Source organism: Sabethes cyaneus, chromosome 3 (genome assembly GCF_943734655.1).
Source record: "Sabethes cyaneus chromosome 3, idSabCyanKW18_F2, whole genome shotgun sequence".
In the NCBI taxonomy this organism is placed as follows: Eukaryota; Metazoa; Arthropoda; class Insecta; order Diptera; family Culicidae; genus Sabethes; species Sabethes cyaneus.
In genome coordinates, this window is record NC_071355.1 from 85,402,465 (window position 1) to 85,690,822 (window position 288,358).

The following is a 288,358-nucleotide window of genomic DNA, read 5'->3' on the forward strand; positions in this document are numbered from 1 at the left end:
GATCTTATAAAATCAATATTGGTACAATCGCCTTTTCCGAAGTGTACAACTACAATGAAAAAACAACAAAAATCTAGGTTTTTATCGTATTAATTTTGCTTTATTTCATCACATTTTACGTGACTGACATTCTCTAGCGATTCTGCGCTTAAAATTATGTTGGCCCAACCATAACTACTCAAGTGGCCCGACCTTTACAAATAGTGCTTTTCTAGTATTTCACCTTAGCCTTCCCAAACACCTTACTGGAGGGGATTTATATGATCCTCGAAAAATCGGACTTGTTGATTTTTTCGGAAGAGATTAGTGACTCTATCTAAATAAATGATAAGTGGGCTAAAATTTAATACGTAGAAAAACGCATCGGGTGCTTTCCTTAGCTGACCCGTATTGCCCCACCTGACCCTATAATTGTTATTTTGAGCATAAAAACTGCTTTTGACAGGGGACGGAACACAAGGCACACAGACGTTAGGCATATGGACGCAAGGTATAGTACGCTGGGCATACAGATGTCAGGCATAATGAAGCACATTAAAAGTAAGGCATGGTGCCAAAAGGCATAATGGACGTCAAATGGACGCGAGGCTAAATGGACACGAGGCCAAATAGACATTAAATCACCCAAACGGCCTCCCGCCCCCCTCCGCAGTAATCACATCTGTCTAGGTCTATTCGTTTTCTTAGGTCTACTGTCCTCTAGTTAGTTTTCCCTAGTCCTCGCATTGATTTACCTTTTGCAAAATATAAATTATATTTTTTTTCTTTTATTTTCAAACTGCTCAGCTAAACTTGACAGTATTCTCCCCTACGCGAATTTAAGTTCTTGTTTAATTTCTTCCATTATCCTGTTAACTCCTAAATCTTTAGCCCCAACTCATTTTGCCCATCGGGAATGCTAGCTTTCTGGTGAATTGCTGGAATGTGGAATGTTTTCCATTACGTTTGAATATATAGACCACAGTTTAAGATCGAACGCTGGATCCGTTTTTATGATTCTTTTAGTTCTTGAGGCCTTTATTTTCCCAAAAACGTAGAAATCTTCAACATAGGCTATAAATTTTTCCAAACATGCCGGAGCAATCAGTTTGACGCTTGACGCTTCAGGAATTTTTAGCGGTGGCACAAAGGCTAGGGTCTGTATTTTCTGGAACGTTTCGTACAAACACGCGTTTTGAGCAAATTCGGTTACAAGATGGTATTTTTTGAAAAAATATAAATTTTGGTTGAAATGAAAGAAACAGCCTGATTGACGTGTTTCCGGTAATTCCGCTTTGATCGGATTTAAAAGTCCTTTTTCGAAATCCGTTACACCTGTTGGTGGTTCCAGTTTCACATGATTTACGTCCGCATACTCCAATATTTCTGAAAATACTTTTCGGTACAGCATTTCATGTTTTGAAGTTAACAATATGAAGATCAGGGGATAAGTTTAATTACGCGTGACTCCCACGCTTGCATGGATCGTTACTAATTGCCAAAACAACCCAGGTGCCATGTACCATAGCGAAAGTCCCATCTATGATTCAATATTTCGCCTTGGCGAGTCTGTCAATACCTTTTAGCGTTCCAAATATAATTCCACGTTGACCATCTTTCTCAACGTCTCCAATTAAAAAGTTTTCTTCGTCAAGCATTTTATATTCGTTAGGAATGGTGTACACTTCTAAAGACTTTGATTCCATACTGGGAATCCAACTGGATCGAACACGTTCCGCTACCTTACGCCATGTTCCTTCCGTCATTCGTGACTGTACGACTGACCAATGCGAGTTTAGTGTTGACTGAATGATTTTAGCCACGCAGCTCGGATTTTCGTCGGTTTTCCGCATCAAACAGTCTCGAAATTGGTTTGCTTCGCAATCCACCGGATCTGGAACGTTGTTATGGGCAGACGATTGAAGAAGTCTCTGTGGATTACTGGTCGCTCTGGCCTTGCAACCTGCTTCTTCTGGCACGTGTCGTCTTCTAGTATATAATTCTCAGTAGAAGTTCCTTGAATTACAAAAAAATTGATACGTATCGTAGGTTAATCACTAATTAAAATACCTGTCTTCTATTGAAATGAAATAAATAACCATTGACTGTCGCTAACAGACCGGAAATGCCGCGATTGTCGATAGATTATTACCGTTATTATTTTTCTTGATAAAAAGATAGTCAAGCCTTGATCTTGATAATAAAAATAGTCAAGCGGAATAGTGTTATACCGCTGTGAAAATGAGCCAAAAAAGCAAGAGGTCAAATGACCCCTTCACGGTATGTTTAGTGTAAACAATGTCAAGCTTGCGCCTATAAACTTCTTCAAAAAGCAAACGGTTATTTCCTAGGAAACAGTGTTGCTATTCATCGATAAAAGTACTGATTCGGTTCGATACAGAGGGGTTGTGTGGCTGTTAAACTACATAGATTGTCCGTGTCCCACTCATTGGTTTTGGTACTTTTGGTTCTGGTACCTATTTAAAGGTTGATTCATTTTAAAACAACCGCAACTAACTGGAATGCAGTTAAACACAGCTTTCATTTTAAATCATCGCGATGAGCTTTGATGAATAAACATTTTTTTAAAAATAAGAATATGCGCTACCGGACATTCTGGTTACGGTTAAACCGTCAAAGAAACTTGTAACACTTATGTTACTTTTTCAGTACGACTATTAGCACCTGAGATACTTGGAATATACACTTTTGCGGAATAATACATAAATACACCACAGACAAACAGAAGAGATACTCGCGTTAATTCCATCGTCCAATCAAAAACCAAAAGTTTGAAGGACGTACTACAACATTGGACTTTTCCATTGCCGTCACGAAAGAATAGGATTAACGTAGATTTCCGAAAAAAAGAAGAGTTTTAAAAATCTCACCCACATAAGTTGAGATGTATTGATATTGTAGCTCTGAAGGAATTAATTATTTTTACTTTTGGTATGCACACAAGCTAATTGAAAAAGGTATTAGACTCGGATGTAATTGTGGAATAGAGTAACTTTATACAGAAAATATAATATAAGGTCTCTTCGTCTCTCTTTGCCTTCAAGATGTTTAGGGGTCAGGTTTAAAAGCATTCACAAACAAATATCTATTTTTGATTATTTAGAAAGGAAATGAGTTCAATTTTAGCGTCAAAAAGAACAATCGAATCTTGATCTACCTGTCATCTTATAGCCGGATGTTTCTTAAAATACGACTATTAATTAAACCTGACGCAGGAATATTCTTTTTTAATAAAACTTCTGACTTCGCTGTTTTCTACCATCTTTGGGTATTATTTCTTTTTGTTAACCAGAGGGTATAAGTCACCCTAAATGTGACTTTATCATTCTCGGTATAAACGCATTTCTCGCCACCAGCATGTTATTAAACACAACAAAAAACTTCATTTAGATATAAATTATAAAAAAAATAATCAGAAGATAGGAAAGGCAAACCGCAATAAAACTATCACTTTAAAACCAGAACTAATCAATGACAAATATAAAGCAACAAAAATAGCCGGTGTAACACAAAGCGCAAAAACACATAGATATTAGTCATGTAATAGAAGAAGCATGAAGCAGAAACAACACACAGTTACTGTATCAAAATAGTAATGTTGAAAAAAAAAACAAACGCAGCTATATAAAAAAGCCCGCATGTACCACAAACCATATGAATTTGATGGAGCCAACGTTCGGCGTTGTCCATATAAGGCAGACATAACAGAATCTGACCGAAGCGAACTAATCTGGTTATCCGTGTTTTTATGTTTAGATGTAATCAATCAAATATGAGCCCACTTACACACACGTACAGAGAAATGCAAGAAACAAAGGGTCACTACCAGAACCACCAAATCCATCTTAGCTGCAATTCAGCAGAGGGGAATGGATCAATGTAATAATGAAAGGGCTAAGCTGTCTAAAATTGTCGAGTGACATGTTAGCCCTGGTTTGTCATAGAAAGGTCATGGTATGACCACAACGATTTGTCTGACCGCTCGTTGTGCACCCGTGTTTCTTCGCTATACAATAAAATTTATACATAAACTTATGCATTACTCTCAATAAAAAAAAGTGAAAATAACTAGAAAACAGGTCTTAAGTTTAGGTTGAATGTTGTTAGGAAGCAAACAGGAGGATTAGCGCTTATACACTCACTGCAAGAAGTTTGCCCAGTATAGGTTCACAAGCCGTTCATCATCACCGTTATTGCGCAAATGATTCAACCATTGCAAATCTAAAAGTACGAAAATACAAATACTTAAAATTTGGCAATCATTCATCTCACCGAATCCCATAAACAAGCAGAGCTAAGTCATTATATCAAATAAATTAAATTATAAATTGCTAACAGAAAACAGAGCAGAAAACTGACTCCAAAAATTGTATCACAGAAAGTAGAAAGTTGATCAACAAAAAGTCCAAAAAGAAAACCTTCGGGGGACTTAGCACTGAAAAACAGGACGTGTGTCTTTTAGAACATTTCACACACACAGTTTGAAACAAATGAAAATTAATATCCTGACGTAAAACGGTGTACAAAACAACCAAATTTTAATACTATCCAACGAGAATAAAAGTTATAGCCAGCAGCATACATACAGAAAGACAACAAAAGGAAAACAAAATGCAATGGAAAACATTTTTCTTCAATTTTTTTTAAGCCAGATTTTCACACACAAAAAAAAACAATATCAAACATACAACACACAAGATACTGATAAGAGAATTCATTGAAAAAATGAAAAATATCCAGCCGATTTATGTGAACCGACGTAACACACACACAAAATTGATTGTAGTATTATTACAAAAAAGCAAAACAAAATTTAAAAAAAAATCTAGACTGAGAGTTGTGTAAGCAGAACCCTAACCGTATCGGGACAGTTCAAGAACACTGGAAAGCGCGAATGATGAATGAAAACATGCTGCAGAAACGAACGAGCGCAGAGGAGCAAAAAAGAGAATAGAGTGAGATTATTGTGGAAAAACGAAATACGTTGAGGAACAAACGAAGGGCAGCTGAGAGGCGCATGCTCTCGCAACTTAACCTTGAATGAGTGGGATAGAAAACGAATAAAATAAAATGACAGAAAACAAGGAATATTGTTTTAAATGTAATGAAACAAATAAATGAACAATAAACAAACAAACCGAGGTATTTTCCTGGCTTACTCAAGAAACCGTGAACGTCCCTGCCTCAAAACCCAAATGCACTACGTTTTTAGTCCAGCTGTATACCTGGTTTCCCAGTTGGCCCCGAGGACATTGGTCTAACAAACCAGTCGTAGCATGTTTGAGTCTCAACTCGGAGGGTTTCTAAGAGTCAATAGGATAATAGCTCTGTAATTGTTATGTACTCTATAACAACTGGCTACGAAGTCTGTCGTATAAGAAACAGAAGATCAAGCCCTGAAAGTGGAAAGTAACACCCATGATATTTAGATTCACCACGGTAGCACGTGGACATTTCTTTACTTTGCTACGTATGTTTACATTATTACCGCCCTACCGATTTGGAACCCAACTTTGGAACCGAAATACTCAAAAGTGGTGAGCAAAAAGCAAAGCCATGGGTAAAACGTCCTTCAGAACTTAACCCTTCTTTATCGACAGACTTCGCAGCTGGTTATTAGAGTACAGGAAAATTACGGGGTTAGTGCAAAGATCCTATTGACTCTGTAGCGGTACCACCCAGTGATTCGAACATACGACAACTGGCTTGTTAGACCAGCATCGTACCCCGGAGCTAAGTGCTGAGCACGAAATACAAAATTGAAAACCTTCAGTCAAGTTTATCAGTTATCCATAAGACATTTCGGTTGGATCAAAGATCTTCATAAGTTTGTCACTAGGTAGCGGGGATGGTCGGTGTAAAAGCGGGAAAAAACGGGGATTGAAATAATGACAGTTAAGAAAATATTTCAATACTTTGTCAAGTAAGCTGTATGCACTTTGGCAGACTTCTTGAAAAGTGCATTGCGCTTTGGTTTGATTAGGTATCTGTTTATGTCTACTGCTGAAAACAGTTTTAGTTGCTCTTTGTCGGTTACTTGTCTCACCAACACCAGTCTGTCCCGTTGCATATATTACTTTCACTGTCTCAACATGCTCATGATTCCCGCGTCTGTGCAATATTTCATCTTCTAGTTTATACCAAGACAACTCAGAGATCGTAGGAGTTCTCCGAGTAGCTTCCTACAGCGTTCATGTCACCTGGAGGGCCAAAGTTCTAGACAGCGCTGGCACAACGCTAGTCCGTAGGAGACCCCACAGTCCTGCCATCATGTAGGATGCCACCCACTTTTAGACACCTACAGAAAAATTAAACGGAAGTATCCATCTGCACAGGGGGTTTAAAATAGATTGGTTATTCCACTCCACTCTGTTTCGCATCACTCATCGCCAATTCGTTGAGCGTGTCGACACCCGCAAGTCGGCAAGGCGGCTCTAGTCGAGCTGGTGGGTTCCTCTATTTCTGGTTCCTACCGAAACCTCTCGAAGTTTTTCGTGTCTCTCGCCAAGAAGTGCATGCAGCTCGTTGTTCATGCACCAGCACCACATCACACCAATCGGCTTTATTGCTGTAAACTGTAATCACCACGACATTAACAACACCAATAATGAGATTAGAAGGCGTATTATCAACGCAAATCGTGCATATTATGGGCTCTATTCTGTAAGTCACATCCAGTGTCGCTTTGCTGGACTAAACCAGGTCAGTAGTATTATGGGCCACATTCTGTATGTCAAGCTCGAGCATTACTTGCTGACAGTTGAGCCACTAACTTTTTAGCAATCGAGTTACTCGACAGAAGCGTGTTGCGTGTGACTTACATAGGACCCTATTTTCTAAGTCACTGTCCAGTGTCGAGTGCGGAGAGAACGGGCAGTATAGCAGCTCAATGCACCACCAAAATTAAACAAACTCACTCGTCATTTGCTGACGGTTGAGTCACTAACTTTTTAGCAGTCGAGGCGGTCTTAACTTAACGACCGCCCAGTTAGCTTCGAGTACGATACTGGCCTAACAAGCCAGACGTCATATGTTCTAATCTCGGCTGGGAGGTGCTGCTATAGAGTCAAAAGGATCGCTGCTCTAACCCCGTAATTGTCCTGTACTCTAATGCCGGCTGCGAAGTCTGTCGATAAAAAAGGGTCAAGTTCTCAACAGAACGCCCATGACTTTGCTTTTTTGCTTTGCGGTCTAAACTAACGCTAACTTAAGCGACAAAATCGTGTTGCATAATAACAATAGTGTGATTTACCACTTACATAATAACGAAAGTACCAGTCGAGCAAAGTGAATCTTGACGTGACTTACAGAATAGGCCCCTAATACCGAAAGTGGACTAGTCGAGCAAAGTGACACTCGACGTGACTTACAGAATAGGGTCCTATGTAAGGGCCCGTACAGAATAAAAGCGACGGCGACGCGACGAGACTGCGTTCTCATGTTGCTAAATGCAATGCACAGTCCTGCTCGCGGCGAAAAAGGGTTACGCGTATAACTACAACAAGAAAAGTCACGACGCGTCGCAGGTCGTTTGCACTCTGGCCCGTCTGGTACCATACTTACGATTTGTTACGACAATTAAGACTATTTAATAGAAGGAATTGAAACGGACATGTAAGGAAAAGAAAAAGAAAAAAAATAAAAGTTTAACCTAGTACCTAACCTAGCTAACTTATGATCCATTAAGACACCTAATCGTCGCAATCGAGGATTGCAACGATTTTTGTCGGAAATTTGAAATAATTTTGTTTGACATAGCTTCTAGAGTTTCAACACCAGTAAGTCTATGTAATTCTAATGTATTAAACCATGGAGGACGCTTCAAAATCATTTTCAAAATTTTATTTTGAATCCTCTTCTTCCTCGTAATACAACAACTTGACCAAATCGGAACGGCATATAACATTGCCGTTCTAAAAATTTGTTTGTAAATCAATAGTTTATTTTTCAGACAAAGTCTATAATTTCTGCTTATGAGAGGATATAAACATCTCATATATTTCTTACATTTTGCTTGTACACTCAAGTCTCTTTTTACACGGTTTTTTTACGATTTTTGAATTAACACGGTTTTTTATGATATTTTTTGAATTAACGCGGTTTTTTTTAAACGGTTTTTTGAATTAACACGGTTTTTTTTAAACGATTTTTTGAATTAACACGGTTTTTTGAATCAGCGTGATATTTATGTTTTCTGAATTTACACAGTATTTTTTCGATGGTTTTAAAATTATAATGTTTGTATATCGTTTGGAAATTTTCTAAGAAAAGCCAGTATATGAAGTACCAAGACCTGCTACGTCTAATACGTACATTCCCAGAATAGAATAGCGCAGAACAACGTAGGTCAGAGGGAATGGATATTACGAACCCCCTAAAACACACTCACATAATTAATAATAAAAAATAGTGTTCAATCAACAAAAAACTATCAATTTTAATCAACAAAAAACAGTAACAATGTCCAAAATTCTAACCGTAATAACCAGATCCTGTTAATTACAATTTTTCGCAACGGTGGCAGCGATCGGGCTCCTAGAGCGACGATGACGAACAGCAATAGCCACAGCAGACAACTAGTCCTTTAGTTCCAGGTTTCAGTCAGAAAACTTTCAAAAATAAAACTTCCAGAAGGCGGTAATCTTCGCAAAACAACCACAAAATCTTCCAGCACAAAAACTACACACGTGAGTGAACAGAAGAAAACTCTAATATAAAACTGCAGATCAGAGGTCTTTTGTTCAATGCCAGTGTCGATTTATTAGGTGTGCAGCGAACGTCATCGTTTTGGCATACCGGGCAATACGGAGTTTGAGTACCATTCATACTCGCATTGCTACTTCGCTTTGTGCTGTTTACTTATAGAGATTCTTTACAGATCAGTCGCATACACAAAATACTGACACGAAATCAAGCGAGGTACGCTGGCACCGTGTTGTTGGTGTGGTGTTACGATCACAGCACATTCGTAAAGCATTTTGCCCAAGAACATGTGACGGCAATCATCGCACTCAAGCTGCAGCGATTCTAAAGAAGGGAATGTATCCTTGCTGAATTATAACGTCTTGGGTATGTACTTTTTGTGGCTCTTTGGTTAGCGGCATCGACGGCATCGACAGGAGTCCCAAACAACCGAGTTCGATTATTAATCGAGCAGAAGTGATTTTTCGGGTTGGAGTTTTTCACTTGTTTTTTTTTACAGGTATAGAGTAGAAATTTTAATTAATTTTGGTTATTTGCTACCAATAATTGAATTATGCATTATGCAACTGTGACAAATAACACAGTTTTGTGTTCCTACTACCACTTTTTTGATAGTAGGAACACAAAACTTCGCATCTAATTACACGTAAATTCATTTAAGACTGTAAGAAACTATTTCGTGGTAGAAAACAACGAAAGGAATTCGTACATTTTATGCGTACATTTTAACTTTTATATACTGATACAAGATTTTACATTTTTACGACGATTTTGGAATTAACACGGTTTTTTTACAACAATTTTTGAATTAACACGGTTTTTTTTACAACAATTTTCGATTTAACACGGTTTTTTTTACAACAATTTTTGAATTAACGTGGTTTTTTTTAAACGGTTTTTTTACACGGCACGTATCCCCCGTGTAAAAAAAGACTTGAGTGTATACTTTTAATATGGTCTTTAAAAGCAAGTTTTTTATCATAAATTAATTCCAATATATAACTTTGTCAGTCCAACTAAAAATGACTCCATTCATCTTGATAATGTGATTATTATTTGGCTTGAGAGAAGAAGCTCTTGGCTTATGAGGAAAAATAATTGAGTTCTTCTAAAGTATTGGGAGAAATTTTCCACTTTTGCAAGTATTTGGAGAAAATACCCAAGCTTTTCTGCAGTCGACTACATATAACACGAAGACTTTTTCCTTTTACGGAAATACTTGTATCGTCGCAGAATAACGACTTAGTTCAGGCAGCCGGTAATTCAGGAAGATCAGATGTGTATGTGTTATACAGAATTAGGCCCAGGATAGAGCCTTGAGGCACACCTGCTCTAACAGGAAATTTGTCAGATTTAGAATTCTGATAGACCTGTAAAAATCGATCAGTTAAATAATTTTGTAGAACTTTTCCATTGTAAATTGGAAAATCGATATTTAGCATTGGGGCGAACCAACCAACGGTTGAAAGCCCCATCAAATAGTAAATAAATAAATAAAAATATTTAGCTATTTCGTGATTAAACCTTTATGCCAAACACTGTTTAATGCTTTTTCTATGACCAGTAGAATAGCCGTCAGTTTTATTAGCTCGTATTAGTAACTCTGAGCAATTGATGAGTAGTAGAATGGCCTTGTCGAAAACCAAATTGTTCATCTGCAAAAATTGAATGTTCAATAATGTGTGACATGGGGAGCTCCGTAGCCGCAAGGTTACCGAGTCTGCTTTGACAAGCAAGTGGTCGTGGGTTCGAATCTTAGTAGAATCAAGCCATTCGATGTCAAGTGACTTTAGCATGGGTTTATTCTCAGGCCCCTCCATTTACCCTTCCTTCATGCTGAATTCTATATTTACCCTCTGAAGCCTCTTGACAGTGCAAATGTCCCTCCAATAGTTTAAGTGTACTAGTCAGAGGTGCGAATAAGTCCTAGCCAGGGACGGCTATAATATGGGATAGTATCCAACTTTTTACGAGCCATAATGGCGGACCTGTTCGTAATATTTGAACAGCATTTTTGACATTTCTCTAATATATCGCACGTTTTCTTTCCGTACATTCCTTTAGTTTTACCGCGAACGCGCGGTTAGCTGAAAATATAGCTAGCTAGCTGACCCGACAAACTTCGTATTGCCACAAATTAACCTGTGTTGTACATAAATCATGAATCTCGGATGATCTTTGTCACAATCTCGAGTTTTGCAAGTTTCTGAGGAGTTCAACCTTAGATAATTCATTTTGGCAGTTACGTAACTATGAAAGCATCCCAGGTAACCAATAAGCATCACCAATGCTATTCAGATGTAGGCCAATAAGCATTTAAGTCGCCTTAAATGTTACTTAAATGCTATTTTGGCAAAATATACAGCTACTTTACTGATAACCTTCTTATAGTGCTGACAATACTAATTTACAGCTAATTACCGACACAAAGAATTTGAATATAATTTTGGATGCCAATTTACAACACCTATGCAGTCAAAAAGCTAACATACAACAACGTGCAATATAAAATGCCAAATATGCTGATTTGCTGCTTATGTTAATGCTTATTAGTTACCTGGAATGGGTAGTTTAATCTACAAATTTGCAATTTTTCCTCACAGTAAAGTAGAAAACAACTCCCCTGTCCCCTCATTGCATAGCCAGAAAGCGGATAGTAATATTCGCTATGATTGTACAACATTTCGCCGAATATAATTTTGCGAAAAACCTTAAGCGGAATGTACCATTTCACGGAAAACTTTTTTGTGGAAAGTACCATTTCGCGATCCTCTCCTTACTCGCTGTCGCTCGTTCCAGGAAACCCAGGTAGATCTACGAAAACAAATAAACCTAGACAGTAGTGATTTCTGCGGGGAGTTGCCTCCCCCCAGTGGGCGGCGCTTCCGACGGCGGGTCGCCGGCAACACTCGCGGCCGTCTCGTCCTGAATGATCTAGTGTTACTATAGATAGTTTTTGTGGTCTTGTTATTGACTAATGTTTTATGGAAGAGTCTCGAATTTCTCGAGTTCGATTAGTTTTTGAGTTTCGCAAAAATTTCTGTTTTATTTGTATGAGAGTCCATATCCCCACATATCACCCACAGGGGTGAGAGGTATCTAACTATCATAAAATAAATTCAAGACTCAAAAATTTCCCACATGCCAAATTGGGTTTCATTTGCTTGATTAGTACCCAAATTATAAGGAAATTTGTATTTCATTTGTATGGGAGCCCCCCCCCCTCTTAAAAGGGGAAGGGGTAGTAATTCACCATAGAAAAAAAATCTGCCATCTAAAACTCCCACATGCCAAATTTGGTTCCATTTGCTTGATTAGTTCTCGAGATAAGAGGAAATTTGCATTTCATTTGTATGGAAGCCCATCCTCTTAAAGGGGAGATGGGTCATAACTCGCTTTTTAAAGAGGAGAGGGGTCTCAATGCACCATAGAAAAAAATCTTGCCTCCAAAACCACTTGCATGTCAAATTTGGTTCCATTTGCTTGATTAGTTCTCGAGTTATGAGGAAATTTGTTTTTCATTTGTATAGGAGCCCCCCTCCTAAAATGGGGAGGGGTCCTAATTCACCATAGAAAATTTTCTTGCGCTCGAAAACCTTCACATGCCAAATTTGGTTCCATTTGCTTGATTAGTTGTCGAGTTATGAGGAAATTTGTATGGAAGCCCCCCTCTTAAAGGGGAGAGGAGTTATAATTCCCCTTCTAAAGAGGGGAGGGTTCTCAATTTACCATAGAATAAATTCTTGTCGCCAAAAACAGCCACATGCCAAATTTTGTTCTATTTGCTTGATTAGTTCTCGGGTTATGCAGAAATTTGTGTTTCATTTGTAGGGGAGCCCACCCCCTCTTAGTAGGGGGAGGGCTCTCTAACCATCACTAAAACCTTTCCTGGCCCCAAAAACCTCTACATGCAAATCACGCCGATTGGTTCAGTAGTTTTTGATTCTATAAGGAACATCCCGACAGAAATCCATTTTTATATATAAGATTCTGCCCTTCAAAAGATGTTTCGATTTAGAAGCATGCGCCGCCGCACGCAATTTATAATGTACAAAAAGCTTATCAGACCGGAAGTCCTTTATACAAACTGCGTCTTTTAGCGAAGTACAAAGCGGCGAAAAGCAACGTTCTGCACGATTGAGAGCGAAATCTGTCCTCTACAGGAACTCAACCGGCACCAGGAATACAGGGGCGCAATTTGCGATCAGGTTGAAATTTACCTGCGAGGCTCGAAACGCTCGAAAAATTGGCGATGAGCAGGCTTCATTCAATGTTGTTGAACACGATAGGGTAGCAGCCCTCCTAGCGCCTTAAAAACAAAAAATAAAAATATACTTTCCTCAACAATATTGCAGACTCCACAACTGCCCTATATACCACTGTTTCAAATTCTGTTCCAATGAATGGCTATAGGCTAAGTACAATGAAAACGAGATCTTGATTTCCCGACTCTAAACTGCTAAAGCAAAAAAAAAAGAAAAAAGTAGAAAGTATTTCCAAAAAGGGTTCATCAATTAAATTATTATAAATCAGAGCTTATGATTTCGTTAATGCCATTAAAAACTCTTTCGTTCCAGTTTTGTAGAAAATCTGGTTTGAATGCAAAAGTTCTGAAAACTTCTTCAAGAGTTACTTACAACTTTAACTGTTAGTCGGGTGCTTTAAACATAGTTTTTAATAAAAGGACAAGGAATTAATTTTCATAATGTGATATATACTTCGAGGTCATAAACTCCATTATTCTTAAATCTAGTATATTTATTATCGATTCGAAGGTCAACGATAACGCCTAAAAGAATTGTATTTTCACTCACATACGCCGATTTCAGTCACACAACATCAGCTAAATTCAAATAACTAATACGACTATTTACCGCTTTTGAAATTAATCGAATACGATCCAGAGGATGGGTCTTGCTTCATCTCGAAATTTTGAGTCGACAGCCCAAAAGGTCGCAGTATCATATTGCCTAGGTCTTTCAGTTTGCCCATCATCTCTTCCTTGAGGCGCTCGTTGCGTTCCTGGATCTTCGGCGGCAACCGCAACTGAGCCGCCCTGGCTTCCACGTTTGCTGGATCCAATTCCAAGATTTTCTTAAAATCCTCCAAACTTTCGTCTAGCTTATCCGCCTCCTCATACAAGGTAGCCCGTCTGGAAGTGGATTCAATAACACTTAAACAAACGATGTACCACCTGTTCGCGTACTGACGCCGATTACGTTTATACTCATACGAGCCAGATGAAAGTGCAATGAATGTAACTGGTGAAGATGTTTAATGCATAAATCTTCCTTCTCTTAAATATAATAGAAGTACTCCTTCGGAACATATCGTAATCTTGAAAAATTATTCATTTGAATTTTGTCGTTTCGAGATATAATGTAGGTTTCACAAGTCAGTCCTTAAGTCTAGGTTGAAGCGTCAATATCAATTCTTTAAAAATCGGCTATGATGTGTGTTTGTCAAGTTGATATGTTTCCTCTATTTCGGAAACGAGGCACTATGGCTATAGCTACAAAAATGGTAAATGTTAAATGAAATCGACCGAAATTGTAATTGATTGTACAAATAAGACATTCTTAATCGATTATTCGTTTATGTTCAACCATTTTAGTATCTGCACAGATAGCATGCAAGGTGACTAACCTTGATAGCATGTACGTACAAATAAAAATCAACTCACTGGATACATTTGCCGTCCGAGATTGATTGCCGTTATAAGATTGTTTATTGTAAAGGAAAACAGAAGCGTATTTCTTTACATACATCGTTTGAATCATTAAAAAAATTGTTATACTTTTAATTTAATATCTCCAGTGCACGCAAAATTATTTTTTATGCTCATTTTGCCGTTTATAGAATCATTTCATTAATAAATAGAACAATGAAGAGCAAAAAAAAGCTGCTGCCTTGGGTTTCCAGATTACGGCTGTTTATGGCACATGACATTTCTACGAAAACGGAGTTAAAAATAAAATGTTGAACAAAAACTCAACACACTTTGAATTGTCGATGCACAAACATGAGTGGAATGAATGAATAATAGCAATAAAGCAAACAAAATATATTTTCAATTTACCTTAGCAGTGCCTTCAGGTACTTCGGATTGTGCTCTATCGCTTTGGTGCAGTCATCAATGGCGGATGGCTTAAAGTTTAGCTTTGTCTTCGCTGCCGCTCGGTTTGCGTACAGGATCGAGCGTTCTGCTGAATACTCCACCGGACAAATTCGAAGTGCCTCCGTGTACACATCGGCTGATTTTTCGAAATCACCCTGTTTGAACAGGTCGTTTCCTTGTGCCTTCAGTTCATCCGCTTTCGCTTTGTTGGATAACTTTTCCTCCTCGCTAAGGCCCTTCTCCCAATCTCGCTGTGACTCGTCATCAACGAAGTCGTCATTCTGCGTGACACTATCAGATTCCTTCTCTTTTTCTAGCATTTCTTCGTCACTTCCTGCGTCGCTTCGACAATCGACAAACTTTTCCGTCTGTTCCGAAGAGGATGATGTGTTAGTTTTGGGAGATACGCCGACACTGATTCCTGTGACTTGCTGGATGACCTCGTCTACTGCCTTTTCATTGAACTCTTTACAGGACGCATCCTCGAATCGCTCTTCGTCACTAGTGGAAGTGTCCGCTAGAGGTTTTTGTTTGGTTTGATTTGGATCCATTTATTATTCGGTATCGCTGCAAGCAGCTAATCACAGTCAAGCCTTGTGTACAAATTATATTTGTTCTTGCCAAACTATTCACGAACCACTGGATTCTTTTTCCTTGCTATGATCGCTATGATGAATATGATTTTGATTTTATTAATCCTCCGTCAGTCATACTTTTGACGTTTAATAGGCTGCATGCTGATGTTTGCCATCTTGAAGTATAAACACTGGAGTAAATGTGTATCTAAAATTGCTGTGCTGAGAAATTCAATTTCTGTATATCAGAAAGATAGAAGAGAGGAAGAGAACTTCTGACATCGTTCCAATCTATCAGCTTGGTTGATACCTGTCAAACAGCAAATCATTCTATTATTGATGTTTATTAATTTTTTCATTAAATATTGATTTAATTGAAATAAAAAAAGAACTGTTAGATTCAGAAAACGACGGGCTATCAAATGAGGATAAAAAAGTCACTTTTTTGGGAAAATTAAAATACCCAATTGACAATATGAAAAATATTTTTAGAGATTTCCTGACATTTTGCTGTTAATATCACAAAATTCTGACCACACGTTCAAAAGTTATCTTTCAAAAACAAGAAATCCCGAAAATTCTAAAAAAAATATGGTGCGAATATTCCCTTTTTTACTTTTGAAAAAAGAAAATTTTCGACCACAAATGTTTTTCTATGAGCAATTTTCAGGCTTTATTTCAATTATGTGATATATTTGTACTGAAAAAATATTAGGGTAGAGCGTTAGGCACGAAAAACGAGAATTGTCTCAAGGGAGCCAATCGAACACTTAAATGTTTGCCTAAATGTTTGATTAACAAGTATTGACATAGTTAGGAAAACTACCGCAATAGATCTAACTAATGGTCGCAGTGGTTCAGGCTCCTATAAAAAAAACTACAAGGTATACAGCCCTAAGGGTTGTACGAAAGGGTGACGTAGGACTATATCAGATCGTCAGATCAAAGACTAATGCAAACTGCATTTCTTGCATAGGTATGTTTATAAGAATCTGTGAGTGCCAATGTTTAAGTGAATGTTTAAAAGAGAAGAGCGCAAAATTCAGATTCAATTTTTTGAATCTTTATTGAATGCAATGGTGGCTTTGAAATACCTGGACGGGGGTTCATAAGTACAACGCCAGCAACCATTGAGACATATAGATTTCTTTTAAAAATCACTTGTGTGCATCATAAAGGTTGAAATGATAATGAATGACCAATTTCTGTTTTATTTGTATTAGAGTCCTTATCCTCCTACCACAGGGGTGAGGGGTCTCAAAACATCATAAAATAAATAAATTCAAAATAAATGCATGCCTCCAAAAAACCCCACATGCCAATTTTGGTTCCTTTTGCTTGATTAGTTCTCGATTTATGAGGAAATTTGTATATTATTTGTATGGGAGCCCCTTATCCTAAAGCCAGTAGCTGCTAATTTCTTCATTTTGCGAACGTAAGAATGTTGCATCTAGATTTTTGATTACATCTCCGAAAGTTTCAAACCCAATAAACCTGATCACCGTGTTCCGGTTCGATTTGGAATTATCGATTCGCTTACCTGACCGGTTCTTGATCGATAGTCAATTAATAGCGAATACGTTCAAAATGCAACTAACAGTCGACGTCACAGTTGACGACGAATTCCGAGTGATTTGGCCATGTCGTGATGAGACATAAAAGGATTTCCAACACTTGAGCCGAGTTTTCTCATGTAAGTGTTGTTGCTTCGACTTCTTTTCAAAATAATATACAAATGATAACAAAGCCTAATGTCTAAATCTATACCTATAAAAATGGATTTCTGTCTCATACGGACATATATCCTTATATATCCTTATATAGAATCGAAAACTACTGAACTGATCGGAGTGAAAATTTGCATGTAGGGGTTTTAGGAGCCAGGGAAGGTTCTTATGATGGTTAGAGACCCCTCCCGCCACTAAGAGGGGGGGGGGGCTCCCATACAAATCTATACATATAGAAATGGATTTCTGTCTGTCTGCCCGTATGTTCCTTATAGAATCGAAAACTACTGAACCGATCGGCGTGGAAATTTGCATGTAGGGATTTTTGGGGCCAGGGAAGGCTCTTATGATGGTTAGAGACCCATCCATCCACTAAGAGGGGGGGGGGCTTCCATACAAATGAAATACAAATTTCTGCATAACTCGAGTACTAATCAAGCAAATGGAACAAAAATTTTGAATATGGGTGTTTTTGGAGACAAGAATTTTTTCTATGGTGAATTGAGACCCCTATACAAATGAAATACAAATTTCCACATAACTCGAAAACTAATTGATCAACTGGAACCTTATTTAGGGTGTGGGTGTTTTTGGATGCATGAATTTTTTCTGTGATAAATTAGGACCCCTTCCCTTTTTAGGAGGGGGGCTCCCATACAAATGAAATACAAATTACCTCATGACTCCAGAACTAATCAAGCAAATGGAACAAAATTTAGCATGTGGGAGTTTTTGTAGGGATTTTTTTTCTATGGTGAATTGAAACCCCTCCTCTCTTTAGGAGGGGAATTATGACCCCTCTCCCTTTTAAGAGTGGGGGCTTCCATACAAATCAAATACAAATTTCCTCATAAATCAAGAACTAATCAAGCAAATGGAACAAAATTTGACATGTGAGGGTTTTGGAGGCAGGAAGTTTTTTAATGATGGTTTGAAACCCCTCACCCCTGCGGTAGGGGGATAACGACTTTCATACAAATAAAACAGAAATTTTTGCGTAACTCAAAAACTAATCGAACTCGAGAAATTTTAGACTCTCATAAAACAATAGTCAATAACGAGACCACCAAAAACTATCAATAGTAACATTAGATGATTCAGGGCGAGACGGCCCAGGCCGCGAGTGTTGCCTGCGACCTGCTGTCGGAAGCGCCGGCCACCCCGGGGGGGAGGGGGGGAGGTAGCCCCCCGCAGAGATCACCTCTATCTAGACAGGGTGTCGATTATCCAGCGAAAATAAAATTCCCTGACTTTTCCAGGTTTTTCCACGTGTATTTCAAAAAATTCCAGACACAAAATATCTCCTTAATTTCACTTTTCAAAGTGTTTAATTGGTTGTTTACTCATGAATTATCTTTTCCTAATGAATCAATTTCCTTTTTAATTCAAATTCATCTTTTTATGCAAAATTTCTATGAGAAAAAATAAAATTAATTCGAACTTAATTAACGGGAAATTAGCAGTCATTAACTTTTCGTCGAAAAGCCCAATTTCGGAAGCAGCTTTTCGGCCCAGAAGCGGGATTTTGTTTATAAAAATGTAAATACTGCATTCTTCTGAATTCTGAATGGGTATAAATCCGCTTCAAACAATTAGCTATCCAAAACAATAAACATAAAAATTGGTCTTTAGTTTAGAACATAATTTGAAGATATTTTTTGACACAAATTCCGATTTGTCTGAGTCTGAAATTTGAGGAAATTATTGTTTCTCAGTAATATAAAAATTTTTGAGGCCAAATGACTCAACGAGCATCGCTCATCTTGTATTATTTTGAACCTGACCTTTTGTTTTTATTCGACCTACTTGTAGTCAGCTTTTGATATTCAGGAAAACTTCGGGTTTGCGATTCTATTGACCGTCTGCTCGCAGTCGAATTTCGAAGATACTGATTTGTTAGACTAAATCAGAATTTTGAAGCTGTGATGATCTTTCATTCGAATACGCATTAAGCATAGGTTTTCACTAGTGATCGACATGAGAATAAAAATTGTAGTCCGGGTTCTGACCCGTTCAGATTGAACATCGTAGTAAATTTTCAAAGGCTTATCTTGGTTCAGTTTGATTAGTCCTCGTCCCAGTTACAGTCCGATCTCGGTCCGGAAGTCTGGAATTATCTAGAGGCAAAATTTGCTGGTATCGCCTTTTTATGCCACTTTCCGTACAAAATAAGCAAATTTTCTATCCACAATTTTTGACCTAAATATCCAATTAATATCAAAGAATCCAAAAGATATTGATAATGATCGATTAGGTTGTGAGCACTTCCTTTTGGAACCAGAATCGATCAAATCGGATCTACCGTTGTTGAGGTTTAAAGCAGGTCAGTCGCACATTCATGAAATTCGAAATTTCGAAACTCGGAAATTTGTACGCAGCAGATTGGTTGCACGTGAGTAAAAATAGCGTCTCGTATTCTATTTGATTTGGGCATACGCGAAGACCTTGAATGAAAAGGTGCCAGATATTTGAAGTAAATGTTATTCTTGCGAAGTCTTAACTTTTCCGGTATATTTTCTTCCCTTGTCAAAAATCCCTGACTTCAAATGAAATTCCCTGACATTCCCTGACATTTCCAGGTTGAAACTAATTTCCCTGACATTTCCAGGTTTTCCCTGATTTTCCAGGTAATCGACACCCTGCTAGAGTTATTTATTTTCCTAGATTTACTGACCTCTATTAGTTTCCTTCAGTTGGGTCACCCTCACCCCTGCGAAATGGTACTTTCTACGAAAGATTTTCCGTGAAATGGTACATCCCGCGTAAGGTTTTTTGCGAAATGGTATTCTGCGAAACTCTATATTCCGCGTTATGGTCAGCCGAGAATTAGTGTTCCGCAAAATGGTATTCGGCGAAATGGTTTGTAATGATGGCGAATATTTAAATGCTATCCGCTTTATTTTATCAGTCTAAGCAATGGGGGAAGTTGTTTTATACTTTACTGTGAGGAAAAATTGTATATTAAAACACCCATGAACCTCAGAAACTTACAAAACACGAGATTGTACAAAGGTCATCCGAGATTCACGATTTATGTACAACACGGTCTAATTTGTGGCAATACGAAGTTTGTCGGACCAGCTAGTATTTCCGGTTTATTTTATTGCCAAAAAGGCGTTGTATTCAAAGTGCGTACACCTCATGATTTATGTTACCATGTGACTTAAGGCGTAATTTCACAGGTTATTCAATCAGTATATAGCTTTATTCTTAATAATTTTGCATTATTATTTTATTGTACGGTCATCAAATTGGTTTATTAGATAAATTTCTTATATATACATATCCTTAATAAGTTTAAAAGTTTTAATATCCATGTGAATGGTACTTTTCAACATGCCGCGATACGAAAAACAAACAAAGTTTTGAAAACTTATAAACAATTTCCATTGGGAGCTATTCGTTAAATTTACGTTACTTCGCCTCGATTCTACAATCTTGATCAAACCCTTTTTAATCAGAACTCCTATTCCGAATTTCGACAATGGGTTGGTCAGATAAAAATAGGAAAAATATCTGGAAATATTTTTCATAGAGGAGACAGCGTATTAAAATTTGTATTGAAATGATATAACAAAATACTTTTTCTTTTACCCACAAACCGCCTTAACGTTTGTATTGTAAACACTTTCATCCAATTTAAGCTCCGCTCTGACCATGAACCTTTGCAAATTGAGCATTAGATCTTTTGTGTTAATCGCAAAAAATTTTGGTTCTAGCAAAATCAAGATTTCACTCACATACAACGGTTTTATTCAATAGTCATTTAAATCTATTATTCCTTGGGAATGTCATACAATCCACATTCTCGGTTGGCAGGGACAGCAACATCTGTGAAGAAAAATTGACATTTCTTGTTTGTTTCGAAGTGTAACAAGCAATACGATACGAAAGTCTTACCAATTTTCGTAGGATAAGGTAAATTGAGGTTGGCCATAATCTCTACGAAAGTGTCAACATCTTTGGTCAAGCGCGGATTGTATTGCTTTTCTTCGGCAACGGAAGTCTCCATGTTACCTCTGGAAATTTAAATATTTCTTTAAAACTTATTCAACAGAACAACAAATCCATGACTCACTTATAGTCATGAGCTGGAAATAGGCGGAAATTATCCGGTAAAGTAAATATCCTCTCATGCACGGATTGGTATAGCGTTCTGGAATCACCCTCCTGAAAATCTGTTCGGCCGCAGCCACGAATTAGCAGAGCATCTCCGGTGAATGCCACGCCCTACAGATTTTAAGTTTAGACGTTTTCGCAAATGGACGACTACACTGAACGACTTACCTGATCGTGTACGACAAAAGTCATGCATCCGTTGGTATGACCTGGAGTGCAAAGTGCTGTCAATTCAAACCTGCCAAACTTAACGATTTCGTTGTCTTTAAGATATTTATCTGCCTTGGCTCCACTACACTCGGAAATCACACTAATCGTACCTGGGAGTAACTGTTTTAGATAACCGGTTCCGGTAATGTGGTCCGCATGCATGTGCGTATTTACTGAAAGGGTTTTACAAATGATTTAACTTCTTTTATGATCAAAATTGTTTTTTTTTTGTGTTGCAATCCTACAGGCATATGTGAGTTTGAAACCAAGCTCCTGAATCAGCTGGGCATCTCGTGGTGCTTGCTCCAACACAGGATCGATGAGCACCGCTTCCTTGGTGTTGATATCGCCCAACAGGTATGTGTATGTCCAGGACTTCTCGTCAAAAAGCTGCAGCGTTTAGAACAAAAAGAAGTTGGTACTTTACAATGCAGTTCTTAGAGCTCTAAACTTTTATTTTATATTCATAGATGTACACGATTTGAGCATTGCATTACCAGTAAAGATTGTAACTTTTGTACCTTTTTACAGTGTAAGCAAAGTGATCGAAAATGAACTTAGGTTAATTGTTGAAATGTGGTTCAAAATGTGTAGGTAAACAAATCAACCATAGCAATGTGATAACATACACCTGATATTAAACCTTATTTCAGCCGTTCCCCTTCCCAAAACGTGATGAATTGAATCATTGATTGTTTCCATTATGGTGCTGGTGTTTGAATATATAAGAGAAGCTCAATGAACCTCTTTAATAGTTGTACTTCTTTTTCAAAAGTTTGAATAGAATAAGACTTAAGATAAAATTACCTATTTTGTGTGTCCATTTTTATTGAATACAGTCTTTAAACATAAGATCCAAAATGGCTTGGACATCTCAATTACGATATCAATCATTACATTATTATAGGTGGAAAATTTCGACATCTATCTGAAGAAATCCTTGGCTTGATTTAACCAGAACGTATGAATGGTGTGGGAAAACTAACCAACCGTGCGACGCGACCACTAATTAAATACACTGTCGCACAAACAAACATGTAATAGAAAAAATTATAGATAGAGAGATTCCAAAAAAGTGGTTTTTGTACGCGCAAAACGGTCGAAGCCTTCAAAAATCGAACTAAAAGGTACCGTGAATTCGGGTGAAATTGATCACTTTTTCGAGTATTTTTTAAATATCTTTGAATAGAAACATATTAAGGAAGATGATTCAATTTTAAAATAAGTACTGTAGTGCTGGCTACACGACAGTGTCATCTATATCTTATATAAATAGTTTTATTTTAGATAAAACTTAATGTAATCGTGAAATTGAAAATTTACAAATAACGGGTGAAATTGATCACGTAGAAATCAAGACGATATTGCTATTAAACCATACGCTCTGACAGCAATAAGATAACGTGCAGTATAAAATCTGGCGTAATCGAGATATTGCCTGCATGTAGGCAACAATGTCACGTAAAGCAACTAGCACAAAAATCAAACAGTCAGCTCTACAATAGCATGGTCGATGCATCTGCTAAATAAGTAAAAACGATAGAAAAGATATCAAGCCAATTTTAGCATCGTAATCGTTTGTTTTTGTTTAAACATTGCTGTATATATATGTAAATGTACGATTTTCGTATACAATCTTCACCAATCTAGTGAAACAAATAATTTAATTCTCCTCATATACGGGAGCTTGACTGTCTCTTTGAATGTGTAGTTGCATTTCGCTATGTAAGCACAAATCGATCTCTTGCACTCTCATGCAACTGCCATATGGAGCGTTTGTAAAATTTGTGCGAAGTATTGTCTGTCTTTTGCACCCTTTTATAAATCTCCATTCTGCTTCACAGAAAGAATAAACTTTCGCAGGTGGCAGCTCCATTTCGCACCCATAGCGATCTAGAAATCTATGTTGCCTCAGTTCATGATGTTATCAATCGTTTTATTTCGTAAAAGGTCAAATTAAACAATTTCTGTCGCATTATTTTATTCATGGAAATTATCAAAGCACAGCCAGATAATTAGATAATCGAATTAGTTCTATTAAAGTTTCCTTCTGTAACGAAATTTGTGTTAACAGCAAGGAGTTTTATCGGGCATGTTGAAAATTGCGATTCGATCAAAATAGTAAATTTTAAAAAATCAAGCCATTTACAAGATCAATCTTGCTGAAAGCCAAGCGACTTTGACCTGTAACTCAATCTTTATATGGATGGGTGCATATTCAGCTTTATGAATCAGTATAAACGTAGAATAAAGAGTTTTTTACTCGTTGGTCCAAGGTGATCAATTTCACCCGACTGATCAATTTCGCCCGAATCGACGGTACATTTTATCATCCATACTGTTTTTACTATGGTGATCTGAGGCCTGTACTGGCTTCATCACGATGATTCAGCACAAAACCAGGTGCGACGTGTATGTGGCCTCATTAAATCAATTATTGCATGAAAGCCAAAAAATCGTACCCAATGTTTTCAAATTTTATGTCAGTTTGTTTAGCTTATTTGTTTTAGAAAGACTCATTGCATTTTAATGCTTTCAACGACCTTGATATCTTGGCGAATGACTCAAGTAAATAATGAATTAATTTCGAAGTGCCTACACACTTTTGACAATTTAGAAATATTCTGTGACCCTGCACATGTACCTGTAGCTTCGGTAAGATTTATTTCAACTATTCTCAAATTCAAAGAACGCAAACAAGTAGTTTCACTTTTCATTTACGTACCTGGCGGAAGAAGAAATCCGGGGTGAATGGTTTACGTTCCTCGAGCATTCTCACGTTTCGTAGGTTGATATCACTTTGAGCAAAACGGGTTGATGTGCTGGGCTTTATGTACACGGCCGACGTTGTGGCAATAGATCGCGATGGCAACCACAAAATCTTGCTTGAAGCAGCGGCTAAAACGCGAGCGACGGAGCTCATGATCTATCGAACAGAGATCCTTAGTTTGTGTGTATATATAGTTTTAAAGGTGCTTGGCAAATTATCTATAAATTTACGTTATCTGATAAAACACATCACCGATGACAAGCAAGCGGTGATAAGAAATCATATTTCGGATTAGAAACTAAAAATATGCCTACAAGACGACTTACTAATCACAGATATGTTACGAGGTAGATGTGTTGTGGTCAAAATTCCAATACGTACTAACCATCGCTGCTGGGGATGGACTCAAAATGAAAGCAAAAATATGAGTAGGTAAATCCATACGGTGGGATTTCCTAAAATTGCGATTTTGGTTTAGCATTTCACTTGATCATAATTGATTTCGCAGTCGATTCATTATCAATTGATAACTGCTAAATGCGAAGTTCATAATTTTGTGTTAACCATAATAAACCTGTATACTTATATATGTATATGTAATGTTCCGAAATAGCGACACATAACATGACGCACAAAGTGCATTCAGAGGTGTGACAGCTTGTTGGAAGGTCACGTACGCCGAAGCTGGCGAATAGAAAGGAAACTTCACAACATTATATGATTGTGTTTATTTGTTTTAGCATTCGGATGGCTCCATATCAATGTGGTAGTAAGCGATCAATCTACTCATCAGATAACTACATTTAGTTTGATTGATTGTGCACGCTGCATCAGGAATTTGTTCTAATTTTAAAAATCAGCATGACTTGATATCAAAATTCGTCCAGCAAACATTTGAACATTTGCCGCTACTTCTTCAATGTATTTTCAAGATGCAACTGACAGTTTTTGAATTGTTATGGCAATGTAATCAAATATAACATATTTCGATCATAAAACTTTTCTTTAGCTAGAATAATAATCATGAAATAATGTTTACGGTAAACAGCTGATATAACTTTTTAGTTGTTTTTCTGTTATTTATATTTATAGTTAAATGTTGCCAAGAACACATTTGGCTGATGGTGTTAATTTCATTGTCGTGAAATAACGTTTTTTTTTGTAAAATATTTATAATTATATACGTCTGTGTCAATATCTTCTAAGCTTTTTTTCTCGATGTTTATTTCTTTATTAGTATTCATTTTTATATTAGTCTGCATTTTTTGTTTTCATACTGTTTTTAATTTGATTGCTCGATTCTTATATAATTTTTCACAATTTGCAACAATTTTGTTTCGATTATATTTTCTCCAGGTTCAAACACGCGTTATTAATTTCCGGGATTTCAATAGCAGTTTTTGAATATATGAATATATAGTACTACCACCTGCCTTAGCAGAACATCCGTTCGAAGTAATGAGCCTATCATGTCAAAAAGAGTTGAAGATATTCAACGATTGGTCATGCTTCCCAACTCTTGTATGAAGGGCCAAAAGGGAATTGGTCGATAAGCAACATCACTTACACGTACCAGGAATTTAGAGAATCTCCTTCCAAGGGCTAAGTCGCCTGAGTCAATCGTTGAATAAACCGTCTTAATGCAGAATCCAGAATGACTCCAGCAGGTGGGGAGAAGAGCCCGCTCATTATCCACAATGTGTTGTTAATCGGGCCAAGTTTAACCCTAGAAAGTTGACTGTTTCACTCTCCCTAGGCCCACCGCTTCAAACAAGTGCTCTGATGGTCCCTCCCTCTTCCCCATTCTAGTTTATTTATGATATGTGGTATATATGGATAAAAATAGAACAATCTCACCAGCAGTCCTTCGAATGGAATAGAGTTGCGCCCTTTTAGTTTCCATAAGTGCTTCTAATAATTAATTTAATTTTTTCTTCTGGTATCTAATATCCATGTCCATGTTTCTTCATCATTTTTGTTTATTAGAATACAATGAATATATTTTCGTTGCAGGTTGGAGTCCATAAAATATTTTACATCCAAGTAATTATTTAGAAATGCTTTCAAAAGTACTATCAAAATTTGAGAGTGGTCCAACATGGTTCAAATATTTGAACTTGCTTCTTTTGACGTAGGATTGCGTTATACGACAAGATTTGGGGTAGGGTATCATTCCAAAAAATCTAAAAATGGGAACGTCTCAACAAGATTTCTTAACATCCATATCCGTTTGCAGCACGAGGTGGGGCAGTGAGAGCCTAATCTGATGCCAGAGGTGACAGAGTCCATATGCCGACAACACTAGCACCACAATGCGTTGATCATGATGAATTAATGAGGAGGAAGAAAAGATGGCACAACTTAACTCTTCCCGTACGCACTATAATTGTGTATCAATGGTATTAAATTGAATGAATGTACTTATCTTGATCTTCACCTTGCTTTTGTTTATCCGCTTCCCTGACTATAAAACGTCCTGTAGAGAACTCGACCCTTCTTTATCGACAGACTTCGCAGTCGGCTATTAGAGTACACCACAATTACGGGGCTAGTGCAACGATCCTACTGACTCTGACGGTTTATAGTCCTCAAACTGAAGCATTTCCGTACCTGAGACGGGTTCATGTAGTGTAGAACTTCACTTGGAGATATGTATATATGCCTTGATAAATGTAAACTGTCATTGTAGCAAGACTGGATGTTAGCGAGAGTTGATAATCCTCTGTGAGGATGGTATTGAAGCGACAAAATTCAAATAACATGATCATGTTTTAAGCACTACGACCATATTTTAAGAAGTGGGAATGATGGTTTACTGAGGACAGCCCTTCGCTATCACACAGCCGAATTAGCCAAAGAATCAGATACCTGCTGTTATTTGAAGATCTATATTCCGGCAAGATCTAGGTAGAAGTTGAATTCCAGTTGACGTCTGCCAGAATTGGGCAATAGACAGAAACAAAATGCAAAACGAAGCTATAAAGCTTTTCGAGAAATCCGCTGGCTCTGACACTGGAAGCAGTCCGGCGGTGAGTAGCCACCGTCCGACTTTCATGGTTTCTTCGACCGTAGCTCATCAGCATTAGGAGGGTCCTTACCCAAGTAGCACACTTTTGTCACTTCTGGTTGCTGAAACCTATTTATGACTGAAATCAGTCATTAATCGATTACCACAACTAGTTTATAACAACTGTGCTAGTAGGGTAGGAGATCAGCAGTATTATTTATGATAATGTTATATTGTTAGTTGAATACCGCTATCACGATTCTTCCCAAGACATACAAAATAGCAATTAACTCACTCTAATAATGGAAAGAAATGAGAAAATAAGTGAATGACATCCAAAACAATACAGCTGACAGTAACAGGAATAAAAACTACATACTACACATAGGGCACGGCAGGGTATTTTCGGCCCATTAAGCGATTGCATCTATTTTTTCGGCCTATGGCCTATAGTTCTAGTGCAAGAACAGGTGGTTTTGACGTTCTTTGAATAAAAAATAGTACATTACTTACAGCCTTGAGAAAATAGTTACACCATATTAAAATTGTATGTCGGCAAAGTATTTTTATAACCGAAAGAAAAAGCAAATGGTGAATTTAGAGACCTGCTGAAAATACCCTCCCGTACCTTATATCTTCCTTGTATAAATGTGATAGGAAATTTACCAAATGAACAAAAAAAGAGTGAACAGAGGAAAGAAGTGGTCTGTAGTGGTAATGTAGTGATCGATTAGAACAATACATGGAATAATCGAATAATTTGCAAACGAATACTGCGGGCACGAGTAATCCCTTAATCGAATAGTTCAAAGGGAATAAAAAAATGCGAATAATCCTCATTAATCGTTCAGACTCGTCCGATTAATCGAATTTTCAAACGAAATATTCGAATATTTGTAGTCGAATACTACTAGCACGAATACTGAACTAATCGATTAGTGCATACAACGCTAACCGATTAATCGGTAATCGAATAATTGAAGATAGAATTAACAAAAGGGCGAATGTCGCAAGCATAAACAAACCGAGTGAGGGTTGAGTTTCCTATGCTGATCCAGCAAAAATAACTCTCACCCGTTTTGTTTACATTTGCGACATTCGCCCTTTTGTTAATTCTATCTAGAATTGAAAATTTCGAATAGCGCTAGTGGTCTGGTCGGCATGCGAGACGGTGTTCTTCAATCACTCCCAAGAATTAGTTAATATCTTGAATATAGTATAGAATCGTACAAACTCCGCCCACATAAGAAATTAAAAAGAACAGACCCTCACAAAAAACCTGCAGTACGCCCCCTAAGGCTGATCCGCCAAATCCAGGGCTCAACAAGATTTCTTAATATTGCGATTAAACCTAGACCATTCTGATGTCTTTGCTTGGGAAGTACGCCAGAAAGTGACAAAGCCTCCTCGTTACAACAAAATTTTTACGAACGCCATTAAACCTAGTCCAATTTGATGTCTTTTTGAGACAAAAGTGAGAAATTACAAAAGTTCCTAGTCTCAACAGATCGCAAATTCTTTGCTGCGCGACGATTAAGCCTAGGCTAATTTGATATCTGTGTTGGAAAAGTGCGCTACAGCTGTAGTGTTCCATTATAATATTATTCTGTATGGATGCGCATGTTTACCGTTTCTCTGGAAGTGTAGTGAAAACATGTGCTGTTGATAAAATGGGATCGAATTAATAAAATCATTTCAACGTGGGGAACGTTTGATAATAAAAAACAATCTTAAATTTCTGTAAAGCAGAAAAGCAATGGTTACTGTTCTTGATTTTGTTAAATTTTTTCCAAATGAATAGAAATAACTCTCAAATCTATTGAGGATCGAACGTATGCCATGTTACTACATTGATAAATGTTACATACAACGCATGTGCAGGTATATGTGCTGCATGTAGCATATTTAGATGAAGAATTGTATCATTACATGCATGGATACATGCTACTACTATCAGTACAAAGAGACTTACGTAATCCTACGTCACATATGCGGACGTTTCTTGTCACAATCCCACTGATTTTTGTATAATTTTAAACCGATAGTTTTTTATTTGGCCCCACTGATAAAAAGGCAAGCAGCAATAACTTTTATGAATAGGTACCGTATATGGTCGGTGTTAAGTCAGACCGAACCAAGTGACAAAACTTCAATCGATAAAAACGCGTTCCAAGTTTGCTGCCCTATATATTTTAAAGCTATCAATCGTTCGAAATCATTTCATAACTTGACTGTTTGCAACATGTATGTAGTCTGATTACAGTAAAATGTAGCTTAGAAAATTCTTGATCGTTTGCTGTCATTAACTCATTTTTTTAAATTTTGCGACTTGATCCAGTCTGATTTAACACCGACCATATCATATTTGTATTTTTGTAATCTTATTTCTCTGTTGCCGAATGTCTTACTTTTACTCTACGAACACTCTCGCACATTAAAATATTGTGCATCACTATATATAGTAACATTGGTTCAGACTTCAGACGTTTCGTACTCAGCCGGGCCTAAACTTGTATTGGTAATTTTAATGTAGAACACAGTCACAGAGCGCAGGCAGCATCATAATCGTCCTACCCGTCCTAGCTTTAAACATACCCGCAGTCAAACCATAGAAGATTGATAACGTCAGTGCCGTCGGTACGCATAGAACATACCTTTTCTGCAGCATAGTTTTCTACTTCCTATTAAACATTATTATAATGTGTTAATAGTAACTATACGTATTCTTATTTTCTCGTAGTCTAGTTACCATCCAAGTAAGTACACATAGTTATCGCTTACCTCAGAAAAAATAGCCTGCAGTGAATCAGTGTTGAAATTTTTAAGTTGTGCCAATTCTCAATAATTACACTGCAAAACTAATCACTGGTGAAAGGAAACAACGTTTTCTTTTCGAAATATTTAAGTATAATTGTAAAATACCAAAAAAAAATCAAAATGTTTCAACAACGGCTTGAACGTAATGACATGTGATGACGTCACTCATATGATGTACAACATTAACTCAAGCTCAACATTGTCAGAGTGTCAGAGCATATTTTCATTCACAAAAAGTAAAACGTCAAACTGTACATAGGTACCGTGAATTCGGGTGAAATTGATCACTTTTTCGAGTATTTTTTAAATATCTTTGAATAGAAACATATTAAGGAAGATGATTCAATTTTAAAATAAGTACTGTAGTGCTGGCTACACGACAGTGTCATCTATATCTTATATAAATAGTTTTATTTTAGATAAAACTTAATGTAATCGTGAAATTGAAAATTTACAAATAACGGGTGAAATTGATCACGTAGAAATCAAGACGATATTGCTATTAAACCATACGCTCTGACAGCAATAAGATAACGTGCAGTATAAAATCTGGCGTAATCGAGATATTGCCTGCATGTAGGCAACAATGTCACGTAAAGCAACTAGCACAAAAATCAAACAGTCAGCTCTACAATAGCATGGTCGATGCATCTGCTAAATAAGTAAAAACGATAGAAAAGATATCAAGCCAATTTTAGCATCGTAATCGTTTGTTTTTGTTTAAACATTGCTGTATATATATGTAAATGTACGATTTTCGTATACAATCTTCACCAATCTAGTGAAACAAATAATTTAATTCTCCTCATATACGGGAGCTTGACTGTCTCTTTGAATGTGTAGTTGCATTTCGCTATGTAAGCACAAATCGATCTCTTGCACTCTCATGCAACTGCCATATGGAGCGTTTGTAAAATTTGTGCGAAGTATTGTCTGTCTTTTGCACCCTTTTATAAATCTCCATTCTGCTTCACAGAAAGAATAAACTTTCGCAGGTGGCAGCTCCATTTCGCACCCATAGCGATCTAGAAATCTATGTTGCCTCAGTTCATGATGTTATCAATCGTTTTATTTCGTAAAAGGTCAAATTAAACAATTTCTGTCGCATTATTTTATTCATGGAAATTATCAAAGCACAGCCAGATAATTAGATAATCGAATTAGTTCTATTAAAGTTTCCTTCTGTAACGAAATTTGTGTTAACAGCAAGGAGTTTTATCGGGCATGTTGAAAATTGCGATTCGATCAAAATAGTAAATTTTAAAAAATCAAGCCATTTACAAGATCAATCTTGCTGAAAGCCAAGCGACTTTGACCTGTAACTCAATCTTTATATGGATGGGTGCATATTCAGCTTTATGAATCAGTATAAACGTAGAATAAAGAGTTTTTTACTCGTTGGTCCAAGGTGATCAATTTCACCCGACTGATCAATTTCGCCCGAATCGACGGTACCTACTGGTTTCTAAACTTGTGTAATATTTTTGGAAATTATTTACGTTACGTTCCGTCAAAAAAAATTAATACAGCATTATAGAAAGGTTCAGAAGATTCATTTATGTTATATCTAGATTAGTCAATAATTATGAAAATGTCAAATCATAAACCGTGATGCAATCCTGCTAATAAATTATTTTAAGTTTTGTATTGATTCAGTTCCCGGTAGTTAGTTGCAATAGCGGGGTGAATTGAAACAGCACTTCAATTCAGTTGTGTAACATTTGCAATTGAATGCTACAAATTGTCTAATATGTGATCTCAGCTAATATTTATATATCTTATCTTTACAGAGATAATAGAATGCTTCGAATCTTTCGCAATCCCAGTCTTGGCCAGCGCTTCATTAGGAAAACCTTCTCATTTTCAGCAATTGCAACCAAGCAGTTTGTTATCAAAGATCACTATGAATTCGATCAAAAGGTAATTGTGTCAGCACCAATGGCATTTGTTTATTAAACTATCAACCCATTTTGTCGATTATTTACAAATTCATCAGGGTTCATGGTTCTTCGACCCTAATAAGTTTTATGGTGTATTCGACTAACTATAATCTCATGAAGGTCATTTTTGCTGACACCGGTTTAAAGCGGTAGCATAGCATAATAAAACCGCAGATTCTGATTTTGCCTAATCTCTACGTCACTATTCTTGCGTTATGCGTCACACAGTGATTGGGTGTTGTTGACTTGTTGACGCTTATATGTGTATTTGCGGAACAACATGCGGATAGGGTATCGTATACGTTTTGGCCAGAGCGTTACCGGTATATGTTATTGGCCACTTACGGCAAAATCAAATGGATGTGGCCCATAACATATACCGGTAACGCCCTGGCCAAAACATACGATGCCCTACACCATATAATAATGTGTTATTACGGCAGGATCTCTGGTTCATGAATATTGTTCTTCTAAAAGTTAATCATTTGAATGTAAGAACCTGCTTGCTTCAACCAGAATTAGGATTTTTGATTAACGTTAAAAAATTTGACAGGAGAAATTACTAATTTAATTTACTCTTAAAAATAAATTTATTATTGAAGCTCACAAAATGAAGTCACATGTGTTAAAACCACTCAAAAAAAATCACATGTGTAGAACATTGATATTAATGTGTATTCCACCAATTTGTAGCTATCGATTTTCTGTTTTGAAATAACGCTTTATTATTATACAGCTATAAAAACCGGATTGAATAAGCCTATGCTAATAAAAAACATCTATGTATAAAAATGAAATATTGCAGGATATAGACAGAAAATGAAAAATTAATTCTGTCCGTTCGTTTCTAGGTAATAAATAGCGACAACCCCGTGATCGTCAACTTTCACGCGGAATGGTGCGACCCGTGTAAAATACTCACACCCAAAATGGCTGAAATGCTGGAACCTTCGGAAGACATCGACCTAGCGATAGTAAATGTAGATGACAATGCTGAGCTGGTGCACACGTTTGAGGTGAAAGCGGTCCCAGCAGTGCTAGCATTTCGCAATGGGGTAGTAGTGGACAAATTCATCGGTCTCGTCGATGCGGATATGATTGAAAACCTTATTGGAAAATTAGCCAAGAAAAAGCAATCTTAGGTGCCCCCTCTATTAATAAAATGCATTAATATTTGTACGTGTGTATGTGTGGATCAGAGGAGAATGATCGGTAGTCGAGCTGTGATTGAATACTGACCACTAACAGATAAGCACACTGTGTGATGTGACTTACAAGAATAATTAAATTGCATGTAAGGTAAAACAATTAATACCTGTAATGCCAATAAACTATAGGATTACATAATATTTTTTATTAGCATGAGCCTTCCCGAACTGAATAGAGAAATACAGAGTTTTATTACAAAACCAGATGAAATTTTTAAAGGTTGCTTTACTCCATATAGGCATTTTCCCCGTTATCTGATACAGATCTGTTGATCAAACTGGATAATAGTAGAGTAGAGATTTGTATAATGCGGATTCGGAAATGCCAGATTTCTATATTACGGATACCAAAATATTGGCCCTGTTATGAAAACCCAGTCAAGTAACTCGACTCGACTTCTGACGCAATGCCAGGAGAATTGGTAGCATCATAGCCTCTCAAAGCATGATGAAAACATCCCCTTGATTTGCAATCACTCAGTTCATCGGTGTTACTCAGGTGACTACGAATCGCAAATTGTGCTCTCACATACATTTTTTTGTTAAATTGATTGTGAAAATAGGATCCCTGCACTCTTCCATTCCTTTGCTGATTTATTGCCAGAACGTGCGTGGACTTCGAATTAATGTCGATATTTTTTGGCTAGGACAGTCGAGTTTCGATATACCGTGCACCAGCACCATTTCAAGACACTACCTAGCAGATATGTTTTTTCTGCATCCGCGGAACAAGTCGCAGGAGAACTCCTAATAAAGTCATTACTCTTCGTGTAACTGAATTCGGCAATTGCCGAAACTGTTATCGGAAAATTAAATTATTCGTTAGCTGATGGACCAGATGGTATTTCGTTTTGTTTCCTTAAAAGTATTCACCTGTTCTCGCTGATTCGCGCTCTTTCACTATTGTTCAAACCAGCAGTAAGTTGAAAAATAATACTTTCGTTTTTTGCCTTTCAGAATAAGAAGTGACTATACAACGCGACTCAGTTTCAAAAATTATAGACACAACTGGTTTGTAGGTTTGACTTCTACTGTAATCGATTATGTACTCGAAAAGCAGATTACTCATGCCTGACAGACCAAATGAATTTCCAATCTTCGAAACAAGCTGATTTTTTAGTTTATATAAAACGAATTGTTTCTGAAAGTTTCCACCTTAACACTCTACTGGAAAAAGCATTCTAGGTTATGGTTAAGACACAGAGAGCTTAACTACGTTTAGGTTAGGCAATTTTTGGGCATCATGCGGCATGCAAAGTCAGTGCTGCTCAGTGTTATATTACTGACGCCACCTTAATATTTGTGGGATGTGAACAAGGTATAGATAGTTAAACAACAATATCAGATGATCGATGGTATTTTGATATTCAAAATGAGCGCATGACATAGGTATTGATGAAAAGTAACTTTCAATATTCAGCAAAGCTGTTCGGCTGTTCCGAGCCCTGGATAGTTTACTCTACTATCTGTAGAACAAGGTTGCCTGGAAACATCGGGCAACATGAGGGGAAACCTGGCGTTGCATGAAACATGGAACCCAATAAAACACCTACACCATAACGAACGAAACAATCACTAGACGTACGAAAGGCTCCTGTTTCCTAGGAAACAAACATTTTTGTTGACACGAAAAAAACCGTTCGCGTGCAAGTACTATCAGCATTAGATTTCGAATTACATTAAATAAAGGTTCAATTTATTTTTATCCTATTTTGAAAATATATAATGCTCCGCTGTTCTGGACTACCATTTCTACCGGGCAATACGTTTGCCGATGTAAGTTGCTTAGATTAAATTCTTAAACAATGGTAGGTACTTGAACATATTTCTACATTACGTACAGATCGGGCGAACGAGATACCATAAGTCTCATCACTTTGACCGATGGAACCGAATATGCATGTTGGCCGAACAGAATCGGCCCGGAATAGGTGGAAAGCAAATCTCATTGACCGATGGTCCCGAGTACTGTCTTCCGTCTTTGTACCCTCCCCGGCAAGGCCCATTGTTACCGTCATGGCTGACATATGACCGAAAAGTTCTCTGCTTTCATGGATTTTTTCAAGAAACTCTAAACGAAGTCGACCGCATTCCGTATCAAATTCGAAAAGTTAGAATTCTCTACTATCTCGAGGATAACACTATGCAAGTTAGCGAACCGCGAACCATAAATTCTGGCATTCCACAAGGTTGCCTAGTAACGCGTCAAAGAATTCCCCGCCCACCGCCGTACGATGGGGAGTTTACCTCATTACTGGATCTAAATATTAACCACACCGTGCAGCTGTTCGATCGCGTGTACACCATAACAGGATGTGATGATTTCACTCGAAAATTCCTAAACCGGCTCGGGGTGTCTATTCCCGAAACAGTCGAAGCACCTGTGTAAGTATTTTAGATTTGCCTTTCGTATTTTATGTTTTTATGTCGGATTTTTTAATTGTAAACCCATATTATTCCATCTAACAGTTGAGGAGGGAATTGAATGGTTTCTATAGGGGTAATATTTAACCACTCTATGGTCTACATTATTTCAACTAGCGCAAAATTCTGTAGCAGAGCAGGAGATAAAATTTTTGAGGTAATTTTGCCAAAATAATAAACTTTTAATTCAAAACATGTTTGATTTTTTAACAAATCATCGATCGTGGTCATCGATTAGTACCAGTTAATTTGTTACAGCACAGAAGAATATTTAGGTTATCCCAAATAATGAAACATAAAACTGCTTTACACTTCTTTATCTAAACCAGCTCCAGGTCCAGTGCAAGTTCCTTCGAGATTCGTTCCGTGCTCGGATTAGAGAAGAAATTTTTCCGGGGTCTGGAAACGACTATATGACCTCAGACGGGGACATAAGATGATCACCAATAGCAATTTTGTCGCATGCTGATGTTCTTTAATATGCGGCATGGCATTTATTACTGATATTGAAATGTCCCTTTATGGGAATCGTTTACGGATTCATAGTGACCTCCCGGATCCGGATGGCATGTACCATGTTTCGTAATTGCAGTAAAGTATCTGGCATGACCACAGTCTATGCTTTGTTTTAAAAATCCACATGTTTCAAACGATTTTAACAATTTGACAAAATTATCTGACAAAGCCATGACGTGGTCCCCTAAGGAACACCGGAGTAACTCCAGGACCATGTGACATATGGCCACGACCTGTAGGAATTATGTAAATAGAAAAGATTTTCGGGAAAACTCCCAGATTTGGTAAAAAATATAGAAAGATAAACAAATTACGGCCATTTTAGTGAATATTGCAATGGCAAAAATGATGTAGACTTTAGACGGGTTAAAGTAATATTTTTGTATGTTCTCACTATTTCCCATCACTAGACACCATTTAATAGCATTTCCAGCTTTTTATTATTTTATGATACATAGCGGTATTGCTTCATATAAAAAAGCTAAATAGCATAAGTTGCGTCTTTCAGCTACCTGGTCATTTAACAGATATGTTCCCTTAGTATTTAATTGAATGTAACTCGTAAAATAGAAAAAAATCATGAAATAGTCGCTAAATGAAATGAAAACAGTTACCATTTCTTCGGTATTTATATGTGACTCTTTGCGTATGATGGTCCATAATGCCCCGCACAGCTTATGACCGACAAGAAAGAATTATTTTTTAAACATTTATAAACTTAGTGGCTATTCATAGTCAATCAATATTTTTAATATTTTTAATAGTAAGTAATACGGAGTTCAATCAAATTTGGAACATTCGGCAAAGACCCAGGCGACAAAAACGAACTAATGATTTGAAATTAGAAACATGGAACTGTCGGTCTCTAAATTTCCTCGGAAGTACTCACGTACTTTCTACAGAAGAAGGTATGCTGCAAAGGAACGTTAGTAGGGGAGTGTCGTCGTGGTTGGGCCACGTTTTGGAATTCGCCCATAACTTTCGTTCCAAAAGGAATTTTGAAAACATATATACATCGTTGCAAAGGTCTAAGAATAAGGTATATTTCCGAAAAGTTTTGAACTGATTGCTTGAAATATAAAAAATTTATAGGCATTTACGTGAAGACAAAAAATGTTGTCATTGTCGGGCCATGTTGTACAGGTTGGGCCACCGCAGAAAATCTAAGACTTACGTATTGAAATTCTATATAGAGACATGAAAAGAATGAATTCCGTGAACAACGGCTTATATAGGTACAAATACCCTGTTTTTAATTGCATTTTTGCGAAATTTTGGCGATCTTGTAAAATCAGTATTGCTACAATTGCCTTTTCCGAAGTGTACAACTACAATGAAAAAAAAACAACAAAAATCTAGGTTTTTATCGTATTAATTTTGCTTTGTTTCATCACATTTTACGTGACTGGCATTCTCTAGCGATTGTTGCGCTTCTGCGCTTAAAATTATGGTGGCCCAACCATGACTACTCAAGTGGCCCGAACTTTACAAATGGCGCTTTTTTAGTATTTCACCTTAGCCTTCCCAAACACCTTACTGGAAGGGATTTTTCTATAGTTTTCGTGTGCAGCACAACACACTTCATACATTTTCAAAGTTTATCTCGATAATTGTATTTCATGAATCATTTCTTGAAGAAAAGTTCATTGCACCTGGAAAACTTTTTTGTAAGATTTAGTCACTGAATTCACTACGCGTGTTTTGAATACACGATTGAAACTCACAATATTGTGAAAAGTTAGCTATCACAGTAAGAAGTTTTACAATGGTTGTATCATAGATATCATGAGTTACTAAAACTGTAAAATCGTGACGGACCGACCATAACAGTGGCCCGACGATAAAAACAATACCCTACGTACGTATATGGATGGTCATACCATCTACCAGAGCTGCGGCAAAACACACGAGCTGGGCACAGCTTTTATAAAGATGGGCCACATAGAAGCAGGTGAACAGGTGGTGGTCACTCAACCTCCGAATGTGCCGATTAAGAATAAAGGGCCGATTCTTTATTTATTTATTTACTAGCTGACCCGACAAACTTCGTATTTCCACAAATTAAACTGTGTTGTACATAAATCGTGAATCTCGGATATCCTTTGTCACAATCTCGAGTTTTGCAAGTTCTGTGGAGTTCATGGGTGGTTTAATATACAAATTTTCCTCACAGTAAAGTAGAAAACAACTCCTCCCCTTGCATATCCTGATAAAATAAAGTGGATAGCATTTAAATATTCGCCATGACTATATAACATTTCGCCGCATACCGTTTTGCGGAACACCACTTCTCGGTTGACCATAACGCGGAATGTAAAGTTTCGCGAAATACCATTTCGCGAAAAACCTTACGCGGGATGTACAATTTCACGGAAAATGTTTTCGTGGAAAGTACCATTTGGCAGGGGTTATTCTCCCCTTACTCGCTGTCTCTCGTTCGGACCCAACTGAAAGAAAGTAATAGAGGTTAGTAGACCTAGGAAAATAAAAAAACTTAATTGATAGTTTTTGGTGATCCTGTTTTTGACTAATGTTTTATGGAAGAGTCTAAAATTTCTCGAGTTCGATTAGTTTTTGAGTTACGCAAAAATTTCTGTTTTGTTTGTATGAGAGTCCTTATCCCCCTACCACAGGGGTGAGGCGACTAAAACCATCATAAAAAAAATTCCTGCCATCAAAACCACCACATGCCAAATTTGGTTCCATTCGCTTGATTAGTTCTCTAGTTATGAGGAAATTTGTAAATATCATTTGTATGGGAGGGGTCATAATTTACCTCCTGAAGAGGGGAGAGGTCTCAATGCACCATAGAAAAAAAATTGCCTCCCAAAACACCCAGATGCCAAGTTTAGTTTCATTTGCTTGATTAGTTCTAAAGTTATGAGGAAATTTGTATTTAATTTTGTATAGGAGCCCCCCCCCCCTCCTAAAAAGGGGAGGGGTCCTAATTCATCATAGAAAACATTCTTGCCTCCAAAAACCCCCACATGCCAAATTTGGTTCCATTTGATTCATTAGTTCTCGAGTTATGAGGAAATTTGTATTTCATGTGTATAGTAGCCCCCCTCCTAAAGTGGGGAGAGGTCCTAATTCACTATAAAAAAAATTCTTGCCTACTAAAACCCCCACATGCCAAATTTGGCTCCATTTGATTGATTAGTTCTCGAGTTATGAAAAAATTTGTTTTTCATTTGTATAGGAGCCCCCCCTTTTAAAGTGGGGAGGGGTCCTAAATCATCATAGAAAAAAATCTCGCCTCCAAAAACACCCGCATGCCAAATATGGTTCCAATTGATTGATGAGTTCTCGAATAATGAGGAAATTTGTATTTCATTTGTATAGGAGCCCCCCCTCCTAAAGTGAGGAGGGGTCCTAATTCACTATAGAAAAAATTCTTGCCTCCAAAAACCTTCATGTGCCAAATTTGGTTCCATTTGCTTGATTAGTTCTCGAGTTATGAGGATATTTGTATATTATTTGTATGGAAGCCCCCCGTCTTAAAGGGGAGAGGAGTCATAATTTCCCTTCTAAAGAGGGGAGGGGTCTCAGTTTACCATAGAAAAAAATCTGTTCACAAAAAACACTCACATGCCAAATTTTGTTCCATTTGCTTGATTAGTTCTCGAATTATGCAGAAATTTGTGTTTCATTTGTATGGGAGCCCCCCCTCCTAAAAAGGAAAGGGGTCCTAATTAATCATAGAAAAACTTCTTGTCTCCGAAAACAGCCACGTGCCAAATATGGTTCCATTTGATTGGTTAGTTCTCGAGTAATGAGGAAATTTGTATTTCATTTGTATAGGAGCTCCCCCCTCCTAAAGTGAGGTGGGGTCCTAATTCACCAAAGAAAAAATTCTTGCCTCCAAAAACCTTCACGTGCCAAATTTGGTTCCATTTGCTTGATTAGTTCTCGAGTTATGAAGAAATTTGTATATTATTTGTATGGAAGCCCCCCCTCTTAAAGGGGAGACGAGTCATAATTTCCCTTGTAAACAGGGGAGGGGTCTCAATTTACCATATAAAAAATTCTTGTCACAAAAAACACACATGCTAAATTTTGTTCCATTTGCTTGATTAGTTCTCGAATTATGCAGAAATTTGTTTCATTTGTATGGGAGCCCCCCCCCCCTTAGTGGGGAGAGGTGTCTCTAACCATCACTAAAACCTTTTCTGGCCCCAAAAACCTCTACATGCAAATTTTCACGCCGATTGGTTCAGTAGTTTTTGATTCTATAAGTAATATCCCGACAGACAGACAGACAGAAATCCATTTTTATATTTAAGACTAGCTGACCCGACAAACTTCGTATTGCCACAAATTAACCTGTGTTGTACATAAATTATGTATCTCGGATGATCTTTGTCACTATCTCGAGTTTTACAAGCCCCCCAGTGGGCGGCGCTTCCGACGGTGGGTCACCGGCAACACTCGCGACCGGCTCGTCCTGAATGATCTAGTGTTACTATAGATAGTTTTTGTGGTCTTGTTATTGATTAATGTTTTATGGAAGAGTCTCGAATTTCTCGAGTTGGATTAGTTTTTGAGTTTCGCAAAAATTTCTGTTTTATTTGTATGAGAGTCCATATCCCCCTACCACAGGGGTGAGAGGTCTCTAACTATCATAAAATAAATTCAAGACTCAAAAATCTCCTACATGCTAAATTTGGTTCCATTTGCTTGATTAGTACTCAAATTATAAGGAAATTTGTATTTCATTTGTATGGGAGCCCACCCTCTTAAAAGGGAAAGGGGTCGTAATACATCACAGAAAAAAAATTCTGCCATCTAAAACTCTCACATGCCAAATTTGGTTCCATTTGCTTGATTAGTTCTAAAGTTATGAGCAAATTTGTATTTCGTTTGAATGGGAGCCCCCCCCCCCTCCTAAAAAGGTAAGAAGTCCTAATTCATAATGGGAAAAATGGTTGCCTCCAAAAACACCCACATGCCAAATATGGTTCCATTTGCTTGATTAGTTCTCGAATTATGAGGAAATTTGTATTTCATTTGTGTAGAAGCCCCCCCTCTTGAAGTGTGGAAGGATCCCAATTCACCGTAGAAAATATTTTTGCCTCCAAAAACCTCCACATGCCGAATTTGGTTCTATTTGCTTGATTAGTTCTCGAGTTATGGGGAAATTTGTATTTCATTTGTATTGGAGCCCCCCCTCCTAATGTGGGAAGAGGTCCTAATTCATCACAGAAAAAATTCTTGCCTCCAAAAACACCTACACGCCAAATTTGGTTCCATTTGCTGGATTAGTTCTCGAGTTATGAGGAAATTTGTATTTCGTTTGTATAGGACCCCCCCTCCTAAAGTGGGGAGGGGTCCCAATTCATCATTGAAAAAAAAATTGTCTCCAAAAACACACATATGCCAAATTTGGTTCAATTCGCTTGATTAGTTCTCGAGTTATGAGGAAATTTGTATTTCATTTGTACAGGAGCCCCTCCTCTTAAAATGGGGAGGGGTCCTAATTCACCATAGAAAATTTTCTTGCTCTCGAAAACCTTCACAGGCCAAATTTGGTTGCATTTGCTTGATTAGTTCTCGAGCTATGAGGAAATTTGTATGGAAGCCCCCCCTCTTAAAGGGGAGAGGAGTTATAATTCCTCTTATAAAGAGGGGAGGGGTCTCAATTCACCATAGAATAAATTCTTGTCACCAAAAAAAACACCCACATGCCAAATGTTGTTCTATTTGCTTGATTAGTTCTCGAGTTAGGAGGAAATTTGTATTTCATTTGTACAGGAGCCCCCCCTCTGAGAGTGGGGAGGGGTCCGAATTCACCGTAGAAAATTTTCCTGCCCTCGAAAACCTTCACATGCCAAATTTGGTTCCATTTGCTTGATTAGTTCTCGAGTTATGAGGAAATTTGTATGGAAGGAGTTATAATTCCCCTTATAAAGAGGGGAGGGGTCTCAAATTACCCTAGAATAAATTCTTGTCACCGAAAACACCCACATGCCAAATTTGGTTCTATTTGCTAGATTAGTTCTCGAGTTATGCAGAAATTTGTGTTTCATTTGTATGGGAGCCCCCCCCCCCCCTCTTAGTGGGGGGAGGGGTCTCTAGCCATCACTAAAACCTTTCCTGGCCCCAAAAACCTCTACATGCAAATTTTCACGCCGATTGGTTCAGTAGTTTTTGATTCTATAAGGAACACAGGACAGACAGACAGACAGACAGACAGACAGAAATCCTTCTTTATAGGTATAGATTTACTATTTGATGGGGCTTTCAACCATTGGCGTTGGTTGGTTCGCCCCAAGCAGATTCTTTAATTTTAGCGTAATTAACGTGCATAACCTTTACCTCGGAAATGCCGAAGTAACACGCAGTTGGAGCGCGAATTCGACCGCTATCCAATACATGATGTCAAAACTGTAATGCTCATGATGCCAGGGACTGTAATGCTCAGGTTGGTCAGGAGGAATTGAATCCCGTGATGATGGCCGGTGACGGTTCAGCGCACACCCGCAAACGAACGAAAACGGCCTAAGAGTTTTCGACTTCGCCACCTCCAAGAATATGACTATATGTAGTACCTTCTTCCAGTATAACCTCTACCATCGGTACCTACCTGGAGATCATCCAACCAGACGGAATCACCAATCGACCACGTTCTGATAGACGGTCGGCACTTTTCAGACATTATCGATGTCAGAAGCTATCCAAGCGCTAACATTGATTCGGATCACTACCTAGTGATGGTAAGGATACGTCAAAAACTATCTGTTGTGAACAGCATACGATACCGGCGCACGCACGGTATAATCTAGCGCGACTGAAGCAACCAGATGTCGCCGAAAGCTACGCGTTATATTTCGAAACCACGCTGCCAGAAGGGAGTGGCCCCTCGTGAGGACTGTTGGAATGCCGTGAAAACAGCTCTTAACAGCGTAGCGGAGAAGGCCCTAGGCACCGAATCGACGTAACGAATGGTTTGACGAGAAGTGCCAGCAGATATTGGATGAGAAGAACACAGCGCGGGTACAAATGCGGCGTCCTTCAAAAGAAAAAGAAAATCAAGAGACTATATTACCACTTTTTGATCTTCTATTATGTGGGACAGCCCACAGGCTTCGGTAACAAACTGATAGAGTAATTGGGAGAAGCAGCCGCTGTCGATGTTTTTTTCCGATGGTAATTCAACAACATAACCTTTTTTCTTTATTTGAACCTCCCCCACTTATCAGCAGCTAGTTATTCCGCTTTGTCAACTCCAGTATAGTAATTCCGATATCATGTATTCACAGAGACCCAGGGACCGAAAAACGTAAACAGCAGGACGCCGCCAAGTTGGCCAAGCGACCGGCCTATAAAATCGATACACTGGGCAAGTTTCTTGAATATGACCGGAAGGTTTTACGCTTCCAGGGTTTTTGGGATGACCGAACTAGTTTGTTTGGTGATTTGCACGAGCTAGAAGTACTCTATCATTTAAGTGACGAGTCTGTCGAAATCAAAGAGAAATTGCCACTCAATTCTGGTCGTGAATCAAACGGCATGTTTCTACGTAGAGGCCGTCTGCCAAAACAATTTGAGCGCTTGCCGACCATGGGTGAGAGCATACCGGTTACTGTGCTGAATGTTGTCGGAGGTGGCCTTAAAGGTGGACGCTACCTAACCGATTGCGTAGATATTGGAAAAATCGACGAAAACTATTATAAGGACTCCGATTTCGCAATCGGAAATACAATTAATGTGTACGGCAGAAAAATTATACTCACAAATTGTGATCATTTTACTAAAGATTATTACAGAACGAAGGTATTGTAAGAAAACTACCGTACGAAAATATCTAAATTCTTATATTTCACATCCTATTTTAGTTCGGTATAGAAGATTTCACACCAATCCACGGGTATAGCGTACGGAAAAATGAATTCCAGCAACTATCGCGCAAAGAACGGCAGCTACCCCCTTACAATGGCTGGGGATCGCACGAAGATTCCGAAGGTAATTGCATAACTGTGGAGCCAACACCGCCAAAAATTGACTTTCGAAAATTTGTGGTCTATGATCGTTGCAACCTTCGCTTTGGAGCCCACATGATCTCCAACATTAGAGAGAATAATGATCGATTCTTTGTAATCACATATTTCTTGAGTGACGACACTGTGTCGGTTTATGAGTTAATGATCAGAAACTCTGGATTTCAGGTAAATTACTTTTGATTGATATACTAGGCGGTAGCCATATGTTAATTTTTTCATTGACAGGGAGGCATGTTCATCAAACGTTGTAGGATGTTGCTACCTAATCAGAATATTTTTACCTCAAATCGGCCAAAATATTATAAAGCTCAAGATTTTTATCTGGGCACTACAGTAATTTTACAGGATTACAAGTTTACCATTACCAACTCCGATATCTACGCTCTAACTTTCATGGAAACTTACTGCGAAGAGTTTCCTCTATCAAACGTATCAAAAATAGTCCAAAAGATCCGAGACGCGCTTCGACCAATATACAAAGAGTACGTAGCCAAGCATATGGACAAAATAATACACAAAAATATCGACGAAAAGTCCACTGCCACAGTGAGTTATGAAGCCCTACATGAGATGCTAACAGAATTATTAGGGGATCGAATTGTCGAGCAGGAAATTGTTACCCTTTGCAGACAGTTTTCAGCGGAATCCAACGAGAAGATTAGCTGTGACAAGGAACTAGTCCGTTCTGCTGTACATGGTGAACTGACACGAGAACTTTGGAACGATCTCGAACGTACCAAGGAGCACCTCTATCATTTGAATCCCGACTCAAGTGTTTGGATGTGTCCGAAACATATCGTTGGTACCATCAAAGCTTGTCGTATTCCCATTGACAACGCTCTGATCGATGCACTGTTAGAAATGTAAGAAGAAGTAATTCTATTCTACTAGTACTAACTAAATTTTAAAATCTTTTTGTACAGCTTGAATCGTAATGAACGTGGAGATGTAGAAGTTAAAGATTTCCTGGATATCCTGAATCCAATGCAGACACCATGCAGGCCGTTGCAACCACTCAATATTAAGCATGACGTATGCTACTTCACGCCTTATCAGGTCAAAGGGAACTTGGTCGATTGGGATAAGCTACTGAGTAGCGTTGATCTGGAGAAAGAACTGACAGATCAGACTTCATGAGAAGTTTATTATAACAATAACAAAATCGAAAAATTATCACACGTGTCAAAAAGCTATTCAAATCAAAAAAATATTCAAAGCCATCGTAATGAGTGAATTTGAGAAACTTTGTAGTTGCACTTTGGTTAAAGGAATTGTTTTCTGCAAGCATAAATATATCAAACTACTTTTGGATAACAATTTCCAGACTGCAATATTTTAGATTACATGACATAGGCAATATTAATAAATCTTAAGGAGGGGTTCTTTTCGATTTGGCCGCAAGTAAGGCAAAAATTTGTGATTTTTTAAGAGAATGAAAAAAACATACGAACTTTCGGTTTTGATTAATCCAATGTATTCATCAATGTGTTTTATTGATACTGAAATAAAACATGGCGGCTCCGGAAACGATTAATGCATAATGATTGAAAACTTGATACCTGGAATGTCCGAACTCTCCGTGAACTGGCACGAGCTGGTTTGATTGTTCGAGAGTTACCTCGACTAGGAGTGGAGATCGCTGCTATTCTGGAATTTCGGTGGCCAAATTCTAAAGAAAGGGAGTTTGTTGCAGTAGACCATATTGCAGGCACTTCTTTCAAGTACCACATCTGCTACAGTGGCGGTAGAAACGCAGAACATAGTTGGTTTCAAAGAGTTGGGAAAGCAAAATCAACGAGTGCCTAGAACTGCGAAAAAACATCTAATGCGAGGAGCACGTGCTCTTCGGCACAGATGAGAGATTCCTCAACAACGACACACGGAGTATCTACAAAACGGTGAGAGGCAGGAATTTTGCCGTGCCTGTGATATGCAATGATAGTGCAGGCAACCTGCTAACTGACAAAACGCCGGGTGGAAAAAGCACATCCAGATGTTGTTGAAAGGAGATAAACACGGAAATCAGTAGGAACAGGATAAGAATATCAAGTGACGGGCAAGCTACAGAGCCACCAACACAGGAGGAGGTTAAGAAGTTGAACAGTGAGCTGAAAATGGGTAGGCTGCTGAAAAGGACGGTATCGCGACTAAACTTCTAAAAGCGGGGAGCGAGCGGCTGTACGAAGTAATCCACCGGATCATTGTCAAGATCTGGGAGGAAGGCCACAAAGGCCAAAAACGTGGTTGGATGGCCTCATTTGCTCTATTTTTAAAAATGGACATCGACTCGAGTGTAAAAACTATCAAAGCATTACATTGCTCTATTCTGCTTATAGTGTGCTCTCCCGTATCCTGCTCTGCAGAATGAGACCGTTAGCGGAGTCCTTCGTTAGTGAATACCAACCTGGTTTCCGTGAGGGTCGCTCCACGACGGATCAGATGTTTACCTTGCTCGACAAATTTCGGGAGTACAAGTTGCAGGCTCATTATCTGTTTGTGGACATTAAGGCGGCGTACAATCCAGTCAATCGAAATGAGCTGTGGCAGATAATGCTAGAACATGGTTTTCGACGAAAGAAAATCGCTGATTCGCGAGAGCTATTTTCAGCAGAGAATCAGTCAGAGGCGGTAGACTTCGGAGCAGACTCCGCACCCGATGGACGTGCGCTGTCGACGGCGATGTAACGTTCAGCTGGTACTCGAGGAGATCGGAAAACGGCAACCCAGGACCGACAGTACTGGAGGACTATAATTCGTTCGGCGCAGGAACGATAACGGACCTTCGCCTCTAAAGCAAAGTAAGTAATTCGCCTCGATTCTGCTGTGCGGCCGAACTTCACTGCACCAGAATATGACTTGTACACGAGAAGCTTACTCAGCGTTAGCGTCTTTCAGTTTTTTCGCAGATGAGCTGATACAATCCACGTCTGCTTTTAAATTGATTTTCTTGGAAACGCTTTTTTGGAAACCAATACACTCTCAAATGCGAACGCGACGGATTAGTCGATTAGAGGCAGGAAACTTAAATACTGCTACCTACAATTTATTTAAATTCAGTAATTACGTTTGAGATTGGAAAATTAAAAACCATTAAACTAGGTATACGGTTCAAATTAATGGATTCACAGGATGAATGTTTCAACGGATATAAGCGTTAGAGAGTTTTTAGTTAGTTTTTGATATTTCTATAGAAGTATAGAAAAAGTGTGAAGAAACACATTGCTTTTAGATTACGCACATTTTAGACTAAGGTATATAGAATTAGGGGATGCACAAAATCATCGCCCCTCTGCAGTTTTAGCAGAAACACAAAAAAAACAACTGGTTTATGATGTTCTGTCACAGAAAGAATTCGTTTTATTGTAAACAGAGGATGAAACAGTTAATCATAAAATGATTATTCTATGTTTTATTAACGTATCTACGTTTTCCTATTGCTATTGCTGTTGATTCCAGTAATGAATTGCTCATATTTAGTTTGGCAATGACTATTTTTTAAATGAGGTTAAAGGTACTGTTGGCAGTAATGTTTCTCCGTTGGACGGTTGATTGTCAAAAGAAACAATTCATTGGTCTGCACAATTCTATCAACTGTCGGTATGTTAAGCAGAAATCTGTTTCTCTGTGACTTCGTCGTCATCCTCGTCTTCCATAACTCCACCAGTAATGACAAATCCGTTCGAGACCACCATTTCGTCGCTAGAAATCGTAACTGGATTGCTATTATCCCGGTCCCCGACTATCTGTGCCGATGTAACACTAATGTTGTCGTCTAGTACATTTCCCTTGAGACCTAGCAGTACGGTGTTGCCGTTATGCGGCATGCGGAAAATATCACAGGTGCGTTCGTACGACGTTATACTGATGTCGTTTGTTGAAGTGACTGAAGTTCCAGTTAGTGAGTTCTTCGTTATACTGCCGTCATCATTATCTGTTGAATGGTAGAACAAATGTATTTTTTGCCACGTAGCTTCCTACCGAGCAAGAGGACTCGAATCGCTTTGGAAAATAAAACTTCATACCTAGGTACTTGTTCACAACAGAAATTAAAACATGCGGTGAACATATAATGACTGCGATACGTTTACATGTAGGTAATAAAACTAAGGAGGTTTCGGAAAATAAAAAATTAAAGAATCGAAAAGTAAGAAATCATGCATTGTTCTAGTTTTTATATTTTTTATATTCAAAATGGAACATTCCTAGTTTGTTCGGCTATTTGTACATAGATTAATTACAAATAAAAATGCAGCTAAACGGCTACTGTTTTCTCGCTAAATACGATTTTAACTACACGCTACAATTTAAGTTTCTCTTGTGGGTATTTGAAGGTATCGTTTTTGCGGAATGGACAACAGTGCCTTTATGACACATCTAATATCAAAGGATCAAGATTACGGTTCAATTTTTGTCGTTTTATTTACTTTAATTTTATCGACAAAAAATCTCAACATTTCGATTCACGGCTTTCAGTCGGACTGGTGTTTTAAAGGCAAATTTTGGGCGTCGTCAAACAGGTGCATTCGGACCGGGGCAGGGGAGGGAAAGGGTTTCGATAACACTCCGAAAACGATGGAACTGGAGGCTTTGCCTTGACGCAATTTCGAACTGCTTTTGGAAGGTCACACTTGGGAGGAAACTTTGCCTGATGACATCCGGGAACGCCGATTCGAGGGCACAGTTCTGTCTTGACTTTTACACATTCTAGCGCTTCCACACTGGGTGCCGGTTTCGAACAAGCTGGTCGAGATGCCACAGCTCGCTTCTTTCGGCGGGGTACCTTGTGCTGTAAAGTGTCGTCACATGAAAATTCTTTTGGAGTCGGAGGGTCTGGACAGGTACGCCACGTCTTGGGGCTGGACGCCTTATCGCATCTTGGTTCTTCAATTTCAGGTTCTCTCAGTGCGCGTTCAGCGCAAGCTTTCTGTTGGCATTCTTTTCGCTGGCTGAAGTCAGTGAGCCCTTGATCGATCGAGCCTTTTCCTTTTGAAGAAAATGGACGAGCTTTAATTACTTTACCAGCTGCTTCTATCTGCTTCAATGCCGAGACTCCTTTAGCCGCTTCACTTAGAATTTTGAACATTTTTCCACTATTCCGGGAGAATAATCATAAACCTGTCTAGTTTAATGGGTAAGCCAACGTCGAATGAAAATTTTTGCCCTGTTCCTATGCACCTGTTGATAACCGAAGGCTACTAGATGCACTTTTGCTAATCCATTCGAAAAGAAACAGTGCTGTTCACTGAATCAGCCGGGAGTCAGGTAAATCTACAATTCGAGCACTAAAACCTACATATCAGACGATAGTAATATAAATCCAAACATTAAAACATCGATCTCATGCTTGTGCATACAATATTCGAATGCTTAAAGCCTAGTAATTTCCTCAATCATGTTATCACAATTCTCATCGAACGAGTCTATTATTACGAGTGAATTAAGGCTGGTCGCTAATGACGTGCTGGTGTCGAGCGTGGTGAAGCTCTGAATCGTTCTAAGCGATGACATGCTAACACCTTTATTTTGCAAAATATTGGCCAAAACGGCAACACAACCCACGTAGTACACATACACAAACACAGACAGGATTGTGCCGTGTTAGGAAAGGTTTGATTTTCAGATACAAAAACCCGCAGTTTGGTGCGTGTTTGTGCCGAAACGATGAACGCCAACGTCCCACCATGATGGAAACAGAAATAGAATAAAGAAAGAAAGAAAAAAATAATTATAAAACACTACACAATATTAAACTGATAATAGTACTAACTAATAATGTTTAGTGTGGAGAGATTTTCAATACCTTTACCCAATGGATGCACTCTCCGAATCCGTGGAGTTAGTAGAATTTGCTGGTGGACTGCGGAGCACACCGTAAACAATCGACGGTTATTTGCAGTAGGTATAGGTGCATGCAAGGAAAGAGTAGTTAGAATAGATGCTACCACCAGTAAAATATGATAATTAGCTGCATTACATTGATCGACATTAGATTCTTATAACTTAAGTCTAACGATAGAGAAAATCTCAATTTACCTAAAGTTTTTTTTCCTCATAATGAAACAACAAGAGGAAATAGTCTTTCGTAGTCTAGGCAAATAGAGGTCTTAAGTGATGCAAAAAAGTATCGACCATTGTTTGAGATATACGCTGTATAATAGATCAGCCTTATTGGTTAGACTCTAGGGCCATTTGAGATATCATGAATGTCATGTATGGAATGTCGTGATGGCATAATATGACGAAACAGGAGAAAACCAGGCTGTTATTTGGCACAATGATTATTAATAAAAATATAAACCGTGTTTGAAAGTGTGTTTACGAGTTATTTTTAAAATATTAAAAATGTTTCACTCATTTTTGCCAAATGTAAAATAACCATGATGCCAATAGATTGTTATTCCAAATATGTATAGTACTATACTAAGGGGCATTATGTTAAATGGCGCTAGGCCAGACGATGTTATGCCAAAAAGACCAGCATGGTAGTTAGCAAGCAAATGATTCAAAGCTGTATATGGGTTATATGCCAACATTAGCTAACTACATATTATTATTACCTAATTTAGTAGCACTAGCACAGAGCAAATGCATTCTAATCCACCACCGTTTACGATCCCAACTTCGACCATTGTTTGTGAGAAGCAGTAGGTAGTGCACTAGCGTAAATAAATGCCTTTCTACGAAAAAGAATATTTGTGTGTCCACACATTTGGATCCATAAGTAAATATATTTTTTTGAACACCTGAGAAATTTTATATAAAAATTATTTTTTCAAATCTCTCCCAGAAAGTATGGAAGCATGTCAGAAACCTCTACCATTTGGCAATTATTTATTTTTAGTCCATTTTTGTGGCTGCGATCTGTTATTTACTTTTCTCTCCGAACCCGTGCAGGGTATTTTTTCCAGCAGTTCTTTTTTTTTTCAATATATATTCCGCGGATGTCAACAGAACAACGTGGACAAATTATGCACAAATAGTTTACAGAACTCTGATTGTCACTAAGATAGTTAGTGGAAATGAAGGATATAAGTGAGAAAGCCATGAGAACAGCGATTAGAAAATTCAGTGAGGGTAACTCGTTTGAGGATAAACCGGAAACGGGTCTAAACAAAGTTATTGCCAGCCCTCATCTGCATAATCATATATGCAATACAAAAGACAGATATAAAACGTTCATCGCTCAAAAGAAGGTTTAAAAGTGCGAACCTATAGTAGGAAGAAACAGTCAAAATGAACCCCAAAACAAAAAGCATTGATCGGAGTGCGAAAACTTTACGATACGATGCTTGCTGGAAATTTAAAATGCATAATAGCATGCATGCTACTTGGACAGATTTCCAACGTAGGTAAACAAAAGGTAAACCAACCTCGTAAAGGGAACAAGGGCGTGCAATGTGCATTGTTACGCATTTTAAGGCAGTATTCGAAATAGTCAAACGCGAAAAGGTGTGGCAAATAATGCACGAGAATGAATTTCCGGGGCGCCTGTTCAAACGTATCCCGGGACGAATGATGTACTAAGCGCACTTTGGGGGCCATTTCGAGTACTTTCAAAGCGCGCCGAAGATTGCGGCAAGGGGATGTACTATGTTGTTTAACATGGGCATTAAGGGTCCTCTCCGGGGGGCTCTGTAGCCGCAAGGTTACAGAGTCTAATTTGATAAGCGAATGGTCTTGGTTTCGAATCTTAGTAGAATTAGGCCATTCGATGTCGAAGTGACTTTAGCATGGGATTATTGTCAGGTCCCTCACCACCCTTCCTTCAGGCTGAATTCTATGTTATCTCGATATGGCCTATTGACAGTGCAAAAAGGCTATAGTTGGAGACAGCGCTGTCATGTGGAACGAGGTGGGTAAAGTAGAGAAAAGCATTGAAGGAAGGGGGGTACCCAATTACACACAAGCACACATAAAGTTCAATAAGCATATCCCTCACTCAATAGCGATTATAGCAAAAATAAATGCAGTGCGGGTTATCCAGCAAACACCCGAGCGATATCACAATAGATCAAAACGATACTAGTCGTAGTGATGAGTCCATACAGGAAAAAAGGGTCCTATCCAGAAAGTGGATATCGAAACGATTTTCAGAAAGAGTTGTAGTCAGCTCCTAGGCATTGCGGATGACATGACGTTGATATTATTACCAGAAAGTTTGCCACGGCGAAGGAAAATTAAAGGTTTGACAAACTGGACTGAGATTCAATGCGTCGATAACCAAATATCTATATGAAAAGTAGAGCGAAGGTATTTTGAGCAAGAGGAACAGCATCTCCGTTATTTTTCATATTTAAGTATTTGCTAATTCATACTACCGTTTCAACATAATCGACCAAACACCAACGCAGAACTATTGCAGGCCATGAACTTGAAGTCGTTGATTAGTTCATATATGTAGGATCTCTAGTCACACCGCGGACAAGAATCAACGACGCATTTAGGCTGGAAATCGGACCTGCTTTGTATTCCACAAAACTTTTCGATTAAGGAACATACGCCGTCGCACGAAGCTAACGATGTACAAAACGCTAATCACATCGGCAGTCCTCTACGGTCTTGAGACTGTAACCATGATTATGGAAGACATATGTGCACATGTTGCACGAAAGGAAAAGAATTATTTGAATTAATCCTATTTGAACGAAAAGGAAAGTTGTACAGGTGTATGAACCACGAGCTGCAGGCACTATTCTCTACAAACCCCATCAGCACCAGGAATAGAAATTTCATTAAGTCGAAGCTGACTTGCGAGTGTCAAGAAGCGAGTAATTGGCAACGTGAAACCCAGGGCAATTGGAGTGGAGCCGGAGCTCTTGATACAGCATGAATCGCTCGGCTTTAAGCAGCTAAGTTAATGATGATGATGATGATGATAGGTTACTAGTATTGTAGTTCGGGCATCATGTTTTCATGTAAGTTGATTTTCTGACTTTGGTTTTAGTAGTAATATAATCCTGGATTTATTGCGGCTAAGTTTCGAACGCAACAAGATGAAATTAAGTATGTAGCTACTCTCATTAACATAATTAGTTGGACACCACCCGCATAGATGGGTAACAACTTACCCGAGACCGGTCGGCGGGAAAGTAAGATAAAAAAGGAAAGAAGTATAGTGTCCTGTTTACTTAAGATTTTTTGTACCAGTTCTTATGTTAGCATAAATCAGTAATTGAAGCTAAACGTCAACAACTGGATTAGGATAATAACGTTTTTTTGTTAAACAAAGTTCGACTCTGTAATTATCTTTGAGATTTTTCTCTAAAAATAGTGAACCATAAACGAATTAAATGGCCGCATAATTAGAATAAAGCTTGATCACACAAACTCCGCAAACTTCTCGGAATATGTTTTAAATGATTTATGTACGATGCATTTGACAAATCAATACCAAGAAATTACAAAAGCTATGAATTAACATTTAGCAGGCGTTAGATATTATTGTTGCATTGTATCCATTGGTAATGGTTAGTATTATAAATATTTTTTTATAGATTCCTTCACTATCAATCAATTAGAGCGTTAGAACCACTTTGATGATGCTCACTTTGACCAATAAATTTTGACATGAAATATTGAGATTCCCGGTAATTTAACACGAGCGATATTGTGAAACGTAAGTGCACGCCATTACCAACCATATTTACATCACATAAATTGCTCGAAATTATTGTATTAACGACAGTTCCTCTTAACACATATAATAGCTATATTTAGTCAAATTTTAATTGAAACAAGATCAAATAAGGAACGCAAAGTTGCAATCAAATACACTATTAGCAGCACACACATGCTTCTAAGAAACCAATGAAAAGCTACCAAAAAATACTAAAAGTGACTTTCCAAATAGCTCACACTCGTCGAAAACGATCGAGAAGAGGCCAGTGACGTACCTGTGTGCAGGTTACTAATCGTATCCTCCGTGATATCATCGCAGTCGTGCTCAGTGCGGTCGTCCTCGTCATTTACGTCATGACGGCTATCGTGGTCTTCGTCGTCATCTTCATTTTTCGACTCACTTCTGTACAGTACGGTCTGTTTCAATTCCGTTTCCTTTTCGGTAAACTTTTCATTCCTATGACCAATCTGAACAAAAAACTCGATTATCAGAAGTACATCAAATAAACAATATCTACTATTTTTAACTTACCTTCGTTTCCAAACTGGGCTCGATAAACTGTCCGAACGGGTACTTCGGAGCTTCGCTGGGCGGTGCAGGTGGCAGTTTATCCAGATTAAGCTTTTTCAGCTCATACATCGCCAACTGAAGGGTTTTTATCACAGTATCATCATCGTGTCCGAAATTTTTATACAGTGTTATCTGTAGGAATTCAGTTATCTGATCCATGTCCTTCATTCGCAGCAACTTTCCACGATTGATCTTCAAAATGGTGTAGGCCATAGCCGTCAGGACTCGTTCACCGAATAACATATAGATATCCCACACTCGCAAACAGAGGCTGAATGGTATCTACGAGATAAGCAAACATTCAGTAGAATGGCGTTTACTCACTAATCTTAAATTGATTAAAAATAAAAGCTGCAGAGCACTCACCCTCTCAATAAAAATAACAAAAAACCACTTTAAAGAGTACAGTACAGAATCCACTCCATGCTTATCTAAATGTTTCTTCACTTTGGGCATGCACTTTGTTAGAATCTTGTCATGGTGCTGCAAAAATCGCATCAACTTCGGAAAGCCCTCCACGTACAAACCGTGCATGGCATATCGTTCATTCGAGAGAAGTGCATTTAACGCCCAGAATGTGTCCTCCTCGTCAAAGTACATCAATAAAACGCCAGCCACCGTCGACATACCTTGGCAGTAACCTACTTCCATGTTGTACATACTATACGCAGCTAACACTTTAAGTAAACTTTGCTGTTTTACACTATAACGCTCGCGATAGTTGATATGATTTCGAAATTGTCGATTCACATCCATATCAATCTGTCGTACGTCGGGACTGTACAGGCGAGCGAATTTGAGCATTTTATCGTACACACCCGGATTTTCATCCAACGCTTGTTGAATGTTTAACAGTTTTTTCCAGACGGCGGCACGCAGCCGATCCGGTATTCCTTTTAACACCCTTCGCTGCAGACGTTCCTTCGTGTCTGCACTATTCCAATTCTTTAACATTTTGAGCCACTTTTTCGACCGTTCCATTTCAATCTGTTTTCGTCGAACCACATCCAACTCATCCCGCACCGGTTCGTCTTTCTCTGGATGCAGAAACCCATATCGATCGGCCTGGGTGTATATTTCGAATGCTGGATCGTCCCAAGAGTCGATTTCGACATTCTTCCTACCTCGATCGTATCGTCCAAAAATTGCCTCCCTCTCTTCATTGGCCCGCTCTAACAAGAGCCTCTTACTAACCGGATCTTCTTCATTCATCCTGGTCTGATTCTACCGTCGGGACTCGGGACGTCGGGACTTTTTCTCTGGATAAAATTTGTGTGCAACTGGTAACATCACCGGCGCCTTATTGAGCATTTTCCCATCAGCCGCTTAGTAGTGGTGCTTGTTAATATTGAAATTGAATCGAATTTCCAGCATAGAAGTCTGTAATGAAGCAAAGGCGAGAGAAGCATGAAAATAATGGTATATATTTACTATCATACAACATTCCAACGTTTGTTGATCATCCAAGTGAGTGCCGAAAGTCTATAAATAGTTGCAATGGTTGTTTGTGCGTGCTTTGGAGTTCCTTATGAAAAAATTCAATTCTGAAACATTTCTGTTTTGATACATGATGGGAATACAAGTGGCTTGTTTCTCATCAATCCAGTATGACCTTGAATTGGAAATTTCATTGAAAATCAGTGGCAGTAGCAGTTCGAGATAGAATGTATCCGAGTGTCATCATTAAAGTTTTTTTGTATAGATTTCCATAAGAAACTTTCCACCAGTTTATGTACTGCATTTATAACATCTAAGCTTTACTTGATTTGAAACAGTGCAGCTCGGAAAAGTTTTAAATTTACAGCATTGTTTACGTTTGATATCTAAACAATATCGATCTTTTCATACACTAGTCACAACGTACATTCAACGTGATTTATCTCTCGCTCACGCGCTTTTCAACCAGAGGCTGCAGTGAAACGAAACCGACCTTCATTCGATCACGTTTCTTGCGAGTAAAACATAAGCAGCTGCCGGTAGGTACTAGAAGAAATATAGTTTTTTGTTGCGTGTTGCAATTATTTGGTTACACACCGCTTAACAAATTTGGGCAACCGGTAAATTGGATAACGGTGAGAAGCAAGCCGTTGTCCGTTGTTGGCGTCACTTTAACCAACGTTGAAGCACTAATTGTTATGCACAGCAAATTATCCGTAACTTTCGGGGTATGCGGACATTGCGCGGTTCTCATTGACATTCAAAAAGCGATCGTACTTGTAAATTCCTGGAAACAAAATTATTTTAGACTATTTTCAACAGTTGACAAATTAGATAAGTGACATCGTTCCCACATTCACGTAAGTTACTTCTTTTTTGACACAAAAAGGTAGAGCTGAAACTGATACCTGGAAAGTAAAGCACTTGTGTAACAGGATTTTTAATAGGAGCAGTCAGCTATAGTTAAATTTTACTCCGTATATTAAGAACATCAAACTTAAATTCACACGCACGGCACCATCCACACTTTTTGCCAGTTGGATCAAGTGTCACGGTGCAACGGTTTCTCGAAGGGCATGATCGTGCTAGTAAAGTAAGCAGCTGAAGCATATAAATACAAATGAAACTCTAACTATGGGCGAAAACGTTGGTTTGGGAGAACCCTGAATTAACAATACCAATTGCATTGAAGCTGCACTCAGCCGTGGAAATTATCAGCACGTGGGGTAACCTTGAGACATAAAAGGCGAAGAACGTTATTATGTTTGGTTGGTATGACCATAGATTGGGGCAGCAAATGTTCAAATTCATTGTACGTGTCTATGATAAATACTTCACGAGCCATCCCAGGTAACCAATAAACAATTTTATTGCAATGCAAATGCAAGCTAATAGGCATTTAGTCACCTGAAATGGTACTCAAAAACACTACTTCGACGAAATATACTACTGGTTTAGTACATTGCTTTAATCGCTCAAATTCCAGACAATACGTACTTGCAGCTTTTTTTATTCTTTCACGAAAAAGTAGAATAGAATTTAGGATTAATATTTTTTGAAATGGTAGGTAGTTCTCTTACAATTGACGAAGGGACGGTAGAAGAAAGTAATGAAAATTTTTAGAGTGAAGGTAAAAGAGCGGAAAGGTGAGAGAGGGGCGGGGAGGTTATTAGCAGCTACGCTTAGCAAGTAGTCGAGACTCCTACCTTTTGTCCAATGCTGGAAGGTGTATGGGTCGAACCAAGCTATAATCTGAGATTCTAACCGGATTCGAACTCACAACACCCGCCAGGGCATATGGCTCGCTGGTACTAATGTACCTTTGAACCATAGAGGCGCTGGACAAAAGGAGACTGCAAAAGCGCACAACCCCCTTTATTAAGAGAGCGACGTAGCTTCAAACTCCACCGTCAGGTGGGTTGAGTTATTTATAGACACAAATTGTGCCTCTTCCTCCATCTATTCGCGTTGACGGCATTAAACGATCTCTTGCACTCTCATAGAAATGCCCGTATGTACGTGTGGGTGAAAATCTGCCAGCATGTTTCGATCTCTTGCGCTCTTTAAGAAATTCCTATTCCGCTACACCCCTACAGTAAACTTTTGGAGGTGGCAGCAGCTTACGTTCGTCAACGCGAATTGTAAGCGAACCACAGAATTGAGAAGTTTAATCTAACTCGGTTTTACTCACGGCACGACGAAACTGTACAGGCATTTGTGACTTACGATAGGTACTACACGTGACGTTGTTCGTCCGTTAGGAGGATGGAGGAAGAGGCACAATTTGTGTCTGTAAATAACCCACCTGACGGTGGAGTTTGAAAGTACGTCGCTCGCTTAATAAGGGGGTTGAGCAATCTCCTCTTATCAAGCGCTTCTATGGTTCAAAGGTACATTAGTACCAACGAGCCACATGCCCTGGCGGGTGTTGTGAGTTCGAATCCGGTTATAATCTCAGATTATAGCATGGTTCGACCCATGCACCTTCCAGCATTGGACAAAACGTAGGAGTCGCAACGACTACTTATAAAGCGTAGCTACTAATAACCCCCGTTACTGGTTACCTGGTAGAGATAATCACTTTATCACAAACGACCAAAATCTCAAGTTAATTAGGTTAATGGTCATCTATACTTTAAACGACTGAATATTCGAAAACATATTTCGAAACAACTAATGGAGCCTATTATAGAAGCAGCTTAGAAGGCACTTTCCGGATGTCGCAGACGTGCTGTCCTTCCAGGGACCAACGTCGACTCTGAGTATTATCCCGTAACATACCAAATTTACACCCGGCTGTCCTGCGTATTCAGTTCGAGTATTCACGGAAATTTGATGAGTGAGTCGATTAATGCGTTGGATAAATCCTGAACGAGCACTGGAATCTACTATATCCACGAAACGTCAGTAATCGTAATCAGTAGTAATACAGTGCGAGTATTAGGTACTACTGCTGCTATATCTGGCTGTATCTGTAACACATCAGAGTTGAAAGAGATAAGAAACACCAGCACTGCGATTGCGTTCTTGCGGAGGCGGAGAATTGCTTTGACTATCAGTCAGACGTGCGACAAGATTCTTTTAAACCGATCGACGGAATTAGAAATCGGGCCGTTCGAACTCCTATCATGTGACAAAGGAGGCAAAGCCGGTGTTTAGAACGGCAACCCGTGCATTCGCACGAAACCTCGCAGTTCGGGGAGCCTTACACTAACTGGTAACTGTAGAAAAAAGTTACACTAGTGAACAATAGAGAAATTCATGGTGGCTTCAGTAACCAAACTGGTGTTTGTTGGGGCCGGAGCTCAAGCGATTGAGAGGGAAGCGAAGAGTGGAGAAGAGGATGCGGGTGTTTGGAGTTTGATATTATTAGAAATACTGTAACACCGGCTCTGTAAGAAGAGGAATTTGATCTCCAAAATATAATTAAGAAGTAAAACTTCAATGTACTGCTGAATGGTGAACAAGACCCGTCTATAGCTACAGGATAGCAATTGAAACTGATGGAGAAGCTATCGAACCAGCTATAGAGTTGAAAACGGTAAAACAGCTGGAAAGGATGGCATCACAACTGAAAAGTACGCGCCTTCGGGGCATACTAAAGATATTTGAGGGATTGAAAAATATTTACCAATGGACTGACCGAAAGGCCTCATACGTGCTATCTAAAAAAGGGTGGTCAGCGACTTGAATACAGCAATTATAGTCACAGCTTTCAACCCTGTGTAAAAATTTCCCTCTAGCATCGATCTGTTCCATGGACTTCGGCCACTACAGGATTCTTCTGTTGGCGACTACCAGTGCGGGTATCGAGAACGCGTCACAACGGACCAAATGTTCACTTCCGTACACGCCATCTCTTCATAGAGTTCAGGGCGGTGAACGATTCAGTTAAGTGAAATCAGTTGAAGGCGATTATGCTGGAATAAGGGGTTTAAGCAAACGGATCATGCAAAAGCATGCTACCCTTTATGGTTTAATTTAACGTCAGGTGTCAGAACAGCGAATGAGATATCGGGTACGTTCATAGTTTTAAATGATTTGAAGCAAGGTGGCAGACAAGATGAGTTCAGCTTATTGCGTGTACATATGTTAAATAGGTTTATAAAATATTACGGAACTAACATTTCTTAGTAAAACAATTTTACGTTTTCTAGTGGGAGTTCCTCATACAAAAACTTCACTTCGTCATATGCGAGATTTCTCTCGTCTATCATGGTCATGGACATACAGCAATCGTTTACAAAAATTTATGTATGTATTCGTTTAGTTATGTGCACGACCTACCCAACTTCCACATGAAAGGAGCAAGTGGTTTGAATAACAGCTTAAAATTTCAAGTAGCTGCTCCGAATGAACAGCAGATTCACTTCGTCATATTCAAAACAGGTAGGAAAATCAAAGGGACTTTCATTCATTGAGAAAAATAGTGGATTTCTTACACTATCTTTTGTCGAAAACGAGAAGATAATCCATAAATATCGATGCTCAATAAAAGTTTGAGTGTAAATTGGTATCAATTTACTTCATTATTTAGCGGTTCAGTATTTACCGGAAAGAAATGTAGTTTAGTTAGCAGGAGTAATAATTATACTAATAAATAGCTGCATTCCTAGTGCAGCATTTTTAGATGAAACCGCACTGTTCGCAATTTTGAAAGACTATGCTGATGACTAAGCTGTCACCAAGTGATAAATGAATGAATCAACGCAGCAGTCGATTTAGCTAACTTGACATATATACCTAACAAAGATTCAATGCCAGAACGCAGTATTTGAGATTGAAGCGATCCAGTCACACAATAGATGGCATGACAATTTAGGGTGATGCGCATAATAAAACGAACGATTCTACAGAAAAAACCTTTTAGACAGTAAACGCGGTACGGTACGGTGTTTGAAATTGAACTCATAGTTGAACAAGTTACACAATATCTGACTTCTTGACACAGTAATTTGTAATTTTGCCGAATACAAGCATATTTGGTAATCAAATAGTAGGTGATTCAACTTCGTAGCGAATGACAGTGGCATCGGATAGATTATCGACTTTTGCATGCAACCTAATAAAGTCATCAGCACTCAAGAACCGCTGATTTGCAGGCAGGAAACTAGGATCATTGATCTTTTAGATTAGATGACAATCATACAAGTATGAATTGATTTTTATAATGAAAATTTTTCAATAGAGGAAGGACATGATCGAAGTAATAAAACAAATGAGCGTACACGTACAGTATCCTTAGGGTAGGGCAAGACGTGAAGGGTTATTTGATGCACACTTACTAGGTTCGTAGTTCGTTGTATTTGCCAAGCAAGGAGATCCCTGTATTTAGAAGCATTCACCTCGAGCTGATTAATAGCGGATTTGAACACAAAGGACTCTACCTACCCCATTATAATTCGCTGAACCATATAAAAACTTGCAATACGAAATGTAGCAAGGAGCCAAATTAATCTTCTTTTCATCTTCGAAGTATTGCTTAAAAATGCAATGGTACAAGCGAGCTCAAACAGTTTTGTCATTTAGTTATTACGCTTTCGGTTTGAGTATTGAGTTACCAATTAAGAAATTAAAGTCATTCAAAGCTAGAGCGCCGCAGGTCGCGGGTGTGGCCAGTGACCCGCCGTGGGAAGTCCCGCGGAAATAGGCTCTGTCTTGGATTATTTGCATTCGTAGGTTTACTGACTATGAGTTACTTATCCTTAGTCCTCACATCGATAGCTGCACAACAAAATCTTACTAAATTATTATGCCAAAAAGTTATACCGAATGATCATACTGCCAAATAAGCCAGAGACCGTTATGGACAATAAATTTACATCAATTGGCGTTATGCCAAATGAATTAATTCAACCAAACAGGGTATCCCCTATATTCAGTATCTTTACGTACTCCATATATTACCTCCCTTATAATCTAAGGATTTGTTTACACTTATTGTGAAACGAACGTCTCAACACCTAAAAGTTTCATGCTTTTGCTTACGAGTGGGCGTGAAAATAAAATATTAGGTATATAATTTATGTAGATTTCGGATTAGTCACTATGTGTTTACTGTGATACACAGTATGTTGCCTCCTAGTTTGCCTCGAGGTACGACACTAGTCTAACAACCCCAGTAGTCGCATGTTCGAAACTGGGAAAAGCTGTAAGAGTCAATGAGTTCACAGCACTAGCCCCGCAATTGTCCTGTATTTTTACAGCTGATTGCGAAGTCGGTAGATACAAACAGAATGTCAAATTCCGAAACGAAGTGTAGGTAACACCTAGGTTTTGCTTTGTTTACGGTATGTTATTTTACTCTGCTGTTTAAAACAATTGATTTCGTGTCTACTCCGCTTGACATCCATTCGGTCGTTCGTTCATTCGGTCTAACGTCTAGTCGACATGGTGCTCGTATGCCTAATATCCATTATTTTTTAAGTTTTATTTTTTTAATAATGGTACTATGTTTAAATGTTTGTACGGTGTATCTCGCAATACTATGCGTCACGTTCATATTCTGATACCTAAAGGAGCGTCATCGTACTATATGTTCTCATTTTTCTTTTGCAACAGTTTTTGTTTTGTCACTTAAGTGTATATTTTAATAAACAAATAATTTCTAAGATTTTACGAAATTTTTTAATGTATCTGTTTCATTCCAAAATAAAGTTTGTAAGCCTTAAAATGTAATAGTCATTATTCATGAACTGCCCGATAACGCAAACAAATAAATAAGAATGGCTAAATAAACTTAACTTACCAGAACATTTTTCTACCAAAAATTCCACAGTAAAACCAGCAAATTCCTCTCGCGACAGCAAATGGCAAATGCTTCTCCTTGTACCAGATCTGATCTGTAGTAGTGACTAGCAGGTGTGTCCATCTGTCTATACAAAACGAGTGAAGAAACTGCTCTCGGTTCGCACTTCCTGGTTCTGTTTCGGTGGTCACTGAACTCGTTGCCCTATCTTCTATATTTGCAAAGATAGCTGCACGGAATAACTTGAATATTGAACTCGAGTACAAGTTCGAAATCACAGTAAATCTTGACACATCTGTATCTTCTGTCATATAAGTGGATTATCTTATCTAATGAATTCTTCTTTATCACCTTCGTAGTCACGCTTAAATAATTATGTTAACATTATTTATGAGAATAACGCTAGCCAAAAAATACACGACGCAGCAACGAAATCGAAAGCCTGTGCCAGCCAATGAAATGAAAACTCTTCTTCGCAAATCGCAACAACTTGAGCGACAGCACTCGCCAGAGATGCCAGATTTATCTGAAGTCATACATTCAACTACTCGAAAAACCATAACCTTGCCGTAACCGTTCCGCGACGGAACCACTCGAATCCTTTGGTCACATTTAAATATTGCGTAACGCAGTACCGTGTACCCCCGCTGGAATGACCTTCCTTAATCTGAACATTTTTAATCTGAACCCCGTTGGTATGAATGCGTTCACATTAAAAATTGATCAAGCGTCATACACAATAGACGGTTAAGTTGACCGGGCAAATTGAAAAAAAGCAAAAAACCTTAATACGTTTCCTCTTGTTCTGCAGCTTTAGCAATATAGCTGATATGCGACTTATCTCTCTCCAACACTCAAAATAGACCATTTTAGTTGATACCGTCGAGCAAATTTCCTTCCCAGGTAACCAATAAGCATTAAAATAAGCTGTAAATCAGTCGTTTATTAGCATCCCTGGCGTTTTATACTGCAGGTTGTTGTTTATCAGCTTTTTGACTGCATAACTGTTGTAAATTGGCATCCACAATTCTATTTAAATTCTTCTTGTTGGTAACTAGCTGCAAATAAGCATTGTCAGCACTATAAGAGGGCTAGCAGTAAAGTAGCCGCATATTTTGCCAAAATAGCATTTAAGTAGCATTTAAGGCAACTTAAAAGCTTATCGGCTTGCTTTTAAATTGCATTGGAAATGCTTATTGGTTACCTGCGTTTTCTACGATCTGGATGTTCAGAATTCGCGCATGTTCGACATGTTTTCAAAACGTTTGTTTTCGCCAAATCAAAACCACAATGTCATAGGGTGCGCGCCTAGCGCGTATGTGAAAATGATTAGAGTTACCAAATATTCAGATTAAAAATGAATTCGCCTGATCTGAACGGGGTGTTTTTCATATTAGCGGGGGTTGAGCGAGGGTTGGGCGACGTCACTAATACCGTTTCTGTCTTTTAACCTATGGGTTGACTTGACCACTGAATAAACCACTCCATCGACAGGCAACCATGCTTTTGCAGTCAATATCTCAGCGTAAGCGAAAATGAAATAGCGTTTCATCACTTTGTTTCACTCGACTGCCAGCAGCTTGATTTGGGCACGCTGTGAAATTTTGAGCCCAGGACATGCTGTCGCTGCCCAGATAACACAAAATCGTAATAGAAAGTTCACATTAGATCGTTTTCATGTCAATTTCATATTGGAGTTGTATAATGATTAGAGTATGTCAAATCGAAGTGAACAATAAGTTGTTTTGCAGTCGTGCGTGTCTTCATATACAATTCATGACTGTGAATTATAAAGCAGGATAGACAATTGCAATATTTGATTATATCTATATCATATATTCAGGAGTATTTAGTTGCGTGTTATAAAAACTGCGCAAAATAGAATTACAAATAGTTGTCAAAATTTTCGCACGTATTTCGCCTCCACTTTGGTACATATATGCTCTTATATGGCGTGAAATATAACTTATTCGTTCAGATATGATTTCGTATACCTCAGTTGCAATCGAGATATACAAACCAAATGGTTTACTGGGTGACGTTCACTGCAGCTCGATATAGAGATGTCGATGGGGTGGAATAATCAAACATTTTCAGGAGAATAAATAATAAACATTTTCGGGTTGTCCGTCCCGCTTACGAAAAAGTCGGATGCCTGGCAGAAATCGAACAGAACCAGTCTTCATTTTTCGCTCGATTCTCTTTGTGTCAAATGTGACACTTTGAGGCAGGAGAAAAGTGGGTTCATCAGTTCTGCAGTTTCGAGCAAAAGGTAAGAGAATAATATGGAACATGACAAAGCAGGTATAATTCGCTTCTTGCTTCTTGCACCTGTTTATTGCATGCTTTTGCCGTTGCTGCTACCCTCCAAAAAAGGAGGGAAAGCTGAATCGGTACAAAACCTGTTTTTATTCGAAACCTCTGGCAGAAAGCGAACAGAAATCCGGCAGAAAAACAGGACGAAATTTCTGCCCGAATCGAATGTTTCTTTTCTGCTAGTTTTCACGGGTGACGGCGGTCAGAAATCCGGCAGAATATCTGGCAGAAAAAGTTTTTCGCTGCCAGATTTTTGTTCAATTTCTGCCGGACGCGCATAAGCGGGAAGTTGCTGATAAATATTTGTCTTAAGGCCCAGACACAACGCATACGGATTTTACTACGTTGCCTCAATTTGACAGAAAATCAATGGAAAAACTGTCAAATTTCCGCAACGTAATAAAATCTTGATGTATTGTGTCTGGGCCTTTACGCGTCTTAAGGTGCGTTTGGACAAGAAATACTCACAGTAAAAGATATGCGGAAACTAAAGCCAACGATTTGGCATCAGTGTACAAAAACTGCCAGCACTTGCTGCGGAGCAAAATGCTGTAGCAGTGTGACTTGATTGTTTTAAACATGATCCGCTTCTGTTTTGTTTACATCAGTTTTGCACAATAGAGCGATATATTGCGCTCTTCGCACTCAATTGGACTGCACTCTGCACAGTTATAAAGTGCAACCTAGAGTGACTATATACAGAGTGGCGACAAGTCATCCCAAATGTATGCAATGCGGTTTTTCCAAGGTTTTTCTTTCTCTTTCCTGCATACGCGTTGGATAGGTCGTCTGCTCGATTGGAATGACACTGACAGATAATTATCATTCCAATTTTGACATTGTCGCCACTCTGTATACAGTCACTCTAGTGCAACCTTCAAAACTGTGATGAAAAGTGTGCTACTGATAATATCGCTAGTAATCTTATATCGATAATACCATCAAACTTTATCGTCACGGAAAAGTATCGAAAATTGGAGGGTTTAAAATGAAATCTTCTTCTTGGCTTGTTATTATTTTAACATTTTTGTTCTATTTCTTACTAGAGTGACTATATACAGAGTGGCGCCAAATCATCCCAAATGTATGCAATGCGGTTTATCCTAGGTTTTTCTTTCTCTTTCCTGCATACGCGTTGGATAGGTCGTCTGCTCGATTGGAATGACACTGACAGATAATTATCATTCCAATTTTGACATTGTCGCCACTCTGTATATAGTCACTCTATTTCTTACGTATTTTTGCTATTATCGTTATTAATTATTAACGATAAGAAAACTTTATCAATAATCGTTATAGATTTTGATCGGCATTTCCCATCATTACAACTCTCCCATCTGAGCTGACATTTGATTCAGCAGTGGCGCCAGTACCAGTTATAGGAAAAGCAAATAGTATTTAATTTTTCATTTATTTCATATATGCTGCATATTTGTTCAAATTATGAATTATGCGCGGAATTATGTATTTAGAAACTATTTTTATATCATTCGTAACGTCGATAACAACTCTACGTAAGCATTAAAATTCAAATAGGAATCAACCAAGACTAATGGGTTTTTACTACGAAATTTTGGCAACTTTTCTCACCTATACAAAATGTGTGACTGAACAAGTGAAGATAGAATTAACAAAAGGGCGAATGTCGCAAGCGTAAACAAACCGAGTAAGGGTTGATTTTTCTATGCTGTTCAGCATTCAAACGAACGGGGGTCAACGGAAGTGGATAATTAGGGTAACCAACCTATTTTGGACCCCTTCAGCAGCTGTACATAATTTGGACACTTCCATTTGATTTTGCTGTAAGTGTCCAAATTATGTACAGCTGTTGAGGGGGTCCAAAATACGTTGGTTACCCTAACGTTCAAATATGAATTTGCCTAGTTTATGCAACACAATTATTGAATAAACACACTCAAAATAATTTTGAAGTCGAAATTATAGGAAAAGTTATGTGAATATTTTCCATCCAGTTTTTCCTGTACAGCCTGAATTCGTTAATGGGCCACGACTGCACTCCAGCTGATTTGCTAATTGGGCCGACTGACAGTTGTTAGAAATTTCTAAACTCGAAAATTCCATACAATTTTGACATTCAAGTTGTCACATAGCCCAATTAGCGAACGCCCAATTAACGAACCGCCCAATTAACGAACCACCAATTAACGAAACTTTGCTGTACTATTTACGTGAATTTAAGATAGTTCGCACGCATACTAATGCGTTTACGTGAAAATCAGGTATATTCACGTAACTCCCTGTAGAGTGACTACATACAGAGTGGCGACATGTCATCCCAAAAGTAGGCAATGCGTATTTTCTTTCTCTTTCCTGCATACGCGTTGGATTGGTCGTCTGCTCGATTGGAACGACACTGATAGATAATTATCATTCCAATTTTGACATTTCACGTGAAAAGGAAGTGTGGATTATTTTGAGTGTAAGCCAGTAGCCCGGAGTTTTCACAACTTACTACATACTTTACTTTGGCAGCAGAGAGCCGGCGTGGCTCTTGCCGTATCAAGAATTCCTCTACATTGTACTCGGTCCTGAGCTACTCGTTGCCATTTCGTTGCGCGTCTCAGCACACGCAAGTCGGCTTTAACCTGGTCAAGCCATCTAGCACGTTGGGCCCCTCTATTCCTGGTGCCGGTGGGGTTCTTGAAGAGAGCGGATTTCACTGCACAGTGGTCCGGCATCCTTGCGACGTGGCCGGTCCACCGTAGTCTCCCAACTTTCGCCAAGCATCGTACACCTAGAATCTCTCCAAACAGCGTCTGTAACTCGTGATTCATACGCCTCCGACACTCTCCGCTTTCCGTTTGTACTCCGCCAAAAATAGTCCGCAACACCTTTCGTTCAAATACCGCTAGTGCACGTTCTGTAAGCAAAGTTACTGTCTCAAATCCATAGAGGACTACCGTTCTGATTAGCGTTTTATTCATCGTCAGCTTTGTGCGGCGCCGTATGCTTCCAGATCGAATCGTCCTGCGAAGGCAAAAGTAGGCTCGATTTCCAGCTTGAATGCGTCGTTGGATCTCTTTATTCGTATTATTGTTTGTGATGCCACGATAATTACACCAATCTAGCCGGTCGCCCTTTTTGTAGATAGGATAGACTATACACCTTCCCTTCACTCCTCCGGTAGTTTCTCCTCCTCTCAAATCCTAAAAATTATCTAATGAATTTTACAAGAATACATTAATTACGGCTTTGGCTTTAACTTTAAATCTCATGTTGAAAACACTACAAAAATGTATGCAGAATTTAATAACCAAATATTTTTGTTGTATAACAGCTTATCAAGCGGTTGCTTACTGCATATTAGCCATTATACCAACCAACCATTATACAGGTTGAATAAACTGCTCTTCAAATAAAATGTTTATTGGGAATATCCGGTAGCTGTTCAAATTTTACCTTGAAGCAAATTTGATCGTGGAAGCCATTTTGTTCGATTGGTATGCACTTCGATAGTTTGAATGATATAGCGCATCACCTCATTGCCATACTTTATATTATCAAGCGTTGTATGAGTGGAAAGGGCCTTGGACAGGACGTGCCACATAACTTTTTATTCTTCTTCTCAATATGGTCGCCATTTCAATTGAAAATTCTTTGTACACTCTGCGCCACTGTTGCTTGTACGGCCTTATAGCCAGAGGAGGGCACCGCTAATCAGCTAACCGCTAATCTTTTTGCCAGCGAGTAGTGCGTTCGCTAGGTTTTAAATGCGTTAGCGCTTTTATTAGCTTCTGATAAGTTAAAGTGCCACTAAATAAATTACTAGCCACAAATTTTTGAAAATAATGACAAGAATAAGTGTGCGATTTCTCGCAAATTGATAAAATTGATCGCGAACAGCACGCGAGTAAATATAGTTCATTCATGGCTAGTTGTACTATTTCCTAAGATTATTTCCAAAATTAGTGGCTGGCAGTTTACTTTACTTTATTGTCCAGTAGCGTAAGATATGAATCTTTTTAAAATTTGCCACTTCCGAGTTTCTATCACTTTAGGTATATTATTAATATTATTTATTTATTCAGCTAACAACATAACAATTTTTTTAGAGTGGTTTTAACCCAAAGGGTCATTCACCAAACATAACAATTATTTTCCTTGGTCAATTACATTAAATTTAAAAACTAGTTTACACGGTTCCAAAAATTGATTGATTTATTTAATAGTTATATTTATATTTATCGTAAGCTAATAGAAGCGCTACCACATTTAAAACTTAGCGAACGCACTACTCGCTTGCTAAAATGTTAGCGGTTGGCTGATTAGCGGTGCCCACCTCTGCTTATAGCGAATTTGTTTATTCAATCCGGAATAGTACTGGATGAATTTTTTGTGTTCATTTGCTCCTATCTGACAGATAAAATTCACCCAGTTCCAACCCGGATAGAATAAACAAGTTCGGTATTAGTTCATACAACAAAAATCATGTTTTGCATTTCATATTGAAATTAAATTTCGTTTGCAAACAAAACTAACATAAAACTACCACAGAATACAAAAGAAAAAAAAATTCGGAAATAATTAGGGGAGACCAGGTAGACTTGATCCCTTGGGACACTTGATCCATTAATTGTTTCTCCGTAAATACAATGTTTTTTTTTTGCAGAAAAAAGTAAAGTTGTACATTTCATTCAACTAACAAAATTGCAAAACAAAAATGTAATACATTTTTACATTGCAACGAAAATATAATGTAATAAGATTTGCAACGGAATAATTCTCTATACTTCTTTTTTAGTCAACTCTAACTTTTTGGCTACGGAGAAGTGTCTTGAAATTTTTGAATTGCTTTTAAAACAAAAAATTAGCTAAACATGTTTATGCATTGATGATGTATACATTTTGCAATAAAACTTGTATATATTTTACAAAAATAATTTTCAGTAAAACTTACTACGACAGGTACACTTGATCCACATAATTTCAGGGGCACTTGATCCTTTCGTTAGGAAATGAAGAGCTTGGAGGCCGTTATGTCGTAAATGATAAAATGAACAATTCTCAAAATCGTAAACATTCGTTATGTAAAAATCACGAATAGTCCGGAAATCCGGTCAGAACGACCGCAAAAATGTTCAATTTGAAAGTAATGACACTTAAGCGATATGTGAGAAAACGAAAAAATGCTTCTGAAAAGATTAATTACCAACCGGACTACGGAGGAGCAACCCGTGGATTTTCCAAGGAAGAAGAAAGACTGCTCGGACAAAGAATTCATCTGAACAAAACAACTCATCTTCTTTGAAGAATTCTATTAAACAGGTACCAAAATCAATGATTCCGAACAATACAATTATCAAAACACCTGTAGATATAAAACCATTTCCAAAGGCATCACCACGTAAAAATATGCGAAGAGTAAGAAAACGAGGAGATGCACATTTTTACAGATGCACCAACGAAATTGAAGCTAGAGGCTGCTCTGATTATTAAACAGGAAAAATATAATGCTTCAAAAATTAAAACCCAACGAAAAAGTTCTCGTCGCAAATTATAAAAGATGTCCAAAGCTATACTTTTACAGATCGATGCACTTAACGATTTCTAAATACTTTTTATACTTTTGAATTGAACTGTTGTACACTAAATAATGATATTACATGAACTAGGTCTATTTTGATAAAACTTCCAAATGAAAGTTGAGCTTTAAAAATATATATTTGCAAATGGATCAATTGTGCCTAAGCTGCGGATCAAGTCTCCCGCATATTTTGAATATATACAATTTTCTGTACTTTCCAAAATATCCCATATTTTTTGTTTAGCGCTACGTATCACTAACTGATAAATTGTAGGTAGTAAGCTGTATTGTAAACTGCCGAAAAATTGAAAACCCAGGTCTTTTTTCTAGTGGACTTTTGAGAAATATACAGAAAACAAAATGGGGATCAAGTCTCCCTAGTTTCCCCTACTCATTTTCGTATTCCCACTCAATGAGAGTTTGCAACACTGAAGCGATACCGCTTTATATTTTCCAGCCAACGATTGCATATCAGAGGCGCGGCGTTCTCGCGCAACGATTGTTGTTTGCTTGGCTTAAATGAACATTTGAAATGATCGTTATTATTGGTGATGGAATGAGGCTTCAGTGTTACGTCTGTTAGTATGTGATATCACTTTCAGCCAATCAAAAATGTCGACCAAACATTTGAAAAGGGCGAATAAGCAAAATGTCAAACAGAACGAGTGAGAATTCATTTTCTTGTACTGCTCCAGCAAAGATTAACTCTCACTCGGTTTGTTCGACATTTGGCTTATTCGCCCTTTTCTAATGTTGGTCGACAAATGGGGTCAATTCTAGATAGAATTAACAAAAGGGCGAATGTCGCAAATGTAAACAAAACGAGTGAGAGTTATTTTTTGCTGGACCAGCATAGCAAAATCAACCCTCACTCGGTTTGTTTACGCTTGTGACATTCGCCCTTTTGTTAATTCTATCTTCAATTTTGGATTAACGCCGCGGTTAAGGCCCGCGCAGAATTGGTACTTTACGGTTGCGTTTGCGTTAACCTAACAGTTCTCCCATACAATTTGACAGATTATCTGTCAGATCTACGCTAACGCTACCATAAAGTACTAATGTCGAATTTGTTTATTCAAACCGGATTGGAACTGGATGAACTTTTTGTGTTCATTTGCTCCTATATGACAGATAAAATTCATCCAGTTTCAACCCGGATTGAATAAACAAATTCGACATAACTCTGCGCGGGTCTTTAGCATTTATGGCACGTCCTGTCATATCCAGCTTTTTACGTGCCATAATGGCGGATGTGTTCCTAATATTTGAACAGCATTTTTGACAATTCCCAAATACATCGCACATTTTCTTTCCGTATATTCCTTTAGTTTTACCGTGAACGCGCGGAAAGAAAACGTGCGATGTATTAGGGAAATGTCAAAAATGCTGTTAAAATATTACGAACACGTCCGCCATTATGGCTCGTAAAAAGCTGGATAGGAAATGTCGATCGATTTTGACGTTTTATGTAGGTGGAATTTATTCAGTTTGACCTTTCATGCAGGTCAAAATTCATTCCGCTCATGGAAAACTTGATAGGAACTTAGATTAAAACCGTCAAAACTATTAGCAACACTGTTAACGCGTATAATTCATGTAGAACTTGTTAAATTTTCACAACGCAGACAAGCATTGTGTTTAGACCTTTCGTGCAAGCTCGTAAATTGGGTTAGTAGTAGTGACAGTTTGTCGTCTCGAATGACGGTGGCAGTGTTCAGCTTTTAATATTTCATTCATCGATTCGTGGTGATTCGGCTTAGCAGCGGACACTGTGGAGTTCCGTTTTGCTGCTTTTCTACGTTTGCTCCGTGCATGTTTTTGCAGTTCCCAATTTGTGACAGCAGTCGTGCAGTTCAGTTTTCGTCCGTAGAAAATAAGCAGGAAGTTGTAACCGTGTTCCTTGTTTTTGGTTTCCATCATTAACAAGTTTGATATACGCTATTGCAATCCAGGTGCTTCTGTCTCCGCGTTCGATCGATTCATTACCGTGTAATAATGCTCTTTTCCCTGTCGACGTGCTTTGCAGTTTGATTATTATTTGTTCTTATTCCGATCGCCATTAGTTGAAAGCGTGCAAAATTTTTCCTGCTTAACGTGAGTTGGCCGGTATCAAGTTTCGCATAGTAAAGAAATTTCCTGCAGTGAGAATGAATCAATGAGCCATAAAAAAATCTGCATACTTAATTTATCGGAAAAAATTTGACAAACCATTTCTTAGTGATACCGTTAATCCAAAAAAGGGTAAGTACCTATTTGTAGATATAATAATTTACCACTGAACAACGTATAACTGACCGAGAGAATACATATACGGTAAAACATTAATACATTTTCATGCGATTCAGCAAACCAACGCGTTTGAATGTTTTAAAAAAGTAGCTTGCCGTTTTTCTAGATTCTTCGAATTAACATTAATTAAATTAGTTTAGTGTAATGTATTGTATAAATGTATGCATATTGTATCAAATGGTATGAAATTACAAAGCTGAGAGGTGTCAAGTAGACCCGAACAACCCCGCACTGCAAGCTTTATAGAATAAACAGCCATTGTTGCTGCTGCTGGCATATCAGTAATTAAGTAGTCAGTAAAACACAAAATATATCTAGCTAATTGTGTTGATAAAAGTGACAAGATTTGTTGCAGCCATGTTGCAATTTTTTTAATTTAAATACTACCTGGGCATTATGTTTATATTTAATGGCTATCCTCAATCCTATCTCATTGAATTTATGACGTTATGAACATTTGAGAATTCAGCAAAAGGCAATGTTTCCTAAATATCTAGCTGTTCAAATGGCGATTGGGTATATTATTTCAGAGCATGGATAAGAAAAGCCTATATTACATCTCGCAATGAAACCCAAAAGTATTGTCTTATTTTTTTTGTTAGATTATAGTCACTTTAACCAGCTTGGGTCATTCGTGACTTCTGTGGGGTTGGGATTTGGATACGTCCTCGGCGTGAGAGGCGTGAATGCTAACCACTACGCCGGGACTGACCCCTAGTATTATGTCAATGCTTATGCTTAATTATGTTGGTACAAAAATTCGATCAACGAAAATGACGTCCCGTTAGTATAACGACCTGATCTACATGTTCGCGCATATTAGGACCCGACATACTTACTAAACAAGACTGTGGAGTACCGGTTTAGATATCAAAAGGCAGTCTGAAAATTTTTAAGCTAACGCAGTTTTATTGCAATGCCTTCAAGAGCTTGTACTTATACACAATTCCCTAACCTTTTAGTGTAATCGTTAGTTAACCAAATAAAGTGAAAATTTCGAGGACTGAAATTTCCTAATTTTCAAGCCTAATTCAATCAACAAATTGTAGATGAAAGTGCTGAGCAAACATCACCTTTTGATCACATTAGCGTTTTCAAAATTGCAATTACAATAATTTCTATATTGCAATTATATTACGAGCTATAAAAGTTTCTGTTTCAAAATGTACATATAGAAGCTTTAACTTAACAATGTTACCATCGTTCAGTGAATGTTATATAATACGTTAAATCTTGATAACTTTGAAACAACACAATATTACGTAAAATTACACACACACACACACACACACACACACACACACACACACACACACACACACACACACACACACACACACACACACACACACACACACACACACACACACACACACACACACACACACACACACACACACACACACACACACACACACACACACATACACACACACACACACACACACACACACACAAACTAACTGAAAGATCCAACTTGCAAGCTCATTGAACTCAAGAAAGCATCTGATTGAGAATATCTGAGGCTTATGAAATTAATTAAGCAAATTTGCAGTAAGACGTAAATCGACCAGAGGAGGAGAATGAGGAGTATCCGCTGATTAGCAAGAAAGCTATTCTGAGTAAAAAACTTATTTACAAGAGATACCCTTGCAATTCGCTAAACTAAAAAATCTGGAAATGTAAAGTCTAGGCTTTTAAAATGTCTAAAAACACATGCAGCAAGAACAATAATACTTCCATTTAAAACGTTTCACAGCAACAGTCGATCTACTTTGTTAGATCGAAAAAAATTCAAGGCTAGCATCTCATTATTGTCGATACCAATATTTTTCCAGTGATATTTGTTAATATTTTTTTGAAACGGTGGTTCTACAATTGATGAAGGGACGCATTTCAAGGTCTACACTGATTAGTTTAGTCTAGTTGTATTAAGAAATAAGCCATGTACTTTATTAAATATTAAATTTTCATCGCTTCGTTTGCCTCAGTATTTAGTTTTCATCAACCACAAAGAAAACAGTAATCTCAGAGTAGTATAACATATAATTAATTTGTGATCTACAAATTTACGCATCATGTTGCTGACGACCTTTATCGTCAAATTAAAATAAACAAAACAGCAACGAAACGGAATATTGTTTATAAACTGAGGATAAGGTTGTTGCTTGCTGGAGGAGGGATCCAAACCGTATCGCGCACGCGAATGTGAATTGTGTAGACTAATAGCGAGGAAACAAACATCACTAGTCAGCAATGCTTACGCCCTACAGACCAAATTTCAAGTACTGAAAGATAATATTTGATGCGCGAGCAGCGGTGCAAAACAAAATAATATCAAAATACATTATTGGAAATCATATCAAAATTTGACCTTGTTTTGGCTAACATAGTTGGAAAAGTAATAAAAAATAGTGGAAAAAAGAGTGGATTGAGTAATAAAGCAATAACACGACTATAAGAATTTGGAATAATATATCTGAGTTTAGGTCAAGGGATTGAATACCAAATACAGTTACATACGACATATTTAAACCATCTTAATAATACTTGTCAATTTTAGGTCATAACAAAATACGAAAACACTGACAGATTGATCGTAATTTGAATGTTCCAAATTCAATATCGTCATTTTTTAATATAAACTGAAACAATAAGATCGTCATTTATTACTTGTTTCAGATAAAATTGCTGGATATCAATTGATAAAGCTTTGATAAAGTAAGAGCTTTTCTAAACTATAACACTTTCAACTATATAATACAAAATTCAGCACCAACTTGTCAAAAGGGCCGATCTGCTGAATGTAAACAAATCAAGTGAGGGTTATTTTCTGCTGGACTAGCATAGGGAAAGAAACCCTCACTCGGGTTGTTTATATTTTGCAGATTGGCCCTTTTCTTAGTGCCGAATTGTATGATAGTCCAAGTTTTCAACAATTACAACGTTTGGTCCATAGAGTTGAAAATTAATGTAAGAACCGAACAAAACAACTAATAATTTATCGTTTTAATGACAACTATTATGAAAACATTCCACTTATAGTTGGATGAATTAATAACATAAATCATACTGATAATAGATGCGCCGAAAGGAAAGAGTGGACAAAATTTTTAACCATTCTGTAAGTGCTGGATTTTATCGAAATAACCGAGATCTACTCCAATAACTAACATCGCTGGACTGGTAGATATGGTATACACTCAAGGCTCATTTTGATGTGTTTGGGGCGCTGTTTTTGTTTATCATCTGTTCGATTGAACGCTGACGGCAATCATGGCCAGCATGCGGTTACAATTCATTTGGCTTTGGCTGCTAGCACGACCTCGCTGAATCAGTTCATTAGTCTGATGATAATTTTTTTGCAATATTTCCGGATGATTCCAGAATTTTTAAGTATATACGATGCACGAAGTACTGTACTCGCCAGCTCAAACGGACATAGTTATCACTTTTATTGTATGGTACAGTAAAACATCTTATCTGACTTCGTAGTAACTGCGTCAATTACTTTGGTACGTGTGCTGTTTAAACCCAGCGAAATGAACGCATAATCACCAAGTAGGAACAATGTCAGTAGGATTGATGTAGAATTTCAGAAACAATTCCACACATTTATAATTTTATATGGTATCTATATACGTCTCATATGCTCACGTGTTCATGGACAGCGCATTTATCCTAAATTAACGGCTCAGCGTGCGTTGCTCATCTGTTTTATCGCCCGCAGCGACTTAAAGCCAATATAAGGCCAAAATACGTGCAATATATGTTGACCTAAAGTTCAAAATACTGCAACAGCTAGAGTAAATATCTTGCATTGCACATATTCACTTGTCTTGTTACGGAATATTTTGGTTAAAAATTATAAACTAAAAAAATCTGTATTTCCTAGTGAATAACTGATCCAACGATTTAACCGATTGGTCTCACTAATCACTAAATAAACCATTGGACTATTCATATCATAATGTCACACACTAAAACGTCGATACATCGCACTCCCCTATACGTCACCAACTCAACTCAACCACCTACGCAAACCTGCAGCAATGATTTTACTGTGGCGTATTATTCATCCAGCACCGTACAACGAGGTTTGTTTACATGTTTGGTATTGATTTTCTCCTACCGCAGTGCACGTGTTCGGATAAAAACGCTCAAATTATCGTCGCCGCATTCGTGTTGGTTCATTCGATCCAATAACTGCTTCTGTTATATTACGTTACGTTACGGTCTAATCTAACTGAAGATAATACTACTTAAACAATTAATACTTTAACAATTCTACGAATAAAATTGTTATTAAAATTAAAATTACATTGAAGATATTATTTATCGCGTGATTATTAATTGCGTGAGAACTAGAGAGGCCCGATTTTTTATATTTTTTTCCTGAAAAGCTGAGTTTTTCTTATGCATAAAAAATATACGGTCTCAATCAACTGAACATGAAAGTGCATATTGAGACATTTTTGTTGTTGTAAAGAATAGTTTAGACGTCGTGCTGTTAAACATATGTACCAAAGTGGAGGCAATATACGTGCGAAAATTTTGACGATTATTTTTAATTCTATCTTCCATTTTATACAGCGGTTTTTATAACACGCAACTTAATACTCCTGAATATATGATTGAGATATAACTAAATATTGCAATCATCTATACTCTTTTGTAATTCTCAGTCATGAGTTGTATATGAGGACACGCACGACTGCAAAACAACTTATTGTTCACTTTGTTTTGACATACTGTAATCATTATGCAATCCTAATGTTAAATTGACATGAAAACGATTTAATGTGAACTTTTTATTACGATCTTGTGTTATCTGGGACGCCTCGTATTGAGCCTCGATGAGATGGACTAACTTATCTAAAACTTCTCTACGCCTAAGTGCGCCCCAGATGTTTTCGTGGTTGAGTCGGTCGAACGCCTTTTCGAAGTCAACGAACACCAGTAGAAGAGAGTCCTGGAATTCGCTGATCTGCTGCAATATAATACAGAGCGTTGTGATATGGTCTACACATGATCGGCCAGCACGGAATCCAGCTTGCTGCCGCCGGAAAGTAGCGTCGATCTTCTCCTGGATCCGGTTGATGATTACCTTACATAGTATTTTGAGAGTAGTACAGAGCAACGTAATGCCACGCTATTTACCACATCCTTTTTTAAGGATTTTGGCCAATATGCCCTGCAATCCAGTCCACCGGAAAAGTTGCAGTTTCCCATATATTACTGAAAAGCTGATGCATCATCTGGGCTGACAACGATGGGTCAACTTTGAGCATTTCGGCTGAAATACAGTCTATCTCTGGTGCACTATTGGATTTCATACTCTTCAAGGCTGCCCAAACTTGATCCAGCGATGATGCCTCCGAGTTGATACGATTAATTCGACGAACTGTTGGCGTCATACGTTGCTGGTTTTGTTAGTCTCTGACATTTGAAACTCGGAAGAGTTGTTCAAAATGTTCAGTCCATTGCTTAAGCTGTTCTGTACGGTCAGTCAGTAGCTGACCAGCTCTGTCCTTATCTTTGTATTCATCCTGACACCACTAAGGGGGCGAGAAATAACTTACAACAAACGTACAAAAAATCTTGGACATCAGGCTTTTAATTTATAGTCAAGAATTCATTTAAAGTCAATCCATTTGGATTGATTTGTAATTCAATGAAATTAAAAAAAAGTTGCTTGACGATAGCACTATCTCAGTGTTTGACTCATTGTTACCCTGCTGTGTTACGCAAGCCTGTTTGTCATACTGTTCCCAGTAAAAATGTTTTATGAAAAAATAATATATATGGTGTTATCAAATAGTTGTAAGCAGGGATGGCACAATCACTCTAACTTAATTCACATCCATTTGACGGCACCGTCTCAGACTAGCAGAATTTGAAAAAGTTATATATGAGACGATTGAAGAACTAGATATTATTTACAATTTTTCTGAATAAAGTTTTGCTGTATCTTTTGTAGTTACGGTTCTACAATGCTAGTACCTCATTAGTAGCCAAATGAACGTTCACCTAGCTACTAATGAGATACTAGCATTGTAGTACCGTAACTACAAAAGATACAGCAAGTCTTTATTTAGCAAAATTTGTAGATAATAACGAATTCTACAAATGTCCCATATAAAACTTTGTCAAATTTTGCTTGGCTAAGACGCTACTGTCAAATGAATGTGAATTGAATCAAAGTGACCGTGCCATCCCTGGTTGTAAGTACTGCATTAATAATTTAATTTTGAAAATTGATATGCATTTTGTTATTCACCTGAAACTAAATGCAATAAACACATGACTGTCAATGAAACCCGCTAATGGCGATAATTCTGTCTTTTTTTTACACCAAATGCGGATAATTGAATACAAATATGTGTCTCGGTATTCAATACTCGCTGTCTCAATCTTCCCACCTATCGGGGAACAGTGAGACAAAATTACACCATCACATTTGTGGTTGTAAGTGATTCAGCTTATAACCAAACGACTCAATCTTTTTTTTTTCAGACAACTAGGGTACACCTTTCAAATAGCTTAAAAAGTTCGTTGATAGCTAGGTATCATTAAAAATTTTCAATTTTGTTTTGGAAAAAAGTGTCTCATTGTAGACGTCTTTTCCCCTACACTAAACTATCCTTGCAAAGCCTGTTAATTTAAAGATCAATTTCCGAATCAACAGAAAGTTGCACCAAGATTTTACCTTGCCTGCATCTATCATACTAAGTTAAATTGGCTTTAGAAAAATAACAGCAGAAAAATAACAATAAAAAAATGGCAGTATACTTTTCCACTTGCACTTTTTTCACACATATGTCAACTAGGTTTAAAATTTCTTGACATTGTACTCTTTGCTTTACAATAATGCGCTGCCTATGCCTACACTAAAACCGTCATGGATTGACAACAGTAGGTCATTTTATGAAAAAAATTGGCAGCTCACAGCTTGCAGGTTTTCGCGAATAGGTGATTTTAGAGTCGAACGGTTTAATTCAGTAAAAAAATATTTTTGGCACAAAAATGCTTCAATTCTTAATTCATGGCGGATGAACCGCCATACAAACTGTTAACTGTAATTTCACTTATTCATAACTTGAACGGAAAAGTGACTAAACGTGTCGATCCAAAACGCCTAGGATGGGAATACAACATACAAGGCTTGTGCTTTTTTAACGTTGGCCGCTTTGATGTCCCAGAAGTGAGCTGATTTATATTACGATATGAAACTAACCGAATGGTTCAAAAATTTATTTAGGGTTTATATCTAATTCCCGTCGTAGTAAGTAAAGCCATTCTAATTTTCGTCATTTGTTGGATGGATTTAATGAATACTCCAAAAGTTATTGTGCTAATTTGACTAAAACGCACTTACCTTTCGATCCGTGAACTTTGAAATCACTGAAAAGCGATTATTAAAGCATATTATTGAAATTGCGCAACTGACTTTATTTCTTAGATTCGTCGTACCGTTTTAAAATCGCAACAATGTTTTCGAAGTTCACGCGCATGTTTTTGCGTAGGACGGCATGACAAATGTTATTCTGCGAAATTACTGCAGGTCAGGCAAATTTTCCTGGCTGTAGAATAACGACAATGCCTTGCGTGAGTTATTTTCATTGATGAATGACGGAAATTAAAACGGTTAGTCGACATTTTCTTCTTGGTCGCACGAAAAAACGTAGGAAATTTGGCTGGTAGGACTTCTTTAATGATAAAAAGCATTTAAAAAGATCTCAGCTCACTTTGATTGATCGCGTATGATAGACAACAAACTAAAATATTAGGGAATAACTACACGGAGCGAAAAAGCTCCAGTTTGTTTCAAACAAAATGATTGTTGCTTTAAGCCTCAATAAAATATTTTTATAACAACCTGAAAATATTGTTGTTTCAAAACGAGATTCTGATTGAATCAAGAAAATAACAGTTTTGAATTAAAAGTAAAGTATTTTCAAATTTGAAGTTAAAATTGATATAACAATAAATATTTTCATTTCAATCATATATTTCAGTTTGAAACAAAACGAAATTTTTGTTTCTGCGTAAAACAACCATAAATATGGTTGAAACTACATTTTTATTCTCCGTGTAGTTTTGAATTGTGTGTCATACAAATGCTGATATTTTTAATAATTTGTGTTGGATAGGACGGGAATAGGCAATTACGACCAAGCAGCAGCATACCCTACTTCTCGCAAGATTAATTATTTTAGAATAGGCAAGTAGAATTTTATTTTTTCTAATTCGAAAATGTGTTTAAAAGCAAAACTAAATGAGGCTGACGAACTGTTGTATTTAGTTTCTTCAAAAAATATTTCAATTGAAGCTAGCAATAGAACAAAGCAAAAGATGACCAACATTCCCCACTTTCCCATTGGTTGGCATCGGAACCAGCCAGGGTCCTGCTGGTTTCACAGATTGGCTTGTCAGTGGATGTTTAAATCAAGTGCATGCTGCCGCCTGGCAGGTTTTTTTCTTTTCTTTTTCCGAAGACAAGTACCCTAGGCGCATGTGCGATAGATAATAAAAAAATACTCATTGTGGAGGCACAACCGCACGTAACGATTGTTAACGGTGTTTACAATTGAGAGAACGCATGGAATATAGGTCAACTTGGACTTGTGGAACAAAAATTTTTTTGTATCTAACTATTATAACTCGAAAATAAAGTTGTTGAAAATGATTAACCGTTATATTGGACAAATTTTTAAATCATGATCTCAATAAATGTTAAAAAAAGGATATGTATACTTAGGAACATGTTCATATGTATTAACATATATACACAGTAGCATATCTTGCGAGTGACTGAGTGTCAATCAATAGGCAAATTATCACATAAAATGGCCCAAAATGCAAAACTTAAAACAGAGGTCATATTTATTAGTTTGCGAATAACGTATGCACGTTGTTGGGCTACGGATAGCGAGAGAGTTTCGTCCGACACTTTCTCATTTCGCGTTTATCACCCGTACCGCGAACATCATTTGTCTCGTACAAGTGGAAGCAAAATGCTCTCGTTTTCTGCCACTGAAAGGGAGAATAGATTTCCTTGGTGTCCCCGTTGTGCGAAAGCTGATTGACAAGTGAAAGGAGTTTCTAGAATGCAATCAAAGAATTAGGTTCAATTTTATGGCGTCGGTTGATAGAAGTGAACTTGGTGCTTTATTTTTTTACTCAATAGACATCCGTTAATCAAGCAAGTTGTGCTTAAACTGGAAAATCGAGTACCATATTTGACTGCAAACTCCAGTTTCTTTGTTCACGTTGCACTGTCTACATTGGTATCATAAAGGTACAACCCTTTTCGTTTTTGCTTTCACGGAAAAGAATCGTCAAAGTGTAGAAAAGTTGCTTGAAATGCTGATAAATACTGTTTTATGTGAAAACTACCAACAATTTTATTGCATGGATTAAATAATAGTAAGTAATAAGGATTTTTTCATCACACTAAGTCTAACGCAGGATTGTTTGCAGTGTTTCTTCAAACTCTCTTTTTTCAATACAATTAGATAATCAAATGAATTGTGTAAAGCATCATACAGGTTAAGTTTTTGATTTCAGCAGAAAACCTGCAAATTGGACTGATTTTATGTTGAAACAATTTATTCTTGCATACTTCTGATGTGCTAAAGTATTGTACATAATTACATATATGCGTACATGTGAAGTATTTCTAACATATGCATCTTACTTTTAAACGCGCTAAATTGATCAATTGTTCGATCTTAATTGTTATATTTTATTATTATTTTATACCTAGCTAAACCAAAAGGTATACTTTGAATTTCATTAAAAAAATGTGATTGTAATATTTGGCGTAGGACCGTGTCTTACGAGAAGGTAAGGGTGTAAAATCATAATCTAAATAGTGGAAAAGTGGTCAGATTTTGATCGCTTATAGAGTAAGACGGGGCCTCAGTGCGACCTTTGAAGTTTTCTTCAATTTTCATGAGATATAAAGAAGCACAACGATGAGCAGAAGTTAGGAAATTCGCAAAGACAGTAGTTCAATAAGCTATTATACAACAAAAATGTTTCATGGAGAATGGCTCAATTCACTTATTAATGACTCGCATACATTCACGCTTCATAGCATCGTTAAATATACGATAGCAAAAGTACGAAATAACACGTCCTGCTTCTTCTAAAGCAATAACATTATTTTAAACAATGACGCTATGTTCGTGATAAAATCAAAAGCCGATGGATGCATTCAAACTAAATTGATATATACCAGATATCTGACAATTTTCGTTGTCATACACCTACACTTTGCACTAACACATCTTATTGCATAGTAATCGACTATGTTCTGCGGGTCCGCTCAATCCGCATGGATTTTGCAGTAAATCTTTCTTCTTGATTTTAATTTATAATGCATTTGTTCGAGGATGATTGGTGTTCGTAGTTTCTCGTGGAAAAATCTTTTTACGACATCGAACATCACCGTAAGTAAACAAAACACCGGTAGACAATTAAAACTGTAAAAACCCAACGCAAAGCTTCGACTTCGTGCAGATTTTTCATATTTTTACCGTCTATTAACGTTATTTATTGTTATTGTTATTCATTGTTATTGTGTGTGATGTCCTAATTTATGGAATGTTGCACTTCCAATCTATACCTATAAAGAAGGATTTCTGTCTGTCTGTCTGTCTGTCTGTCTGTCTGTCTGTCTGTCTGTCTGTCTGTCTGTCCTGTGTTCCTTATAGAATCAAAAACTACTGAACCAATCGGCGTGAAAATTTGTATGTAGAGGTTTTTGGGGCCAGGAAAGGTTTTAGTGATGGTTAGAGACCCCTCCCCCCACTAAGAGGGGGGGCTCTCATACAAATGAAACACAAATTTCTGCATAACTCGAGAACTAATCAAGCAAATAGAACCAAATTTGGCATGTGGGTGTTTTCGGTGACAAGAATTTATTCTATGGTAATTTGAGACCCCTCCCCTCTTTATAAGGGGAATTATAACTCCTCTCCCCTTTAAGAGGGGGGGTTTCCATACAAATTTCCTCATAACTCGAGAACTAATCAAGCAAATGGAACCAAATTTGGCATGTGAAGGTTTTCGAGGGCAAGAAAATTTTCTATGTTGAATTAGGACCCCTCCTCACTTTAAGAGGGGGGGCTCCTGTACAAATGAAATACCAATTTCCTCATAACTCGAGAACTAATCAAGCAAATGGAACCAAATTTGGCATGTGTGTGTTTTTGAAGACAAAATTTTTTTCTATGATGAATTGGGACCCCTCCCCACTTTAAGAGGGGGGGGGCTCCTATACAAACGAAATACAAATTTCCTTATAACTCGAGAGCTAATCCAGCAAATGGAACCAAATTTGGCATGTAGGTGTTTTTGGAGGCAAGAATGTTTTCTATGATGAATAAGAACCTCTTCCCACTTTAGGAGGGGGGGCTCCTATACAAATGAAATGCAAATTTCCTCATAACTCGAGAACTAATCAAGCAAATAGAACCAAATTTGGCATGTGGGTGTTTTTTTTGGTGACAAAAATTTATTCTATGGTGAATTGAGACCCCTCCCCTCTTTATAAGAGGAATTATAACTCCTCTCCCCTTTAAGAGGGGGGACTTCCATACAAATTTCCTCATAACTCGAGAACTAATCAAGCAAATGCAACCAAATTTGGCATGTGAAGGTTTTCGATAGCAAGAAAATTTTCTATGGTGAATTAGGACCCCTCCCCACTTTAAGAGGAGGGGCTCCTGTACAAATGAAATACAAATTTCCTCATAACTCGAGAACTAATCAAGCGAATTGAACTAAATTTGGCATGTGTGTGTTTTTGGAGACAATTTTTTTTTCAATGATGAATTGGGACCCCTCCCCACTTTACGAGGGGGGGTCCTATGCAAACGAAATACAAATTTCCTCATAACTCGAGAACTAATCCAGCAAATGGAACCAAATTTGGCGTGTAGGTGTTTTTGGAGGCAAGAATTTTTTCTGTGATGAATTAGGACCTCTTCCCACATTAGGAGGGGGGGCTCCAATACAAATGAAATACAAATTTCCCCATAACTCGAGAACTAATCAAGCAAATAGAACCAAATTCGGCATGTGGAGGTTTTTGGAGGCAAAAATATTTTCTACGGTGAATTAGGATCCTTCCACACTTCAAGAGGGGGGGCTTCTACACAAATGAAATACAAATTTCCTCATAATTCGAGAACTAATCAAGCAAATGGAACCATATTTGGCATGTGGGTGTTTTTGGAGGTAACCATTTTTCCCATGATGAATTAGGACTTCTTACCTTTTTAGGAGGGGGGGGGGCTCCCATTAAACGAAACACAAATTTGCTCATAACTTTAGAACTAATCAAGCAAATGGAACCAAATTTGGCATGTGAGAGTTTTAGATGGCAGAATTTTTTTTCTGTGGTGTATTACGACCCCTTTCCCTTTTAAGAGGGTGGGAACAAATGAAATACAAATTTCCTTATAATTTGAGTACTAATCAAGCAAATGGAACCAAATTTAGCATGTAGGAGATTTTTGAGTCTTGAATTTATTTTATGATAGTTAGAGACCTCTCACCCCTGTGGTAGGGGGATATGGACTCTCATACAAATAAAACAGAAATTTTTGCGAAACTCAAAAACTAATCCAACTCGAGAAATTCGAGACTCTTCCATAAAACATTAATCAATAACAAGACCACAAAAACTATCTATAGTAACACTAGATCATTCAGGACGAGCCGGTCGCGAGTGTTGCCGGTGACCCGCCGTCGGAAGCGCCGCCCACTGGGGGGCTTGCAAAACTCGAGAAGTGACAAAGATCATCCGAGATTCATGATTTATGTACAACACAGGTTAATTTGTGGCAATACGAAGTTTGTCGGGTCAGCTAGTGACTAATATATTATTTTCTTCATTCTCTTTTCAGATTTCACTCATCGCTATTTTCGTTTGCATTCGTTTGCCTAGATCTTGCCAAAATTTTACCAACAAGGAAAATGCGTCCCCGCATCGAGAGCTCGATTGGCGGTAAGTTTTTGTCTAGTTCATGGGTACGATTAAATAACACCCTTCATGTTTACTTTGGCGCGCAATCGCCACGAGCAATATTTCGGAGATGGACAGTACACCTTGCCGGATTTCATTTATTTAATTCCGAACGCGTGGTATCACTGATGGTTTAAGTACAGTTGTCATCGAAAGCAATTAGGTATCAGGATCGTCTGGACGCGAGCCAAATGTGCCACGTTTGTTGCCGCAAAACAGCTGCTTATATTTATCACTCAGGTTAATTTTCACATTGAAATTACGGGTAAAGTTATATGAATATTTTTCATCCAATTTTTCTCGTACTATTCACGTGTATTCCACGTAGTTTGCACAAATGCATTTACGTGAAATTAGATCGATGTTATTATTTTTCCCAAAATGATTAACTGAAAATCGCGCCCACCCTGTAGAGAAATATTCGTGATTTTTCACGTAGAAAGGAGTGTGAATTATTTTGACCTAGTCATCGCAGAAGAGACTGTACTGTCGTGAATCGCATATCAGTCCCATTTTCTATGGAGTTTCCTATTTAAATAGGACTGTTATGCGATTCCCGGCAGTGTAGTGGCTGGAAAGGCAAACTGTTTCTACTGAATAACCTACACTCAAAGTAATTTTCACGTCGAAATTACTGGAAAAGCTATGTGAATATTTTCCATCCAACTTTTCCCGTACTATTTACGTGAATTCCACGTAGTTTGCATTAGTATGCGTGCATTTACGTGGAAATCAGATAGATGTTATTGTATTTTCCAATAACTTTCAACTGAAAGTCACGTAACTCCATGCAGAGAAATTTACGTGATTTTTCACTTGGAACGGACGTGTGGATTATTTTGCGTGTAAATTTATCTATATATCTATAGTGACAGAGCAAAAATATTGGACCTGCAAGAATATTATATTTTTCATCGAAAAAGAGAACAAAATACTGCATTTATTATTCAATAAACTTTGAATGGATTGGTAGTTGGTACATTAATACTAAAACACTGAAATTATTTTACATCCTACAATCCTACCAGATCACTGTGTAATGGAATGTTATTTTACTAAAGTTTATTAATGGCGGGGAAAACGCATTTACTGTTCGTTGTTCTGAACATACCTCTGCTTATAGTTTTGCTCAGACCTGCACTTTAAAAAAAATCCTAACAGTGGTTTAGTGAATTATTTTTACTCTTTCATTGCGTACAAGGAAGCAAACTCGACAGACGGGGATATAAATATAACCAAGGTAGCTGTCAATACTGTCAGAAAAGCATCTCGTATAGCTTGAATGGATAGACCGTAAACTAACTGTGGTAAAACTACAGTCATCCCAGTATTATGGGCCAGTTAAGCATGATGATGCTACAAAATTATTGGTAGAGAAGCAGCTTTAAATAATTTACAGTTTATTTATAATCTAATTGGTTATAAATATATCATAATTTGATGTTCAGTAGGCAATCTTGTTCCAAATTCACACACTTTTTTGCAGAACAACAAAATGTAAGCATATTCCATTCCCAGTATTATGAGCCACTTTTAAACCTGGTCAGAATTGTGGGTCAATGTTTCCAGTATTATGGGTCAGTAAAACGTAATTGGTTTTATTTCGAGAAAACCGTGTGTGTGTGTGTGTGTGTGTGTGTGTGTGTGTGTGTGTGTGTGTGTGTGTGTGTGTGTGTGTGTGTGTGTGTGTGTGTGTGTGTGTGTGTGTGTGTGTGTGTGTGTGTGTGTGTGTGTGTGTGTGTGTGTGTGTGTGTGTGTGTGTGTGTGTGTGTGTGTGTGTGTTTTTACCGTGAGGAAAAGCTCAATGCCTGGCACACTGATGATGCACTGCATCACGTGGCACGGTGTGGGACTCTAACCCACTAAAAACCTCACTGCTCCTGGCCCCAAATCCTCCCGGGACCACCGCTAGGTATTATTTCGGGAGGAGAGCGTGCCTATACACTACTCCGCTACCTGTCGAGACGTGCACCGATGCTGAGATGGCGACCAACTTAATGTCCATCTCTACACGGCCGCCCTCGCAGGATTTCTTTGCGAACATGGCCTCCGTAGCGGGATTTCTCCATCTGTCGAGACGTGTCCTGATAAGGAAGTGCCCTCCAACATAACGCGCACCCCGCACAGTCACCATCGCAGGATTTCTTCCATTTCCACACTGAATATTGTTCATCTAGGTACAGGGACTATTTTGGGAAAGATCCCATCCCCCACACATATAAGTCGGTCTAGGGTTTTACCGCGCCCAGAATCGCGTTGCTTTTGATCTGTGTGTCATATGCGGCCTAGATACGTCCATTCAATGGGCCACCTTGTCCTCTATACGCTCATCACCCCTCTTTTGAAGCTAGGCCTTACCGACTTGCTGATTTGCCATCCATTTTCGCTGCAGCTCAACCAGAATTCTTGAAATCGATCTATTGACGACGTTCCAAGTGCCCTCATCTAGACACATTTTCTCAACAATGTTGTCTACGTTTAGAGCGGCATATCCTCGCGCACCGCTTCAAATCTGGGGCATACAAAGACTACATGCTCGGGTGTTTCTTCAACCACCCAACTGTCAAAAACAGCGAATACTGTTGATCTATATGCTTGACCCACAATACTGGGAAAAGTTAATTTTGCACCCAGTATTATGGGCCATTGTTTAATTTCGTCTATTAAAGCGGAAAATGAATTTTTCTAGGTGGTTTCACCTTTAATTCAATTGAATACATACCTATTCCCTCGATTTCCATTCATTTCACGCTCAGACATACAAATTTACGCCGCTATTCAGCTTATAATTCACAGCCGACTTTTTATTACAACCACAAAAACAACATTAAATCGACAGTCGATTGGAGCCAAGTGACAACTATCGGAAAATTAAGAAAATTAACGCATTGGAACTATGTGTATTGCTGTCAAGCATGCAGTAGAATGTTGCTTCTATCTATTGCACTCATATTCGATAGTTAAATATTAATTTGTTACGTATAAAACTAACGTAAAGTGTACACTGGCCCATAATACTGGGTGGCCCGTAATACTGGGATGACTGTAAATGCTGCACTGCAACGCAGTTTGCGAAAGTTAGCGGGAAAACTGCTATGTTAATAGAATGAGGTTTACTAAAACATTGAATTTGTTTGTTTCACAAAACCGATATCTGTTGTTGGAGTTTATTGTTGGCAAATCAACTCTAAAGATAAATATTTTCGTTTGTGACTAGCATATATTTCAACGGTAATTGATCATTCGAGGGCACCTCCTAATAATAAGAAAATGCAAGGGCATCCCCACTAGGGTTACTTCTAGGGGAGATTTTTTGCCTTTACAGTACTCAAAATAAAGACACCATGCACGATTAAATTGAAAAACTCTTATTTGAAGTTAAAAATTGTATCGATACGAAGTCAAATTAAGATCAATTTACTGAAATTCACCGTCTATAGGAGCATCATTCTCTGTAATCAAAATAACTGGGTGGAGCAAACTGTAGCATAGATTTAAATAGTATCGAACGAATGTAAAACAGTTACACAACGCGGGATGCTCAGCGCAAAGGATTATGCAAGTGTTTTGGTAACATAAGCGCGACATTGCCAACAAATTGTCGCTGCCGGTAGGCAACTAGACCCGTTCTAAGTAAGTAAATAAATACAATGTCAGTCGTCTCTGTATACTGTCCCAACCCAACTAGCTAGACGCGCTTCGATAGACGCCGGTTCACCTTCATTGGCCATACGGCTACGCTATACCGGTTGCTGGAATTTTCCAACAATACACGATAACGTTTCGTGACGTTTACTATTTAGGTACCTACACACAATACAAGCTGGGATGGTTCGATCACTTTGACTTAATTTTGATTCATTTGACAGCACCGTCTCAGCCGAGCAAAATTTGACAAAGTTACTTATGGGATATTTGTAGAACTAGGTATAATACACAATTTTGCTGAATAAAGGTTTGCTGTATCTTTTGTATTTACGGTCCTACACTGCAGTAGCTCACAATTCCGGCGGTTTGACAAACGCGCCAAATTCTTACATTAATCGATTAGCAAGTTGCATTCTTATTCATTAATAAAAAGTTACGCGGTCTTATCATCATAATCACAACTATTACGAGAATGCTAGCTTCTGCTAAACCTATACATAAGCCTTATTCAGTCTGTGAAATACTTTAATGAAGTCGAACTGATAAAGTAAACCTTATTTGCTTAAAGTTGGACGCGTACATGCGGGTACCGTTACGATTTAATATCTTGAAAATTGATCGAACCAAATTAGAAACAATTTTCCTGAAGAAATGCATCTTTTAAAGGATTCATTATATATCTCCTAAAGGACTGCTACATTATGCGGTCAACTTGACTTTCAAAAAGCTTGTATATTGCTATAGTTTCTATTGTGGGCATAATTTAGTGCCACAAATTTGCTTTTAGTTTTGCCTAAAAATATAAATTAATTCTACATACAATTGATTTATATACATTAATTCTGAAAAAGCAAGAAATAAATCGGAAACAAAAACAACAAGGAAAGTCAAGAAAATCAGGGAAATTAATTTCGGAAACTGAATGAACAACGAGCATGTCTTGGTCAGTTCTTATACTGTGTGTGGGATTATGTTTAATGTTGCTGATGATGTCATATAGCATCACTCGCAAGGAATGGGTTAATTAAAACAAATTTGATTAAGCAAGTATATTTGTAGCATCAATAGGACTAAGTCAGCATCCGATTATTGTCAGTTAGCAAAAACAGTAAACATATGTAAATGAATGAAAATAGTGTCCACGGACTCTAGCTTGCTCTGAGAAGACAGTATGCGATATGCGTTTCAACAATCGCAGGACGACAACCGTTGGCTGGCGCATCACAATAACCGGCGGGGATACGTTTGTAAATTGGTACAATTATGAAAAAAATCAACAGCGAATGCTAGTGAGTTGGAAAACCAACTTGTCGAAGACTACAAAAACCGTCTATCAATCTAAAAATGACAACGAACGTTCATGTTCGTAAAATGACAACACGCTCCATTAGATGCATACCGTTGACACTTCAAGTTTACGGTTGACGAAAAAAATGTGAAAAATGAGAGCTCTTGATTGACAAGGTGCCACTTTATTATTTGCGAATTAGCAAAAAGGTGGCAGGAAGTAATTCAATAACCAGTGGTGCTCAAAACATGCTCTTTTCAGCGCAAATCTTTTGAGAAATTTCGTAGTTTTTTCAGCTTTTCAAATTATTATTTTATTGTAATTGAAAATGTCTTTTATAAATACTTTTACGCTGGATCAGAATAAGTCGCACTCAAATCTAACTTAGATGAAATTTATTCTCTTAGCAGCACTTAAAAGCCGCACTTATTCATCAATTGTTGACTCATTTAATTATTCTATACTCATTTTATACGCAACGATCAGCTCTTGCACAAATTCAAACTCCTAATATGATAAGTCGCAGATTGACTATTTAGCGTATATATAACTGTTTATTCTGGTTTTTACCGGTATTAATGGGAACAGATCGCGAAACTGCTAAAACAGAAAGTTAACACGTCTCAACTTACAACTTCACAACTTGAAGTATTTTCGATGTCAATCAAAATTCAGAGCTCTAGTGAATTATGCCTACAGAATTGATTCGGTTCTGTTGATTTGATTTATATAGTCGTTCTGGAACGGTGTACTCATCTTGATAGCTTCTATAATTTATTTTTAACTAGCTGACCCGACAAACTTCGTATTGCCACAAATTAAACTGTGTTGTACATAAAACGTGAATCTCGGATGACCTTAGTAACAATCTCGAGTTATGCAAGTTTCTGAGGAGTTCATGGGTGTTTTAATTTACAAATTTTCCTCACAGTAAAGTAGACAACAACTCCCGCCATTGCTTAGCCTAATAAAATAAAGCGGATAGCATTTAGTCGCCATCATTACAAACCATTTCGCCGAATACCATTTTGCGTAACATCAATTCTCGGTTGACCATAACGTGGAATATAGAGTTTCGCAGAATACCATTTCGCGAAAAACCTTACGCGGAATGTACCATTTCACGGAAAATTTTCGTAGAAAGTACCACTTCGCAGGGGTGACCCAACTGAAGGAAAGTAATAGAGGTCAGTAGATCTAGGAATATAAATAAACCTAGATAGAGGTGATCTTTACGGGGGGCTGCCCACCCGCAGTGGCCGGCGCTTCAGACGGCAGGCCACCGGCAACACTCGCGGCCTTTGGCCGTCTCACCCTGAATCATCTAATGTTACTATTGATAGTTTTCGGTGATCTTGTTATTGACTAATGTTTTATGAAAAAGTTTAAAATTTCTCGAGTTCGATTAGTTTTTGAAGAAATTAGTTAGGGTTCTAATTCACCATAGAAAAAATTCTTGCCTCCAACAACCTTCACAAGCCAAATATGGTTCCATTTGTTTGATTAGTTCTCGAGTTATGAAGAAATTTGTATTTCATTTGTATGGAAGCCCCCCTTCTTAAAGGGGAGAGGAGCCATAATTCCCCTCCTAAAGAGAGGAGGGGTCTCAATCCACCTTAGAAAAAATATTTGCCTACAAAAAAAAACCACATACTAAATTTGGTTATATTTGCTTGATTAGTTCTGGAGTTATGAGGGAATTTGTATATCATTTGTATGGGAGCCCCCCGGCAAAAACCTTCACATGTCAAATTTGGTTCCATTTGCTTGATTAGTTCTCGAGTTATGAGGCAATTTGTGTTGTATTTGTCTGAAAGTCCCTCCTCTTAAAGGGGAGAGAAGTCATGATTCCCCTTCTAAAGAGAGGAAGGATTGGGTCATTCGTGACTTCTGTGGGGTTAGGATTTGAACCCGGGTCCTCGGCGTGAGAGGCATGAATGCTAACCACTACGCCGATTGGTTCAGTAGTTCGATTCTATAAGGAACATCCCAACAGACAGAAATAGGTATAGATAAGTTCTCTTTATTATATTAGATGTTCTTCTTAACCTGTTCGGCTTACTCACAGTTCCCTTATATGCAAATTTTCGCGCCGATCAGTTAAGTAGTTTTCGATTCTATAAGGAACATACCGACAGACAGACAGAAATCCATTTTTATATATAAGAAGATACAACGTCAGTAGCAGTAATTTTTTTTTCGTGAAAGCAAACAAATGATAATGTTCCTACCCTGCAAATGAAATTTCTTCTGACATGATAGAACCAAACTTTGATGAATGACTTTGATGACGAGACCATTTCAAGACCAACAATTGAAATGAGCCCTGTGAACTGTCGAAATTTAAATAAACCAGGTAAGAGTTCTTTCCGCTATGCTAGCCAGTAAAAAAACTCCCTCTTGGTTTGCTTACAAGTTGGATTTAGGCCCTTTTCAGTTATTGGTCGAAGGAAAAGAGCAAGCTCATTCCACCTAACAGTTAATGTAAACTTTCGTCACGTGACTTAATAATTTAAAATAGAGGGCTAAAATTTGTCATCTCGTAACGACTATTTCGTTCATCAGCAACCATTGTTCATTTTTACAATGAATAAGACTTAACTTTTCTTACAGCGACACTTCTCGTAAAATTGTGTTCGTAAATAATTGACTAGGTTAATGGAGTCCGTAGATACCTTGTGTTGTGACGATGTTTTTTGGCTTTATTTTAAAAGCTCACCAAATTTCAAGCTTTCCTCGTCGAGGAAACCAACAAATTGATCACTTTGTCTGTGAGCGCCGAACACAGCCATTATCTCATAATCTAATTTGTGTATATTTTTTCATTGACAGTCCACAAGATATGTGTATACGTACCCGGTATTTCTAAATATCGCTGAACCTGTCACTGTGTATAAGCTTCGAAGCGTGCTATCACGAAGCAAAATAAATTGGTATATACACAGGAATACAGGTACGTGGTGGGCGCAGAAGAATATTGAATGTTATCCTCTTTGCTTTCCGCTGATAGCTACCGAGAAATCAATAACTTGCGCGGCTATCTATTTACATGTCGATGGTAACCTTTCATAATTATACAACGATTTCGATTTTTTTTATACTATTCCTATATTTTTCAACACTAGGGTAAACGAATCACAGTATGAAAAATCCGCATTCAACAGTTTACATAAATGAAAAGTCGACTTTTCCTTGGCGACTATTGGCGCTATTTTTTTCGTGCTCATGACCTTCCGCTGACAAAACCACGTTTATCAGGAAGCACCCGTTAAGAACACTTCGGCACGGTACCGGGGAGCAGTGCCACCCTTTTTCGGCCAACCCCTTGACGCTGTGTCATATGGCTGCCCTTGCCGTCAGTGGCAGTACGGAGCTCAAGGCCACCGATCGCGGGACTGCTTGGGGCAGTCCAACCCGGCTTACGAAAAGTCAGTCGTTCAATAGCGACCGTCCCGATTGGGAGGAGAGAGCCTTCATTCCACCCGAGTAGGCTGATTTTTGTAGAAACGGGAAGAAAGCATTCAAGTGGTGAATCATTTGTACCGATTGAATTTGGCTGTGTAAGTTTCCCCATTTTTTGTCAATCGTCAACAGTCGAGTCCAAGACAAGCTATGGAGCGAACGTCCTGTATTTTACCCGTCAGTCAAATTCAGCGGCGATAAAGTGCTATCCCAGTTCTGGTACAAACGCTGAAAGAAGAAATCTTTGTTGAAAATATGAGTCAAGATCCGTGAACACGGTTGGGACTTCACAGTGTATGGATGGAAAATTCTAGAAGTGAATATTGTGATAGAATCTTCCTTATTGTGGATTTGTGTCTAGTCAATTAGTAATATCGTATCTGTGTTATTAGTTTTTAAATTTGAATGTAAATCTGTGATAGTAATTTAGAGGCAAACCATCATGACCCGGAAACACGGCTATAATGTAACCTACGAAAGCGGTAAGCCGATACAGTTTTGTACCCTTAGATGTCATTCACACACTTTCAGTTTAGCTAAATTTAGCTGGTCAACTTAATAGTACCCTGGCCACAACCAAAATTGCTACTGCTTAGGCAATAAAAAGAAAACAATATTTGCATTTACTGGAGACCACGGCTGTCGTTGCTTTCCCATGAGTTCAACAGAATAAGAAATGGCGTTAGTGGAAGAGAATTTGTTATGATTAATCTTAAGAGATGATGCAATCTGGCGCAAAATATTCATTCGTTAAATTTTTGTACAAAAGCAGTGACTTGCATGTTCAGCAAATCCACGAAACAGTACAATCGAAACTTAAGAGTCCTTTGATTTTATTCAAATTTTGTGTACTTGTCTCTGTTTGGATAATTTAAGACCTACTTTTTTACTTGTCATTTATGGTGTCCCTTTCTGAGTAAGGGTACTTTCAAAAATTATCATTTTTACTAACCTTTCTTTCCTTGAAAACTCTTTTTTCTCTCATTTCAATAAGGTTTTCAGGAAAAAAATCTTAAAGTTTTTACGGTTGCAAGAATCGCAAAAGCAAGTTTACGAATATATATTCATTGTGTTCTGATAGACGAAAAGAATGAAGTGAGAACAGTTTTATGAACTACCTATTATATTGACCATAAAACTGCTTTTAAAACTTCTATACATCAATGACGCGGGTTTGAATCTTAATCTTAGGTTAAAAATCTGCAGTATATCTTACACAAATAATTGCAGACAAAAAATTGAAATATATTAATTAATAGATTTAGTATTTAGTGATGACAGCAACGATTATCAACTGTATGGAAGAGAAATGCAACATTGTATAATCAGTCTTATACTATGTAGCATTCGGTGCTTGCTGAAGATATCGAGGTCATTCGCCGCCTTAATTGGGAATACTCATGCGACAGTAGTTTCCGTGTATATTATTCATGGTTTCGTACATTATCAATAATTCATCGATCTACCTTTAATTTTCACCACCTATATAATGCCATGTTTTGCTTGGCCCATCTGTTTTGTGCCCTCGGGGATTTTTTATGAAACAAGTTGTGAATGGAAAGACTTAATTATTAACATTGTTTTTATAGTTGTACATACTAACAACTGTGATACACTGTGGCTATTTTCTATAGGCACACACGTTATAGCACAATTGATTTCAAATTTAGTGGAAATTAAAAATGATGAAATAATTCACAAAAAGATAGAATAAAACACCTAATGACGCTTTTTCATGAAATTCAGCGGTTAGTTTATATGGCCTTAAGCTTTAATTTCATATTTGATAGTTTAATAATCAGTTGGTTCGCCGAACTGCACGTACCACAGTGAACCTTTTCAACAGTTCACGTCCGGAGAACCCAGGATTATTTTGGACTGCCCTGATGATCTTTGCTTGTTGCTTCCGGTCTAATGTTCTATTTCTACGTTTAGTTGACTTTGCGAGATCCAACATCAATGGTTCCGTATAACGTTGAGAGTACGGTATTTACAGTCGATTTTGGAAATTTGAGAGTCTTGGCGATCATTTTTCCTGACTAAGTTGGGCTTTCGACGTGAGTGTGCAGCACTTTTTCACGTCCCTCACGTTACATCTTCGATAACCTTCCAACGCGTGTCTCATCCCTGATGAAATTTTTCCCACTAATTGTAAGTAAACAATCCTTCCAAATCAAAACGCGGTCGTTAGTTACTTGGCACGGTAACTAGAGGCGATTCAGTGGAAAAAAGCGGCAAAATACTAACTGGAACAGACTTTTTTTTGCATATTGATTTTACCGTAAACATCGTTATGTGTATGAAAATAAGGTGCGACTTCAGAAACTGCAGTGTATAAATCATTTCATAAATAGTTTTACAAAGAAAACTTTTTTTCACAACTTAATTACACTATTAATTTTATTCACGACAGATACGTATTTCGCCTACGGCTAGCAGGCTTGGTCAGTGTCTGTCTCTGTCTGTGTATCTTTTTCTTCCATTTCAGTATTCCACTAAGGTGCTCCCAAAACTTTAGTCAAAGTATATTCTGTTTTGGAATTTTGTTATGTTATACATTCTGTATTTGAATCCAGATTCATAGGCAATTTTTTGCTGGGAAGGCATCCTTATTAAAAACGAGTAGTAAATTTTGACGCCACATTGAGCGTACTCAGCAAAGATAACAGAAAAAAATAATAAAATAGTTTTGTGGCTTTTATCGACCACCCTATGAAAAGCAATATAGCACAAGCGGTCTTGTACAATGAAGTGGCCGATGATGGTGAAGTACTTGAAGATAAACAACCATAATTTAATAGATGGTCATCATCTGCCACCGTATTGATGGCCGCAATTAATTGGGAAAATTAATATGACAGTTATTATGCGTTATGCGTGTTATCCATCATTATTAAGTCTATTGTTTATCTTTCATCGTTCAACAAAGGCACATCATTCTCGTGGGACTAACTGTCCTGTGAAGCTTTTATGTAAACGGCCGACGAAGCGACATGTTGTAGATAATTGGCTAATTTGTTTTCGAAAAAAAAGTTACACTAAAAGTTATGAAATGATCATAACTCTGCTAAAGTGTTTATAAAAATCGTTAGAATTGGAGAGAGAGCATAGTTTTGATAAGTAGATTTTAGTAAAAGAAGATTATTTTAGATATTTTAGATAAGAATATTTTCAAATTGATTCTTTACGGTTTTATTTTTTCGCTTTTTTACTTTTTGTATTTTTGTTTCTCTATTTTTTAAATTCCTTTAAATTAAAATTTTCTGCGGAAAAAAGGAAATCTAGGTGAACAATTATGTGTTTAAAGTCCGATTTCATCTTATAGTTAATTAAAATGAAAATAACACTGTACGCACGGATAGGTTTAACGATGCATGGAATGTGAATAATTGGATTTCATCACAGGTGAGCACCGTAAATTGGGCCAGATTCCATAATCCTTTGATTTATGATACGTTGGACATAGGGACGATGCCGTCGCGGTAGCGTACTTTGTCACACCGGTATTCCATTTTTTTATTTACCTAGTCGGTTTGACGTGGTAAGCTAAAGACGACTGCAAGTCTATTTGTAAAGTTAGTTGCAGTTGCTGTAGACATCAGCTGTTGATCATCTTGATGATAAATTGTTGACGGTGAAAAAATTCAGCTACCTGGAGCTAGTAGAACTTCCGTGTATAAATGAGAAAAATCTAGATGCCGAAAAAGCAGAATCTGTTAATTTGTATTTACAGACACTCTTAAATGATTCTACCTGGAAATAGGTCGGATTTAGTTAGCTACGTTGAAACTACTCAAAATGCCCGTGATCGAGCCATCCCTGCTACCGATAATTAAATTATTCTCTATGACAAATAACGCACTTTGAAGTTCCTACTACCAATTTTTTGGTTGAAAAACTACTCAAAACCTGAGTTTGTACACTTTAAAAGCATTTTGAGTAGTCTCAACCTAGCTTTAACTAAATCTGACATATTTACAGGTAGAATCCTTTAAGAGTATTTCATTTGAAAACAATTAATGTAGAGCAAGACATCATATTTCAAAATGGCTTGATGAACAAAATTTTAAAACTTTTATATTTTTATGTGTCTTTGCTTGTCAAGTATCGAATTATACTCTTGTGATTCCCAAATTCAACCTTTTTAATTAGAATATAAAACACCATGGACAGATTAATTTACCAGAAAATCAGTTTCTAAGAAAGCTAGACTTAGTTAATACCGCAAACATTACATTACATAACACATTACCGCAAATTGGTTTTTGACACCACAAATTGACGACCAAATATAAAGCCAACTTGCGATATTTTTAAATATTGTTTTCGTTCATAGGGCTTTGTAAACTATCATTGCGTGCATAAATCTGTAGAATTCTGAAACCCCTCGGTCCATTTTGTACGATAACTTTGAAAAATGTCCAGATGTCAATAATTCAGTACGGATACGATTTGCGTTTGTGCATTGTGCTCATAGTAAGATCTATCCAAGTGAGATATAAAATTTCTGTGAAAAATCCGCAATAGCCTGATCTGTCGTGCTCCAGGCATAAGAGTGCTCCCTGCATTTAATTTACGTGATACCAACTAACCAGTTATTACCGTGCAAGCAAACACAACGCGGACAGGTTGGCGATGGCAGTAGGTAAATACGGTAAATACGGAAGTTGCTCATAGTTGTGTAATCGCTCATAGCTCGTATAATTGTGTGATTGTCATAAAATAAACAAGTAGTAGGGCGTAACACATCACTCAGTGAGAAGTCTATATCTTTATTTTTTATTTAAAACCAGTTTGTTCCGTGCAACAACAGTAAATTGATGAATGCAAGCAATTAAGGGAAATTGATCCTTATGATTATGAATAAGAAACCTTTTCTTCTTTCACTATATCATACTTTGGACTTTGGATAAATTCGAGTAAGAAAAGTGGGCGAAATAGAAAATATATAGTAGAATCTTATTTTTCTACACATTTTATTGTTTTTTTTTTTAAATTATTAAATAGATAACAATAACAATTAGGTAGGGTAACGGACCCCCTTCGTTATACGTAAACACGATTTTTGCTTCATTTCGAAGTTTTAAAAGAATTATATCCGCAAGTTTTTCGCAAGAGAAGAATTCAACATTTCTGCTCTGTACATGTAGGGTATGTTGCTACATCGTCATAATCCTATCCAACACAAATAATTAAAAATATCAGCATTTTTATGACACACAATGCAAAACTAGTTATTCCCTAATATTTTAACTAGTTGTCTATCATACGCGATCAATCAAAGTGAGCTGAGATCTATTTAAATGCTTTTTATCATTAAAGAAGTCTTACCAGCCAAATTTCCTACGTTTTTCGTGCGACGAAGAAGACAATGGCGACTAATCGTTCTAATATCCGTCATTCATAAATAAAAATAACCCACGCAAGGCATTGTCGTTATTCTGCAGCCAGGAAAACTTGCCTGACCTGCAGAAATTTTGTAAATTAACATTTGTCATGCCGTCCTACACAAATACATGCGCGTTAGCTTCGTAAACATTGTTGTGATTTTTAGTTCGGACGATGAAAAATTTTGATGGACGGATTTTAAAACGGTACGACGAATTTTAGCAATAAAGTCAGTCGCGTAATTTCAATAATATGCTTTAATAGTCGCTTTTCAGTGATTTCAAAGTGCACGGATCGGAAGATAAGTAGGTTTTAGTCAAATCAGCACAAGAACTTTTGGAGTATTCATAAAATCCATCCAACAAATGATGAAAATTAGAATGGCTTTACTTATTACGACGGGAATTAGAAAAAAACCCTACAACCATTCAGAATATTTCACAACTCGAATTACTCGTCATCGATTCTGCCAATTTCAAAAGCAGTTTTTTTATTTGAAACAAAAATTCTGTTTATGAAAATATATTCGCTGTGTTTAGATTGGCAAGAAGAATGCAGTATTTACATTTTTATAAACAGAATCCCGCTTTTGGGCCGAAAAACTGCTTCCGAAATTGGGCTTTCCGACGAAAAGTTAATGACTGCTAGTTTCCCGTTAATGAAACCAATTTTCATGTTCTAGCAGCAGTTCGTCATACGGAAAATTCACTTCGTCATATACAAGATTTTCTCTCGCCTATCATGGGCAGACAGCAATTGTTTACAAAAATCAGCAATTATTTACAAAAACCAAATCACAACGCTCATTTACGTTCACCAATGCCCTTCGGATAAAGTGATGGGTTTAATATATTCTATCGAGATCCAGGTATACAAAAAAGTTGCTTTTTATGCTGTTTAGAAAATTAAGAACCTTGCGTGAAAAGTGTCATGCCACTTAACTTCGCAAACTTTGCTACCTTTTTCAATATTTTGACAATATTTGTCAGAATTTTAAAGTGCAAAAATTGGACATTTTCCTTGCTTCAATGCATTCAATTTTTACAATTTCGAATAATTTACAGTATAGTCGATCCATTTATTTTAATCATCCTGCGCTTATTGCTGCAGACGAACTTAAATAGGCAGATAAGAATAACGTATAAAAAGCATTAGTTGTTTATAAACAAGCAAGCTCAAAACAATATGAGTCAAGCTCGATAAAAAATGTACATAGACCACCTTTTACGTGAAAAGTACGTCCTAAACTTGTCACTTCGGATTTATCTTATCGGACCAATTGCGGATAAAAATCCGTGCAGCTAAACGATGGATTAGGTCCATTTCCCAGTGGTAATGCTCTTTTTGCCGCGGAACTCTTAGTCAAGCCGAGGTAAGCCGAGAAAAAGTGCTAAGTGGGCCTACGCTGAAGAGTGAAGGCCATGTGGTTCGTCGACAAGATAGCCTTCGTTGAGGCGGATATCCGCGATTTCGCCAAAAGTAAGAATACACACGACAAGATCAGGTGATTAACACGTGACACATCTTATCTATATACCTGACTCAGAGGATCATTGTGGAAACTTCCAGCGCGTTTGCCATTCGCTACTTGTCACGTGTACAGTGATGATTTGAAACCACATTGGTGGCTTCATAAGGTCGCTTTTTAATACTTTACTTGTGTGTTTTAATTGTGTACACGTACCAGTTCAATTTGTATGCAGAAACTGGTGACATTTTTCTACGGATATGATGCCGATGGGTAATTGGTGTTTGATTTACTGTCCTTTGAATATCTAGTTACGTTGCTGACTCGCTACATTGTCGACTATGTGTTATATGGTCAAATATATAACATTGTATTGTATTACATCATAGTGTGCGCGTATACTATTACAAAGCAAACAATTCTGGATGGATTACAATAGATAAAAAGACTTAAAGAAGCAAAAAAGTACTAAGAATGCGCAATTTATTGAGCGAACAGGCGGGAAAACTTATTCAACGATAACTAAACCAACGGTACAGACTATTAAGCACGGCCATATTTTTCAATTCGCGCCTCCATCGTTAGAAACATCATTTTGGATATCCAACCAAATCCAGCTTAATCCACTAATGTTTGATTTATCACCGACGTGGTCCATTTTGATCAACTCGGAATGTTAATTGACGTGATAAATCCGATTCTCGACTTCGTCGGGTTTTAAAATTGATATCTTACATTTTGTTGCTATCTTGTCTGTCCAGACACTAGTTTTGAGATAAAATTGAAAACTGCTTGTCTTATGCAATCACTTTCAATGTCATTGTCATTGAGTAGCTTTTGAGTACCATTTTTCCAGAAAACTCTAAAAGAGGTTTCGACGATTTTCTCGGAAATCGCGTATTTTAAAAATTCATGACCCTTGAACCAAGCATCCTTAAACTCAACATTTTTTTAACTCAAGCAACTTTCAAACGGCATAGCCATTGCTCCTCCCTAGTAGCTTATAGCCGACTTGGTGTCTTTTAGTCCTCATCTGTCCGATTACTATCCGGGCGTCCTCAAGAACGGAAACCGGCACGCTGCTATTGTTGGTGGACTCTTCCATCTTACGTAACGTTCCGCTCCGACGATCACCTCATATTCATTTGTAATCTGGTTTTCATACTCGTCCTAGACATGTCAGGTTACGGTGAGTATTTTTTGGGAGACTGGTTCACTTTTTCATAGAACTTACGCGTATCAATAGCCCGGAACAGTTGTTCTCGGTTCTCACGATGTCTGTCCTCCTTCAGACATTTTTTTCTCCGCACGTTCCCCCGATGATTCGTCGTTGTTAAATCGTACCATACTCGTCGAGGTGCCTCCCCGTTGGTTTCGAGGTATGACGCTGGCCTAATAAGTCAGCCGTCGTTTGTTCGAATCTTGACTAGGAGAGGCTGTTAGAGTCAATAGGATCGTAGCAACTGACCCTGCAATTGTCCTGCACTTTAACAGCTGGCTGCCAAGTCTGTTGTATAAAAACAGAAGGTCAAGTTTCGATAACGGAATGTAGCACCTAGGCTTTACTCGTCGAGGCTTAGCCCAATTCTCCCTCGTTGCAATACTCAGACGCCCGAGTGTATTTTCCTTCATGCATTTTCGAGGGTCGAGATATATAGCACCACAAACGAAGATAAAGCCTCATCCCCAGTCAGCAGCCGCGAGTTCTCAATAGCTGGCGATATTCAGGTAGCTTTATAGCCATCCTTACGTACTTCTGATCACTAAGCCTCAGAAGGCTGCAAAGTTGATACCCAGTTGGCTCTTATCGTTGGTTTCAGTGTGCAGGCTTTGGAGTTTTGAATTCCCTACAGACCTGTTCGTATTCCCGATGATGTTCCGTAGTGAACAGCCGCTGTACGTTGTCTCTAGCTGCGCTTCCTTCTCGTGATCGGGTCTTTCTTCGTTCGGCAGTGCATATTGACGTTGCTGTAATTGCAGAAACGACCTTTTTCCTCAACATTGTGTATAAGGTTGTTACTGTTCGGCAGTAACTTTAATTATTGTATGGAAATGTAGGGCCTAATTATATACAGATAGCTTAAAATCGGATCGCATGGCAACATGGCGCGGCTGTGAGCTATTTCACTGAATTGTCTAATTGAGCCAGGAAGTCGGCTGTGTGGAGAGTTGCTCCAAGAGTCGATCTCGAGTTGGCGAATCGAGAAGCAGATCGAGACATCGAAGCGAATAAACCTTTTTCGCTTGGGCGAGACGGTATATAGTGATTAGCTCGATCACGTTAAAACGAGATTTAACGGAACCCTGGGAATCGAAAACAAAAGAGGCCTTCCGTGCCTACTCCACGACTCCCAGACCAGAAGCCGGAGCTTTGGCAGCTTCCCCTTTTGGGTGGCTGCGCCTTTCCGAGGCAAGAGCTTATAAGGTTCGCTTGTACATAGTAAAGGACGTTACTACTGACGCCACCTATTGTAACTATAATAACTGGAAATGTAATAGGATCATCTTCATCAGCTCCAAACTATAATTTTGTATCTGAATCTTCATCAGTCTAAACGGGTGATTTTACACCACCAACACGTCTTTTCTTTGTTTTGCGACTATTTTTTGGTATTCATAATTTTGTTACGTAACTATTCTTACCTCCCCCCCCCCCTACGTAACAAAAAGTAAAGACCCTATCCCTCTCCTCTAAGCGTTACGTAATTTGTGTACGTAGCCTTACTGAGTCACGCAATCACGTGGTTTATTATGCAAATTTTGGAATTTACCCGTTTTTTTACGCGATTTCCGGAATTTATGCAGATGTGCTCGAGTCTATATTTACGCGTAGTTTTGGAATTTACGAGGTTTTTAAACGCGAATTTTGGAATTAACGCGGTTTTTACGTGAATTACGGAGTTTACGCGGTTTTTTATGCGGTTCTAACATGAAGTGCAGACGAACATTATAGGTTGACGAAGCGATGTTCCGTCTTGTTACGAAATCTATGGAATGTCTGATATTTCACACAAAAACCAAAAAATATCTACAGCTCTGTTAAAGCGAATACTCGCTGTTTTACTAATGGTTGGACTTATTTACACCGTGTAAGTATATGTGTCACATTGTTTGTTCATCTGAAAATGTTCCTAAAGAGCAGGTTCATGTGTCTTCTTTAAGTAGTTTTATAAGCGTTTTATAGAAGCTTCAAATTTTAAAAAAAGCTGCGCAATAATATTCTAAAAGAAAACTCATTGACGATGGAGTTTTATATTAAGGGGACATAAACGACTAAAATTTAAAAAACATCGTGATTTTTTTGTTTCCGATTTCGATTCTACAGTCTTTTCCGCTTATTTTGATATTAATTTTGTAATGATCCGACCACGGAAAGTGGCCGAAAAATGATCATAATACACATAAGTATTCCAGTGCGGCGTGGAACAACCGCGACGAAAAAAACGCCGCTGCTGAAAAAACACGATTTTCAAGCTTTATGTACCTTTTTCTTAGAAAATACATAACGTATTGGAACAAACTTTTTTTGTTTTGTTGGTAGAAGCTTGGCAAAGACTTTTATAACTTTTGAGATTTGTACACAAAACATAGCCAGAGGAAACAAAAAAGAAGTCAAAATTTAATTTTTTCAGCCATGATTTAAAAAAAAAATTTAGTCGTTTATGTCCCTTACAAATAAACAATGCTTTGACTACCATAAAACATTAAACAAAACTAATTCGAATTTGAGTTGTTACTTTGCTTGTTGACATGCAATTGATATTTGTCGATGCCTAGTCGACCATTCACGATCCACGATAAGAATTCCAAAACGTTTTTAACTCGAGATCGCGAACATTAACCAATAAACTGACAGCAAAAAACAAACGAATATATAAGCACAGTTTGCCAATGACAACAAACCTCGTTACGCTAATGCTTATGGTAAACACGTGTAAAGTGAATCGGATTCACTTCAAATGAACTTGAAGCATCATTGCTTCATCGTTGCGTGGCAATTCTCAATTACAAGTTACTCAAAAACATATTATAACTCCGTACAATAAAAGTCGCGTGATTTTACCACTTCGTACACATTATTGTCACGTTAAACACTTAGTTGATGACTCATACACACTATAGTTGCTGCTGGAGGATAAGTGAACGGTACATTGCGGAATGACCTGACAAAAGTTTCGTTTGATATCTAATGTAAAACACAACACCTTCTACTGAAAATGGACGTATACAGTACACGTGATATCGTCTTGAAGGGTATCAATTAAAAGTGCTCTTTCTACTAGATAATAATCACCTTGATAACTAGCAATTAGATGTAATTACACGTATTCAAAGTCAAGTGCAGTTTGTTCTACCAGTACCGCACGCTAAGGGTTTTTTCACTTTAGAATGTTTTCTCCTACTTAAATAAGAACTGATGCAATAGGTGTGAATATTAGCTAATAAGCTCTTACTAATTTGAAAGTTTGAAAGGAAACTCGATCTTTACGTAAACTTGTGTATAAATTTCATTGCACATTAGTTTTTAATGGATGAAGTTTTTTGAAATGCGTAGAAATCTTGGCGATCTGGTGACACTGACTTAAAAGAGGCCGCATGTTGGCGTCAATAGAGTTGTCGCAGCTTCAAAGACTCAACTACTCTAATCTGATGAGACCATAAAGTGTTCCTGAATAACTATTGAAGATCCATATGCATCTGTTTTTTGTAGTTTATGAAATGTGTTGGACGTACTTTTTTCAATGTTGGAAAGAATTCAAAGAGATTGAAAGAATTTTTTGGTTATTTTCAATCAAAACAATTTGAATTTTTTTGATTATAAGGAGGGATTGTTGGTAAATGTGTAGATGATTCAATTATTCAGCTGTTTAAATTAAAACAAAAATAAAACATTGATTCCCGAATGACGTACACTCCAATATTGATCAAATAATCAAAGTTTTTACATAGTTGTACTTCTGGTTGCTATATATTTGACAATCGGAAATTGTGAACCGAATCACAATCACTCTCAGGTTTTGAACGGTTAACAGCCGAGCTTCTGACAGCAGGAACAAAACTTATGCCAGTGTCACTCAATTGTGTAAATGTTGGCCTACGCCACAATTTTCAATTTTTGCCGATACGTTCAAGGTTTCAATAATAGAAGTATCGATCAAACTTACTGGAATTTTTTGCAAACAAAAAAAGGGTTGTTGCACGTCATCCTGATGGACTTGAATTGAACAAGTCAAATTTTAACACTTTATCAGCGGTTTTTAGCACCCGCGGAAGCAAATGAACGATTTTGAATGTATATGAACCTGAGCGTGCTGACCGGTTTTTTCGCCGACAAAGCTGACCAATCCAAGGACAAATGCATTAGTTTAATTTACTATACCATGACAATTAAGAAAGCGCCTCCTCAAACTGAATCCTCAGTACTAATGTTATTGAGGCTCAAGATACTAGCGGTGCGGCATTCCTGGCGTGTTGTTATTCACTTTCTATAAAATAGAAACTTCCGCATTGTCGGCATGCAAGTACCTTCGCCGGTCGCAATGCTCACTTTTCGAATATTTTTAGATTTTATGCATCTAGATGAGGTTCTGTAGTCCTGGGGCTTGCATAATTTAACGGTTCTGTTTTCGCTTTCATTTACAGATGACGCCATGGAGAGCTGCGGCTATCTCAAGTTCAACGATGAGAAAATGAAGTCGAACTTCCTGCAAAGTCTAAGTACTATGCGTCGCCATCGGCTATTTTGCGATGTGATCCTTTTGGTAAGTAGTAGCTCGTAGCTGTGGCACATTTCTAACCAAACAATTTTATCTGCCGGGTAGATGCGAATGGCATTGACGCTATACGCGAAGGTTGGAAATTCCCCAAAAACCTGAACGAGCTGTGCTTTCCCTTTACTACATGATGGTCGTCGTTCATTGCGTTACATTTCATTGGCCTACAGCTCTATAAGCCGCATGCATATTATGCAGAAAATAAAAATATTCACAATGTGGTTTGAGTGTTTTGGCCCGGGTGTCTGGTCGTTAACCTTTCTTTCAAATAAAGACGCTGCGATACTGGTCGGGCAATGAAGTAGTGCAGATTGAAAACTAGTTTTCGTGTTTCTCAAAAAGAAACGCTGTGGAATCTCTCGAACATATACTTGCAGTCGCATATATGTATAAGTTATTCTTGTCAGTCTACTGTTTACCAACGAGAAAGTTTGGGTGACACCGATAGATGAAATAAAACTGGTTTTTCTGCTTCTAGCGTTTCGAGACTTTGATATGATGATTGATAATAGTTGTTTTTGGCGCAGACTTTAATTCTTCGTCATTCCACGTCCGTGTAGTCCTATCGAATGAATGTATTCAATGGGAAAAATGAATAAAAACTGTCGGATGTCATAGAAGTCATAACCTAAATGTGTATGAATGTACGTTTTTATGTTTTGAACTATTTAGATTGTAATATATTTTTCATTACATATTGTTACGTTAAAAGGTTAAACTACCCAAAGCTTATTGTTACGTGAACTAATTCCTGTTATGTCAAAGACGTCTTTAACAGCACCATGTCTAGTGAGATCAGCTGCGAAGTCGGGCTATAAAAAGTGCTACGTCTCGAATGTAGTGCCAAGGCTTCACTCCTATCATCGCCAACATTTTATCTTATTGTGGACTACCGGAAGAAGAAAATGCTATATCGGTTTCGATTGGGCGACATGCTATTTTTGCTTTCTTATAAGACGATTCCTGTTTATTCTACGATTATGTTTATTCTACGGACTCAACTGAACGCCTTACGTTTAAAAAGTTTTAAGTTTTGATCTGACGATGCTTCAATGTAATCGATTTTTGTCGATAAAGCTCTCACTTACTTACTTATTGGCCCATGGGATTCCAGTCGAGTGCTCCTCTACAGATCTTCTCTTAAGGTGTGTCCGATCCATTTCTTCCATTCCATTTCCGTTCAGCTGCTCAACCTGTTGTCCCGCTACTGTGAAGTTGATAGGGTTGTCAGTGTTCAGTACCATAGACTTAGTCTTTGTTCATTGACTGTAAGACCTGCAAGCTGGGAGTTCTTGGAGAGGTGGCTAACTTGCTCAGCATATCGTTTCGGAATTGTGCTAGTAAGACAATGTCGTCGGCTAGGCCGAGGTCATTTAGCTGCTCCATCGTTAGAGGACTCCAAGGTAGTGTTCGATTTGATCTACCGTCGATTACTCCAACTTCATTATTGCTTCATCAAAAATGATGAGAAACAGCAGCGGGGATAATATGCATACCAGCAGAAGAGCGTCCTGGAATTCGTTCAATATAATACGGTGTGATGTCTATGGACATACATGGTCTACACATGATCGGTCAGCACAGAATCCAGCTTGCTGCCGCCGGACAGTAGCGTCGATCTTCTTCTGGACTCGGGTAAGGATTAGCTTATAGAGTACTTTCAGAGTAATACAGAGTAACGTAATGCCACACCAGTTATCGCATTCAGTTAGGTCTCCTTTTTTAAAGACTTTGACCAATATTCTCTGCATCCAGTTCACCGGAAAAGCTGCAGTTTTCCATACATTGTTGAATATTAGACGCATCATTTGAGCTGACAAAGCTCTGTGCGACTCAGCAAAGATTAATACGACGAACTATTGGCGTCATGCACTGCTGGTCTTGCTGGTCTCTGACATTTGAAATTCGAAAGAGTTGTTCAAAATGCTCAGTCCATAGCTTAAACTATTCTGTACGGTCAGTCAGTAACTGACCAACTCTGTCCTTTAGTGGCAACTTAGTATTCATGCTGGCACCACTAAGGTGGCGAAAAACATGGTACAACAAACGGATGTCACCATTGGCGGCGCCGGTTTCTCTTTCTTCGGCTAGCGAGTTAGTCCAGGCTCTCTTGCCCCACCTACAAGCTCCTTTAACAGCCTTCTCCAGTTCGGCGTGACGTTGACAGCTGTCCTAGCCGCTCTAGATTGCGCTCGCTCAGTACCGACTTTCGCCTCTCTCCATTCGTCGATTTTCCTCAAAGTTTCATCCACAATTCACTCCTTTTGCTCGCTGGTTTCGTCGCTGGGCATAGTGAAGGCCGGTCCATTAAACTTCGACGGTTCCACCAGGTGGCAACTCCGAGGCTCAGGATTCAAGTTGCTCCACAAAGACACGTGCGACGCGTAAACGTATCCCAGCAATAACAAGGTGATTGTCAGATGCAATATCGGCGCTGTGTTTGTTGCGTATATCAAGAAGGCTCCTTCGCCATTTTCGGCTGATGCAGATGTGGGCAATTTGGTTTTCTGTTCGGCCGTCTTTATGTACTGGTTTATGGGGAAAGAGCGATCCAAATCTTGGTAAACAGCTCCCTGTTTTCACTCATCTCTCCAAGACTATGACGTCCCATGGCGCATTCAAGGTCCGCGTTGTTCGAGCCAGTCTTCGCGATGAGGTCGCTTAAATGAATGTCCCCTTTCGAGATTTTCTCAACCACGCTGTTCAGCTGGCTGTAGAAACTCTTTTTCCTGCAGGTCGGTAGCATAACACTGGATTGCTATAAGGTTTCTAGCCCATGTTCTAAATCTCGCAACTATTATTCTTTCGTTTATCGGCTCTCACTTCATCAGGGCCATCAATTGGAATGTAACTCCTCTTTCTCGAGGAGCATTTTCACCTCGTATGCCAGAGTAGAGCAAGACTTGCCCGGATGATGTTAAAAGGTCGTTGCCAATAATCCATTTTTTCCATTTCATCGATTTCTTCTTCCATTTTCAGTAACTTTTTTTGTTTGCGGGTATAGCAAGTTGTTAGCCATCTTAAGTGTGGGCGGGAGCCAGTGTCACCCTTTCCCTGTCTGCGTACGACAGCCAAGGTTGCGTCCCCCAGCCGACACTACTTGGGTATAGGTATGCTTGCAGTTTTGGTGACTTTCTGGAATAATGAGTTCGTTGTAGAGTAGCGCCAGTTCGTGGTTTATCTGCCTCCGCCGTACATCGTTCTCGTAAAATCCACCAAAGATGCTGCTAAGCACACGACGTTTAAAAACGGTTACTTTGCGTCAAAAGAAGCAGCGGTCTTACCCAAAAATCATTCGTAGTAAGCACGATTTCCGGCAGGAATACGTCTACTGATTTCTCTGCTACAGTTACTGTTCGACTATCACGCTTGGTTTCTCCTTCTAACAGATACAACCTACTACATCTTTAGCGAAGTAGATGAATTGGCGGATAGCCAAATACAGATATTTTTATTCGAAGGCCATAGAAGATAGAACAGTGATGACTAAACTGCGGCCCTTCGAAGTAATCCGTGCGATCCACGGACTGATTTGAAAGATGCTGGAGGGAAATTATGGATTAACTGAGAGGGAACCTAATTTAAGTCATGAGTCTTCGAGCATATTGTAGAACTGAATGTTTTACTATGCTGATGCTGCAGAAAGGTCAGCAGTAGGGTAACCAACCTATTTTGGACCCCATCAGCAGCTCTACATAATTTGGACACTTGCATTTGATTTTGCTGTAAGTGTCCAAATTATGTACAGCTGCTGAGGGGGTCCAAAATACGTTGGTTACCCTATGGGTCGTATATTCGAATCTCAGCTGGTAGAGACTGTTAGAGTCAATAGGATCGTAGCTGGCCCTGCAATTGTCCTGTATTCAACTGGCTGCGAAGTCTGTCGTATAAAAATAGAAGGTCAAGTTTCGATAAAGAAATGTTGCTCCTAAGCTTTGCTTTGCTTGGCTATCGGTCAGATGTCATTGCGTCTCGCAGTATGCACAGGGATATTTAATTAGGCCCGCGCCTTGTGTAAACCTGGGACATCTGGTATACAGCATGTTTAGCATTACAAAGACTAGGTCTTCCCTAATTTTTTACTGAACTAGAGGATTCATATAGTTGGGCTTGGATCAGTGTCATGTTGGTGACAATGAATAGGCAAATGAACTGATCGGAAAAAAATAAAGGGGCGAATTACTCACTTAGCTATCGAGCACATGGTCATTCTTGCGAACTGTTCATTCCTAATATAACCAATTTAATATTTTCAGACAGCCATTAGCCTCATCCATACTATTAAGCTTGCCCTTTCTCATTCCCAGGTCGGCAGCACCGAAATTCATGCCCACCGTAACGTTCTGGCCTGCGTATCACCTCACCTGATGGAACTGTTCAGTACGGATGTGGTAAGTGTCATTCCATACCTGCCCTCGCACTAATCCGGTTTTCTCTTTAGGGATTACAGAACGTGGCATACATCTCCATCTCGGTATGAAGTAAACGGACCGGGGACCGCCCAGCCATCCCGTAGCTAGCGTTTTAATGATCTAGAATTGTTTTGTTGGTTTTCCTTTACAGGGTAACCTAAACGGTACTGCAACCGAAGGGAAAACACCCTGCTACCGACTGAACGGGCACATCACCACTCCAGGCCTGAAGTATCTGGTTGAGTATGCTTATACTGGCTCGCTGGAAGTGCCCAACGATATGGTGAGTTTAGAGTAATAGCGATCACGAGAGGCGTTTCTAGACACCCCTACGCCCCCACTCTCTATCTCTCTGTGTGTATGTGTTCCGAACAGGAACAGTTACCAATGAAAATTTTCTAGATACGCGATGTGTATCTGGCTGCTTGGCAGCTTAAGATTGACAACGTGGTCAAGGAATGCGCTCGCCATATGGTGGGTGAACTGGAACCGGAAAGCTGCATTGAGACCCGCTCTTTGCCGGGGATTGCGCGGAACAACAACTTCGTCCTTGAGGTTGACAGTTACATAGCGAAAAACTTCGCAGAGGTTTCGCAACAGCCTGGCTTTCTGCAGCTTCCATGCATTCTGATCGAGGTTCTATACCAAACCAAACAAGAGATGTCAATAGTTTCGGAAGCTTCACTTTGTAGATTGGTTCTCGATTGGATTCGACGTCGAATGACAGAAGATGGAATTTCGGTAAGATGGGTCCATATTTGCTAATGAACCAAAATCTATCTAGTACATCACAGGTTTCAAATTTGCTGGAAAGATCACATATGCTGTACTTGGCATTGGATAATTCTTTGCAAGATTGCTCCGATCTTCCGCCTGGTCAAGAGTCGGAGAGCGATTTGGTTCAAGACTACAAGCGTTTGGCACAGAAGTGTCCAAACAGTAAAAAGCACCGTAAAGGACTCAAAACTCCTGGCCGCCCCAGAGTGCTCGTTTACAACCGCGACATAGGCGAACGAGTTGAGCACAGTGCTCAGGATTGTGATTGGAGTTTGATTGGAAGTTCTAAGGTGGCAAATCATACCTTTGTTTCTCTTGTCACTTTGAACGGAAGTCTGTCGCGATTGTCCATTCAGTTGCGACTCAATGTGCCGACAACACCGTCTCCCATCAACACTCCAGATTCAGTAAGTGCCAGTGTGAGTAATGAAGAGGATCTCAGTGGAACAGAAAAACCGGAGCTATTTTGCGAAGTGGCTACCATGTCCGGACCGAAATGCGGCCTGGGCGTTGCAGAATTGGAAGGCAAACTGCTCGTTTGCGGTGGTTACGATCGGGCGGAATGTTTGAAGGCGGTAGAATCTTACTGCCCGAGTACCAATAGCTGGACACAGGAATGCAACATGGGCGAAGCACGTGGACGAGTGCAAATAGCTGTAATCAACGGTACGGTATATGCCGTAGGTGGATGTAATGGTAAGTGATTGAAGCTATGGAAATCGGAGGTTCATCTTATTCGTAATCTATTGCAGGAACAACTGAGCTTGATTCCGTTGAATGTCTATCAAAAATTGACAAAAAGTGGAAGAAGGTTTGCAAGCTACCGCTCGCTCGCAGTAACGCTGGGGTTTGTGCTTTGAATGATCAAATTTATTGCATTGGAGGCTGGAACGGTCAAAGCGGCATTCGTCAATGCGATGTGCTCAAACCGGCGGATAACAAGTGGTTCTCCATTGCTCCATTGAACACCGGACGATACCAAGCGGGCGTGGCATCCTTTAAAGGAAACTTGTGGGTAGCTGGTGGAAGCGATGCCTGGAACTGTCTAGGATCAGTGGAAATGTACAATCCGGAAAACGATCAGTGGACCTTTGCCCCATCGCTGCTAACACCGAGGTGAGTTCATATAGCTTATTTCATCAAATTGCTCGAGGTTACTGGGATTCGTAAGCTATAGACAATACTAGCACTCCAAATTATTAAGCTTAAGTCATCCAGGATTTAATTTTATAGATAACTAATATATGAGTTTATGAACGTAATTTTCCTTTTTCACAGACGCGGCTGTGGCCTGGCCGAGTTCAACGGTAAACTCTATGCCGTCGGTGGCAGCGATGGAACACATTCATTAAATACAACCGAATGTTACGACGAAGCTAACAAATGCTGGGTGGCGGGACCAAATTTAACGTCGCCGCGTTCCAACGTTTCGGTTGCGGTTGTCCAGAATAGGCTGTACGCCATCGGTGGGTTTTCGGGAAAGACATTCCTGAACACGATAGAGTACCTAGATGCCAGCTCGAACGAGTGGACTACATTTGTGCCGCAAACCAATCAGAACATTGACAGTTTGCTACAGGCTTCCCTCCACACCAATGGTCTGAGCGGCCGAGCCGGATCTTCATCTACCTCGTCTTCGCCGGACATTACGACCGCACAGAACGGTGAGAGCGATCATGTGTTTAAGCCGATCAAATCGGTTGAAGTTAGCGCTTATGGTTCCGAAAGATCTAACAATGAAGCTTCAGCAACCGACAAGGAGGTCTCGGATATTCTAGCAGAGAGCAAAAACTCGGCGAAAAAGTTAGCTGCATTAAATGGTAAAGATGACGAATCGCGCGTGGCGACAGCAAATGGTACAAACCATTCTCTCGACAGCAGTATTAAAGGGCAAAAAATTCTCGTGAACAACGGTGAGGAGACTCCGAATTCTAATGGCTGCAGCTAACTAACCAACAAAAACGGGGCATCGCAAGAGCCAAACGAAACGACCCCGTCAATTCCGTAAGGTCTTGGTTGGACGATTGACCGAAGCAGAAATAAGCAAGAACTTTACGAAATTCGCAGTTTTTTTCGCGATGGTTTTCTGGAACATATTTAACTATATACATACAACTGCAAACTCAATACATTTGATAAATATCTTTTTTACTACTACTAAGATTAAAAGTGTTATCTACACTTTTTGTATGAGCGCCGAATAATATGTTGATGATAACGTGAAGAATCAAATTTATTTATCTGTGTACAATATATGAAAAACAACAACAGTTCTACAGATATTGAGGTAAATGTATTTTAACTAAAAACAGCAGATAACTAATTCCGTTACTGTTAAAAATAAGCATCAAAACATAGACGAGAACTGCTATCAAAAGTATAATAGAATCATTCACAATGTGCATTGTAGAGTCCATCATTTGCCATTCAAATTCCAGTTAAACGATATGCAGCTTACATATATTTTATCAACAATTAAATAAAATACTGATTTGAATGCTTATAATTCTGAATATCCGCCTAGCATCGATTACGTTCGGCATTTCAGATGATCAAAAGTGTCATTATAAATGACGCATGGCCTTTCTATTATATTTAGCCACTCACTTTTGGATCGGCCATTAATAACAGAATTATTAGCCAATTTGGTTCTATTTTTTCTTCTTTTTTAACAAGAGCGCGAAATTTGGATGGTGGAACCTAATCTAAATTTTACGCTAATTTCAGTTTGTTGGATATTCTAGTAAGCTGCAATAATGACACACAGTTCTTAGTCTAAAGAAACAGATAACTACACTGCGGTCCATCTACATGTATAGAAATAAGTTCACATTAAACTTTCTCCACAGAGAGAATAATAGCTGAGTCAAGTGCATATGTTAACTACTCAACAAAAACAAAATTAAAGACACGCACGAACGTCGCGCGTTTATAGTATGTATCTAAGAAATTTCATTTCCAAGTGAAAGAGAAAAACACTCCTAAATAATACATGTGTAACTTCATAACAAATTTAACTTCACTACTTCATATGATGTTTAGGTCATTTGTCCCGTTCCCTCCTGAATCTAGGAAACTTTGACAACCATTTTTACACAGTAAAACTTTCGAAACTATCTAGAAACAAATAACACACGTTTCGAGAATTTTTAAAAAGCATATGCTGAAAAGTGAAAACTAAAATGAAATATTCTGAATGAAGTGACCAAATTCGGTAAAAAAGATTTTAAAAGTAATAACTCAAAACCAGAGCATAACCTCGACTGCAAACCGCCACCGTATTTACCTTTTATTCAACCAATCTTCGAAAAAAGAGAACAGTTTTCGATGAAAATTTTCAACAACACTAAACCGATATTCTACTTTCGACGAAAAATCAACAAGTGATTAAATACAAATGAGCATTTAGTTTTCTTTCATCATAAACAAACAAACAAACAAGCAAGTAAAATGGAACGATCAATCAAAAGAATTTTGTATTCGAACGAACAAGCAACAACAGTGAAGTGGTAAAATACGAAAGCAGTTTATCGGTTATGGTAGAAATAGAAACATGTTTAGCTATAACACCATTTTAGAGCCAGAGAAAGACAACAATACATGGCAAGTAGGTGGTTTTATTGCACCCACTGATAATGATCAATTCCTTTTACTAAAGTGCTATATTATTAGTATTAGTTATATTATTAGTGTTAGTTTTCAAACAATTTAAAATTTTTGAAACTACATTTTGATTGAACTTGTGATTCCAAATAACTTTTTTTACTTTATTATACTACTTACAACGATACATTTTTACTTCTCTACCACCCTCACAGCACATCTCTGTCGTTGTGCCAGCTACATATTAATATTATTGAAGATAGACTAATCTCAAGATTTTAGTCTTGACCTTGGAATGAGGTCATACATATATTTAATATTTTTTTGAAACGATGGTTCTACAATTGATGAAGGGACGGTAGGGGAAAGAAATGGAAATTTTTTGGTGAAGGAGGGGGAAGAGCGGAAAAGGAAGGGGGGGGGGGGGTATTGGTAGCTATGCTTGACAAGTAGTCATTTTGACTCCTACCTTTTGTCCAATGCTGGAAGGTGCATGAGTCGAACCAAGCTGTAATCTGAGATTATAACCGGATTCGAACCCACAACACCCTCCAGGGCATGTGGTTCGCTGGTACTTGTACCTTTGAACCATAGAGGCGCTGGACAAAAGGAGACCGCAAAATCCACTTCTCAAGGATAGCTACGCGTGTTGGTTGTGTTATCGACACATATTGTGCCGCTTCCTGCATCAATTGCAGATTACCACCGAGCGAGAAGTTTTAATCTAACTACTATTTACTTTCAGGACGACGGCACTGTGCCGGTCCTTACGACTTGCAAGGTACTGCAAGTGGATTTTGCGGTCTCCTTTTGTCCAGCGCCTCTATGGTTCAAAGGTACAAGTACCAGCGAACCACATGCCCTGGAGGGTGTTGTGGGTTCGAATCCGGTTATAATCTCAGATTACAGCTTGGTTCGACTCATGCACCTTCCAGCATTGGACAAAAGGTAGGAGTCAAAATGACTACTTGTCAAGCATAGCTACCAATACCCCCCCCCCCTTCCTTTTCCGCTCTTCCCCCTCCTTCACCAAAAAATTTCCATTTCTTTCCCCTACCGTCCCTTCATCAATTGTAGAACCATCGTTTCAAAAAAATATTAAATATATGTATGACCTCATTCCAAGGTCAAGACTAAAATCTTGAGATTAGTCTATTACAGAGGAACGGGGCCTTCCCTCGAAAAACCGCGCCGAGAAACGCGGCTAACATACGCTGACGGACGAACAGCGTCACGTGCAGTACCTTGCAAGTCGTAAGGACCGGCACAGTGCCGTCGTCCTGAAAGTAAATAGTAGTTAGATTAAAACTTCTCGCTCGGTGGTAATCTGCAATTGATGCAGGAAGCGGCACAATATGTGTCGATAACACAACCAACACGCGTAGCTATCCTTGAGAAGTGGATTTTGCGGTCTCCTTTTGTCCAGCGCCTCTATGGTTCAAAGGTACAAGTACCAGCGAACCACATGCCCTGGAGGGTGTTGTGGGTTCGAATCCGGTTATAATCTCAGATTACAGCTTGGTTCGACTCATGCACCTTCCAGCATTGGACAAAAGGTAGGAGTCAAAATGACTACTTGTCAAGCATAGCTACCAATACCCCCCCCCCCTTCCTTTTCCGCTCTTCCCCCTCCTTCACCAAAAAATTTCCATTTCTTTCCCCTACCGTCCCTTCATCAATTGTAGAACCATCGTTTCAAAAAAATATTAAATTATTGAAGATGTTATGTGTTAACATTTAAGCAGCACGCAACAGAGAAAGAGAACAATATTGGTAATTGCAGTACAGCATATAAACACCCATTTGTAAAAGAATGCGAGTACGTCGAGAAACGAAAACAAATTGTTAAAATCTGAAAATAAAGTTTAAGACCGTGCACTGGCAGCACAATTGGGTTTTTAATTTTAAAGAAAAGAACACTGTATACCTACTTGGTTAGTTTACCAGCAGAGAGCCGGGGTGGCTCTTGCCGTATCGAGAGTTCCTCTCCATTGTACTCGGCCCTGGGCTTCTCGTCGCTAATTCGTTGCACGTCTCACCACACGCAAGTCGGCTTCAACCTGGTCGAGCCATCTAGCACGTTGGGCCTCTCTGTTCCTGGTGCCGGTGTGGTTCTTGAAGAGAACGGATTTCACTGCTCAGTTGTCCGGCATCCATGCGACGTGGCCGGCCCACTGTAGTGTCCCAACTTTCGCCAGGTGTACGATGGGAATCTCTCCAAGTAGTTCCCATCGCTTTCCGTTTGTACTCTGCCAAAAATAGTCCGCAACACCTTTCCACCAACACCACGGCAAGTGCACTTATGTCTTCCGTAAGCAAAGTTGCAATCTGAAGTCCGTAGAGGATAAACGATTAGCGTTTTGTACATGGTCAGCTTTTTGCGGTGACCTATGCTCCTTGATCGAAGCGTCTTGCGAAGGGAAGAGTAGACTTGACTTCCAGCTTGGATGTGTCGTTGAATCTCCGTTATCGTATTGTTGTCAGCGGTGACCAGAGATCTCGAATATACGAACTCATGAACCACTTCCCGTTGATCGCCGTCAATAGTCACTGTCTGTAGGAGGCGAACATTGTTTTCTCGGAAGCCTCTTCCTACCATATATTTGATTTACGACGCATTGATTTATATACCAATCTTACACGCCTCTGGCGTAGATTACCTTCGCAGCGGCGCGTCGTCCCAAGGTTTCTAGTAATGATGTCGAGGTCGTCTTCGAAGGCTAGGAGTTGACTACTTTTGCTGAAGATCGTTTCTCGCGTTTCGATGCCCGCTCGTTGGATAACACCTTCAATAGTGATGTTGAATAACATACAGGACTATCCATCCCTTTATCGCAACCATCTGCGCGATGCAAAGGGACTCGAGAGTGCCTCCGAAACAGGTAGCGTTGATTAGCCGCGACAGTTTGTCCGGAAAAGCATTTTCGTGCATTATCTGCCATAGCTGTTCGCGCTCGACTGCCTCCCTGAAATTCACGAAAATATAATGCGTGGGCATGTTGTACTCCCGACATTTCTGGAGGATTTGTCGAAAAGCGAGAATTTGATCCGTAGTAGCACGTATCCCCAGAAAACCCGCCTGGTACTGCCCTACGAATTCTCTTGCTAATGGGGATAGACAACGCCACAAAATCTGGGAAAGCACCTTGTAGGCGGCTTTGACCAGTGTAATACCGCAGAAGTTGTCAAATCAAATCAAATAGATGGGACAAACCACACATTCCATCCGTTCCTACGGTAGCTTTACCTCCCCCCAAATCCTTGAAATGATCCAGTAAAGTGCCGTTGTTAGTCGTTTTTTTTTATTTTTGTAGAGTTCTGCCGAGATTCGGTCCCTTCTAACGGCTCTATTATTCTTCAGCTGACTGATTTCTCGTCGAATATTGTTGAGATCGGGAGCCGGGACACTGTTTGTAGGCACTCTTAGGTTATCTGCCGTTCGAAGAGGCGCTCTACCCATCGACCATCTCACGTTTGTTTAAGATCTTTGCTCGTTTTTACAAATATCAGACTTCGATATGTATTCTTTACGAGATTGATTCACCTTCTCATAGAACTTGCTAACTTTACGGTCTCTGTCCTCTTTCTGGCGCTTTTATCTACTCAGGATTGCGATCAACTCATTTCCCGCTCGTCAATACTTGGCCAAATTCTCCCTCATGTGGCAATGCTTCGATAGTTCTTCCAAGCTCTTTTGACGTAGAACTACGTCTTTCAGGAAGGAAGCTGGTATAGGGGGTCATTCAAAAAAAATCTTTCTCGAAAAGTGGTCAGGTTTTGAACGCTAATAGCTTAGTAGGTTCCCGATCGATTTTCAATATTCTTACACTAATCGATTGGAAAAACTTCTAAGAATTGGCCCAAATGAAGAGAAGTATGGATTCTTGATGTTGAACTATTGAAAAATTGAAAAATTGAATTTGATATCTGTGCTTGGGAAGTAAGCCAAAACAAGTGATCAAGTTTCCTCATTTCAACAAGATTTCTTAACACCGCGATCAAACCTAGACCATTTTGATGTCCTTGCTTGGGAAAGCACGCCAGAAAGAATGACAAAGCCCCCTTGTGCCAACAGATTTCTTACGAACGCGAATAAACTTAGTCCAATTTGATGTCTGTGTCAGGGAAGTGTGCCAGAGAAAATGACACAAGTTCGTTGTCCCAACAGATCGCAAATTCTTTACTGCGAGACGATTAAACCTAGGCGAATTTGATATCTGTGTTGGAAAAATGTGCTACAGCTGTAATGTTCGGATATAATATGACTCTGTATGAATACGCATGCTTGCCGTTTCATTAGAAGTGTAGTGAAAAGATAGTGCTGTTGATAAAATAGGATTGAATTGGTAAAATCCCTTCAACGTGGGGAACCATGGATAATAAAAACAATCTTTAATTTCTGTAAGGTAGCAGGAAAGCAATAGTTTGTGTTCTTGATTCTGTTAAATTGTTTCCAAAAGCACATAGAAATAACTCTGAAATCTTTTGAGGATTGAACGTATGCAATGTTACTACTTTGATGAATGTTACATACAACGCATGAAGCATGTATATATGTTGCATATAGCATGTATACATGAGTAATCGAATGATTGCAAGCATGGATACATGCTACTATCACTACAAAGAGACGTACGTAGTCCTGCGTCACCTATATATGCGGTCGTGTCTTGTACACAACCCCTCTGATTTTTTTTCCGCGCCATTGCTTATTGGCATTGCTCGTCAAACCAATCATTTCGTCTACTCGAGTATCTTCACCCAGCGCTGCAGAGCGTATCCTGCTCCATTCGTCTTCGGGGGTCGAAGTCCTAAGCTCAACAGTGGATGGTAGAGCTTCATCAAGTACGTACGTGTAGCTCTCGGCAGCTCACGGGTTGCCCAATTGCCGCAATTTTATTCGAGGAGGGCGGCTTTGTCACGAGGTATATACAGTCGATAGTTTAGTGCGCACATGTACTGCTACTAGGTAATGATTCGAGTCGATACCGCACCCCGTCGAAAACCGGCCATCGATGAGAATATGGTCGATTTAGAGTAGTGTTCGTTAATTAGGTGATCTCTAGGTGGCTATGTGGATATCTTTGTGGGGAAAGAAAGTGATTCTGATCACCAGGCCTCGGGAAGTTGCAAAATTGATGTATCGCTGGCCGTTATCGTTCGTATCGGTATGCAGGCGAATGTGCCCGATCACCAGTCTATACATCACTTTCCTGCCGATCTGGCCGTTCATATCTTCGATGACGATCTTGATGTTCCGTAGCGAATAGCTATCGAATGTTGCCTTCAGATGCGCAAAGAACGCTTTGCGCGCCGTTTCATCGTCGGGTCTATCTTCATGGGACAGTTCACGTTTATGATTGTGTAGTTGAAGAAACGGCCTTTTATCCTTAACATATACATCCCGTCGTTGATCGCCTTTCAGTCCATCACGCGACCCTGCATTCTGCCCATCGCTACAAAATCTGTTTCCAGCTCGTTGGTCGCTTGGGCCTTGATCCTCAACAGTTTCTAGCCTTTGCGACAGATCTGCTGCAGTGCCGAGCTTTCGGGGTTCTAACTGATCGACAGCAGCCTGTCGCCACCTACGAAATTTAGCGATCTGTAGTTTCAGGTATCAAGTATCCATTCCAAGTCCTTATTTCGTCGCCTTGGTCCATGCTGAATATTCCGAGTCGAATTTTCTTAATTTTTCATAGTAAGGTTGCTTTAGGTACCTACTAGGATCACGTCACCGAGTCTCGTGACGGGGACGGGCCATCTTAGTATAGTGCCAAGACAATTTTTAATAATTCAGCTTCCCGCTTCAAATCAGACACTGTCGTGAGCCGCCCCTAACAACCGCGCACTTAGTTGAGCAATCATCAAGCCACCAAGGGCCGCCCCTGACATGGAGACAGACGCTCAAGGCAGACAAATTGATTGTTTTCGTTTTCTTCTTCTTCATTTTGATGCAGAAAATTAAGATAGTAAACTTAAATCAAGTCAGCATTCTAGGGTCTGCGAGGGGTTTGAAATTTCATCGCAAATAAATACTTCACTGATTTATTCAAGCTAGGTTCGCAGTGACACTCCATACCAGGTTTGCACAAAAACACAAAATGCATTTGTTGCACAAAAACAATCCCAGCTGGCTCCTCTCGCTCAGGTTGCTACACTCTGCGTTCTCACCGTAAATGATCCGTGTTCACCGTAAGCCCCGAACGATACAACAGCGGCTTGAACATTCTCTTGTCGTTGATCATCAGTCACAAAAGGATCTTTTTCGGGAACTTGGCGCGGAAGATATACTTGACATCATCGCTTACCTTCTTGGCGGAGGACGTAAAATACTCGACCCGTCGTTGCCGTCCAGCTTCAAGTAGTTTTCATCACCCTTTATAACCACGACATCGTGCTTCACCGGCAGCTTCAGTCGTTCTCTGCGTTCCCGCTATAGCCAGCCTCTACTGACGCTTCCGTATGAAAATGTCCATTTTTGCCAAGTACTTACCGTTTAGCCAGTTGCTGCGACCTCCCGACGCAAGCCGCGCAACGATGAAACCATCTTGCTCTCGGTCTTTATATTTAGCTTTTGCTGCAATTTACTGCAGGCTTCCGTTCAACGCTTTTGTATTTCTCACGGGAGAGGAAGTTTTAAATGCCAGATTGCCTCTTATCAACGAATACGAAATTCCTGCCCAGTGCCTTCAAGAATGATTTGAAGATACAGAAGCAGAATCTTATAATCCGAACCATTTTTCTCTCTCTCTCACTCTTCATGTTCACACATTCGCACCTCCTATTTGCAAGTGTCAATCGAAACGAAACTACTCGCCACACATATATTTACATGGATGCGATGCACGAAGTAGTTTCTGTTGCTTTGCCCGCAAATTTACGATTCTTGAAATAACCGATCGTTTCACTGCGCGTACCATACTGCTGAAGGTTTTTATTAACATTCAAATCGAACGTAAATGCTCAAATCTTAGATAATGTCCAACATACCAATAGGTCATATTTCTGACATACAATTTTTACATTTTTTCTTCCATGCTCTGTACTTCTCGACAGCATCCTCAAAAGCACCATCTTCTTCATCCTAAACAGTTCGGTGCATTGTCGTGTCGGCAATCATCAGTGTCGTTTAGATTCCGACCGTGTTCAAAAACCTTACTGCCAGGCACGGCCAGTCGTATTCAGCTGGCTAAACAATCAAGACTTGGGCGATTTTTTATGGATTTTTTAGACTCAGTACAATTCCCTCCCTCGTCCCTACACATGTCAGATTTTGGTGATGGTGGTCATTCGCAAGTACCGTCTTTTCTCTGTTATCAATCTCATTAGTGGCAGTCCCAATTAGCAGAGGTAGCTCTCGAAGATTTCCAGATTTGTCAGTCTTTACTTACAAATTCATTGACAGCAAAATTGCCCAGCAAAGCGAAAAGATCTTCGTATTCCGATTATTTTTCTTCGAGTGTTTCGAATAATTAATTGTGATATCTGAACTTTGAATATTAATCCTCTCTGTCCCAGAGGTGTTTTGGTGTTTTACAGTTTTTTATCATGTAAAAAAGCTATAAATTAGCAATTCGTCAAACGCAACTATACAGTTATTAAAACAATGTTTTTACTACGTTATAAAATCAAAATATCCATATTTGAACGCCTCAAAAATTTTATCGGCCAATTTTAGTACCGGAAGTCATGGAGCACCTGTGCTACCATGGGACAGAGAGGGTTAAGTTGTTCCAACATACACTGAAGCGCTATCTATATGCTACGATTACTAATGAACCAAATTAGCATCAAATGTAGTTCCGGCTTAAGCAAATTCAAAAGGTTCAATTATTTGATTAATCGAACTCTTAGTTCTTTCCAATATCAGAGCAGACATATTTTTGAAGCCTATAGTTTTGAAAAATGCTAAAAAAAAGTAAAATACCTTTCCAAAACCGGTATTTCGGTATCCAAAAATTTACCAGTATTACTGGTTTCGATCCTAATAGTTAGACTGCCCTAATATTTTCGCCCCTAACCTCCATATCATGAGGTTAGCCGATGTTAGCACGAAGTTATGGGCCCTGTTATGTAAGTCACATCGATTCGACTGGTCTACTCTTGCTATTACGTGCGTCACACGCGATGCGATTTTGATGGGCAACTCGACTGAGTCGAGCGTTGAAAAGCTGGTGACTCAACTGTTAGTAAATGTTGAGTGAGCTTGCTTTGCTTTGGTCGTTCTTCCCGCACTCGACACTCGACAGTGACTGAGTCCGGGTATATCGACATGAATTATATAATAGGGCTCGGGCCCTGCAAAATTGACAGTTCGTTAGTTAGTCAGTATTCGTTAGTTTGACAATGTTAATTAAATGTAAGTATAAATAGTAGAAACTAAATGTTGTTTTCATAATGCAATTTCTTCAAAAATAAAGTTAATGCAGGTAACTTTTTGCACTAATTTATTCCAAGCCTACATGTGCACCTAGATTGAACTGCCTTCGATATTTTATTTCATTTAAATAGATTTATTATTTCGAATGTGTAGATTTTGAATGTGAATGCAAAAATTATTTGAATTGAGTTCTTATTGAAATATTGTAACGGACAAAATGTATCTTTTATTCTTGGCAGAAAGGGAACGCGTACTGTGTACACCGAATTGGATCAAATGTGTGAAATTTTAATGTATCGTTGATTTTAATTAATGTGAAATCCGCGTTTCTCTTTTTTTAACGACTCGATTTCTAATGGACAAAAAATAGAAAATATAATGTTGCATCAACTTGTTTCTCTCATTTGAACAGAAATACAGTTCGCTCTACACAAATATTCTAGTATCCTTCCGTTTACTAAAGAGACAAACCCTTGTAACAGACAAAATAGAATAAAAAACCCCTAGATTTAAACCACTATTTACATTTTACGGACAGAATTTAAAAAAAAATAACTCTATCACGAGAATGAAAAAAAGCGGAAACGTCGAAAGACTGGCTTCACTCATTTCTCACTGTCACTTGTATGTGTTCCGTTAACAGCAGTGACAGCATAATGCTCAGTGCCATCGGCCGTTCCAGGTGCTTTGGTCTGCTTATTCTTCAAATATTTGGATTTGATTTTCTTTCTGCCGAAGGCCATCATGCCTCGATCAACGTGGCCATTATCAGCAGAATAATGACCACCACTTTTATTGCCGTGATGACTTTTGCGATGATGAGAATGCTGCGACCGGTCTCTGCTTGTTGCATTCATCTCACCATCTCCGTCGCTTTCGTCTCGTTCGCCAATTTCGTCCTCTGGCGGAGAATTTTGACTGATGGAGGCTTGCGTTAAGAGTGGCATGATTTCGTCAACGGATCTAGAGGGAACAGTCATATTACCCCCGGATTCGCTAGTATTGGCACTACTGTGATGATGGTAGCCGATGTGGCTTTCGTCCGCAGACTTTGAAAATACTGCTGAAGCTGCAACGGCGGAGCTTAGACTGCTGTAGTTTCCTTTGGTGTTTGGTGATTGATTGCACGTTTCAGCATGAGAAATGCTACTATTTGGGGAGGTGTCCGAATTAGCAGGTTGGTATTTACCTAAAATGAAATAGTTTTTAATCAGTTAACCACTGGCTGATGATGTTTAAGATAAGGTTTTATTAAAAATCGCGTGTTAAATCTTAAATTTTTTCGAACCGGTTGCGAACAGCAACTCTTTTAATGGTAATAGACTAAAAAAAACCCCTGTGAAGTTGAATAAAGCTTAACTAGGGGATAACACCTACTAGTCAGTAAGCCTAGGAAAACGTGTGCACATAAATAGAGGGGATTTCTGTCCTCGCAGTGGTCAGCGCTTCCGACGGCGGACCATGGACGAACACTCGCGGCCTACGGCCGTCTCGCGGTAAATCATCTATGATTCATGGTTGAAAGCAGAGGTTCATATAATTAACCATGCAATCGATTCCCGAGTCACCCTCATTACAAGTCTGAGACCTAGTTGATATTTCCTAGATAATTCAGGGCGAGCCGGCAGTAGGGCGCAAGTGTTCGCCAGCAACCCGCCGTCGAAGCGCCGGCCATTGCGGGAGGGCAGCCCCCCGCAGAAATCACCTTTATTTAGGTGCATGCATTTTTCTAGGCTGGTAGCGGTTATTTCCTTTTGTCAAGTCCGAACGAGCGGCAGCGAATAAGGACAGCATACACCCAATAATTGACTGGAAAATAACGTTTTAAGTATTTACGGCGCACTCCCAGTTTACACTGCGTAGTACGCAAAGAGCGCTCTTGGTGCACCACCCAGTGTGAACTAGGAGTGTGCCGTAAGTTTAATAAACCTACACACAATAAGACTTCAGTTAGCAGAATGATTTTATTTGCAAGTCTTTGTACCAACAGTGTTTGACAGTTTACTCTGTTATACTCTCTTTATCCTGACGTTAATCGCTGTCATTCATTGTATTATACATGATACTGAACAGTAAGATAGAGCAATACTTAGTTCAGCAATCTTATGGATAGTAATTGACTCTTTATATTCGTTATACATAACATTTTCGAATTTTGCTTGGCTGAGGTGTTACAGTCAAATAAGTGAAATCGGAGCACTGAGTGCAGGACAGTCCTGAAGGAGACTAATATCAGTATACGAATTCATGAGGCTAATATCGATAGCCGAGTTCATGATATTTGGATTTACTGGTGACCGCCGAAAATGACACTGGCAGATAAATACAAAGACGCACTATAGCAGGAAATTGTGCTTATTTCGGACTGCAAACGACAACTCGGTTGAGTAGATTTGCCACATCACGAAGTTGACCATCTTCCAAGCAGCGCTCTACGGCCACGAGACACGGATTATGCTCGCAAAGGGTTTGCTGTCTTTGACTGTAGATGAACGAGGGAAAGCGTTACAGAGCGGGCGAGGTGGGTCGGCATAGTGGACGACCAAGGTCCATGGACCACACTAAATGGATTCGAGCTCTGTGTACAGCATAGAGATAAAACCAATGAAATAAAGTTTCACCTCTGGAGAGACCACACGCGTTTGAACTACTGGGCTTTACCAGTTAAATAGTGAAAGAAAACATCCCTTTGAAACTGAAATCTCCGATAATGACATTGACATCATGTTTAGGGCATTCTGCGTAAGTCACCTCGAGGAACTAATAGAATTATTGCGCACATCATCAAAAGTATCATCTGTCGCTAGGTACCCATTGAACCCATTAAAATTTCCCTTGAGGGCTCCATAAATTTGTTTATAAAAGTTTTTCCGAAACGTAAAAAAAAAAGATTTGCTACCAAAATTGGTTCAAACAGAATTCGACCAACATACCTTCTACTCCAAAAAGACCGCTTGCCTTCATTCCGGTACGATGGCGTTTATCCTTTTTCCCTCTAATGTCCAACGTGTCGCTATGGTGTTTCTCATTGCTGGCATCTTGCGATATCTGCTGCTGGTGTTTGAGTTGCTTACGACGCAGGTAGGTAACTATTCCATCGGTACTTTCCGTTTCCATCTTTTTTGAATCTTTGGATTGTTGTTGCTCCTTCTGTTGTCTGATTTGCTTCCGCTTCATTTGAACAGATCGTAACGTTTCGCTGTGATCAGCTCCGTTATCCATGTAGCTCTCGTTATCTTCGAAGGATACACTCTTTTGTGGTTTTTGTGACACGATGTGATTAGCACTGCTTGATGGCACCTCAGGGGGTATCTCAGGCGTAGCTTCTTGAACTCCGCTGCTAATCGTCGATGATTTGGATGATGTTTGTGGTGGTTCACCAATATCCATCGGTTCAGGATCCCTTTCCTTTAGGAAACCAAAAAAGATTATTAGAAGTAAATTATATTTAACACGAAAATATATACTTTAACGCTTTTTGTAGGTTTCACCTCTGGTGGAGGAACTGGCTGTCCTCTAAGTACAATTTCTGGACCACCACCATAAATACCGTGGAAGAAATGCCATAATGTAGAATTTATCTGCGCATAATCGGAACCTTGACGGACACTGCGTAATGGAATGCTGTTATCACCTGGGACAGCAATTGATTTATTGTCAACGGGTCCTGGCTCATCTGTAGTAACACCGCGGGCAAACAATTGCCACTGTCTAAACCATGCCATCGATATAGCGTAAATGGGAGTCGGGTTTTCATTGTACTGGAATTAAAAGCGTTCGATCATACTAAGAAGCGAGCAGAAGTCGAAAAAAAAACAATACCTGATACTCATCATTACATGCGGTAAATGCTTCCAATTCGGCGCGTTGTCTTCTAGACAAGGACTCGGCTGCCTTCTTGCAAATATGACAGGGGAAAATGTGATTACAGACTGGACCACCGCCGAATTTTTGATACAAAAAGTCCCATAAAGCTTGAGGAATTGGGACTACTAGTTTTGAAAAAAATGGTGCCTTGCTCGGCGGGAATGCTCCATGGGGACAAAGCAACGTCCAGTTGTCGATAGGGCCAGGCTCAGCAAAGGTGTTAAATCTGACAAAAATCGAAAAATCAAAGGTGAATGGTTTTTAAAATTTTGGTCAAATCAATCTATCTTACCGATGGAGCCAGTTACGAGATATGTAGAAACGAATATCTGAAGCGTGCTCCTGAACGTTAATCAAATCGCTTGCCTGTGCTCGAATCGTGGTCATTTTGGTGTTGTTCTTGCGATAGAAAAGTACATAAGCTTCGCAGTTTTGAACATCATCAGGGTTAACCTGTGTTACAAGCTGATCATCGAATTCGAACCATTTTCCAGTGGGATCATGCTTGGCAAAACTTGTGTAGTGTCCACCACCCACCGTTCCGTGATGGCAAATGACGGCACAAAGATCATATGAAGTAACATCCGATTTGCAATCTTTGTGTAAATATGGACGCATGTCCAGCCCTTGCAGGGGAAAATGAACCGGACTGGAAATTTTAGAGCTGTACGATAAGTCGTGGCGAAATCGTTTCAAATGAACGCACAACATTTCCGGCAATGCTAGGACACGGGAGAATTTAACACCGTTTCGCAACTTATTACATTTCTCACAACTGTACATGTTGTCACCCTTCAACTCATCAGCACTGAAGAAGGCTGCCATACAGTCATGAAGGCTTACTGCTGGTCCCCAAAACCAGGACCGAACCCAGCTCCAAATCGGCCAGTTCCAAATCCACCAAATCCAACTGTCTCCAGTAACTGGATAGACAGCATCCGAGCAGGTGATGCCATTGCTACTGCTGCCACCTGCACTTCCTGTGTTGCCACCGCTTACGACAGATGTAGTATGAGTCGTAGTTGGCATTCCGGAATGATTTTGATGCAAGACGGCTAGATGATCTTTACCAGGAATAGGCAGCGATAAATCCTGGAATGTTTCTTCCCGCGTTGATACTCGATCGCAAGTCAAGCATTGAACTGAAGAAAGAAGCTTTCCATCGAAGATATCACTAATGATCGACCGTTCTGGTAGCTTATCCTTAATGGCCTTCGGTTGCTGCTGATCGCCAGCGTTTCCCGGTTGATGTTGTTGGTGGGATGAAGTCATACTCGCAGTACTACTCGAAGTACTCCGATTGCTTCCAATTGGCGATTGCTGCTTGCTTCCAGATGATACATTTTGCGGACCTTCATTGGGACTAGGTGAACGAGAGAGCCTTCTGGTACGTTTGCTGTTGACTGAAACTTCATCCGATAGACTTGATTGTTCGGAGACTCCACTATCGCAAGTTTCATATTCCGCTTCCGATTGCGATGGTGAAGGAGAAGAACAGGGTGACTGATTATTGCCACTCGCTCTAGCGATCCGGTTTCCTTGCATGGGAAGTACTTCCGGTGGTGGCTGAGCAATTTCTTTTAGCTCTTCGTGCAGCTGGTCCATAAAACAGCGAAGAAACTCCTGCGTGTCATGCTGCTGGTAACCTCTAAACATAGGATGAACAATACGTATTCCATATAAAATGCCGCTGGGAACGATATAACGACGATTTTTGCACCACATGTCCTTGATTAGCTTGTGATAGTGCTTCGCTAATCCCGGTTTGGACACTGTCTGATTTCCAAGCAGATCGGTATCCAATATTGAACCGCAATCTAAGAAGAACCCCGTCAACGGAGGGCTGTTGCTAAGGGCTTGAATGGCAGCATTCATATAACATGTGTTTGCGATGTTCTGCAGCCCAACCAAACCGTTCCATTTGCCATGCCGTTCAAATTCATCTTCCTCACAGCTGCTATCACAGGACTCTCCACCCCCACCAGCAAAGCGATCTCCATACATCAATAATTTTTCATTATTAGTTGAATAGCGACTTGTATCGCTAGAATCATTACTAATGACGGAGGTTCTTCGAACCTGTTGATAGTGCTGCTGTTGCTGTTGTACAAGAAACACTTCGAGCTCGCACAAATAGCACCATATTCTCTGTGACGATAAATTCATGTGAATGCAGTGAGATCGATAAGTTTGAAAATGGGTTGTGCTGTGGTCATTGTACTGTTCCGAGCAACCAATATGCAGACAGTTCTTCTGCAGACATATCCAAAGGTTGGGCCCATTTGCTTCACATTCAGTACATGGTTCACCCTGCAAAAAAAAACAACAAACATACCCATATAAAACCTGAGTAGCAAATTTCCATGGAAATATGAAAAATGATCTAATTAATTCTACTACACAACTATTGCGATCCTTTTACGTTGACTCATACATATTTCAAAAACAACTTGCGTGCTTTGTCAGAGCATAGGTAGAGGATTGTCCACTGCAGAAGATTGCAGATAGTCATGATAATGAATGTTTGTCAAAGAAAATACTTATTATAATATAATTGTTTAGAATATTTTTCTTGTTTTTCGCAAAATTAATTAGATTGTCATCCCCAAATACAGCAAGAATTGAAATTTTGTTTAATAATAAGAAAATATTCGTTTTATATTAGCAATTACAGTGCAATACCGAATTGTTCTTTTTATACAAGACCTGATCCGTAGTGATAAACAACGTGGCATGTAAGGGACGGGAGGATATTTTCAGCCCATTAACTGATTGCATCTATTTTTTTGGCCTATGGCCTAGATCTAGTGGAAGAACAGGTGGTGTTGACGTTTTCTTAATAAAAAATAGTAGATTACTTACAGCCTTGAGAAAACAGTTATAACATATTAAAATTGTATGTCGGCAAAATATGTTTGTTGGGGAAAGAAAAGGCAAATAGGCTGAATTTAGAAGCACACTGGAAATACCCTCCCGGACCAGATTGTAAATATATGCATATTATACATTATCCTAACTTTTTGTTAAATGTTATTGCATAGTATGAAACACACGCAAAATAACATTTTAAGATTTTAGCACATAATGAAACAGCAAAGTGGTTCTGACGAAAGCTACCGTGAGGTACCCTAATTTTATGCAGCCAATTCTTGGCACCTAATTCCGTGTCACCCGCAGTATTGTATTAAGTTAACAGTATTCTAATGAAACAAATATATTTTTGAAAACAATGTTTGCACTTTCAAACATGTTTTTGAGAATATTATGCATGTTTTATTAGGAAATTGTTAACTTAATGCCATATGCACCGAATTAGGCACCGCACGGGATACGGCCACCTCACGGTACATGTGTATACACGTACAGATACACGTCTCGTTTTTTGCTGATGCAAGATTCATACTCGTACCTAGGCTAGAACAAGTAGCTAAACATATAAAATATGTTTCTTGCAACAGTAATAAACAAACATTAGCTTTTGAAAGCAATAGAATACAATATTTTTGTCAGATTGTCCATGATTCACATTAATAAAGTGAAAAGAAAATCAATAAACGAGAATTTGAATTTTTATCCTCTGACAAATAAAAAAATCAAACAAAGGTTACTTTTTATCGAACTGCCCTTCCACGCTAAGCTGTGTGTCGTCTATGCATAAAAATCCCAAAGTTTGTTCTTACCTTTTTCAACTTGCACAATTCCAATAGCGACAATTGTACGACGTTGTCGAGGTGGGGACACTTGTTACTTCCACAGCGAGCCATGGTTGCTCACTCGAATGAGGATCAGTTCCCACTACGAATCAATGACTGACAAGCGCAGGAGGAAAACATCAACAATTATGTAATCTTGTTAACTATGTTGTGTCATTGAAACTAGAACAGATGTACAAGATGTAGGCACATACATGAAGTTAGTAACATTAATGCTATAAACCAATTTATAGTTAAATTTTCTTGCAAATATAAGGATAATGCAAATTTTAATTCTGCAGCACCTTGCTTGAATACCTTAAATCAACTATAATACGAAGCAACGGCATTATTCACTATTCACTTCTGATTAGGTACAAAATATTTATCTTTAAACTAGTTTTTGTCAATGCACAAAACGACGTCGTTAGTCCAGCCTGCAAAAAAACATGAGTCTCCTTGACCCAGCAAATTAACTATCTTTCCCTACGGGCTACGACACTATTGTATGATGCACTATAGCAATTAAGGTTCAGTTTATACACTCCACGAGTAGTTGAAGAAACCTAATTTTTCTGCCTAATAACGAAACACTTCTAAGCAATTATTTCTCCAGTAACTACTTATAGATGAGTGCTAACAATTAGATCACATTTAACTAAATTGCTATTTCGCTATTGCAAAAAATATATTTACGTCTTCTTATTATTCAGCAATTAGAGTTCTGACTGCCTCTGATCAAGCAATTTCTCTGCAAACTGCATTTGTAATGCTTGTAAAATGTCAATGTCAACACAAAACAGTAATTTGAAACTGGAACGAACTGAACGAATAAGCTGGAATCACACGGACAGTCAGCGAACATCATCGGCAACGTATCGTAACGGAACGTCAGTGATGGTCGCATGCCATGCAGGACAGGACATGACGTGTGACTTCCTGTTCTTCTTCATTATTGTTTTGGCGATTCCCTTTCAAAATTTACTATATACGGCAACGAAAAGTGTTCCCAAGAATGCAGCTGCAGTTTATGATAGAGCCGCTTATCCTAGTTGAACACTAATTACACAAAAACAGACGCATTTTTTCGTTATATTGCCCGTTTCTTTGGTACCAAAACGCGCTGCTCACTTTTTTGATAGCTTGAAATCGTCGCAGAAAGAATCTGCTTGGCTGTATATAAGTTATAAGTATATAATATGCTTGTCTAGCACGTAAGCTATTGATTTACTTGACAAAATAAACGATATTTGCCCCGCGACGATTCTGGCGACGGTTTCGCCCGCGACGGCTATAATTAATCGCGTACGAAAAGGTGGGAAATTGATAATATTCCAAGCAATAAGTGCGCCGAAGAGACCGAAACGATTTAATGAAAAATAGCCTTTATGAGCGAAGTGCGAACTTTGGATGGTACAATTTTCCTTGCAATTGACAATATTAGGGAAATGTCAAAAATGCTGTCCAAATATTACGAACACGTCCGCCATTATGGCTCGTAAAAATCTGGATAAGTCAGAGTCAAGGTCAGAGTTCACTCATTTTTAAGCCGAATCTCTCATTTGTGCGTTAATTTTACTTATTCATGCGTTACATTTTTTTAGTGTGTTTAGGTTATGTGTCAAATGCTGTCAGCCAAGCTGTCAGCTTTCAGTGTTCCATCAGTGTCAGTGCAGCTCAGCTGATCGATTTCTTTCAGAAAAACTGGATATTTTTTTTTTGTTTTGGGGTTTTGTTGGCTAAGACCATGGTTGGTCCATCTCGCCAAAACTGGACGTAATACGTTAGCATAAGCGGGTAAAGTGATTAAAGGTTTCTTTTATTGCTGTTGCAGTTGAAAACTGTAATAATCGACTCGCGACATTCGGTTTCATTCTTGTTCTGTGTGTCGCAACTACGTCGCACGTGGTGCGCTGTATAGCGCATCAATGTGCGATCACAGCGCACCACGTGCGACGTAGTTGCGACACACAGAACAAGAATAAAAGCGAATGTCGCGATTCGATTATTACGGTTTTCAACTGCAACAGCAATACTTTGTATCGAGAACGGCTAATAGTTATTTACCGGTTATTACTTTACATATTAATAGTAAAATTAATTTTGCTAACGATAATAATTGCATAAATTCAGGAAGACGATATAAAAGCTATTCGATTGGGCTCTAGTGATGGATAGCGCACAAAATACTTTGCATTCCATTGAGCGGTTGGTCGGCCGGTTGAAGCTACTTCCACTGATCGAAAGTTGCGAAATGGTTTGGCCTAATAAATTTGACTTAGAGTTGATACTTCCGACTTATGAAGAGGATCTCCTTATGCTAGATAAAAGTATCGCGATTTTCTTGGAACAAATTTCTGACAATCAAAGCGTAAGTTTATTCTAACTACAAAATTAATTAATACAGTTTTGAATTATTCAGTTTCAGACTTTATTGATTGTTTGTTTATACGAATCGACTGCCTTCATTTTATCTGAAGAGCTTGCTGAAATCCAAAAAGCAATTCGAAAAAAGTACATTTGGGATTACCTATTAATGGAATTAGACGGAAAATTGATTGTTGACAAATTGTACAAACATTACAAAAAACTGTTGTTGTGCGCCGATTGGTTCTACAATTTTGGAGACCTTACAAGCTTCTGGAATTTCACATGGGATCTACTCGAGAAAGAAGCAATCGAGTATACATTTTTAGATAGAGACCTTGTTGATTTGATTGAAAAAGTATGTTTCAAATTGTTGAAATCATCGTCCGTTCAGCTGTGTATCAAAGGTGTAACGATCATAGAAGAATGCATCTACCGAACACGAGGTCGTGCACTTGTAGACTACGAGACGGTGTACGGTGAACTGATGACCCAAACTTGGCGTTTATTTGAAGATGACGAACGAAACCAGCAAATATCGATTGTTCTACTCGCTGCTCTGCTGGAATGTGTCAGAATTATTGAAGTTGATAAAAATCAGCTTGGTAGTCTCATCAAGGATTTCAGATGTTGGAGTAAGGCTGACGCTTTGATGGAAATTTTAGTGCAAAGCTTGGATAGCTGTAAAGACGCCGTTAAAACCTTGTTTCTGCTCGAGCAGATAGTTATTTTGCTGACAATTGATCAGCCGAATATTCGTTTTACACAGTTTTCTGAAATAGAGGCTAATAACGATAGAACGAATAACGTAGATACAAAAGAGTCCTACATGGTGAGTGTAATGGATAAAAGTGACAAATTTAATACAGTTATTCCCGATTGGTTGTATAAAGTGCACAGAAGCACTAGCGGTCGTTTTCATCGCTGGTCGATGAAGCTTTTGGAGACTATTGTTGTGGAGGTTGAGAAGATTGAGAATAGTAACACCGCGCCATTCCAGGTAAGACAAAACGTTTCTCTTTTCTGCCTTGTGTTTCATTTGAGCTTCATGAAAAATCAATAATTTTGCAGACATAGACAAATTGCAAGAATTTTATTCGGTTATCAAAACCTTTGTAGAAACAAAGCTACGACATTATACACTGAAGTACTTTTTTTACACGGTTAGGTTTTTTGAGTATTAAGAACGGGGTAACTTAGGGATCACTCATTTATTTCTCAATACATTTGGGAGGGGCCCGACATTCCTTACGTAGATTGTAAATAGTTCCTTAGTTGCACCGTCCTCGAGTAATCGAGAAAAAAAAACAAACCGTGCAAAAAAAGACTTGAGTATATTCCTATTTCGGAACTAGGCCTCATGTTTAGGTCAATTGCGCAATTTTGAGCCTTTTGATATTAGACTCGTTCCTGGCAATTTACTGCTGTGAAATTCAATTTTGTTTCATAAAAGGCCTAGAAATAAGAATGAAGGACAATTTATATGTTCAGATCGGCTAGGTTTTCTATATATCAGCAGCACCGACATTCATTGATTGGTAATTTAGTATGCTCAACGCACGTTATGTGGCATTAGTTAAGCAGGTATAATACGTCAGGGTAAAGTACTTGAAAACGTATATAAACGTATGATTTTTTAAATTCCAATTCGTGTTTCAAAACAGAAGTGTAACTTCAAAGCTTGGCTTTCACTCTGATCCTCTTGCTGTCAATATGTAGAGAGCAGCCAATGATTTGCAAATGAGTTCTTATTTTAATTTTTTAAAACATGCTTCTGAAGACAAGGAATATCATTATTACTTATATTCTATTCTATACCACAGTACCTCGCCTGCATTTTGTTCTTTATTATTGACTGTCCTGGACTGGTGTGCAAAGTTAACTCCAAGGAATCGTTTAATGAAATTGCCCGTTTGATGATAAGCTTTCTCGAAATGGGAGCTAAGCATTTGCATGAAATGTACACACAACGCCTTCCAGCCAGTCGCACACGTTCAGGATATGTGCATTGTTTCTCGGTTAGCGTGAATTTAGTGAAAGAATTCATGGAAGCGATGATCAGCAACAATGAAAAACTGATGGATTCTCATAATAATAATCAGGATGTATTCTATGGTTCTGCGCAAATATTACCTCTAATGGAGGTATCTCATAAAGCGCAGAATTGGTAAGGCTCATGCATTAATACAAATGAATTTGTAATAAAATTGATTTTTTCCAGGTTATATAATACTTGTAACGTAAAAGAGAAGTGCTGAATACTTTATAACTTTTCAATCTTCAATAAATAGGGTAACCAACGTGTCTTGGACCCCATCAGCAATTGTGTATAATTTGGACACTTACAGCTAAATCAAATGGAAGTGTCCAAATTATGTACAGCTGCTGATGGGGTCCAAAATAGGTTGGTAACCCTATTCTTCCGTAATACTTCTTTTATCATATGAGTTCAATTACATAAACAATCAATACTATTATCCTTTTTCGCAAATAAATATGCAAGATCACAGTTATGTATTTTGTTTTAATTGATAACCTAAAAATAAACAGCAACAGTTAAAACCAGGCAATTTGAAACTGCTGTATATAGTAACTTGTGAATTCATTCATTGTCAATTTATAAGAAGAACCATGAACTGGCAGAAAATACTCGGAGAATGAATTATTAATTATTAGAGAATTAAAACTGAGACGCTGATGGTTTCTGCAGGAAGTCAAAAATTAATCACCGTTGTATGAGCTTCTATTATTATAAGCGTCTTATCTCGTCAGTAACCAAAACCAGGCCCCTGACAGGACGCCATCTTTTCGTGGTAAAATTCGCAGCTCGTTCCCATCATGGTTTGTACAAAGCTCAAACTAATACATGCGCCACTTAAACTGCAACTATAGTGCGAGCACCGTACAAACACTCTCTTATCCGAGGCAGGATTTGCTGCAGGCCCGAAAAATTTGTTAAAGGTGTATTTAGGTCTTTTTGACATACATTTCGGTTATCGCCGTTTTAATCTAGATTATCACCGCAAAGTGTTTTTTGTCAAAGTTATAATAGAAAGTTTAGTTGAGTACCACCGATTCGCTCTCAATTAGACACGAAACCACGCACGCGGGCTACTGCTAGTTAAAGAATATTGTTTTTTATTAATCCAATTGAATGCTTTTAAAGCAGTATATAATGAAATATTACAAACTTGAATGGGTAATGGAGTTAGTTGACAGTCGTACTCGGACTTGATCATCATTATTAAAATTATAGCAGCTGTATAACTTCAAAAGATATTCCGACCGCACATGGTACTAAAAGAAATCAAACCCTCCGTCATTACCATTGTTCGAAAAATCGAATTCGAACCCTGACTGCTGTTGTGATCTATTGGTGGCTTCCGAACGCGATTTTGGAGAATTTAGGAAATCGAAATCCAGCTCACTACCGTCGCTGCCGGTGCTCTTTTTGCCACCACTGCCATTGCGGCAGCCAACCGGTGAGCCGTTCAGCGAAAAATCTAAGTCGAAATCGCTGCTGGAACCAGGATCTTCCAAATCAAGTGACGAAGTGCTACTGGTTAAGCTATGGACGTCAAACCCGTGTTCGTCTCTAAGGTGAACGTTCTCAAAATTACCCTCCGGAGTATTGTCCGTTGCAACTTGTCTCTCGTTTTCAAACTGCATGGTAACAGATTCTTCCTGTGGAACCTCACCCTCTGTTTCAAAATCCATTGCTTCTTCTTCTGAACGCATTATATCATCAGGCAATGCAACTTCTGTATTTTGTGGTAAGCTCTCTTTGGAACGCTCTTTGACATTTTCGGAAGTTTTTCCAGTATTAAAAAATAAATCTTGTTCAAAGGATTTAGAACTCTTCTGTACTTTTTCTGAATGCTCTACAGATTTACCCGATATTTCCTTGACAGTTTTTAATTTTTGGGTCGATTTCAAATATGCTTGTTGACAATTTCTATTTGTTGCATCCGTCAACTCTGGTTGTGTATTTGAGTGGGCTTCTCGCATTGATTCTTTCCGGCTTTGAATTCTATGTACTTCCGTTTGCTCTTTTTGGATTGAGTTTGATCGTGTTCGCTTGCGAATTATTGGTGTATCATTTTTCGTCTGCTCTGGTTGTGTCCTTGAGTGTTTCAATCGTTTAGTTTCTTTTTGCTCATCAGGGCCAAAACCTGTTGAAGGCTGTACTTCATAAAACTCTGGTATTTTACGCTTAACTGGTTTTATTTTGTTAATTAATATTCCAGTTTGTGTTTTTGCTTTCGAAATTACTTGTGTTTTGTTTCCAGAAGCAGAACTTGTTAGGTTTTCTGTACTTGCTTTTTGGTCAGTAGTATGTATATTATTGTATAGTTGTGATTTATGGAAGTAATTTTCGTTGGATAATTGACGAATTTGAACAATGGGAGTTTTCTTTGGAACACTCATAGAAATCTGAAAAATGAGAGAAAACAGATGGTTATGTTTATTCAAACTCACAACGTCCGATTTTACCTTAAACATTTTCCTGCATGTTTTCTTCGATTTCATTGGTTGAACATATTCAGCACGCTTGAATATGTTCTCATAGGTTCGTCTAGTTAATTCAATTCTCTCAACGAGAGCAGGAAAATCATTCGGATTTTTGAATGCATCCTGTGATACGTCAGCGTGAGAAATTTTTATTGGTGTAAGAAACCGTTCATTCATCTCTATCTCTTGCTGCTTCAACTCCTCTTCTTCGCGAACAATTTGCTGCTTGATTTCTTCTTTCAAGTGTTCTATTTTAGTTCTCATTATTATATTATTTTGCAGCAAGGTTTCTTTTTCTTTTTCACGTGTTATAATGTGCATGTACAGTTGACTGATTTCAACAAACGCTGTAGTTATTTTTTTCCATTCTGCTTCTTCTGCTTCGCGCCGCGCTTTAAAAATATTATTAATTTCTGATCGCACCTCTTCTAACTTTTGGTATTCCTGTTCTTCCTGCTCTTTAGCCTCTAGTAGCATTTTCTGTCCTTTGGATTCTTGAATTTGACAACGAATCTGTTGAAACGTTCCTATTTGTTGGATGAACTCATTTATTTCCTGTCGTTTTCGCTCGCGTTCTGTATCTTTGAAGCTTTTTGTCAATTCCTGCTTGCAAATCGCATCCATCATGTGTATAAGGTTTTGATCGATGATACCTTGAATTTCAATCTTTAGATCGTCAAGCTTATGACATAAAATCTGCGTTTTCCTTGCCTCGGTTAATACATTGTGGGAAATTTTTTTCAACTGTCGATCAAAATTTTTCGTGTCTGTAAATATATGGTTATTCAAGAGGAAGCAACATGATAAGTCACCGTCACCATGATTATTACACAAGTTACACCAAGTACTCTCAGGTGCATCCTATGTAAAAAGTATAATAATGCTGCTTGCATTACCTAAATACTTCTTTCAACTGTGTGCAATCGGTGGTAAAAGTGCCTTACGCTACATTTTTTTCTGTGTCTACGGTATTTGAGGCAATAAAAAATTATTTCGATTATTAAATAGTAAAATTGATAAGTAGGTACACGGAGCGAAAAAGCTCCAGTTTGTTTCAAACAAAATGATTGTTGTTTTAAGCCTCAATAAAATATTTTTATAACAACCTGAAAATATTGTTGTTTCCAAACGAGATTCTGTTTGAATCAAGTAAATAACAGTTTTGAATTAAAAGTAAAATATTTTCAAATTTGAAGTTGACATTGATGTAACAATAAATATTTTCATTTCAATCATACATTTCAGTTTGAAACAAAACGAAATTTTTGTTTGTGCGTAAAACAACCATAAATATGGTTGAAACTATATTTTTATTCTCCGTGTAGGTATCGAGGTGTAATTTCTTTTCTTTTATTTTCTTTTATTAAATGTAATTAATAAAAGAAGATAGGTCTCCAAATGCCATTCATGATCGCAGCAATCATTGGCATAGAATTTTTTATCATGACGTTTCGGTAAGAATGGACCATTCAGGATTTGCAATTCAAGGTTTGTGCAAGTTCAGACCCGAGTTCCGTCGCAAACATCTGCTGGCGTAGCTCTACATCAACCACGAGCATGAGCCTTTTAATTTTGCATTCTGATCAAAGGAATAAGCGCGTCGAAGCCACAGAAACGTAAAATTGCTTATATGTATCAGACATAACGAATTTTTTACTTTTTTTTGACCAAATTTTAACGTTTAACACTAGCGTGAAAAATATGAGCCAGTTTCGTCAAACTTACCATTAGCAATTCTTCTGAAATCGTCCACCTCTCGTTGCTTTAAAAGCAACCTCTTTTGGCGCTCTAGTTGTTCTTCATAAGACGGATCATCAGGTACCTTTTCCCTCTATAAATGGAAGTCACGTTAAATAAAAAGTCGGTTATTATCTAGAATAATCTACCTGTAGAAAATCTATTAGCTTATCCACAGTATCCATTATATGCAGGTAGATGTAAAAAAATTATATTTTATCCGTGAAAACGCAAGGCTATGTTTACTACGATTTAGACAGTTTCAAACAATGAAAAATTAAATTATTATTGAATGCAATGATCATCATAATCAGAGATGGGAAGAAGATCTACGCCAATGAGGTTTAAAAAGGTGTGGCAGACACCCCATCGACATCTCTATAGAGCTTGCTAAGGGTTTCAAAAACTTATCGTTTTTCACTCAAACGTATGTTTTTTACCGGGGTATAACTGGGGGAAAACAAAAACAAACGTGTAAAATCATTGTAAAATCTAACAACAGTAACAACAAATCGCGCATCAATGTGTGCGCACGGTAAACGTCAGCAAGCTCAATTGCTTTTACACGTTTGTTTTTGTTTCCCCCCAGTTATACCGCGGTAAAAAACATACGTTTGAGTGAAAAACGATAAGTTTTTGTAACCCTTAAGCCCCAAACACAATGCATACGGATTTTACTACGTTGCGGCAATTTGACAGTTTTTCCATGGGTTTTCTGTCAAATTTCCGCAACGTAGTAAAATCCGTATGCATTGTGTCTGGGCCTTTAGCTTCCGCTCCGTTCCTTCTTACTTGTCATTTACATGCCATGTGATGTAATAGCACTGACGAACTGACATGACACATAGAAGAAAATCCTTTAAAAACCATCGTCCTAACACATTTTGCCTGCACACTAGCACCCTCTGTTATGCATGTCGCGGAGTAGCTTGCATTTGCAGGGTTTTATGCTGTAGGGGTTTTACATTTGTATGGTTTTATACTGAAAACTCGAAGTAACACTCGCGCGCCACGGTATGGCCATGTTGCGAAACATGCTTTTTTTGAGAAATGAGTGGTTTTTGATTGGACGATGGAATTAACGCGAGTGTCTCGTCTGTTTATCTGTGGTAATAGTGTATACATATATAGATTTATATGGGTCTCAAGGAAAAAATGCCAGTCTTTTTGATGGAACGTTTTTGGAGGCACCCTTTATAAGTCAAAATGGCCAAAACCACACTCAGCGAAATTCACATAGGATTTTCATAACATGGATCGTATGAATCAGGTAAATGGAATATAATTTCGCGTTCATACGAAACGTATGATTGTCATACGCAAAATAAAGAACTTCATAAGCTGCAGAAAGAAAATCATAGTAATCCTCTTTGAATTTCAAAAGTATGCCGTATGAAATTCATAAGAATGCTAATGAGAAAAAAATGAAAAGAGTGCTAAAGTTAAAATCAAGATGGCGGTTGCACAGCAGATCAGTTTCATTGCTGAGTCAGATATAATTGAATTTAGTAAGTATCGGTATGTAGTTATTTTGTTTTCTCCTTAATATCAACTAGATTTAAAATATGTTTATGTTATAGGGCAGAAATAAAACATGTCTGTTTTGTGGGATGACCGGACAATCAGTGCTTTTCGAAGCTATTCGTAAAATTAGAGAACTGAATGGAAATGTCAGTATGTGATCAACCTATAATGTCAGTGGAATCAGTGTCAGTGGAATATACAAGTTAAAACATACTTCCCAGCAGTTAGGATGATCTGTTGTCTCCAATAATGAACACACGTCCGGCATTAGAAAATAATTCTGGTGCAAATTGGAATCGGGGTCAGCACTAGCCCGACAAAATTATAATGTCTCCAGCTGTAAAGATAGGCCGTATAACATTGTTCACAATCCGATTCCGCGAGCTCCACTCGCAGGTCAATTTTGTTATTTTAGGAGCACAAATAATTGCACATAAATCAAAGTTTTAGTTGCTTTTGGCACCGCAGCACAATAAATACAAATAAATGGAAATAATACAATGAGTATATACACGCACCTGTATATAAACTCTCATTGGAAATAACGTCTGACAGTGACAGCAGTAAATAATTAAATCACCGAATAAGATGAGTCCCGCTCCTGCCCTGAGTCCAGCAGAATTTATAGGCAGCGGCTACCAGTATTGCATTGTTAATAGGTGTTGTGAGTAAGTAAATATTACAACTATTATTAGTATTGTAAAGCTACTTATTTCTGACATTTTTTTTCAGGAACAACACAGCCGAAGTAACTTTGCTCTGAGTGGCGGAGCAACCGGTGTCAGCGGTGCAGTTGATATCCATTTCGTTGGACAAATTATTTATATACCGTTAACCCCGGTGATGGTTTTTTTCGAATGCTACTGCTGTTAATAGCAAGTGAAGTATTATTATATACTTCGTTAATACGCATTTAAGGAGGAAAGCGTTCAATTTGCTCTGCGTTGGCGTTCCACAGTAAGAGCAAGAGTAAGTGTCACAACTATTAGCAGTAATTCGTTACTTATTTCTGTTATTTTTTTCAGCAAATGCATCCCATTTGGAGTAACTTTGCGAACGCTGATGCTGTTTTTAATAGCAACAATTTAGTCCACATTTTCGAATCAGCGGAAGCTGCCGTCGTTCGATAAAGATGGTGATGTTGTTTAGATGTTAATGTCTCGCCGATGTCTCTCGTGCGCCACGCAAATCAACCGTAACTCCAACATAAGTTCTTTGGTACTTAACCGGACGGGTTAGTCAGGATATATCTGTAAATCCAAATTGACGGAGATCCCAGTACGTACTCCACCAGGTAGTGCATCGCGCAGCCCATTTTTGATTTCGACTCCTTAGGAGGATGATTTGTTTGATACAGGATGGAATTTATTCTCCCTTGACTGATATAATCGGTTTGATGTTATCTACGTAGAGCTCAGTTTGTTACAGTCATGAAGAAGCTGTAAGATGGTTACCTACACAGGACAACACACGCAGCGTCCTGGTATGAGGTGTGGAAATATCTGGCGATCGTGGCTGTTGTTGGAAAATTTTGCTTCACAGGTATGTGAGAATCAAATGGAAATGAATGTATAAAGTAGTATTTGTTTAAACATATTTAAGATCAGTTATTAAACAGATAGGGGAAAGTTGTCAACAGTGAGACAGCAGAGACTGTGAGTCGACGGGAATTGCTTGGTCATAAAACCTTTAAGATTCATGACATTTCCTTTCCAGGGAAGGTGAAGTTTGTCAACCTAGTTCACGTGATAAAGGTGGTTTGAGAAAAATTTGTTTTCTCTTCAATATATTTTTCAACAAATGTAAATTTTATTCCAATAATTTTCAGATGAATTTCAATAACAAAATGCAAATTAAATTACTGCATCACATCGCATAGTAAATTTTTTTTAACAATATAAAATATGACGATCGAATTGTTTGCTATCACCGAAGTTTTACTGTTTTTCCAACATAAATATGTGATAATCAACGGAAGCAATGCATTCATTATAGATAGCACGAATTCTAAACTTGTCTATAAAATAAATCAAAGAATGTAGTTTAAATTCAATTGAAAATTATATCTCAATATGGCACTACTCACTTTTTCACTCTTCCTGTCGATTGGAGGACAGTGAAACAAAATGACACCTACATTTTTTTCGATTGGTTTTTGGAACAAAGTGTTTCACTGAGAAAACTTTTCCCGATATAGGGATCAACTGGAAAGTTAAAAGTTTTATATTTTGCATCAATTATGCGAACAATCTTAGACCGAGTGTTTATCTGTTTATCGAAGTTTTAAATCTATTATAATAAATTTAATTTTTCAGATTGATGGTGCCACTTTACGCGCGGTATGCATGCAACACGACAGATTACCATGGTACCTTTCATATAGTTTAGTATATTCACGTAGAATTCACAAATATTTTCCTTTTCAGTGCTGTTTTATTATAAAGTTTAATTGTACCCCAATCGAATTTTACTATGCTGGCCAGATTTAGTAAACTTCAACAACAATAGATTTCTCCGATCCAATGTATATGAAAATAGCGCTGGTTGAAAACCACGCATCTCAAGTTGGCACTCAAACGCAACCCGTTGCCTCACTCAATTGGACCTAAGCCTAGCTAGCTGGTAATTCGGATTACCTATAAGCCGAGCCTATAAGCGGGTAGACATGATGTAACATCTGGAGCTGGGTCAATCTGGATTAGATATTGGAACAGCAGATCCAGGTGTGCTACCAAGTTTGCAATTATATTTTAGCCATGGTTTAGCACTCATAAATACATTTCCCATGACGAGACTAATTAAGCTAACAGCAAACAGGCTCTGCTGCAATTATTTCTTAGGCAGCATTACCATTTGAGCAAATTGTCCTAGCGAAGCGGAAGTTTAAACTTATGTACAGCAGCGATAGCATCGTCCACCGAGTAGCAATGGAAGTGTAAATAATGTTGCGCAACCTTGGTGTCAAATTTAAATTTCGGTAAGTATTTAACAAGCGATGATAGCTAAGAAGAGGTTTCTTTTCACAGCATTTTTTATATTTTTCTACATGTTCAAAAAGTTTAACACACGAATGAGTGAGATGTCGTCGGCATAATAAAGTTAAATGTATATGGGATGGGATATTATAACAGTGATGCAAATAAAAATTGCTCAAGGTTTCAATATCAAGAGTTACAGTTTTTTCAAAGTTTAGAAAAATCTCAACAGTCATTTTTTGTCTGTAAAACGTTTGTTTCTCTTACAAACGCTTCCAATAATAGAAGCTTAACATACATTTAGGATAGAGTAAAGTGAATAATAAAGAAACAATAGAATTAATAAAACGGCGAATGTCGCAAGCCTAAACAAATCGAGTGAGGGTTGATTTGCCTGTGCGGGTAGCATAGCAAAAGTATTAAAAATTACAAGACGGATTAACATTTGCGTATTTAATTTAAAAAAACTTATACAAATCATTTAATTCTTTAAATTTCCAAAAATATTACTTGTTGCAAGTTACTCCTTTGAAGGGGTTACTAGCAACAAACTAGTTTAAAATTTCTACAACAGCTAACATTGATCACGTATTTTTTCTCAATATGTGGAATTATTCTAATCTAAACCTAATAAACTTCGTATTAAATGTCCTCAAATGTGTTGCAGATAAGTTTTTTCCTTGCACTTATAGTTGAAAACTGTTGCAAGTACACTGTTAGACGGTATAGACCAAAAATATATTCGGTTGTTCAATAACAGGTGGGACGCTCTTACACTTGGTTTCCAAATGTTTTAATGCTCTAAACTACTGCCGCAGCACACGCTCTCTTAGTCGACGATAATTATTTTTTATATGATAGCGCTTTTTGTTTCTACCGTTGAAAAGATAGACGATTTTTATTCTTGATTCTTCGAGAAAGGAAAAGCCCGCGGAAGTGGACCGGCTTTGACGGGTCCTTCTTCAGCAGATATAAAAGCTTAATTTTTTTTGCATCAACAGGTTTCACACCAAATGATACGGCCTTATTGATGTAGATTGAATTAAAAGCAATATTTTTCCAAAATAATTCTTGTTTATTCTTAAGTTATAGGGTACTTGATCCAATAGTTGTGGTAGTACCAATAGTTGCGCTACTATTCATTATTAATGCATATTTTCGTCACCGTAGCATTTTAGATAAAACAATTACATTCATTATATAAAATAGGTTTTTAGAAGTATTGGTAGTTAGACTACACCATTTAAAATTAAAGCATTATTTGCTAAAATGCCAATTTTCCAAAATCCAACGCGCAGTTAAAGCGCACAACTATAGGCGCTCATCTATAGTTTTGCTACGATGTTTTTTCACTTAGCAACCTAGCAGTGTATATGGAATACCACAATTAAAGGAACATCAAACTTAATTAAGGAAACATTAGCGCAACTGTTGGTACAATATGATTGAATCGGAAAATTCATTTTTTCTTTATAAAGCTTCTCGTACAACGAAAGCAATTGTCTTGCCTTGTGACAAATAATTTGTATTTGATAAATTTATATCCCACAAGCATTAAGGGGAAACCGAAAGTAGCTCAAAGATGGCTGGATAAATGGCTACCATTCGAAGCATGTATTGTTTTGCGCCTTAAAAATGCATCTGTATTGGCAAAGCACGCTTTCGCCACGTAATCAGTGCTTCCAGCGCTGTTATAATTTCCTAAAACTTGTAATTCAATTTATCGATCTGATATGTATCAATAAATGCTCAGCAAAACATAATTGCTAATGGAAAATAAATTTAACTGAACATATCGATCATTACGTGTTCATAAAAGCGACCAATGTATAATTTGGAATTAGTTAATAGATATTTGGTTAGGCACATATTTCATTGAACTAGCGATTTCCGAGAAAGCAGCAACACAGTATCAAACTTTCGTCACATCAATGAGCTTTTAAAGAGCTTTCAACTTTCGCCGCATCGATGAGCTTAGAGTGAAGTAAACAAACAAAACGCAAAGGCAGGAATCAAAAACGCAATCCGATGCAAGCGGATTAATTAAACATCCTAGTGATCCTGCGCATTATTAAGTTGCTGCTGTTAATTTTGATTGAATCGGAATGCCTTGATAAAGAAAACAAACCCTTTTTCGGGATGTTTGTAGTCAGTGCAGTTGGCTGCGAATCAGCTGTTTATGTTTGCAAGCTCCGCTATTTGACATATTTTACCAATACTAATGCAATATTCAAATAAACGTTTAGGTTTTTAACGAACACATGAGATGTACAGTACAGTGTTTGTCGCACTAACACAATAACGTGAGCCACTTTCGATTCCGCCTTAATTGAAGCATATACCTCAATAAACAAGCAAAATGAAGTTATATTGTGCTTAGTAGCGCAACTAATGGATCATCTACCCTACTTTAGTTACTTAATAGCTGAGTGTCCGATCTTACTCGGGGCGCCTTTGTCTCACAAGCACTAGTACATCCAAAATTCTGCATGAAACAAAACATTTTTTCTGCATTTGAATGCGGCTACTCCCTCTGTTAGATCCCCTCCTGCTGTCCTCCAGCCACTTGTAAATCTGTCTTTTTCTCGGTAATCCGTATAAATCGACACAAAGCCTTTTTACGTTTTTGAACCCTATTCCTCCTTTCAGAACTACTATCGTTCCGAATGTAAAAGTACCTCTCATCCTATTTGAACCTTCTTCCTCCTTGTCTCCTTCTCTTGCATTATGCTTCGGTTTGCTCTATGAAAATTCCTATGACGGAAACGAAACAAAAGTTTCTTTTCGTGTATCCCTCCTCGGTGAAACCCCGTTTTTTCTAACAGTCACTTGCACAGCTACAATCGGTTAATGCAAGAGAAACGTTTACTTATTTGGATTTTCCCCTTGTGGGGGATCGCCCCCTTTTTGTCAACCCCTCAATGTTGATTCCCTTATGTAAGTGTGCCAAGTTTAATGAAAAGCTGTCCAGTCGTTTCGGATTTAAGGCCTCCCTCCCCCTGTTGTGTGTTAAGTTTGGTGAAGAACAGTCAAAGCGTTCTGAGTTATAGCGGAACATACTAACATACTCACGCTCACTTCTGTATATATATAGAAGAACTAACTGACTCACCAAACTTCGTATTGCCACAAATTAAGCTGTGTTGTACATAAATCGTGAATCTCGCATGACCTTTGTCACAATCTCGAGTTTCTGAGGAGTTCAACCTTAGATGAGTCATTTTGGCAGTTACTTAACCATAGAGCAGGCGTGCTGGTTTACTGAGTACAAGCGCGGGCAACACTATTTTTACATGCAATTTTCTAATATACAAATTTGCTATTTTTCCTCACAATAAAGTAGAAAACAACTCCACCCATTGGTTGGCCAGGTAAAATAAAGCGGATAGCAATATTCGCGGTGATTGTATAACATTTCACCGAATATCATTTCGCGAAAAACCTTAAGGGGAATGTATCATTTCACAGAAAATCCCCCAAATGCCAAATTCGATTCCATTTACTTGATTAGTTCTCGAATTATGAGGAAATGTGTGTTTCATTTGTATGGGAGCCCCCCCTCTTAGTGGAGGAGGGGTCTCTAACCGTAATAAGAACCTCCCCTGGCCCCAAAAACCCCTACATGCAAATCTGCATAAAACTCGATAACTAATCAAGCAAATGGAACCAAATTTGGCATGTGAAGGTTTTTGGAGGCAAGAATGTTTTCTATGGTGAAATAGGACCCCTCTCCACTTTAGGAGGGGGGCTCCTATACAAATGAAATATATATTTCCTCATAACTCCAGAACTAATCAAGCAAATGGAACCAAATTTAGCATGTGGGTGTTTTTATAGGCATTTTTTTTCTATGGTGAATTGAGACCCTTCCCCTCTTTAGGAGTGGAATTATATCCTCCCCCCTCACTATTGAAGGGCTCCTATATAAATGAAATACAAATATCCTCATAACTAGTGAACTAATCAAGCAAATGGAACCAAATCTGGCATATGGGGGGTTTCTGAGGCAGGAATTTTTTTTATGATGGTTTGAGACCCCTCACCCCTGTGGTAGGGGGATAATGACTCTCATACAAATAAGAGAGAAATTTTTGCGTTACTCAAAAACTAATCGAACTCGAAAAATTTTAGACTCTTTCATAAAACATTAGTCAATAACAAGACCACCAAAAACTATCAATAGTAACATTAGGGGCCCTATTCTCACAATCACCACACCTAAACTTTTTAGATGATAGCACAATTTGCGATCCTCAGAGTCACGTAGGCGACTCCGCTCACCTGGGTGACTGTACAAATCAAATGAGGAGCTGTTAGGTGAGGTAAGGGTGATTGCCAAAATAGGGCGCGTGAGAGAAGTGAGGTGAGGTGACTGTGAGAATAAGGCCCTAGATAATTCAGCGCGAGACGGCTACAGGCCGTGAGTGTTGCCGGCGACCTGCCGTCGGAAGCGCCGGCTACTGCGGGGGGGGGGGACCCCCCGTAGAGATCACCTCTTAAATAGATAGGTTTATTTATTTTCCTAGATCTGACCTCTATTATTTTCCTTCAGTTGGATCACCCCTGCGAAATGGTACTTTCTACGAAAAGATTTTCCGTGAAATGGTACATCCCGCGTAAGGTTTTTCGCGAAATGGTATTCTGCAAAACTATATATTCCGCGTTATGGTCAACCGAGAATTGGTGTTCCGCAAAATGGTATTCGGCGAGATGGTTTGTAATGATGGCAAATATTTAAATGATATACGCTTTATTTTATTAGGCTAAGCAATGGGGGAGTTGTTTTCTACTTTACTGTGAGGAAAATTTGTATAATAAAACACCCATGAACTCCCCAGAAACTTGCAAAACTCGAAATTGTGACAAAGGTCATCCGAGATTCACGATTTATGTACAACACAATTTAATTTATACGAAGTTTGTCGAATACGAAGTTTGTCGGGTCAGCTAGTATATCATAGAACAAATGCCTTCTTCTGAAAACTGCCACATGCCCAATTTAATCCAATTGCTTGCTTGATTAGCTTTCGAGCTATGAGGCAATTCGTATTCATTTGTATGGGAGCCCTCCCTCTTAATGGGGGCAGGGGTCCTAATTCACCATAGAAACAATTTCTGCATTCTAAAACTCCAACATGCCAAATTTGCTTCAATTTGCTTGATTAGTTTTCGAGTTATGCAGAAATTCATTTTCATTTATACATTTATATGGGAGCCTCCCTCTTAGAGGGGTCTCTAACCATCATAAGAACCTTCTCTGGCCCCAGAAACCCCTGCATACAAATTTTCCATGCCGATCGGTTCAGTAGTTTCCGAGCCTATAAGGAACATATGGACAGACAGACAGAAATTCATTTTTATAGGTATAGATTAATTAATTGGCTGGCCGTCCTAGGACAGCCTGATGAAAAATTTCTCCAATTAACTCGGTTATAGGCTACCGGTCTCCAATTCGTTGGACATCATGTACAGATCTACCATCCACCTGGTCTAACCGTCTTGCTCGCTGCGTCTCTAGTTGTCTTGTTCCTGCCGGATTTGAAGTAAACGTCACTTTTTGCAGAATAGTTGTCCGACATTCTTGCAACATGTCCTGCGTATCCGCCCAGCATTAGCCACCTTTTGAATACTGGATTTGCCACAGAGCTGTGCAAGCTTATGATTCATCCTCCGCTTGCATACGCCATTCTGTACGCCGCCGTAGATCGTTCTTAGCACTCGACTTTCGTAACCTACAAGCACTCGCAGGTCTTTCTAAAGCATTGTTCACGTTTCATACCCATAGAAAACAACCGGTCTAATGAACATCTTTTACAGGATACACTTAGTACGGAGGCTCTCCACTAAGGTTGTTTGTATCCAGACTGATACCATGAGGTAGGGATAGATGTTGATGAATAAGAGGTTGTGAACCCCTTTAGGGTCTATTTTATACCTACAGTTGCACAAGTCTCCGACGGTATTTATTCAGCCGTTTACCAGCTATAAGTTCTACTAAAACGGTCGAAAATAATTTATAATTTTTCAAAAAAATACGGGTTTAAGACTTTCCGATAAAAACCAAGTGTATAAAATTTGAACAAAATCGGAGCACTTTAAGGGGGGACCCTACTCTGGAAAGTTGAAAACTCAAATTTCATTTTTAGCAGTTGAAAAGCCGCAGAAAAACCATGGGGTCAGAGTATAGCTGACAGTACATGTATCTCAGAATTCAATGGACTGATTTGGCTGAATTTTTTTTACAGCATATAAAAATTAATTATCTTAATTGTTATGTAGCCATTTGGTTATGTAACGGTTTGGTATTTTCGAATCTTTAAAAATCGCTACGTAAAAACTTAAGTATTAAGCTAAAGTTTCAAAATCATTCTTGAAATCCGTTCTCTGGTACTCCGTTGGTTCCCACGTACCACCGGTAAGGAAGTTTTCTAGAGAGCATCCTAGTGCACAGTTGCCAACAGCATAATAATCACGATTTTTGGATTCCAAAAATACAAAATATATTTTAAACCAATAATCGAAACAACCGAGCACTTCAGTTTGATTACAACATCCGAAAAGGAATCACGAAAATCAATTATTTTTCGACCTTCCAGAATGAGGTCCCGTTTAATTTTGATAGTGCTTTATTCCATCGAGTTGCTACTACATATAAAATTGAAATATTTTTCTTTAACTCTTTCAGATTTGCGGCTACTAGTTTTCCTTGGATTGAACACTGTCCTAACTCCTGTTGAAGCACGAAACGGATTGAAAGTAAACCAACAACAATATATACCTTATTTAGATCTTAAAGTGCAAGCAGGGCTAGCATCAAACAGTGTTGGTGCAAACGAGAAAGATATTATTTTGAAAATCTTAAATAACGCTACAACATAGTTTTTCTAAGACATCATTGTGAATATTCAGAACCATTTAATAAAAGCACACTCTCATTGAAAATTTTGCTTCGTCTTTTTTCTCTCTAATATGCTGTTTAGTCCTTAAAGTAACTATTAACAGAAAAATAAAAATAAATACATTAGTTAGAAATAAACTTACAACTTTTGTATTTATATCGTGTAAAAACTGGAAAAAATGCTATATGGCTGTATACAGCACACGCTATGAATTATATGTATTTATAAATCCCGCACTACGTTCGCTGAACGCGGTGATAGGGGACACGACTACTATCGTTCTGACATCATTAAAAATTATCTTCTTCCCAGCCGATTTTGGGTACAATGTTAATTTGCCTAGTTTGGCAAAATTACAACCAAAACGGGCCGGTAAAAAGATGATTTTTGATTTGAGAGCGATAAGCGTCGTGTTTCCTATCACCGTGTTCAGCAAGCGTAGTGCGGGATTTATAAATACATAATGCATAGTGTGTACTATAAACAACCGTATAAAAAGTAGTGAAATTCATAAAAAAATCCTTCCGTTATTTATATCTTTTTCGTATGAAAATTATTCGTCTTTTTATGACAATCATACGAGGTCTCTATAATTTCCATACGACATATATTAACATTTCATATCGTAATCGTATGATTTGCATCTGAGAAAATGTTAATTTTCATAAGAAATCCTTATGTTTTTCGATACACGATGTATGAAAATCATAAGTTTTGTTCATTTGATTTTCATTATAAAATCGTATGATATGCACTAGAAAAAATATTAAATTTCATAAGAAATCGGTATGTTTTTCAATACAGGATGTATGAAAATCATAAGTGTGGTTCGAATGATTTTCATTGCAAAGTCGTATGATTAACATAGTATTTTGCTTTGGCAAAAAAACATACGTATTTCCTATGAAAATCCTATGTGAATTTCGCTGAGTGCACAGTTGATGCATCTAAAACCCTACAACTGTGTATATTTTGAAGGGCTTTAGTTACACATGCATCTCTTGCCTGCTTCCTGCTATTGTTTTGAATACCTAATAAAATTTAATTACCTAGCAAGTGTATATCTTTTTGTGCTTCGTGCTTCCAAAGTCAAAAATTTTTGATGAAAACAAGAATCTGATCAGTAGAGATTAATAACTATACTCAAACAAAGTGTATTCAAAATGATGAGTGAGGAAGATGAGCGAACGCTATGGTGTGGAAACCTTTCGGAAAAAGTAACCGAGGAACTCCTCTATGAACTGTTTGTTCAGGTAGGTCGTAGATCGAAATGAGTAAAAGTAACCGGGACAGTATTGTAATATGATAACTTGTTTCAGGCTGGTCCTGTAGAGATGGTTAAGATCCCTAAAGATAACGACAAGAGACAACGTTCCTACGCGTTTATCACTTACGCTCATGCAGTTTCTGTAGAGTACGCCATAAACATATTTGAGGGTACCAAATTATTTCTTCGACCACTGACTTTGCACAGGAAAAGTAAAAACGGAGCAAACTCATCTCCATTGCCCAGAGGAAATCCCCGAGGACATATGGGAGGTAATATCGCTGACAAGGGGCAGTTTTGCGATGTTAACATTAGTCCGGGTTCGTTGATGGCTATGATGGGTCAAGGAAATCCGCAAATGTTGGCCATGTTTGATCAAATGCAACAGAATCCGCTACATAGCAAAATAAATCGCAATGAATCGCGTGCGCACCACCAGCAGAATCATCAGAAGCCGTATTCCAGGGGCGAAAACCAGATGTTTTCCAGGGATAGGAACGATGCACAGTTTTCTCGTGATCGAAATCAACGAGGAAGTCATGGTGGTGGTCACCAACGTAGAAATGACTACCGTGGACGAAGATAGTTTGATAAATTGTATGGGAAAAGATTACTGGAAGTATTGTACAAAATCTGCCTATTTTATAAGGGAGTGTACAAAATAATTGTTTAGTGGCAAGATGGTCAAACTGCAGGAGGTACAACCAAGGCGAACCCATACAGAAAAACCACTCGCAGATTTCACTAGTTCAAAGATCTCGAGAGTTTGAATAATCTGCATCAAACTGCAGCAGACTATGTTCGGCGAAATAATAAATTTAAGTTTCTTAACAAAAGCATTTTTAGATGAAATAAAGACGTTTGCATTTGGTGAAAATAAACAAGCTGATAAAGTTGCTTTATAAATGAATCTTATCAATCCCGAAATCATTCCGAGTTTTAGCACAAGTTTTACACCGCGCGAAGTATCTATGTTTTGTTTTTTATATTCAAAAAGCTAATGAAAAAATGTTAAGCTTACTTATAACACTTTTAAAATACAATCAAGATTTTAAAGCAGAAGAAAAGAGATTTGATTATGATTTACTTATGATCGTTTATTTCCATTTGAGAAGTAAAGAAACGACCACATACGTAGGTAGTAATTAAATGTCGGATATAGTGAGAGTAAATAATATTCGCATATGAAATTTTCAAGATTTATTCGTCGGTTAGATCCTGAGTGTCGTCTGTATCGCATTGCGACATAATAAAATATTCCACAAATATGTCGGAATTATCTGGGTTTGCAATTTTTACTTGTATTTTCAACAAGCCATTTCTGTTAGTAATCAAGGAAACTTGCGATGCCAAAGCCAATGTTCTCATAACTAGTTTAAAATGCGCAAAGTTGTAACGATTGGTGGTAGTCGTGGAGCTCTGGAAAGAAATCAACATATCGCTATTATCTGTAATCTCAACGCATGACTCTGCACTGATTTCTCCGAAGATGGTTAACTTAAAATGCGGATCGTTAGGTGATAAAGACACCTCTACTTCATTACAGTTTTTATCGATCTCACTTAGTAGCATAAAAAATTCTGGCCCTTTGACGTTTACTTTGCTACAGCTCTGCTCCTCGTCCAGCTCAAAATCTAGCATCTCGAGTGGTTCCATAGTTTTAACCGAACATTCTGTTACTAAATCGTCATCTCCGTGTTGCTTCAGAATTAGCACCAACGGAGCTCCATCCCCCTTGTAGATTATTTTCAAGTTAGAATCATACCCACTTCCTACGAGCAAGCTTAAACAATCCGTAAAAGCCTTTAAATTTAGACCAAATGAAACAACCGGTTGCTCTACATCTTCAGCATCATCGTCGTTAGAATGCATTTTACGCTTAGGTTGGGCCATTCTATATTCCGAAAAGCAGCTTCGGGTGACGTAGAGTGCCGCTTGAATGCTTTTGGACTCCTCAACCACTATTTTCATGCCATCAGTGCTTAGTTGAATGATGGAATCCTGCAAAGTGAGAAACTCAGTTAGTTTTTAATAACATCTAATACAGGTTAAATACTTACATCGACAAAGTTAATCGCCTTTGCAACATTATAAAAAACTTCAAATTCATGTAGCACCGACGAAAATTGAATTTGAGAAAACTGCGATTGTGTCAGCATCTTACGGTCCCGGATAATTCCTTTTTCATACAGTGGTTTTGTATTTAGCATCTAATGTACCTATACAGATGTTGATGGCAGAACCCTTTTGTTAGTGGTTTCAATAAACTATGATCAGCCAAAGAAAGTTTTTGCTAGAACAGCTAGCCCTTTGTCGATAAGATTGGATTCGTCGTGCGTGTCGTTTTAGTCTGTAATGCTTCTTGATGGCAGTTGCGAGCATCGAATAGATCGAATACGAATTTGAAACTTGCTAGTTGCTTTCCAACCGTTGGTAACTGTCTTATTTTATTTTTCCTCAAATGAGGAGCTAAAAAATACAAAAGTTAATATTAAAATAAACTTGTTTATCTTTTGCACAGTATTGAGTTATACATATCAAGATTTTTTGATAGATTGAACAATTTGTGCAGACTAATCTCATGTTTTTAGTCTTGACTTTGAAATGCGGTCATACATATATGTTGATATTTTGACGTAGGACTACGTCTTTCAGGAATGTAGCTGGTATAGGGTGTTATTCCAAAAAATCTTTCTCGAAAAGTGGTCAGGTTTTGAACGCTAATAGCTTAGTGGTTTCCCGAACGGGTTTTAATATTCTTACACCAAGCGATTGGAAAATCTTCTAAGAATTAGCCCAAATGAAGAAAAGTATGGATTTTTGATGTTGAACTATTGAAAAATTGAAAATAATGATGTTTTGAAACCTATGTTTTACCAGAATTCTCGCTTCGTGATTGTTTGGAAGATTCTTTACGATGATCTAAACCTATACCAATTTGATATCTGTGCTTGGGAAGTAAGCCAAAACAAGTGACAAAGTTTCCTTATTTCAACAAGATTTTTTAACACCGTGATTAAACCTAGACCATTTTGATGTCCTTGCTTGGAAATTACGCCAGAAAGAATGACAAAGCCCCCTCGTGCCAACAGATTTCTTACGAACGCGACTCCTTTTGTCCAGCGTTTTAGACTCCTTTTCTCCAGCGCCTTTGTGGTTCATAGGTACACGGGTACCAGCGGAGCCACATGCCCTGGCGGGTGCTGTGAGTTCGAATCCGGTTATAATCTCATATTATAGCTTGGTTCGACCCACGCACCATCCAGCATTGGACAAAAGGTAGGAGTCACAACGACAACTAGTTAAGCGTAGCTACCTATTACCCCCTCCAACTCTTTTCCCTCCATTCCTGAAAAATCCTTCTTCATTACTTTCCCTTACCGTCCCTTCATCAATTGTAGAACCATAGTTTCAAAAAAATATTTAAAATGATGTCAAGGGCGTCTGCGGAGGCTAGGCATTGTCAATGGCCTTTTCCCCTAAAATCATTCTTCTCCTTTCGATGCCCGCTCGGTCAACGCCGACGAGGTGACCAGACATCCCAAATACATGAGCTTATCAGCCACTTCGAGTTCATAGCCGTCAATAGTTATTGTCCGTTAGAGGCAAACGTTGTTTTCTCTGGAACCTTTTCCTACCATATACTTTAATTAATTCGATACTAAACCCTCCTGGCATATTCTTAGTCTGGCATAGACTGCCTTCCCAGGCCGTTTTTAGTAATTACTAGCTGATTGGCCGACATTACTCAGGGCCCTTTTGTCTCTCAGTCACTTGTACATCTGTTAAAAATAAAGCAAAGCCTAGGTGCTACATTCCGTTACCGAAACTTGACCTTCTGTTTTTTATACGACAGACTTCGCAGCCAGCTGTTATAGTACAGAACAATTGCAGGCCCAGTTGCTACGATCCTATTGACTCTTACAGCCTCTCCCAGCCGAGATTCGAACATACGACGACTGGCTTATTAGGCCAGCGTCATACCTCGAAACCAACTGGGAGGCATTGTAACGAAAATTCTCATAATGCAAGAAACAAAACTCTTTTTCTTCATTTAAATTATCTACTCTCTTTGACAGTTCTCCCAGCCATTTATAAATCTCTAAATCGATATAAAGCCTTCTTTAAGTTTTTGAACCTCCCCCTTGTTAATGGGCACCCTATTCCCCCTTTTAGAAATCCAGCTACTTGTACAACTGCTATCGTTCCTTCCGTTTACCCATTTTAACTATCCTTCCTTCTTGTAAGAGAATGTCCGTCTCCATTTTTCGACGCTCCGGAGTTATGGGTAACCATACAATCATAGTCACGTTCCTCGCCCCCCCCCCCCCCCTCGTGTAGGCTCCTTCCCAGTCAGCTGCCCTTTCTGTCACGTAGCAAATTTAGGTATCGATTTGCTCTATGAAAATCCCTATAACGAAACGAAGGTTTTCTTTTGGAACCCCCCCTGTTTTAATTTAATTTTAATTTATTACGTCTTCAACATAGTTGAAGACACAGACAGACACAGATAATTTACTAAACTAATGATTGGATTCTACGTCTAAAAACAGACTGACTTATTTGAAAATCATAAGCTTCACTTCATTGGAAACACGGCAACCCATGGCCCAAGGTTCGTTGTATCCGTAGTTTGTGCCACGCGAGGGCTGCCACAGTGGGATACGATTTCGGAGCTGCCTTCAGGGAACATGAATGTCTACCTAGCTTAAGAGAGAGCTGCAATCGACATCTCCACTCAGTAATCCGAAGACATAAAGCCTTTGCACGCGTCATGTGACGTCATAGCCTAGGAGAGATGAGCGAAAACGGGGAGCTGTTTACAGAATTCTGTGGTAATAACAACATGGTCATTGGTGGATCGCTCTTCCTCCATAGACCAGTACATAAAGTCACGTGGGTTTCCCTCGGCGGCCGAACAAAAAACCAAATCGACCACATCTGCATCAGCCGGAAATGGCGAAGGAGCCTTCTTCATGTACGCAACAAATGCAGCACTGATATTGCATCCGACCATCATCTTGTTATCGCTGAGATACGTCTGCGCGTCGCACGTGTCCAACGACGGGAGGAGAGGAGAAAGTTGGGTGCCGCTACGACGTCCGCAGATTGGAGAATCCTGAGGTAAAAAGGGCCTTTGTCGAATAACTTGAATCTCGAGCCTCGGAGTTGCTACCTGGTGAAACCGTCGAAGAGCAATGGACCGGCATCAAGAATGCCTTCATCACGACCAGTGATGAAACCCTCGGCAAAGCGCGCAACGGACGGAGGGAGTGGATTTCGGATGAAACTTGGAGGAAGATCGACGAACGGAGAGAGGCGAAAGCCGGCATTGAGCGAGCGCGGACCAGATCGGCTAAGACAGCTGCCCGTCAACGATACGCCGAACTGGAGAATGCTGTTAAACGTGCTTGTAGGCCGGACAAGAGAGCATGGACTAACTCCCTAGCCGAACAAGGAGAAACCGCCGTCGCCAATGGTGATATCCGTTTGTTGATGAATACAAAGATGCCGCTAAAGGACAGAGTTGGTCAGCTATTGACTGACCACACAGAACAGCTTAAGCAATGGATTGAACATTTTGAACAACTCTTCCGAGTTTCAAATGTCAGAGATCAACAAAACCAGCAGCGTATGACGCCTACAGTTCGTCGAATTAATCACGTCAACTCGAAGGCGCCATCGCTGGATGAAATTGTAGCAGGCATCACGAGTATGAAATCCAATAGAGCGCCAGGGATAGACTGTATTTCAGCCGAAATGCTCAAAGCTAACCCATCTTTGTCAGCCCAGATAATGCATCAGCTTTTCAGCAATATATGGGAAACCGCAACTTTTCCGGTGAACTGGATGCAGGGCATATTGGTCAAAGTCCCTAAGAAAGGAGTCCTAACTGAATGCGGTAACTGGCCTGGTGTCACGTTGCTCTGTATTACTCTCAAAGTACCCTGTAAGGTAATCCTCAGCCGGATCCAGGAGAAGATCGACGCTACTCTCCGGCGGCAGCAAGCTGGATTGGTAAAGTAGAAGGGGCGGTTGTGTACTTGTTCGATATGATTTACCTTCAAGACATCAACTTCGTCTAGGTTCACTAGAAACAAAAAATCGAGACGGGATGGTTTTGGTACTTTTTTCCGCAATCGAAGTGAATGAAGTCGCAGGTGTATAAAATTGTCGTCTAAGGCAAGGGACGCAAAAAGCGTGCTACGACAAGTACGAATATTTAAAAAAATCCTGATTTAGGGCATTGTTTTTCTGGTTTTTCATTCGAGTTTACTGAAAAAACATTCCAAAAATAAGCAATTATTTCCCTTGGAGCTTTGTTGGAAAATAGATGACAAACTTTTGATGAAATTCTAAGACTTTGCGGTCCATTTTTCACGATAAGTCCGTCTATAAGCGTCTATGCGCTTTTCCCTTAAATCCGTTAAATAATGTGTGAACGGACCCGACCCTTACACATAATAAGCGCTTTTATAGCAGGAATACTGTAAGACAAAACATTTTTTTTTTGACTGACCAGTGTTATCGTTTATTCGAACGAATAAGTATGATTATAATTATATGGACATGTATGCAAACATATAAACATTGTGCTTCGTTCATATGTGAGTTATAATTTAAATATCGTGATATTATTATGCTTTATTCTTAACAAGTGACATGGGCCATATATATCAATACTGAGAGCATATAAACGTAAAATATACACCAGTTTGCTGCGACGGCGCCCGTATATGTGCGATGTCTGCGGTCGTCTCGTCACTAAATGCATGTAGTTGAGAGATAAATACCAGCATAGAGTGAGCATAGTCGAGCAGGTCTCATCGGCATCGCACAGGCAGCCTTTTACCACTACGGCACGGCACGCAGTCGATCAGTTGAACTTCGACGTAGAGCAAGACAAGAAGACTGACGACTGTGACGCGACAGACTACTGTATAAAATATCTAACCCCACATCCATATAACCACCTAATAATAAACTTAGAATAGAACGAGAATCGCGCGCGGTGATATAAGTGCGATAAAGTACAAGAACGAGCAAATTCCGTAACATTGTGCGTTATCAAATTAAGGCCAGAGTTGTAGAAATCGAGTGTGCTTGCGTTGAAAGGCGCTATTTTGTGATAGGAATGCTAGATAGTTCTCGTATGCAGAGGCTAAGATTGTCGAAATAGATAGTAAACTGTAGAAACGTGAATCGGTGCAGTTGTTCCTGATTTCGCAGAAGATTTATAGTGAGTTGGCCGGACGTGAATGAAAACAAATTTTGATTTTTGCAACATCTGTGCTTGCCTGCTGTGTCCCTGATCGCCGGACTTGGGTTTGTCGGTGAATTTGGATCAAAACTGCGCTCAGGATTTGCTAGTGTGGTAGTGTGGTTATACAGCAGTCACAACCAGAGAGTATCATCGCAATTATAAACATCATTACGGACGGTCGTAGTCACAGTCGCGGTCGTCGTGCGCACGTATTTAACAAAATAAAAACTTTGGTATGGCAAGCCCAATGTACTGCAAAGCTTGATACTTGCAATTAAAATCTCGTCTCATTCACATCAGTTCACTGTTTTGTGCAAAACCATACACATACTTTGGCTATTCGTACATATGAAGCACATTGAAAAAATGTGTGCAACCCGCCCCCACATAAACGTTTTGTACCCTTGAAAATAAATGAAAATGAGTTACTTTCAAACTAATTTTTGCTAAAAACATTGCAAGCACAACAGTCTTTTTTGCGTTATTTGTTATGTGTATGTGAATTTGCAAAAGTTATCAAAACATAGCTGAAATACTACACACAGAAAGGGAGCTCGCCTAACTCAACTACAAAATTTATGTACCAGCAAGTCAATTGTCGAAGCTAAATTTTCCCTGTTTACACAGAGGATTGTTTTCAAAACTTCTAAACAGAACTCACGTCTTATCTGGTACATCTCCTCACCTCAGTTTTTTAAAGATAGAATACTGTTAAGCAATTGACTGAGACTGGTTGGGATACATTCCCTGCTAATCAACCAAAGAAAATATTACTGTAGTAAACTATTGTGACTGTAAAACACATCAGAAATCAACAGAAGGCGTATTGCACATTGCTAGAAACATAGGCACGCACAGAATGGCTGATCACAACGAGGATGAGATGAAACACTGCTACGAGAATCTGATCGTGGTGGATGTGGGCGCCAATCTAACCAACAAAAAGTACATTCGTGACCTGGACTCGGTGATACAGCGCGCTAAAGATTCGGGTGAGCACATAAATGTATTTCATTTTTTATTATTGGTTCAGAATCTAAACAGGACAAATTGAGCATACACATATAGCGTTATGTGTTAAAATCGATATAACCGCTGCAGGGATAGTATAGGTCGCCGTCAGCTTGAAATTTCGAAAATAATATATCTGCCTAAAAGAACATTTGTTGTAGACCGATTTTTTTTCATTTATAAAAAACGCAACTCGCATATTTTTTAATTTTGACAACACAGTCCTGCCGGTACCCACATATCCCATAACGAAAATTACTACACTCAAGTCTTTTTTTACACAGTTTGTTTTTTTTCGATTACTCAAGAACGGTGCAACTGAGGGACTATTTACAAACTACGTGTTGAATGTCGGGTTTCTCCGAAATGTATTGAAAAATAAATGAATGGTCCGTAAGTTTCCCCGTTTTTAATAATCGACAAAACAAACCGTGTAAAAAAAGTACTTGAGTGTATGTTGAGAAAAAGACGATTGAAATTATTACAATTATTTGTTATATATTTCGTGTTGCGCGTTATTTTACCGGCCACCTTTGTGCAAAGTATTTGCTTACTACTATCATAGCTAAAGACTTAATCATTGCAACTAAAATTAGAAGTAGGGTTTATTTCTAATTACCGTCGTAGTAAGTAAAGCCATTCTAATTTTCATCATCTGTTGGATGGATTTAATGAATACTCCAAAAGTTCTTGTGGTGATTTGACTAAAACACTCTTACCTTCCGATTCGTGAACTTTGAAATCACTGAAAAGTGATTATTGAAGCATATTATTGAAATTACGCAACTGACTTTATTTCTTAAATTCGTCGTACTGTTTTAAAATCCGTCCATCAAAATTTTTCATCGTCCGAACTAAAAATCACAACAATGTTTACGAAGCTAAAGCGCATGTATTTGTGTAGGGCGGCATGACCAAAGTTATTCTGCAAAATTTCTGTAGGTCAGGCAAGTTTTCCTGACTGTAGAATAACGGCAATGCCTTGCGTGTGTTATTTTCATTTATGAATGACGGAAATTAAAACGATTAGTCGACATTTTCTTCTTCGTCGCACAAAAAAACGTAGGAAATTTGGCTGGTAGGACTTCTCTAATGATAAAAAGCATTTAAATAGACTCAGCTCACTTTGATTGATCGCATATGATAGACAACAAATTAAAATATTAGGGAATAACTAGTTTTGCACTGTGTGTGTCATAAAAATGCTGGTATTTTGAATAATTTGTGTTGTATAGGACGTGAAACTCTTAACGTTTTGTTGCAGAAAACAATGATTGAAAAAGATTGGACACATATGCGGGTATTTTTAATATAAACTTAAAATATACTCGCATACCAGTCCCAGGTTATTGCTATTGCTTAATATTTTGGTAAAAATATCAGTCATGAGGGTATTATCAGTCTTAAAATTCATGCAGTGGACCTCTTTCAAATGAAAAGCTGAAGCAGTTTGGCCATTCTGGAGTAGATCCAGTTCCACCAGATTCACTAAACGATTTTTAATTCGGTCTTAGGTTCCCTACGGACCATTTATGAACTTACGAGAGCCGATTCCGAAATGGCAGATCCCATTCGAGCCCATATTTTCATCTTCAAGACTATTGATAACCACTAATACCTTTCTACAAACCGGTTTTACGGATATGCCGGTTACTCTTCAGTAATTGCAGATTTCCAGAAACTCCAGCCGTTTGATGGCCAAATGCAACTAGTACCATCTAAACTGGATGCCGATTGGCGAAGGTATAATACTTTCAAATTATGGGACTTTTATGCCATTACTCTTAATATGGGACCATATGACTTTGGTATTTTTTTGTACTTTGTAGTAGAAATAAATAAATTAATTTTAATATCTTTTTAAAAAGTACACTAAAAATAGAGATTAATTATTCATCTAACTCAAAAATGGTCAAAATTGATATGGGACTTATATGCGAATATGGGCAGAGTATGTACATAGGTACGAAATGTACAAGTCTAACTACGCATAACAAAGATTTTCGTTTAACAGCACAGTCCTTATAAAATCTAACGCCTACTCAGCCAATTAAGCATCTTCATGTGTGCTAGAGACACATCATGTCTGTATTAATATCATTGCTCTGTGTGGCAAAGCGAGACAATAACATATCATATTTTGTATTGTACTTAGCAGCTGTACCTGGATTATATTGTCAATTTCCCACCCTTTCGTGCGCGATGAATTATAACCGTCGCGGGGGCAAATATCGTTTATTTTGTTAAGTAAATCAATAGCTTACTACAAGACAAGCATAATAAATACTTATAACTTACATACAGCCAAGCAGATTCTTTTTGCGACGATTTCAAACTATCAAAAAAGTGAGCTGCGCGTTTTGTTACCAAAGAAACGGGCAATATCAGATTATTTTCTCTAATGCCAATGTAAATTACAAAACAAAACAGCAACATTGCCGCTCTGTTTTCGTTTTCACTACAGCAATCTCACTATGTCGCACTTCTAGACTGCGGTGTCCAGTAAGGTGCAAAATGCCGGATACTTTCTTTGGAATAACATTTTTACGAAGACTAATTCTCGTAGGGTGGGGGCCCTATATTGAATGAGGCTTCAGTGTTACGTCTGTTAGTCTGTGACTTCAGTTTCAAATAAATTCTTACAGTAATCGATATAATGGAGTGATGGGGAGGGATGGTTGCACTACTCCTGTTTGCTGATTGAATCTACCTAGATGTCGGCTTTGTCGACCATAATAACACCGACGAACCGACATGACATCCCATGCATTTTCCATAAAAAACTTGTGTCGGAAAATTTGAATCAATATACGTTAAACAGTAATACCATCTGCACAACGGATCGCTATTTATCTTGGAAAAGTAGAGAACAGGTTTGGCAGAATGTCATTCACTAACTATGTGTGACCGACACGAAAAAATAAAAACACACTATAGGAGCACAAATGAACGCATAAAGTCCTTTGTAAAAATTACTTTATCCTTTGTTTTTGCAATGCACAAAGAATTGCCTGTTTATTTCCGATACTCATGCAGATTTCCGGTAAAAGAAACTGAATTTACCTTTGTACATCCCTCTGCTGTTTGAGATAAGCGATCGCTCGCTTGTAAGCAAGTGGTCGTTTGCTTGCAAGATCTTGTGAGTCAAAAATGAAACGCCCGTGTCACGTCAATTCGTCAGTGATAATAATGCTATAGAACTTAGTCAACGTAGTCGTGTACAGCTTACCTAGCAAACATTTTCGTACGTATATCAAAGTAACCAATATATATGTACCGATATGTATCTAGAAAAATCGCATTCGATGCACGAAACCAGCATATGGGTACTGTTTTGGAGGCGATATACGTACTTCAAATTATATGAAAACATTGCACATTCATAAGTATTTGTATACGATGAAATCCGACTCAACATGATTTGTTCCATAATGCTATATCAATGAATCAGGTATTACCATTTTGTACGAATAAATGTAAACTAGTGTGCGCTTTATTAAGCTTTATGTACGATTTCGAGTTTTTTTTAGCGATATTTAAGATGATTTCCACACATTATTATACTATTTGTGGTTTGCTGGGTACAGAATCGTGTTTTGGTTGTCTTCTTTCGTTTATTGTCTCGATTTTGACTCAGTACCGTCCTATAAGTGGACTGCATGCCTTGTTTTTTATAGTTCAATTCGGGGTTGTAGACGGCACTCCCAGCTTGTTCGCAACATCTCGGATAAAAAGGTTTGTTGTTGTTGCGGCTTTGGGGTTCCTTTCAATACAGGCTTTCTTCAGAGCCGGGGTGACTCGTGATATATCAAAAATATTGAACTCGGTCCTGGGACGCTCGTCGCCAATTCGTTGAGCGTCTCGACACTCGCAACACGGTACGCGGGCGATAGACCATGATGATGCCAAACAAATAAAAAACGGATTTTTTCTTACCATCTCTTCACACTTGAACAGAACCTGTTAGGCAAACTTTAATTGAAGCTGGTAATTGTTTCAAGTGACGACGATTGCAAGTCAGGCACAATTTGCCGATGTTGAATTGATTAATTGAAATATTCCTCATATTGTAGGAAATTTCATTCAATTTTAATTCATTGGCATTTAAAGTTGGACTAAATATTTGATAGAAAAGTACAAAAAAGCAAAGATATAGGCCTAAATGATAAAGGCCTTGAGCCTTCTTTATCGACAAACTTCGCAGCCGGCTATTAGAGCGCAGTACAACTGCGTGATGGCTAGTGCAAAGCAAAATCTCATTACATTACCCTTCTTTATCGACAGACTGCTGTTAGAGTCTAGCAGCACCGCCTAGCCAAGATTCGAACATACGACGACTGGCTTGTTAGACCAGCATCGTACCTCGAAGCTAACTGGGCGTGGCTGGTGCAACGATCCTATTGATCCTATCTATCAAAGCCTAAGCTCTGTTCAAGCCTTCATTCAAAGTCAACCTTGACTAAAAGCTAATTAGATTTTCATCTAAATATGTTCTATAGACAAAAAACGTAGCCATTCCGTGAAGATGATCTGCAAGCACCCGACGTTTCTCAAATGGCGGCTACTAGAAACCATTTTTGGAATCTTTTGCTAGAAGCCCACACAACTATGTATACTGCAAAAATAGCGTAATATCGTATTGAGCCCTGTTGAAACGACACAAAAAAGGGCGTAGCGAGTGAGACTGGCAAGACCAGATAGAGTAGTATCTGGTGGGCTTTGAATGTCCGCGAGGCTGGCGACGACTAGCGATCATGGACCGAGTTAGATGGAGGCATTACATAATGCAGGCCTTGTCATGAGACATCGGATCAATTACGTAAGTGGTAGTTTGTAATTAGGGTTGGGAGTACCGACACTATTTTTGAGAACCGGTGTTTCGGTACTGGGAGCATCAGTACCGGTAGTACCGGTTCCAGTACCGGTACCCATATGTGTTAAAGAATTATAAATTTTATTTATAGCAAGAACCGAAAAACTCATTTATTTATTTTAACATTGATTTGTTTTCGTGCTACTAGATAGAGGCAGTAGGATCTTTGCAACAGCCCCGTAATTGTCCTGTACTCTAACAGCCGGCTGTGAAGTCTATCGATAAAGAACGGCCCAGTCTTAGAAAGACGTTTGAGCCCAAAACTTTGCTTTTTTCGTCTTCGAAACTCGACTTTATGATGCACAGAATCCATTACAAATTTGAGAGTGTAACTTTGCTAATGGAAGATATACGAGCACTTGCCTCATCTGAATGAAAGGTATTCCGAACTATTATAAGCGGAAAACAGAAAGTGACGTAGGCTCAAGCAAGTGCTGCAGGCATTACTTAGAGAGCTTTCCATCGTACACCTGGGGAAGGAAGCTACGGAATTCTCCTGGCACCAGGAATAGAGGGGCCCAACGCGCTAGACCCAATGGCCTAATAGCTCGACTAGGTTGAAACCGACTTGAGAATTTATCGATACGCTCAACGAATTAACGACCGATAGCTCAGGTACCCAGGACCGAGTGCAATGGAAACAAATTCTTGCTACAGCATGAGGCACCCTGGCTAGATGAGAACCCGCTAGATGAGAAGGAGAAGGATGCACAGGACATTCAATGCACTATCTTCCATGCCAAAACGAATCTTAGTATTATAATTGCCAGGCCCTCTTGGAATTTACCGACTTCACGTGAAAGGTACTCAAGGGCCTTGACAAGGCATCGTAAAACATAACCAAAGCTTTGTCTGTCAAGGGCAAATTGAAGGAAACCGATTTATTTCAAAGATTTCTTTGGTTGGCGTAATCGAATTCGTTGAAGCTGGAACTGCCTTGAAATACTAAATTTAATCTATTTATCACACTTCATCTCTTTACTAATGAATGGTTTCTGGTTATGATAATCAATGTTAACAATGATGAACATTGTGGAATAGAATTTACTTGATAAACCAAACTACTGGGCTGATTCTTTTGTTGTGTAGTCGGTCAGTAAACTTCATAGAGGACCTGGATTCAAATCCCAACACTGTAGAAGTCAAGAGTGACTATTATCGAAACAAAAAACTTCGTTATCAGGGATGATTGTCAGTTTTATTTCTGCTGCAACGGATATGAATTTCAGTATCAGCGCCTGGAACCGAAAATACCGGTATTCACGCATGCCAGTACCGGTATTTCGGTACCGGAAAATCGGTCGGTAGTACCGGTATTACCGGTTCCGGTACTCCCGGTATCCCAACACTATTTGTAATGCTTTTCGTCATCAAAACCTTCACGCCATTTCTTTTCGGCAAAGCTTTCTGCAACATTCTGAACATCCACGGAACTTTGAAAGAATTTTCCACGAAGCTTTAAAAATGTTTATGGAAAATAGGAAAGGCAACTATTCTAATATTGTAACCCGCAGAGTTTCAATTTTTGGGCGAAATTCATGTAGCAGTCTCGAAAAGTTAAAAAGGAAAAAGCTATTTCTCGATAAATGTGCCGGATAGTGGACAATCCACGCCAAGTACTCTTTAGTTTAACATCAGAAAATTAAGAATTGAAAGAATAGAGAAGAATAGAAAAGAACATCAGAAAAAGTTAAAATAAGAATTTCGTGAGAATGTCAAAGCAAGTGCAAGAGTTTGGAAATATTAAAGCAAAGGAGGAAAATGCACTCTTTCTTATACAGCAAAAGCAAAGATGTGCATGAAAAATTTTGTCCAAATTTTCAACCAGATGTGGATGGTTCAGCTTAATAATTCTGGATGGCTTTGGCTATTTTGTGTGGTTATATATGCTGCCAATGCTAAATGAGCACAGGGTGTCTAATTTGAGCAAATCTAAAGCCGCAATCCAACTATAATTGGACAAAGATACAAACAAAAAATTGTTTGTGCTGTGCATTCGAGTAACGTGCGAAAAACTATCGAACCAAACGCCATGTACCTAATTGATCCAATCACTAATAAAGATCGTTACGTTATGAATGCAGCCTAGTTTTAATTTGTATAAAAATAATTGGGTATGATTGTACCAATAGTAAAATCTACATTTTGTAATGGAGAGCTAAAGGAGTGTAAAGGAGTGGAAAGCTGTGACTGGGAGACTGACTTTCATATAGGGAAAAGTCGATACTGAATCATACATTATGGTTAAGATTCAATATTATACTTAGATATAATTTTATTGATCGCAATTTCAATAAAAGCCGAACCTCAATGTATCTGTTTGGTAAAACCAAGTCGTGTGCTAGTATTTTTTCCACAATTCGTATATTTCCATCATTAAACAATTACCTCATCTCACAATTCTCGGGAAATGCAAGAACTGTTGCGTCAGTTTCTATTTTTGTTCTTGACTGGACACTGGACTGGACAAGGGCCCTTGCAGGTGAGAGACCATGGGATTCGTGAGACGCCTAATAACTACCGTCCGTAGAATGGCATGATCTGTAGCTGTTGTTTGAACTGGAGGTAACGATAATGTAGGCCAAAAGAATTTTAAATATTTGGCATAGTTTTTCCAGACTTGAATACTGTTTTTTTGAACTTTAATCATTTTGTTACTGAACATTTCAAAACTTTCTGGTTTTCTGACAGATATTCAGTTTAAGGTAAAAAAACTTAATGTTGGTAAAGCGCAAAAATACTTCTTTTTAAACAATTTATCAGTTATTTTCCATATAAACAAGGTTACATCCCCTAGCATACAAAAAGTTCGTTTTGTTTACAGATTTGACAACTGGAATGCTGAAAATCAGCCGCCTGGTTTAAAAATATTCATTCACCACATAAAATTAATGATTATATAATATGATAAATGCTCTACTTTCTCGCAGTATCCGAATTCACCGACCTTCCCTCTCTGTGTTCAAATATATCCTATTCTTCCTGTTTTTTGCTTGATCGTACATACCATGCAAACTTCGCAAATATTTCTACTGAAAAAAAGGAATAGCAAATTATGACACGAATGTAGATAGCGGGTATATTTAACCCATAAGTGCCGTACGTGCATGTTAGCAATAAAAAAAACCGTTTTTTCGGTGCATTCTGCCGAAAAAAAAAATAAAACAACCATCAGATAGACTCAGCGTGCGTCCGCACCTTATTTTGCACGCTTAGCTTAGCTCTAGCGACGATACCGACCGTGATCGTTTCTGTTTAATTTTAGAAATGCGATCATGTGTGTACCCATATGGGAAAACGGACGAAAAGAAAAACAAACTTTAGGCGAAAATGAAAACTCTTCACAACGACAAGCTAAGCGGGAAAAGTATCAATATGAGTTCATCGGAGCAACTGATAAGTACAGCGAGACGCAAGAGAAACTTTCGATTTCTAGTTTGGGGCTGTTTCGTATGTATAAAAGGTGATTGTGGGTGTTATAAGCGATTTCAAACGGCATTTTCCAAAATCTTCGCTTTGTAGCGGAACCTATGAGTATTGTTCCATCTATGTGAGCAGACAGGGAAATATTTGAAGTCTGAAAATATTTCAGTTTTTTCAAGATTAGAGTGTTTTTGAAGTTAAAATTATTTCCAGGAATCCTTAACTGAGGCTGGGATGGTATTAATAAGAATAAGAATAAGATAGTGTTTTTGAAGTTAAGGATTGTCGTTAGAGTGTCCCAAAATAGCACTATGTCAGAAAACCTGTGGGCTCACCCCTCAAATGATAGCATAGGGTGTTACAACAAAACTTTTATATGGCGTCAATATTGGTTGACGCGATTTAGGGGTCGCACATTTGGGTTTTATGAAAAAATGACATTTTAGGACTAAATTCAAAAAAATACTTTTGGAAATGTTAAAGTAGGTGGAGCAAGGTATAGTACTTAACTATTTTTTCACAATTATTAAGTTCTGATACATCCATAAAAAAGTTATAGTGGCATATCTGGAGTCATATTTGGTCACAGTAATTTATTGAAATTGGGAAAATTTTGAAATTTTCAAAATTTTATTTAAACTAACATTAAAACAGGGTATCGAACAGTGTCTCAGAGCAATGTAGCTATGCTGTATCGATGGGAAATTTTATGACGAATAACTTTGTTTATCAAAAACATAGGCGACGTTTAGAAAAAATAACTAAGTTTTGTCATTTACCTCTTTCACATAAAACTGCTAAAATTTGAAAAATACAGAAAAGTGTGTTGTCTCGCCTTCATAAAATCGTAAATATCTCGTAAATATTAGCGCAGCACGACTTGGACGTTCACGGTAATCGACAGAAGCTTTATATCATAGAGTCGCACCCGCCTCTCAACTCTCGAGGAACGGCTAAACTGGATATTCTAGCTCAATGAAATTTTTGGCAACTTTTTGGATAAAAACATGATGCATCTTTTAAAGATGTCGTCCAATATTCAGATAATGCCGTCGCGAAACCCTAAAAACCGACTGACCAAGCACCTCACTGTTGTCGCAGTCTGCTTAGATATATGTTCGCAGTTGCGTAATACGGCCGAATGATCAGTCATGTCAACGTTAAAACATCGAAATGTTTCGCTCCTTTCTGAACTTATAAAATTAACTAAAATTTATAATATTTTGCTCCTATCTTTCTTCAGCGTTTTACTGTATCTGTTCTCACCCTCTCCCTGGTTAGCTATGCGTTACTTATCGAGATGATTATACATTCTAAAACACTTCGATCAACATTAGCAGAAATCATACTTGACCTAAATGGGAACATTATTAGAATGAATTATGAACTTTTGTATCGCCTAATATTTGTATTTTAATCATTCCTAATTGAATTAATTGAAACATTTCTCTTCGATATCCAACCAGATATCCATCGATTTTGCTTTTATCCCTCAGAAACATTAAATTGATAGCCGCCTTTTCCATATAGAGGATTTTTGGGTGATTTTTTTAAAAGAATTCAGGATATTAAAGTTTGCGACTAATTTAGAACTATAAAGTATCACTAATCCCCCTACTGGTCTTAATCTAATTAAGAACGAAGGCACTTTCTGAATAACGCAGCAATCATATTTGGTGGTTTTTACCCCGAATCCCACTTGATTTCATAAAAGTATTCTAATGAATACCTACATTTAGAATGGAACGTGACCGCTGTTCATTTATTGATTACTTAAAAGCCCTACACCACGAAAAGGTTCAGTCTTACCGTAAGAAAATTTTTATACAGTAATCAAATCATAAAGCAATAAATGAATGTTAAAATAAACTATAACATCTCTATGATCAATGCACTAACTATAAGATTGACTTTATTCTTTCAAAAGGTTTCATCAGAGTAACATCCCAAGTAACAATGCGAGTTTTTTTGCTCCCTTATTGAATGGAATTGTACTTTTACAATTGTGTGTTTGCTCATAGAAATCCATCATGAGTATATAATAAAATTCAAATTGTTACTATAGGTATAATTCAGCGCGAAAGAAAAGTAATGAGGGGTCTGAGAATAAACCTATTCTAACTTGATATCCCTTGGCCTTGGATCTTATATTTTGACCCATGCGTTACGGGCATTCTGTTTTTACCCAACCCATTTGGTTTAGTCGTAGTAGATCAAAATTACCCTAGTTGGCGCAAAGGTCGCGGTACACTGACGAACTAACATGACATTGGCTTTTTCACTTTTGACACACTAGATTTCGCAACCAAGCGATCACTTGCTTACAAGCGAGCGAACCCTTATGTCAAAAAGTAGGAGGAACGGGAGTTTATTTTTTATCTTACCTTTAGACCAACCTCGTGTTTTTTATGGTTTAGACCAATCTCGTGTGGGTTCGAATCCGGTTATAATCTCAGATTATAGCTTGGTTCGACCCATGCACATTCCAGCATTGGACAAAAAGTCACAACGACTACTTGTTAAGCGAAGCTACCAATAACCCCCCCCCCCCCCCTCACCTTTCCGCTCTTTCCACTCCACATAAAAAAATCATTACTTTCACCTACCGTCCCTTCATCAATTGTAAAACCACCGTTTCAAAAAATATTATTATCTTACTTTTGTTATCTTAGAATACTCATCAGACAGATAAGATAATTTTTACAAAAGTCTTTATTAATTTATTTGTGCTTCTCATCTGTTTTTATGTTTCTGTGTCGGTTACATAGTTAAAAAGAAACTGTTGTCTAGTTGTCCAGTCCATGATAAATAGCAATTCGTTGTAAGTATTTTAATTCAAATTTTCGGACACAAATTTTCACTGCAAAATGTATGGGATGGTATGTCGGTTCGTCGGTGCTTTTAATTCAAAAACTATTTATAAAAGTATGCAAAACACGAATCTTCAGTTATTTCTCGTAGCTTCTATAGCCGATTTAAACGATATTGGAAAACCTGATTTAATCTAGTATTCAGGAACGATTGAGTTTTTGACGTAATGCGATGATGCGCTATCTGGCCAAAACACGTATTGTCCATCTGCACGATGTTTTTGTAGAAACGGGATCAACATTTTCTTCAAACATTCGTCTGGTGCATCTTAATTGATGGCCAAACCAGAGAGCTTGTGGTTGAAGAGAACGATGTCCTTTTGCGTTCATAATTTTGGCTGGTCTTCCACTACCTTGCTTGCAAATAGTTGTTGGCGTCTTAGGATATGGTAAACAGTCGAAGCCGCAACATATCCGCTTTTTAAATGTTGTACCGTATAGTTTTTGCTAAGATTTCTGTTGCAGTTCGTAGAAGTGTACAACGCGCTTTCGAAATGCTACTTGTTTCGACGCCATTTTTAGCAAAACTGGTCAAGCATAAACAAAACAAAAAATATTAACAAAAAGAGGAGAAAGAGAGCTAACACATACATACTCTCATTTCTCTCTAAGCTTGTTTGTTATTGAGCATAAGGGCCGCGAAAAAATTCCAAAATTTTAGTTGCCACCCGTTACAAGGTGATAATACCTTTCCAACAGCGTGATAGTAAACGAATCGGTTAAGTCATCTCCGAGAAACAGATGACTAAAATCAAGCGTCAAACTCACGTGTCGATTACCTGTAAAACCCGGAAAAACCTGGAAAAATCAGGGATTATTATTTTCGCTGGATAATCGGCACCATTTAAATTAATTCCAAATACGGCTGCATTGAATCATTACAATCCACGAAACGGACCTACACTGTGCTGCAGAAATATGGTACTCCAAAATCAGGATACGTCAGTAAATACTAGTATTTATTGTCAAAGCTTAATATACAATATTTTTGAAAAATTTAAATTATAAGGAATTGTAAAAGATTACAGCGTAATCAAGTTGTTTCAATAAAAGAACAGAAACGTCTTTATTTTGAAAATTACCGAATTTCTAATTGAAATTGTTTCGCATCGCATCGAACAGGCGGCATCGATGTAATGATGCCTAAGGTACTGCTAGTTTCAGTTGTTCGAGGACTAGCCTAAATATCAAATTACTTGCGGTCTAGTGCAAACTACACACGCATTATTTTTTCTATAGTATAAGGCATGTTATTCTATATTAACAACATCAAGCACAAACGGTCTAGATTCAGAGCCAGCTTATTGTAAAATGCTGTTGCTTTTTTTCTTCGCTTTTAGATAAATTTCCAAATCAAATCATTTTATAGGGCCAGAGACGCATGGAAAGGTAGATTTAAAAACATGCTCTTTTACAGACGATCTGCTTTTGTTCGGTTCAACATGTGCGAAAGAAAACGCACATCCGATGATCGGCCTTCTGTACGGTGATGCGTGAAATGATGATGAACACATGAAAAAATTAACGCAAGTGTGAGACTACAATCTAAGGAATGGGTTCATATAATGATCTCTCTATGGCATCCGCACACCTAACTTATCGATGACTATACACATCTGCGTCCATTTCCAGTGCTTGCAAAAATAGCAATTACGAGATTTAATGCAGCTGGGTTGTTAATTTATCATGTTAACGCAACTCCGATAGTGTAATCTAATAACAGTTATCTGGCGCAGGCATCTTTAGTAATGCGAAAAAACAACATAACTGGCCTTTTTCAAAAACATTTAAAAGGCTTTTGTAGTTTTCATCCTTGTTAAAACTGCTAGTTTTATGTTCAGAGTTAATAGAGAAATCACGGTCTGTTGCGATCTAGATATTGGATTGTCAAATATTATGCACGAGTATTTGTTAGCCATGTTTATCAAACAAGGTTTACTCCAGTGAAATTTTCCATAATCCTCAGAATTATGGGCATCTTTTATTTAGTAATTTGTTTAATTGGTCCAATAATGACAGTTAAATGCACTGTTCGATACAAACAGTTGTTGGGTGTCGTCACGTAATATGCGCGGTTTGATATCAACGACCTGATGCATGGCCGTGTGAAGTTAAAAAGAAAACCGAATGAACCTCCCGAAATGTGAGTCAAACTGAGCAGTTCGATCGTAACGCTTAATTATGCTTCAGTTTTGGGGAAAATATACAATATTGCCAAAAAAAACTTTCGCTGCGGTTGCGCTCAACCGATAATTGGTGAAAGTACGGTTGTCGATTCCGGGCTTGCATCTGTCTATGTCATTTGGGCATTGGCCACTCACAGCGATTGCTGTTTCACTGATAGTAACTATGATACCAGATCTTCAAACAGCAAAGGAACCAATTGCATTCGTTTTCAGTCGGCCTTTACGTAAGTTCAATGGACATTCAGTTATGATGTCTTTATGCTCCATGCATTTCTGAGCTATTTGGCTTCGAAAACTAATATTTGATTCACGAAAATTGCCCGAAAGGTACAAATTACTCAAGTCCATTTTCGTTTTTGATTTAAACGGTTCATTTTTTACAGAGAACTCTTTCTAAGGAATAAAATATTTATCTGATGAAGACAAATATCTTTTCATTCTGTAAGACATTGTAATGAAATTATCATGCAATAATTGGGGTAAGCGTAGACAAGTCCTAATCCCATTCGATTGAAAAACAAACACTTTGTTCTAACTGATAGAGCACGTCGAAAGATAATTAGCGGTCCAGACGATATTTTCAGCATGCTGCTAAATTCAGCCTGCATTCCTTTTCTTTTGCTGCGCTTTTCCAAAAAAAACTCTGTCACTAGGTATATAACAATACTGAAAAAAATGTAGCATTAATAGACTTTAATGTGTTAAACCTATTTTCATAAAAGTGTAAGTAATTTGCTGATTTTTATTCAATGAACATTAAAACCACTGCTTCTTCACTAGCACTAGCAAGATAAAAGCATAGATAGAAGATAGAAGCCCAGACAAACAGACGAGACACTCGCGTTAATTCCATCGTCCATTCAAAAACAACTTATTTTCCAAAATTCAGAGGGTTTGTGCACAAGACACGACCGCATAGGTGACGTAGGACCACGTAAGTCTCTTTGTAGCGATAGTAGGATGTATCCATGTATATAATAATACGATTCTTCATGTATACAAGCTACATCCGTAACGGTCATCAAAGTAGAAACATTGAATACATTCAATCCTCAACCGATTTTGGAGTTATATCCATGAATTGGTTGAATCTATTTTATTAAAACGAAACCAAGTTAGTAGCTAAACCAAACAGTAAATAAATTTGTATGATATGTTTCTACGTTGAATAGTGCTTTTCCTTTGGTAATCGGTAGACGGTACGCGCGAGTTTTTAAAAAAGTTGAAAATTTTGCGCAACTTTTCTGCGGCTTACAAAAGGATACGGATAAAGCATTTACAACCTGCAGACGTATTGGAAGTTGCAGAAAATGTCACCTGTGACCAGAAAACTTATTACCGTCATTAGTTGGTCGTCCGCAATGGTGAAAAATTCAACTTTTCCCTCGTTGACTGTGTTAATTATGGTATTAACTGGGCAAGAAAATATAATAAACACTTCAATCGTTGTGTGGCCCTTAAAAGAACCGATTGTTTGATTATCATAACTCCTGCTTGCAATAAGTGACCAGCTGCAAGTGACGTGGGATGCTTGCGGTCGTTTTGTTGTCGCGAGCAGCATATTTCCTGCCAATTCCAGGACTTCAGCAGCCACCTATACCAGCACGGCAACGAAATGAACCACCAGCAACAAGCGAACAAAACCACGAGGTGATCGGTCAAAATTATTTGATAAGAAGCGAACAATCAGATCAATCTAAGTTAAATAGAATTTAAATCTGTGAGTGAAAATTCCTCAAATCTTCACGAACACATGTTTCGTTCTTAAAAGAACGGTTTTTCAACGTGATATGCTGGAAATTTAAGTCTTCTTGGGCAGCAACAAAACAGTTTGAATGTTCGAAAAGACACTTCTCATAGCAGCGGTGACACGGGACAGCAATTTGTTTAACTCTTCGTTGTTGCGGATGGCCAGCTGCAAGTGACGATAATTCTGATCGTTTCGTTGTCGCGAACAGCATATGTCCTCCCAATTCCAGAACTCCTGTCGCTAGATAGTCCATCACGGCAGCGATCATTGAGTGCTCCAGCTCCAACACCTCGCTTGGTGAATTTGCATGTCTTCGTTACCTTATCCGTGGGAAGCAGCAACAGCTGAAGCTCAACAATTTTCGATCGGATTCTATAGGGCGTAAATTAAATACAATCATAAGGAAGCTTAACCCATAGCTTATATCGTATATATTTCTGTCATCCGTGCTAGGGAAGCACTGACGAGGGAAGGCAAAAATATGAAAATAATTCAAATTTTCAAAATCAATTCAAAAACAATTTTTCTAATTCAATTACAAAAACAAAATCAATAGTTTTCTATATTTTCAATATTTTCAATCGATTTCCCGATAAATTGGTGTAAATATCTGGGAAATCTATTGAAAATTGACTGAATTGTAAGCCGAAGCGTGAAAACGCGTTTCTACTTTGATGACGTCATTTCCAACAACCAATCACGAAGCGAGAATTCTGGTAAAACATAGGTTCATTATTTTCAATTTTTCAATAGTTCAACATCAAGAGTCCACACTTTACTTTATTTGGGTCAATTCTTAGAAGATTTTCCAATCGATTGGTGTAAGAATATTGAAAATCGATTGGAAAACCGCTGAGCTATTAGCGCTCAAAACCTTTCATTTTTCGTGACGCTCGCATTTTTCGATTTTTTGGAATGACACCCTATCTCAAAACTTGCCGTAAGACGTAGTCCTACGTCAAAAAGCATGTTTCGTAACATGGCCACACCGCGGCGCTTCGAGTTTTCAATATAAAAAACCATACAAGTGTAAACAACCAGTATAAAACCCTGCAAATGTAAAAAACCTACAGTATAAAACCCTGCAAATGCAAGCTACTCCGCAACATGCATAACAGAGGGTGCTAGTGTGCAAGCAAAATGTGTAGGACGATGGTTTTTAAAGGATTTTCTTCTATGTGTCATGTCAGTTCGTCAGTGATAGAAGCAATCGCTCTCGATGGGGGGTTGGAAAACACAATTAAATTCACGTGGACTTTTTCTAGAAATTAAGCACCTGTTACTACAGTATCACAGAACGAATCTACTTCTTTTTATCAGGGAGGAACACAAAAATCACCCTCTGGCATGGAAATATAAATCAATTTTCACTCACTAGCTGAAAATTCATCTTGCTGTTAATTTCATCCTAAACAAAGTGACAAATGTGCGAGGCAGAGGCACCAAGAACGCTTCAAGCATATTGAGTAAAAATCCATGCTAAATTGATGTAGGCAGCACTTGAAAAACACCAGCCCATAAACCAGCTGACTCCAATTTGGTCTTGGTGTTCGTACTGGTTAAATACAGCAATCCATCGAATAGGCCTTTGGGTGGTGCTGTTTGCTCATCGGAATTTCGCAGGTTTCTTCAAATAGCTATAGCTGATTTTTGGTAGGCGATAAGCCTTTTGATAAGCTCCTACAAAGTGCCAAAAATGTGCTTTATTGTTAGTTGCGCAACTAAGAAATTGAGGTGGGCTCACGCGTAGTACCACCCATTGAATTATTCGGGGGATTACTTTATGTAACTGTTATGGTTTGTATCATACAGTCGCGTTCGGCCTGCTGGAAATTCAAACCACATAGACACCAAAATAGAGAGAGCTTTCTGACAGCTCAAGCACCCACACTAGCGAACACGAAATACGCGTTTATATACATGATGTTTGCCTCATTTTGGGGAAGAGCTAACACCTGTTTGCCTCCTTTTTAAGCACCAACGCACACATAACTGAAAAGCTCTATTGTGTCGTGAGCCTAAAATAGCTGCAGCAACCTCATCATTTCTCGCGACTATAGCTAGTGTTTTATTCAGAACAAAATACACTCAGATATTCAGTTATCCAACCAATTGGTATGGTCTCGAATAAATGTAGTTTCAACGTAATTCATGAATATTGTTTAGGCTCCCGCTTAATAGGCCGAAACTACCCATACGTACCCAATACGTTTTTGACCTAGGACTACGTCTTTATTTACTATCGACCTTTTCGCGTGCGTAATGGCGGTTAGTGGGTACAACTTTCGGAGGACGTTAACATGCCTTTGGCAACTTTATTCACGTCGAGTTGATATTTCCAGCCTTAATTGTTGCTGCAGAACTTTCAAGCATACGTGAGCGGAGTTCCCAAAAGCAAATAAACATTGTCGAAAACTGTAATCACTAGTCGCCATTAAGCTCGCGAAAAGGATACTCGGACTGGGTTTGTGAAAACGAAAATAGAAGTGTAACTTTTGAATGAAAGATTTCAAATGCTAATAACTACTAAACTACTGAACGAAAGTGAACAATTATGTCGTTGGATAGATAAAATGGCCAGTATTTTTATAGGGGTGAAAGTGAGCAATTTTTAGGAGGGCGTACGAGGGGGTTCCTATACAAATGAAACGCAGATTTCCTCTAAGCTCGAAAACTAATCGAGCAACTGGAACCAAATGTGGCATGTGGGGGTTTCAGAAGACAGGATTTTTTTTCTATGGTGTACTGAGACTTCCCCTTCTAAGAGGGAGTGGCGGTGGGGGGTTCGCATACAAATGAAATACAAATTTCCTCATAACTCTAGAACAAATCAAGCAAATTTAACCAAATTTGGCATGCCGGGTTTTTGGAGGCAAGAATTTATTGTATGATGGTTTGAGACCCCTCATCCCCGTGGTAGGGGGATAAGGACTCTCATACAAATAAAACAGAAATTTTTGCGTATGTGCCATATTTTTTGCTATGTAACAAGCGGTAAACTGTGGAAGTAAACTAGTAAAACCTTCTCGAATCAAAAGACAATGAATCGACGCCGCTAACTTACGTGCTTGTTGCCATTCATGTCAAAAGAGAAGAACATTCGAATGGCATGTCATATTTGCGATGAATGTGCTTTGGTGTATATAACATTATATAACCAATGGCCCTTTTAAAGGCCACAAGCGAGTTAATCTGTGGACTGGTCATTCATTGCTATTTTTCAAAGCCACCATTGCAATGGAGAGAATATTGAATCTGAATATTTCGCTCTTCTCTTTTAAACATTCACTTAAACAATGGCACTCACAGATTCTTATAAACATACATATGCCAGAAATGCAGTTTACATTAGTCTTTGATCTAATGGTCTGATATAGTCCTAAGTCATTCTTTCGTACAACCCTTAGGGCTGTATACCTTGCAGTTTTTTCCTTACCCGAAATTTACGCGGAAAACGTTCGAAATTAAAATTGATTTTTAAGGGTTCAGTTATCTAATATCTTCGAGGTTTTAGAGACCTCATTACACCCTGTTGTACCGTGCTAATGAGCTTGCTCGGATGTTTTGTGCCATATTATGTTTAAGCTGAAAAAAGTTATTGGTTTTGACACGCCAAGCACTTGAAAATAAATTTAATTCAGCAGCTTGTAGTACAACACGTTTAGCCGACAGTAAGCGCAAGGTCATTTTTGATAAGATCATTCTACACGCAAAATAATCCACACGTCCTTTCCACGTGAATAATCACGTAATTTTTTCTACAGGGAGTGACGTGACTTTTAGTTGAACATTAGTGTAGAATACAATAACATCTATCTGATTTCCACGTAAATGCATACATGCTAATGCAATTTATGTTGAATGCACGTAAATAGTACGGGAAAAGTTGGATGGAAAATATTCACATAACTTTTCCTGTAATTTCGACGTAAAAATTATTTTGAGTGTATAGTAACAATTTTGCTCACTCTTCTTTATTTTACGATAATGATTGTGTTTTGTTCTAAATTTCCAACGTCGGCAGTAAATTTGTAAATAAGAGTGGATCATTGAAGATAGCAAGTTTTGCAGTGACGACAGCTTGGTTCTGGCGCTAGTGACATTAAATCGTCGAGCCTAGCGGCTCGTGCTGTTTCAAGCATTCGACTCTATTCAACTCGCTCTTGGACTACTCGTTGTCAATTTCCCAGGCATCGCAAATTGTCTTCGACCTGGACCTGGGCGAGCCATCCTGCACATCGGACTCCTCTGTCCCTTGTGCCGGTGGGGGTTGTTGAAGAGAACCATTTCGTCGCACTATCGTTCGGCCCATCGTAACCTATCGACTTTCGCCAGATGTACGATTCGAATCTCTCAAAGCAGTGCCTGTAGCTCGTGATTCATTCATACGCCACTCTCTGTTTTCATTTTGTACTCCGCCTAACATCGTTCGCAGCACCTCTGCTCGAACACGGCAAAGACACGGCTTCAAGCCCATATAGAAAATATAACTACCGGTCTAATGAAGGTTTTGTACATTGTCAGTTTCGTACGGCGGCGTATGCTGTTTCGTCGCAACATTTTGCGAAAAATCGATTGGATCGATTTTCCGTCACTGGTTCTCTTTACTAGTGTTGTTGACCGCAGTCACCAGCGATCCTAATTCCCCTCCTCATTTACTTCTTCAAGTTCACCTCCCTCAACGGTATCGTCCATGGACGGCGCGCTGTTTTGAACCTCTTTCTTCATGTATTTGGTCTTCGACGCATTTATTTTTAGCCCAATCCTCCTAGACTCAGCTTTCAGTCTGGCGTAAATTATCTCCGCTGTCGCAGAGTTCCTGGATATAATATCAAAGTCATCTATGTAGCCTAGGAGCTGGCTAATTTTAATAAAAATCGAGCCGTCAAATAATGAGCATTTGAAATAAATATTGTGAAGCTATAGTTGAAATCAACGAATCATCTCGAAGGGTCGCAGTTTGGCCATCACTGATATAAAGCAATTCAGACCCTTTTGGAAGAAGTTGTAATAACTTTATACATTTCAATAACATATCATGTCAACTGTTCGGAATTAGAATCATCCTCCAAGATGATGATCGGATGATCGTGCACTAATTCTTCAGTGCTGCGATGGGGTTTTGACACTTTCGATAAACTTTTTAAAACATTGTGTTTTAATATTTTTCCTTGAAATATAATAAAACATCCTCACTGAAGAAAGACGCATTGCTTGTGAATGAATGTAGAAGTTATATATTTCAGTCTCAAAACATGCTTCAGCCAGGTGATCGAATCTAGGTACCTTTCACGATGCTTTTATAGCCCCACAAACTGGTACAAATTTGAACTAAACGTATGCCCCTTACCAAACGGATCCGTGGTAGTGATATGATCGAAATAGTATTCAAACCCCATATAGCATATATAACTCTTTCAAATGAAATCAAATTTATTTCATATTCTGTCTTTAATGGCAGACCTAGATTACTGAACACATGTTGAAAATTCATGTTGATTTTTTTAAGGAGTTATGACGCTCGTAAAAAGATCGTTCAGTTTTTATTGGCCACTTGCCAGTCGCCGTAGCATATATTTAGATATTAGATTATTTTCTGAAGTAACCATTTTACTCATAATGTAGTCGATGAACCCCCATGAGCTAACATATCGGTAAGTAGCTTTGGAATGTAGTAAGTCTGCATTTTTTATCCTTCACCGTCGTATATCGGCAAAGTCTATAGTTGCACATTGCGTATTGAAAGTGGTTACGATTTATGCTGATTGCATATTCACTAAGCCCTGTAGTTTGCTTCTTCACGGTTATCTCAAAAACACAAAAACGTGAGGCATAATACAACAAATAGCATTTTGGGGAATATAATCTAGGTTGGTAGATTGAAAATATGTATAAAGCTCTACATACGTTGAAGCAGAAAATGAGTAAATTATAAATAGGAAAACCTCAGCTTTCGAAAAGGCTAGAATGCACTATTATTATGTTAATATTGAACGCGCCATAGTAGACTTCCGACCTGGTATTACGTCACAAGAAAGACTACTTTTGCAGCTAGCCAAAGGAACAAACACAAAACATGCAAACCTTCACTTTCAGTTCCATGTTATCGTCAGCGAATTTTGATATGAGGCGCAGCAATTATCACCGTGCTGTTTTTTATTGCATGCCAGCTGAAAGTAAGTGAACGTCCAGAAATTTTTGAGTAATTTCAACTTCCTGGTGGCTAACGGCAACTCATTTAAGAAGCTTGCTCTAGTATTTGCAACATTCGAAAAGTTTTGTTATCATACATTTGTTTGAACCCCAATTATATTTGTACTGTAGATCTGATTGATTGCAAACCGGAGAGTTAACGCCAAAATCATAATTTTTAATAGTTGAGTCCAGTAGCTATGCTTACTCAACTTCTTGGTGCAATATTCAAACACATCTCAATTTTTCAAACAAAACAAATCCCTTTGTGGGCATAAATTACAACAAAAGAAACTAAATTATGAATTCTCATTACAGGTGTGCAGAAAGTAATGGTACCAGGAACGTCTGTCAAATCCAGTAAGGAGGCGCTACGTCTGACTCGCATCTATCCCGGAATCATCTATTCAACGGCCGGAATTCACCCACACGATTCGAAGTCTATCATCGAGGAGCCGAGCACGTGGCACGACTTTGAAGTGATCGCTGGTGCTCCGGAGTGTGTCGCCATTGGTCCCTGCGGTTTGGATTACCAGCGAGATTTCAGCGAACCGTGCACGCAGAAGGACATCTTCGAACGACAGTTAAAACTTGCATGCGATCTACAGAAACCAATTTTGATACATGAACGATCTGCTCAGGAGGATGTGTTGGAAATACTTTCGAAGTGAGTAAACATTGCATACATATTGATACAGCCCAGTGGCTTGGAAATACACCAGCGCAGCGCAGTACAGTAAGGAAATGAATCGGTCTTGTTATCACGAAGAAGCGCTTTGGTTTGTTTTGTGATTCATTTACGTACAGCCAGGTTTCGCCTCATTAGCGATAACACGCCTTCTCTTGTAGCAGCCGTGATAAGACAGCGGTTGAATAATGTTGCTCTATATAATTACATTACATTAGCAGTAATTATCGATATCAACTCTTGGCTAAATGGGCGGAGAAGCAGAGTAATATTGAACTGCAGATTCGTAACACTTTTGGTATTAGGCTGTGTGTTATCCAGTTTCCTTATCTTGTTCCTTAATTTGCTGCAGAAGCTACGTGTATTAAAGACAAATTTAAATCTCACAAACCTAATCAGTAATTGGAGAAAAAGGATGATAAGAAAATATAGTCTAAAAAGAAACATGAAAAAATAGATTTTTTTTATATTTGACTTTTGAGTAAAACTTTAATTTAACGTTCCATTTTTTGTTTTTGACTTTTACCTTTTGAGCTTTCGATTTTCAACATTTAGCTTTTAACTTTAATTTTGACTTTATACTTTTGACATTTTACTTCCAACTTTTGACTGTTGATTTATTTTCGATTTTTGACTTTTGACTTTATTATTAACCATTTTTTAAATTTATGACTTTTATTTCAAATTTTGATTCTGCCTGTTGAATTTGAATTTTCGACTTTTGATTTTGGGTTTCGACTTTTTACTTTTTGATTTATAACTTTCAGCTCTTTGATTTTTGTTTTTTGAGTTTTGACATTTGCGTTTTAATTTTCGACAGTTGCGTTTAACTTTTTGTGTTTTGATTTTCATCTTCTGACATTTGGCTTATAATTTTAAACATTTTTAAGCTTTTTGATCTTTGGCATTTGAGGTTTATTTTTAAGCCTTGCCTTGCGAGTTCTTAAAAGTAGACGTCAAAAAGTTTTCGTGCAGTTTTTCTCTATACTTCAAATATAAATGGAATTATTTTTCAAAATACCATTATTGGAAGATCGATTGAAGAAATTAACGTTGGAAAAGTGTCATTGGCAGAGTTTCGAAATAGGAACACGAGAAGCACGAAAATTACCGCCAATTGGAAATCTGACCTAAGGACATTCCTCTGGTTAGAATTGATATCACGGAAGGAAGCACATTTTAATGGCAGCTGAAGATACAAGGACTACTAGGATACTAGGGGTAATGATTTCATCAAATTAGGATCCAACTTCGAATCAGGTCAGAAGCTTATCAGGTCAGGAAACTTATGAACGAGAGCAATATTTTACAAGTTTGGGGTCTCCTATTTCCCGGTTGATATCAAGAAGAGTTTTCGTTTTTCGGACATCGCTTGTTTCGGAAATTCGTAGCTAGTGAACCAACGATTACGAGTGGATTTTCTGCACTAACTTCAAGCTCTACATATAATTTTTGCAGGATTAATTTTTATATACCTTTGATAGCTAAGCTTATAACTATCTATTTATGGGTAGCTGGCATGTTTTATCTATTTCCATAGAGTGAAATAAGGCGCTATAACCTCGGCCCATTGCAGCTTGGCTTGTGATTAATGCCATAAGTTAATCCCCGAGGATCCGGAGTATCACTTAACCTTTATGAGCAATTGATACTTCCAACGTGTTTGTAATTAAAATTACATGCAAATATAGGAACGGTTGCTACTGTTGTCCCCGTTTCTTCCTCCTCTGTAGATCCAAAAATGAATCGTCTCTGCGGCAAATGTTGCATAGTAGGTCTAGCTAACTTAATGTTTATTTTGCAAATGTATGTATTTGTTTTATAATTGTTATATTATTATGTTATTGCCTTGCGAGTTCTTAAATTTTATATTTAACAACTAAATTTTGACGAGATGTTGAATTTTTACCTTTAACCCTTGATGTTTATCTTTTATTTACTTATTTAAAATACAACTTTAACAGAGATTTTAAATTCAGTATCAGTTCTAATTTTAGTTTATTTTAATTAGGTCCAACTTCATGTCCCACTTCAAAGCGTATCTCATGTCTAATTTTGAGTCCAATTTAAAGTTCAAATTCAAGTTCCACCTTTAGGTTGATTTATGTATTTTGGACAAGCGTTACGCGTACTCTATTTTGGACATTTCCATTTGATTTTGCCGTAAATGTCCAAAAAAGAGTACGCGTAACGCTTGTCCAAAATACATAAATCAACCTAATTAAAGGGTGGCGCATGTGCTCCACTCGATAACATTTAATTTAAAAAGAATCCTCGACTGTGAACCATTTGTGGAAATTTTTCAACTTTTAGTTAAGATCTGATAGATCAATCGTTATTTTTCCTTCGGTTAAAAATAAGCCTGTTCTGAAACATGGTTTGGTATGTTGCTGTTTCGTCGTAATTGCCTATTCCCGTCCTATCCAACACAAATTATTAAAAATATCAGTATTTTTATGACACACAATGCAAAACTAGTTATTCCCTAATATTTTAGTTTGTTGTCTATTATACGCGATCAATCAAAGTGAGCTGAGATCTTTTGAAATGCTTTTTATCATTAAAGAAGTCCTGCCAGCCCAATTTCCTACGTTTTTTCGTGCGACGAAGAAGAAAATGTCGACTAATCGCTTTAATTTCCGTCATTCATACATGAAATAACTCACGCAAGGCATTGTCGTTATTCTACAGCCAGGAAAGCTTACCTGACCTGCAGAAATTTTGCAGAATAACATTTGTCATGCCGTCCTACACAAATACATGCGCGTTAGCTTCGTAAACCTTGTTGTGGTTTTTAGTTCGGACGATGAAAAATTTTGATGGACGGATTTCAAAACGGTACGACGAATGTAAGAAATAAAGTCAGTTGCGTAATTTCAATAATATGCTTTAATAATCACTTTTCAGTGATTTCAAAGTTCACGGATCGGAAGGTAAGTGTGTTTTAGTCAAATCAGCACAAAAACTTTTGGAATATTCATTAAATCCATCCAACAAATGCTGAAAATTAGAATGTACTACGACGGGAATTCGAAATAAACCCTAATTATTGACAGTTCGATAGTTATTCCACATACAGGGAGTACATATACAGTTGACATACATACTGCAGAAGTAAGCTTCCTTCCTTACTTTGGCATTTACTACCTTTGAGAGTCAAATAACTATCCATCTGTCAAAATAGGAAATGCGTCACAATTTAAGGGGAAACAGCAATCAAGCCATGAAATTTTAACCAAAAGTTAAAAAACTTCGAAAAATGGTTCCTGGTCTCAGAAGCTCGGAATTTTGCGAAAATAATTTGTTTGCGTAAAAATAGATCTCCCATTCTACGATTGTTTGATTTTTTTCAGGGCAAAACATGCCGGTGTAAGTTCGGTGCTTCACTTTCTGATTATGTCTGGGCATGCTAGTGGTGATCTTGTCTCATGCTATGCAGCTCTTTAAAGTGATATTCGGAGCCCACAATATAGGTTAGCAAATTTGAAAAGTATTTAGACGGTTTCATGCTTATGAAAGTTGAAACCCCCAGCTTTTACAGTAGCGACGTTTTATTGCGTCGGGTTTGTTCCGGAGTGCACTGGAATGCTTAGGTGTATGATTGCTTTTCATCCATTGTTGCTACTCGGATCGTTACAATATTGGTACTAAAATAAGCAGAAAAATCTATAGAAAGTAAATTTGAATTCAAAGCGGTATTTTTTTTCAAAATTTTTAGTTGGCTAAAAAGCAAAGCTATGGGCTTAAACGTCTTTCTAAGACTTGACCCTTCTTTATCAACAGGCGGGGCTAGTACAACAACCCTACTGACTCTATTAGCAGCACCACCTAGTCGAGATTCGAACATACGACGCCTGGGTTGTTAGACCAGCATCGTTCCTTTAATCAACTATGTTCCCTCATAATTATTTAGCAACAATAATAATATTCTATTTGGTATTTTTGATAACAAAAGTATGCAAAAATTTTGAAACCTGTCTGCGTCGTTTTAATACTTTATAATTTAGGTTAACTTCCTCAGTATAGAGATAAATAAAAATCAATCTTATAATAAACATTTTTTTTTCTAGATTTCAACCTACACCGCAGATCATTATTAGAGGTTTCATGGGTACCATCGAGGAAGCACTTAAATACTTGCAACGAGATTACTACATTTCTCTGACCGGATATCTATGCAAGGTAACTCTAACATTAGGCGCATTCCAGGAAAACAACAAATAATTTGATCCGTTGCAGGATAAATCTGATACTGGCGTTCGTAAGCTGCTCGAAGATGGCCGGCTACCGCTGGAGCGTCTGCTGGTAGAGACGGATTCACCCTTTATGTATCCCAATACTCGAGCTTCCAAACTGCCTCAGCACGTGAAAACTGGTCTAACCGAGCGGTCGCTTCTCTATTTGCACCGATATTGTACCTTCCAGCGTAACGAACCCTGCAGTTTGCCGGCAATTGTGGAAATGATCGCCGCATTCATGAACAAAAAACCAGAAGACGTGGGTCTTGCAACAGCGTTCAACGCCCTTAAACTGTTTGGGTTATCTCAATGATAGACACAAAAGTAATAACGACGATTTAAACAAAACGAAAACGATTTCATTTATATTTCAACGAATGATAATTTTGTTATCATAACTAATTTTAACGCAGTTTCTTTTACATACCTATCAAACAATTGTTAAGTTGGTTCTATTTAAGTCTTGCCTGATGTTAGTTATCGAAATAACCTGGAACCTTAGCGTTACTCATTAGATGACGGATCCAAAATATGCTCCAAGAGCTTTTTTACAATGTTGCGGAATCCAGTCAAATTGTTTTGTTCTACACATTTAGACGTATTTAAGGGTAGCTGTAGTTATAAGCTTTGATATAAACATGTGTTAACTGAATTTAATTGTTCTATATGTGAAGCGAAAGACTGAAGTTACTAAGATGAGTTGGTTAGAAAACATCAACCAAAATATAATACCACTTCTAATCTCGCGAGAATTAGAAAATCAATCAACGATAGTATAACGAAATCCACTTTGAAATCATCGCTCGTCCCACAAGAAACAGCGTTCGAGCAGGGAACAATCTCAATAGAATTATTAGAACAAACAAAACACATTCCTTGTTGTAAACGGCAGTTTCTTGAGCGGCGACCGAGTTCGCATATGTTACTCATATGGATAACTAGAAGCTTGTAGGATATAGTAAATTTCGTGACACTGTTGTGCTAATTGGCAGCAACTGTCATACAGTTCCGAGTGCTCTCATTTGCTTACATATTTATTAGATTGGGAATAAGAAATTAACAGTTGAAAATAATTGTTGTTCACTAGGTTATACTACGCATGTGCATTGTAGAGGAAAAATAAATAAATAATGCATAGTAAGAGAAGTGCCATAAAGAGGTCCCTTTGTGTAACGGACGAATTTGCATATGATATGTGACACCCTGTATTCATCATCTAATTAGTGAGATTGAAATAAAGGTATATTTTTATATAAAAAAATAAATTTATTATCCACATCAGTCGAAAGTAACAGTTTCCACAATGCTGTTTGGATCATCTAATCGGATGCTGTGGTTTTTATTGTTGTAATATCGCTTCTCGAAGCCGCATTGCTTACACCGGACTTCTAGATAGCTTAGCTTTTTGTGCTGAAAATCCCGAAAGTCTGCGGTTGCAATAGGACATAAGGCTACTCCACAGCGTGTGCAAAGTGTACGTTTTACAGCGGGCTCTCTGAGTAGAAAACATAAAGTTTGTATAACAATAATAGCGAATTCGTTTATTCTCGACTAAGGAATACTTACATCCGCAGTACTGCCTTTTTTCCAATAGATTTCACGAGCTTCCCGTAGCTGCCAGATAGAGCCGGCACCGACTCGGCCATCAACATCGAAGCCTGATACAGGAAATTCATCCGCTCATAAATATCTCGTCCTGGACATAGACGTGCATGTTTCTTATTGTGATTGCCGTTTCCATTTGTTTGCCGATTGTTGTTTCCATTGCTAGCATTTGCTTTAGCCTTGACTTTACCGCTGCTAGAAGTTTTGTTCTCGGACATGATTGAACTGGTAGAAAATTTACTGAACAAAAATTAATTAGAATAAGATTAACACGTGTTTGAAATTGTGTTATGAAAAAGTGCTATACCAAATAGCGACCTTGTTTTACGACGTTTTTGTACGATTTGCGGTTCGGTTTTGTGTCCTGCACACATGGAGTGGTTTCAATTGTGCTTCTAAAATATAATTCAAAATTGAATTTCGCAAAATTGCGTCATATTCTACCCATATCAGTTCGATTTTGGGAAATAAGGGAACTGACTTTTAATTTTAAAGTGAAAGTTGAGGAATCACTACGGTTTTTCAAACCAATTTTTTCATGTTGACTTATAAATTCAGGCGCAAATTTCGTTCCGAATTTTCTACATTTTCATTATCTTAAAGACAAAAATCTGGATTCTGTTGTTGAAAAAAATGTTAATATATTTTAATACTGCAAAACTTTTGGTTTTTAAACCTTACAAGTATGATTTCTCAAAAGCTGCCAAAGTGAATATCTTACTGCTCACGAAAACTTGAAAATCAATTTCAAACTTTCATTTGGCTCCATAATTCCGATAATTTTTGGAGATTTGATAACTTTCAAACACACTACAACTCCTTGGAAACGGATTCATCATAAGAAAAGACTTGGCAAAATTCATCTATTAAAACGATCGTCGTCAAACTTTCAGAGAATAAAATAAAACTAAATAAATTTAACTTTTCCATGCCGGGTTTTCAATTTTATTAGCATATCCAAATGCACGAGCCTTCGTTTTAACACTACTCATAAGATCTTGTGTTTGGACCAACTGTGTTTGTGCGTAAATCCATTTTTTCTTCATATCTTCTTACGATTTCAGTTTTTTGGGACATTCCCGAAGTGCTTGCTTCATGATGGCCCATCACGTTTCATGTGACAGGAGTTCTGGCGCTATTGGGGGATTGAAATTCTTTGGCACGAAATTGACCTCCTTCGCTTTGTAGCACTCCAACATCTTTCGAGTAACGGCATATAATGGCGATGGACGCATAAGATTATTGTGTGGTCTCAGAAGTGGAAATAGACGATTTTCTAGGCACTTCTTTAGGTATACTTCTTTAATCATCCCGGTTGTCACGAAGGCGGTGCTCCACTTTCGATATGAACAAATTGCTTGCTAAAACATGTATTTTTTGGCAAACTTTGACATCTTCCGCTTCCTAACGTCTCCAGGTACTTCGGCTTTATCACAATACAAATAAACTGAGATCTATTTTGACCACTGAAGTAATTCGCATCCGGACATTCTTTAGTATAGGAATAAAAAGACCTTTGTTTTCGTCAATAGTGATTCAACTTTCGACACTTTTTTGGAGCTCATATTTTACTCGGGTAAGTTCGAATGGACTTATTTAGATTTTCACTATATAAAAAACTTGTTGAAAATTTTTCATAGATCTGTAATAGAAAAATCTGGTTTTCTATCCAGTTTTAACTTTGTGAATTCAACTAACGGGTGACAACTAAAATTTTGAATTTTTTTCGATGCCCCTATGCACAACAAACGGACTTAGAGAGAAATGAGAATGTGTATGTGTTAGTTCTCTCTCTCTCTCTCTCTCTCTCTCTCTCTCTCTCTCTCTTGTAAGTGTTTTGCTCAAAACGGCGTCAAAACAAGAAGCATTTCGAGGCATTTCTACGAATTGCACAAAGATCTCGGCAAAAAGTGTACGAATGTTGCGGCTTCGACTATTTACCATATCCTTAGATTCTCAACAACTACTGGCAAGCAAGGTATGGACGCAAAAGGACTTCGTTCTTTTTCTCGTACCTTCAATAACAAGGATTTCGTGAGCCAACGGGATGCTGCAAATAGATTCAACTGTTCCCAATAGTACATCTGCAAAACATTGAAAAGAGTTGGAATAAAGTGCCGAAAAAAGACAATAGCTCCGGAATACACAGATGGTCAGCAAACGGTTCAGAATAACCCACTCGATTTCATTTGTACCCAAAAACCACAACCTGACAAATCTGCCTCAGTGTCGCCCAATCGAAGATTCCTTCGGGATTTTGAATTTCTTGATGTACAAAAATAACTGGAGAACCACGAATTGCAAACAGTTGACTGGTAGAATCAAGAGATGCATTCGCAAGGTTGACATAACGGCCATGCAACAATCTTGTACCGATATCAAACGGAGGTTTCGCCGAACAGCCGATTACGGACCGTTTTCAAATGTTCACTTTTTTTTTTTCAACAATGGAAAATGTAATCTATAAATGTATTTCAGTAAACCAGATCTTCTTCAAGTATCTTTGTTTTTTTTGACGAGCTTGAGAAATAACTGCCAAAATTTTAGTTGCCACCTGTTAAGAGAAATTTTACGTTTTTCTCGTTGGTTTCCTACATATATGTCTGTTGCTGTTGAATATGTTTATATTTTCCTCCTGAATTCAATTGTATAACGTTTTTTGACGCTCAGTTCGAGCAAGCTTTTATTGCATTATGTGATTGCACATTGATTTTATTCTGGAATATTTTGAATTCTTCCGCATTAGTTATTTCTATGAACAGCTTCATGTAGTCTATATATACAAGAAAACGTATTGACTTAAGAGAGGAAAAGTCATTTACGTACAGGATGAAAAGAAGACGATCCAGGTGAGAACCTTGTGGAACTTTGGACTGACTTGTAATGCTTGGAAATAGCCATATTTTTCAATTTAAAGAATAGCAATATCAATTTTATCAAATGTTTTACTGAAGTCAATGTAAACAGCTTTTACTGAGTTGAAGCAATGTCGTGAGAATTGTTTGCTAAGTTTTTTACTTCGATTTTCGCCAACAGCACTGCATCTGAATTAAACGCCGAGACAGCTACCGAATCGGTACCGCTTGATCCGATTGATTTGAACACCTTTGAAGTTACTACCGAAATGATTATGCAGACGGCAACAAAACTGAAAGCTTAATTTTCCGCGGGTTCCGATGGGATTCCTGCAATTATTTATACCCGCTGTGCAAACGTTTTGGCGGAACCATTATGTCATATTTTTAACCGGCTGTTTGAGCAATTTCCGTCAATTTGGAAACAGTCCTACAAGTTTCCGGTTTTCAGAAGCGGCGATAAGGAATTATCGTGGCATAACTAGTCTCTCAGCGTCATGCTAGTTGCTCGAAATAATAGTAAGCTCTGTTATTCTCTCTCATACGAAAAGCTATATCTATGTCGAACAACATGGATTTATGCCAGGACGCTCCGCTTGCACTAACCTTATTGATGTTACGTCGTTACTTGTAGTTTCTCACACATGGAGCAGAAGGCCCACATCGATGTAGTGTACACTGATTTAAAGGCAGCGTTTGACCGTATTGACCATCGGATACTTTTACGAAACCTTTCTCGACTTGGTGCATCACCAAACTTTACTGAGTGGCGGTCAAACACTATGTGTGCAGCTCAGCTGTTTATCCAACCCATTTTCAAATAAATCTGGTGTACCACAGGCAGCAACATGAGCACACTGCTTTTCTCGCTGTACTTCAATGACATCGCTTTGCTTCTGGATGACGGTTGTAAGTTAATGTACGCAGACGATCTGAAGTTGTATCTAGTTGTACGGTCAATTGAAGATTGCCGCAAAAGCTGAATATTTTAGTGAATTGGTGTCCCAAGAACTGGCCGATTGTTAGTATTTCAAAGTGTCAGGTTTGATCGCCTTGCTAACCCTGTTATTTTCGAATTAAACATTGATGGTCAGCACTTGAAAGGGTTGAAAAAGTCACTGATTTTGGCGTTATTCTCGATGCAAAAGTTAACTGCAACATGAATCGCTCGGCTATTATTTCTACAGCAACTTAGCAGCTCGGTTTTATTTCGAAAATTGGACGAGATTTTAAGGAACCATCCTGCTTGAAGGCTTTGTACTGTTCCCTGGTGAGACCACTATTAGAAAGCACGTGTCCTACTTGAAAACTGTCCATATCAAATCAACTAACTTAGAATTTACGAGTTGAACGAGTGCAAAAGAGTTTCATTCGTCTAGCGTTACGTGATCTTCCCTGGCTAGATCCTGATCGCTGCCGCCTTATTGGGCTTGACATCTTAGATTGTCACAGGAAAATTCAGCAGGCCATGTTTATTGTCGAAATATTGAATGGAGAAATTGATTCAACGAACATTCTTTCGTCGTTCTATCCGCTTTGCTGGATTGCTACAACCTCAACTGCACCGTACAACTTTCGGATTCAACGAATCTATTGCAGCGTGTATTCGAACGTTTTCTTCGGTGGAGCACATGTATGCATTTGGAGAACCATCACACAAATTTTATCAACAAATTTAAAATATATGTGATGAAAATTGTATTAATGTATTTTTGTAAAGATGATGGGGTATTTATGCCTACGTGAGGATGACCTCAACTTGGTTTTCCCCATCCAATCATTTCTCCATGGAGACCAATCAGATCGGATTGATAGAAACTTAATAATAATAATTTCGAAATACGAGAGATAATGACTCCACGATACATACGTATGTCAGTCTTGGTACCAAATTTGAACATTGGTACTAAGCAAGAATATCACAAAACTTCTGGAAAAATTCCTTTTTTCATATTGAACAGTTGTGAACAGTAAACGGGCAGTGAATTCTTCCGGCAGAATTTTCAATAATACAGTAGACATTTTGGCTGAGCCGGATCCTTTAAGAGCGTCCAGGTTCTTTAGTGCAGTGTAAATTTCATGCTCAGATATGTAGTCTACAGATGTACTTTGTGAATGTTCTGCAAAAATTAGTTATTCCTAGTTATTAGTAGCTACGCTTACCAAGTAGTCGTTGTGACCATGGGACTGGCAACCCTATCCCTACTCAATGTGTTTGACAGTAGCCAACATCTATTGTCGGCGTGGGTATTATTTGCAAAAATCTGGCTAAGATTTGCAAATACTACCCATCTCCCAGCATACCGGCTTTGCAAAGTGAAACAAACAGAACGTATAGCGGTGTAATACTGTTTCATTTCCTCAAATGGTTAGATGTTGACTGTAAAAACATGGCTGCCTAGCAGGACCGTGGTTGTGACTCCTACCTTTTGTCCAATACTGGAAGATGCACGGGTCGAACCAAACTATAATCTGAGATTATAATAGCGTCCCTTCGTCAATTGTAAAAGAACTACCGTTCCAAAAAAGAGATTTTAGCGTTAGGACAACAAAAACCAACTTTTTTTTTCTTAATAAGATAGTGTATTAAAAGAAATCCCTAATAATAAATATACAAAATATAGTTGCTTAAGTAAACAGTACGGTTGATGTATATCTACAAAAAGAATATTCAACAGAAAGTATTAACATTTAAAATACTGATCAGAATTCACTGGACGGATACGGAATACGGTGAATCTTTAACATTTTCACTTATTATCACTACGTGGTAGCTAACCGCGACTATCTATACAACACCAAAGTGAACCACTTTGATGTTGGGAATCTTTTTGGGATCCTCATTATTTTCCTGCTCGTTACTATTGCCGATGATATCTGCAATTGAGAAATTAGCGATGCAGAAAACCGGACGTGGTTGTGGATAAGCTGTATTGAACAGAATGTGCTTTACCTTGCATAGGAGTAAAATCTTTGAGATAGTCATCGTTTGGATGGCACAAAGGTAAGCTTTCGGCTAGTTCCCGTCGTGGGTCTGCTATTAACGGATTGTACGATGGTGATTTGCGGACTTTTTCAGCTAGCTTGTCTTTTCGCGGAATTTCCTGCAAGTTTTCTGTCAGAGTTAGTTTTCATTTTTCATAAATAAGCATTAAGCACTTACCGGCACTACGGCTACTGTTACGGTGTCAGAAAATTTTACCTTATTTTTTTCACCACTCTCTTTACGTGCTGAAACAAATGAGTTTCCTCCCATTTGTTGATGCTGTTGGAGGAAATTGCCTGATGATGTTCCCGGCATAATAGATAATGAAGAATTTGTACTGTTGGAGAGAATCGAAGCCGTGACAAGTGGTTCCTTTCGTCGTGTCGGGTATCGGGTACGATCGATAATGTCCAATTGCTGTTGCTGATGGTGAAACTTGGACTGTGATTTAGACGGTATATTGCCAGATATCAGCGGGTATTGATGAATCACAGTGCGAGGAGCATTAGCATTTGCACTAGAACTATTCGATGGAATGCTTCTGAACTGTGGTTGCGTCTGCGAGGTAAACCACTGCTTTCTGGGGCGTCGCGCTAAATCTGGTTCATCTTGCATTATAGGGATTCCAATGGTTTGATCAAGTATGTTAGTTGGTGGACATTTTAAAACATTCGGAGAAGGAAGTGATCCTAGGGGCTTGGGTATCACATCTATCACTACATGTTGTCCATTAGGAGGGGGTCTAGTTGCCGCTGGATTATCCACAAAGTCTACGAAAAAGGGTTGTCGCGGGTTTCGAGAAGATATATCAAGTTGTTCCATAGACAGACTGCCAACTGCTGATGAATACATCCTGGCAGCTTTCTCGCGAGGATTCAAACGACTTCGAACATTTCCGCGTTGGACGGGAGATCCGAAATATGGAGATGTATTATCTCCAATTGAAAGTAGATTGCTAGAGCTAAAAGATTTTCCTTTTAGCTTTGTCTGGCTAACCTTAGACTGTTGCTGCTTGGATAATTTTAAAGCTGTTGCAGTTTGGCTGCGCTGCATTACTGTTGTTGGATTCTTTTTAGGTACATACGGCAAAGGCGGTCGATCATTACTGAATTCTGCTTTTGTGCGGATCTTGGCGGTAGATGTCCTCGTTGTAGTGCTACTACTACTACAACTCTCAGTTGTTTTAGGTAGAGGCGGATGCTTCGGGCTGCCGTTTCGAATTTGCGATGACTTTGAGGAGCTGGAAGACGTAGAACAAGATTTGAAGCTCGTTGCATCTTGAGTGGTTAATTTAGCAGCACGGGGAGGCATCTGTAGAATCTCTTGTCCCGATTCCTCGTCACCTTCCTCGTTGTCTTCATCGTCATCGAAACTATCTGCACATAATGAGCAGGAAGAATGCGAACACAACGAATCTGCAACAAAAGTTAACGCTGGTTACGTAATACTTACAATTTATAGGTCATACTTACGCTCACTATCGCTGCGATCGGTGCATATCCGGTTTATATCGTCAACTTTTTTTAGTGCTTCTTTTGCTAGCTCTAGGTCTCCATCTGCTTTAGCTTTATCATGCAATTTGAGGAACAAATCTGCATCGTTGATATCGATTGCTAACTGATATGCCTTATTATATGATTTGTTGCGCAGCAAATAGTGGAAGAAACGTAAGGTTATATCATTGACTTGATCGCCAAATTCCACTTCAGTCTCATAACATAAAGGTTTCACAGGTACCAGAAAGCTGCCAAGGGCCTTTTGCAGCTGCAATTCTCTTTCTGTGCTTAGCGTTTGCTTGAAAATAAAGTTCGCTATACGGTGTAACGATAGAAGGCACATGGCTCCGTACGTGTCCCAGTTGAGACTTAGTAAAATGTTGATTGCCTTTTCCACCTGGTTTAATGATATATATTTGTGGATCAGCACATCCGCTGTCAAACCGGATGTATGAACATCACCCTTTAGCCCAGCACTGCCGATAAATCGCAAGCACCCGATAGGACCATTCTCAAATGCAAGCAACAGAAATGAATCCGTAACGGCATACTTTTCGCAGTGCTCTGTAATATCCGGTTTTCTGCTCCAACATAGTTTGGCAAGATTGGACGGATGGGAGAAATAATTCGACAGATCCAGCATGCTCGATGGTACAACATCTTCGCTGGCCAGCTGAGCCCGGATACAGGACAATGCAATGTCGAAACACTGGAATTGACCTTTTTCGTTGGCGATCATCACAACCGACGAATCGCTATGCCATGAGATAAACATGGGAATCTAAAACCAGAAAAAACAGTCAAACTAAATGTCATGTTGGTAACCATTTAAAATCTCCGATTGCAGAATTCTTTTATTAGTAGAAATCTTGCACTGCCAACTTCTACTTAAGAACAAATGTTGGCCAGTTTACCAAAATGAAAACTGCATAAAACGTGATAGGTAATAAACTCCATTAATTTAGCATATGCTAAAATTTCTACTATATACAAATATTCGCAGTTTTGTCAGGGTAACGAAATATGGTTAAACTTACGAATGCTGCCTTTACTAGATGTGTGATGCCTCGGCCTTCATCGAAAAGAACAACCGAACCGTCGATGCAGCCTAGCATTAACTTTTCATGATCAGGACTGAATGCGTTGCAGCAGACTTGCGTTTGCAAAGGAATCGAAGTCACAGCTACGCGCCGCATTTTAGTTTTGTGGATTTGATATATACAACTATCAATAGTGACATCACCCTATAAGAAAGCACACATTGCAGTCACATACCTCAATTCAAAAGTAAAAGCTATCGTCTCAATATTTTACTGCATTTACCTTTTTGGAAACTTTCTGCTCAACAGAATGAACTTGAAATCCGTTCATTAGCGAAAAGTCCACTGAAACTGGATCATATTCTGTCCAATAATAACATAGCAATTCCATTTTAGATCCGCTCAATTTGTACACGTGTAGGTTGGCTCGATCCTGATCCTTAACTGTTGGTCGCCATGGGTATACCTCATTTTGGGAGGATTTAGTCCATACAATAACTAGATCTTGAGAGCTACTACATACAAGGTGCTTGGGGATTTTCCTAGTCGTTGGTCCTCCTATAATGACGTTGTAAATCTTTGGATCCATCAGACCAATTTTTTCAAGGCTGTTTTTCTTCGGTGTTGGTTTCTGCAGATGCACAAAAGTGATCTGATTCTCATTATACGAAATAAGTATATGTGTCTGAGTAATGACAACATCAGTGATCTGCTCCGAGATAAGTTTACCGATAAAATATTTATCGAAATAAATCCGACCGATATTTCCATTGAAAGGATTGATTAATACGTGTATTAGTAAGCCGTTACACAACATTATCTGCAGTATAATGTTGTTTTTCCACTTGCAGAAGACAATCCTCTTTTGTCGCAATTCTTCCTCCAGCATCCGCAATGCATTTCGAAGCTTGTTTGGCTTTTTGTTATCTACGTTTAACTTAAACCCTCGTGATTCAAAGTACAACTTTTTGCCATCCGAATACGTCGATTTAGCATTTTCCGATCTTTTTTCCAAGTACCTAAAAGCAAATTCAGACCAGCGAATAAGTGACATAACATAATAACGACCATTTAATATGTGGTTTATCATTGTTGTTTGCTTAAGCCTGTGAGAAACTGAAGAGCAGTTTCTGCAAAGTGGTTCAAGCAGACACGCAAAGAGCAAATGAAAGACAATAGCCTCACAGCCGATGGGAAAGACTTGGCGTAATCGATTAAGAAATCTCTGACAAGCAACATTCTCAGCTCGAGATCATCTTTATCATATGCCCTTGCAATAGATCCACAGCCTAGATGGATACATACTTGGTTGCTCCAAGATCACTGTCCTTGATGATGATGTCCTCCTTGGTGGACCAGAATCGCAGTTCGCTCAGCAATGTTAACATTTTCCGAGGCGTTAACAGTAATAAACACTACATTCGGGAGCAACATCGAACTAACACAACAGAATAACCGATCGTCGAAAACACTTTTTCTTTTAGCACTTCTTTAGTTGCTTTTATAGCAATACTAATTGACTATCAAATGTAGCAAAAATTACATTTTTTTTATATCAAAAACGAATAATATACGCGTCGTCAATAAATATCGAATACCTGTTGATCAAATCAAGGAGCCATCTTTCTTTACTGTTTTCCATTAAAAACTTGCGTTGACGAAGATTTTGAAGCCTGCTCGCACTTATACAAAATATCGAAACTAACTGTCAATTTAGGATTGCTGGCAAAAGCAAAAATATATTGCTCTTTCTTTTTCTCCAACAAAAACATCAGTGTTAGTTTCGTGAGATACTTGTTGCGCTGCTGTCAAAACTAAATGAGAAGGTGAGATAAAATAATGAGAGCGAGAGAATTGACGGTGCGTTTAGTACTTGAATTAGTCTGTACTGCCCTGTGCCGAAGACTGTAAAACAAACAATAACACAGAACAGAAGTGGAAGTATAGAAATCCGAACACGTACATGATACTTTTTACAGATACTAGCAAACCTGGCGGTAGCGAGTCACTTTTTTCCACGAAAACACATGAACGCATACGAATGCACACGAAAGCATGTGAAAGCTGCTATGCGATTGGGAGCGAGCGTTCTGCTTATATTCGCTATGTAAGCACAAATCGATCTCTTGTACTCTCATGGAACTGCCATATGGAAAGTTTGTGAAGATTTGGTGCAAAGTTTTGTCTATCCTTTTCACTCTTTAACAAACCTGTGCCCGACTTCACAAATAGAACAAACTTGGGAAGGTGGCAGCACCGTTTCGCGTACATAGCGAATTGCTGTTATTTGCTTTTATGCAAAAAACTTCCCAAAGAAAAATAATAACAAAAAAGACTCTGTTACCAGTTTTGATCGCCGAATCGTTCGGACCGAGGTTCGGACTCCCACCTCTGTTCTGCGACAATAACATTTATCGTTGTTTCAACGTCTCATTTGCTATCCACCTTTTCGCACTGGCATGAAAACAGCGATGACCGCACCAACCAGCGTACAGATAAAGAACAATGAGCAACTTTGACAATGAAGTTCCCGATTCCCGACTTTTTTAACGAGTAGGGAAATCTGCTATCAGACACCTGAGAAGACAACTCTAGGAGTGGGGTTTGGTATCCCGACCCCCCTACTGGGGCGTCAGCACTTTATCGGTATTACTTCAGGGAGGGGCTATTGTACTTAACGCACACTCTTAGATACTGGACTGTGGTAGTTAGGCTGTTTATTTGCCGTTGATCGGCTTTCCAGCGGTTTTGTAGCTCAAGTACGATCTGGGTAGCAGCCGTATTGACCGCTCCCCAGACGTCCGAGCTAGAACACATCCTTTGGACTAAGTTATCCGAAGTAGTGTCCTGTCCGCTCACTGCTATCCTGTTGCTTCTCACGCCCGCGAAACGAGGGCATATAAAGAAAGCATGTTCATCAGTTTCCTCAACGTCCACGCATTCGGGACACGCGGGGGACTCCGCATGCCCAAACTTGTGCAGATACTGTCTAAAACCACCATGCCCTGACAGGATTTGTTTCAGGTGGAAGTTGACTACGCCGTGGCGCCTGTAGACCCACCCGGATAGTTCCGGGATAAGTCGATGTGTCCACCGGCCTTTTGTGTAATTAGACCATGCCCGCTGCCATGTGGTCATCGAGGTCGATCTTGTTGTACTCCGTATGCCTCTAGTTCCACGTTGGTTGAAGCACTCTACGTCCTCGCTGATGATGATACCAATAGGCATCATACCCGCAAAGACGCAGATTGCGTCATGTGAAACTGTGCGATACGCACTCGCCACTCTTAAGCACATGAGACGATAGATGCTTTCCAGCTTGGCTAGATAGCTTTTGGTACCTAACGCCGATGACCACACCGGTCCGCCATACCTGAGTATGGACTGCACCACGTTGGCTAATAGCCTTCGCTTGCTGCCATATACCGCAGAGTTATTAGACATCATATGAGACAATGCCGAAATAGCTGTGGAAGCCTTCTTGCAGGCATAGTCGACGTGGCTCCCAAACTTGAGCTTGTCGTCGACCATGACTCCCAGGAGTTTTAAGAACCGCGTTGACGAAATAGTGCAGTCCCCGACGCTGATATTTGCTTGCTGCACCGACTTGCGGTTGTTCGCCACGATAATCTCCGTTTTATGATGCGCTAGGTTCAGTTTCCTGGATCGCATCCAATCTTCAACAATGCTTATAGAGTGGGTAGTGATAGATTCACCGTAGACTTCCAAGCTGATGTCACCCGCAAAGCCGACAATCACCACCCCTACCGTCATACATGACGTTCTACAACACCGGGCCCAATATGGAACCTTGCGGAACCCCTGCGGTGATTGGAACGCAGTTCCGACCCTCCTCCGTGTTGTAGCATAGCACGATTCTGAAAATAATTTTCCAGAATCCTGTACAGCGACACCGGCACTTGGACGTTCCGAAGCGAGTGTGCTATGGAGTCCCAGCTTGCGCTATTGAACGCATTTCTCACGTCGAGTGTGACAACTGCGCAATAGCGAATACCTGTCCTCTTGTGCTTGCGGCTGTCTTAGTGACAGACGAGATGGACATGCACCGTAGATTTGCCTTTTCGGAAGCCGAATTGGTTCCTTGACAGACCGTTTGTACCCTGAGTGTACTGTACGAGTTTGTTAAGGGGAACCCTTTCCAGTACCTTGCCGGCAGTATCGAGCAGACAGACGGCCTATATAACGAGGGGACACCCGGAGGTTTTCCCGGCTTCGGCAATAGGACCAGGTTCTGTCGCTTCCATCTGTCCGGGAAGTGGCTAGCTTCCAGCAAAAACATTCCATCAAGAAGACTGGCATCTCTTCGTCGCGCCCATACAAATGTCGAGCAACAGAAGGAACAGCGCACCCCTTCCGACAAAAGTTGAAGCTGTGTGGACATGTATTGGTGAGAAAATATGTATGCGAGCATGGCAATGCATTGCATACGTGTTTGTGTGCATCCATATTCTAATATACACACACTAGTATGTGAAAGTTCAACTTTAACTCGGCAGATAGCATTGCTGTTACTGTCGCTCGACTTTTAGCAGAGTTGCCAGTCTTCTTGATGGGATGTTTTTGCTTCCAGGCATCTACTCATTACTGCCCCGAATAATTCGGGAGCCTCCAGAATACCTGCTCTAATGGCCATATTCGGGATTTCGTCTGGCTCCGGTGCCTTGCTCACCTTTAGGGATTTAGCGATCTCAATGAGACCCTCGTTCGTAACCGTTACTTCCTCCCCGACCTCTAGACCGCCATCGCCCACGTTGCTTTGGATGTTCGGCACGGAGGCCGACCATCCTACGCTATGGTCTGAGATACTGGAACGTCGGCCGTGGGACGACTCAGCGGCCTGAGGCCAGGGCCTTGGCTCGTGGCGCGGAAAGAGGCCCTCGATGATCCGCTCTAGCATCTCTGGCGATCGCTCTGCGGGCGCCATCACGCCCTTGGTCTTTGCCATTAGGACCCTGTAGGCATCACCCCACGGGTTTGCGTTGGCACTGGCACATAACCTTTCAAAGCAGGCTCGCTTGCTAGCTATTATCCCACACTTAAGCGCTGCGCGTGTAGCAACTAGTGCTACTCGACATTCTGCTCTGCCCTCGTCCGAACGAGCTCTTTACATAATTCTCCTTGCACGAAAGCAAGCACCGCGAAGTTCCGCAATTTTTTCTGTCCACCAGTAAACCAGTGACCTACCATACCTCGGTCGGCTTTTCCTAGGCATGGTGGCGTCACACGATCGCGACAGCACCTCAACCAAATGATCAGCGTTCGGGTCAGGCATATCGCGATCACTGCACTCTCTTCGGATCGCTTCCACAAATACTTCGGGATCGAAGAATGATGTCTTCCATCCACGGGTGGTTAGAGTGTTGGCTCTACCCGCCGCCTGCCGCCTGGTTATCTGACCAACACCATAGCGGACTGCCCGATGGTCAGTGTGAGTGTAACCATTGTCTACCCTCCAGTCTCCTATCAGACCAGGACTGCCGAATGTCACGTCGATGACTCTGCACCATTCCTACTTGTACTTGTAGTGCCAACGTTAGCCAGGTCTACGTTGAGCTTTGCCAGAGCCTCAAGCAGAATCCGACCCCTATGGTTCGTACGACGACTTCCCCACTCGACCGCCCAAGCGTTAAAGTCGCCCGCCACAACCACCGGCCTTAGACCAGTTAGCACAACTGATACTCGGTCTACCATCTGCGTAAACTGCTCGATAAACCAACTCGGCGGAGCATAACAGCTGCAGTAGAACACCCGATTCCCGACTTGATACAGATTGTTAGCATCATGTTTACCACAATGAGTCCTGTAGAAAAACAGCGACACTGGCATTCTATATATATTGATTCTACTCTAGTATCCCGCTTACATCCTTTTATTAACCCTAAGCCCCCAGCCGACCCAATAAATCCGACATTTTTTGGAAATATTTGTGGCAGCTGTGATAAATAGGGATGAGCCCCAGAAACATTCATCTATTTATCTTTTACCCCGAATCCCACTTGAAATCACAAAAGTATTTTGACATATACCCACATTTAGAAGTAAACGTGACCGCTGTTCTTTTGCTACTTTATTAAAAAGCCCTACACCACGTCAAGGTTCAGTTTTATCGCAGGAAGAATTCGAAAAAGTGTAAAAGGGCAATTGTTGAGTTGATTATCTATATAGTATTGTTGAAGAAAGTAGTTTTACAACTTTTTATCATTTTTGATATTCACCCTTATTCTGCGAGGCGAGTGACGTCACTATATGGAGTCGCCGCGAATCAGGTGACAATTGTCACCTAGGTGACTCGCTTTGTCACCTAAGTGACAAGGTTTGTCACTTGGGTGACAGGGGTTTGTAACCTCGGCGACTCGACTCGCCGTGGCGAGTCACGGCGAGTGACAATTGTATTGAATCACGTGACTCGCAGAATAAGGGTGATTGACTTATACTGGTCAAGTTAATTTGTACCTACTTCTTACTAGGGAGTAAATGTGTTTTTGTGAAGAACGAACATTAGAAGAAATGGAAAAAAATGATATTTATACAAACTGCGAAAAATAATTAAATGTGCAGGTGGGACTTGAACCCACAACTCTCAATCTCACCAATGTAATGGTGCACTCGACGCGAGATTGAGAGTTGTGGGTTCAAGTCCCACCTGGACAGTTAATTATTTTTCACAGTTTATATATCATTTTTCCCAATTCTTCTAATGTTCGTTCTTCACAAAACAAAACCCGGTTCATTTTTCGGAGTCTCGGGATGTCAAAAGCAATTATCAAGTGCTACTATTTTGAAACCATAATATTGCGACATTTGTCCCTATTTAGACTACCCCAATTTACTACGATTATCACAGTCGAATCTCGCACACGATTTCGCTCAAGGAAAATGAAGTGAAAAGAAGGGCAAGAAGGAAAAAGAAGTCAAACTCATCTAATAAATTGATTAAACTAAACGCCACTCTAGTGTTAGATTAACAGTGCAAAATGCGGCATGTTTCATTAAATGATTATCACAGTGGTCTAAATAGTCATAAAATGGGCAATACCAAAGAAGATACACTTATGTTGTACTTGAGAAAGAAACGTATTCGATTTTTACTGTTTTCCAAATCATTCGTTGCTAAACCAATTTCAATTTTCACGCTGTTAGGTATATGCATATATTGTAGTAACAATATACCTGCAATACATATGCATATGTCTCGAAAGTTTACATACTGTGATAATGGAGATGGCATTTGATAAAAAAAGGATTGTATAGGTAGATATAAATGTATACGCATTTACTTACATTTTTGAATCTTTCTGATTGATCCCTAATGCTGGCCAGTAGTAACTCGAATCAGTTGTGGAATATCACTTTCGTTGAACATACACTGTAGCTCATTTAGGAGCACATTATGCACCGTTTCAAGTTAAAATTATTTGTAAAGCTACAAAACTCAGAAAAACAACTAAATTATGTTGTAAAACTATTTACATTAAACTGTTTTGTTCTCGTAGGATGTTTCAAAACAAAAATAAAAAATATGTCACACTGCTCTTCGTTAAATTTTACTTCTCGCGCGTTTAATTACACTGTTATCGCAAGTTGTGCTTATAGTATCAATAACTACCCAGAACACTTTAGAGCATTTCTAGATAGAATTAACAAAAGGGCGAATGTCACCCCATCGGCAGGCAACCATCCCAATAGAAAATTTTGACAGATGCTGTTTAGCGCATCTACCGACGAAATAGGATGCCGAAGAAATCAACCTATTAAGGCGTGGTACACAAATTACGTAACGCAAAAATTCCGGATTTTTTACCCCCTCCCTCCCCCATGTAACGATAAGTAACGCTTGGCATAGCCCCCCCATTAAATTACGTAACGTTGACCAAACCCCATTTAAAAAAATTACATAAATCGTGTATTTTTTATTTTAACGAATTGAAGAAAATCATATTAAAAACAACAATCAGGCACTGATCCATGTTGAGGTCAATTGGTTTTCAACCATAATATTGTGTCGCCAGCACTAAATTGAACTTCCGAAAAAACGGCAAAGGAATTTTCTGCCGGTACGGTACGTACATTAAACCTAGTGTCGGAGGTAGTGTTGTCGGACACTACAGTGCGCTGTATAGCAAATGAGACGTGCTACACAGCGCACTACTTCCGACACTAGGTCTAATGCACGGTTCGGAAAAAAAACTGTTGCCGTTTTTTCGGAAGCTCGATTTTGTCCTGGTTACACAATATTCGGAAATGTAGTAGGATTTTTGAGTGGTTTTAACCCAAAGGGTCATTCACCATAGTAGGATCGTCTTCATCAGCTACAAACTAGAATTTTGAATTTGAATCTCCATCAGTCTAAACCAATTCTCGCGTCACTTTTCATTTCGTCCAATGTAACAAATGTAAACAAATCCGGTTTATCACAACAAATTATTGCTCTTTTTAAACTCTGTGTTATACAAAAACACCTGCCCAAATAGAATTATTTTGAGGTGAAAAAATTAGCATTATCAAAATGTCCAATGTGCACATTTGAATTACGAATGACTGACTGTTACTTCGGTCGTTCTCATCTGATGTCCAAAGTGCAAAAAAAATCAAAACAAACCCAATCTGTACATTGGACGTTTAGCAAGTGAAAGTTTTTTTTCGCATTATTTATGCATTTTAAGTGAAACAAGCGGTCCCCAAGTAACAACGGTAGCTGAATTGCAAGAGCAATGGCTGTTTACGGGTTGGTTTAAGGCGATCAAAGCTGCATAAAGTAAGCACTCAAATGGTGTGTAAATAAGCGATGTTTAAGCTACGTTAAGTTTTTCAAACTAGTTCTCTTCCAAAAGCTGATAAAAAAGCTTAATAGCGGATTTTTTTGCTAAACAATCTGCTTCTAAACAGCCATAAACATCAAACCGTTTTACGGCTGCTTAAAGGTGTTAAAATGTAGAGTTTCATTTCATTAGGCTCACAGCTTTCAAACTAGTTTAAGGCTGCTTAAGGGTGTTAAAGTGGCTTTAAAAACGTCTACCCAGTTTTCTTTCGGCTAACAGCACACATACTGTCAGATCATAGAATTTCGCAATTCGGCTGACAGCAAAAGTTTGTCAGTTATCGACATTATCGACTGCTTCACGCTAGACGGGCTAGGCTTCAGGTGTAAAGATATTCTCACTGTCTGTTCTGCAGATGCAAATGGGGCGGATCATACGGTGAGTGCTTTATGGATCAAAAGATGGCTGGTTCAATTCCCGGAAAAAAGACATGAATTTTTAATTAGCTAGCTTACTTGTACGAATTAAAGTTATTCGAAACCAAAAATATCGCGTTCACGGCGAAATAAAAATGACGCATTCCATTTTTTTAAATTTAAAAATAGATTTTTTTTGGCTGCATAAAGGTTGATGAGGCGTTAATTAAGCGACTGGAAAAGCAGATTGCAAAACTATTTCTCGTTCTAAAAATAGAATTGACAGCATTGCACAAATTGGCTATTTAAAAGCGCAAAAAAGTTTCTATTAAGCTTCATTGCAGCTTCAAAAGCAGCTATTAATTAGCCTGAAGCTTGATAAAATCACCAGATTTAGATGTTTAAGAGCTGAAAAAAGGTTTTCATTTCTAAACCTAAACCATAGATCAGCCACAGGCTGAATAAAATCAGCTATAAAAGCGTTTGATCAGCCTGAAATTGTTACTTGGGTCTAATATCGAAAAATAACCTCGAAAATAGCGTAGCACGGCAACGCACGTATTTTACGGTGATCTTGCTTAATTTATGTGCAATAGCCTGGAAAAATAAAACCGTCCAAAGTACAGCATGAGATGGTAAACAGTCCAATGTAACTTTTTCCATAATAAACCAAAATTGCTTAGTTTTAATTAGATTTTTAAAATCTCCGTTAAATATTGAATGTTATTATTCATCAACCACGTTGAGTGAATGACTGAAAATTATTTCATTTTGAAACAATTTAAAGTTCCATTCGAAGAACTTCGATCTCGTTTTTCTCAATATGGTGGAATTGTTACATTGGACGAAATCAAAAGTGACGCGAGAATTCACTATTTCACGCCATCAACACGTCCTTTCTTCGTTTTGTAGCTATTTTTGCTATTCATAATTTTGTTACGTAACTGTTCTTCTGACTCCCCCTCCCCCTTATGTAACAAAAAGTAACGCAAGTTCGACCCCCCTCCCTCGCCTCCAAGCGTTACGTAATTTGTGCACGAAGCCTAATCAACCGACTTCGTCGGATCGCGTTGGGTGGTTGTCTCCGTCACCCGACATATTGGTATATTTAATCTGTTACCGTCGGGTAACGATTAAATCAGATGATAATCGGTTTATTGCGACATTTGCCCCTATTTAGACTACCCCGATTTACACGATTATCACAGTCGAATCTCGCACACGATTTCGCTCAAAGAATATGAAGTGAAATAGAAGGGGAAGAAGGAAAAAGAAGTCAAACTCATTAGAAGATCAAACTAAAAGCCACTTTAGTGTCAGATTACCACTGCAAAATGCGGTACGTTGCATTAAATGATTATCACAGTAGTCTAAATAGTCATAAAGGGGGCAATACTCTGTACAGAATGATCTTTTGACAGCTAAGTCTGATTCAACAAGGCCAGTTTACTTCTAATTTACTTTACCTTTACATAAAAAGACAGCTGCATTGAATTTGTAACTTATTATCGCTATTTTAGTTGGAATTTCGCACTGAAAATTATCGTGCAACTATTTTTTCCTATCGGATTGTGGAGCCACACAACGGAGATGGAGGTAAGGTCCAGTAACAAGCTGCTCTTGACTCGGTTTATATCTTCCTTAAAGGAACTCCGTACGCCCAGTAAACCATTTGGTTTGTATATCTCGATTGCAACTGAGATATACGAAATCATATCAGAACGAAAAAGTTATATTTCACGCCATATAAGAACATATATGTACCAAAGTGGAGGCGATATACGTGCGAAAGCTTTGACAATTATTTGTAATTCTATTTTGCGTAGTTTTTATAACACGCAACTAAATACTGCTGAATATATGATTGAAATATAATCAAATATTGCAATCGTCTATACTGCTTTGTAATTCACAGTCATGAATTGTATATGAAGGCACGCACGACTGCAAAACAACTTATTGTTCACTTCGATTCGACATACTCTAATCATTATACAATTCCAATGTGAAATTGACATGAAAACGATTTAATGTGAACTTTCTATTACGATTTTGTGTTATCTGGGCGGACCTGCGTCACCGTCAATGAGGCATGGAATCGAAAAGGTTCTGCGACAAGTTCATCTCCTTTGTCACGATGGGAACGGATTGGTTCTGCGGAGGAAATTGATCGATTGGCTTCATGAAGGATAAGCAGGTTAGTGAAATTAAACTATAGGAGTCAATATAAGTGTTCGTGTATGTTCCGAAGAAGAGAGAAATTTCTTCAATGAACAGCTTTTTCGATTCCAATTAATTACCTTCTGATTGTTACAGGTTGTCATTGCGCCGACGTCGCTCGTGCTATTTCAAGCAGTCTTCTTCGTTCAACTCGGTCTTGGGCCGCTGGTCGCCAATTCTCAGAAGTCGAAAGTCGCTTTTAAACTGGTCGAGCGATCCCGCACGGTGGGCATCTCTGTTCCTGAGGCAGGAGGAGTTGTTGAAGAGGGCCACTTTCAGGGCATTATTAGGAGCATATATATTAGAATTAGGTTTGGTTCTATAGACTTCAATACAATGCTCAAATTGATCCACTTATTTTGTTTGTATTGATAAATTTTATGTCCCGAATAATCGACCTATTTCGTCTGGTTCCGTAGGTTACAAAATTTTCTCCATCGATTAATCCACCTATTTCGTATGATTTACGTATTTCGTCATCTGATTCCTCCACCGATTTGATCGGTTTTGGTAGGCAAGTTAACTACATACACCAATTAATCCACCTATTTCGTCGGTATATTGACAAATTTTATCTCCCAATTAATCAACCTATTTCGTTTAGTTCCATCAGACACCTCTATTTCATTACCCGACTAAACAGCCAATTTAGTCGGTTTTAGTCGATCGATTAAGCATACCGACGAATCGGTAGATCGCTCTGTTAAACTCCCATATAAGCATCGTTGCAACAATCGGCCGATTCGTCGGGTCCAAAATCGGGCGATTCAGCCGACGCGAACCTACTAAATCGGAGGAAAAGTATACCCCCTATAGGGGGGATTTTTTATCGGGATGTTTTCGCTGCCAACATCTCGCGTGTGTGCGAAAATGAGATAGCATGCCAGCACTGCGTTTCACTCAACTGCCAGCAGTCTGAATTGGGCCCGCTGTCAAATTTTGAGCCAGGACATGCTGTCTCTGACGCACAGAGAACAGACAATTATGTTTATATAAAATATTTCGCAAATGGTGTGTAAGCTTTTAAGCAAGACACTAGCGACATCTCTCTTAGTGTGCGCCAGTTGCCCAATACCCGCATTGCCAAATTTATTATATATTCTTGTCATAATCTACATATTCGAAATACTGGCAACTCTAATGTTAGTTACTGTAGCAACCTAGCAGCGGTTGTAGCAACGGATCGATTTTGTTTATGTTATTTGTTGAATACGGCTAAACATTGAAAACAGCGAATTGAACAGCGCAATTAAATATTTTCTGTTATTTTGGCCGTATTGTGAGTTTTTCAACATTGCATCGTTCCATTTCATCGTTACACGTAGCATGACCCCGTCGCGGTAGTACTAAAGTGAACTTTTCATCTTTAAACACCGACCTGCACCACATCAACGATATCCGCCGGTGCGCCGGTTTGGCTGCGATTCATTGCTCTCGAAGGTGGTGGCTGATAAAATCGCGGCTTATTCTCAGCCTCTTTGCCAAAATTGCCAATAGCTGGTGACCGATACAGAAACACAGTTTCTCCGAAGGATTAAACAGGAATTCTACAATAGTTACTATTGTTGCTAAATGTTTACCTTTATTTCAAGTTCGACAGCTTGGGTAAACAATACGTTAGTTGCTGTAGCAACTGTTAAATACAAGTTAAATGCTTTGGTGAAAATATGACGATAGCTTTGATGTGTATTGACACATATTAACAACCAAAGCTCTTTCTATTAGTGATGTGAGCGCCACGTAGCGGAGGCATTACCACATACATTCAAAATGGTGGCTGAGCTTTTACACACGTTGCGAGGCCAAGATGAATGTCTGTTCTCTGTGTCTGACGTTCACTGCAGCTCGTTATAGAGATGTCGATGGGGTGGCGAATGTCGCAGATGTAAACAAAACGAGTAAGAGTTCGAGGGGCAAGGCACTGTTGAAAATATATTACTTTTCCCTATCCAGCTTTTTACGCGCTATAATGGAGGCCGCTATAAATTGTGTTCGTAATATGCGAACAATCTTTTTGACAACTCTGCATACATCATATCTGGCACTCTTCTCTTGCAAAACTACCGTGCTCTTTCTTTCGTTTACGTCAAAGAAGGAAAGCAAAACCACAGACAAACAGACATAACACTCGTTTTCCATTCATCGTACCGATTAAACCGTCATTTCAAATTTGGGCTTAGTTGGGAATGTCTCCGGTTTGGTCAAAGTGGCGCTTTTTGACGAATGAAGGGGAATTCCCCATAAAAAAATTCTTACTACTTCGAGGGATACCCATGTTGCTATTTGATATTTGGGAATGTCGATCATAGATGGTGCTAGTGTTCAGGCTAAATGTGAGGTACGATAATTTTTGTTGATTTTTCTTCCAAGAGTTATGTCTGTTTGTCTGTGGCAAAACTGTGCGAAATGTAAACAAAACTATTGCCTTCCTTCTTTTGCGTAAACGAAAGAAAGAGCAACACTGCCGTACAGGAGAAGAGTGCCCAGTTTTGATGTATGCAGAGTTGTGAAAAAGATTGTTCACATATTACGAACACAATTTATAGCGTCCGCCATTATAGCGCGTAAAAAGCTGGATGAAAATTCTTTTTCAACCTCAATATATTTACCTTTCCCACCCATAATATAACCTAAAGTCCTATCCAGCTTTTTATGCGCTATAATGGCGGACGCTATAAATTGTGTTCGTAAAATGCGAATCATCTTTTTGACAACTCTGCATCCATCAAAACTGGGCACTCTTCTCCTGGACGGCAGTGTTGCTCTTTCTTTCGTTTAGCCTAGTATCGACCTGAAAAGAAATGGGCAAAAAGATAGGCCAAGACATGCTAAAGAAAAGATTTTCCGTTTGCGGTTTCTTTACCAGTATGCACCTCACGAGAAATATTGTTTTACTTTCAAATGGCGCGCTTTTACATGCTAGTGAATTTAAACGTCACTTTTCCGTACGGATTAATATCCGGCGCAATTATTACCACAAGAAAAAATGACAGATAATTGCTTGCCTTGCAGTTGTCAAAATTTCTTCGGTAAATACTACAGACGGTCGATAATCTACAGACGCGCAAAGAGCGTGGCATAAAACACCAATCGAACCGTCAAATCGAGACACCAAATGAGCAAAGTAAACAAACTTGTGTTTCCTATAGGCAGGGAAGACTAAGTTTTGTAATCTACCTGAAATATTAAAACTTGAACTATTGATCTACTAACAACATATGGATTAGTTACACTCGATATATCATATAATGCTTTGAAAAATTCAATTGGCTTGTTCAATTTGCAAAATATGCGTCGCAATTCGCGAAGTTCCATGGAACATACCTCGCGATTCACGCAACTTACTGCTGATTATAGGGAGATTGATCCAATTCTGACTGGTTGCCAAAACTGTTTAAATAAAATAAACAAAAAAAAGTGTTGCCGAATTGGTAATTTTTCTCTTTGCGCGTCTGTAGATTATCTACCGTCTGTAGTAAATACCAAGATTTTTTCTTGAGCTGTTTTCTTTTCAGCTGGATACTAGGCTTTTATACGCAAAAGAAGGAGAGCAATAGTTTTGTTTACATTTTGCACACATTTGCTCTCCTTCTTTGGCGTAAACGAAAGAAAGAGCACGGTAGTATTGCCAGAGAAGAGTGCCAGATTTGATGTATGCAGAGTTGTTAAAAAGATTGTTCGCATATTACGAACACAATTTATAGTGGTCACTATTACAGACGGTAGATAATCTACAGACGCGCAAAGAGCGTGGCATAAAGCACCAATCGAACCGTCAAATCGAGACACCAAATGAGCAAAGTAAATAAACTTGTGTTTCGTATAGGCAGGGAAGACTAAGTTTTGTAATCTACCTGAAATGTTAAAACTTAAACTATTGATTTACTAACAACATATGGATTAGTTACCTTCCATATATCAGATAATGCTTTAAAAAATTCTATAGTCTTGTTCAATTTGCAAAATATGCGTCGTAATTTGCGAAGTTCCACGGAACATACCTCGCGATTCACGCAACTTACTGCTGATTATAGGAAGATTGATCCAATTCTGACTGGTTGCCAAAACTGTTTAAATAAAATAAACAAAAAAAAAGTGTTGTCGAATTGGTAATTTTGCTCTTTGCGCGTCTGTAGATTATCTACCGTCTGTAGTCACTATTATACCGCGTAAAAAGCTAGATAGAGTTCTACATTTATAGGGCTTTAATATTAATACAGTGGACCCCGTTCGTTTGAACGATTCCTCATGCAAACGAACGGGGTTCGTTTTTAATGTGAACAACTAGCAACCCTAAATATATTGAAACTTGTATGAACTGGCCGCCCTGGTCTTTGTTATTGTTTTGGTGGTTTGATTTAGTCTCGTTTAGTTGGTAGTTGCAAGCAGCGAATATGTTATTCTCCGATCGGATTTCTATGGTAATCGTTGGGAAACGAAATGTGAAACTGATTAAATTAGGATTAAACACGCTAGAGCAGTATAAACAAATCGTGTTTATGTGCATAGTCTGCAAAGGCAAATGATGCCATGTTGAGAATGACATTTGAACCATTTTTAATTTGCCCATCGTGCAAACCAGCGGGGTTCAAATCAAAAAGTGTTCAGATTAAAAACGGTCAAACGAACTGGGGTCCATGGTATATGATAATATTATGAAGTGTCTTGCCCCTCGTGAGAGTTGAAGGTAGAATTAACAAAAGGGCGAATGTCGCAATCGTAAACAAACCGAGTGAGAGTTGATTTTCCTATGCTGGTCCAGCAAAAAATAATTCTCACCCGTTTTGTTTACATTGGCGACATTCGCCCTTTTGTTAATTCTATCTAGAATTAGGTAATCAAAGGTAATCAGTAAAGTAATCAATGATAATCTTAAGTAATTATTGGTAATCATGATTAATTTATAGTAATCAAAAGAGATTGATTACTGGTAATCAAAGGGAATCAGTAAAGTAATCAAAAGTAACTTTTTGCAAAGGTGCGTAGTAATCTTTGCTGTTGGAAACCCATTGGTGTTTCCTTTAAACCGCGTTTAATTTTAGGCAAATCTCCCAAGTTACATTTCTAGATAGAATAAACAAAAGGGCGAATGTCGCAAATGTAAACAAAACGAGTGAGAGTTATTTTTTGCTTGGTCAGCATAGGAAAATCAACTCTCACTCGGTTTGTTTACGCTTGCGACATTCGCCCACCCCGCTGTCACAAATGTCATTCCCATACATTTTTCGTGTAGCCAACATCTCATCTAGCCCACAACAAACTTTGCCTCGGACAAAATGTATTTGTGAGTAGCCCGCTCTAACTTCAGCCTCGGATGAATCTGTATTGGTAAGCTCCCGAACAAAGTTACTTTTTTGCTTTTTTTCTTTTTGTGTCGGACGTGTAGGAAGCGTAAAAAGATGTTAGCTACTTCTTTACCCTTCAGTTTCATACGCCTGCATTCGCCCTTTTGTTAGTTCTATCTTCATTTGTAAATCGCATAATCTGGTTAAAATCGTCTAATTTGTGCTCAGTTATGATAAACGTGCAATTTTTATCGAAAGTATGTATTTGACGTTTTGAATGTCAAAAATTAAGATTCTCGAGCGGTTCGAGTTCGCGGGCCGGTGATTCAAACCGGAAGACCGAAATACAGTGCAGCCAATTGTGCTATGACAGTCGGGTAGGTAATACATATACACTCATACATTTGCTCAATCATTGCCACAGTTGATGCTTCGTTCTCCGTTCAACAGCATCGTCGTCTATTCGTTCGTCCGTTTCATTTCGTTTGCCTGTTCAAAAGGCAGCCATCGAAAGTTTTCGCAATAAATTTGTTCCAATTTAGAGTAAAACTTTAACTAATTGTGCTGATCTTGTTGAATATTTCCTCGGAAAACATATTTTGTGTAAAATACAGTGCTCTTCCGGTGGTCCAGTTATCCCTTTGGTGTAGTTGATGCAGCTGTATTGATCCGGGTAGTTCTACAGGAGGCGTATTTTTCAGCTCAGTGTGAATTCCGTCTGTGGGCTTAGTGGTTTGGAAAAAAAGCAAAAAAGTTGTCTGTTCGACATTTTGGTCCAGTGTGTTGTATCTTTTAGAGAAAAGTGTACCAGAGAACACTTCAGCTTTTAAATGTCAGAACCTCAGTCTTCACTTCTGCTGAAAAAACAGTTGGCAGGTAAGTGTGAAAATGCATATTCCGACGAATTACGTGATAATTTACTCAAAGTACTAGTGAATATTTGAAAGATCCTTATCTAGGAAGTTAAAGGAAAACGGAACAGAAGAAGACGGAAATTATACCGTCTGGTTTTTTCCTGCATTTTTTTCTTGTCCACCTTTTCCTTCGGTTTGGGTTTGCAGCACTTCTTTGCCCCATCTTGTATCGGGCGGTGACTAAAAATAGCTATGCTTTTTGACAGTTCATTCTGCTTTCCTTTGGTTGAGATACTGTCGGGTTCGGTGTCCTCGGAAAGGTTATCCATCCAATCTACGCATAGACCATTTGCACAGCAGTGGTCCCGATCGAAACGCACAAAGAGTGGTCAATTAACTCCTCATTCCATTACTTTTTTACTTCTCTCATTTTGTCTGCATCTGTGAATCAAATCCAGAATGTACATTCGAGAACGAACGAAAGCAAAGGCAGAGGGTAAAAAACGAAGAGAAGTTCAAATCAAAGGCAGGGCAAAAATCAATATCTGCCTCTATTTTAAGACAGATAAACAATTCAACATCGGGTTGTTATTAGCAGATTAGAATATTGAGATGAAAGTTTCATACATCTGGTACATTAAAAAGGAACTATTTAATACACCATATAAACCGTGAGATACCGTTATTTTGGTTTGTTACAAGTTACATCCTTTAAGTGTCTTTAACTGTTTAAATTTAAAATTGATTATGATGGAATGAATCAATGATTGATCAATGAAAAGAAATATACTGCTTAAAGAATAGGAAATTGTCGATGAAGTTAATTTATAGCAGTTTTCGTGTGAGAATAAATAATAGAAGCAGCAAACTTTTTTCTAAAAAAACATTTCTTGCTTGTTCTGTTTAATATTATAAATAACTCGTGAAATTTTATTTTTGTATAACGAGAAAACAATCAATATCATCCGTGTTCAAGTTTTGTTAATAGGTAAGCAACGAATAAAAATCAATGCCGAATGATTTAAAATGATCTGACGGTTTCACAGGGTGGAACATGTGTTGTTTTTTTCATTTCCAGATTGTTGAATTATTCTGTTTTAAGATCAACCTATTTCTAATAGAAAAGTTAATTGCAATCTAATAGATTAAGAATAAGAAAAAACGCAGAGCAGTAAAATTTAGATATAAATGCAAAAAAACGAGTAAAATGTTTTGAATAAACGCTTAGGTATCGACAATTTTCTATTGCTTTGTGCCAAACTATTTGAAACATCGTAAAATCTGGCTTTAGTTTTCAAAAGGTCGCATAATTAACCCTTTTGCATGCATTATGAGACCTTCTGAAAACTAGAGCCAAAAATATGTTTTATATGTAGGATGTTTTCTACAAATTTCACTACATGGCTGCTAAGGCTGAGGGAGATTTCGCGAAATTTTGTGTTTACCAAACTGCCAAAATTTACCTTAGATTTTATGGCAGACCACCATTAAACTACAGTTATAGTAGACCACCATTAACTACAGTTACCTGGTTACTACCTGAGAATTACTACTTGCTTCTTACTGATAGCTTAACAGTTCATGGCAGGTAAAAATGGGATGTTATCAACGTAGACAAAAGAATGTTTGCCTACCCTGAACGTTTCAGCTTCTTTTTTTTCTGACAATAAATCCAACGTGGCCTGAGCATTCAGAGGTTTACCTAGACTGATAATCATCTACCACAAAAAAAGTTTAACGTTTATGCTTTTAGGTGTCCAAAGTCCAGTTGAGTTTAAATAAATTGTAGTAATTAGTAATCAAATTTATTTATGTCGTTACTTACCTACCTATTAACTTTACTTTAGTGGGGACGATCCGTTCTCGATCCTGCGCCGAACGAAATAAGTGTCTCCAGCACTGCCGGTTCTGGGCTGGTTTTTACCAATCCCCTGGAACACCAACTGAACGAGCATCGTCCTTGACAGCGCACATTCATTGGGTGCGGGGTCTGCCCCGAAGTGTACGGCTTCTCGGTTTTTGTGCGAAAAATAGTTTTAGGTGTTCTCAAGTCGAGCATTCTGGTCACGTGCCCAGCTCATATACCTTCACTAGATCCCCAATATTTGCATACCTTATACAGCTCGTGGTTCTGCGTTTACGTGACACTTCATTTTCCATTTTGTCACAAAGTATTGATCGCAGAATTTTACGCTCAATGACCTTAAGCCAGGGGGCTGATATGACGTCACATTTTCGTTGCTCACATGAAAAAGGCGGCAAATGCAAAGCAATTTCGCAAAACGAGTTTAACTAACCATTTTAACAGTTTCATGTATTTCGCATCAATTGCCTGCCTGGCATTGGCTATGTGGGCTAAAACCTTGGCTAAAATCGAACCAAAACTAACAAAATTTAACAATTTACACATCCGACTCGGCTGTCAGCTTGAGCCCATCTATGAAGCTGTCAGCTTGGGCCCGCTTTATGTTGGCTACGTTTTTTTGTACAGGTTGGTATTGGAAGCGTCATTCCCGTGCCTTAAGCACTTGTCGAAGCTTCTTTTAGTGTCCATGATGTCCTAAAAGGGGTACCGGGAGCTTTTGTGGGCGTTTAACGCATGACCTGACAACGATGTAAGCCACGAAGTAAAATGACGAATTGCAGCAGCGAATCGTGCTTTCTAGTATATAAATTTCTCCACTACTTCACATCGTTCCCCAACCAGCTCTACTTCGATACCAACACTATTTGAATTTCCACGTTCCCTGCCAGTAACAATGTACTTCGTTTTGGCGGTGTTAATGGTAGGTCCCAATTTGGCTGCTTCCCATTTAAAAGGTTAAAGGGCCTCTTACACTTCTCTACGGTGGATTCCGACGATATCGACATCATACGCAACACCATGAAGCGTGTGAGATTTCGTGGTAATAGTCCCGTTCCTTTCCACGTTTGTTCTTCGTGTTCTACCTTCCAAGGAGTGTTAAATAGCGGAGTTAGAGAGTGCATCTCCTTGCACTCCAACGTTACGAAAGCGGCTGAGGCTTCACCCGCTATTCTGATGCATGATTCAGTGTTCGCCGAAAAATCATGTTCTAAGCTCATTTCGTTCGACTGAATCGTATGCCGCCTTAAATTCCACAAACAGATGATGAGTCTGCAAGTTGTATTCCCCGAACTTGTCTAGTAACTGACGCAAGGTAAACACCCGTGCCCTCACGAAAACCAGTTCGGTACTCGCCGCGAACGTCTCCCCTAACGGTTTTAGTCTACAGAACAGAAAACGGAATACAGAAGAGCACCTTATATTCTTGCTCCCAAATCCTGGCAATTATCCGGGGGTTTGTTTCATACTACCACTGTTTTTAGAAATTTGTCTAGGGCACCGTCCTTTCCAGCAGCCATACCATTTTTCAGTTTTCTGTTTTCCTTCATAAGCTGCTCTTGTGCTGGTGGCTCCAAAGTTTGGGCATCGCTCACAATTCCTATCCTATAACTGCTGATCACCGTGTTTTTCTCTCCATTCAACAACGTCAGGAACCAGGAAGTGCTCCCTCTATCTGGCTGCTACAGCCGTTTTGTCAGTAAGCAGATTGCCAGTACATCAAGGATAATCAATGTCATTAGTAACGGAAAATAAATAAGGTTATGCAAGGTTACGGAGTCTGCTTTGACAAGCGAGTGGTCGTGGGTTCGAATATTAGTAGAATCAAGCCATTCGATGTCAAGTGACTTTTGCATGGGTTAATTTTTAGGCCCCCCACCTCATTTACTTTTCCTTCATGCTGAATTCTAAATTTACCCACTCTAGACAATGCAAAAGTCCCTTCTATAGTTAAGTGTACTGGTCAGGAACGAATGAGTCCTCGGACGGCTATAATATTGATGATACGGTGAACATGGTAGCTTGTGTATCATTTGTGTCTAGTTTAAAAGTAGCTTTATTGTGTGAAAACAAGTGCTATTAGTGATCTGTTGCAGTGATCTGACGGCAATTTTAGTGATATTGACAGATAAGTAAAAGTTTCTTTGCATACTTTTGATTTATTCTGTTTATCAACGGTTTAATTCTAAACCAGCGCCGTACATAGTGCCTATGAAAGTAGACGCTACGGCCGGCGGCTGCTTGAAATTTCATTGTTGTGTTTTTTTCATTGTTCACTGCCTTGAGTGTCTGCCGTTGCTGCTGGACGAGTCCAGCCGGCGTGCATGTGTATGCAAGTCGGGATGGATTGTGCAGCATGTGGTAATGTAATTCGGGCCAGCGACGATCCAGTTGTTTGCATAGGTAAATGCAAATCTGTATTTTGCAGAGTTTGTACGCCCCTAACAAAAATTGCTGCGAAAATCGTAAATGATAATGAAAATGTTGTCTTTAAGTGTGCATCATGTTTATCAGCCCAAGATAACGGTGGCAAAAATGACGCTGTCTGTAGTGAGCTGACTGAGATGATAGGTAAATTATCATCTGTCTCTCAGTCGCTTGCACACAGCCAAAGCGAAATTGAAAGCCAGATAAATAGTGCAATTTCTAATGGTATCGATAGTATTTTGAAATCTATCAGTGAATCTCTTCGTGAGAGTATGGTAAACATTGAAGCCAGTGTTGCCAAAAAGCTGGATGATTTCAAAAAAACTATTATTGATAACATGAGTCGGGATATTAGTGTAGCCGCAATGAGTAGGAAAAGAACGCGAAATGAGCGAACGGTTCACTCTGAATCGGACTCAAATCCCAGTAAGAAAATTTTAATTATTCGTGATAAGCCGATTATTGACAATTATAGATCTGATGACGAGGTTTTTTCTAGTAATAATAAAACTTACGCGAGTGTGTTAGCGAGTTCATCCGGGAATACGGTAAATAAAGTCCAGCAAAAAGAGAAGCGTAAGGCTCGACCAGTCATTGTAATTAAACCGGTTGAGTCTTCTCAATCTAATGAAGATACTAGATCTTTTTTAAAAAGAACATTAGATCCAAAAAAACACAAAATTAGTAACTTTAGAAACGGGAAAAATGGTTCGATTATTGCTGAGTGTGCAATAGGGGATGACATTGAAGTCGTGAAAAATGACATTCAAAGCAATCTGGGTGAACAGTTTAACGCTGTTATTCCTACAATTGCTAAACCGAAGGTTAAAATTGTAGGAATGAGTGATCAGTATTCCCCCGATGTTTTCGTTGACTTGCTTAAGAGTCAAAACGAGAACATCGGCATTAATGAAATAAAAATAATTGCGCAATATGAAAATCCACGCTTCAAATATAACAAATATAATGTAGTAATTGAAGTTGACAAAGACACTTATAAAAGTTTGATGAATGCTGGTAAAGTAGGCATCGGGTGGGATAAGTGTCCTGTTAAAGAGGCCGTTAATGTTTTGCGTTGCTTTAAATGTGGAGAATTTGGCCACAAAAGCACGGAGTGTGTTAATATTGAAACATGCTCTAAGTGTAGTGGAAATCATAAAACATCCGATTGCTCTTCAACTGAATTTAATTGCGTCAATTGTATAAAATCAAATAAAGAACTTAATATGAATTTGGACGTAAAACATCCAGCATCTAGCTCACAGTGTCCGGTTTATCGGAGACTGTATGAAAAAAGAAAGAGCAACATATTGTCAAGTAAATAGCAACAAAAGGAATTGCAATGCGATGGGAAATTAGAAATAGTCTATCTGAATATTGCTGGTTTATCTACAAATTATGTTGCTTTGCGACATCTTGTAGAAATGAAACGTCCAATGTTGGTAGCACTAGCTGAAACTCATATAGTGGACGCTAATGCCTTTAACCAATATAGTATACCGGGTTATAAAGTTGCTTTTTGCCTTTCGCATTCCAGGCATACTGGTGGTGTTGCTATTTACGCCAGGGAATCAAGTAAATTCAACATTCGTACAAACGAATCTGTTGAGAATAATTGGTTTCTAGGGATTTCAGTTGAAAGAGGCATGACGATTGGAAATTATGGAATAATATATCATTCCCCTAGCTCAAGTGACCAGCGCTTTTTAGAAATTTTAGACAACTGGTGGGATAATTTTATAGACTTAAATAAACTAAATATTATTGCTGGTGATTTTAATATTGATTGGCTTAGTGGACAAAATTCGAATCAATTAAAGCAGTTAGCAGATTTTTACAACTTTAGACAAACAGTTTGCCAATTTACAAGAATTTCCAGACACAGTCGAACGTTAATTGATCACGTGTTTTCGAACTTTGACATGGTACATTCTGTTACAGAGGCCGATTACAAAATTTCAGATCATGAGACAATTTTTATTTTGATCAAGAATGACCAAACCCGTGATGATAAAGTAAAGATAAAGTGCTGGAATAGATATTCGAAGCAGGCAGTGTCTCAGCTTGTTTCGAGAAGCTTGGATTTTCTTCCAATAACTGGTGATGTGGACCACAAGGCAGCTGTTCTTACCAACACGCTGAAAGAGTGTACCAATAAGCTTGTTATTGAAAAATATGTGGAACTACATAATACGAACAACTGGTACTCTTTAGATCTGACACGTTTAAAACGGAAAAGAGATAAAAAGTACAAGAAGTTTCGTAGAAGTAATAGTAGTGATGATTGGAGTAGATACACAGTCGCGCGTAACGTATATTCACGAGCCTTGAAAAAGGCTCGATGTGATTATATACAACGGAAGACTAATCACCATCAAAACAACAGCAAAGAGTTATGGAAAATTTTAAAACAGTTAATGAAATGTAAAGATAACTCCCCGCGCTCCATAACTTTCAATGGCACTGAAGAACAATCGAGTCGAGTAATAGCGAATAAATTTAACAGTTATTTCGTTGATAGTGTTCAGCTGATCAATCAAAGTATTGATTTGGTCAGTGAACCTCACGAAATAATACAGCCGATTTCTAATATCAGATTTGATGGATTTCGCCCTATTACTTTTGCAGAGTTGAAGGATATTTGTTTTTCTTTAGAGAAATCGGCTGGTATCGACAATGTCAACGCAAAAGTAATACAAGATTGCTTTCATGTCATCGGACGCGACTTGCTGGATCTTGTTAATGAATCGTTGCAAACTGGGCACGTGCCTAAAGTTTGGAAAGAATCGCTTGTGATTCCTATTCCCAAAGTTAATGGAACGGATAAAGCCGAAGAGTACCGTCCTATTAACATATTGCACACATTAGAGAAAATCCTAGAACTTGTTGTCAAAGGCCAGCTAATGAATTATTTAAACAGTCATCATTTGTTAATTCCAGAGCAATCAGGGTATCGAGAGGGACACTCTTGCGAAACTGCATTAAATCTGGTACTAGCAAAATGGAAAGAAAAAATCGAAGCTAAAGAAACTATTCTTGCTGTATTTTTGGATCTAAAACGCGCGTTTGAGACAATCTCCAGGCCCTTATTGTTACAAACCTTGAAGCGATTTGGTATTGGAGGGCTAGCATATAAATGGTTTGAAAGCTATTTATGTGATAGAACTCAGAAGACTCGCTTTGATAATTTTAATTCTGAGTCCATAGCTAATACACTTGGTGTACCGCAAGGGAGTGTATTAGGGCCGCTTTTGTTCATAATTTATATAAATGACATGAAACGAGTTTTACGGTTCTGCGACATGAATTTATTTGCTGACGACACTGTTCTATTCATTGCGGCTAAGGATCCCAATGAAATTGTAACACTTCTGAACCAAGATTTACATTATCTTTCGGATTGGTTAAAGTTTAAACAGCTTAAACTCAACATTACCAAGACAAAATATATGATTATTTCAGCCAACTCCAGACCAGACGTAAACGTTGTAATTGATGGTGAGGCAATTGATCGCGTAAATGAACTAAAGTATCTTGGAGTAATCATTGATGACAAGTTAAATTTTAAGTCTCACATCGATAATGTCATCAAGAAAATGGCGAAAAAGTACGGTGTTTTGTGCCGCTTAAAAAATGAATTGACAATTAGTAGTAAAATTCTTTTATATAAGTCAACCATTTCACCGCATATAGATTTTTGTTCATCCATCTTGTTCCTTGCAAACGAAACACAAATATTGAAGTTGCAGCGCTTACAAAATAAAGTTATGCGATTAATTTTAAGATGTAATAGATACACTTCCTCACATATTATGCTGGACGCATTGCAATGGCTTTCTGTGAAGCAAAGAGTTTATTTTTTGACAATGGTGTTTCTTTATAAAATTCTTAATGGAATGCTGCCTCGATATTTGTGTGATCGAATTGAAAGGGGAAGTGATTTGCATACGTACAACACTAGAAACGTGGAAGATGCGAGAACACCAAATTTTTTGTTTGGAAGATCACAGAACTCTCTGTTGTACAAAGGAATTAACTTTTTTAATTCGATGCCGCGACAAATAAAACGTGCAGCAACAATGGCAGAATTCAAAAGGCTATGTATTTTACACATTAAAGCTACTTTATAGACGTAATTTGATTTATTTTTTGTATTGATTCAAGAAGATTGTATATTTTTTTAATTTTTGTATATTTTTTGGATATATTAAGTTATCATGTTCACTGATGATGATGGATTTAAAATTGTTATTATTATTAATTTAAAAAGTATAGAGAAGACTACACATGTTTGAGCCACGCGCGCGAGAACAGACATAGATAATCTTGAAATTGAATGATCAGGTTAAAGTCCTGAACAAAGGGTTCGGAGCAGCAGCTGGACAGGCTTGGGTTCGCTTGTGGACTTTGGAACTCGTATACCATCGCTCACGACGGTACCGAGTACCAAAAGACTGCAGGATCTCCCTCGTAGTTCTAGATCGTTATCTAGAACCAATTCTGACCAGCTGTAGCTCAAAATATTAGGTTCGATTCCTAATCAAGTCCAGATAATTTTCGGGTTGGAAACGTTTTGGACTAGCCTTGGACATTTTTTGAAATTTTGATATTCACTTGAAAGTTTGATATGTCTGTATTAGAAGCCAGTTCGCTATTTGTTTTTATCACCTGGCTACATTGTTATATCATAAATATCTTAATTAGATAAATCGTCCCGCTCAAACCGTTGTAGGGGTATGAGGTGGGACCATCATCATCATCATTTATTTATATGGGATAGTACTGGCAGTGAGGAATAAGTGGGTAAAGTAGATCAAGCTTTGAAGGAAGGGTAAACCCCAATACACATAAGCACGCATAAAATATAATAGACATATCGCTCATTCAATAGCGATTATAGCAAAAAGAAATACAGTGCAGGTCATACAGCAAACATCCGGGCGATATCACAATAGATCAACTATACTTGGTCGCAGTGATGAGTCCACACAGGAAAAAAAAACATTCAATTGATATTGTTGTCGTGAATACTACCCCTTCCGTGCCAGACGTTTCCCATATATATTTCCAGTCGTTTTTAAAGGTTACGTGAGGATTAATTCAAATTCTTGCCATTTAGTCCAAAAGTCAGACTACAGTAAACCCCACGATATAGCGTGTCGCTTTCTGAAAATATATTAAACAGAGCATTTACCACACGATTCTACGCGTCGTAGCTTGGCTATTTAATTAACAATTGAAGTTTTTCCGGGTATGGTCACGTTTTAGCGTTAGTTAGTTAGTTAGTTGCTTTTCCCATTTACCACGTGTTTGGTCGGTAGTGATCTGATTGATTTCGAAGACCCACACAGGCAACCGTGGTCTTCCTGCTCCTTGTGTCTATATCACCTTTGGAACCAGCCTCTGGAATTACCTGGCTACCGAGATAGGCACCTTCTCAATCTGTTGTCCCGCTAATATAAAATTGGAAGGATTGCAATTTGCACGTTCCTACAGGCTTGGCATGGCTTTTCATTGACAGACCCATCCATCGTTAATTGAATTAGCTTTTTTATGGGATAGGTTTAGGAGCTTTGCGACTTTAAAAATCTAATTTTTTTTATTGAATACCTTTATCAAAAAATCAATATTTTGAGAATGTATGTCCAAAGCCGTTCCAAAGAATATTTGAAATGAATCAAAAATGTGGTCTTAAAATGTTTATGCCCCTTAATTTTGTCAACCAAGCATATTCAAGCACTGTCTATTACAGCTCCCGACTCTTGACTTGGTACTTCTCATCTGTCATTCTAAGATATTCGGTTTTTTCTGCTGTTCTGCGATTAGCTGATCGACCTTCTTGATGTATTCCGATGCCATGCCGTCAGCTGTCTACCGTTGGACCCATTGAAACGCATAGCTCTCTCTGTATGAGTATTCGAAATGTTGAACAATAATGCATGAATATTATAAAAACGACAGGATAGCGGTCTGAGTCATCGTTATTTAGTCCCGGAAAGCTCCTTATCTCAATTACATCCAAAAAATGTGTACCATAGAAAAGCAGTAGGATCGTTGCAATACTCTAATAACCGGCTGCAATGTATGTCGATAAATGAGGGCCAAGCGTTTATAGCCAAGGCTTTGTTTTTTTGCACTATCAACGAGAACATGAACGATATATGCGCTGGCTTGTGGTATTTGGTTCATTTGGAAGTGCCGAAAAGCGATAGCAGGCTCCTTACCTCGGGGAGATCCAGCGAGAAATCGGGCGGCTGAAAATAAATAGAGTAGGAAAGGACGGACTCCCGATAAAGCTAATAGCAAGCATAGCAAAGAACTAATTGCAACGGTACTTCATTGGATAATTTCTAGGACTTGGGAGGAGAAGAAACTACCGGAGCATTTGATGGAAAGAGAGGTTTGTCTTATTTACTAAAGGTCGGTCTGCTTGATTGCTGTACTGTAACTGCCGCAGCCTAAGGCTAGTCAACGCTGCCTAATAAGGTGTGCTTCAAGCTCTAAGGTCGTAAGACAATATTGGCTTTATGGGGGCCCGTACTACTACATACCAAATTTTAAGGAAAACAACGTGCTTACACATAATATTTCATTACAATATTTATGAATATATGAGATGCAAAAGCTCAAGAGAGGATAACATTCCCCTCCCACGGACAGCGACTATTGCCGAGGGTGAACTAGAACGCAAAATACAACACGTGTAGTTAAGGAGTTTCAACGACGCACTTGCAAGTTGCAAATTGAGCTTACTATTACTCAAAACTTTAATCAGACCGGTTGTAGTCCTCTACAGACTTGAGACTATAAGCATGTTTATAGGACATACGAGCATGTGCCGTATGAATGACAATGTGGTAAAATATGTTGTCTTCAAGGGCCTCGCCGTCAAGAGCAATAAAAGGGCTCAAGGGACTAGATGGTTCGACTTGGTCGTAGCTAATTTGCGAGTGTATGGTGGCTTAAGGAATTGGCAACGAGTGGTCTAGCTCTAAAGCCGCTAAAGAATGAAGAAAAAGAAGGAATCAGCGTTTATTTGTAGGCAGCGCCTGAGTTTTCTCGATTATTTGGAGATATATGATTTTTCAATTGAATTTATATGAATTTAACTAATATTCTATTATCTTTTTTTTCAGAGCTGAGCAAGAACCCCGTAGAAGGATTTTCGGCTGGTCTGATCGACGACAATGATATCTTCAGATGGGAAGTACTTATTATTGGACCTCCGGATACGCTCTAGTAAGTATTGTTTTCTAACACTTTGCAGTTGGGCGGTTTTCCCAAATATACCGAGCAAAACGATTGACTTTTTTTCATTTCTGTTATACGCAACCATAGACAGGCTGAAATAAAGCACAAAAAAATTAATTTTTCTTGTCAGTTGTGTTCTTGTCAGTTATAATTTTAGGCAGAACGTTATTAAGTTTAAAAAATAGTTACTCTTTCTTTAAAATCTTTTTCCGTTTCTCCTACAGTGAGGGTGGTTTCTTCAAGGCACACCTGCACTTTCCGAAGGAGTACCCGCTGCGGCCTCCTCGCATGAAATTTGTCACAGAAATCTGGCATCCGAATATCGACCGCAACGGAGATGTATGCATCAGCATTCTGCATGAACCGGGCGATGACAAATGGGGCTACGAGAAGGCATCTGAGCGTTGGCTGCCGGTGCATACCGTGGAAACTATCCTGATATCGGTGATCTCTATGCTGGCCGATCCAAACGACGAATCACCGGCGAACGTGGATGCCGCCAAGGAATGGCGGGAAGCGTATCCAGAGTTCAAACGAAAAGTGGCACGATGTGTACGGAAGAGTCAAGAGGATTGTTAGTAGGATTTTTTAATAATCTTATATTTATTAAATAATTAATTATTACTATAATAATGAAAAGGAAAAGATTATGATTGTGAAGAAAATTTTGATGTGGAAAATGGATGATAATAACGAAGCTGATAATTGGTTTTCCCTCTTTCCCGAACAATGAAAGTAGTATGGTTGTATGCAAAAGCCAGGCAAATAGACAAGGCTGCGAAAATTGTTCGTGTTGCAAATCAAAGTTTCATTTTTTAAATTGTGTATTCAAATTGACAATTTTGAGCATACATTGTGTTTTCATATTTTATACCGAACTTACGAGGATCATGCGAATCAATTGTATACAACCTTATTAGCGAAAATTTTTATTTGTAATTCTGAACGATAGCCTCAGTTCAATTTGTGTCACCTGCAAATAAATGTAAATGAGAAAACCTTCTGTTTCTTTCTTAGAGGCAGCTACATCCATACCGCATAACGAGTTTTGCAAATCAATTAATGAACAACTTGAATTATGCAAACTAACTGCTTCTCGAAATGTTCGTATTTCTGATATCGAAGGAATGTACCCAGCAGGTGATGTGAGCATTGCAATGGATTATAGCATGGATACTATCAATGGGAAGGAAAGATGACAGTCGAATTAATACAGAACAGAAAGGTTCAAGTGATCGTCGAAAAGCTTCACTCAGGAAATAAACAACTCTCGATTCTCCTGCTAAAAACTAAATTATGTGCTTTTAAGTTGTATAATGCAGGTCTTTTGATGAAGACGCACAGGCAAACTAGGAAAAGAATAACTCAGCCAAATTAATGCGGAACCATAATGCGACTGCTCCCTTGTATTCACAGCTTTCCATATCGCAGAGACAGTATACAGTTGAGATTGAAACTAACCATAAGTTAAATAATTTGCTCTAAATAAAATTTGAATTTCCTTACTTTGTGTTCTTCGAGTACAAGTACACTACAATTCGCTTTTAAATTACAGTAAAATTTGCAACTTTTGTGTGATAGTTCTGTTTCCTATCGTGATGAAAATCTTTGTTCAGATTACGAATAACCACTGAACATTTGAGCTTGTAAATAATGAAGTTTCCGCTAACTAAAACGCAAGTAAAGTGTAACCAAACCAAACTGATTTAGTAAAAACTTCCGTCGCAAATATTATTTTGTGTCTATGATTTAAAATAATTCTGCTGAAATTTCAAAATAGCTTTTTTGTACAATCCACCAACCGCTTAAGTATGTCATTTTTAAAGGCATGGCACTTATTTTCCTCGTTTAACAAAATACAAGCAAATACCGTTAAGTTCAACTGTATAAATAAAATATGACGATTCAAACACTTATATTTTACTCTATATAATAAGGAATTTCCATATGTCTCCTAGTTTGGCCTGGTTCAATGCATTCAACGGAGTTTTCAAACGTTGTATGTTTTCAATTTTCACTCGCTAAAACGCCGCAGAGCCATGTAATCCTATTACAAGATAAATAAATCACTATATTGGCAGGTGAGGACTTACTTTAAGTAATGCAAACAACGCTGCTGAATATCTAAAGACTTGACGGACCGGATGATTGAGATGAACAATCAAGGTGTAATAATAGAAACAGTTTATTGCGATAGAAGCGTAAAGTAAAGCAAAAACACATACACACATAGCATACGTATGAACAGTAAGGAATAAACAAAAGCCTAAGCAAATTTCAACTAGATTCTTGTTTTATTGACCTCCGAACTCATTTCTGTTTGTTTTTTACCTCAGGTTGTAATTAAAATAATAAAATCAGTTGTCATCTGCTCTAGGGTTAACCCTTTATAAGGCAGTGGCAACTATATTGCCACTATATTGTCTTAAGGGTTAATAGACATGATAAGTTTAGCTAGTACCCTGGTGAGTATAGTATAGTATAGTGTTAGTAAAGTGGCTAGTACCTCTATAAATATAGTTAGCAGTTCCTGCTGTATTGCAGGGAATACGAATACACAGCATACGGAAATTGATCCTGGCAGGCCAAACTTCTAATCGGTTTGAGTCTACTCTATTAAGGCCCAGACACAATGCATACGGATTTTACTACGTTGCGGAAATTTGACAGAAAATCCATGGAAAAACTGTCAAATTGCCGCAACATAGTAAAATCCGTATGCATTGTGTTTGGGCCTTTAGTTTTCTTGAAAATAGTGAAATGCGCCTAAATGTATGCAATGTATATTAGTTCAATATCAAGACTAAAAGATGAAAAGCGCTGTGTGACTAGAAAAAAATCACTTAACTAAGGGTACCAGCGAGCCACATGCCTTGGCGGAGGTTGTGGGTTCGAATCCGGTTATAATTTCAGATTATAGCTTGGTTCGACCCATGCACCTTCCAGCATTGGACAAAACGTAGGAGTCACAACAACAACTTGTTAAGCGTAACTACCTATTACCCCCTTCCTTTCCACTCTTTCCCCTCGATTCCCAAAAAAAATCCTTCATTACTTTCCCTTACCGTCCCTTTATCAATTGTAGAACCATCGTTACAAAAAAAAATCCAACAGCTCTATCAGTTGAACTCTAACCGTGATGGCAAAAACAGTGAAGCTACTCCGTTCAAAAGTGTGCGCGTTCAAGAAACCCCGCCGCTTCGAAAACGGACATCGTGCGACTGGACACCGGACCCTGAGACCCTGACCCTGAACGACAAGAAGCTCCAAAGGATGCTGAAGAGGAAGACTGAGAGAAAACTGGCTACATCGCTGCGTGCGCTTGGCCGGGAGGTCGGTGCAACCGGCTAAACAATAAAACAGTACATGGCGAACATGGACATACATGTCAGGAATCGGCAATCCCATCCACTGGGCTCGGAGCTGTAGGCAATGACGCAGCGGCAGCGACTGCCCAGGTAACATTTTTGTTGTTTAATAGCTTATCAAGCACTTGTTCCAGGGGAATTTTAGCTGTACAATAGTTTAATAAGCTATTACGCAACAAAAATGTTACTTGGGTGAATAAGATGGTTCAGACGATTCTCCGGGCGAATCGTGACGTGGCGGTTGTGATGGACGACGAGACCTATCTAGCCCTTTTTCACGAGTAGGGAAATCTGCTGAGCACCTTAGGAGATACGTTACTATTGTACTATTAGACACCTGAGAAGACAGCTCAGGGTGTAGGGTTAGGTATCCTGACCCCGCTAATGGGGTGTGAGGATCCAGACCCACTAAAACCCTATTCAAGTCTCCAGCCTCAATCCCCCCTGGTTCCGCCTTATCGGTATTACTTCAGGGAGGGGCTATTGTGCTTAAGGCACTTTCTTAGATAACTACTGGATTATGGTAGTTTGGCTGTTTATTCTCCGTTGATCGGCTCTCCAGCGGTTTTGTAGCTCAAGTACAATCTGGGCAGCAGTCACATTGACCGCTACTCAGACGCCAGAGCTGTAACACATCCTTTGGACTAAGTTACCCTGAGCAGTGTCCTGTTCGCTCACTGCCATCATGTTGCTTCTAGCGCCCGCGAAACGAGGGCATATGAAGAAAGCATGTTGTGCAATTTCCTCAACATCCACGCATTCGGGACACGCGGGGGACTCCGCATGCCCAGACTTGTGCAGATATTGTTTAAAGCATCAATGCCCTGACAGAATCTGTGTCAGGTGCAAGTTGACTTCGCCGTGGCGCCTGTTGGCCCACCCGGATAGTTCCGGAATAAGTCGATGTGTCCACCGGCCCTTTGTGGAATCAGACCATGCCCGCTGCCTTGTGGTCATCGAGGCCGATCTTGTGGTACTCCGTATGCCTCTAGTTCCACGTTGGTTGAAGCACTCTACGCCCTCGCTGATGATGCCAATAGGCATCATACCCGCTAAGACGCAGATTGCGTCATGTGAAACTGTGCGATACGCCCTCGCCACTCTCAAGTACATGAGACGATAGGTACTTTCCAGCTTACCTAGGTACCTTTGGTTCCTAACGCCGATGACCACACCAACCCACCATATCTAAGTATGGACTGGACCACATTGGCTAATAGCCTTCGCTTGCTGCCATATACCACAGAGCTATTTGACATCATACGAGACAACGCCGAAATAGCTGTGAAAGCCCTCTTGCAGGCATAGTCGACGTGGCTCCCGAACTTATCGTCGCTTATCGTCGATTATGACTCCCAGAAGTTTTAAGGACCGCATTGACGAAATAGTGCAGTCCCCGACGCTGATCTTTGCTTGCTGTACCAACTTACGGCTGTTCACCACGATAACCTCGGTTTTTTGATGTGCTAGCTCCAGTTCCCTGGAGCGCACCAATCTTCAACAATGCTTATAGAGTGGGCAGCCGTCAACCTCTTTGGTAGATTCACCGTAGACTTCTAAGGTGATAACGTCGCAAAGCCGACAATCACCATCCCTACCGGGAACTTTAGCTTCAACACCTCGTCATACATGACGTTCCACAACACCGGACCCAGTATGGAACCTTGCGGAACCCCTGTCCTCCGTGTTATAGCATAGCACACGATTCTGGAAATAATTTTACAGAATCCTGTACAGCGACACCGGCACCGGCACTTGGACGTTCCGAAGCGAGTTGGCTATGGAGTCCTAACTAGCGTTTTTAAAAGCATTTCTCCCGTCGAGTGTGACAACTGCGCAACTGCGCAATAGCGGATACCCATCCTCTTGCGCTGGATTGCCATCTCGGCTGTCTTAGTGACAGACAAGATGGCATCCACCGTAGATTTGCCTTTACGGAAGCCGAATTAGTTCCTTGACAGACCGTTTGTATCCTCCGTGTACCGTACGAGTCTGTTAAGGATAGCCCTCTTCAGCACCTTGCCGGCAGTAACGAGTAGACAGATCGGCCTATATGACGTGTGGACACCCGGAGGTTTTCCCAGCTTCGGCAATAGGACTAGGTTCTATCGCTTCCATCTGTCCGGGAAGTGGCCATCTTCCAGGCATCTACTCATTACTGCCCCGAATAATTCGGGAGCCTCCAAAATAGCCGCTTTAATGGCCAAATTCGGGATTCCGTCTGGGGTCGGTGCCTTGCTTAGCTTTAGGGATTTAGCGATCTCAATGAGTTCCTCGTTCGTAACCGTCGCTTCCTCCCCAACCTCTAAACCGCCGTCGCCCACGTTACTTTGGATGTTCGGCCAAACATCTTACGCTATGGTCTGAGATACTGGAACGTCGACCGTGGGACGACTCGGCGGCCAGGGTCTTGGCTCGTGGCGAGAAAAGAGGCCCTCGATGATTCGCTCCAGTATCTCTGGTGATCGCTCTGCGGGCGCCATCATGCCCTTGGTCTTTGCCATTACGACCCTGTAGGCATCACCCCACGGGTTCGTATTAGCACTAGCACATAACCTATCAAAGCAGACTCGTTTACTAGCTTTTATCCCACTCTTAAGCGCTGCGCGTGCAGCAACTAGTGCTACTCGACATTGCCCTGCCTTCGCCCAAATGTCTCACACTGAATGGCAACGACTGGCAGGGCACTTCGTATTTTACTTTTCTCACGAAGAAAGTGAGCTCCGAGGTGAAGCTCATTTCGCACACCAAGTTCCCCAAGAGGGTGCTGCTGTGGCTGACAATCGGCAAGGAAGGGAAATGTTCCGGTTAACTGTAGGAAAGCCCCTCGCAAGGCCGTAGAATTTTTTTGCAAGTAAGCTAATAGAATTACCTTCCATGGGAATTTTATCAAACTCAGTTAGCTGTCTTAGTTTTTTTCACCATCCGAAAAAAGCCCATTTTTTGATGCATACGTAACTCTGCATAACGCTTCACCAGGTTATGCTAGTATTTTTTCCAAGTGTCATTGAAACGATGTTTTGTTAGAAATTTTGTTCGAAGTGTCACGTCTGTTAGTCTGTAATCATACTATGTCGAGATTATGCTCGTAATTTAAATTTAGGTTGGACTCGATTACCCGGTCATCCGGGGTTTTAAACTCTATTAAAAATTATTTATTTTGAAGCTACATGTCTTAGTTTTCACGTTATGTGATAATTTTAGCTTTAATAACCGTAGCTAGGTTAACAAAGGAGATTGGGAAGTTAGAGCAGTTCTTTACTATGCAAACGTATATTCTAATGGAATTTCAAAGAATTCAAAAAAATAATGTTATATACGTTTCAGGTATCAGGTATCAGCATCTTTGGCTCGAGCAGCACGTTCCTCAAAATCATGTGGAAGATTTGTGCCTTGCCCATCTCGCCCGTGTTATCATTTACCTGATGAGGACGGGAAGGAAAACAGGAGGAATAGGAAGGGATTCAGCTCGCTGAATCGTAGCCATATGAGAATTAAGTCTGCAGTGACCAGTCAGTGATCTGACAAGAATACTGCAATTTACCTTAGAGTGTTGCAAAAGTAATTTCCCAACCTTCTCACAAGGCTTAACAATGAAACTTTTCGTTTGACGACAAGTTTCAAGATTTTTCCAATAACGTTCATGTTCAGATGAAAACCAAAATCGAATCTTTTGTTTTATCCAACATGCCGCAATTGGTAAAGCAGGTTCCGGTCCGAAAACCGACTTTTCTGCTCCAGATCTTGCTAGTTCATTAGCCCATTCATTTCTGGTTATACCAGAATGGCCAGGGACCCAAACCAGATGAACGGCACTCAGAATGCTTAGTTCTTCTAATTGAGTGTGGCAGGTGATGACTGCTTTAGATTTGAAATTAGCCGCTCAAAGTGCTTTTATAGCGGCTTGACTATCAGAACAAAAGTAGATAATCTTGCCTATCAGTTCTTTCTGAAGTGCTCACCACGGGACATCAAGTTCATTATCAGGGATATGAACGTCCAGGTCGGCCTGCCACCGACACGAACGATAACGGCCAGCGATGTATCAACTTTGCACCTTCCCGAGTCTTTCTACGCAAAGATGTCCACAAAGTCACCTGGAGATCAGCTGACTAACGAACCCTGAACCAAATCGACCATATTCTCATCGAGGGCCGGTTTTCCTCGAACATCACAACGTACACACTCTGCGGGGTGCGGATATCGACTAGGACCATTACCTAGTAGCAGTACATGTGTGCTTAAAACTACGCTTAAACGGTTTACACCTCGTGACAAAGCCGTCATCCTCGGTTAAACATTTGGCAATTAGATATCCCGCCAGTTGCCGAAAACTACACACGCGTACTGGAGTAAGCTCTGTCTTGCTCTGTGGAGCTAGATGCTTCGACCCTCGAAAACGGATACCACAGACTAAATGATACGCTCGGCCGTCAACGAGGATGTGGAAACCTCGAGCGCACGAAATGATTGGTTTGACGGAGAATACCAGCAAGCGATAGAGAGAAAAAAAGCTTGGAAAACTAGCTAAGCATATCCACGAGAGAGAATTTGGCAAAGTATCGACGAGCGCGGGATGAGTTAATCACGATGCTGAGGAGAAAAAAGCGCCAGAAGGAGGACAGAGATCGTGAGGAGCTTGAACAACTATTCCGGACTAATGACACGCACAAAACTTGTGCGTACCCTTACGAGTTTGTTTCACCTTCTCGTAAAACTTACGAGAAGGTGAAACAAACTCGTAAGGGTACACACCTAAACCAGACATGTGTAGGGACGAGGGAGGAGGGGATCTAATCACAAACGAGAGCGAGGTAGTCGACAGGGGCAAGCAGTTCTTCGATGAGCACCTCAACGGCGATATAGCAGAAGGAGACGCAACGGAAGTTAACCTAGAAGTACCTACTAACGACGACAGTGTGTCGGCTCCCGATCTTGAACAGATCCGGCAAGAAATCGGTCAGCTGAAGAATAACAAAGCCGCTGGAAAGGACCGTTTCCTGGCAGAACTCTACAAAAATGGCCAAGAACCCCTAGCAACGGTACTTCACGGGATAATTTCAATGATTTGTGATAAGGGGAAACTACCGAAGGAGTGGCTAAAAGATGTAGTCTGTCCCATCTACCAAAAGGGCGATTGGCTAGATTGCTGTAGTTATTGCGGCATTACGCGCGTCAACGCCGCTTACAAGGTGATCGAATCGCGCATAGGGTTGTGGCAAGGGGATGGACTGTCCTGAATGTTATTCACTACCGCTATTTAAGGTGTGATCCGGCGAGCGGGCATCGAAACGAAAGGAACAATCTATAGCAAGAGAAACCAACTCCTAGGTTTCGCAGACGACTTCGACATCATTACTAGAAACCTTGGCAAGGCGGAGGCAATCTATGCCAGTTCGTATATTTTGGGATATATTTGGGAGGTCACCGCCGACAATAATGCGAGTAAGGAGATCCAACGACACATTCAAGCTGGAAATCGAGCCTACTTATCCCTCCGCAAGACGCTTCGATTTAGGAGCTTCCGCCGCTGCACAAAGTTGACGATGTACAAAACGCTAATCAGACCGGTAGTCCTCTACGGACTTGAGACTGTAACTTAAGTGACGTAGGCGTATGAACCACGAGGTGCAGCCACTACTTGGAGAGATTCTCATCGTACACCTGACGAAAGTAGGCGGACTACGGTAGGCCGGCCATGTAGCAAAGATACCAGACAACTGTGCAGTGAAATCCATTCTCTTCAAGAACTTCACCGGTACCAGGAATAGAGAGGCTCAACGTGCTAGATGGCTCGACCGGGTTGAAGCCGATTTGCGTGTGTCGAAACGCGCAACGAATTGGCGACGAGTAGCTCAGGACTGAGCACAATAGAGAGGAATTCTTGATACTGCAAGAGCCACAGTAACACAGATCTACTGCGCACAATTCGTGTTCTTCCGTCTTCTGGCCATCATTTCCTGAATGGCTGCAATATTGACTTTCGTCTTTTGCAACTATCTTGCCAGGATAGTCGCAGGTGTTGTTTCATTTTACTCCGTTCCTAACATGGCATACAGCCGCGTACACGTTAAGAAAACAAAAGTATAAAATTGTACGTATCGATGCCCTCTGAACACTTCTAAAATCGGAGTTACTGCAAAGCAAAGCCATGGGTATAACCATCCTGTAGAGAACTTGACCCTTCCTTATCGACCGGCTATTAGAGTACAGGACAATTACGGGGCTAGTGCAATGATCCTACTGAAATCCCCCGAGTAAGGCATGGTTGGTGCTGTACGTTAGAGATGGTCGGGTATGAAAATTTGAACACCTGAACCCGACCCGTTCCCGATCAAGAAAAAAATTAAAAACCCGTACCCGACCCGAACCCGCAAGTTTATTATTTTTGATACCCGAACCCGACCGCAACCCGACGGGTATGGGACGGGCCCGGGTACCCGACCATCTTTAGTGTTAAATGTGGTCAATAGAGATACCCGACCCGACTCGTACCCGGTTTCAAAAACAAAAATTAGGAACCCGTACCCGACCCGAACCCGCAAATTATTTTTTTTCAATACCCGAACCCGACCCGAACCCGGCGGGTACGGGTACGGGTGCGGGTTTCGGGCAAATTTTCCGCTACCCGACCATCTCTACTGTACGCCTACTGCGATATCTCAGCTGTTTATTAACCAATAAAGTTGATTTTTGGTAGTTAACTAGATTATATCGGACACTAACAATATACCAAATATCAGTTTTATTGATTACTAGCTGACTCGACAAACTTCGTATTGCCACAAATTAAACTGTGTTGTACATAAATCGTGAATCTCGGATGACCTTTGTCACAATCTCAAGTTTTGCAAGTTTCTGGAGAGTTCATGGATGTTTTAATATATACATTTTCCTCATAAATAAAATGATAAAATAAAGTGGATAGCATTTAAATATTCGCTATCATAACAAACCATTTCGCCGAATACCATTTTGCGGAACACCAATTCTCGGTTGATCATAACGCGGAATATAGAGTTTCGCAGAATACTATTTCGCGAAAAACCTTACGTGGGACGTACTATTTCACGGAAAATCTTTTCGTAGATAGTACGATTGCAGGGGTGACCCAACTGAAGAAAAGTAATAGAGGTCAGTAAATCTAGGAAAATAAATAAACCTAGATAGACGTGCTCTCTACGGGGGCTGCCCCCTCGCAGTGGCCGGCGCTTCCGACAGGTCGCTGGCAACACTCGCGGTCTGTGGCCTTCTCGCGCTGAATCATCTAATGTTACTATTGATATTTTTTGGTGGTGTTGTTATTGACTAATGTTTTATGAAAGAGTCTAAAATTTCTCTAGTTCGATTAATTTATGAGTTACGCAAAAATTTCTGTTTTATTTGTATGAGAGTCCTTATCCCCCTACCACAGGAGTGAGGGGTCTCAAACCATCATAAAAAAATCCTGCCTCCAAAACCCCCCACATGCCAAATTTGGTTCCATTTACTTCTCTAGTTATGAGGATATTTGTGTTTCATTTGTATAGGAGCCTCTTACACTATTGAAGGGGAAGAGATCATCCTCCTTTAGGAGGGGAATCCTCCTAAAGAGAGGAGGGGTCTCAATTCACCATAGTAAAAAATAATTGCCTATAAAAACCGCCACATGCTAAGTTTGGTTCCAATTGATTGATTAGTTCTCGAGTTATGAAAATATTTGTTTTTTATTCGTAAAGGAGCCCCCCCTCCCAAAGTGGGGAGGGGTCCTAATTCATCATAGAAAAAATTTTTGCCTCCAAAAACACCAACATGCCAAATATGGTTCCAATTGATTGAATAATTCTCGAATTATGAGGAAATTTGTATTTCATTTGTATAGGAGCCCCCCCCCCTCCTAAAGTGGGGAGGGGTCCTAATTCATCATAGAAAAAATTCTCCAAAAACCTTCACATGCCAAATTTGGTTCCATTTGTTTGATTAGTTCTCGAGTTAAGAAGAAATTTGTATTTCATTTGTCTGGAAGCCCCCCTTCTTAATGGGGAGAGGGATCAAAATTCTTCTCCTGAAAAGGGAGGGGTCTCAATTCACCATAGAAAAAAATTGCATACAAAAACATCCACACGCTGAATTTGGTTCCATTTGCTTGATTAGTTCTCGAGTTATAAGGAAATTTGAATTTCATTTGTATGGGAGCCCCCCCCCTTCCTAAAAAGGTAAGGGGTCTCAATTCATCATAGAAAAAATTCATGCCTCCAAAAACACCCACATGTCATATTTTGTTCCATTTGCTTGATTTGTTTTCGAGTTATGAGGAAATTTGTATTTCATGTGTATGGTAGCCCCCCTCCCTCATAAAAGGGAGAGGGGTCATTATTCCCCTCCTAAAGAGTGGAGGGGTCTCAATTCACCATAGAAAAAAATTGCATACAAAAACATCCACACGCTGAATTTGGTTCCATTTGCTTGATTAGTTCTCGAGTTATAAGGAAATTTGAATTTCATTTGTATGGGAGCCCCCCCCCCCTTCCTAAAAAGGTAAGGGGTTTCAATTCATCATAGAAAAAATTCATGCCTCCAAAAACACCCACATGTCATATTTTGTTCCATTTGCTTGATTTGTTTTCGAGTTATGAGGAAATTTGTATTTCATGTGTATAGTAGCCCCCCTCCCTCATAAAAGAGAGAGGGGTCATTATTCCCCTCCTAAAGAGTGGAGGGGTCTCAATTCATCATAGAAAAAAATTGCATACAAAAACATCCACATGCTAAATTTGCTTCCATTTGCTTGATTAGCTCTCGAGTTATAAGGAAAATTGTATTTCATTTGTATGGGAGCCCCCCTCCTAAAAAGGTAAGGGGTCTCAATTAATTATAGAAAAAAATTCATGCCTCCAAAAACACCCACATGCCAAATATGGTTCCATTTGATTAATTAGTTTTCGAGTTATGAGGAAATTTGTATTTCATTTGTATAGGAGCCCCCCTCCTAAAGTGAGGAGGGGTCTTAATTCACAATAGAAATAATTCTTGTCTCTAAAAACACCCACATGTAAAATTTTGCTTCATTTGATTGATTAATACTCGAGTTATGCAGAAATTTGTGTTTCATTTGTATGGGAGCCCCCCCCCCCTCTTAGTGGGAGGAGGGGTCTCTAACTATCATAAGAACCTTCCCTGGCCCCAAAAACCCCTATATGCAAATAAGGAACATTCGGGCAGACAGACAGAAATCCATTTTTATAGACATAGATTTGTAATCCCTCTTAGTGGGGGGAGGGGTCTTTTGCCATCGAAAGAACCTTCCGTAGCCCAAAAAACCCCTCTTGCAAATTTTTACGCCGATTGGTTTAGTAGTTTTCGATTCTAAGAGGAACATAGGGACAGACAGACAGATAGACAGACAGAAATCCTTTTTTATAGGTATAGATTTGTATGAGACCCCTCCCCCTCCTTTTAGTGGGGAGAGGGGTCTCTAGCCATCATAAGAACCTTCCCTGGCCCCAAAAACCCCTACATGCAAATTTTCACGCCGATCGTTCAGTAGTTTTCGATTCTATAAGGAACATACGGGCAGACAGACAGACAGAAATCCATTTATATAGGTATAGATGAACAACTAAGGAATCGCCGTGGGCGTACATCACCCCCTTATTCGGGGGACTGCTGTAGTTTTTATGCTCATTGACTTAAAATTTGGGTAATATCAAAAATTTCCAACTAAATGATGATGATGAGCAAAAATCAATTAATCATCACGTTAGAATTGGTGAATTAATCATCATAACTTTAAAAATATTTACTTGCTAATCCCTTCCTGGTCACTTGTTGCTTCGCCAAACCTGTATACAAACAAAAAGGGATGAAAATCACTTTTGTTTTACGGTGCTGCCGCTTGGTTATTTAGCTCCGTGGTGTTTCCCCTCCGTTGCCGGTTCGGAGAGAAAGCACAGTGCAGTGATAATAAGTAAGCTTTCCAAGCTTTGAATTGACTCCCATAACATATTGCCGGTATTGAGTTTGTCGACACCAGGAAGCTTTGCAGCAGAAGATATCATCTGTGATGTCGGGTATTCTGGCTCTCGCGCTCTCAGTAGTACGCGCTTTGTTTGTAATATCTCACACAGGTGTTGGTGTTGAATAAGAGGGTGGTGTGAAACATGTTTACGTTACCTCTCGCATGAATGAAGCGCGCGGGTCATGCCTGGATCGATGTATCCAAGCGAGAAACGTGTATTGAATCTATCAAGGGTTTACTTTTCTGTTTTGATCTCACTCGCCGAAGAGCGCACAAACACATATTTTTCTTGGGAAATAGCGCTCGATTGTGTTGACAGATTGGCACATGTTTCATGTTATGTGTTTTTGGTTTACTTACATCCCGAATTCCCATGACTTGTTGAATATGTGTTAAAATATAGGAAGATTATTTTGAAATGACTTTAGTATTCTTGATATAAGTAATAGGCTTTATATTAGAGAGCTTTATTTTACACTCTAGCAGCATAAGTTGTTATGTCCAGCATTGCCACAGTACGAAATCGGTGCCAACACGTAACGTTCTCTCCGTGCAATTCGCTCGTCGGGTTGCGACTTGCGAGAGGCATCTGCTATCGCGACTGTTCCGGTCTGACCCGGTTGGGTGATTGTGTGTTTGTCGACAGAATCAGACATAGCACAACATGGCTTAATAGCTGTTCGTGTTCGATAATATTATATTAAACGCGATGAAATTGCCGAACTCGAATCAGTTGAGTTTCGAGTATCGCCGAGGCCAGTCGTTAATGGCTGTAAGTTTGCGGGCGCGTTCTTTGGACTATCGAAGAAGTTGATTTCATCCATAGACAGTGAATGAGGAACCTACACACGAAGCCACTAGCAGCAAGAAAATCATCGACAATACAAAAAAGTATAACTTTGAAAAAAAATACGGCAAGTTTCGAGTGTGGGAGCCGCTAGCAGCAAATTGTATTCTTTCATTACTGCTGTTTTTTGGTCTCTACAGCATCTTTTGCTTTACGCATCAGAAGAGGTTCTTAAGTTCTTTGTAGTGAATGATTGTAAAGTTTTTGTTGAATCAGTGCAAACCCATATTGAAGAATATTGAACGAAGTTGCGAAAATCTCACTTTTGTTTGATAGCTCCAAGTGACCTATATTCTATGTAGAAATTGAAGCTTTGAGGAACATCCCAAAATTGTGAACGCTAAACGAATGGGTCTTTGTTGCAAGGCTTTGGTGTGCATTAGAGGGACCAATGTGTGCAGCAAACTAGCTCTCGGCAGCATGTACTTACCGTACTGGAGCTTACATCAACTCCTGTAAAAGCCTCGTACGTTCCCTTCGTTGACGAAAAGGGCTGTAAACAAACTTGTACATTAGTGCGCGTTGTAGGTGGGCAAAGGGTAGCGACGTTGCGGTGTAGGATGTCAAGAAGCAGTAGTTGAGCATACGGCAGCATAGGCAACCATCAGCCTCCGTTTGCTAACAACGCGGCAACGACGACACACAGTGCGGTGCTTGCCAAGTGTGTAGTGTCATTTTTAATGCTAACCTGACCACAGACAGTACGGAAGCCGACGGGCACTGAGCAGAGTTCGTGTATTTGCTACCACCGAAAGAGCATGGTAAGAGAATGTATAATTGATCGAGATATGCTACCGTGGTGAACCAATCGGGCTATACATTAGATATGTTTTGATATCGTAACTGGTTGGATATAGAGATTGTTTAGAGTACTTTTTTATTAAATTAATTATAATCGATCTCTCTGGTATCGACATTTTTGGTATGCAGCAAAGCAAGGATTTGGGAATGCCTTCCTGGAGCATGATGCCTCTGTATCGATGTACCTCGTAGCCAGTTGATATAGTTAACAGATAAAAATTGTGGAGAAAATTTGACGGGTAATATTGAGTTTTATTGAATTAACTGATATGATACACGACGGATTTCGCGCCAATTCGCCCAGAGGTTGGCATGAACCTTTCAAAATTCAGTCACATTTTGTGTGTGCAAAGAGTTCATGGAAATAAACAGCTTTGCACACTTGGTTGTTCCTAAATTAGTCCAGGCTAATTTTTGGAAACAGCACAATTTTTTTCTTTTTTTAAATAAAAAATACATCTCGAAAATTATAGGATCTACAAAAAATAGGTCCTACATGATCTATTCTATGGGCGACTTTTAGATATTTTCTGATAACCTGAAAAAAATAAATCTAAATTTCAACACTAAAAATAGCATTTTAAAACCTGAAAATCGATTTGCCAAAATAGGCAATCTCAAAGGCGCCAAAATAGGCAAGATGCACAAATTTAAGAGAAAAAAGTTTATCTAACAAAACTTTTTTATGTCCATGCTAAAAAATACGATAATTTTCGTTAGTGTATAATATCAACGTGAAATCAAAAGTTTGTCGGTTTAAGGGGACATGAACGACCAAAAATTTTGAAAAAATCATTATATTTTTATTTCAGATTTTGATTCTGCAGTCTTTTCCGCTTATTTTGATACTAAATTTGTAATGATCCGACCACGGGAAGTAGCCGAAAAACGATCATACACATAAACATTCCAGTGCGGCGTGGAACAACTTCGGTGGAATAAAACGCCGCTCCTGAAAAACCATGATTTTTAAACTCCTGTACACCCCAGTTTGACAAAACGTTTGGGACAGGCAAAATTTTGAAAAAAATTAAATGGGCATTAGATGAAACCTATTGCATTCAACGTGAAAATTGTGTTATTCTGAAATATTTCGAAATTTACAGTTACCATCAAACACCGGAGATATCCCAGGTTATTCGGCAGTATGTCAAAAACTGACGTTTTCATCGCTTGTATCTTTTTTATCATGGAAATTTAATAACATTTGTCCCAAAACTAGACTTAATTTCCAGTCGTTTAGCGACAAAAGAACGGAAATCCGTTGAGAAGCAACCAAGTTATGGCCATTTCCGTGCAATCTGTGATAGCAACATTCCTCACTCTGACCACTTTAGGATATGACTATCAAACTTTAAGGTTTTACGAGCCACTGGTACTAGAAGCTTTTTCAGGTCCGCAGCTTGCCATGGCAAGCCCGGTAGCAGATTATCCCAAGCAACAATTTGAATTTTATTGCACTTTTATTGCGGTATTTATGACCAATTTTGGTCACCAGAACCATCATAAGTGTGTAATAAAACCATCATTATTACTTGGGTATGGGTACATCGGAGAAAGTTCATAAAGTCAACATGGCCATCAAGGTAGGACGTTACTGACAGCGCTTCCACAACTGATTTCGCGGAAATTACTACATTTTAGTTACTATTCGATTTTTTGGCTTCCGCTAAAATGTTATATATTGTAGAAGTTATGGCAATTTAAATTTTGCCTGTTTTGATCATTTTGTTAAACCTCTGTACATCCCTCAACCCTGGATGACAACATCTAAAATCGATGCGATCATGCTAATGACTATTTTTGCATGAAAGTACACTCAAAAGAAGCTCAAAAGGTTTGATTTACATAAACAATCATTATCTGGACCATTTTTTATCGTTTATCCAACACTCCATACAGTTATTTTTGTATTCAGATTCATCACAAAATTCAAATAAAGCATGTAACTCAACCACAGATTCAATCATTTTATTTAAAAGTAGAACTGGTCAAAATTCCCGAAAAATTTTTTTCGCAAATAACAAAATTAAGTCTTGAGAGTTATGAAATTTTATTTAGGCTTATACAAATCTGAAAAAAAGTTTATGTCTTGGTCTCAAAATTTTGTTGAAGGGGGGCAAGAAAAAAATAATAACATCAAACCTTCAATAATTAAACAAAAGAGAAGATTTCCAATATTAAAAATCTAATACAAAACTTTTGTACAGTACTTAAATTGTAGCTCAAACCGAACCAACCATCAAAATTTATCGACATAAGCAGATAATGTTGGATCCTGGTAGAGAGCCATAAACATGCGTGTCATTCGGTTAGTGTCCTTGTATTTTAAAATAATCCAAATCCGTGCCACTTACTAGTTCAGAACTCCGTAACCACGAAACAGTATGAATATCAGGGCATTCCTCAGCTGATGTTAGTTCTTCAACAACAGTGTGTATTATATTAAGAATGCAAACCGTTTCGATAACGACACTAACACTCGAAAAAGCTCGCAGCTCTTAAACATCTTTAATTCCTTCTGGCAAGGGTGGTTCGATCACCTTGGCTCGTTTTTGATTCGTTTGTTAGTGCCGTCTCAGCCAGATGGAATTTGGGGGAGTTGTGTATGGGACATTTGTAGAGCTAGTGTAGAACAAATTGTTGTATGCGGTTGTGCAGAATGGAGCCGGACTGCATCTTTTGTGTTCATAGTAGGTACTGTACGGCTTTTCATACACCAGCGGATTAGGGCACCGTAGGTACAAGGGATACAGCAAGCCTTTGTTCGGCAGTATTAAAGGTAGTAACTAGTTCTGCAGGTGTTCCATATATAACATTTTCGAGTTTTGCGCCGGTGAGGCGGTGCTGTCAGGTGAGTCACAATTGAGTCGGGATGGTCGAACCATCCCTGCCTTGTGGTAATCAGTATCAGGATGACTTTGTTGCACGCCTCTCCACTGCATCTTGCTTGGAAAGTTACGTAACGGGTGATGACTAAAATTTTTGAATTTTTTTCTCTAGCTGCCAAAAAAAGACAAAGATACATGAAGAATATCTGATTCACCGAAATTGAAGATACATTGTCCATTGTTGGAAAAAAATTGATGTCGGAACAGGAGCGTTGTACGGTCGTCATGTCAACTTTGCGAATGCATTTCTTGATTCTACCAATCAGCTGTTTGCTATTCGTGGGTCTCCAGTTATATCTGTACATCAAGGAATTCAAAATCCCGAAGAAATCTTCGATTGGGCGCACTGAGACGGATTTGTCGGGTCGAGGTTTTTGGGCACAAATGGGATCGAATGGGTACTCAGGAACGATTGTGTTTTTTTGGCGTGATACGATGATGCTCTATCCGGCCAAAACGCGTATAGTCCATCTACATGATGTTTTTGTAGAAACGAGATCAAAAGTTTCTTCAAACATTCGTCTGGTGCAGATCTTAATTGATTGTTGTTGAAGGCACGAGAAAGAGAACGATGTCCTTTTGCGTCCATAATGCTAATCTTCCACTAACTTGCTTGCGAATAGTTGTTGGGCATCTTAGGATATGGTAAACAGTCGAAGCCGCAACATAATCGCTTTTTAAATGTTTTATCGGATACTTTTTGCCGAGATGCCGACGACAGTTCGTAGAAGTGTACAACGCGCTCCCGAAATACTTTTTGTTTCGACGCCATTTTAAGCAAAACTGGGCAAGTGTCAACAAAACAAAATATATTGACAAAAAGAGGAGAGAGAGCTAACACATAAATACTTTAATTTCTCTCTGAGCTTGTTTGTTGTTGTTTATAGGGCCCCGAAAAAAATCCAAAATTTTATTTGCCACCCGTTATCTTTTTCTCATCATCTCCCAAGATACTTTTCGAGCAAGTAAGACACACATAAGTGCTAAAATGGTACCACTCTTAAATTATTCTGCAGGATTGATAACTAAACGATGAATGTAACAGAAAGGTTTGGAAGAGTGCTCACTGCGCATAAAAAATCCTTATCTAGCTCAATAAAAAAGCAACATGCCTTAACATGACTTGATATGATGTTATGATCGCGGCGACCATTGATCCCAATAATAGTCATAACATGCCAACAGTCAGAAAATTTTAAGTCTCGAACACTTCAGTGACGTCTTTCTGCATGTATCCAATGCATGGTAAAAATTGTACTTTAAATTTTAAGTTTAACGTCCATAACATCCAAAATTAGGGTAGCCAAGTACCTACACTACGGTATAAAACGACCAATTTTGAGCCCCAAAAGCACCGATAGCTGATATTCTGGAGTGTCTAATTTGTCTTTTATCTTATCATGTACCTAAGACGGGGAAAAGTAAGCCCACTGCAATTCGAAATATCTCTGTCAAAAGCGATACCAAATTTCACTAGTGTATTGTTTTAGATTGTTGCCTCAACCAAATTCGGTTCTTTTAAGTTGAATTAAAATGGAACAAAATTTATACCAAATGGATCCAAAAGCCTGATTGCAACCATTACAATTTTCGACATCCGGAACTTAAAGGTTAAGCAAAATAGTCGTCTGTGACTAGCAGCAGCAATCAGAAAGCACAGTTGGTGAAAGAAAGTTGATCGAGACTAACGGAATGCATTTTATGCATTTATTAGGTATTTAGAGATGTAAACTTTTCTTTGTTTGATTATAGTCACTTTAACAGCAGCGTAGGTCATTCTGACATCTGCGGGGTTGGGATTTGAACCCGGGTCCTCGGCGTGAGAGGCGTGAATGCTAACCACTACGCCGGGATTGACCCCAGATGTAAACTTGTTGAACTGTAAAAAATCTGATTATCACTAAAGAATGCAACATAATAATATGACACTTTATTTTTTTTTGCCCCATCACATTTCGAAAATTTTTGAAGGAGGGGTGACATAAACTTGTTTGCAAATTTGTATAAACCTTATTAAACAAAATAATGACTTCAGTATAACAAACTTTTGATTTCTCGTTGATATTATACTTACTTACTTACTTAGTTGGATTGTCGTCCTAAGACATGACCTGATGAAAAATTTACTCGGATGTGGGCTACCGCTCTCCAATTCCGTGGATACCGTGAACTCTCCGTCAGACATCGCTCCACCTGGTCTAACCATCTTGCCCACTGCGCCTCTGGTCTTGTTCCGGCATTCTAGCAGTATGCCCGTCCATATATCCGTTCAGCTTTAGCCCCCTTTTGAACATTGGGTTCGTACAATATCATAATACAATGCAATTGCAATACAATTAACTTTCTGTAGCAAGGTTCACAGTTTTCATATAATTATTGTGATATTGCCGAAATTTGCTATAAAATAAACAAACTTCAAACTTTTTGACAAACTTCTTCTGACGATAAGTTCTACGTCGATGGTCTCTAGGGACCGTGCAATAATTACGTAAGGCCTTTTTCCTCATTTTTGAACCCCCCTCCCCCTTATATAAGATTTTTGCCAATCCCCCCTCCCCCCCGTACAAATTCTTAGTAAGATTTTTTGAAACATCAAAATTCTAGTTTTATTTAAAAAGATAGACATTGAAAGAATATTGAAACAGTCAACAAAGTTCAAACAAGTTCATAAAAACCAAAGTTCAAACAAATTCATAAAAAAAAACAAATAATATCAATTATCTATTGTAAATACCTTAACGGCCCCCTCACGAACAGAACGTATTTCAGCATAGAGGTTGTCAATAAATGTTGGTATATGCTCAGAAACTCACTAGCGTTCACCTAATTCGCATTGATCCAATCTAAATAGTCTGAAAACGTGTCCTCGTCAAGTAGTATACAAAGAACTTCTTTGCCTCTTCTAGATGACACGCGACATGGTCTTATGTTGGAATTGGCACTGCGTTGCGTCTAATGTACAGACTGTAATGACCGCGGTTTCCTTTGAAGCAAAATACTGACCCCACTCTGGTCACATGCGGCAGGCAAGATATTTGGGAACAGAAGAACAATATATCCCAAGAAACATTTTTGTTGTATAGTAGCTTATCAAGCACTTGTTCCATTGGTACAGCTATACATTAGTTGTGTAAGCTATTTTTAAACAAAAATATTTCTCGTGATATCATAAGGGATTGCGGCTGCCTTGCGGGATTGAGATAGGAAATTGCAACGAAATATGTTGGAATGATCCCGGGCGATCTGTAGAAACGAATTTGGTGAATTTCACATCGTTCTGCATAAATAGTATGAGCGCCAAAGCGCAAGTGGATACAGTTTATACTGATTTGAAGGCCGCTTTTGATACCGTTAATCATACTATTCTTTTAAGCAAGTTGGAGAAACTTGGGTGTACCACAAGATTGTGCAGATGGTTGGAAACTTACCTTACGGATAGGTAACTCTTCGTACAATTTGGCAACTGCCAGTCTGCCGCGTTTACAAATGGTTCTGGTGTGCCACAGGGTAGCAATTTGGGACCATTGCTATTCTGTATCTACATAAATGATGCAGCGTTACTACTCAATGAAGATGGAAGGCTTTTCTTCGCTGCTGATCTGAAAATCTATCTTGAAGTCAGAATAATCGAGGACTGCAGAATGTTGCAGAAGCTTCTGGACTTGTTTAGTGACTGGTGCGTAAGGAATCAATTGTTACTGAGTGTGGAGAAATGTTGCGTCATCAGTTTCCATCGCACTAGAAGCGCAATAGAGTTCGATTACGAAATTTCCGGATCAAAATTGAATAGGGTAGAACAGGTGAAGGACCTTGGAGTATTACTTGACGAGAAACTCACCATGAAGTCCCACATTTCTGCCATCGTTGACAAGTCCAATAGTAGTCTTGGGTTCATATTTAAGGTGGCTGGTGACATCAGAGACTCTGGAACAAGTAGGCCAACTGCTGTTTCCTTGAGTGGACAAGGCTAAAATACTCAGCAGGTTGCTATGCATTTCCGTGCAGCATGAAAGATTTCGACACTTCACAACTTACCTCATCAATTTAAAAAAATTTGTAACAAATATCATAAGTTGCTATTAAAAATGTTACTTTTTCATAATTTTTTCGTGTGTGAAAATCTTACGTAAGAAATGATTAAGATTTTGTAAGATTTCGCGGAACCCCCGCTCCCCCCATAATGCCTTACGTAATTAGTGCACGGCCCCCTAGCATCTCTAGCCTAAGTCTTATGTCCAAAGCATGAGGGCAAAAGGTCTATATAGACGGCTTAGTAGTGTAATTGGTTAAACTACACGCTCAACTAGAGATTGGGAGCTGTGAGTTCGACTATCACCTTCGCTAAGTCTATATTTTTGCCTAATATCAAGAATTTTCAGTTTGCCTGAATCTCCATTTCTCGCATTAAGCATTTATTCTTCCCCAACAGAAAAGTAAAGCCGAATGCTATACGTCGTTAGAAAAAAGAAAGAAAAAAAAACATAATGAAAAATGTTACACTTTGTGGTGTAACGATGTAACCATCGAAGTATATTTTACAATTCCTTCATAAATTTTCTACTGCAAATTGCCTATCAATTTTTCTAACATAGGGTCTTTTTCTAATTCCCGTCGTAATAAGTAAAGCCAGTCTAATTTTCATCATTTGCAGGATGGATTTAATGAATACTCCAAAAGTTCTTGTGCTGATTTGACTAAAACACACTTACCTGCCGATCCGTGAACTTTGACATTACTAAAAAGCGACTATTAAAGCATATTATTGAAATTACGCAATTGACTTCATTTCTAAAATTCGTCGTACTGGTTACGTTGTACTGACGGATTTTATCCGTCCATCAAAATTTTTCATCGTCCGAACTAAAAATCACAACAATGTTTACGAAGCTAACGCGCATGCATTTGTGTAGGACGGCATGACATATGTTATTCTACAAAATTTCTGCAGGTCAGGTCAGGCGAGTTTTCCTGGCTGTAGAATAACGACAATGCCTTGCGTGAGTTAATTTCATTTATGAATGACGGAAATTAAAACGATTAGTCGACACTGTGTTCTTCGTCGCACGAAAAAACGTAGGAAATTTGGCTGGTAGGACTTCTTTAATGATAAAAGCATTTAAATAGATCTCAGCTCACTTTGATTGATCGCATGTGATAGACAACAAACTAAAATATTAGGGAATAACTAGTTTTGCATTGTGTGTCATAAAAATGCTGATATTTTTAATAATTTGTGTTGGATAGGACGGGAATAGGCAATTACGACGATGTAGCAACATACCCTAGGTATAATAATATAAAATCTGAAGCTTGATTATTTCAGCTACCACAGCAACGTAGATATGATTATTAATATCAGTAAAAATCGAAACAAAAAATTAAAAACACCGTGAACGATGGAATGTGAGATTGATTAATTTTATAGGGCTGGCGCATAGATACAGCGAGGAAATGCTTGAAGAATTATATCTAACCGCAGCGTCGTGTGCCGGCAATCGTAGTGTTGCTGTAGGTATCGATTTTCCACGCCTTTATTTGGTATATAAATAAGTAATAAACAAAGACGGCGATTTTTTTGACTAATATTAATGTGAAGAGTAAAAGGCTAGACCAGTCGAGCAAACGTAAATAAATTTGCTTATTTATATGCCGTCTTCTGGTAAAATATATGTAGATATTTATTTACTATTGTGCTTATTTTGTACGGTAGCGCTATTTCCCCTGGAAAAGCTCAAGCAGCCTCATCAACAGTTATGGTACGCTAGAGACGCATCAAATCTAGCTTTATTTGAAATAAATAGGTAGTCTGCAGATATGCAGGCAAAACACAAAGTTGTTGAGGTTAAGGCGTGACTCGCAAGCAAGCAGTTTGGTATTTGCACGCTAGCATTTTCTCGGCGCTCTTTGATGTAACGAAGCAACAATTCTCAAAGTATTTGCATTCATTTCATTGTTGGTATAGTATCCGTTTTAATCCGTTATAGTGATTCTCAAGGATTTCGTCATAGAGCCAAATTGATACCTAAACATTTTGAATCTGTTTGAGGCTCTGAGAATTGTTGCAGCATTATAATTTAAATTGTTACCATTCGGGATATCCAATGCAGATTTATTGAGCAACATGTGAAAGTATGCTGTTATTTACAATAAAAAAATTGAATTAATAGCATTTTGGACTCGCGTTTATGAATTTAAGCCACTCCAGAGTATATCTCATTAAAATGGTGTGCTTTTCAAGTTCAATTCGGAAAATCTCAATAAAGGGCACATAGTAATGTGATAATAATCAAAAATCGGTCTTTATATCCGTTAATGTTTGTGATGTAACCCAGGTGATTGATGATTAACAGTAATTCTGATTTTGATGGAGGTGATATTGTTGCATTACAATGCAACTTACAATACCCGTCACATTCTGCAGGAGGCAGTGATGTATCTGATACTGAATGCATGCTGAGTCATTGAATGCTTGATGATCTCGTTATACAAGGGCAAACTCAAAAGCAAACACTGGTACACATTTGCAAGGAATTGATGATAATTACTATTGCGGGGCGGGGATTTCATTTTTATATTACCTCGAACCATATCGTTCACCAGCACATGGTTTTCCACTTCAACTTAAAAGGTATATTTCATACTATTTACCTAGTTTACCTCATTTACTAACGAGAAAAATTTTTGCTTTAATGTATTTAGATTCCTGTCACTGAGGTTCATTTTGGAGATAATTACCCTACCGTGTCAGCGCTGTATTCGTCGCGTCATCAGAAGTAATCTATTACCTTGCCGTCTATATGTTAGTCCTTCTATGAAATGAAACGTTTTTGTCATATTCTCTACTGCACACATGAAATAGGTATCGCGATCTGTCTACCGATGACATTGATTTGTAGCTGTGCCGGTTGACATTTCAAGTCGTGAAAAATTTACAATAAAAAGGGTTCATTCTATCTGTGCGTGAAAGGGATCCAAGGCAAGTGGAATATTTTATGTCATGAAGTGGTCCGTGCCTACCAGCAGGGTAGTGCCGGTATATCTGGAAAACTTGCAGGTAATGATTGCACGTCAGATGTGATGCAAGACGAGTACGTACTGGTACCATTAGACATTACCAAAATCATAGACCTCTGTCGTATATCAATATGGTTTTAACTGGTTGAGTATGAAATAACGAACCTTTTGCTAACGAGGGCGTATGAAAGGGTACAATAAATTGAGGGTGGCTTGAGGATACCGATATGTAACACATATCGCGGCATGCATCAATATAAAATAAAGCATTATTTCAATTAAGATTGGCTTCTGAAAAAATAAGAACAGACGAAAAAATATACAAAGGGTAGTCGCGCAGCTAAGCACATTGTAATTTATTTTTTCTTGTTTATTGGGGTATATGCTTCAACTAATGCTTGTGGGATATAAATTTAACAAACACAAGGCATTTGTCACAAGGCAAGACAATTGCATTCGTTGTACGAGAAGCTTTATAAACAAAAAAAATCCGATTCTATTATATTGTACCAATAGTTGCGCTAAACGTTCCCTTGATTAAGTTTGGTGTTCCTTTAATTGTGTTATTCCGTATACATGGCTAGGTTGCTAAGTGAAAAAACATTGTAGCGCAACTATAGAAATGAGTTGTGTTAGATTTTTGAAAATCGGCATTTTCTAAACTTGTTTTATATAATGGCAACGATATAATCGGCAACTTGTTTTATTCGATATAATCGGCAACTTGCAACGAGTTCGAAAACAGACACTGAGGAAGCCTGCAAGTCGTAGGCGAAATACGTATCTGTCATTGAATAAAATACACATAGTAGAATTAAATTGGATAAGTTTTCTTATTTTTTATTTTTAGGTTTCGTATTCTACTAAGACGCTCCAAAAACTTCAATCAATCATGAGACGGTACTGTCAATTGAAAAGTGGTATTTTATTGTAACCAAGACGTTCAACCAGTGCGTTAGCTGCCTTTTCTGATATAGCACGATTGTTATGTGCTGTTTTGGCCAGTTTTGGTATCCTGCCATCACAGAACACAGTCCATGGAGTAGTATGCCGCCAACAACGTGCGGGTGGACAAGAATCCTACCAGCAACAGCCTCGCTCACTCAAGAAATAATGACTCATCGTCAAGCGGAACTCGAAGAAGACGAAAAAAGCTGTATGAACTAGAAAACTTCCATATATAGACCAAAAATATATCGGGTGATGCAATGGCTGATGGGATTTCAACCCACAATCTTTCGGTTGGTACCCAAAGGCTTTTTGCGTTAAGCTACCGCCGCCTCGACTCTCACTTATCTTATATATAAAAATGGATTTCTGTCTGTCTATCTGTCTGGCCGGATGTTCCTTATAGAATCGAAAACTACTGAACCAATTAGAGACAGAGGTTAGAGAATTAGAGGTTAGAGACCCCTCCCCCCACTAAGAGAGAGGGCTCTCATACAAATGAAACACCAATTTCTGCATAACTCGCAAACTAAGCAAGCAAATGGAACAAAATTTGGCATGTGGGTGTTTTTGGTGACAAGAATTTTTTCTATGGTAAATTGAGACCCCTCCCCTCTTTAGAAGGGGAATTATGACTCCTCTCCCCATTAAGAGGGGGGGCTTCCATACAAATGATATACGAATTTCCTCATAACTCGAGAACTAAACAAGCAAATGGAACCAAATATGGCATGTGAAGGGTTTTGGAGGCAAGAATTTTTTCTATGGTGAATTAGGATCCCTCCTCACTTTAGGAGGGGGGGGGGGGGCTCCTATACAAATGAAATGCAAATTTCCTCATAACTCGAGAACTAATCAATCCTCACCCCTGTGGTAGGGGGATAAGGACTCTCATACAATTAAAACAGAAATTTTGCGTAACTTAAAAACTAATCGAACTCGAAAAATTTTAGACTCTTCCATAAAACATCAAAATAAAAAGTCAAATACAAGATCACCAAAAACTATCAATTAGGTTTATTTCTTTTCTTAGGTCTACTGACCTCTATTACTTTCTTTCAGTTGGGTCGAAAGAGCCACAGCGAGTAAGGAGAGAATAACCCCTGCGAAATAATGCTTTCCAAGAAAACATTTTCCGTGAAATGGTACATCCCGCGTAAGGTTTTTCGCGAAATGGTATCCCGCGAAACTCTATATTCCGCGTTATGGTCAACCGAGAAGTGGTGTTCCGCAAAACGGTATTGGCGAAATGTTATATAATCATGGCGAATATTTAAATGCTATCCGCTTCATTTTATCAGGCTAAGCAATGGGGGGAGTTGTTTTCTACTTTACTGTGAGCAAAATTTGTATATTAAAACACCCATGAACTCCCCAGAAACTTGCAAAACTCAAGATTGTGACAAAGGTCATCCGAGATTCACGATTTATTGTGGCAATACGAAGTTTGTCGGGTCAGCTAGTATTAGATAAAGCAATGCCCAATTTTGTTCTCCCAATTATATCATTTCATATGTGTACCACACGCTTCCTCATTCTTCGCACATTTATCACTCTCTGCACCAGACGCTTGTTTACTTCCCAAAATAAAGAGTCTTCTATCCCCAGCAAACAATTTGGTTTGTATATCTCGGTTGCAACTGAGCAATACGAAATCACGTGTGTCCAAAAAAGTTATATTTCACACCACATAACAACATATAAGTACCAAAGTAGCGGCAATATTCGTGCAATTTGTAATTATATGTAATTCTATCTTGCATTTTATATAGCGATTTTTAGATCACGCTATCACGCGATAATTCACAGTCCTGAATTGTATATGAGGACACGTACGAGTGCTAAATAACTTGTTATTCACTTTGCTTTGATTGAAGTTTTTGCTAGACTGAAGTATAGTAGAATTAAATTGGATAAGTTTTCTTTTTATTTAATTCCAGGTAATTCCACCCTTTGCTTTGATATACTCTAATCTTTGTACAATTCCAATGTAAAATTAACATGTATACGACTTAATGTGAACTTTCAATTGCGATCATATGTTATCTGGGTCGTTAGCCTCCCAGTTGGTTTCGAGGAACGAACGAGTTAGAGTCAATAGCATCGCAGCATTAGCCCCGCAACTGTCGTGTACTCTAACAGCTGGCTGCGAAATTTGCCATATAAAAAACGTAATGTCAAGTTGCGATTCGGAATTCAATCGGAAATATGGAACAACACATTTTGAACGATTATAAAAATATCAAGCTTTAAACGAAAGTTAAAAATAGCGCTACGATGGTCCTTATTCGTCTAATAAGTGTTTTATGGCTGTTTTGTCGAAGTTTCATTCTTGGTACACCACATTTCTCATTAAAGTTGTTCGGACAATTATTAATAACGTTAAATTCAGTGTGATGAATAGATAAATAGGCCTCGAAATAAATACATGCTTAAAACGAATAACGTCGAGAGGGCTGATTTCACTAAAACCAAATTCACCACCGTCTAATTTATCGATCTCACTCGATCACATTTAAAAAATCGGATACTCTTCGAACATTAAACCACAGACTAATAGGTGTAACACTTCGAACAAATTTTCTAACAAAATCTAATACTAGCTTCCGGTGGAGTTTTCACGCTACACAAAGCGGCTTATTATAAATTATGGCAGCGCCATTGGATTAAGGTGAAACGGTACTGAATCCAAACATTAAATTAGAAATTAAAAATAACCGTTTTGATGGCGATGAAATGGAGTTTCAGTGTTACGTCTGTCAGTCTGTGATTTAACCTTTAATTTAAGATGATCTGGCTTATTAATTCATGATTGCGATCAAAGTTATACAGACAAATTAGATATCTGGTCTTGAATTTTAACTGCGAGGTATGCGTGGGCATTAAATTTTTACATCGGTAGAATTTTCCATGGCGAAAAATTTCACGCTTTTCAACATATGAGAAATTTATAAAGCCAATTACGGAGGTTTAAACATTGTTTACATACGAATCGTCCCGTTCGGAGCAACGGGAGCCGATGATTAGCACAGATATGTTTCTTCAACCATTTGTGAAGATATTCTTACGTAGTTTTCTATCAGTGAACGTGAGCTTAATCTCAGTAGCAGATTATCCAACAGTAGATAGTATAGAGTGCGTGACATGGTAATTTATTTTTCCTATATTATTCAACAGGCCAGATTTGCTGCGGCTCAGAGTATTACGTCGAGGGCTTTATCGATGGTAATGATTTAATCTCAGATAGTTGTTCGATATCATATTCTTCGAAAGCGCATTCACAAATTGATAAATTACGCTGATGAGCTTGCAGTCACAAACCACTAGCTACGCTCCTAGCGCACAGTGATCTGCTAGAGCGAACACTGATTACACTAACTGTAGTCTGTTGCTGCTGGTTCCCTTGTATGCAATTGAATAATTTATAATATGTTCATTACCATTATGCAGCCAGCCGCAGTTGCAGTTGAGCTATAGCAACAGTCCAGCATGATGATAAAAGCTCTGTGATAGCTAGCGGGTCTTAGTGTAGAGTATAACGATTTTTTCCTCTCTAATGTTGGATTTTCTTTTCACTCTTTTTTCCCGGTTACCGCCAATCGGCTCGCTGCAGGTAAATCATTGGCTCCATCCGGATCCAACATCGTCCGAGCTAGTTACATCTCCAGTACTGCTCGAGGGACGTCTATGTAGCTGCCCGAAGGTTGTTAATTGAAATGAACTTCTGATTGCAGCAGCTGTGTTTCGTTTCACAAAAAAAGAATATAAATTTTCGTTATAGAAGTGCATGGCTGTTTCCAGCAGGAGCAAAAGTTACAAAAAAGTGTCTGCCTGTCGGAGAAGTCGAAACACATGGGACAAGTAGTCAGGCGGTAAAGTGTAAAGTTTTTAATTGAAGAAGTCAACCAAGACATATCACGGAGGTGATAGGGGTGTGGTGCAAAAGTTAGACTCAAGTGACACTAAGTTTGTTACAATGGTCGCTATAAAGCTACGAAAATCAGGAATCAACAGCGGAAGGAAGTGAACATAAAGAGCCGAGTGAACGAGAAAACAGTAGCTTTGTAGTAAAAGTCGTCTGAATTTCCATTCAGTTAGTTAAAAGAGCGTGAGATAAGCAAAGAAAGGAAAACAAAAACGAATGTGCAACGGAAGCTTATCGGAAGAGGCAGCGTGAAGCAAATTACCTTTCAGTTTTCTGCGTAGCTTACGGGTAAGGAGCGCAACAGTGCGGTGGGAAGTGACTGGTGGGCAGTAAGTGGAGGCGCATTGTGGCGTGTGGGAAAGCAACGAAATCAAAGGTGTCTGATATCGGCGAACCGAGCGAAGCGGATCAACAGCAGGCGGACCGATGTAGTGATAATCTGCAACCACCAATTTCGCCATCGCCGTCGATGGCAACTATTGATTCAGGTGAGTGGAAGGAAACGTTGCTGGTAGCTCATGTAGCTGAGCTGTTGCTGGGTTGTGGCAGCTGTTGAGTTGTTTTTAAATATTTATCTGATTGCTAATAACAGTGATTTAGTCGATGAAAAGTATGTATGCAGGGCTATGTCAATTATTTTCATAATTTTTATTTTGACTTGTAAAGGTAACCGAAAAATTTGTAAAAAATGGGAACAAAAGGGAATGTGCGTAATTGAATTACCGCGAAAATTTATGAGTAGTGTGGAAAAACTGATTAAAATAACGATCAAATATAATCACTTCCTGTGAGGGTTCCTTTTCATGGAACACTGCACGAGCGCCATTCTAGCTAGTCATTAATTCATACTTTGTTTCCATAAAGTTTAACAGTTTAGCGACGAAAAAAGGTCTTCCACGTAAAAAAGCCACCTGAAAAGTTAATGGTAATGAATTTTTTCACGTTCATTTGCAATACTAACGGGTTTGTTTGATGTTTATGATTAAAACGTGCAAATAAATTTCAAACGAAGCTGGCGGTTATTACAAATGATTCGAATTGGGATGTAATTCGTGGCTAGCTTTTTTAATCAGAATTTTGTTGGAATTACAATTCAATTTCAATGTAGATATACCATGATGGACGTTTCAGAAAGAAAAAGAGGAAAGGTAAACTGCCCGGACCGCACTTTTCAATGGATCGCATAATTATCTGAGTGACAAATAGACGTAAAAAGGACCCGCTACATATTTCTCCGTTGAGTTCTGTTCCTCTGTTGTGGGTAAACGAATAAGAAATGAATTTGTATAAAACGGTAAAAAATCGTTTGCAACTTCAAAACCAGATTCGTTGATGTTGCTCGCAAGCCATTGCGTAATGTACCTAAACCGATTTGACTTCAATTGAATTTGAAGCATTATTGTTTCTTCATCATTTGACGAGTTCAAATAGTCGTAATTGACAATCTGGATTTGAAAAGCAGTTTATGTTCAAAATAATAAATCTGTTCATGAAAATATAAGTATTCCTTGTGTTCTGATAGACCGAAAAAGACCAGTGATTCACTGTCGTGAACAGAATTGCTTGCCAAATCAAGAATTTCTTGGCAAAGTTCGACATTTTCTGTGTTCTCTGGAACATCAAACTTATCGTTTGCAGTGAAATACTGGTTCCCCGGAATCTGGTTGTAGTCCGCTTTCGTGTAAGTGTCGTCGTCCATAACGCAGCAATGAGGTTTTGTCAACTTTTGATCCTATAACTTCTTGGCACGACTTTTTGCGACTGTATTCTTTTGGGGCCTTCTGAATCTTGAATGTACGTAATTCAGCTCGAGTTTTGCCCTTCTGCACAGAACTTTTGCTCAGATTCAGTTGTTTTTACTATCTCTAGAACGAAGGAGTTTAGTTTCCCGTCGAAGGCCCCAACTACACAGGTGTGGTCCTTAACAGTATACGGACACCTTTTTTCTCCACATCTTGACTCAAGATCGACAGTAAGATGTTCTTCGAACTGTTTTATGACACGATAAATCGTAGAATTCGGGATGACCAACTTTTCAGCGATGGCACGATGTGATAGATTTTTATTTTCGATGTACTTGTGCAGATTTTTTTCGCAAATGACCTGTTCTTTCGACTCTATTTTTCATATTTTTGCGCACCTGACAAAAAAGACTCACACGGTATAAACAATGCACTTTGAGCTTTCTTCATGCAAAGTTTCAATTAATTTTACCCAGCATTCCAAAAGTTAGAGCAATTTGAATGTGTTGCAATTTTATCTTGAACATTCTTTAGGCTATTTTGCAATTATTCACTGTCCCTAACGGTGACTTGACAGCAACGAAAATGCGAAAACAAATCATAACACATTCGTTTCGCTGTGTAATTTGAGATATGAATGCAATGGTGTAATGTATTGTTTGAGTAATGTTCGAATCCCAGCACAAAACGGACGGCATGGAGATGACGATATGGGGGAGTTGGCGGCGTATTACGTTGAATGAAATTCTTCCTGTAATATTATCTTGTAATAAATTCTTCCTCTGTACAATGGAAATCTCTCACAGGAGTGCCTGCAACTCGTGGTTCATACGCTTACGTCACTCTCCACTATCTATTTGTACTCCGTCAAAAATAGTCGGCAACACCTTTCGTTCAAATACGACAAGCGTACGTATGTCTTTCGTAAACAAAGCTACAATTTCGTAGATGACTACCGGTCTGATTAGCGTTTTATACATCGTCAGCTTTGTGCGTCGGTATATGCTACTTGATCGAATCGTTTTGCGGAGGTTAAGCTAGGTACGACTTCCAGCTTGAACGCGTCGTTAGATCTCTTTACTCGTATTATTGTAGGCGGTGACTAGAAATCCCAAATATACGAACTCATCAACCCCTTGTAGTTCATCGCCGTCAATAGTCACTGTCCGTGGGAGGCAAACATTGCTTTCTCTGGACCTTCATCCTACCATATATTTGGTTTTCGACGCATTGATTTGTAACCCAGTTGTCCTAGCCGCCGTTTTAAGTCCGGCGTAGATTGCCTCCACCGTTTCAAGGTTTCTAATAATGATGTCGAAATCGTCTGCGAAGGCTTGGCTATTCTTGCTGAAGATCGTTCCTCTCGTTTCGATGACCGCTCGCCGGATCACACATTTAATAGCGATAACATACAGGACTGTCCATCGCCTTGCCGCAACCTTCTGAGCGATTCGAAAGGACTCGAGAGTGCCCCCGAAACGTGCACGTAGCACATCACTCGCTCCAGGGTAGCTTTGATCAGCCGCGTCTGTTTGTCCGGAAAACCGTATTCGTGCACTATCTGCCATAGCTGTTTGCGTTCGACTGTATCGAATGTTCCCCTGAAATCCATGAAAATATCATGCGTGGGCACGTTGTACTCCCAACATTTCTGGAGGATTTGTCGGAGAGTGAAAACTTGACCCGTAATAGCACGGGCCCTCATAAAGCCCACCTGATACTACCCTACGAATTCTCTTGTTAATGGGGATAGACGACGCGAAAAAATCTGGAAGAGCACCTTGTAGGCGGCGTTGACCAACGTAATGCCGGGTTATCTAGTCGATCGTCTTTTTTCTAGGTGTGACAGACCACCTACTCCTCCGGTAGTTTCTTCTCCTCCTTTTAAATCCTTGAAATTATCCAGTGAAGTACCGGTGCTAACGGTTCATGGCCCTTATTGTACAGTTTTGCCAGGATTCGGTCCTTCCCGGCGGCTCTGTTATTCTTCAGCTGATCGATTTCTCGCTGTTATCGTTTGTAGGCACTCCTAGGTTACCTTCCGTTGTGTCTCCTTCTGTGATATTGCCGTTGAGATGCTCATCGAAGAACTGCTTCTACCTGTCGACGGCATCGCGCTCGTTGTGCTTAGATTTCCTTCTTCGTCCATGCACATGTCAGGTTTAGGTGTGTAAGTTTGATTTGGTTAGTTTGGTTCACCTTCTCGTAAAACTTGCATTAGCCCGGAATAGTTGCTCCAGCTCCTCACGATCTCTGTCCTCCTTCTGTTGCTTTTCCCTCTTCAAGATCGTGATCCTGACTCATTCCGCACTCGACGATACTTGGCCAAATTCTCCCTCGTGAATATGCTTAGATAGTTTTTGCAAGCACATTTTTTCCTCTCCGTCGCTTGTTGGCATTTCCCGTCAAACCAAGCATTTCGTGCGCTCGAAGTTTGCTCACCTAGCACCGCGGTTGCGGCCTCATTGACTGCCGAGCGTATCATACTCCATCCGTTTTCGAAGGTCGAAGCATCTAGCATCCATAGTGCAAGGTAGAGCTTCATCCAGTATGCACGCGTAGTTTTCGGAACCTTGCAGGATGTCTAATTGCCGATTGTTTAACCGAGGAGGGCGGCTTTGTTGCGAGGTATAAACTGTTGATAGTTTTGAGCGTACATGTACTACTACTAGGAAATCGTGCGAGTCGATATCCGGACCCCGTAGGGAGCGTACGTTGGTGTTGTTCGAGAAAAACCGGCCCTCGATGAGAATATGGTCGATTTAGTTCAAGCTCCGTTGGTCAGGTGATGTCCAAGTGGCTTTGTGGATATCTTAGCGGAGAAAGAAAGTGCAACTGATCACCAGGCCTCGGGATGCTACAAAATCGATACATCGCTGGCTGTTATCATTTGTGTCGGTGTGAAGGCTATGGGGCCCGATCACCCATTGCTTCCCTGCCGATCTGGACGTTCATATCCCCGATGACGATCTTGATGACCCGTGGTGAGCAGCTGTCATACTTTGCCTCCAGCTGCGCTTAGAACGCTTCTTGCTCGTCGTCTGGTCTACTTTGTGTGCGCAACGCAAGTTTATAATCGCGTAGTTGTAGAAACGACCTTTTGTCCTTAACATGCACATCCTCTCGTTGATCGCTTTCCAGTCCATTACGGGATTGTGTATTTTGCCCATTACTAGGAAGCCCGTTCCCAGCTTGTTGGTTGCTCCACTGCTCTGGTAAAACTAGGCTTTGCCGCCACGGATCATCCACACTTACTGGCCTTTGCGACAGATCGCCTGCAGTGCCACAATGCCTAATTTTCGGGGCTCTAACTGATCGAGCAAAGTACGATGATAACAGTTGAAGAATCATTTGTCGACATTCAACGTGAACAGAATTCTTGCACCCCAGTGACTGAAAATATATACATGCATACTGATTGCTCAAAAGATTTTTAAATCGTCACCAAAGTACAGTCTACCTCCTTTATATATAAAAAGAAGAGTAGTGGCCCCAGATTGCTACTCTGCGGACGCCCGACATGTTTATATAAACGATGGATCGATTATTACTAATTTGCAAATATAGTTATCTTTGTGAGAGATATGATTTCAGCCATTTGCAAAATCTCATTGAGCAGCCGAGTTTGTCCAGCTTGCATAACAGAATAGCGAACAGAATTAATGGAATTGAAAGCAGCTTTTAGGTCTATGTAAATCGCATCTACTTGAGCTTTATTGCTCATGTTCCTTGCGCAAAATGATACAAAGTTCACCAGATTAGTTAAAAGACCAAAAAAAATTTAAAATAGCTGACGCCAATTTTGCTGGAAAGCTCTAATTGAAGTTTTTGGATTTTCACGTTAACTCTATGCGTGTAATAATAGAAATATTATTCTTTTTATGATATTTGGGTACGATTTTTCTGCGATAATATATCCAATTACAGGCCTTTGTCAAATTTCTCGTTAGCTATTCCGTTTAAAAAATTGATTTTTGTACCAATTTAAGTGACATGATAGTATTGATGTTCTTGTATTTAACAAAAATCTTTTAAGTTTTTGAGTTATGGTCTATAGAACATATCAGTACATCTTTTCACAATTATGTAGATAATATTTTGCAAAAATTAAAAAAAATCTTTTCTCTGCACCAGCAAAACTGAAACGTTTCGCATATATCTAGTTGAAAAGCCACAATACACTATGCTATAGACATCGACGTGCTGGTTGTCCTCAGAGAAAAGGATTTATGACAGGTCATTAACGAAGTGACTTGCACCTCTGTTTACTGCTGAATGATTGCGAGTAATTTTCGTTTGGGATTACACCGTGGATTTGCCACCCCTGCGCGCTATAACCACTGACTGAATGGAAGAGTAGGTACACAACACGTCTCCTGTTGATTGTTGTACAGCAAATCGCCGCTCTGGCAGATAGTTTTATTGTCATGTCGCTATGATATACTACATTACCTATAGAAAATTATGTATGAAAGCTTAATTGTCGTGGTGATAGATACCGGAAGAATATGTTTTTACTTGAACGTGGGTTGGATGCGAGATTAATGATACAATTTTGACGTAGTCGCAGAGCAAAGCAAAAAGAAACTGATTTTTTTTCTTAATCGTGTTGTCCTAGTCCCTTTTTCCATAGTTTTATTTTTTCTTGAGGTTCTTTGGATAGTTTGTGTGTCTAAGAATCAATAGCTTTCATTATAACCGAGTTTCCTGAAATTTTAATTAAGGTTGCAGAATAATCCCCTTACCGTTGCCGGAAGGCACATTTTCCGTTACTCTAGATTTTAGAATAACACTCTGCTGTGGCTGTGAGATGTAGTCCCACGTCAAAAAGTTTTATGCTATCACTAAACCCCTCCCAGCCCCTGTGGCAGAGGCGGAGTTGTTTTCAAGCAGCACTTGTTCACTACTGAGCTTTCGATTTTGGTTCGCTTCCTTCGTTATGTTCGATGTTATTCGAAGTTATGAAAACCTACGGCGATCCGATTGTGACATTGATTATCCGCTCTTGTAATTCATATTCTTGAAATGAACCAAGAGCGCACTCTTACTTTCCAGTTTATCGTTGTCGAACCCGCTGTCAACTGCAGAATAACAACATACATGTGGTATACATGTACATATGGAAAAGGTACAAATGAAAACGAATTCCTTTCCAGTTTTCACAGGTTTATGCATTTTGACCCAATCAATGGATGGGTTTTATTGTGCAGTATAGTACAGTGGTTCGAGGTGGAAAAACATATTCATTGTTTGATATTTCATATAATCCCATTCTCCGTTCAGTTTTATAAAATCTGTGTCGAGCTTCATCTTCTTATCGATTTGCTCGGTATAATTCCAACCGGGGGCATCCTGAAAAGGTCATCGTAGACGGATGCGAGTTGTTTTGCAGGGGACTGTTGATGCTCATTTATCAGTCACGTGCACACAAATCGTTTGTTGTTATTTTTTGTTCTTTGGCTCTGTCTTTCAATAGATTGACGTAGAAGACTGAATTAAAATCATTAACCTCGTGGATTAAATTTGCATACGTCACAACGTCACAATCCATTCAATGTTTGGAAGCAGTTTAAGAAACAAGTAAACCAGAAAAATTTGGTTGATTTATTTGCATGGCCAGTGATCAGTCCTATTTGCTATAGTTTAGTTTAAGTTCGTGTATCCAATACAATTATTTCATCAGGAAGAAAAGAAATGAAATGGAATAACATATATAACTAAATACTTTTTTATGTCAATGATAGTTTCTCATTTCAAATCAGAGTTCATTATGATGCTTTTCTATAATGAATATACGCAGTAACTAACCACACGTTGTTGATTGTACTAACAGATGTTCGAGGGAAATACGATCTCTGCTTGGAAACAAGAGATTTTCTTTCCCACAGAGTCGAAGCCGTAAGTGCACTTAATGAATTTAGGCCGAGGGCTTTGAATGTGAGCAGATTCTAGTATCTATACAGTAAATCAAAATGTTCCGTCTGGAAATACAAACGTCTTTCTCTTATGGTTGCAGCCCACTTCTAAAGTTTTTATTCTATGTAATATCTACATTATGCAACAATTAGAACAACGATCTAACACAAATATTGCAAGAATCATTTGTATTATTACACCTATTTATTCCCGGGACTAAGTTAGTAATAAAGCAACAAGGGAAATTTTCTTATAAAACAACTTGTTATTAGGAACTTGTTTTGCTACATGATTACAATTTTCTTCAGACCGAAAAACTAAACCGGAACTAATGAAGCAGAATATGCTTTTGGTTTTTAATTACTGCAAGTTAGTTATATCCCAAGTAAAAATTCCAAGTTTTATTATTTATTAAAACCGCTAATAAAACTACAGCTCCACTAGAAATTTCTGATGACCGCTATAAAACTGCTTTCTGACCAAGTGGCCCACTCCTCAAAATGTTTTCATTTACTTGTACGGTGAAAAGCAGGCCGTAGAAATCCTCGGGATCTAAGCGGTAGAGGCATAACATTCACATCTATCATACGTAGAAGTTCTGGAGCGTCGACCTCCCATTTCAAAAGGCGACGAAGACGGCTCTGGATACGTTTCTCCTTTTACATAGGGTTTCCACATTCAGCAGTTTACAACGGTCCTCATAGGGTGGGAAATTTTGATGGTCCGACCATTGGAGATGTCTTAACGTGTGCCTAATAAATCTGCGTTGCACGGCTTCGATTCTTGTTGACCAAATATTCGTAAAGAGACTCCATACCACAGAAGCCGTCTCAAGAATGGAGCGTACTAGGGAAAAGTAAAGAGCTCGCAAACAATATAAGACACGGAAATCTTTAGCCACGCACATGATAAAACCCAGATTACGAATCGCCTTTGAAATAATGTCTGAGTAATGGTTGTTGAAGGTCATTATATTTTCCAGCTTCACTCCTAGGTCCTTAAAAACTTTGACCAGTTCAAGACAAGAGTTGTCGATTGTATAATTGTACACAATTGGTGTTTTGCTTCGTGTGAAGGTGATGACTGAGCATTCGGAAGTACTGATGGTCAGGTTGTTTAAACGACACCATTTTGTAAACTGGTTGATAAAGCCTTGTAATAGTTTGCAGTCCTCAACAGATCGTACAGAGCGAAATATCTCTAGATCATCAGCGTATTGTAGCTTGCAGCCCGATGGGATCACCGAGCAGACTTCATTAAAAAATATTATGAACAGTAATGGGCCTAGGATGCTTTCTTGCGGAACTCCAGATCGATTGCAAAAGCAGTACGACTCAGTAGAGCCCAATTTAACTGAGAGCTGTCGATTTGTTAGGTAAGTCTGAAGCCATCAGAGGCTCCTAAGCGGTTTAGTTTCCGAAGCAAAACATGGTGGTCAATGCGGTCAGAAGTAGCTTTGAGATCTGTGTATATTGTGTGGACTTGGACTGCGTCTTATATCTGGCGAAGATAGAATGAACCGAACTGCAGTAGGTTGGTATTAATTGAGCGTTTGGGAGCAAATCCATGTTGTCTATCGAAATATATGTTTTCACTTTACTAAACAGTAGCTCACTCACGAGGATCTCAAGTAACTTCCCAGATAACACAAAATCGTAATAGAAAGTTCACATTAAATCGTTTTCATGTCAATTTCACATTGGAATTGTATAATGATTAGAGTATGTCAAATCGAAGTGAACAATAAGTTGTTTTGCAGTCGGACGTGTCTTCATATACAATTCATGACTGTGAATTATAAAGCAGGATAGACAATTGCAATATTTGATTATATATTAATCATATATTCAGAAGTATTTAGTTGCGTGTTATAAAAACTGCGCAAAATAGAATTACAAATAGTTGTCAAAATTTTCGCACGTATATCGCCTCCACTTTGGTACATATATGTTCTTATATGGCGTGAAATATAACTTTTTCGTTCAGATATGATTTCGTATACCTCAGTTGCAATCGAGATATACAAACCAAATGGTTTACTGGGTTAGAACCAGCACATAAAGATGTTATTCGACGGTAGTTCGCGATGTTGTATTTATCTTCTTTTTTAAATATTGTAAAAATATAAGATCTTTTCCAGGACCCCGGGAACTTACTTTGTCGAAGAGACATATTGTAAATTTTCAGCAGCGGTTTATATAACGCATCAGCGTTTTTTCTCAACACTACAGATGGTATCCCATCAGGGCCCACACTGCACGATGATTTTAGTTTCGAAAGGCCGGCTTTAATGTCAGCTTCGCAGAATTGTGTAGAACCCATACTGAAGAGGTTTTCGGGAACAGGTATAGGTACTTTAGGTATAGCGACCATAATAAAATATTCCATAGAAATATTTAATAAATTTTAAGCATTCTCGTTGGTTTGCAGCATATGCGCATTGAATTTTATCGTCACATCACAGTTTTTTTGTGGTTTGACAAGCCACCGCGATTAGATCAATGTTGATTGGTGCACAAAATTGCTACACCACACTTATGGTAAGTTTATAAGAGAAACGTGGTGCAACCAACTAGTTTTATGGTGATAAAATAAGCAACCACAATAAATTTGCTTTAATAACAGTTTTGTTATGGTTTTCTAGCCAACCATAAGTGTGTTTTGACTCGTATTCTCTTGGTATTGCGCAATACCACAATAAAACGAGAGGTAATGATTATTACCGCAATAAAACTTTATAAAATCAAGTAAAACCAAGTGGCCTTAGAATTGTTACTTGGCGCACTCTCCTGGATCCGATTGAGGATCATCTTGAGAAAGACAGAGCGCAACGTGATGCCGGGCCAATTGCCACATTCAGATACGTCCCCTTTTTTGGAAACTATTACCAAGGTATTCTGTTTAATATATGATACTGGCTTTCGGTTATGGGTTTCGTGCGAAAATATTTATTTTTCGTTTAATGTCGACATTCCTTCATCCTCATGACAGAACGTATGTAAATGTTTCCTTAGTCAAGTTTACCCGTGACCAAAAGCAAAGCAAAGCCTGGGTGCTAATTCCGTTATCGAAATTTGACCTTCTGTTTTTATACGACAGACTTCGCAACCAGCTGTTAGAATATAGGACAGTGCGGGGTCAGTGCTACGATCCCATTGACTCTAACAGCCTCTCCCAGCCGAGATTCGAACATACGACGACTGGCTTATTAGACCAGCGTCTTACCTCGAGGTTAACTGGGAGGTTATGTGACCAAAAGCCAGTAGCCAATTTTAAGCAAAACAAACGGTCATTTTTAATACCATCCAAGGTATTCTGTATTGAATTCACCAGACATGTTGCGGGTTTTTAGATATTGCTGAAGAGCTGATGCAACATTTGCGCTGGATCAACTTTCAACATGAAATGCAGTCAATTCTTGTTGCTCTACTGGTCTTCATACATTTGATTGCTGATTCAGTTGCAGTTAACGATAGTGCCTCAGAGTTGACGCGGTTGATGTGTACTGTTGGCATCACATGCTATTGGTTTTTTTGTCCTATGGTACTTCAGATTCGGAAGAATTGTCTTTCTACTTAGTTAGGGAGTTGACCCCCAGCCACTGCGCTACTGGTAATGACGAAAGCGTTCTTAATGTTGGTACATCGTCCTTTAACCGTTCCGTCCGGCTGTAGTCACGTAGCTCGGAACGCGGAGTTGTTCGACGAAAATCCTTTTCACCTCAGGATTTTCCAGTCGGAGGACGTCGCAATAGCTTCCCGTCATTGAAAGTTAACAATGCGATGACAAGATGGTGGTCTGATCACCTCTGTCCAAGTGTCCACTAACTATTAACCCTTCTGGCTGGGATACACAAATTTGGTTGTCGTACGTTGACAGAGACGGGGAAATAGCAACTTCCGTTCACCCAAAGATGGCACCTTGGGCTAACAATCTACCGTACCCTATAACTTACCAAGTTACAGAAAATGAACGAGGGAAGCGATCAGGATTGTTGGCAATGACCTCTAGCATTAAAAAACATTGACATGAATAGGAACATGGAATATTCTTGCCCTTGCCCAGCAAGGTAAACTGGCTCAACTTCACGGGCAGCAAGCCGTATCAAGCTTGAAAAGGATTTAGGGCCAAGCGAGGTCCGATGGTCAGATACTGGCAAACACAAGACATCGTCCGGGCAAGTATTGCTCTACTCCGGCATACGAGGTGAAAATGCCACTCGAGAGAATGGAGTTGGTTTCCTACTGAGCGCAGGGACAAACGTCGCCCTGATGAAGTGGGATGGTGCTGCGATTGCGTACATTGTGTACTTCAATAAGAGTCCTTCGCCACTCTCTGCCGATGCGAATGTGATCAATTTGGTTTTCTTTTCTGTCGCGGGAAACCCTGGGGAACTTATCTGCTGGCTCATGGATAAAGAGTGAACCATCAATGACCATGTTGTTATTACCACAAAACTCTGTAAACAGTTTCCCGTTTTTGCACTCCTCTCCAAGGCCAGGGTGTCCCATATTCTATGGCGTATTCTAGGTCCGCGTTGTTTGTGCCAATCTTCGCGTTTACATCGCTCAATTGGATTTGAATGTCCTCCTTTAGAATTTTCTCAACCACAACATTCAGCTGGATGTAGAAATTCTCTTTCTCCTGCCGGTCGGCAGAATCTGTTGGCGCTGAGCACTGGATTGCGTAAGTTTTCTAACGCGTGTTCTAAATTTGGCCACAATTATTCCTTCGTTCCGTTATGGCGGCGGGCGGGACCCGCCGCTAGTAGGGTAGTCAGTACTTAGTGGTAATCGATGCGGATGAGTTTGAGGTAGTCGACGAGTTCGTATACCTTGGCTCACTGGCAACGAAGGACAATAATACCAGCCGTGAAATTAAAAGGCGTATTATCAGCCGAAGTTGGACCTACTACGGACTCCACAAACACGGTCAAACAATCTGAGCCTCCGTTCGGGCATAAACGAGAACACTGCTAGAAGAGCACTCGGAGTTTTTGAACGGTGGGTGCTAAGAACCATCTTCAGCGGCGTGTATGAGAACGGTGTAAGGAGCAAAGAATGAACCACGAACTCGCGCGTCTTTATGGCGAACCCAGTATTTAGAAAGTGCTGGACGGATACGTTAAGCAGGACGTGTTGTAACAAACCGCTAGCTTAACGTCACTCTTTCTTTCAGGGTCGGCTATACAATCATCTATAGAACGAGCTGGTGAATACAATTTCAAATCATCAGCGTACATTAGCATGCATCCAACTCCAAGCAGCGGGGCGATATCGTTAAAAAACAGCACAAACAGTAGAGGTCCCATGTTGCTGCCTTGGGGCACACCCGACAAATTAGTAAACCGGAAAGAGAAACAGGAGTTAAGCTGTACACACAGAACTCTGCCGCATAAATAGGAGCTGAGCCATTCAGTGGACTTCCGAGATGCGCCAAGTCGCGAGATTTTCTGCAGTAGTATTTTATGGTCGAGGCGATCGAACGCTGCTTTTAGATCAGTGTAGATTACGTCAATTTGCGCTTTTTGTTCCATGTGGGAAATACTGGTAGACGTATCCTAAATCCTTAAGGTTCGTTCTTACGGATCGACCAGGCGTAAATCCATGTTGGTCGGTGGAAATATAACATTTTGTTCAAGCAACGATAAAATTACTCACTACAATTTCAAATAATTTCGATGCAGCAGAAAGATTCGTAATGCTTCGATAATTGCGAACATTTCGGCGGTCACCACTTTTAAATTTAAAAACAGGAAACATGAGTGACTGCTTCCAGATCGTCGGAAATTTTCCATCCTCCAATGATTTGTTGAATATGAGACGCAAAGGCTCCACTAATGCCATAGCACAACGGGCAAAGACTACCGCTGGGATATCGTCAGGCCCAGGTAAACACGAACGTTTCAGTTTTCTTGCAGCTAACAGTATCATATCGCGAGTTATTTCAAACGTACTAATATCCACTAACAAGGAAACATCACTATCGGTCACAGGCTTAGAGCTTAACCATATACACCATAGTGTAGTCCTGTCGATCCAGAACATCACTGCACTGCTCGTATAGGTGTAGCCTATGGAATTTTTTTGAGAAAACTTAACTTGAAATTTGTATGGGAAAATGACTCAATGGAAGCGCATGGTACATGAATATCCTACATACACCCTCAAGTAACAGAACAAAAAGAAAATTATATTGATTGGAAAAGGATGCTTGTGGTCTGTGAAGTGAATGAATGAAGAATAAAGAAGTGAGAACAGTTTCATGAATACAACTCCAGCATGGAAACTGCTTTTGAAATCCCAAAAATCAATGCCGCATGCCCGCTTGTTTGAATTTTATAGTATGTAGATAATGTATGGAATACGTCTATGCTTCATTGTCTACCACACAGGCGGACAGAGGCAATTACGAAACGTTTAATTAATTGAATTAAAATCGAATCTAAACGATGTACTGTAACCGAATTTTTTTTTACCTCGTCTTTCATTGTATTTATTTTTAGCGAATTTCGAACAATAATTTCCAATTGACGTTGCATGTTTTTCGTAGGCGGTGTCTTGAAGCATAGTGAAATCGATTTAATATCAAACCGTATCTGAAAATAAAACAGAAACCGTAACCGTGCAAAACATGGTCTGCACTAAATAGCTGTACGTTATCCTCATGGCACGGTTGCTATCAAGTTTATTGGCTACGACGAAGCATACAACCACCGTCAACTACATATTTGGTGCTTATAGTATACCTACTTTTGTCCGGTATACATGGTCAATCTTTCGGAAACTAAGACACGGTTATTCTAACGTTACCGGTCACAGGAGGTGAATTAAGATTGCCGAATTATCCGGTATTTTATCTTTTCTATTTTTTTTTACTAAAACATCTATCTAAGGGTTGCAGACTTTAAGGCTATGCCACTTCTAAGAAGGTACAAAATATAAGAAACCGACCACTCAGTTTGTTCGACCGTTTGCGCCCTCAGGGAATTTGTGACAATATAGAACTTCCCTGGGCACCCATTTAAAATGTCGCCTACGTGGGTCAAGGTAAATACTGCTATGGCATTTTCAGAAATCGAATCAAAACATTGGTTTCGCTTTTCTATCGCCATGTTTGTCAGGTCCGATATAGTGGCAGGTAATAGTGGAAATAGCTGCCAAAAGGGTTCACCGCTTGTGGGCTTTCGTGTGTCACGAAACACTTTGCATGGGTAGGTGGATAAGCTCTATCCATCAAAATTATCATTAAAGAGGCATAAGGTTACTTTAATGGGAAGTAGGCAGGCATGGTGTATTATCGCTTGATTACTTGTGATTGATGTAGCTGTGTTCGTTCGAATGAACAAAGCCTCATACATAATCACAGCTAAACTATTGTTATGCAAAGATGATGTGATGTGAATGTGTAATATATAGTGAAATAATTGGAATACTGTGAGAAGCCGCTAGACTCAAATTAGTTTGAGCATAAATTTCCAGCACAGCAGGATTTATCACCGACGCGTACAGAAGCGACTCAATCGGAGGCTCTAACTCTTTAATTCATAATTATCAACTCTGAAAGTAAAGTTTCGGTTTCTTCTTAGAAGGAAGGTTCGAAACATTCTTTTTGGCGGTCACAAAGCTGCGGTAAATAGGACAGGAAACCCAAAGTAAAGTCGAAACTGTTTAATAATTACATTTTGAGGCATCATTGGGGTGCTGCGTTGTTTTTCTTTATATTACAGAGATTCTGAATCGTTTATGTTGGCAGTTTTCACTTTTTTGCCTTGCTTTTTGATTCAAATCAAGTCTCAAGTGAGAAGGACTCTTTCGTATAACAACATATTTGGTTTATTTTTTGGTTCTGGTCGATTATCGCTTTGAGTTGAATAACTTATAACTTTCAAAGTATTTAAGGAAGTTTCCATTCGGGTTACACTAAATTGATGTTTTGAACGACAAAAGTAATGAAATCGAATAGGCATGTTTTTCATTACATACATTTTTAAATTTCCTTTAATTTTAATTCTAGTATTGCGACCTTCACAGTCACGCAGATTTATTCAAATTTTTCTTGATTACTCGTTAATTTAAATTGCCAATTCAGAATAGTTTTCGAAATTAACATACCTCAATAGATAGGAGGATAAACAAACAGAGCGCATCAAACAAATCAATTAGGATTACAGAGTTATTGCTGATTGATTGGGTGTTTGCTTCCTTTTGTTGTTATATTTTCCATCATGACCATTATGCCTATCGGAGCTTTACCTATTTATGTTTACTGAAACTGACATTGCCTTGATGGAATGGCCAATCGAATTTGGTTCTCTCATTAACACCTCATTCTCATTTCGTTTTTGGTGCACAAACAGTCACACAATTGAGCGCACTGCAATGAAATTGCGGAGAAACTTGTTGTTGTAAACACATTGTATGGTAATCCAAAGTGAAGTACACGACCGGCGACAACGTCATTACATCACAACATGTCAGAAAACTTTCATTCTGAAATACAGTAGACCCTAGACCAAGCTGATGTCTTGAAAGCTTGTGTGTGACGTAAGTTTGTGACGATCACTTTTTCGATAAGTTGTTATTCCTGTTCCACTGAAATTCTTAGTAGGTGATCGACGTGCGACATTCAGTTTTATTATTGTTCTAAGTGTCGCAAATTCGCCGCAGGTAATGTGCTGCAATCGCAAATTGAATAATGGAATGAATATTCCTTGTTTTCTACCTCGTTTTCATATCGTGTGATGGATGTTTATACTTATTTGAATAGTGTTATTACAAATTTCTATTATATATATGTTAAATCGATCAATTTTTAGAAAAGATTCTGATCGATTGATGCAAATATCTTTAAAATCCATCGAAAAATGGTTGAGTTATAAGCGTGCAAAACATAACCACTTTTCGTTACATTTTCATTTCTCGTACTTTTAAATTGCACCCCAATATAGAAAACAAAAACTTAGTTCTACGTTAAAAATTAAGGTGAAATCGAGAGCGATTTCATAATTTTCCTATTTGAATGACCATACAATCGTTAGGATAGTTCTAGAAAGATCTAGGTCGTTTAATAAAAGTGAATGCGACTTTATGATGAGCTATCCCCTGTCCAGACAATAACACGATATTGACTTAAATCTCTATCTCATTTGAAATGCAAGGCAAATAAAAGCAAAAATAAATGCAATTAAACATCATTCACCGTACTGAGAGTTAATAATAGATAATATTTGCACTGTCAAGTGCGACAGTAATGTTTGGTGAAGGGACACTATATACTGTCGATATCCTCGGTGTGACTCTTTTCGGATTTATCGTGCACTCAGCTGAGTGCACCTGTTCATCTACGTCGCTCTGTAACTACACCTGTGGGAGTATAATGCTGCTTGCTGTTTCATTATAATGCATTTTTTATATCCCACACCCGGCCGCTTGACCTATTGTTTGGCTTTCTAGCTTGCAGTCAACTCTCCCGGATGGACCATAAGTTCGTGTCATACAAACCGGAACCAACAGACGGTCACGATTACTAATATTGTTTACGACCTTAAGCGTATTGCATATGACACATTCCAGCGTGGAGGGACAGAATGTGCAACCACTTTTGCTGTGCGAATTGGTTCTTATTTCAGCAAATTTCGACAGCTGGGAAAATAGGTGACAAAAGGCGACCTAATTTTTCAGTTGTATGCCAGGCATTTGGTGAAACAGGAACTGATTCCCATAGAGGGGATGGTATCCTGTAACGCTGGAATGTGTCACATAAATCTAAAAACGATTAAGAGTATTCAGGAAGAATGAAAAATGGCGCAGTTTTGCCGTGGGAATGAATTTAATGTTTTGTTCCAATTTTGGTACAACACGAAGGAAAATATGATGATGTACGGTATACAGTTCTATTAGGAAGCTATAATTTCGCCGCTACAGAAATTACAGATTAGCTTAATTTGCCTAAACTACACAAATTTTTGTCAGAGAAATAGTATCACTTGTATCATAACAAGCATGAGATCATTAAAGGTAGAATTAATCTGAGAGTATTAATTACTGCTACCATACCTAGTATTATGGCTTGTTGCCAATCAATGTAAGTTCCTGGCTTACTAGAAATTCTTACATTTACAACAAAAAGCAGATTACAAAGCTTGACTGTCTAAAGCCAGTTAGGAAGTTTCATTCGAAAACTATTATTTTACTTATTACTTATTGGATAAGAAAGTAGAAGATAGAATTTCGGTAGGCTTTGCGGCCCGACTTGCGATGAATTAAAGCTCGTCAAATACCAAATTGATTATTATCGACAACGAATACCAAAAAAAACACTGTGTACAAAATTATGAAGACATCACAAGCAGACATTTCGGGTCTATTCGATCCTATCAATCGTATTATGTGTAAAGCAAACTCTACCACAATCACTCAACCGTTGTCAATTTCTTTCCCATCATCACGAAAAGTACATACATAATTCAATCACTCTATTGCAATCGGTTTTACGTGATCGGAAAATCCGAAACAGAATTCGTGGGAAAATCTACTGCCAAAAGTAAACATCGTTATGATGTTATTGCAATGTTGTTGACTTTGATAAAGGAAAAAAAGGAGAGCTCGTCAGTCTGGAGAGGGAAAAAAATACTAAAGCGGCAAGTAAACGAACAAGTTTGGCGTTTCGCCTGGCTTGGTGAAGTCCAAGTTCTAAATTGCTTGTCCGTCTTGCGTTGTTAGTCCATTTCCTCTTTGTGGAGAACCACAAAGCACTGTTCTACATTTGGCATTTGCATAGCTATTTAGAGCTGGCTTTTTAATGGGAACTGATTCGAAACTGCGTGCTCGAATGTGATGCATTTCGTGTTACACACATGAGTGCATCATTTCCTTTCAGGAAATTTTGCATCAATGCACTGTTAGCGTGGTCTAAACAGTGCAGTGGTAGTGAAATCGGTAATACCGTGTTAGATTTAGATACCGGAAAGCCGGTTTTGGAAAGCCCCTATTTTGCTATTTATGGATTTGATGGGACATATTCAAAAAGCTCAATTTGATTAGATGGGCTATGCGAAATAAAACATGGGTGATGACGAGTTTTAAGTGGTCAGTCAAACATTCGAAGCTTTTGAATTCCTGTAGCGCATTTTGGCCGCGAATTCAGGCAGTCTCAGAGCTTTAATTCATGTTGGAGCAATTTGGCATTCAGAGATCAGACATCGCTATCAAGCTCTCAACTCCAGGTAATAAGAGCCGCAAGGCTACCGAGTCTGCTTGGATAAGTGAGTGGTCATGAGTTCGAATCTTAGTAGAATCAAGCCATTCGATGTCAAGTGACTTTAGCGTGGGTTTATTGCTAGGCCCTCATTTACCCTTATTTCATGCTGAATTCTATATATGTGCCCACTGAAGCCTCCTGTCAGCTTTACGGAAAAGCTGGGTTTCATCCATTATTTTCGATAGTTCCTCACGGACGATAGAATCATGCACGGTGAATAGATGATGCGTTGGGAAGTATTATCCGCAACAGTTTTGGTGGATCTGTCGCTGCACTTGAATATGGAGTTGGATTTGGATTTGGAGTTCGACCTGGATTTGGTTCTGGACTTAAATTTGGTTTTGGACTTGGACTAGGACATGGACTTGGACTTAGACTTCGGCTTGTACTAGGACTTACACCTGGAATTGAACCTGGACCGGGACCGGGACCGGGACCGGGACCTGGACCTGGACCTGGACCTGGACCTGGACCTGGACCTGGACCTGGACCTGGACCTGGACCTGGACCTGGACCTGGACCTGGACCTGGACCTGGACCTGGACCTGGACCTGGACCTGGACCTGGACCTGGACCTGGACCTGGACCTAGACCTGGACCTGGACCTGGACCTGGACCTGGACCTGGACCTGGACCTGGACCTGGACCTGGACCTGGACCTGGACCTGGACCTGGACCTGGACCTGGACCTGGACCTGGACCTGGACCTGGACCTGGACCTGGACCTGGACCTGGACCTGGACCTGGACCTGAACCTGAACCTGAACCTGGACCTGAACCTGGACCTGAACCTGGACCTAGACTAGGATTTAGCCTTGAACTTCGACTTGGATGGGGACTTGGACTTGGATTTGGATTTGGGCTTAGATTTAGATTTGTACTTGGAATTGGATTTGGACTTGAACTTAGACGCGGGCTTGGACTTGGGTATGGACTTGGACTTGGACTTGAACCTGGACACGGACTTTGCCTTGGACTTGGACCTGGAATTGAACTTGTACTTGCTCTTGGACTATGGTTTGGATTTAGATTTGGACTTAGAATTGGATTTGGACTTGAACTTAGACACGGACTTTGCCTTGGACTTGGAGTTGGCCTTGGACTTGGACTTGGCCGTGGACTTGGAGTTAGCCTTGGATTTGGATTTGGGCTTGGATTTGCACTTAGACCTGGGCTTAGACTTGTACTTGGACTTAGATTCGGACTTGGACTTCTACTTGGACTTAGATTTGGACTTGGACTTGGACTTATACCTGGACTTGTAACCTAGGATCTAGATTTGGACCTGGACCTATACTTGAACCTGGGATTGACTTAGACTTTATCCACGTAAAGAAAGGAGAAGCGAAAGGCAAACGGGCTTTCTTATAGTATATTTTTACCTGCCGAAACTTCCAGCGTATTAAATGATATCTGCAAACTTTTATTTAAGCACTTTTCACGTGTTTTGTCAACTCTGGCATGAATTTTGAATTGGTCATAACTGCAAATGAGAGATTATCTTTGCGTTTCCTCTCTTACGTTTATTACGGGTACATGAAAGCATTTCAATGTAATCTTTCTTAACGATTAGTAGCATATGACGCCAAGAATCATATCGTGCGAAAAAGATACCGTCAAGTGCATTCGATGCTTCGTGATAGACGTAAGAGAGGAGCAAAGCAAAGTCGTGGGCTTAAACCGTCATTAGACATTACCCTTCTTTATCGACAGACTTCGCAGCCAGCTGTTTAGAGTACAGGAAAATTACGGGGCCAGTGTAACGATCCTACTGACTCTATCAAGCAAGCACCGCCTAACCGAGATTCGAACATGCGACGACTGACTTGTTAGACCAGCATCGTACCTTGAAGCTAAGTGGGCGGTATAAAGAGAGGAGACGCAAAGAGAATCTCTCATTTTCAGTTATGACCTATTCAAAATTCAGGCCAAAACTTTTCAACTAGCCCAACTGAGGAATTTGAAGTGTTGAACAGAAACTTATGGAATCACGTTGATTGAGCTAATAAAGCTCCACTAAAAATAAGTTTCAATCATTAACTGGTGCCTCTGTGGTTCATAGGTATACGGGTACCAGCGAACCACATGCCCTGGCGGGTGTTGTGGGTTCAAATCCGGTTATAATCTTAGATTATAGCTTAGTTCGACCCATGCACCTTCCAGCATTGGACAAAAGGAAGGAGTCATAACGACTATTTTTTAAGCGTAGCAACCAAACCACCCCTTTCCTTTCCTTTCCTTTCCCCTATCGTCCCTCCATCAATTGTAGGACCACCGTTTCTAAAAAATATTAGATTAACATGGATTTCTTCCAGACAGTTTAACTAACACAAATATAGCAGTTTACTTCGCGGTATGGAAAAGGAGTTTATTTATTTATTGATTGATTGATAGGCTTCGCCCGTTATCATCATTAAAACTAATTATTTATCACATAAAATTTACATAAAACAATCTAAAACTACACTTAATTTGCTGCTTTGTCATTTGAACATTAACAATATCGCGATAATTATTAAATATGGACATCATTCTATATACTGGTTCGTTTCTAGCATAGTTTTGGACTCTATTTGTCAATTGGAAAGGCCTAACCCGCCTCAACGAAGAACGTCCATCGAACACGGTTATCTGACTCAACAGATATGGCGAGTTATACCTGCCGCTGAGTAGATCCTTTAGGAAAAGAGCATCTGTGGTACGTCGTCTGCTCTCTAAGCTTTCCGTTCCAATCAACATGCATAACGACTTGTAATCGGGTATCTCTCCAGACCATCCTAAATTCCGAAGGGCATAGCGTATAATTTTTTTCTGAATTCGTTCGACTCGTTTCTTATGCACTTCATAGCATGGTTGCCAAATTATGCTCGCGTATTCAATACCACTGCGTACTAAGGAATTGTATAGAGTAATGATAGTATACGGGTCATTCAGATCTCCACTAAGGCGTTTGATTAAACCGAACAGTGAATTTGCCTTTGCTACTATCTTTTCCACATGACGAACAAAGTTGAGCTCATTATCTATTTCTAATCTATTTATAAGTAATCTATTTATAATTCTGAACTTGAGTTCAAGTAGATGCCGTGTGTACAGATATAAAAGCAGCATTTAATCGCGTAGACCACCTTATTCTATTGGCAAAAATCGAACACCTTGGTGCCTCTCCCAACAAATAAAACTGGCTAAATCATATCTTATTTGGTTGCACTTTATCAGCAAAGAAGGTAGTCATTAATCAGATTGCTCCACGAACTTCTCGAGCGTACCACAAGGGAGTAGTCTGGGACCAACAGACAGATTTTTAATTTATGTTGATGATTAAAAGCTTTACCTTATTGTACATTCGACAACTGATTGCATTGGATTTTGATGATATCTGAGTGACCTAGCGATTGGTGTGCTCATTGACTGATCCAGAGTGTAACCAACCCAGCTAGCATTTTCATATGTATAAAAAAGGTAAAAATCAGCATTACGTACAGATATACATGCTAAATAAATCGTATTTCATGCGCAAAATTGGCATATCCGTACTATTTTGGAGGCGATATACGTGATTACGCATAATTTTGAGCGTTACGATTATATAAGTATTTATATACGATAATATCCGATTAAGCGCGAGTCGCTCCGTACTATTCTACGATTTTGTGCTGAAAATCGTATGTATGTCAGTTATTATCATTATATACGACAAAAAATTAACTTGATCCCACTTTATTCAGCTTTAGTTACGATTTCGAGTTTGTTAGGAGATATTTACGATAGTTTTCGTACATTGATATACGAGTTGGTGCTAGCTGGGAAGTGCTTTGGGGTCTTTTTCCACGCAGAAAGAATCCAATTCGCTGGCATTATTTTATATTTAGAGAACCGCCAACTGAAACTATTCTTCTGGATGATAAAATGTCTTTCCCAAATATTCTCATATTTGTGGCGAATAGAAATTTAGGGCTACACTTGCCAATATCACAATAAATTCAGTATTTTGATCTCGTAGTGATAATGTCCATTCAACGAAGAAGATTAGTGAAATAATTGGGATTTTCGTCCGTTTTGTCGTTAAATATTAAACAACCCAAAAATTTTCTTTTCACGCCAAAGTTTCGATCACCATTTGCAACTTCTTAAGGGATTAAAGTGTTCAATTTCACTTCACTTTCACTTTTAGACAAAGATGATCAACATTTTTAGCGCTGAAGAAGGTAGAAATTGGGATTGAAACGTTTAACGTAAATCGCAAGTCGCTTTCGACCTGGTTGACCCATTTTGCATGTCGGGCTCCTCTATTGCACGTGTCGATGGAACTGTTGAAGAGAGCCTTTTTCGCCGCACTGTCTGACGTCTAATTTGGGCTGAATTCCGAAATTCACCTGTGCAGTGCCCGTAGCTCATGAAATATATAGCTCCGCCATACTCTGCAGCACGTTCTGCTCGAACACGGTAAGCGCGCGTTGTCCTCCGTCAGCGGTGTCACAACCTCAAGCCCATAAAGAACTACCGGTCCAATGAGGGTTTTGTACACTCACTGTCAGCTTCGTATGGCGGCGCATGCTTTCTGATCCTGATCGTAGCGTTTTGCGAAGAGAAAAGTTAGCCTGATTTCCAGCTTCAATGCGTCGCTGGATCTCCTTACTGGTGTTATTGCCTGCGGTCAACAATGATCCCAAATACACATCACTAATTTAAAGGTTATCGTCCATGGAACGCGCTTTGGTTACTTTAAGCCTTTATTTTTCATGCATAACGATGCATTTGTTTTAAGCCCGATCCTACTGGAATTTGCTTTCAATCTGGTGTTAATGTCCTCTCAAAGTTAACTGCAAATAGTGAGATGGATATCAGAGTAGACACTAGCGTATGGCGATGTAGAGGAAGGATGCGGATGCTGCCGATGAAGTAGATATTCGAGAAGAAACTGCTGAAAAGTGCTACGTCAACACCGAAATCTATGAAAAGGGTCAAAATCAAATTTTCCCGCTATGAGTCAAAAGAAATTCTCGGGAAATGGACACGAAACCAGGGCCCGAAACAAATCGTCAAAACAAATTAGTGAACTGAATTTCCTTTACAATCATTTCAAATAGGTACTACCTGGCTTGTTTCGTATTCGAACCTGAATCTTCCAAGCGAGTTTCTAATAAAACAGAGCACTTATGCCAAATTTGGCGGAGTTAGACTGAACACAAGTCAAGTTTTGTACAGCAGCTTTCCGGCATTCCGGGGTTTTGTGGAACATACATACAAGTTCAGCGTTCAGAGCGTAATTGGTAATTTGGGCTGAATTCGAAATTCCTAATGCATTTGGAATATCACGCTTGACACTTCTATTTGCTTGACTGTTAACACTATCTCACGTCGATAAGTGATAACCAAAATGCGCTTTGAATAGCAAAAAACCACGCGTTCTACCTATTTAAGGATCGGTTGCAATTTGAGGCAAATGTTTTAATTTATAACACAAATCACACTCCAGTCCAGTCTCAATTGCACAATTTTTTGAAGCAATTTTGAAATCTGTTCAGAGTCTCGGTACTTGAATTTCATGTTGATGGTTGATTGGTGTATAAATAGGTATTACATTAATGGTTTAATTAAAATTTCCGTTCACAATTAAAATTCTATGATATGTAAACTGATGATATACGGAGAATTCGGTTCCTATACGTAACTATATCATTATTGATTGCGTCATGCGTACTATTGAACACGCTCATAATAAATACGTACACATTAAACTAATCGAGCGAAATAAATTTTTGATGGAAATTGAGTTTTTCGTCGAGACCGGGTAATATATGCAATGGTGGCCCATTCTACACAGTATAGGTGTTCCATAATTCACCACTGCCTTGTCTGCTGCAATGATTTCATTCCCGCCTGTCGGCTGTTGAATGTAGCGTTGAAGGTTTATTATTCATGTGCAGCTATTGCCATAGTCATGAGTACTCTGTTGCTTTAGCTGCTCCGCCGCTGTTTACGTGAGTAGAAAAGCACCCAGAAGAGGGTAGTAAATCTGCATAGCCTTTGTTTTGTGTGTATCTTCTAAAAATAGAATTATCGATTGGTCTCGCGCTGAAATTGAGGGTTCGTGGGAGAGGATAAGTGATTCTTTCCAGCTTGCACACAAGGGAAGGATGCTTTGGGGAGCAACGTTTAAGATCGGCGGCTTGAAAAAAAGAAAACAAGGTTCATTTTAATTAAATCATCAATATTGGAGATTGTTTTAAGCTATACCGATTCTACAGACATATTTCTAAATTCGGCCATATTTTCACATATTTGTCGCCGCTTTAATACTTTTGGCTGAGTCTAACAAGGACATGCCAATTCAAAATAGAACCAGATGCTGCAATTGAGAGCTCATATGTTTCTGTTTCCTTGCTCTTTCGAAAAGTCGAGTGAAGGTTAAAGTTCGCTTAAAGTTTCCCATTCCCATTTCATATGTCACCATCCTATTACTTATCAGCAGCGCCAAAAGGTTGAAAGTGGAATTGAATTGTTCTGTCTGTTTTATGGCTGGCAAAACTTTTACAGTTATGTGTTGCCGCAAATCTACTTGTCTAACTTTGGTTTAGATGGAAACGAAATAATGTATGCGGCTTGTTTCTTACGTGGCATAAGCTTAAATCATTTTGAAGTTCAGTGATTTGTTCGTGTATAAAGCTAGGTGCGTGTTGATTAAGGAATTAGTTTGTTGGTGAATCAACAAAGTTTGTTTGCCAATAAAGAACACTTTGCCCAAGATGAAAAGCGTTTCACCCGATTCTGTTAGTTTATCACCCATCTTTCATAGTGCGGCATCAGTTTTGTATACATTGCGGCTATTTCCTAAAGCCACACCTCATTTTCATACACATAAAGATGTTTATGTGAAAAGCAACATACATAAACACACATGTATGGAATAAATTGCCTATAGAGGATGCAGATGCATAATTCCATTTTCTGATACGGTTACTGCTATTAATAGTCATACTGCCGTTATCCACTTATTCCTAATCCTTATGTGACTTATAGATTTAAATATATGGAATCGCACCTTTTTCTGTAGCTTTTATAACGAATATGCAGCCTCATCATCTGTTTGTGGACTTTAAGGCGGTGTTCGATTCAGTTAAGCGAAATAAACTGAAAAAAATAATGCTAGAACATGATTTCGGATGAAACTAATTACGCGACGCTGGATGGATCAAAATCATGCGTCAGAGTGAGACTTCAGCCGCTTTCGTAACGTTGGATGGACTGAAGCAAGGAGTTGAACTCTCTAACCTGCTATTCAACATTGTCTGACAACAACGAAGTGCGGAACAACACCTGGATAAGATCACAATAGATCAAAATGCTGGTCGTAGTGATAATATCCACACACACAAAAAAAAACATTGTCTTGGAAGGTGCAATACGAAGAGCAAACGTGGAAAGGCACTGGGCTATCGTCACGAAATCTCACATGCTTCTTGGTTTTGCGGATGGCGTTGACATTATCGGGATCAACCGTAGAGCAGCGGCAGGAGCCTTTAGTCCTTTTAAATGGGTAGCAAGCAAGCAAGCAGCGCGATTGGAACTTAGCATAAAACCGCCAAAGCGAAGCACATGGTTGCAAGGGTTTTTGAGCGTAAAGTTCTGCGATCTATACTTGGTGGCGAAATGGAAAATGGAGTGTGGCGCAGACGCATTAACCACGACTTGTAGACGCTCCATTAGTCGCGCAGTTAAGCACAAAGTAGTTTCTTTTTTCTTGTTTATTGAGGTATATGCTTCAATTAATGCTTGTGGGCTATAAATTTTTCAAACACAAGGTATTTATTACAAGGCAAGACAATTGGATTCGTTGGGCGAGAAGTTTTGTAAAGAAAAAAATGAATTTTCCGATTCAATTATATTGTACCAATAGTTGCGCTAATGTTCCCTTGATTAATGATTAATGAATTCGTTAGAATGAACATTGGATTTGATCAACTTCTTTTCTCTTATTTTCAGGTACGTCAACAAGTGAATCGAAATACTAAGTTCGTAAGAAACGGTAAAAAAATATATTAAAATTTCGAACAAGAAAAAGTTTTTATTGCTCATTACCTAGCATGTTAAAACAAAATACCATGCGTTTCCATGCATTATCGTAACTTTGAGTAATTCTCGTCGAAACAGGGCCATTGCTGACACGAGGTCTTCAAATATTGGAACTTTTGCACTATTGGTTGAAAATGGTTAAAAAATGAGAATTACATTTTTAATACCTCGAAATAGTGGACCCCTCGTTCGCCAAGGGGCCTAACAGTTTAAAAAAAAGTCAGTGAAAAAATTTTCAACAAACCTTGAGATCTATATCATGTAATATTTCCTAAAACAATTAAATTACAATTACAATTACAATTACAATTAAACAACTAACAAATTGCCCGGTTCTGTAAAGAAGAAGAACAAGGCTTTCCAATGGAGTAAAAATTTATTGGCGGTCCTCTTGGAATTGGATTTTATCAAAAAATCGCCGTTTTCGCCATGAGCCTCCCAACCGATTTTCATTTTAAGACCACCATTGGAAAGCTGAGAAAAAATGCTACAAAAAATGTTCATAAAAATTAGGTGTGCAATGACATTAACTGAATAAAACAAGCTGTTATCAGTTACCAGGCTGCACTTATGTCGACTAGTGTTGATCGAATTTCGAAAGTCTTGATTTCGCGCAAAGTAGATACAGGTACGGTCGCAATTAAAATTTCGTACCGCTTACAGCTTACAATATTGCAGCTTAACTTTATCATAACCATACGAGAGAAGTTATCACCTTTGCTGAATGCTAAATTTTAAACATATACAGTGTACCCGATCAGGAGGGCATAACAAAATTATAACTGATCCTGTTATTTTTCGACCGATTTTTTGCTAACAACGGCTGTTATAATTTAGCTACTGCAAGTGGTTAAAATAACTCAAATTCTAACAAAACTGCTTAGCAGTGATAGCAAAAATATAACAAAGTTTGTTATGTTTTGAACAAAATTATATCAAAATTTGTTACCATATTTCTAACAAATTGTGTTATAATTTTGATAAAACAAAAACTTCTTTACCTCTGTCTGCTATATCGACATTTTCCCAACCTATTGTCAAAAATAGTACAACTATTTATCAAGAACATTTACAAATAGCACAAAAAAAGATTTTCACACATTCTTTCAATTTCAAAAAAACCACACCCTTTCAAAGTCGGAATTGAACTTACGACATGCCGCACACGATGCCATCGTCTTAACCACTGTATCAGAACTACTCTTGAATGTAGGTAGTTTAAATGCTCATATGATTTGACCGATAGCTTATTCTGTCAGTTGTCAGTTTTTGCTGTTCGAGCTGTCTATAAATAGATCTCTTTTGGTACGAGACTGTGATCAAGAAAAAGAAATCGAATCCGTTTCATCAGTGTTGCACCGTTCTGACAGTGTTGCTCGAAGTGCTTTCAAATATATCAGAAAATATATTGAAGTGAACCTGGCCATTCAAACTTTGTTTTTAAATGAGTTTTATATTTCAGGTTTTGATTCTATAAATGTTATTGCTGATTTTGGTAGGAACCAACCACGGTAAAGATTAAAAACAATTATGAACCTAATTATTTTAATGATGCGTGGAAGAAAATATTTCTCAATTATACGAGGTTTTGTTAGTAAAGGATTGGAGAAAACACTTGTTGCTTTTAAATTTTTTAAACAAGACGTAAACCGAGAAAAAAACTATTTATTTTATCGTTAATTATTTTTTTCATAATGTGTTTGCTTGATTACGATTGGTTCCAAGCATCTACCAACAAAATAAAAGTTTGAGAGATTTTCTTTTTAATCCTAATTCGTTGTTCGTTTCAATTCGTTGTTAGAACCTAATAAAGTGCAGAAAATACATAAAAGATGGCTTAACAGTAGCGGCATTTTGCATCGAGTATATTTCTAACTGCAATAGTTTATGTTTTCATTTTATATACTTGCTGTTGTTGGATGCTTAAAAAAATTGTTATCCGAATAAAAAAAAAAGTCTAGAATTGACAACAAAATTTTCTTAATGCAAAATTGATAGATATAAGAATTCGCTACATGTAATCGTTATTTCGTTCTGATGCACTGAAACTGAACACAGAAAACTGAACAACTGAATAGGACTTAGATTGCAATTTGCAATTGCACTTGAAATTAGACACGAAATTTTACTTTGAATTTCATTTGAAATTGCATGTCAAATGTACATGGTATTGGATTTGATATTGGACCAAAATTTAAACTTGAAATTGGACATTAAATTCGAATTAAATTTAGAATTCAAATTGAATTCAAAATAAACATGAAATTTGACTTGAAATAGTACTTGAAATTTTACTTGAAATTAGGCTGGTATTGCATGTAAAATTTGGCTTGAAATCAGATTTGAAATTACACATAAAATTTGCGTTAAATTAAAAGCGTTAAAATCCGGGCACACCAGTGATGATATGTGACATTTTAAGTAGTGGCCAAAGCCCTAATTCTCCTATATAACTCAATAAGTTATAACTATCAGAATCTGTTACAAATTTGAAACTTTTGTTTTCACTTCCTGATCAGTTTATTTCCGATTTGTAACACAATGTGTTATAAATATCAGAATGTGTTATAAATTTGATGTTATCTTGTTATGCCCTCCTGATCGGGTAGCTAATCAACATCCTGCCAATCTCTAGGGAAGTGGGAGTTTAACGTATTCTTTTAAAACTTTCTCTTTATCGAGACCTATGATGCATTGCCGCCGTAATGCAGTTGGTGCAGCATAAAGAAAACCAGCTGTTGTTGGAACAAAGTAATATAAAAACATATTGAAAGGCAACCAACGCAAAATATTCTAATTTGTCTCTCAACAACCAACTTTTTCGTTTACCAGCTTCGACGAGTTTTATAGCTAATTTCAATTTTTATTAGGCAAAGCCTGGTAGGTGGCCTGATTTGTTTGGGGGAGGAAGTTTCAATTTTCCGTGTTTTAATTTTGATCAGGTATGTCGTACGTCCCGGTTGCTCCAGTATTTTGCTTTACTCTGCTTGTTCAATTCAATTAACTAAAACAACAATGCACTCGTGCAACCAGTTCCACGCCAAAGCATTTGCTTGAGTCATATTCCTGAATATTGACCGTAGTGAAAAGAGTAAAGTTTACGAGCACAAGGATCATGACAGTGATAGCGTTGGTAGGCTCCGCTGTGAAGGTTTTATGGATCTATTTGTTTATTTTATTCGTTTGTTTAATGTTTCATTAAAAAGTAAGAAATGTTTGTATTGGTTAATGCTAGAAATAGGTCACGAAATCCCACAACACCATGCACTAAAGTTAGAAATAGAGCCACGCAGCCCACCACCCATCGCGTTTCCACCCGCTGCCACCAGGGGAAAAACAAGCTGAAAGCTGGACACCGCTCTCAGATGATCGTAGGCTGACGAAGGCGAAAATACGACGATCGAGATTGTTTATATACTTGACGAGGGCAACGTCCTTGTGACTAAGGGGAATAACCTGCAGGTATTAAAAAGGCCTCAGTCGATAAATTAAACGTTAAATATAAGAAGAAAGAGATACTATTGAAGAACCAAGTGTTAATACGATTGCTCAAAGAGCTACCAATTGGATTACGCCAATTGGACTGCAGGTAAAGCTTTTCCCCTTGCCTTTCGTTAATTTGCCCCTCGTCAGGTCGCCCGTCGTCAGCCCTCTAAAGTCGAAATGTCCATGCTTCAACTTACAGAACCCCGCTGGGTCATATTTGGAAAAGCTTTATAGCCAGCGTCGGAATTTTGATCGCCGTTACATCACCGCTAGAATTGGATTGAGTGGTTCCCGATTCTGGTAATAGTGCTCGTTCAAAGTTGCACTTGGCGGCTAGGGCCGAAGTGTAACGGAAGTTTGTAGTGGTGGAAGCGGAAGTAAAGGAGTGGAACGGAGTGGCTAGTGGTCCGGATTTTGGAGGAAAAACGAAGGTGTGCTGTGGAAACGGGGCCCCGTCGACGAGAAGAAGATAAAAAGGTTAGATAGTTAGCATAAGCATAAGCATGGGATACCGCCCGTGTGCTGCTACTCCGTTATTGACCAGGACCGATGAAAATTGCAAAATGATGGTTGGAAAAAGCATAATTGGGACAGCAGGCTATTTTTCATTGTGAAACATTATCAGGTCCCTGCATACTGATCAATACCGACGCCGGCCACGTCTGAATGCGGGTCCTGGTAGGATGGAAAGGAATGTTAGTCCAATACTTTTGTTGCTACTAAAGACCAGGGAATCCTCTGCATCTTCACAAGTATTTCGGGAAAGGAATTGTTGTTAGTAGATGGGCGGAGCTAGATAGATAATGTAAGTATCTAAGCATCAGTCATAGACTAACCTGGATATTCGAAAATTTTCTTGTAAAGCCAGTAACTACGAAAATTAAGATATAAAAAATACCTTTTTAACAAATTTAATATAATGCCAATGGTGCTCATATACAACCATAATTTAATTTATATCAAAAAATACTATGCACATGCGAGATTTACGGCTCAAAAACCACGTAACAACTTGAACTTATCCGCGATCAGGGAAATCAGGGATAATGAAACGAGTCAATATAGTCCCTAAGTTGATAAGCATTTCCTCTTACCAACGCTACCACAATAGATCTAAATGCTGGTCGCAGTGGTCTAGTCTCCTATAAACAAAAAAAACCAACGCTAATATGCAGAGATATAGCGCCCTACACGCTTAGAAAATAAAAAGGTTAGATAGTTGATAAGAAAGTGGGAAGAGTGATCGATAAGCCAGAAACTGTAGTGAACGAGAATAAATTTGTGAACCATTGTAAATCCAATCGTGAGTTTTCCATTAGTTATCACGAGCATTTCCGCGAAAACTAGGATAGGCAGGTCGACCCTGAGGCGTTGGTTCAGGGGGTCCATACCACGCTCGTGCTGTGCTTAGCGATACCTTACCACAGCTCTAAGCTTATTTAGAAACTCAGATACATAGGATCTTACCTAGGCAGTAAATCAACCGGTTATTGACATTTTTGGCATTTTTACTGCACGTTGCTATATATTACCTTTTTGTCTGCATGACCAGGGATAGTTCGATCATTTTGGTTCAATCAATTTGATTGACAGTGTCGGTTCAGCCAAGCAAAACTTCTATCCAGCTTTTTACGCGCTATAATGGTGGACGCTATAAATTGTGTTCGTAATATGTGAACAGTCTTTTTGACAACTCTGCATACATCAAATCTGGCACTCTTCTCTTGCAACACTACCGTGCTCTTTCCTTCGTTTACGCTAAAGGAGTGCAAAA

The 288,358-nt window shown here is 38.8% G+C and overlaps 17 protein-coding genes across 31 annotated transcripts in view; 8 read left to right on the forward strand and 9 right to left on the reverse strand.

Annotated features, from left to right (window-relative positions):
- Window positions 1-13,449: 13,449 nt before the first annotated feature.
- On the reverse strand, window positions 13,450-15,493 carry LOC128742638 (tetratricopeptide repeat protein 1). Of its 2 annotated transcripts, none has more exons than XM_053839059.1 (2): window positions 14,783-15,493; window positions 13,450-13,855 (listed from the first exon to the last, which is right to left on the reverse strand). In XM_053839059.1, exons 1-2 carry the CDS (start codon window positions 15,370-15,372, stop codon window positions 13,570-13,572), a joined length of 876 nt encoding a protein of 291 aa, XP_053695034.1. In that variant the 5' UTR covers window positions 15,373-15,493; the 3' UTR covers window positions 13,450-13,569. The 2 variants fall into 2 exon arrangements, with proteins under 2 accessions (XP_053695034.1, XP_053695033.1); XM_053839058.1 differs by having other exon boundaries at window positions 13,450-13,876.
- A 4,876-nt stretch (window positions 15,494-20,369) lies between these two features.
- On the reverse strand, window positions 20,370-24,749 carry LOC128742407 (persulfide dioxygenase ETHE1, mitochondrial). Its single transcript, XM_053838756.1, has 7 exons — window positions 24,549-24,749; window positions 24,178-24,378; window positions 21,698-21,842; window positions 21,411-21,625; window positions 21,202-21,353; window positions 21,024-21,142; window positions 20,370-20,954 (listed from the first exon to the last, which is right to left on the reverse strand). The coding sequence occupies exons 2-7, from the start codon at window positions 24,373-24,375 to the stop codon at window positions 20,899-20,901; spliced, it is 885 nt and encodes a 294-aa protein (XP_053694731.1). The 5' UTR covers window positions 24,376-24,378; window positions 24,549-24,749; the 3' UTR covers window positions 20,370-20,898.
- Window positions 24,750-29,807: 5,058 nt separating this feature from the next.
- Window positions 29,808-33,376, forward strand: LOC128742670 (thioredoxin, mitochondrial). 2 transcript variants are annotated; one of them, XM_053839097.1, is made up of 3 exons: window positions 29,808-29,985; window positions 31,837-31,966; window positions 32,838-33,376. In XM_053839097.1, exons 2-3 carry the CDS (start codon window positions 31,847-31,849, stop codon window positions 33,126-33,128), a joined length of 411 nt encoding a protein of 136 aa, XP_053695072.1. In that variant the 5' UTR covers window positions 29,808-29,985; window positions 31,837-31,846; the 3' UTR covers window positions 33,129-33,376. The 2 variants fall into 2 exon arrangements, with proteins under 2 accessions (XP_053695072.1, XP_053695073.1); XM_053839098.1 differs by lacking the exon at window positions 29,808-29,985 and adding an exon at window positions 31,366-31,587.
- Window positions 33,377-34,919: 1,543 nt separating this feature from the next.
- LOC128743694 (EF-hand domain-containing family member C2) lies at window positions 34,920-45,271 on the forward strand. The gene is made up of 6 exons (XM_053840321.1): window positions 34,920-34,970; window positions 35,038-35,579; window positions 43,394-43,907; window positions 43,970-44,299; window positions 44,360-44,997; window positions 45,058-45,271. The coding sequence occupies exons 1-6, from the start codon at window positions 34,920-34,922 to the stop codon at window positions 45,269-45,271; spliced, it is 2,289 nt and encodes a 762-aa protein (XP_053696296.1).
- Window positions 45,272-48,307: 3,036 nt separating this feature from the next.
- LOC128739349 (uncharacterized) lies at window positions 48,308-49,226 on the reverse strand. Its single transcript, XM_053834831.1, has one exon. It carries the CDS (start codon window positions 49,215-49,217, stop codon window positions 48,621-48,623), a length of 597 nt encoding a protein of 198 aa, XP_053690806.1. The 5' UTR covers window positions 49,218-49,226; the 3' UTR covers window positions 48,308-48,620.
- A 239-nt stretch (window positions 49,227-49,465) lies between these two features.
- Window positions 49,466-62,940, reverse strand: LOC128739348 (USP6 N-terminal-like protein). The gene is made up of 5 exons (XM_053834830.1): window positions 62,509-62,940; window positions 54,690-55,703; window positions 54,285-54,605; window positions 54,028-54,220; window positions 49,466-49,650 (listed from the first exon to the last, which is right to left on the reverse strand). Exons 2-5 carry the CDS (start codon window positions 55,533-55,535, stop codon window positions 49,502-49,504), a joined length of 1,509 nt encoding a protein of 502 aa, XP_053690805.1. The 5' UTR covers window positions 55,536-55,703; window positions 62,509-62,940; the 3' UTR covers window positions 49,466-49,501.
- Window positions 62,941-72,119: 9,179 nt separating this feature from the next.
- Window positions 72,120-115,887, forward strand: LOC128744569 (influenza virus NS1A-binding protein-like). Of its 3 annotated transcripts, none has more exons than XM_053841671.1 (9): window positions 72,120-72,610; window positions 85,579-85,679; window positions 106,595-106,713; window positions 111,033-111,116; window positions 111,289-111,420; window positions 111,540-111,878; window positions 111,932-112,610; window positions 112,667-113,030; window positions 113,193-115,887. In XM_053841671.1, exons 2-9 carry the CDS (start codon window positions 85,649-85,651, stop codon window positions 113,860-113,862), a joined length of 2,418 nt encoding a protein of 805 aa, XP_053697646.1. In that variant the 5' UTR covers window positions 72,120-72,610; window positions 85,579-85,648; the 3' UTR covers window positions 113,863-115,887. The 3 variants fall into 3 exon arrangements, with proteins under 3 accessions (XP_053697646.1, XP_053697647.1, XP_053697648.1); XM_053841672.1 differs by lacking the exon at window positions 72,120-72,610 and adding an exon at window positions 81,710-82,087; XM_053841673.1 differs by lacking the exons at window positions 72,120-72,610; window positions 85,579-85,679 and adding an exon at window positions 104,986-105,097.
- Window positions 115,888-123,962: 8,075 nt separating this feature from the next.
- Window positions 123,963-132,185, reverse strand: LOC128744775 (ubiquitin carboxyl-terminal hydrolase 20). 4 transcript variants are annotated; one of them, XM_053842008.1, is made up of 7 exons: window positions 131,775-132,185; window positions 131,445-131,573; window positions 128,057-130,074; window positions 127,720-127,990; window positions 127,365-127,658; window positions 126,831-127,305; window positions 123,963-125,086 (listed from the first exon to the last, which is right to left on the reverse strand). In XM_053842008.1, the coding sequence occupies exons 2-7, from the start codon at window positions 131,526-131,528 to the stop codon at window positions 124,503-124,505; spliced, it is 3,726 nt and encodes a 1,241-aa protein (XP_053697983.1). In that variant the 5' UTR covers window positions 131,529-131,573; window positions 131,775-132,185; the 3' UTR covers window positions 123,963-124,502. The 4 variants fall into 4 exon arrangements, with proteins under 4 accessions (XP_053697983.1, XP_053697982.1, XP_053697984.1 ...); XM_053842007.1 differs by having other exon boundaries at window positions 131,445-131,639; XM_053842009.1 differs by having other exon boundaries at window positions 131,762-132,185.
- A 1,441-nt stretch (window positions 132,186-133,626) lies between these two features.
- LOC128739827 (uncharacterized) lies at window positions 133,627-134,900 on the forward strand. Its single transcript, XM_053835327.1, is given in 2 exon segments — window positions 133,627-134,823; window positions 134,895-134,900. Coding segments are annotated over 2 exon segments (1,203 nt in total).
- A 2,220-nt stretch (window positions 134,901-137,120) lies between these two features.
- Window positions 137,121-140,257, reverse strand: LOC128739828 (uncharacterized protein PF3D7_1120000-like). Its single transcript, XM_053835328.1, has 4 exons — window positions 140,222-140,257; window positions 140,061-140,166; window positions 138,318-139,102; window positions 137,121-138,257 (listed from the first exon to the last, which is right to left on the reverse strand). Exons 1-4 carry the CDS (start codon window positions 140,255-140,257, stop codon window positions 137,121-137,123), a joined length of 2,064 nt encoding a protein of 687 aa, XP_053691303.1.
- Window positions 140,258-152,498: 12,241 nt separating this feature from the next.
- On the forward strand, window positions 152,499-153,604 carry LOC128743181 (RNA-binding protein 7). 2 transcript variants are annotated; one of them, XM_053839709.1, is made up of 3 exons: window positions 152,499-152,723; window positions 152,790-152,884; window positions 152,945-153,604. In XM_053839709.1, the coding sequence occupies exons 1-3, from the start codon at window positions 152,634-152,636 to the stop codon at window positions 153,321-153,323; spliced, it is 564 nt and encodes a 187-aa protein (XP_053695684.1). In that variant the 5' UTR covers window positions 152,499-152,633; the 3' UTR covers window positions 153,324-153,604. The 2 variants fall into 2 exon arrangements, with proteins under 2 accessions (XP_053695684.1, XP_053695683.1); XM_053839708.1 differs by having other exon boundaries at window positions 152,790-153,604.
- Window positions 153,605-153,937: 333 nt separating this feature from the next.
- On the reverse strand, window positions 153,938-154,947 carry LOC128739829 (cell cycle checkpoint protein RAD1). Its single transcript, XM_053835329.1, has 2 exons — window positions 154,798-154,947; window positions 153,938-154,738 (listed from the first exon to the last, which is right to left on the reverse strand). The coding sequence occupies exons 1-2, from the start codon at window positions 154,945-154,947 to the stop codon at window positions 153,938-153,940; spliced, it is 951 nt and encodes a 316-aa protein (XP_053691304.1).
- Window positions 154,948-159,659: 4,712 nt separating this feature from the next.
- On the forward strand, window positions 159,660-188,466 carry LOC128741382 (3'-5' ssDNA/RNA exonuclease TatD). 5 transcript variants are annotated; one of them, XM_053837168.1, is made up of 5 exons: window positions 159,660-160,250; window positions 160,781-160,993; window positions 182,625-182,973; window positions 187,065-187,176; window positions 187,234-188,466. In XM_053837168.1, exons 2-5 carry the CDS (start codon window positions 160,861-160,863, stop codon window positions 187,543-187,545), a joined length of 906 nt encoding a protein of 301 aa, XP_053693143.1. In that variant the 5' UTR covers window positions 159,660-160,250; window positions 160,781-160,860; the 3' UTR covers window positions 187,546-188,466. The 5 variants fall into 5 exon arrangements, with proteins under 5 accessions (XP_053693143.1, XP_053693141.1, XP_053693145.1 ...); XM_053837166.1 differs by having other exon boundaries at window positions 159,660-160,234; window positions 160,702-160,993; XM_053837170.1 differs by having other exon boundaries at window positions 159,660-160,234.
- Window positions 188,467-188,510: 44 nt separating this feature from the next.
- Window positions 188,511-204,649, reverse strand: LOC128741383 (uncharacterized). Its single transcript, XM_053837171.1, has 3 exons — window positions 204,517-204,649; window positions 188,799-189,077; window positions 188,511-188,727 (listed from the first exon to the last, which is right to left on the reverse strand). The coding sequence occupies exons 2-3, from the start codon at window positions 189,053-189,055 to the stop codon at window positions 188,511-188,513; spliced, it is 474 nt and encodes a 157-aa protein (XP_053693146.1). The 5' UTR covers window positions 189,056-189,077; window positions 204,517-204,649.
- LOC128741380 (WD repeat-containing and planar cell polarity effector protein fritz) lies at window positions 194,295-198,789 on the reverse strand. Its single transcript, XM_053837164.1, has 7 exons — window positions 198,520-198,789; window positions 197,498-198,233; window positions 197,212-197,418; window positions 196,151-196,955; window positions 194,856-196,093; window positions 194,646-194,796; window positions 194,295-194,569 (listed from the first exon to the last, which is right to left on the reverse strand). The coding sequence occupies exons 1-7, from the start codon at window positions 198,600-198,602 to the stop codon at window positions 194,481-194,483; spliced, it is 3,309 nt and encodes a 1,102-aa protein (XP_053693139.1). The 5' UTR covers window positions 198,603-198,789; the 3' UTR covers window positions 194,295-194,480.
- Window positions 204,650-214,358: 9,709 nt separating the features above from the next.
- On the forward strand, window positions 214,359-228,577 carry LOC128742283 (ubiquitin-conjugating enzyme E2 G1). The gene is made up of 3 exons (XM_053838606.1): window positions 214,359-214,791; window positions 226,197-226,299; window positions 226,536-228,577. The coding sequence occupies exons 1-3, from the start codon at window positions 214,746-214,748 to the stop codon at window positions 226,888-226,890; spliced, it is 504 nt and encodes a 167-aa protein (XP_053694581.1). The 5' UTR covers window positions 214,359-214,745; the 3' UTR covers window positions 226,891-228,577.
- Window positions 228,578-240,422: 11,845 nt separating this feature from the next.
- The window catches only part of LOC128740067 (calcium/calmodulin-dependent protein kinase kinase 1), a 190,919-nt gene continuing 142,983 nt past the window's right edge, over window positions 240,423-288,358 (forward strand). For 2 of the 3 annotated variants that reach the window (XM_053835577.1, XM_053835576.1), the window contains exons 1-2: window positions 240,423-241,284; window positions 255,791-256,590. Coding sequence is in view for 1 of the 3 variants with exons in the window: in XM_053835576.1 (XP_053691551.1) it covers window positions 256,572-256,590 (19 nt within the window). In the remaining 2 variants the exon portion in view is untranslated. The remainder of the gene's footprint in view (window positions 241,285-255,790; window positions 256,591-288,358) is intronic. The other variant, XM_053835579.1, reaches the window with a different exon arrangement.

Excerpts from the sequence above, each read along its gene's own strand:
- LOC128742638 (XM_053839058.1), bottom strand. The coding sequence starts at position 15,372 with ATGGATCCAAATCAAACCAAACAAAAACCTCTAGCGGACACTTCCACT. Across the intron at positions 13,877-14,782 it reads TACCTGAAGGCACTGCTAAG|TGTTATTGAATCCACTTCCA; the intron begins GTAAATTGAAAA and ends CGTTTGTTTAAG.
- LOC128742407 (XM_053838756.1), bottom strand. The coding sequence starts at position 24,375 with ATGAGCTCCGTCGCTCGCGTTTTAGCCGCTGCTTCAAGCAAGATTTTG. Across the intron at positions 21,843-24,177 it reads CGGATTTCTTCTTCCGCCAG|CTTTTTGACGAGAAGTCCTG; the intron begins GTACGTAAATGA and ends TAAACGCTGCAG. Across the intron at positions 20,955-21,023 it reads ACCTTATCCTACGAAAATTG|ATGTTGCTGTCCCTGCCAAC; the intron begins GTAAGACTTTCG and ends TTTTCTTCACAG.
- LOC128742670 (XM_053839097.1), top strand. The coding sequence starts at position 31,847 with ATGCTTCGAATCTTTCGCAATCCCAGTCTTGGCCAGCGCTTCATTAGG. Across the intron at positions 31,967-32,837 it reads ACTATGAATTCGATCAAAAG|GTAATAAATAGCGACAACCC; the intron begins GTAATTGTGTCA and ends GTTCGTTTCTAG.
- LOC128743694 (XM_053840321.1), top strand. The coding sequence starts at position 34,920 with ATGCTCCGCTGTTCTGGACTACCATTTCTACCGGGCAATACGTTTGCC. Across the intron at positions 43,908-43,969 it reads AAGATTATTACAGAACGAAG|TTCGGTATAGAAGATTTCAC; the intron begins GTATTGTAAGAA and ends ATCCTATTTTAG. Across the intron at positions 44,998-45,057 it reads ATCGATGCACTGTTAGAAAT|CTTGAATCGTAATGAACGTG; the intron begins GTAAGAAGAAGT and ends CTTTTTGTACAG.
- LOC128739349 (XM_053834831.1), bottom strand. The coding sequence starts at position 49,217 with ATGTTCAAAATTCTAAGTGAAGCGGCTAAAGGAGTCTCGGCATTGAAG.
- LOC128739348 (XM_053834830.1), bottom strand. The coding sequence starts at position 55,535 with ATGAATGAAGAAGATCCGGTTAGTAAGAGGCTCTTGTTAGAGCGGGCC. Across the intron at positions 54,606-54,689 it reads TTGTTATTTTTATTGAGAGG|ATACCATTCAGCCTCTGTTT; the intron begins GTGAGTGCTCTG and ends CTTATCTCGTAG. Across the intron at positions 54,221-54,284 it reads AGCCCAGTTTGGAAACGAAG|ATTGGTCATAGGAATGAAAA; the intron begins GTAAGTTAAAAA and ends TTTTTTGTTCAG.
- LOC128744569 (XM_053841671.1), top strand. The coding sequence starts at position 85,649 with ATGCGTCCCCGCATCGAGAGCTCGATTGGCG. Across the intron at positions 111,421-111,539 it reads TGGAAGTGCCCAACGATATG|ATACGCGATGTGTATCTGGC; the intron begins GTGAGTTTAGAG and ends AAAATTTTCTAG. Across the intron at positions 112,611-112,666 it reads TGCCGTAGGTGGATGTAATG|GAACAACTGAGCTTGATTCC; the intron begins GTAAGTGATTGA and ends AATCTATTGCAG.
- LOC128744775 (XM_053842008.1), bottom strand. The coding sequence starts at position 131,528 with ATGGCTCGCTGTGGAAGTAACAAGTGTCCCCACCTCGACAACGTCGTA. Across the intron at positions 130,075-131,444 it reads AATTGTGCAAGTTGAAAAAG|GGTGAACCATGTACTGAATG; the intron begins GTAAGAACAAAC and ends TTTTTTTTGCAG. Across the intron at positions 127,306-127,364 it reads AACCTACAAAAAGCGTTAAA|GAAAGGGATCCTGAACCGAT; the intron begins GTATATATTTTC and ends GGTTTCCTAAAG.
- LOC128739828 (XM_053835328.1), bottom strand. The coding sequence starts at position 140,257 with ATGGATACTGTGGATAAGCTAATAGATTTTCTACAG. Across the intron at positions 140,167-140,221 it reads AGCTAATAGATTTTCTACAG|AGGGAAAAGGTACCTGATGA; the intron begins GTAGATTATTCT and ends TTCCATTTATAG. Across the intron at positions 138,258-138,317 it reads CATGCAGGAAAATGTTTAAG|ATTTCTATGAGTGTTCCAAA; the intron begins GTAAAATCGGAC and ends CTCATTTTTCAG.
- LOC128743181 (XM_053839708.1), top strand. The coding sequence starts at position 152,634 with ATGATGAGTGAGGAAGATGAGCGAACGCTATGGTGTGGAAACCTTTCG. Across the intron at positions 152,724-152,789 it reads TCTATGAACTGTTTGTTCAG|GCTGGTCCTGTAGAGATGGT; the intron begins GTAGGTCGTAGA and ends AACTTGTTTCAG.
- LOC128739829 (XM_053835329.1), bottom strand. The coding sequence starts at position 154,947 with ATGCTAAATACAAAACCACTGTATGAAAAAGGAATTATCCGGGACCGT. Across the intron at positions 154,739-154,797 it reads AGGCGATTAACTTTGTCGAT|GATTCCATCATTCAACTAAG; the intron begins GTAAGTATTTAA and ends CTCACTTTGCAG.
- LOC128741382 (XM_053837165.1), top strand. The coding sequence starts at position 160,861 with ATGGCTGATCACAACGAGGATGAGATGAAACACTGCTACGAGAATCTG. Across the intron at positions 182,974-187,064 it reads GTGTTGGAAATACTTTCGAA|ATTTCAACCTACACCGCAGA; the intron begins GTGAGTAAACAT and ends TTTTTTTTCTAG. Across the intron at positions 187,177-187,233 it reads TGACCGGATATCTATGCAAG|GATAAATCTGATACTGGCGT; the intron begins GTAACTCTAACA and ends GATCCGTTGCAG.
- LOC128741383 (XM_053837171.1), bottom strand. The coding sequence starts at position 189,055 with ATGTCCGAGAACAAAACTTCTAGCAGCGGTAAAGTCAAGGCTAAAGCA. Across the intron at positions 188,728-188,798 it reads AAAAAGGCAGTACTGCGGAT|AGAGCCCGCTGTAAAACGTA; the intron begins GTAAGTATTCCT and ends TTTTCTACTCAG.
- LOC128741380 (XM_053837164.1), bottom strand. The coding sequence starts at position 198,602 with ATGTTAACATTGCTGAGCGAACTGCGATTCTGGTCCACCAAGGAGGAC. Across the intron at positions 197,419-197,497 it reads AGCAGAAAGTTTCCAAAAAG|GGTGATGTCACTATTGATAG; the intron begins GTAAATGCAGTA and ends GCTTTCTTATAG. Across the intron at positions 196,094-196,150 it reads CGATCGCAGCGATAGTGAGC|ATTCGTTGTGTTCGCATTCT; the intron begins GTAAGTATGACC and ends CTTTTGTTGCAG.
- LOC128742283 (XM_053838606.1), top strand. The coding sequence starts at position 214,746 with ATGTCAGAACCTCAGTCTTCACTTCTGCTGAAAAAACAGTTGGCAG. Across the intron at positions 214,792-226,196 it reads GCTGAAAAAACAGTTGGCAG|AGCTGAGCAAGAACCCCGTA; the intron begins GTAAGTGTGAAA and ends CTTTTTTTTCAG. Across the intron at positions 226,300-226,535 it reads GGACCTCCGGATACGCTCTA|TGAGGGTGGTTTCTTCAAGG; the intron begins GTAAGTATTGTT and ends TTTCTCCTACAG.